The sequence below is a fragment of the Pieris rapae genome, chromosome 17 (assembly GCF_905147795.1).
Source record: "Pieris rapae chromosome 17, ilPieRapa1.1, whole genome shotgun sequence".
Classification (NCBI taxonomy): Eukaryota; Metazoa; Arthropoda; class Insecta; order Lepidoptera; family Pieridae; genus Pieris; species Pieris rapae.
In genome coordinates, this window is record NC_059525.1 from 9,348,071 (window position 1) to 9,582,035 (window position 233,965).

General features: G+C 34.2%; 16 protein-coding genes, 1 long non-coding RNA gene and 2 other non-coding genes across 23 annotated transcripts in view; 10 read left to right on the forward strand and 9 right to left on the reverse strand.

Annotated features, from left to right (window-relative positions):
- Window positions 1–568, forward strand: part of LOC110997623 (chorion peroxidase) — an 8,704-nt gene extending 8,136 nt beyond the window's left edge. The window contains exon 11 of the mRNA XM_022265869.2: window positions 1–568. This exon is cut by the window's left edge and continues 354 nt beyond it. The gene's annotated coding sequence lies outside the window, so the exon portion shown is untranslated.
- An 81-nt stretch (window positions 569–649) lies between these two features.
- LOC110997624 (inositol monophosphatase 1) lies at window positions 650–1,971 on the reverse strand. The gene has a single exon (XM_022265870.2). It carries the CDS (start codon window positions 1,639–1,641, stop codon window positions 820–822), a length of 822 nt encoding a protein of 273 aa, XP_022121562.2. The 5' UTR covers window positions 1,642–1,971; the 3' UTR covers window positions 650–819.
- A 1,712-nt stretch (window positions 1,972–3,683) lies between these two features.
- On the reverse strand, window positions 3,684–55,148 carry LOC110997636 (myosin heavy chain, non-muscle). 2 transcript variants are annotated; one of them, XM_045631918.1, is made up of 29 exons: window positions 54,385–55,148; window positions 23,057–23,213; window positions 21,501–21,622; window positions 20,406–20,429; window positions 19,298–19,390; window positions 18,794–19,223; window positions 17,385–18,724; window positions 17,125–17,295; window positions 16,762–16,929; window positions 16,371–16,517; window positions 16,158–16,286; window positions 15,456–15,576; window positions 14,947–15,180; window positions 14,306–14,476; window positions 12,483–12,645; window positions 12,052–12,190; window positions 11,775–11,906; window positions 11,433–11,598; window positions 10,817–10,920; window positions 10,398–10,526; window positions 9,974–10,222; window positions 9,575–9,745; window positions 8,926–9,180; window positions 8,650–8,769; window positions 8,160–8,309; window positions 7,572–7,754; window positions 7,035–7,198; window positions 6,500–6,544; window positions 5,304–5,432 (listed from the first exon to the last, which is right to left on the reverse strand). In XM_045631918.1, exons 1-28 carry the CDS (start codon window positions 54,727–54,729, stop codon window positions 6,517–6,519), a joined length of 5,805 nt encoding a protein of 1,934 aa, XP_045487874.1. In that variant the 5' UTR covers window positions 54,730–55,148; the 3' UTR covers window positions 5,304–5,432; window positions 6,500–6,516. The 2 variants fall into 2 exon arrangements, with proteins under 2 accessions (XP_045487873.1, XP_045487874.1); XM_045631917.1 differs by lacking the exon at window positions 6,500–6,544 and having other exon boundaries at window positions 3,684–5,432.
- A 1,352-nt stretch (window positions 55,149–56,500) lies between these two features.
- LOC110997618 (probable low-specificity L-threonine aldolase 2) lies at window positions 56,501–62,696 on the forward strand. Of its 3 annotated transcripts, none has more exons than XM_022265861.2 (8): window positions 56,501–56,617; window positions 56,996–57,256; window positions 57,725–57,799; window positions 58,112–58,278; window positions 59,672–59,892; window positions 60,483–60,619; window positions 61,128–61,276; window positions 61,903–62,696. In XM_022265861.2, exons 2-8 carry the CDS (start codon window positions 57,052–57,054, stop codon window positions 62,074–62,076), a joined length of 1,128 nt encoding a protein of 375 aa, XP_022121553.2. In that variant the 5' UTR covers window positions 56,501–56,617; window positions 56,996–57,051; the 3' UTR covers window positions 62,077–62,696. The 3 variants fall into 3 exon arrangements, with proteins under 3 accessions (XP_022121553.2, XP_022121555.2, XP_022121554.2); XM_022265863.2 differs by having other exon boundaries at window positions 56,519–56,617; window positions 57,003–57,256; XM_022265862.2 differs by lacking the exon at window positions 56,501–56,617 and adding an exon at window positions 56,686–56,761.
- LOC110997620 (beta-1,3-galactosyltransferase brn-like) lies at window positions 62,327–63,889 on the reverse strand. The gene has a single exon (XM_022265865.2). It carries the CDS (start codon window positions 63,887–63,889, stop codon window positions 62,900–62,902), a length of 990 nt encoding a protein of 329 aa, XP_022121557.2. The 3' UTR covers window positions 62,327–62,899.
- A 189-nt stretch (window positions 63,890–64,078) lies between these two features.
- Window positions 64,079–64,737, reverse strand: LOC110997621 (protein C10). The gene is made up of 2 exons (XM_022265867.2): window positions 64,296–64,737; window positions 64,079–64,220 (listed from the first exon to the last, which is right to left on the reverse strand). Exons 1-2 carry the CDS (start codon window positions 64,510–64,512, stop codon window positions 64,087–64,089), a joined length of 351 nt encoding a protein of 116 aa, XP_022121559.1. The 5' UTR covers window positions 64,513–64,737; the 3' UTR covers window positions 64,079–64,086.
- Window positions 64,738–64,948: 211 nt separating this feature from the next.
- On the forward strand, window positions 64,949–76,400 carry LOC110997637 (transmembrane channel-like protein 5). Of its 2 annotated transcripts, XM_045631972.1 has the most exons (15): window positions 64,949–65,087; window positions 65,342–65,497; window positions 66,182–66,350; window positions 66,802–66,949; window positions 67,427–67,669; window positions 67,887–68,035; window positions 68,631–68,781; window positions 69,375–69,613; window positions 70,581–70,695; window positions 71,613–71,722; window positions 72,044–72,236; window positions 72,369–72,463; window positions 73,088–73,246; window positions 73,677–73,810; window positions 74,443–76,400. In XM_045631972.1, exons 2-15 carry the CDS (start codon window positions 65,374–65,376, stop codon window positions 74,703–74,705), a joined length of 2,292 nt encoding a protein of 763 aa, XP_045487928.1. In that variant the 5' UTR covers window positions 64,949–65,087; window positions 65,342–65,373; the 3' UTR covers window positions 74,706–76,400. The 2 variants fall into 2 exon arrangements, with proteins under 2 accessions (XP_045487928.1, XP_045487927.1); XM_045631971.1 differs by lacking the exon at window positions 64,949–65,087 and having other exon boundaries at window positions 65,278–65,497.
- Window positions 76,401–78,102: 1,702 nt separating this feature from the next.
- Window positions 78,103–124,642, forward strand: LOC110997633 (dynein axonemal heavy chain 3). Its single transcript, XM_022265878.2, has 71 exons — window positions 78,103–78,181; window positions 79,337–79,450; window positions 79,842–80,039; window positions 80,341–80,482; window positions 81,034–81,172; window positions 81,604–81,779; window positions 82,583–82,786; window positions 83,410–83,646; window positions 83,866–83,953; window positions 84,293–84,500; window positions 85,148–85,362; window positions 86,038–86,228; window positions 86,988–87,172; window positions 87,829–88,091; window positions 94,079–94,236; window positions 94,601–94,793; window positions 95,340–95,566; window positions 95,886–96,063; window positions 96,322–96,584; window positions 96,842–97,043; window positions 97,131–97,301; window positions 97,430–97,577; window positions 98,120–98,318; window positions 98,648–98,816; window positions 98,973–99,166; window positions 99,236–99,364; window positions 99,649–99,850; window positions 100,043–100,195; window positions 100,694–100,917; window positions 101,436–101,604; window positions 102,177–102,282; window positions 102,596–102,765; window positions 103,003–103,117; window positions 103,505–103,719; window positions 103,840–104,046; window positions 104,384–104,455; window positions 104,743–104,886; window positions 105,343–105,528; window positions 106,065–106,291; window positions 106,371–106,551; window positions 106,864–107,011; window positions 107,496–107,584; window positions 107,900–108,013; window positions 108,233–108,358; window positions 108,530–108,690; window positions 109,350–109,493; window positions 109,628–109,747; window positions 110,140–110,305; window positions 110,989–111,241; window positions 111,351–111,477; window positions 111,554–111,665; window positions 111,836–111,949; window positions 112,252–112,429; window positions 112,743–112,847; window positions 113,193–113,354; window positions 114,078–114,264; window positions 114,620–114,740; window positions 115,009–115,176; window positions 115,571–115,806; window positions 115,921–116,104; window positions 116,468–116,604; window positions 117,731–117,868; window positions 118,353–118,590; window positions 118,985–119,192; window positions 119,865–120,115; window positions 120,326–120,483; window positions 120,994–121,153; window positions 121,471–121,665; window positions 121,862–122,070; window positions 123,577–123,787; window positions 124,328–124,642. Exons 1-71 carry the CDS (start codon window positions 78,103–78,105, stop codon window positions 124,622–124,624), a joined length of 12,258 nt encoding a protein of 4,085 aa, XP_022121570.2. The 3' UTR covers window positions 124,625–124,642.
- On the forward strand, window positions 93,836–93,909 carry Trnai-aau. The gene has a single exon. It is a non-coding gene; the product is annotated as a tRNA-Ile (tRNA).
- Trnal-aag lies at window positions 117,364–117,445 on the forward strand. Its single transcript has one exon. It is a non-coding gene; the product is annotated as a tRNA-Leu (tRNA).
- Window positions 124,643–125,680: 1,038 nt separating the features above from the next.
- Window positions 125,681–152,925, forward strand: LOC110997622 (forkhead box protein K1). Its single transcript, XM_022265868.2, has 11 exons — window positions 125,681–126,445; window positions 143,904–144,061; window positions 144,630–144,769; window positions 145,037–145,293; window positions 146,043–146,198; window positions 147,911–148,022; window positions 148,154–148,253; window positions 148,434–148,529; window positions 149,364–149,460; window positions 150,343–150,442; window positions 150,751–152,925. Exons 1-11 carry the CDS (start codon window positions 126,084–126,086, stop codon window positions 150,781–150,783), a joined length of 1,611 nt encoding a protein of 536 aa, XP_022121560.1. The 5' UTR covers window positions 125,681–126,083; the 3' UTR covers window positions 150,784–152,925.
- Window positions 152,926–158,837: 5,912 nt separating this feature from the next.
- Window positions 158,838–161,239, forward strand: LOC110997641 (sucrose-6-phosphate hydrolase-like). Its single transcript, XM_022265886.2, has one exon. It carries the CDS (start codon window positions 158,870–158,872, stop codon window positions 160,337–160,339), a length of 1,470 nt encoding a protein of 489 aa, XP_022121578.2. The 5' UTR covers window positions 158,838–158,869; the 3' UTR covers window positions 160,340–161,239.
- Window positions 161,240–174,401: 13,162 nt separating this feature from the next.
- On the reverse strand, window positions 174,402–176,198 carry LOC110997639 (lipase 3-like). Its single transcript, XM_022265884.2, has one exon. The coding sequence runs from the start codon at window positions 176,162–176,164 to the stop codon at window positions 174,665–174,667; it is 1,500 nt and encodes a 499-aa protein (XP_022121576.2). The 5' UTR covers window positions 176,165–176,198; the 3' UTR covers window positions 174,402–174,664.
- Window positions 176,199–186,230: 10,032 nt separating this feature from the next.
- LOC123689922 lies at window positions 186,231–187,135 on the reverse strand. Its single transcript, XR_006750787.1, has 2 exons — window positions 187,028–187,135; window positions 186,231–186,673 (listed from the first exon to the last, which is right to left on the reverse strand). It is a non-coding gene; the product is annotated as an uncharacterized LOC123689922 (long non-coding RNA).
- A 1,862-nt stretch (window positions 187,136–188,997) lies between these two features.
- On the forward strand, window positions 188,998–192,265 carry LOC110997640. Its single transcript, XM_022265885.2, has 5 exons — window positions 188,998–189,300; window positions 189,914–190,043; window positions 190,907–191,011; window positions 191,525–191,624; window positions 192,170–192,265. Exons 1-5 carry the CDS (start codon window positions 189,052–189,054, stop codon window positions 192,234–192,236), a joined length of 651 nt encoding a protein of 216 aa, XP_022121577.2. The 5' UTR covers window positions 188,998–189,051; the 3' UTR covers window positions 192,237–192,265.
- Window positions 192,266–193,246: 981 nt separating this feature from the next.
- LOC110997627 (macrophage mannose receptor 1) lies at window positions 193,247–201,781 on the reverse strand. The gene is made up of 7 exons (XM_022265872.2): window positions 201,642–201,781; window positions 200,859–200,972; window positions 199,763–199,903; window positions 198,977–199,171; window positions 198,604–198,737; window positions 197,105–197,225; window positions 193,247–193,612 (listed from the first exon to the last, which is right to left on the reverse strand). The coding sequence occupies exons 1-7, from the start codon at window positions 201,691–201,693 to the stop codon at window positions 193,392–193,394; spliced, it is 978 nt and encodes a 325-aa protein (XP_022121564.2). The 5' UTR covers window positions 201,694–201,781; the 3' UTR covers window positions 193,247–193,391.
- A 1,605-nt stretch (window positions 201,782–203,386) lies between these two features.
- Window positions 203,387–208,028, forward strand: LOC110997632. The gene is made up of 4 exons (XM_022265877.2): window positions 203,387–204,021; window positions 204,097–204,214; window positions 205,215–205,383; window positions 207,664–208,028. Exons 1-4 carry the CDS (start codon window positions 203,966–203,968, stop codon window positions 207,840–207,842), a joined length of 522 nt encoding a protein of 173 aa, XP_022121569.2. The 5' UTR covers window positions 203,387–203,965; the 3' UTR covers window positions 207,843–208,028.
- LOC110997630 (macrophage mannose receptor 1) lies at window positions 208,022–213,492 on the reverse strand. Its single transcript, XM_022265875.2, has 7 exons — window positions 213,425–213,492; window positions 212,719–212,832; window positions 211,732–211,872; window positions 210,126–210,320; window positions 209,485–209,618; window positions 208,942–209,062; window positions 208,022–208,369 (listed from the first exon to the last, which is right to left on the reverse strand). Exons 1-7 carry the CDS (start codon window positions 213,474–213,476, stop codon window positions 208,185–208,187), a joined length of 942 nt encoding a protein of 313 aa, XP_022121567.2. The 5' UTR covers window positions 213,477–213,492; the 3' UTR covers window positions 208,022–208,184.
- Window positions 213,493–213,959: 467 nt separating this feature from the next.
- LOC110997631 lies at window positions 213,960–216,659 on the reverse strand. The gene is made up of 4 exons (XM_022265876.2): window positions 216,437–216,659; window positions 214,935–215,114; window positions 214,378–214,522; window positions 213,960–214,076 (listed from the first exon to the last, which is right to left on the reverse strand). Exons 1-4 carry the CDS (start codon window positions 216,617–216,619, stop codon window positions 214,060–214,062), a joined length of 525 nt encoding a protein of 174 aa, XP_022121568.2. The 5' UTR covers window positions 216,620–216,659; the 3' UTR covers window positions 213,960–214,059.
- Window positions 216,660–233,965: the final 17,306 nt, after the last annotated feature.

Below are 233,965 nucleotides of genomic sequence, written 5' to 3' on the forward strand. Positions count from 1 at the left end.
ATTTCTAAATTTTGGATATTCCAAGACGTTTGACGTGTATGTTTTAAACTGGAGTATGCCTATTTAATTTATTGATTAACGACTTATGATCAACCAATTGGGAGGATATAATGACACTTGATGACTTGGGTACTGGGAGACTGACGAATTTTACCTTACCTTAACTGTATTAGCGACTAAATATTATGGATGACTTTAACAGACTATTTTATTATGACATTTGATTTTTATTTTCTTTAAAAGCCTGACTGAATAATATTAGTATTATTGGAAAATATAATTTATAATAAGTGGTAACTTATACCAAGTTTTAAATTGCAATTAACATGCATTTAAGTGTAACAATTACAGATTAGACTATTTATGAATAGAACCACCGAACCTAACTATGATAACTTGTCCCATTATTAAAATAGTTTGTTTAAAAAAAACTAGTTTTTTCAATAACATTTATTGAAAACTAATGTCTTAACAATCAGATCATATCAATTTTATTTCAGCTACATAGACTGTCATTTATCTAGAACCTTAGACATATAAGTATATTAAACAAAAATAATACAATAAATCACTGTATTTTTATTTTATACCTTTGGTAACATAAAATATATTAAATGATCATTACTATAAGTACATTTCCCATACTTAAAATCTACTTACTAAATATTTATCATAAAAATAAACAATTAAAATATAAAAAAATTAACATGCTATATTATAGCAATATAAGACTACAAAAACATTTAGCATAAATACAGATCATGTATGTTGTACATTAAAATAGATCTGTATGTAATATAAAATATAGTATCAACCAGATTAATCTCTCTCAGGGTAATATTGCTGTAAAGACTTGCTTAGTTCTTGAGCCAGTTCAGCAGTTGCAGCACATAATACCCTACGAGACAAAAGGTCTAGAGGTCCTCCTGCTGGATCAATGCAAACTCCACCTGCCTCACGAACAATAATATCTCCCGCAGCTATGTCCCATGCATGAATACCAAACTCAAAGTAGGCATCACTCCCTCCTAAAGCCACATTTGCCATGTTCATAGCAGCAGAGCCAATTGTCCTAACACCATGTCCCTTCTCTACTAGAGTTCTAAAATTTTCAAACATAACTCTCAATCTTTCAGGATCACGAGAGGTCCCTGCTTCAAATGATACCAATGCTTTACTCAACTCTTTAGTTTGTGACACATGTATAGGCTTATTATTTAAAAATGCACCATTACCTTTTTTAGCAGTAAATAAAAGGTCAAGGACTGGGTTATAAATAATGCCAGCGACACATTCTTTGTTAATAGCTAGACCAACTGAAATACAGCTTTGGGGATAACCATGAATGAAGTTTAGTGTGCCATCTACGGGATCAATAATCCAAGTTGGGTCGTCACTGAGAACGCACTGACCGCCTTCAGATACTGTTTCTTCTCCAATAAACTTATGAGTAGGAAAGTTTTTTGACAAACCATCCATAAGAGTCTTTTCTACATTTTTATCTACTTCAGTGACTAAATCGATATCACTAGATTTCTGTTCATAGGATTTGCAACCATTTCTAAACTCTATTATAAGGTTTCCTGCAGATTTAACCAAATCAAGAGCTGCGTCAAAGTATTCATCGACTTGGTCCGACATCGTGAATTAACTAGATATATGTTTTAGGATACACTTCTGGACACCCTGGTAAATATCTCTTAAATAATGTAGTTCGTGTCAATTAAAAATCGCAAACCCAGCAATTACCGATGACTAAAGACCGCAAACTAACGATTTATTATTTTTATATAATTATATTAATATAAAGCACTGATAAATTTAATGATAATAAATTTGTAGCTGTTTGTATATATATACAAACGCTTTCTTAAAAAACTGGTATTACGCGAAAATTATAATAAACTTCGTAAAATCAGTAAATCGCTCAATTGAATTCTCGAATCTAGTAAATCCACACAATTGAATAAAATTTCGAACATTGTAAATTGTCAAGTTACAACATTCAACACTAACATTGTGTCAGCTGTCATAGGTATTTTTTTTTTAATTGCGTGATCTGTCGTAATTAGACAGACTATAATATAGATTATAGACAAAAGTAGTACCAAAGCCCATTCGAACATGAATTACCCGTACTGGGCTCATAAATCGCCGCCATGCCTTATTATTAGTCTCCAAAAATACTTAGCTCTTCAAGCTCCAACACACAGATCACAATTCCTTCCTATATTTTGTGTTAACTATGATGCATTAACATTAGATCCTACTATTTTGTTTGACTTCGGCATAAGTAAACAAGATCTTTCTGCAAATGCCAAATTTACTGATATTATTGACAGTGACAGCCAATGGAAACATTACCATTTAATTTTTTGTGATGCTTCCAAACCCGGTCCCGAGGAGTGTGTGGGAATTGGCGTTTTCCATCAACAGTTTGACATTGTACAGAAAATAAAATTACCTCCAGAGACTTCAGTATTTACTGGAGAATGCTTTGGTCTGCTGAGGTCTCTGGAGTACATTTTAATAATGAAGCTTAAAAAGTCAATAATTTTAACTGACGCTAAAAGTGTCCTCCAAGCGTTGAAAAGATTTCCTTTTAGCCGTAATATAAATAATCACCCAGTAATTATTGCATGTCGCGATTTAATATATCAATGCTTCATCAAAAAGTACACTGTATCTTTTGCTTGGATTCCGGGTCACTCAGGTATCTTTGGCAATACCAAGGCTGACAGGCTTGCCAAAGCTGCGGTCAATGACGGAGACCTGGTTCCATACAAAAATTTTTCTTGTGATTTAACTCTCCTTCCTAAATCCCAGTTAATAAATTCTTGGATAAACATTTGGCGTTCTTCAAGTCAGACGAAAGGACGGTATTACAACATGATTCAGGGGGATATACCTCCTAAACCATGGTTTTCTACTTTGACGCTTGGTAAAGATATTACTTCGACCCTTATACGTATGAGGCTGGGCCATGCATGCATACCCTTGCATTTGGCAAGGCTTAACCTTTTGCCTGACGACACACGTGAGTGTGGCAATGACGTTGGGGATTTTAACCATATATTTTTTGCCTGCAATAGACATGACCGTTCCGCTTTTATATCCTCGCTTTTATCCATAAATATTCCTTTTCCTACTTCTATTTCTGTCCTTTTATCTAATATAAATATTGATGTATATAAAATTTTAGCTAGCTTCATTTTTCATAACAATATAAAATTATAACCTATGTTTTATGTATATACGTACTTATAATAAAATTTATCTGATCCTTTTCCAAATTCCGTACTAATTTCCTATCCAATAAACCTAATAATGCACTTCCTAACTTTTGTACATGGCTGACGCACAAACCGTGCAGGCCAAGAAAGGGAAAAAAAAAAAAAAAAAAAAAAGCCCATTCGAAAATCAACTTTTGTTTCTAATTACAAAACAATAATAATCTTTTTTTATGGCAATAGTTACAACTTCATGGCAGTTTTTTTATTACACTTTTATAGGAACACTTCATCTAAATAGGATTTTCTGTTATTGAAATCTATTTGCGTATGTGGATATAACCACACATTACCAAGACCAGGTAGACAAGTTTGATATTGATGATTAGTTGTTTAAATGTTTTTAATATGTTATGGTTATGGGAAGGCATGGCATTTTAAATAAAACAAATATTATTAAAAATCATGAAAAATTGTTTAATTGGCATACCAACCGATAACTTGTTACAACCTATGGCCAATTTTACAATTATCAATATTGTTAATAATTAAATATAATATTTATGTAAAATATGTTTATGCTTCAATGGTTTACTTACATTTAAATTTTATATTAATCAGAAAACTTCATAATAAAAAAGAGGTCAATAAAATTAAGACTCGGGTATAATAACGTATAAAATGCGAAGATACAAAGTTTATCGTTTGTCATACAATATTGGTTAGCGTCCGTCCGTGGCGCGGACGCAGCGGCGCCACGTCGAGAACCAAAGGCCACGATATCTTTCTAACTTATCTAAATCTAAATAAAGCAAGCGGTCCTAGCGCATACTTGTAAGTGATAATACCACAATGTATAATGTCGGCTCCGACGATCGATTCGGTTCGAACTGGTTTCCAAAATGGAAATCGTTTCCCTTTAAATATAATCATCGATCGCCAAAAGCTGGCCGTCGCCAATTATTTACATAGACGACGGACGGCGCCAGACTAAGGAAATTTAAAACCCACCGCGGACGCGTCGGCCGCGGCCTCGAGCCTAGATTATTTTCTAGTAAGTACAAAAGTGTTAAACGTTCACCGACGCGTCCGTTCACACCTTACAACTAGCTTTAATAATTTTATGGCAACTAAGCGCTCAGTGGATGACACTGATACTTATATACACGATGTTAGAGGTGCGTCCTCTGGCTACGATTTCAATGTCGGGTGAATATAAAACTGTATTGTCGCAACGCCCAGTCTCGACGTCGGTCGCTGTAAATGCGACGCCGAACCCCAACGCCGCTAATACTTTTACGACCGAATTATATAAAAAATTTAAACTACCACGAAAATGAGTTACTAATCGGTAAAGACAGAAATTAGTGAATTTCGTTAGAGCATAAATAAGAGAGGTTTCGGTTGAGAAGAAAAAAGGGCGGTAAGTAACTCAGTTTCGCGGCAAAGCTACAATATCACGCAGTAACAACCAACGCTCGACCGAGTCGAAGCGATGGAACTCGATACTTTAGGAATGTCTCGATATTAATACTGGTAGGGGTGAACCGAATCGGCTAATTTTCAATACAAATTGTAATATTCAGAATATCATTCAAAAATAACGTTTCATCTATGGCAACCCTGAATTACTTCTAAAACAGTTAAAAAATTGAGCACCAGGTCACGATCGAACAAGTTTGGGGTTTACAAAATTTTCAATTCTAACGCAGAGTTGTCAAAACCTCATGTATACACAATTGACATCGCTTTTCATAATATGAAACAATATACAGGACACAATGTCGCTTGTCATCAAAACTACTCGATTAAATAGTAATCGGCAAGCGACCGACACGCGACGGGCAATTTCAATCGCAGATACAGAGGCTTCCGGTTTCGCTTAAGATACGTGTTTGATACATATTGCGTACGGACGAGCGAACAATAAATAATTTCGAAACTAACCTAACATCAAACAGACTACGCTTTTAAGCTGATAACTTTCACTTTCTGGTCTTTCTCCAAAACGATTAAATTTTAAACAGTAACATAAGAGATGCCGCTCGTCCGAGCTCGCTCGTTTACTCGAGGCTGTTGGCCGTGTCGTTGACGTCATCGAACGATTCGTCTCCGGAGGCGTGGCCCGGCGCCAAAGAGGACCTCTTCACACGAGTAGACGAAGACGCGCCCGACAGGCCGATGGCCCCTCCGCCTTGCCTTCTGAAATACATGGAAATCTATTATAAACAAATATAACTTTTCATAGTGTAGTAGATACGATATGTTAGGCACATAGTATATATTAAGAATATTTCAATTTAGCGCAGTGACGAGTGTCTGTGAGTATACACAATCTTATACACAAGTTAAACATGAATTCTTATAAAACTTCTGCAACTTCATGTCAATTGAATTCACAAACTATGTAATTATATATTTATTGATTTTATCACGCTTCATACAAATACAAAACAAATAACAGAATACATAAAAACTATCAGGGATGCAACGGGCTACGTTATCACTAACAAGCAATCTCATCCAAGCAACCCTAGTAATCCTAGTAAAAAACTTAAAAGAAACATGATGGATCATGTGCAAGAACTGTATCTTAAAATCATTATCTAAAATAATACAAAACAAATATTTATATGATTTGGAAGCCTACCTATCCAATTCCAACAAACTACTATTTTTGAAGTCGGCTCAAAATGTCATTGTTATGTGTTACAATAATTATTCAATTTAATTATATTACATAGAACATTGTTAAATAAATACCTTATAATGTGTACAGGCAAAATGACTGTTAAGTATATTATGTGAGATAAAATGTTATTAACAAATGAATGCTAAATTGTATACAAATGTAATTGACACAAAATGTGAAACAGCCAATTCGTACCTACCCTTTACGTTTAGATTACAAACAAACATACATATTAATAGCTAGTTTTGTTATCGCTTTGGAAGCTGAACCTTCATTCGCACTGATTCATCATAAACAATGACTTAGTATTTTACAAATGACGTTTTTTTCTTCATATTCTTAGAAAAAACAGAGTGCAAACTGAATTTATGTTATTTTATTATTCCAACTTTCAAGAAGCTTTCTTTTTTTTCTTATACTTATTTTTATGTAATCTATGTTTATATGTGTATCTAAAAAGTTGATCTGAATAAAAGGCTATATTATTATTATTTACTTTCAAGAAGTGACAGAATATGACTTATGTTAGGCAAAAGTGAAGAACAGTGCGAATGTCGGTGCAATATAGGCTTGTTACCTCAGTGTCGAAGGGAGCTAGTCGCTATCCTCTGGCAACGTTGGCCTACACAACATATTCATTTACCTTCTTATTATACATATACAAGTTTGCCTATACAGTAATCCTAACTGATAGTGGAAGGAGAAATTGTGAACAATTTGTGTTCAACCATCACATTTTGTTTTATTAATAAATAAATAATGAATCAGACCAGACTCAATATTGACACCTTTTCATCAGATAGCTTAAAGATGATCTATACACATTGATGCCATAATATTTATGTGGCAGCCAACTCACTTCATTAGCCGCCTAGCCTGTTCAGTAAACGGCTAATTAAGCTAGTTGGCATTATATATTTTAATAATGTGATGGTGTACACAATAACATAAGAATTGACTATAATGGTATGATTCATAATGTAATATCTATGTCAAAGTCTATCTTTTAAAACAAATTTGGGGAAAAGTGTGAGCAGAATATGCTAACTTTAGTATGTACCAGTTTCTTTGAACATTTGAAGGCATTTGAATATTTCCCTACAATAATGTACCTGAGCTTGTTCCGCAGATTGGTGCACTCCCTGGCGAGGGTCTCGTGGGTCTCGAGCAGGTCCTCGTACTCCCTTTGAGCTTTTCGTTTGCCCACTTTCTCACGCTGCACCTCCTCTTCGGACTCGTCCAGCTGTCGCTTCAGAGCCTTTACGCGGTTGTTCATCTGAAATCATCATTACAAACATTAATTATGAAATTACATGGCACATGAAAGATAAATCAAATCAAATCAAATCGTTTATTTGCCAGAATAGTCTTACAATTAGTTACATAAATTACAAAAATCCGCCACATATGAATAGGCATGGAAATGAAATATAAGATGATTATATTTTATTTATTTGATCTATTAAATAACAAGACTAGTTATTAAATCTTACATTTAGAAAAACAGACAATGTAATATCTGATCATTATTTTGTATGTACTTATGTTTTAATTATTAAAATTTGACACAAACTCTTCAACTATGATGACGACATTACTAGCTTACTACATAACCCAAAGAAACAAAACTTAAAAAAAAAATGATATACCTTCTCGATCTGCTCCTTGTACTGATCAGCGTGTCTCCTTTCTTCATCCAGCTGCAGCGCCAGCTCCTTCATCTTCTTGTCCAGTTTCCGGGATGCCTTCTGCTGCGCCAGTCGTTCGCGGCTCTCTGCTTCCAGTTGCTCTTCTAGATTCACCACCTTCAGCTCAAGGGAGGTAATCACGCCCTGTAAATATTTATTTATAATTTGCAGATTAAATAAAAACAGTTTGTTACTTTTGTGAAACAAGACAAATTGATTATAATGCAATTTTTCATCGATATATTTAATTTAATTGTATTTTCTTTTAATTTTATTTAGCTTGCCAAAGTTCAGCACACAGATACATAAACAATATAAAATACAAGATTTAATATGTGTATCCACACTTAGCAAAATTATCAGAATTTTTCTGGATCTCTTTTTTAACCGTAACTAAATAAACGTAAAAAAATATTTTACTGTTTAGTTTAATTGTGTAATGGTTTTAAAATAAAATAAAAATAGATCTTATATTTACAGTAGCAATAATAGAATTATGTATGTTCATACTTTCATTTATCTTTTCAGTACAATGCAGGAGTACGTTACCTTAGTCTTGGCGCGTCCAGCGGTCTCGAGTTCGGCCAACTTGGCCTTGAGCTCCTTGTTTTGCCTCTCCAGCACCAGTTTGCCGCTCTCCAACTTCTGCGTGGCAGACTTCTCGGTGCCCAGCTCCATCGTCAACTGCTCGATTTGGTTCTGAAATATTAGAGGTCATTTTTAATTCCGAATCTATTAAATAAATCAATCATAAATACTACTGACTTTGTTGTCAAGAAAGTAATGTTTTTTCTTTCAAGAATTTAATGATTTTCGTTCGATGAAAATTCCCAAGAATCATGTTTAGTAAACATTTACATACCTACGTACGTTATCTCTTTATAATAAATTTGATAGTTTCAAAAGATATGCGTATAAAATTAAAATAAATATTAATATAAATATGTTTTTACTGACTTTGTTGTCAAGAAAGTAATGTTTTTTAAAGAATTTAATGATTATCGTTATCGTAGCTTGAAATGTGAATCGAAAACAATACCTGTGATTTCCTAAGTCTGTCATTGAGTATCTCGTTGTTGGATTGTTCCTCATCTAGGTCCTCTTCGAGTGCTGCAATTCTGGCTTCGAGGCGTTTCTTTTCATCGACTAGCAACGTCACCTGGAACACATTTAAATGAATATTAATACACATACTTTTCAATAATTGAAAGGGGGTAAAAAGTCTTTCTTATTTATCCACAACAATTATATACTTTTATTTATTTAGTAGTAGTTTACATGATGTGACCCTAAGCCTTTTGCAGGTCCCCTTTACCTTTGCAGCGGCAGCTGTGAGCTCGTCGTCACGGTCGTCCCTCTCGCACTCGGCATGCCTCCGCGCCCTCTCAGCTGCGGCCAACTCCTCTGCGTGCTGGAGAGCTTCGGCCTCGAGCGCCTTCACTCGTCGTTCGGCCTCGCGCGCCTGACCAGCGCTCTCTTCGCGACCAGCGCGAGCCTCCTCCGCCTCGCGGACCGCTTCCTTGAGCTGAACTGTCAGCTTCTTCGCTTGTTTTACGGCATCCTCTTTCACCTGCAACAGATATTTATATCCTACATCTACACGGCACTAGATCAATATATAAATTATATGTTATGTACGATTTTTGGTGCATTATTTGTTGAAAAAGCTATATATAGCATAAATTTTGTAGACATTTTAAAAGTTGCTAATTTCTCATCGTCAAATCAATCAATCTCTCTTTTTTTTGTTAACGACAATATGAAATAAACATCATTTTAAATTTACTCATATATCGTTCAAATATTACGTTTAAATTTAAACATTTTTGATCCCCTCTCCCCTCCATGTGGTGCGCCGTAATATATATCGTAGACCCCCCCCCCCATCCCTCAACCCAAAAGAAAATCGCTTGAACAAAAAAAATATTAATAACATATACAACATATCGTATAGCGATTTTTACCTTGTTAGCGAGATGAAGCGCTTGTTCGGCGTCCTTGAGGTCACCTTCAAGCTTCTTACGATGCGCAAGCGAAGCTGCCCTCTGCTTACGTTCCTCTTCGAGCTCAGCTTCCAAGTCGCGAAGCTGCTTCACGATGCCCCGACGTTTCTCTTCGCCTTGTTCCTCTTTCGCCTGTTCATTTCATTCATGGATTACTTCAAACATTTATACTACTCGACACAAAAATTACTACATCATCTAAACCTCTGAACAACAGAAATAAAAAAATAGTATAGCAATTCCATTTAGAAAGCAAAAGAAGAGAAGATAATTAATTATCTTCTCCTATTTTCTTGGCTTTAGCCATAATTGCAGTTTCTAGTACTTAAATGTAGACAAAACTCAAATAACTTTCTTTACCTGTAAATCCCTTTCAAACTGCGTTCTCATAGCTTGCATGTTAACTTCTAGACGCAACTTGGCATCTTCCGTGAGTTGCAAGTCGTCTTCTATCTCCTCATTCTGCGCCTTCAGTTCCGCCAGCTGAGACTCCAACGCCCGCTTGGCCTTCTCCAATTCGTGTACGTTCTTGTCGGCCGTGCCTTGGGTGTTCGCCAGTTCGTCCAACTCCGATTGTAGGAGACGTTTCGAGCGTTCCAACTCTTCAATCTGTAAATTAAAATTATAATATTGTTTATATTTGGCAGTTTCAAAGTTAATTTTAAAGAAATAGAAAAAGAATCTCTTATTTATTTTTGTATTTACAACATTTTTGAGTTCTTTATTATTGTTATTTTTTTCGCCGTTTTAAACGGGTATTTTTTTATAAAATAAATATAAATACCTTCTCAGCGGCGTCATCGAGTTCCCTAGTGAGACTAAGCACGCGGGTCTCCTTGTCTCGTGCGTCCCTTTCGGCAGCATCACGCTCCGCTGCGTAACGCTCCGCCACGCTACGCTCTTCCGCCACCACCTAAAGGTAAGAAAAAAACAATAATAAATATGCGAATAAATCAATATAAAAATATTCAAACAGAATACAAATAGGCAAACAGAAATAAAAAAAATGGTCACGTGACACAAAACCCTTGTTGTTTCCAAGCGAGGTTTTGACGTGTTCATAAAATAATGTGTTGAATTCGAATTTTTGAAAAATTACAATTAGAAACTTGTATATAGTATAATCAAGATTTTGTGTTGGTTTTAAAAACTCTTCATATATCGTAGTATCATACAAATTAAATTAATCGAAATATAAATGACCTTATCAAAGCTCTTCTGTTTCTTCTCCAGCTCCTGCACCTTGGCCCGTTGCGCCTCAAGATCTATGTTCGTGTCTTCCAACTCAGCTTGGATCTTCTTTTTACCTGATAATACAATATTACAATATATTTGTATCAGATTGGTTAAAGATTTATTCCATTACAGAATTGTCAATGCCCCATGCCCCAGCGTTTAAAACAACTTGACTTGACCATGAGATAAACCTCGATTATACTCTATTTTATTCCGTAGAAGTCTGACATTTCCAAAGTGTTGCTACTAAAAAGTTCACAATTTATTTACTCGAGTAACCTAATACAAAAAAAAATTGAATAATCTTTATTATTTCTTTAGCTGGCATCACTGCCTACTGAGTCCAGGTTTAGTAAACCTTTTTTAAATGTATCTATCGGCTCTGTTCAGACTCTGTACTGTAATTAAAAAATCTACCCGGCCAAAAAGGTTTGTCATCCCTGACATGTCAGAATATTATAGCTGTCAGAATTCTAAGGAATTAAAAATCGAAAGAAAAGTGAAATATTTTATAAATTCTGGTTAAGTATAAAGTCGCAAACAATGACAAACACAAGATATTAAATACATATAAAACACTTACTCTTGTCCAGCTTGTCGTTTGCCTGTCGCAACTCATCCAGCTGCCTGTGCATGGCTTCCATGTCCTTGCTGAGCTTCTTGCGCTGCTCCTCGAGTGCCGCCGCCACCTCGGCCTCCTCTTCCGCCTTCTTCTTGGCGTCTGCCACTTGCTGGGTCAATGCTACCACCTGGATAATTTTAAGTTGACTTTGATGAGATACCGTCAGCATCAAATCTAGATTGATGTGATATTGCTAAGTGTGTGCAACTACAAAATGAAGCCTCCTGTTTCGACACACAGCCATCGACTTTTTGGATCTCAGGCAAGCTGTTAAATCACGAGACGAAATAAAGAGTTACAAACCTGCTTCTCAAAGTTCCTCTTGGCCTCTTCTTCTTCCTCCAACTGGTCTCTGGCTTGCTCTAGCTGTTGCTCCACGTTGCGCAGACGGGTTTGAAGAGCTAACTTCTGTTTCGTCTCTTCTTCTAAGAGAGCCTGTAAGACAGATTATGTTATTCATTAAATTGGCATAATTTTATTATGTTACAAGTATTTTACCTTGTTTCATTCTGGTAGTTTTTTTTAAATACTGCTTAAATGCATTTTTTTTTTCTAAAAAACCTTGCCCCGGGCCACTTACCTGTGCCTCAGCATGCTGCGCTCCAGCGGTCGCGGCATGTTTAGCAGCGGCCGAAGCCTTCAACTCTGCCTGTTCCAGCTGCTGCAGAGCTTGTTCAGCTTCGCTCTGGAGTCGGATGCATTTCTCTGATACTTCAGACCTGAAAATACAATTATTGTATTGCATTTGATTTATACTTTTTTTGAGAATTGAAGTTTAGTATAGTCAGAGGCCAGTAGGTTGGCCTAGATCTCGCTGGATCGACAGCATAGGGCCTGCTGTAGTTGTAAATCGCTGTAAGATTCTCATTTATACTTCATTTTTTTAAATTTGATACCACTAATGTTTATTTTAAACCTTCATTCATAAGCTCTTTCAATAAATGGATTCTACCCGCACTAGTAACTAACTACTAACTAATCAACACACAACGTTGCACAAGCAATACTGACCTAGTTCTTTCGACTTCTTGCAGCTTGGCGACGAGTTCCTGAAGCTGCGCCTCGGTTTGCTTCCGGCGTCTTTCTCCATCTGCCCGAGCGGCACTTGCGCTCTTCAGCTCCGTCGCGAGATCTGCGTTCTCGGCTTCCAGCTGCTGTTTGGCTTTCTCGAGGGCTGGAACATTATTTTCAGGATATTTATCACGAATGATGAAGCCAATTTATAATATGTGAAATTGCATTCTGGATGAATATAATAATAAATATAAAAACGTTTAATAATTATTACAATGTGTAAGATTTGGGGATTACTTAAGGCATATAAGTCTTCCATGTTAAACTTCTACGCTATCTACAAAAAATTCGCAAAAAACATTACGCGACGCGTCACACATGTGTGTGTACAAGTTAGTGTGTGGAGTCTCCAATGAAAGTAAATATAAAGAAGCAGAAGAGTGAATTTATAACTAATGAATAAGTATGTAGGTAAATATAATTTCAAAATTTTCGAAAATTATCCACCCAAAATTTTTACTTGTCAAGGGTCGTTACTGGAATCAACTACTTGGGAAATCGCGTAAGAGTATTATATAGATCGGAGACCACTCACAAAAACCTACAGCAACATTAAAATATGTATAACATATTCTAATTTAAATATTAGCAACTTATACTTTTACTTATAGCATTAAGAATTTGCCCATGAATACTGTAAGTACTTCCGTAGTAGCCGGGGCGTAGCTTTTATGTATCTTTTTAGTGAAAACTATATTGCAGGGGAGAAAATCGGTACAAAAACTTTCTGTAGATTACGATATGAAATGCCTTCAAACATGTGTCTAATAACTCATATATAAAAAACTATAATCAGCAAATAAATAAATAATTATCTCCGTTCGCAGATGTTTACGTAAGAAAACATATTACAATGTATGGCCAAATCGTTTTTATCAGGAGGCGACTCCCGACACCTGTGCTGCCAATAATCTCTCGTCGAAGTGAAAGCGTTCACTTCCTCTCCCTGCCACGATTTCTCCACCTCATAATTATCATCCTTCGACAGACCGAAAGTCACATTTTTCTGTCTACGATCCGGTTTAGCCATTGTATAAAAATATTACATTCAAAATTTACAAGATAAACAATAAATAATACATAAAAGACTTGGCATAATTTGTGAAACTGTCACAATGGCGACTGCTTTTTGAATAAAGAAGTATTTTGATGGCCAGTATGTGTATATACAGATAAAACAAAAAATGAACCTATAGAAATTGTGCATACAATAGTATATTTATATAGGGCGTCCCAAGACTATGGAATATCAAGGGAAAGTACCGTAAGTATCGTAGATAGAATATTTTGCTGAAAGAGCATTTTATTTTATATTAAAATGTATTAGTAGTACTACATTCAATGATTTAATAAAAAAAACTTGTCTCGTCTGGGAATGGAACTGAATCAAATAAAATAACATCCTTTTTTTTTTTTATTCCAATCAAGGGAATGGAGAAAAACATAAGATTTGAAAGAAATAAACGACATGTAGCGAGTCAGATTAAAAATTTTTTTTTTTTTAATTAAATATTAATTATCAATATCTACGGTATTTTCTCCTAATATCCCTTATTCTTGTATGTGTTATTTTTGATAAAATCATATGAAAAGTAATTTCCATAGAAAAAATACTACACTTTATTAAAACTGAGAATAAAGTTTTCAAGTTTTTCCAAACTACAGGTCTTTATACAAGGTTTATAAGTATGACTGGCAGGATAGGCTTGTATGTATAACTGGCCATTCTCGTATCTCCCCTAGTAAAGATGAAGGCTTACCAGCTTTGGTCTTCTTCATCTGCTCGTGCTGCTCGTTGAGCAACTGGAGCTCCTGCGAGTGCTTGTGCCTCTGTTCCGCGATGGTCGCTTCATGAGAAGAAGCCTCTTCTTCGAGGCTTCGCTTCAGAACCGCCACCTCTTGCTCCCGCTTGGAACGGAGCTCTTGTTGAGCTGAAATTATGGATTATTTAGAACCAAGATTCATGTACATATATTTTTTTTTACGCAGATTTTTATCAGATATGGTAAGTCTGTATAAATTTCTTACTAAACAGTCTACATTATATTTTTTTAATAAAAAATGTATATAATAAAATATTTTATAATAAAAAAGGTATCGGATCTCTTATAAAGCCTAGAACCTGATGGTGATGCTGTACCTTCAACAAAAACAAAACAAACAGAATCTATATTTTAAACTGATGATATACAGATGCATACTATGTAATTAAACAATGATTCCTAATAGATTGTGCATGTATGTAAAATAAATGAATAGATTTTATTAACTTTGACATATTACAAATAATTAAAATATGTTCAAAAGTTACGCAAAGTGTAAAATATAATCTGTAATCCATCTAACAAACGGTTCGCTTGCATGGAGAATAATAAAATATTATATAAAGAATGATTCTCACCAGCAGTCGTGTCGAGTGAGTCCAGCAGCTCGCTCTTAAGAGCCTCCAGCTCCTCGTTGAGGTCCCTTCGCAACTTCTCCGCCTTGGTTCGTGCATTCCTCTCAGCCTCCAGGTCGTCGTGGGCCTCGGCGAGGGCCGCCTCCGCTTCCCTGGCCAATTTCTGCGCAGACGCACGTTGGGCACCCTCTTCATCTGCGCGACTGATGGCCGCAGCCAGTTCCTCTTCGCGTTTTGCTAAAAAGAATATACAAATTAAACTATTACTTTAAAAGAAAACCACGCTACATTTTTAAACTTTAATTTTTATTTGAATGAATATATATTATATTTTTTATTTTATATTTTCCTACATAAAACAAATATATTATGGTTTATGATATTATGTTACAGGTGTTCTTGACTGTACTTGACTTGAATAGGTGAAAAATGTTGATCATATATTATTTAATATTGCAAAGTCCTCGTTACAAAATAATAATTATATTAGGGCACGATCTACTTCTACTCACCGAGTACAATCTGCAACTCTTCAATCTGCGCCTTCTTTTCGACGAGCTGCTCCTTCACATCTTGCAACTCAGTCTCTATCTTACGCTTGGCTCTCTCTACTTCTTGTCTCATTTGATGATCCTTAAATATAAAGAAATACACTATACATTTGTATATATTCACACTGTTCACATACTGTATATATGCTAATGATAATAAAAAAAATGCGTTTACTGCACAAGATGCGACCGATTTTCCATCTAAAGTTCTGATATGTAACTACTAAACAAATACATCAACCAATAGCGTTTATTTTTTCTCAATATCCCTTTCTCACTCCCTCTCAATCTGTCTCAATCGCCCTCTCCCTTTTCTTCGACAAAAACGCTGCACATACTCGTGACGTTACGTAAGAATCTTACCCTCACGCGCTTAAAGTTTCACTACAAAAAAATCAACAACTATGTAAACTAACAATTAATATAACTTTTGTCAGTTCACACAATGAAAAAGGTCCGTTAACCTATGTATAATATATTAACTAATGTAACTAATGTATCCTTTTCTTTCCTTTTTAGTCAACCATCTGATACACCCGTGGGGCACTTTGAAGCTTCCATGTAAGGATTGAACATCACAAACGCGAATTGTCCTTGGAATAACTGAGGTTTAAAACGAAGGCTAAATTTCAGTAATCAATATATATATATATATATATATACCTTAAGAAGTTTCTCTTCTAATTCAGCGATGGCCGACTCTTGCTTCGTCTTGAGTTTGCTCAAATGTTTCGCCTTCTCCTCTTCCTCTGCTAAGGCTTGAGACAAGTCGTTGGCACGCTCTTCCAGTAACTGAAAATTATATTATACATTGAGATATTGATATTTGGTATATGGTAAATTTAAGTTCAGTTAAAATTTTAAAATTCTGAATACCTTCTTTTCCTTGGAGAGTTTCTGGTTGGTGTCCTCAGTGAGAGCGAGTTCCTCTTCTAGCTTCTTAAGTTTGGCATCACACTGCACTCGCTCCAGTTGTAATTTCTGGCGAGCGCCTTCTTCTTCTTCTAACTGCTCTTCCAGATCCTGAAAGAGCATTCAAATATGATAAAACTTACATTACATACTAATTAGAAAATACTCATTAATGTTATAAAATTGAACATAAAATAATTTATTTAACAGCTTTATTTATTTTATGTAATTAACTGACTATTTTTAATAGATAGGGCCCCAAAAAGGCCAATCATTGCAGCGCATTTTAGTAAGTGCATTGCTGGCCTTTGAAGAAAGATAGTATATGATATAGAAATGAGACAAAGCAGCTCACCTGTATATTAAGTTGCAACCGCTTCTTCTCCTGCTGAAGAGCGTTACACCGCTCCTCCTCCTCCTCGATGCGACCTTCCAAATCGTGCAACAACTCTTCGAGCTCCTGTTTTCTGGCTGCAGCACGCGCTCTACTTTCTTCGGCCTCAGCACACAGTTCTAATTCCGCCTAAAATTCAAAAATTAAAATATCAAAATAAACAAGATTTTATTTTTGAATCTTTTATCAGAAAGTTCAATTAAATTTGAGAAATGATGAAGCCGGCATGCAATAAGATCTGTAGGTATTTTAACTTCTCTTTCAGTATCAGTTTCAGGTGTCCAGACTTCTGATTAACTGTGACTAAACATTGTTACAACTGACCTGCAGTTGTTCTGCAAGTTGGGTCTTCTCAGCGCTGGCCTGTTGGAACTTGGCCTCAAATTCTTGACACCGAGCCATCTGCGATTCCATCTTGTCACGAATCTGACGAAGCTCGTCTTCTTTCTGGGTCAACTTCTCCTCTTGTTTCGTAACCTCGAGCAGTGGTTTGACCTAAAAATATATAACATTGATTAATGCTATTAATTACTGGTTTGTAAGTTTAATAATATTTATATTATAATATTCACTAAAATACTTGCCTTAATGTACAATCTCCACCATTGCCAATTCCTCAACTTCAAATATGCCGCACAATTCCTCTGGATGATTCTGATGGCGTTGAGCTGCTGCAGTCTCTTTTGGTAGTTTCTTCTAGCCAGGTATCCTCTGCAGAAAGCCTGGAAGTTGACTATCAAGTCGGTGATCTTGTAGTCCCTCTCCTCTTCCAGATGAGCAAGCACTCCCGCTCTGAAGAATATTTTGGATTGTCCGACGCGGTACAGATTGTGATCGAGTTCCAGAGCTTCGATCATACGTTCGCAAGCTTTCTTTCCGTCCATGAAGCCCTTGGGAATGATGTTCGGGGTCAGAAGTTCGTATCGCTGACGGAATTCCTGGAATGGTATTCTGTTAGGGAAGCCCTGTCTGCAAATTCTAATGCCCTCCAACACACCGTTGCACCTGAGCTGGTCGAGAACTAGGGGCGCCTCTATTTTGCCAGCTTTCTTCTCGTGATTCGGTATGATACATCTGACGAAGTTCGGGTTAGTGTTTCGCAGTGTGGCCATAAGTTTGGTCAGTTGCTCTTTGTACAACTGGGAAACCGTTCTGAACATTCCCTTTCTCGTTCTAGCACCGAATTGTGTGTCGGTCATGGCTTGTTGGGCCATGCCCACTATTTCAGCGTCCTTCCAAATGTGGCACACGAATGGATCTTGGGACGCTTGCAACAGAGATACGACGTTTTCGTTCAGAGGGTCCATGTTCTTCATCAACCATTTTGCTGCTGAATAATCGACTTTGCCAGCGTAGTGAATGATCGCAAAATCTGCGATGCCACGGAAGTCGGTCTTCATAAACTTCGGGTGTACCGAGTGAGCAGAAACTAATTTCTCGACGAAGGTCTTGTCTGTCGCTTTCGGGAACCAACACTCTTCATCCAGAAGGGCCATTATTCCCATGGGCTTATCGATCAGGTCAATTGTCGGCTGCAAGTCGAGACCAAAATCGATGAATTTCCATTCGATCCCTTCTCTCTGATACTCTTCCTGTTCCAAGATGAACATAGTGTGGTTGAAGAGCTGCTGTAGCTTTTCATTTGTGTAGTTGATGCACAGCTGTTCAAAGGAGTTCAGTTCAAAAATTTCAAAACCAGCCATATCGAGGATGCCGATGAAGGAGGCTCCTTGTCTCTTCGTCCTGTCCAGAGATCTGTTAATTCTATTCACCAGCCATCTGAACAGTCTTTCGTAGCACGCTTTACTAATGGCCTCGACAGAAAATTCCACCTGCTCTTTTGTCTGGGCTTTCGTTACAAAATCGCGGCCGACCTTGATCCTCGGTTTCAGGAAAGCCTTTGTCATATCCGTGACGGATAAACCTAAAAATAAAAGTTATTATTATCTATTTAAAATTTAGATTATAATTAATAAAGATAAGAAATGATTACCAAGCAAATGTGCAATCTTTTGTGCAACAGTGTTATCTGGAAGTGTGGCTTGATCCGAGTTTCTTTCTTGCTTGAATTGCATCGAACCGAAAAGAAGAACGGCCGACACGATTCTAAATATCGAATTGAAGTCTTCCATGTTCATTCCCATGATGTTCATGGACTTAATAGTCGCCTGGAACTCAAGCGCATCGTCGATACCCGGTACGGGCAGAGCTCCATTTGTTAGGAAAAAGTAGCTTTTGGGGTCTTCTAGGATATATTCAGCCCGCTGCTCGGGAGTTGCTCCCGATAGGAGCTGATAGAATATATGGAATGTTCTTTCGTCTTTCGCTTGTCTGATAGCTCTCGATTTCTCTAATAAATACGTTTCTATATTCGCTCCAGCTATAAATCCTGACGCGTCGAAGTTAATTCTAATGAATTTACCCTGTAAATAGATATTTAATTGAAAATTATGTTTTTAATTAAAATAACATTTATTCATTACTATACGATACTTACAAAACGTGATGAATTATCGTTTTTGACTGTTTTGGCGTTACCGAAGGCTTCTAGTATAGGGTTGGCCTGAAGTAACTGTTGCTCTAATTCGCCCTGCAAAGCAAAATTATAATGTTAGGAAATATTGATTAAATCATTAAAATTTATCAAAACCTTGTTAGAAAACATATTTAGCACACCAAGCAAAAGACATTATTTACGCGACACCCAAGTAATTACATTATATGATTGTACTGCGGTGTATTTACCTCAAAGGTCGGTCCATTGCTCTAAGCAGCGTGAAATTATGATAGAGGTAATGTTAAATGGTATGACAATTAGCTAGTGTCTTACGTATTTAGCCATTCTATTTTATACTCCGCCTTAAAGATCTAGCTAGTGAGAAGTATACGATTTTTTTTTATAAAACAAGTTACAATATTCGCAAAACATAAATTAGTCTTTATTATATAATAAATTTATTCATATAGGTAAGACTATGTTGGGATGTGGAATAAACTATGATTTTAGCAGTAAGACCAATATGTACATAAAATTTAAAAAAAATTTAATTTTCTCCTATTTCGTCTGATTGTAATATTAATAAAGTATTAAGCAACAAAAATAACATAGATTTTATATTAAACTTCACCTAATACTAAACTATCAGATAGCAGCAATTATACTTCCTGGTGTATTATAGATATCCATTAAATTAACAACTATAGAAAATAGTTCTACAAAGTGAAACACAAAGCCTCTTAGTGATCGTCATCGATAAAGACCACTTGAATGAGTCAAGAGACTCAACGATGCCATGGATAAATTATCGCTAGCTCCCTGCTTAGACATACATTGTACCCTTCTAATTGTATAATAACCGTTAGAACAATATATAAATCTTTCTATCGACATTTGGACGCTCTATGAAAAATTATTAAGCCGATTAACAATTACTTTTATTGATTTTTATTATTAATTTTACGATCTCATAAAACTAGCAATTTAAAATTATTATATCGTATACAAAAGCTTATCTCTATCATGCATAGTGGCAAACCATAACAAGCCTTAAATAATATATCGTGCACAAATTTTGATATTGTCTATGAAAAATAGTGTTACTTACTATAATCAACTGTGGCGTCGGGACCTGAAGATCGGTTGGCAGTCCATGAAGAGTGAAAAAGAAAATAATATTATGTAGGTGCTCATATTTCATACATGAGAATGTTTTGTTGAGACGAAAATAATTTTAAACAACAAAACATTAACATGTTAATAATATTGGTTGCGTGTACCAAATCTTATATACACAAGTGATTAAAATAGCAAGAATAAGTCGAGACAAGGGTCTGGCAGCACACAGATTGTTTTCCATCAGAACTGCCTTGAATAGGGACAAATGCCTCCTCCGCACATGCACATGTGCACAAGTTACTAATATACATTGCTACCATTATGACCGAAGTAATATTTGCATTGTAATTAAAATATGTGAAAATTTGAATATAAAAACTAATACTTATTGCAGAAATGTCAAACGCCATAGCGAGGGCCCCAATATCAAATGTGAAACGCATTACAACAATGTTACGATCTTAAACTAGCGAGTTTACAATGAAAATGAGTTCACTTAGCAACTACACTGGTAATATCTGTTATGCCACGATAATTTGTTCCACTGTTTACTAGGTCTGAAAATTACACGGCCATTCTTTATGGAACCAATTTGGATTGATTGTTATTTATCTTTATTAATAGAAAAATTATTGGTACATAGTTAAAATATATTTGGAAGCTAATAACAATTATCATTATAGCCGTTAAAGAAAATAATGGGCCCTAAAACATGACCCCGAAGAACACCATATAGTCATAATGGGTAGTTTGGTATGTGAGGCTGTCTATGGCTGGTGTTGAATCCATATAGCTTAAAATACACGTATCAATAACGCTAGCGACCTAAAATAGTGATGTAATGTATTTAGTATTTACGATAAAAGCGTACAACAAGGTCGAGGTAGTCGCTTACCCGCATACGGTAATCGAACCAATAACAATGTATGCGCTTTGAAAAAGAAAATTCCATTAGGCATGACACTCTGTTACACGAGGATTTTAATATCACTTTCAGCTAACACAATAGACAATCGGCAATATGAACTAGTGTCTAAAATTACGACATCATTGTTGCTTATACAATCAATATAACAAAACTCACCGCTCCAGATCCTTTAGGTTTAGAAGCGGCCACATACGCAAGATACTGGATGACCTTTTTTGTATTCTCTGTCTTACCGGCACCTGATTCTCCCGTACAGAGGATAGACTGATCTTCACGATCTGTAATTCGAGATGATAAGTGTCATTATACAATTTTCTTTTCTACAAAATTAACAACGTCATACAGGCGATCTTGTTTTTGATTCTATGACTACAAATCGCCAAGTCGTAAATTCACCCCAGCTATACTTTGACCATTTGAAGATTATTCATAGATATTATATTATTGATGTTTTTGAGACCAATAATAATTGTTATATTATGAAACAAACGTAGTTGGCATACAATTTTCCTCGTAAGTGTTTCAATTAAAATTTTCCGCTAATGCCCGTATGTGTGTTTTAAGATCGTACTTCCAATTAAATGTATTTGGGTTAACACCATATAAGAAATATTAAGACGACGTGTTTTGGCGATGTTATCTTTATACATAACATTTTATATAAACAGAATAATGTAAAAAAGAACGTTTGAGCTACATTAAAACCTACATTGATTGCGACTATTTTATTATGTTACTTTTAATCTTAAGCAATATTTTTCAAATGTTAAATTCCCGCATAACTTTTTTACTCATTCCAGAATCTTCCATGTAAATAAAATTATGATTATCACTTAGATTAATTATACCAATTTTAACATACTATTAATCGGGGTAAATCGGTTGTTAAGAGCGAAGCCGCTGTGGTAATTAAAAAAAGATTACAATTGGATTGTAATGAAAAATGAAAAATCATTGTACCCGATATTAAATCATAACTAAATTGTGTAAAAATAACGTCACCTCGACGTCAGTCACAAATAATCCTTGACGAATTTCTTATATTGCATCATAGTGTCAGCAAAAAAAACTTGAAATGTTATTGTAACATAAAAAGGGCGCGGCTCAGGTGGACCGCGCCCTGTCGCCGGCGCCATTACCGAACAATTAGACAAATGGCTCCACTTAGTTATCTAATGCATCACTGAGTGTACCGGTTCCTGTGCAATGCACTACCACCTTCAAGATCCACAATGTTTTTTGTAAAAAAATATGTATTTGAAACAAGAAGATATTTTACGATCAGTGGCTTGCTGAGGTTAGAATAATGTGCGAATATTTATGATTCAGCCATCCCGAACGATTTCTTGGATAAGAAATTATTCGAACAATATATATTTTTAAGTGCATTACCATAAATGGTATTTCGTTACAAACAGAGAAAACTCATTAAACATTCGATCCACGATCCGATCTAGGAAATAAACGTCATTTATTCTAATTAATATTATGCTATGAATATTCAGCACTCGGTAAAGTAAAAAGCCGGCAAGATGTTCAAGACACTTGTAAACATGAAAAAATTTAAACTAAACATCTATCTATAATACGGTGATATTTTTCCTTACTTTGTAAAACATAGAGAAGAATTGCTCAATAGTAATTTAAACCTTTAAGAGTACTATTTAGTTTTAGCACTGTGTATGGCTGGATTTTTTAATGAAGTAATTTACCTTGAAGCATAGAGCGGTATGCTGTGTCAGTGATTGCAAATACATGTGGCGGGACTTCATGCCTCTTGATGCCTTTGTATCTCTCCATAATCTTCTCGGTGTAGATCGGGAGCTTCTTGTACGGGTTGACCACCACGCAGAAGAGCCCCGAGTATGTCTGCAATAGAAAACGAAATGTTATTTAGATTATGACTTATAAAAGTACATTAAAATAAATTCACAATAAGCAATGCATTTTAATGTGTAAGATTTGGGAACCCTTTTAAATATAAAAAAAATACCACAACAAAGTTAGTGGTAAAGGCCAGAACAATTTTATTATTACTTTTATGTTACATACTGTAATGTGTAATGGTATGTTATAAAGGTCTCTGAAACATCTTCAACTCTGGAAAAATGTGTTCAAAAGCCAGTCCTGAAATTGTGTTTTTAGATTGTGGACGGTGAGCGGCTAAATATTAAGCAGCCTATATAATTTATTTTATATCACTGTCTGACCGACAAAAACATCCCTATTTCTTTTTTAATACAGCCTACGATTACAGAAGGGCGCTCCGTGTGCTTTTAAAATGGCGATTTCCTTCCCGACGGATGCATCATCATCTTTATATTGACCTACAAGAAAATTTTCTTGACATAAGCTAGTTATAAAAAAACAAAACATAATAATGCGTCGATACGGAGTACTACTGAAGTGATTTTGATAAACCTCGAACGTAAATAATAATCTCGTACATACAAACATTGCATTATCCAATATAGCATAGAGGTCAAACTGAAGACCTCCTTTTTTAAAGTCCATTAATATAATTGAAAAATAGTATACGTGACTCTGTCAACGTATCAATCATAAAATGTCACTTCTCAATAGCCCCATCACCGTCTTTCGTCACGATTCGACTTACAGCATTCTTAGATTCATTAGACTTAATTTATAATTTAGATACACCATATCAATTTTAATAAAGAAGTTAATAAAGCCGAGGACGTATTTCTTTAAGAACCTTTCATGTTTTAATTATGTATTAATATAAAAATACATCATTGGCGCTACAACATTTATTATTATCTGTTTCATGCTATTTATCAATCTAATGATCAAGTGAATCTTAAGAAGTGATCAGCCTCATGTGCCTGACATAGCGCCGACGTCTTTTAGAGTATAAAGCAATCCTGTTTCCTCATGATGTTTTTCCTTCATCGTTTGAGCTACTGTTAAATGCGCATGTAGATGTCTATTAGTGCACAGACGGGGCTCGAACCTCAAGAGATGAGAGTGGCATGCTGAAGTCAATTTTTTTTTTTTTTACTTGGGGAAATGCTTTGCGCATACCCTTCCGCGGCGCGACTGCTTGGTGCAGAAGGATTATGTGGGACTCGCCATTGTGCATACCCACTAAAACCCCAAGGTGCCACCAACAATCGCCTTATGCGGGATGCGGTAACAGCAGAGCCTTATCCGCTTCCCAAATGCTGAAGTCAATAGGCTAACATAACACTGCTCTTGGCATGTATTAATATACTGTTATACTGTTGTTATATAATACAAATTTTTGCTTGCCTCAATAAACAGTTTCGGCATAAGAACTCCCAAAGAACAAGAAGTAGACAATTCCAAATTTCGATGTTCTTCCAATAATTAAAATGTGGAATTACACGATATCTAACTGCAATTGAATATAGATGGTATGCTTGCTTGAAAATGCGTAAATGGTCAATAGATCACTAATTAAATCAGATTGCAATCAACTAATTAATCCAGCTTGTTGAACATGTTTTAATTGCTTTTGTCGTAAAACTTTTGAGTTGTAAACCTTATTAATATTACGATCTTTTCAAGGGTTAAACTATCATTATTTGACCCCGATATACGCAGTTACGAGAAAGTGTTTAAAACAATTATTAATAAAATATCTTTAGTATTTTTAAGAAACATAGACTACTTAACCAGTCAATGTGCTTACTGTAAATATAGCTATTTGTTTACTTTTTAACCTAATTTGTGTGAAATTTTAAATGAATTATTTATCAGCCATCTGAACCCCAACTACTGCTTATTTATTGCTATATCGCCGAGAATCAAACTCAGCTTAAACATGATTTAAAAACATTACACGACATTCAGGACTTTTAATTATAACGATTAATTATCATTGTAATTTACCTATTTTCTGAGATTAACATAGATAAGGTTATATACATATATCTATTTATGAAACATGAAACAAGCATATGTGATGTAAACATAGATTTGCAAAACAATGATGTTTTATTAATCTTATTAAATAACAATTCAAAAGTAGTTAGACAAATACATATATAATTAGATTTTAATATAGTTTTCCATAGCGGCATCATCAGAAGGACTGGCAGATAGCTTATCACGACGATAAAGGGGCAGTTATTACTCTGAATCAATTTGCGTCGTGACCTTATGCTTAGAGGGCGATCGCAATGCCTACAGATTATAATATATAAAATATTACAGAATAGTACACATTAAACATGAAGGATCCTGAATCTTTTTAAAGAATAATATTTTGTTCCAATGCCAAATAATAAATAAAAATGTATAAGTGAATACTTATCGCGACATAGTTTCCACGAGGCTACAGCCAAATTTGGTACGGCCTCAGCAAACCAATCTTAAACCTAATATATGTACTAAAAGCGCTAGCAATCAAATTTATTACTCTGGATATTACTTCAGACATCATGAGGCAATGAAACGTCAATTATGGATTAATTATTACTTATAAGGGCTGAGAACGGCTTTAATGTTTAATCAGGACAGCTAATCCTTCACTGCTTGCTTATCATACATTACTAACTGTAATCATATTGCAGAAAATTATCTACATAGTTTTATTTCAATTTTAGGAACATAAATCAGTCAGCAGAGAGAGAACATTTTAACTATTAAAAAGAGTGGCAGAAGGTTTCTGGCCAGTTCTTGTCCGCTCTACGCCCTTGACTTGCGAATTGATAGTAAATTTACAAATACCGTAACTTTTTTTCGGACGTTCATAAGTGTTTACCTATATGAATTAAGTTAGTTTGAGTTTGAACAATGTTGACCTAGTGGTTTCTAGGATTAGTGGACCTAGCCGTTCGACTCTCATGTCCTGAGATTATAGGTACGTCTCCCAACGTGAGACCGAGACTTAAAAAATTGTAGCACCGGCGATTTTTTAGTTTGGAAGACAGATTTGCCTGTAAACAAAGAGACAGACGCAGGCATATGATTTCTCGTCCCATCTTTATAGTATAAATGTTGATATTGTTTTAATATTACTTTTCCATGTGCCAAAAATTTATATAAAGAGGTAACTAATGTTGGTTCGTTCGTAACAACATATTACCAAGCACTTGTAATAAAGAGTAAAAACTTATACAGTAAATGAGGTTTTCATAATATGTAATCAGCTGTGCCGTCACATGTAAGCTACGACTTAGTGACTCACGTTCGGAGAATGCAGTAAAATAAAACGATTCCAAATATTTTATGAACATATTTACGATGATTTTCTGGTTACCTCACATCACCTCGCCTTTTTAAGTGCAACAAAGTTAATCGTCGATAACATGTTTTATACCCATGTACAACTCTAAAACTTTTTACATAGGTACATAGTACATACATACATAAATAAAGGCTAGCGTTTTTTTTAAAAATTGGTCCGCTCTTTTCTTACAGGACTCTAAGTCGAATTGGTTCTGAAATACTTCAGCTGGTTTCAAATAGTGATGGTGCGCGTTAAAAACTACAATAAAAATGCTTAGTTCTGGAACGACAGACGTCGAGGTGATACGGGTGGAATTTCGTGTACTGCATTGACTACGGATGATAAACTCAGCTGCCGGTATTAATCCGAACAACATCTTTGAACACTCTCCATGGTAAATGCGGCAGAGTCACCCCACATTTCTATGCAATAATAAATTAAAAACGGTACATTTATTTAATTTAAAATAATTTAGTTATTCGTTAATAAAGAAATGTATATTAAATGCTTCTAATTTTACATAATTACTGTCAGTCCTAAATAAGGACGTAAAACGGATGATTCTTAAATTAACAAAAAACTACAACAATTGTTGTTCTTGAATTCCTTTTTTTCGCAAGATAAACAAACACAATAATCCACTAAACACTTGATAAAATCTGCCCTATATAAATCCAGTTTATGTTTTTCCACACCCAAATCAGAAAAACCGATGAGTCACATGGCTTTCTTTAAAATTGAGAAACCAGTTGGGCGAGGTGAACAGTTAATAGCTAATAGATCCTTGACACAGAGTCAGTAAAGATATCCTTACACGGAATACAACTCCATTTAAATTACTCGATCAACTACTTACTGCCTATACGCTAAAAAATTAAGACTATTAGAAACGTATTTGGCTAAGTATTTACAAATAACTTATTCCAGTCGCTCCAACAAGCTATCGTTCGCCTACTCCCCGACAGCAATCGTTCTAGGGTCGTTGAATACCTGCTGATCAAACCATAAGGTTACCTAATGATACTTTTTAATTTAATCTAATTTTGGTCAGCAATGTCTTCTTCATATGCCACTTTATTGGTAAAGGTTGGCTGCTAATAACTTCAATTTTATCTTGCACTAGTCTAAAAAACTCCTCGGCAGATGTGATGCTGGTCCAATAGTGTACATTCCGCAACCACAACTTCTTCCTTCTACCAACCTATTTCTTGCCTTGAACGTATCCCATCCTTATGAGCTGCAACTTATCGCCGGGGACGCCAAGATATGCGACTTTCCGTATTTAGACAGTGTGCATCATCCCGATACGTTGAAGGACTATTTTGTATCTTCTTTAATTGCCCATGCAACCTTGTTTGACACAGATCACAAATCCCACCCGTTTTATATTTTACTAATCTCTTTTCTTTGACAATATTTTTGGAGAAGATTCTTATTTTGAAGAGAACTAACCCATATGGTCACATACGCTTCGATTTCTACATACTACATAAATATAACACATTATTCTCTATTTCAAAACAGTGAAATCATCGTCTCAGGTCTGGGTTAATATTACTGTTGCAATCAATCAGTCCTCAACTAAAACGATAAAGTGCTATTCTTTCCTAGATAACAGATAAAAGATGTATCTATAAGGCATCGTCTGTATATAAAACGTGTCTAAACCAATAATTACGAAGTCGCGTAGGCACGTCCCCATCAAGCGCTCACGTATTTCCGTAAAGACGAGTCAGCGCTCGTAGTAACATCTTCAACTGCAAGGTCGAGTTTGAACATAGACATCTTAAGAAACAGAGATGATAGATAAAATTCTTGCAAAACTAGATAAAATAGTAAATTATGATATTTATATACATCTCACCACAAATACATAAAAGTAGCCTTTGCTAGAATAAAATCTCTATCTCTAAAATAACAGAAAAGGCAACTCAAACTACAGAGTCAAGTGCCACATAGATTCAAGTTTCCAGCTAACTCTATCAATTATTGTCCTAAAGTGGACCAAGTTTGTGCTCTTTCTGTCACATCCCTCCAACTGTCTTATTTTAACGTCTTGAACCTTAGTAGTAGGCCCGTAATCAAAATTTAAAATGATGTTACTGATCGGAGATCTCTAGCCGGTGGTACTTTCTTATACAAATTGTTAAATGGTCAAATACAGAACAGTGTAAGATTTTGTATCAGATTACAGAACATACATTGTCGCCCCTTATTAATTCTAAGCGGATTTTTCCAAATTCCGTCTGCAAAAACCAACCTAAGAATTCAGGCACCTCTCATTCGAAACACATCTTATGCAGATCTTGACATACTCAGTATAGGGCTGGTCAAAAAAACATTCTTAAGTAGCTACCTACTAGCTAATCGGCTGTTTTACTAGTATTTTTTGGTAAAATAATTATCATGTATTTTAGAAGCTGTAACATATATATGGATAAATTAATATGTAGTCAAATTCGTTCTATTACAATTTAATACTACCTACCCGCAAAACGAGTTTCGTGCAATAAAACCATAAGTAGCGTTTAAATTATTTGACCATGTATCGCCAGGGGCTTAGTGAAACAGAACATGTTCATTTTAACATACTGTTGTTAGGTTTCTATTCACATCAACCGCATCATAATCTGTTAGTTTATTCTTATTTTTGTTAACATATTAATGTCTTTAAATAATGATAACTCATCTCCTGAATAATAGTACCAGTGACGCTAAAACCTTTTTAGCCACCTTTTTGGTTATTAAGCAAGGCGGTTCCCTCACATGTTTTTCTTCACCGTTCAAGCAAAAATTAAATGCGCACATAGAAAGTCTTTTGGAGCCGGGGTCAAACGACAGGGTACAGAGTTGAGAGCCACATGCTGAAGCCTGAAGCCTGAAGATTAAAATGTTCGTCCATAATTATTTCTGATCTACTTATTTAATTTTAATTACAAGTACAGCGAGCAATTTCTTATAAAAACAGAGTGATTTTTAAAAAGTCATAAGTGCGGTGTAAACATATGAAACATGGCTAAAACTAAACATTACGTGTACCTATGTACGAGGTAATCCTTATCGCTCCATAACCATACAGTACGCAATATAAACTCTCTTACAAAGCAATAAAGTACAAAATTAACATAACTATGAGTCAGCTGTGGTTAGTTTGCATTTATAGTACGCTCGCAGAACCTCCTTATTTGGTAATTTTATATAAAAGCTGCGGTCTACATAAACGCAAATTAAATAATTATTCGTCAACAGCTCGCTTTATCGTCCAATTAAAACGATATATATATGTAAACCGGAAACCTTAATCAATAGGTTTCTAAGGCAACTCAAAAGTTCACCGCACCCAAAACCCTTGTTGTCAAAATACATCATGTTATAGTTCTTTCTTTACAAATTAGACATTTATGTCTTTTTTTCTTTCTCATGATTCTTAGATGTTCATTTTAAATTTAATCAAGTCAAGTTGGATAAAATCATATTTTGTTTTACATGTTCCGTATGTTTATACACAAACATACGAAACATGTAAAACAAAATATGATAATATCACTCTGTAACCAGCACAGTGCCAAAAAGCTATTGCCAGTATTTCCGAACCAACTCGACTAACGGTTCTTCAGGAAACGTCCGTACCAATTCTTAAAAGGCCAGCAAGTCACAGTGTCCATGGGCGGCGGTATCATTTATCATCAGGTGAGCCTTCGAACCGTTTGCTCCCTATTCCTATTATACGTGAATCGCCTCACTCTACTTTCTAGAACGACACACAACCAACACCTTATTCTGCATTGAGAGGCTGATTCGCTATAAAATTTCGTTCAACGTTCACGTAGTCAAAGTCACGATTAGATTAATACTAAAACCATATAATACCAAAAGAGGCTTACTGATCAGCTTATTGAATTAGCACAGGTTAAGTAAAGTACAGACGCCCACGACTCCCAAATTAGCTGAAGTCTGCACTAACTTATTATTTGCACGAGCCGATCCATAATTGCTCTGTACCTTATAAGTTGCAGACTAACAATCATTTGCTTAGTCTCAAAATAGATTCTAATTCGAATAGCTATTTCATATTTATTATAAGCCATTCATTGTAACAATGATGTGTTTCTGAACCAATACGACCTTCAAGAAAAGAGCCAGCAACTCATTTGCGAGCCATCTGGCATTGTGTCCATGGCCCATAAAATAAATTTATAGTAAGACAATCTATATTTCTTATTTGGTACCCTTAATATAGGAATAAATTGAAAAAAAATTATGCAGTAAGATGCATATAGTTTAGCAATTCTAGAAGACTACTTAAAATACCATAAATATCACCTATAAAAACAAGTCTTTGCTTGCTATATTCCCACAAACTACAAGTGAAAAAGAAGTTATAGTTAATGGGAGTTTCATTAATCCAATCTCATTGATACCGCTAAGAACGCTGGCGTGGCCGATAGTTTCCTAGAATGTCACGCTTCACCTCGTGGGGCCTCAGGATTTCTTGTTTTAAGCCTATTAACTCACTTTACATGTAAGTAAATAGAAAAGCTTTTTTATGTATCAACACTTAAAAGCAATGATTAATGATTGTTCTTAACTGTGTCAAATACTTTAGGTTTCTTCTTAAATGTATTTACATAACTAGTATTTAAAATATGATTTTATTTATTTCAGAAATACATGTAACATATATAGTAAGCCAATACGATAAGTTCGATAACGGAAAGAAATAAGGTATATAATATTAAATGATATGACACAATATCGCTACTGTCAACTCATTCTGCGAACATATAAATATGTCGATAGTGTCGGCATTTACAAGCGCAACCTCTTCATTAACGGGGATCTGTGCAACAGACTGGTTCTCGTCCTTGGTATCGCAAACATTCTTTACCTTTGCCGACGCATACATCGCATAGATTCAAAGAAACCGAGTTTTAGAGAACACTTAGGTTGCTTACAATCCTCTGCAAGACTTTCAGGTTAAAACATTGTCTTGTCCAGGAATTTATTAATTGTGCGTACTTTAAAAACAAACAGAAATCATTTATCATATAGGTAAATCAATATTAAATCTACAGCTCCTTTGAATTTAAAATTGGTGAAAATTTAAGACAAGAGACCTATTTCGATAGCAATAGGTCATTAGCCGACGGTGGAAGTTCCATATCCGCAGATAGAAATAGTTCTGATAAGCTCCTAGGCCAACTCTTCCGTGACGACTATGATTGATGATTGCTGTTAATATTAGATATACTAAGTCGAAAATCACATGAAAAACAACTTGACAATTCTTGGCAAATAATATTCAATCGTACTTCAGACAACCGGAGATTTACATGGAAATTCACCTAACCTTATTGCATTTAAATGCTGTACGGCCTTCATAAAATGCACTTGCATATATTTTAAGCACGCAAAAATGCAAATAATTATTGTCAATACTTTTTTGCAATCGCCGGCCTTCCTTCGTGCCCTATTACGTCCGCCCTTTCCGCTGTCAAGTGAGGAATAAAAATAAAAATGTTTCGTAAAAAACGCCGACGGCGCGTGACATATTTTGAAAATATATTCCGACACCAACACACATTCTGAATATTTTCCTTGTAAGGGAAAAGTCATAACCAGGTATGGCAAATCAAACTTATATGTTATATTTCAAATAAAAGAAAATAAAATAAAAAACAACTGTAGCCGAAAATCGAAACATATCCAGGATCTAATCCGAGTTCTCTCAAACAACAAATAGCCCTCCCTAATTTTAAACTCCCCTCCGACAGGTGGCGCCACCCTCCCGGCAGGTGCGGCCCACTTTCAACAATCGTCTTCCAACTTTCCAACCAATTTCAGTTTGCTTATAGACCATCACGTTTCAAAGCTTTTATTAGACTTTAGATTGTCTGCTGTCTGCTCTTCATCGGCCAAACTTATAGAGCTTAATCTCAGCCATAATTAATCTATATATAGTCTATATACTTTAATATTCCAAAGGTGAGTAATAAGATACTGCAGAATATGTTACATATTAATCTTTTTTTCTTTTAGACGAACGCATTTAGGCCAAAATGCACCGATGTCCAGATTAAGGATTCTGTTAAACGAGCTAAGTCTGGACAACTATAGTTGTTGCACTCAATCTTGGAAATGGACGTAGGTTTTATTTTTACGATGAAAACTTTTTTTTCTCTTCGTGTTTGTTATGTTTGCCTATAAGTGCTTGTCTCATTTTTTTTTTGTATCAATGTATTTATACGCTGGCAATCTTTTATAATATGTTTAAAATCTATTTAAAACGCCTTATTTACTGACATACAAAGTATTTACAACGTCGCATTTGTATATAACAGAATTCATTCAAGCCTGTTCGAAAGTTTAAGTGTTAAGCTTTTTCTTAACAATAAGATTTAAATATATAACAATAGATGAACTCAAATGTGTAGAATTTGGAAAGGGATTAAAATTTTCCGCTCCGTTAGGGAGTAGGTGGACGACCTTTGACTTCTGCCCTCGTGGGCTAACACGACTAACAAGACAGTAGCAGTACCGGTCTTGTTTACGAAATTATTAGACCTCAGAAGATTAGAATATTACATAGGTATTTTAAAGCTTTCACAAATATCTTTCAAGACGACCCCAATTAAATCGCGTTGCAGCTCACCTTTTTAAAATAGCCTTTAATGCTGCTGTTACTGGACTTCTACTATGAAGATACAGACAAAAATATAACCATAATAAAATAGTATAGTATTATTACCTTGACCCTAGAATAAGTAAGTTATAACATACACAGACACACACGTTTACACACCCCATGGTTTCCTTATATATTATTATTTTGTTAATGTTGCAACCTTTTATGTATAGTAATAATTATTTATGAAACATAGCTTTACACTACGTTTTAAGACCTGGCGATCCGAAGTGAGAGCCTGAAGACCAGTAACACTGGTACTCCTTTATCTTTAACAGATATCAGTCTCGCACCAACAAGCTTTTCCCTCAATAGAAGAAACTAAAAAAAATAACTGTTGCTTTGTTTTGTTCTCTATGTATGAAGATTTTATGAGAAAGTAAATATTTTTTTTTTTATTATCTATCGGTAAACCTTTATTTATATTATTAACAGCTTGTCCTTAAACAATGGCCTCTTCCTTTTTCCAATGGTGGAATCGTGTTCTCTGGCGTTTCGAATCCACATTGGATTCGCTCCCTTTTTGTATCGTCATTCCATTTTATCTGCCTGCCTCTTTTTCGTTTCCCACTCCGTCCTGATTCCGTTCTTGCTTCTATTTTCTCATCATATGACACTTCCATCTCCACTTCAGTTTTCGGTACATGGTGTATGCGTTAAATATTCTATTATATGTAAATAAAGTCTAGACGTATTATTAACAGATAAAACATCGTATCTAAGATCAAGCATTGCTCTTGACATAATGAATAGATTTCCTCAGCGAAAAAAAACCGTGAAAAATCTTGTTATCGCAATACATCGTGATGATCAGGCGCAGGTCAGTTACCTATCCGCGTCGAATCACTGCATACTTAGTCATAGTAATACGCATTAGGTATCCGCTTTGCAAAACCCATCGCATGCGTCACACCCTCAAACCTTTCACTGTAAAAAGAAAACGTAATAGGACATATTTCTTACGCTCTTATTAGCATGTGGCTGGGTGCATTGCTTTCTTGTTTTATCAACAGCAAATGCGGATATCTACTAAGACATTTGTTATACTTATCTGTATATATTGGCAAAGGCAACAGGGTACTATAGCCACATTCTTTAAATTTTAATCAACTTTAAGCCTAGATTTATTTACAAACAATATAAAAACATGTATTTATTCATTATAATCAATTAATTATAATGTGTAAAATTTAGGAAACCATTTAATTAATAATAAACCAATTTATTTAATAAAAAATGCCTGTGTCAGGGTTCCCAGCTTTCCATACCAACATTTTTTAAACTGTTTACAACACGCGTACATAAATGAGGGTGTGTGTGGGTGCATGTGACTGAGTGAGTGCGTGTAAGGTGTATCTACACGTTATATCTCAGGAGCATAGCTCGATATCTAATTTAATTGATTTTTTTCTAATTTTTAATTTTTTAATTGATGTGTATGTATATTAAATTTATGGTATTATATTTTCTTGTATGTATATTTTAAGCATACACATTGTTTTAGTACGTATAATTAAATAAAAGTAAGGTGTGTTCATAAGCCAATCTTTTAACCGTTTTATATAATTAAACTATACTTCAACACAGACATTGAATTTTTGGTTTATTAAAATCTATTTAATAAAGGCTTTCTAAAGTTTCATTTCCGTTCCTGAGTCATCAAAGGCTCTTAATATGAGACGTTCTGACTCAGCCACATGCCGCAAAAGCCTGGCTATCAGTCTGAATTTTAATAACTCGGAAATTAATTTTCATTCTGTGCTACAATACATAGACTTTACTTGACAATATTTCTTCAGTCGCTTGTCGGCAAAGTTGGACGCAAAAGCACTTTTGAATTAATATGTTTGGTACGTAGTACGTGTACGATTTTTTTTATATTTATGTATTTTTTTTTATTGAAAAACACACCAAACCTAAAATTAACAGAGGAAAACACAAACGTTTTATATTATGTGTGCAAATGTTGAGTATTCAGTTCAGGCACAATCATTTTCCTATAAACTGATGATAAAAATAGTATCAATCAAGATAAAGTCTTCCGAGTATAAACACTATGATTCAATGTGGCAAAAATATATATATTATATGGTTGTAGAGCTAAAACTCTACGTTAAATATACTTTTTCTATGCTGCTGCTATGCTATGCTAAAGTATTCTATGTTGGTATCAAACTATTAAATAACTCGTGTACCTTAATTTCGTGAGGTGTAGTAATAATTTAAATCCATTTAAATGTAATATATCGCAGAAAAATAAAACTATTTAAAGACTTTATATTAAGAACAAGGGCATACATTTTTAAACTTATATTCTCCAGCGAAGTAAAGACAACAATTACAGTGTAAACTGACAAAAGCCACTCAATTTAACGTCAACCTCCAAATAAGGCCGAAATTCCTCTGAAATAACTTGGTCGAATAAAGATAAAACAATACAGGGTCCAACAACAACCACAGTTTGATAAACCACACTTATTTACAGCAGTTTGTATATTATAAACCATAATATATTGTCCAATATAATATTGATTTTACTAATTCAAACAACGGATATTTAGGCATATAACGTATCAACTATAGTTTTAATGTAATTGAATATTTCTCGGAAGGCTCTATACAAAAATCACACAAGCGTGTACAGTTACCATCTGACGTAAGCAAAACATCGCACTCTTTCGCATTACAGCCGATACGCAGAAATTTGTATTGAGGTCGGTGACTAATCATTGAAAATATTCATAAACCTTTACCTTATTGGGTTTCCAAGAGGAAATAGCAATACCATTGTACTAAAATAGGTCACAGGTCCAACTATATGTTACGCTCATCTATAGATGATTTTTTGGAAATTCCTTGCATCTCTTCCTTGTGAAGCAATTCGTTTAGGATCTCCGCCATTAAGTTGTGGAATACGCTGCCCGACTCAATACGGTTGGCTACCTCTCTAACCATTTTTTTCTTTTAAAAGTCCTCTATATATAAATAACTATTTAATATACATATTCTCCTCCTTCTCAATCGTGACTTGGTAATTAATGTATTTCCTTATTCTTTTGTATTGCATTGTAATTCATGAATCGTCAGTTTAGCTTTTAGTTTTATGTTTATTTTATTTTTATTTTAGATTAAGTTTTTTCATCATTTTTACTAGTAATTTTATATTTGTTGATTTGGTTCTTTTCATTTTTCCCTTACGGCCTACATATTTCATTTTTTTGTTTGTTTTTATCGTACCCTATTCCCTAAAAGAGATCGCTTGTTAGCGGTAAAGCCGCCTGTTACATCTTAAGAATTCATGTTATTAACGTTTAAATAAATTACCTATACAGAATACAGTCTGTAATCTGAACACCCTAGGTTAGCAAATAGTCAATGTTGTTTAGTTAAAGCCAACATTCAATCAATTATCTGATTATCAGGTCACCATGGTAATATAGATTAAATTTTTCAGAATAGTTAAATATCTTGTTATTAGATGTAAATAGTATGTATAGCTATATAAGTTACTAGCTGACCTGGCAAACGTCGTCTTGCCAAACTACTACCTTTAACTCAGCGCCATCTGTTAGAATTGTATCAAATAATAAACAAATGTTAATGTTATCGTAATTTTAGTAAGGATGCCTATTTTTTTGAAAATGAAATATAGCCTATGTCACTCAGGAATGATGTAGCTTTCCAACAGTGAAAGAATTTTTCAAATCTGCCAAGTAGTTTCGGAGCCTATTCAATTCATACAAACAAACAAACAAAAAATCAAACCTTTCCTCTTTATAATATTAGTATAGATGACTGCCCTTTTGGGTTAATTAAATAGTTCAATAATAACACAGAAAGGGAACTCTGTACGGCGTAACCTAGGTTCAGAGATTTTGAGTTTACAAATATGTCGTTGATTTTAATGTGTATTTCTCACACAGTCTCTGAATAGCAAAGAACCTGGTTTAGGTCGACTCAAACCCCTGCTTACTTTTGAGGCACAAATTCTCCTCAGACATAAAAAAGTTCGTAAATATAGTATCAAGATATACATTATAAACATTTTTACGTCCATTTCGTCCTAGACAAAGGCTTTATATTTTCTCCAATAACCTTGTCAGATTCACTGGAGACCGGCCAACTTTTGTTTATACATCGATGAGTAATTGCCTATAAATCAATGTAATGTACAAACAAATAGTTTTTCAAGACGTTTAATATTTCTTATATCATACCGTTATCATTTTTCTATGTTTATTTAAATCGTTGATAAGCCAAGCAATAATATTGGCATCCATTGACGGCGCTCAACAGGACTATTCTCAAAATAATTACGGGTACAATAACAGGCCACTTTCTCTTAGATAATCATGTTTATGTTTTAGTCCTTTGACAGACAGCCCCATGTGCAGAGGCTATTTCAGCGCAGAGGAATCAGTCACCCACGTAGTACTGGAAAGCGTGGCTGTGGCTAACCAACGTACAGAAGTCCTCGGAGCAGTGAAGTCGCTCCACGAGGCCTGTGAAATGCCCAGGAGACTTCTGTGCTTTTGGAAGGAGCTTAGTTAGCTAGGACTTTACGCACAACGTAGCTAGTTAGATTCCCAGTGCTGAAACTGAGTGTAGCAACCTTAAACCCTTATTTTAACCGATTGGCGGAGCCCTAATTCATCTATAGTTAATAGAATTGATTATTGATGATTGATTGTTAATTAAATATAAGCAAATGACTGAAAATATTGTATCAATTTCCGAGTACTAGTAACTAGATAGTAGACGTCAGCGGTCCGCAAAGACAATCGCGTACAAAGTTCACGCACGCATCAGCAACGTGAAAAGCACAATAAAAAATTATTTGTAAAATATAAAATATCCAAACAAAAACCCGTCGACCGCATACAAAATACAAGTGCAATAACCCCGACGAATAACAATGCATCGTACTCAGACAGTTTTTAATGATAACGCTAATGTATCGTAATCGCCGTCCTGTATGCGTCCTACTATCATTGCGTATCGCTGGAGTTTACAAATGTCTAGTTCAGCTGTATATATGTATGTATTTATAGTCCTCTAGCGAGCCAGTGTGTGATAAAACATGTTCGGTAGTTTCAATACGAGTAATTGTATTGAATAAATTTCGTTTAATAAGTAACTGATCCGGCTTCTGTGGCATCCCGTCACTTTTTGAGGCTAGGCAGTTCTTTTACTTGCTGGCTTTCAGTTGCAGCTGGTCCTCCACCACTCCATTGATTCTCCACTGCACTATCTTGGTCCATTTTCTTATGGTTCCATCATTATACCCAGCTCAAACTATATTACACAGCTGTCACTAGTTAATAATCACCTTTTATAATTTTTTTGTCTGTAAGCTTAGTATTTATTACCCTTTCAACTGAGTTTGTATTAACTGAGAAATCGACGTAAACAAAGTCTTTCGTATCAACATATTTTCTTAACAATCAATCACGTAAAACTCAAGAACATTACAAAATATACATTTGAGTTTCCAAGAATTATTATGAAGCATCTTATGAATCAATACAGATCCATCAATGTGTGCCAAATATATATTAAATGATCATTCAAAGACTACTATGAATAACGGGAACTATCGAATAATTATGAGTTAAAGGAAAAAAATGCACACCAGACTGACATACTGGTTAACGGTTTATACTAAATAAATAATAACACTGTTTCCTAAAATAGCTCTCAGTTGATATACTTAGTAGCCTAATAATAATACCATTACCTTCTTTTTTTTTCAAAAAAGAAAGCCATTTCCATAACAAATGTAATATTAGAATATAATAAGACATTCCTTTCATAAAATTTAATAGTAAAATATCACAATAGATTCATCGATAATTGTGTTTTCCAGTTGACTTTCCCATGAATAAATAACATTCTCGTAATTATTTTAGTATAAAATTATCGTGTTTTTAACGATAATGGAATCACGAAATTATGAATCACATTTAATATCTTATTAGTCATCAGTAGTGGCGAAATTTTCATAATAAATTTAATACAAAAATTAAAAACAGTGTTGCGTTTAGCTTGTAGACAGACGATATGGGGTTTGCCTACAGTTATAATAATTGTTATTATGAGGATTTGCAAGAACATGTTACAAAAATGTTATGGTGGTAAAATGTAGTTGTTAACTTATTTTTACGTTATCAAATGAATATTAACTATATGTATACATATTTATAATGTTTCACGCAAATACTCATAAATAGAATAATAAGTTTTTCCAAAAGTAGTACTTTAAACCGGTTTTTAAAAACTCTCGTAGGAAAATATTTTATTGTTTTTGGTAAATTATTACGAACCTTTATTGAAATACAAAAGGTGGTTTTCCTATACAGTTCCAGAATTATTTTTGGCGTAACCAAATTTTCCCCGTATCACTTCGACAGTGCTTATTCCCATTGAAATATTAATTTTTTTACCAAATCTTATACATATATAAATATAGTATCTCATGTCTTCATCGTCACAAGTCTTAATACGTTTTCTTAAGCTAAGTATTTCTGAGCCACATTTCTGAGTCTGCTTTTTTTGCTTAACCCTAACTAATATTGTAAATATGGTTATGTATTTTCCTTGTGTAGTAGATTTTTTCCTTTTAAGACATATTTATTATTTAGATACATCATGATGATTTCCTTTACCTAACTAAATTTAGTTTAAATCTATCATACATTATATACATTTAAAGTAAAATATTGTCGAAAAAGTTATCGAATAAGCAGCCCTAATAAAATTCTGGGGCAATGACCTCAATGTTTATGCTTAATTTTAACCATCAACATTTGCCTCTCATCTCTTTTCGCGAACAATACTCAGATATTACCATTCATTACCATTTTGTTTATACACCGTAAACTAAAATTAAGATGAATTATTCGGGTAATATATGTCTGGTTTTTCTATCTATATTTACCATAGTCATTTTGTATGATGATATGTATGAGTAGCGATGTCTAGCGATAAAAATTTAATGACGTGGAATAAGTGATACTTGTATCTTATTTTCCTATTTCTAATTTTAAAAAGGGCACAGTAAATACTGCTGTCAATACGATTTCGGATACTTTAGTAAAATATAGTAGCTATTTATATATAATAGCTGATTCTCTTTGAGTGAGAAGAAGCCCGTCACCTATGTGCTCCAAAATAAGGACTGGAACTGAAGAGAACTGGCACTTTTTACCGCAAAACACCACTATGCGGAGCCATTTACTGAAGCTTTTCGAACCAATTCGACGGACTTCAATAAGAGTGTAGAAAAAGGCCGGCTACGCACTTGCGAGTCCCATGGCAGTGGAAGTTTTCATGGGCGGTATCACATAACATCACATAAGGCTCCTCCCGTTTGCTGCTTAAAAGAAAAACGCAAATCATAGAAGCATCTGGCACGTCCAGTAGGTTAACGGACGTCACAAGACGGACGGACGGACGTAATACGCACGTAGCCTTTAAAAATATAATCCAAGTACAAAAGCAACAGATGGTTACAATTACACAGCTTTATTAACCGCGACCTCGCTGGACATGTATATACGTATTAATATTTTATTACAATTTTATACAGTTTTGATCCAACACGTCAACTATCCCAAATGTATGACTACAAACTTATTTCATACGTAATTATAAATTTGATAGAGAGTGAAGTTTCATTAAAACAAAAAACATAACATTATAAAATAGTAACGTACTAAATTAAAAAGCATTAATTAAACTAAACAAGTAAGAAGTTAGAAAATTGTTTTTATACAATATACTTAGACGATAATCGCAAGGTGTCTGCGAGGCCTTGTAACAATAACGCGGCGACCGTTATTATGAGTCACACGCGTTATGGCTGATTTTGTTGCCTTACGTGGCATCTGCGCCTATATGGTATTTCTGTATTCGTCATTTCGTGTTACATAAAACACCATTTATAGTTTTAATCATAATAACTCGGCAACGAGCGGGTCGTGCCTCCACATATACATATAAAATCCTTATGAACCTTGTGAACTTATCAGTTTTTCATAAAACAATTTCTGTATTATGTATCTTTATAATAGTGGCATATAAAACACACATAGCACACAAAACAATATTCATCATCGTTTGTCATTTATCATTTACGTACCAAATTTAACGTCCCCTTTATAATATGAAACATGCCTGTTAAAGAACAATCTACGAAACAGCCGAAATGCATTTATTATTCAAACCTTATTAAACATACCCCAAACACATACCATAAACAATAATATCAAAGCCACAAATACTTAGTAATCATAATGTTAAATTGATTACCCAAAAAGCTCAATTAATTTAAACTTTATGCAATATACAGTAAGTCTAAATTGAACGCACAATCAAGAGTTGGAGATATCGCCAAATATTCCGTTACGACTAATTAGTCAACAGACGTGTTATTCAATTAACGCGAGATAAACGGTCAATGACCTTTAGCTGGACCGTGCAATTGTCAAGAAAGCCTTGTTTGATTTGTAATAATCAACCTATCATCGAAAGTGTGAAGTCTAAATGCGCGCAACGAATTGTCCCAACTAACAACGATACGCAAACATTCAAAATAACGTCTATTGTTGAAAAATCGCGTGCCGTATCCGGTATACAATCCATATCGTCATACAAACTCGTGCGACGACCTTCGCGGGAGGATACAACGCTAAGAGACCACCGTGCAGGGGGTGGGGGGGATATCGGGAGCCGACTGCCCGAAAAACCGGTCAGCTGACTCCGAACACACAAAATTTTAAACTTTTAATATATAATCTGTGACTGTATACGAGCGAATGAACAAAAGCTGCCAGCCGTTCCCTTGTAAAGTAGATTTCATGAAATATTCACTGTGAAAAGCTAGGTTAGCTTTTCATTCAGAGGCTGGCAAACTTTCAATACGCCTTAAGCTTCGAAAAACCTAGATTTTAGCTGATGTACTTGGGTATACTTAGTAATACTGTAAAGGAACTACAATTTATAATAATGATGATGATGACAAAGGAATGAATATATTAAATTTAAAAATGTAATTTACAGGTGTCCTAAAATTGTTGTTAACGTTGTAGCCACTAACAACGTCCTTGACGCACCTACAAGAGTCTCAAGTCGCTGGATAATCTAAAACCTTGCGATCTAAACCTCTAGGTTGAAAATCAACCGTTTAAAAGCCTTATAGACATTTCTAGCCGATTTTTAAGTTTATGTTAGTCGGTTGTGACTTGAATATTAATCTGCTATCAAAAGGCATAGTTGTATGACACACTTGGGTTTAACAATTTAATATCTATGGTATAGTTAATACCACAAAAACGGTTGTGTAATTTGAGTATCAATCTATCACAAAGGCAACTGTCATGCAACTGAAGCGAAAGAAAAAAACGCTTTGTTGTACAAATCAATCCAACCGTATACCAGAGAAAAATATGTATATTGCAACCAAACAGCAAAAATAATTGTTGTTACAGTTCCGGCCTTTAAGAGAGGAGTATACTTTATTTAAAGACTTGGATGTCCTATCTCTCTCTCGAAGACTCTACAGCTCACTAGCAAAAGAAAGTATGTTATGATGCGGACCGTGGAAAACTTCCAGCAATCAAGGTGATTCTGATGAAATTTTGATGTAATACGGCTCGACGCTGTTAAAACAGGGCAGAAGAGGTTAACCCAAACAAATCTTCATAAATAGAGTTAAAATCTGTTATAACGATATAGAAGGACCTGACTACTCATATTTGGTCATAAAAACCGATGACGTTGTAATTAAGTACGTAATAAAATAGAATTCAGCTGGGACCACTGATTCTGGTCAATATAACCGGTATGTTTATAAACAGTTTTGATTTAATAAATTGTAGTATACGCATAAAGACGAAATGTCTCTCAATTTTTCTTAACATTATCTAAATTACGAGTTACTACCTAGTAATATGTACGTCAAAACTTTTCCTTTGAATATAAACGAGATATTAATGTTAATAGTGTTATCGCTATGTAGTTAATAGGCTATAAAATAACAATTAATACATAGTATATTTAATTGTATTTTGATACATTCTGAGCAAGTTTGTTGTACCCTGTGTCAAATCCAAAAGGTTTTTTTAAGAAACAGCGTTAAATCTGGGCCAGTGATTCCCACAGGGGCGCAATTTTATTGTTAAAGGGGGGCTTTCGAAAATTTATTAAAATTACTTAAGTTTCTCATTATGTTAGGATAAATTTCTTCAGCAAACCTATAATTTTTAGTTACCAAACAATTGAAAATATTATAAATTAGACGAATATTTAAATGATCCTAATCCTTGGGACTAATTTGTTTCAGTTCAAACAATTTATATGATTGAAAATTTGAGTTTTTGCCGGTTCATCTTTCTTGCCCGCTCTCCAGCCTTGACTTGCGAACTGGTAGTAAATGTAAATTTAGAATCAATTTGACATCTCTTCTGTTGACGTTCAAAAGTGTACTTGGTTGCCTCTATGAATAAAGTCATTTTGAGTTTGAGTATACCCTAGATTAGAAGTTTTCTTACTTCAGACATTGCTACGTTATTATGTAGATTTAATTGAACAATAGTCTGAGATTAGTGGCAACAATTTAAATCAACAACAATTCTGATCGTGGCCGATATGACCTTCGCGGTGCAGTCGATCAAGCCGCGACAACCTGGACATACAATACACATTACACAATGTTTTGGTTACAATAAAATATATTTTTATATCAAATAACCGTGCTCCTTTATATTGTTTTATTTATTCCACAGTAATCAATATCAGAAGTCTTAAATACATTTTGACCAATAGGTTGTAATAAATACATCAGACTAATTAATAAGTATTCTGTCGTCTCGTTTTATCAAAAGTTTTAACGCTAGTATGTAATGATATGTATCTTTTTAATTCTGACCCTTGTAATTGTACATATATGTACATTATTTTGATATAATTGAGAACTATCTGTTGTAACTCAATACTAGCTTTTAGTTTTATGTGTTTATTTTGGTTTGTATATATATATATATATATATATATATATATAAACACTTTACCTTTAGTATTTATTTTCCAAACTAGGGTTTTGTCTACATTCAAGTAAAAAAATCATAATCAAGAGATAATTTGCGCCTACTAAATGCAGTCTCCGACAGTATCGACATATTTGTATGTTCGCTGTGTGAATTCACAGTAGCGATATTGTGTATTTTATGTGTTTAATTTTTATGTACTTTATTATATTTTATTAAATGTTTCTCGACAGTATTCTATTGGCATAGGCTGTAAAGATAATGTGTGTATTTCTGAAATAAATAAATAAATTTCTTTATGAATAACTTTGGTCTTGTATCAAAACCAAAATTTTTATCGATTGAACCAGGAAGATGAGAAGGAAACTAGCATGTACCAACTAGCTGAAGCTAATCAAGCGTGATAAGCGTTTAGAAGAAGAGCACCTCTTTTTATAAATAGAATCATTTTATATAAACACTCGTATCATGAGAACGTTTAATTAACAATTAACATACTACAGCCAATATTCTATCATAACAAACGCACAATATGCCAAACAATTACAATAGAATTCCTCATCAGAGACAATAGTTACGTGATCGTATGAAATCACGTCAACGTAACACGGTTATCTCGTTCTCATAATAATTATGCCGTGGTATGTACTATCATCGTAATTACTACCCGGTTCATTGCTTAAAGACCTTTTCAAATCATTATAATAACACCCAATTAAGCTATATGTACCAAGTTTCTTTGAGGCAAGTTTCACGCTAATTCTTCTTCCGACCTACGCCCTTATATTTGAGAATGGCAGTCTAAAAAAACATCTTTTTTTTAAACATTAAAGTTCCAAAATCTATCAAAAAAAAATCATTTAAATACTTTAGTAACTGCTGCATATTTGCTACTGAATGTGGGTAGTTTGAGATTGTACCGGGTTTGGAGCACATTTACGAAACAAAAAACCTTGATAATATTTTAATTTACAAGTCGCATATTTTGTTCAAACAATTTAACTTGAGGTAAAGGTAATTCATCATATTTGCACTCGTTTCAAAAACATCGCCCACAAAATAAAGAGACAAAGGCAAAATCGTGGGCTGCAAACATAATATTATCGCAACGACAAATCTTAATTTTGTAGGTGTATTAACGTTATTAAATTTTACTCAGCAAAATTGTATATCAAATATGCCTTTAAACTGTTTTATCAAAATAATTATTGCTTAGAATAATAAAGCCCGCTTCTTTCCAAACTTCTCTGTTTAGATTTGTTATATATATACACATTTTTCCATGTTTTATAAGGACCAAAAACTGAACTAAACTGATATTGTATATATATATATATATATACATTAATTAATATAAATATATACAATTAATAATTAATTATTAATAATAATTATTATTATATACAGAATAATTATATGTAATTTACTTATAATCAACAAAAAGATCATCAAATAAAAATCAAAAACACTACTACCCTACTACTACTACTGTGTCTGTGTAAATGTGTTCATTACAGACCTGTACAACTTGTCTTATACCTTGTTAGTCCAGAAAGACGTTATCTGGAAAAGCCCAAGCTTGTCAGCATAATACCTACAAAATAGGTTTAGCAATAGTTACGTGCTCTTGTTATCTCACGTCATTCATATGACACAGTGTTTAGCCACCCAGAGTTCGGTACACACACTTTAATATGTCAGACCACACGGTCTAAAAATAAAGATTTTGTAGTTTTTAGAAAAGTTTTCAAAACCATGCCCGTTGACACACAAATAAATCTATTTATTTAATACATCATTACATTTATAAATATTCATGCAAACGTTACGTGAATTTTGGTCAGGGAATTAGGAAAGAAAATATGAGAAAATGGATTAGGTTGTATCAATAGCTGTAGAGCCCAAATTAAATCAAGCATCCAGTAATGACATACATTATTGAGCGTTAATCATGTTATAATTAGGGTTTTTCACACTGCGATATGGCCAAGTACAGTTACATCAGAACGTGTCCTGCTTGACCAGATGGCATTAACTGCGACCCACTTTATGAAGGTCTCCTCCACCGATGCCCATTTAAGGCTTTAATCACTACGAGTTGCGCAAGCGACTGTGTATGTGAAACTTATCGTAAAACAGGACAATAATGTTGCTTTTTACGAAAATTTATGTTTCGGGTACACGCTCCACGGAATTTTGTTTGCACAATTTTCTGTAACAGATACGATACTATCGTTTGACATTGCTAAAGTATTTAGTCTTAATTAGCGCCGATTCGTTTATACGTTATTGCAAATCACCTCGGCATTCGAGTAATATAATAAAAGATCTGGATCGGATAAATTCAACCTTAATATTTCCCGACCACTTAGTAAGATCAGTTTTAGTACCTACTTAAATTCGCAATTGAAAAAAATACTCAACTTTATTCAACCTTTATTGACAGCTGAAGCACAAAGCTTTGTCTCGGACAGTCTTGCGACATAAGTCGTGCTCAAAGAAAATCTTAAAAGCGCCAGCAATTTATCACGATAAGGTCAGCGCGGGACTTAAGGTAAGAAACGAGTTTCAAGCTGTGAGCAACCAAAAACTTGAAGTCTGAATTGACGCTGATTGCACTCCATAACAGTTTCAAATTAATCAATGCTATCAATCTGCACCTAAATTTTTCCAACATTTTATATTACCAATTGCACAATATTCCTGCGAACCACAGCATCGAAAACAAACCTCTAGTCTAGAATAAAAACGCTTATAATTGCTTGCACGGCCTCTAGTACTAAGTTCGCAGTTTGGTCTTAGGTAGATGCCGTTGGACATATGGCAGCTTAAACGTACCCATTTATGGAGTGGACATATGGAATCAAGTCGTGCTGTTACATTGACGAAGTCGTCCATACATGGTACAACGTTAGTTTTTTATATGGGACAATAGTGTTATTTGACAAATGACAGGCATATTTCAATGTGCCCGAGGCAACAAACAAAATCCATAAATGTAACAAAATCGTAATGAAAATTAACAAATTTGATATTCGTAATAAACTCCACTGAAGGTCATGATGCTGCATCTGAGTAATTAGCAATATCAATACATTAATAAACGTCCATTCACAAGTCATATCATTCCAATTTATTGACCACAAAGAGTCTTTTGTCTCATATTACAAACGGAATAAAATGCTTAATTATCTATGAAAAATATCATTGGACAAAGACAAACTAATTATACGGACTACTACGGTAATTGGCTCACGGGAATTTGGACCTTGGTGAAATTAGATATGAATTTAAATCTAATGTAAATCGCTAATAATGAGAAGGTCAAGAGACGGATGGGTATGTGCTTTGTTCTGCAGTTCACTGCGTTAATGACTGTAGACAGTTATAAAATTTCTTTAATCTGCTTACTTATTACAATAACTTGACACACAAATGTTCACAGATGTTTTGACACAAAGGGGGATATGCAAAGCTTTTCAGCTTGCATATACATATGTATAATGCATGAAATTTTTGGACATACCAAATCTCAACGTATACCTTGTGTGAAACACACAACGATTTGAACTCCTGTGAATAAATAAGGGCATTGTCACGAACTTCTGTTTCCTGTCTTACATGAAGGTACAGATATAATCAGCAGTTGGTATTTAATACAGACACGACTGTCACTGTTCACGGTCTTGTGAAACTTCTATGTATTGAAATATAAAGCCTATAAAGAGGTTTCACAAGTACGGTTACATAAGCTACCGAGGCAAATTAATAAATGCCAACTTCAGGCACTAAAACATTTAAATGAAAATTAACTTGTGTCACATGAACCTGCTTTATTATAATGGAAATGTTTAAGGTAAATCACTCTTGATATTTGGTTTGGCCCCTTTGGTTTAATATTGGAGGTATTATAAACTACCATTGTGGCAACTAAAAATCTGTCACGATCAGCCCTTATTATATACTAGCGGACCCGACAAACGTCCTAAATTAACATGAATACTGATTTAGAATTGGTGAAATTAACAAAAATATTTTGGAAACAAAGTATTTATTATTCTAATGCTTTATGATATACAACATTCTTTGTTTGTTTTGGACATCTGTAAATTAAATTAAACTATTGTATTCTTCTTTATAATCAAGTATACCAAATGTTATGTTAGTAACGTGTATGTCTAAACTTAAAAAAAAATTAAATTGAACTTTTAATATTAGGCGTAATAGCTCTGAACTAACGGTGATGTGCACTAAGAAATTCTTTTTTTGTTAGAAATGTTAAATTAATTATGTTTTATGTATTTTATCAATATATTACCTCTGATCGAAGCATTTGTTTTAAGCTATATTCATTTTTATTACATCCTCTTTGGCGATATTTGCAGCACGCATTCCTATCAACGTTATGTCATAAGGTTGTACATCAAAAAAGTTAGAAAAGAAAAAGCGCGATGCACAAAAATTTGCTATCATAATAAAAGTCAAGACTTAATATGGTGGTTAAGTATTCATAAATTTTCTTTTTTACCTTAATTTTTCTTTAATAAGAAGCTTCTTCTGACAATAACAAAACGCAACAAAAAGATAATAAGCGAAATCAGTCCAGCCAAGACAAGCAAGGGAAATAGGGATTCATTTTTAAATTGTTTGTCAGCAAAGCAGGTTCTCGGCAATATCAATGTAAATCGCATCAATTTAAATCAAAATCAAGGACCCAAGACTGGGAGCCGACGGGAGCATTACTTTAACCTGATTAATTTTCTTTATTTCTCTCGTCTGAAGAATAATTCACTAAAACTTATGGCAGGAGACCAATTTACTTTCTTTGTCGTCGTCTTACGGTTGTCTTAGTAATTCATCAATATGATATGTATTACCAAGGATTAGAAATACCTTTTTATTCTTATACAGTGCGGGGCAATTCTTTTAAGCAATTTAAGGGGAGGGGCGGGATTTGATTTTCTTATTTGGTGATTGCGTCAACAGGATTTATTTACTTTTTACACATTGTCTTTGCTTGAAAACGAAAGGCACTATCGATGATTTTAACAAAATAATGATAAGTTTATGCACTTTATAATTATTTGCTTACTTTTGCTGATGAGCAGGGGGATACATGTTGCATTAAATCATCTTACGTAATACGTACGTAAGGTTTTAGTATTTTCAATATCTGCATGTTAATAGAATAGACTTCCTATATTACTTGAAACATAATACCTCCATAAAGTTGCGAGAAAAGTCAGTACTCATGTGTTTACTCAAGTAAAATTGATCGTGAGTTCAAGAGAGTCCGAAACTATTACCTCAGATTGCATTCTTAACTTATCTCGAGCTCAATTTATTAATATTGACACATTGCTCTCGCAAAACGTGTTGTAAATTATTTATTATCAATGCTGTTCGAACTTCCTACAACTTGCAGCACAACAACCACATTTCTCAACATAGATTTTATTCATAACATCCGTTTGTTTTACTACTTAAATACTCACTTTGTAAGATAGATTAGGATAATTGAGAATCAGGTTGATTGCCCCCAGCCTTTTAAATAAATTTAAATTTCGTGTACCTTCTAGATACTTCAGGAATCTGATAAACGAGCTGAATCCTTCTATAGTTGCTTCCCTTACTTTGAAATCCATATTCTTTAAATTTTATGATTTACTTCTATATTTTAATGTACCTAAACAAGTACACTTATGAACGTCACAAAATTAGTTAAATTAAGTCTATAAGTGCTTTCTACATTAATTATTGCATTCTGTTCGTTTTTCTTGTTGCCGAGCGTTGGCAAGCTTTTACAAATAAATCCTAATATGAAAATTAGCAGTTATATAGCAAACGCTTATATCGCAAGCTTCGTGCTGAACACGAAAACAATAACGAGCAACATCAGAGCAAGACGCTAATATTAAACCGATAAATGACATCATTGGGCTCGAAATACCTCTGGACTATTCCGCACCAATAAAATACGTTACGTTTGAGGATATTCTCGTGACCTGGGGCCAACAACATTTCAATGGCGTCGAATTGACATGACATTGGTGTTATAGGCGAAATTTAAATCAATTTTGCTTTCACTATCTGCACAACAATTACGTTGCTATCACCTGCATTGAATGCATCAAAGATTTTAAAGTTATTTCCATCTCCATATTGTGTACTTTTCGCGAGCATCTGTTTTCAATTAGACTCCATAAAATGCAGTATTGAACGGTGCAATCGGCGCATCCTTTAGTATCCGCAGGACTAGCAAATGTTCTCCGCAGTGCGGGAGATGATACATTCTGTTCCGCAGTACACTATACACGTTTTATTTTATATATCGTATTTTCTACAAAATCACCCAAGTTTCTATAAAGATTCTACGATTTTTAAATTGTGTAGAACTAAATTCTAACAATAATTTCTTATATTTTCAGTAAATAAATTAAATCTTGCTTTATGTTCTTCTTTTTTTCGCTTCTTAAAAATCGCTCTAATAACAAAAAAATTGTCAGAACGGATAGTAGACATACAAGAAAGAAATTACAACACAATTATCACCTGGGCGTTTAGTAAAGATGACTTAACAGTAGTGTATGTAGAAGATAACTTAATTTGTATCAAAATGAGAGTTCCTGTCGATATATTTTCATACAAATTTAGTTTTCGACAAATACACTACTGTTAAGGCATCTTGTCTAAGCACCGCAACCCCACCCTACACTCGAAAGAGGAAAAAATACGTTTAGATGAAACCACGCAAAAGCAATACAGAAGTGTCCTTTACGAACAATTTCGAGCACATCTCAAAATGCTTTATTTCCCCTCACTCCTTTACGTCATACATGCCGTATCCGTTGATGCCAACATTCTGAAAGTTTCATTTGACCCCGGCGCGCCGGTTCCGTCTGGGCCGCCCTCTGCACTCGAGGGACGTAGAATGAGGGTGCTCCACGTCCTTACTTCAGCGATAATTGTTTGCGATATCGCAAATCATAATATTGGAATAGAAATAATGATAGGGTATGGTAGATTAAGGTATTGAGCATTCAAATGATTCAATTATAAAGTATTATTAAAAAAATACCTATAAAATCAAGACATGTTTGAATTTGAGACGAATGTTACTCAAGAATCAAGCCCAAGATCTGATAAGCGTTATCACAACGCGTTGGGGTTTATCATCCGCTAAACAATCGCATGCCGAGTTCCACAGATAGCCGGTTCTATTTTGATCGACCCACGCGGACCACTTGCCATTAATTATTACAAATTTCATTCACTGCTTTAGGCGTCATCCAAGTCTTATTAACAGTACATATCTTGTCACCTAGTATTTCAATAATGCTTATCTAAAACTATGGCAAATGATGCTTGACTGTTTCTACTTCAATATTTCAACACCTTAGTATTAAAACCGGGTTACGACTAACTGTCGTTAACCCTACTAGCAATTTAGGACTTTTATACGAAAAGTCATAGATAACCCTTATTATGAACTATGGTTACTCATATAGTAATGATATTAAATGTACGCTTTATATATAAACTTTTTTTACGAGACAGTTCTCTGGGCGGATATGTGTAATTTTAGCCTTTACACTGGTAACACTGCGTAAACACGTTGGCTCATTCAACTTTTCTTGATTCTCCTAATCAGTTTCTTGAAATTTAAATAACTTCGGTATTTCAAAACGAAGTTAACATAATAAGTTTAAAGGTAACTCATTCCTATCAATCAAGACGTAAACGGTACATGAACATGTATTTTTAATCAATAAGAGATCCAATTTATGGAGACATTGTTGGTGAGTTGTATATGGTTTAACAGTTTGCCTGATTCGATAAAGGTATAAATAATAACTGTATTTTAATCGCTTCAAGTCACAAGATACAAATACAGCATAATGTCGTGTCGAATAACACCTGTATCAGCAAAATCAAAGATATTTGAAACTATATCCCACAGTAATATACTATTATCAGTAGAGCATATTCAATTTTCTAAATCGTATAGACTGCTATGCTTTGGAGTATACCTATCCCACCCAGCAGTCGCGGCTAACGAATAATTAATTTACAACGCGTTAACAAGACTAAACATCTGATTAAGTTCTGCACAAGTACCAGGGCGGGAGAACATCTGCGGAGGTTAAGCGCGGCGCATATTCGCGTGGGCCGTCACTCGTCAGCCACCCTTCCCCCCACCGCCCCGCCCGGGTCGACGACCGTTGAAGCCGATTCGGCCGACGGCGCGCCTCACCTTGACATTCATCTCGGGCACGCTTTGACCAACGCTTGAATTAACCCTCACAAATCAAAACGTTCTAATATTGAACCTTTAATTATAAGGGCTACGATGAGACAAAAGCATGTAAATAGGTTTTAATCGCAAAACATTCAATTGGAGAATATGAATCAGCTCGTCTTCATATAACAAATGAATTCGAGCTGAAACAACCTAATTAACACCAAATCGCCCTGCCAAAGTACCGTCAATAAATAAGTTATTTAGTAGAGCGTCAATAAACTCGACAACACATTGTAAGGATACAATTTACGAAACACGATTGTGGATTGTTGCCATTACCGTAATGTGGTGCCATGGAAAACATTGTGAAGCATGGCCTATTGTTTCAACATGACTCATGGTGAAGAGTTATTGCTAACCCAAGACCTGACCAGAGGAAAATGCTGATAAATTGTATTGTTAGACAATACAGCAATTTCTTAAGTACCAACCAAGTACCAACTTTGTTTTCTATGATATTGTTTAAAAAAATTAAATTCTTTCAAAATTTTTCATTTTACCTTTTCAGATTTGGGAATAACATAATAGCCAGCAAAAACAATGTTTACTACATAACTTTAATCACCCAATCAAGTAGTTGAAATTCATATTATGCTGATAGTTTGGGATGCTAATGTGTCATATACGAAGCACAAATATGTTTTAATACAATTACGGCATACACATATGTTCACAATTATAGTTTCAGTACTCATTTGTAATTTTATAAAATATTTAACTCATATTATATTTTTAGGTATGAATTTATTATATATGTGACAATTGATGTAATATTATACATGTATGGACTATATGAGGGGACAAAGACATGCCACCAACATGAGTCAGCCACTGATAACGCAGAACTACAATTTACTTTTACTAAGTTCAAATAAAAATTATGTATTTACTTATTATAGGGAACCATATTCCTTAAAAATAATGAAGATAATAAATTTTATATTAGAACTATTTAATTAACACTGTTATAAACTAGATCTTAAGTGCTTGTAAATTGCAACACAATCATCCATCAAGAGAAAATATATTATTTTACAACCTAACCTAAAGCACAGCATACTCCATCCCAAGATTAATTGTCTTATTGAAGTACTGACAATTTATTTTAATGAATATTATACAATTATGAATGAGGTCATTAATCTAATGGTTTCTTTAAGGTAGCCAATTAAATCAGACATAATTAAGTATATGTTTAAGGCCCATAGCTTAAACAGTTTTTATTTAGAAAGGTTTTGGTTATGATTATCAAACTTAATGAAACCCTGTTTAATGACAATCAATAATACATAATTATTATTTCCTAGTATTTTAATTACTAAGTTATTGTTTTGTATCTTTCCTAGTTAACACAGATAATTGGGTTTTTTTAAATTCTGTCAGCTGAGACTTTCAATTAAAAAAAATACTTTCCATTAAATGGACAATTACTTTCAGATATTCCAAAGTCATTTTGCTATTATAATTTTGTAATTATAATAGCAAAAGGGCTCCCAAATAAAATATGCATACCTTATACAAGTGATACAATGGGCTCTTAGACCAAAAATTATGTTTAACCATGACATCACCTAAAACATGGCATGAATCATTACACACACCTGGGAAATGGCTTTTACATACATTTAGGTCTTCATTAGACTGAGATCTTGTCCTAATTGTGTACTGGATAAAAGTTATAGTGATACCAAATCCTTATGTTCTGTATGTAAAAGTTAAGTCAGACTTGTTATGTTTTAGAAACTATAATTGAGATAGCTTAATATAAATTGCATAAAAAAATAACTTACATATATAAGTCCTGAGTAGTATCTGTCCTTGATGTTATGCAGCACTGATGCTTCATTGAGGCATGTTAGCTCAGCCATGTCCTCAACTTTGTCAAATTTAGGAGGATTCATCTTCTGGATATCATCAATTGGCACCAGAATTCGCTTCCCAGACTCTGCGATTTCCACTTCCACTTCATCTCCGCGATCGCCTTTGATCCCTGCAGCCACAAATCCTTGGGTTTCATGCGGAACCCATACAAGCCGCTTTTGGGTCCATTCTGCCTGAGTTGCCGGGTCATTGAAACTGTTCCGATCCACCGACAGGTACCGGAGCTCCGGGTCGTTTCTATCCATATCCACCATCGCGCCCGATCACGCCGCGCGACCCTTACGATAACCTGATATCGGCACTGTATACCACATTAAACGGTCGCGCTGACCGACACTACACACGCGTTGTTCGAAACAGCTTTATCCGTGCGCCGCAACCGCACGACACGTATAAAATGACGACTTAACAGATAGCAGTGAGCAGACCGAATGACAGCAACGGTTTACGGAGGAGGGATGGACCGGTCGACGCCCGAATTTGTGTTTGCCGAAATTAAACAATGCATTAATGGACGGATAGAGGAAGTATTATAATCTTATCACTATTTAAGGAGGTTTTTGTAAAAAGATTTGAAATACAAGTTCAATTAAATGCTACAAAGATTATTGTCAAGGAAATTCACAATTCACAAACATCTCCGTTCTCGTTTATCCTTTTTATAAACGTCAGAATAAAATGTCACGAATCCGTTCTGTTCATTGGCTGTTTGAACATTTTAGATATTCACAGATAATTTATCAATCGTATATTCAGTGGAACCATAGAACTCATATAGCCTAAGCAAAGGAACCAAACTTCAATAACAAAGCCATGTTATGCTATGAAGTTAAAACAAAGGTATCTTTGAAGTTTTGAATTTATTCCGGGTTAGTATCAGCCTGTATCGGCCTTTTTTGTCGTTAAAAATAAAATATCGTGCGATATTACATGATGTCATTATGATGCAACAAATAACTTGGTCAGTTAACTGGAAAGGACACGAACGACACTTTTAATTTGGTGTTGTCTTAATGCCCATCCACACTCTCGACGAGGTGAGTGTGTGCAAAAGCGAGAGTGAGTTCCGATATAAGGCGCCAGTTAAAAGACGCCAGAGCATCTAACTCACTCTCGCTTTTGCACACTTTGAATAAAAAAGTTAAAAATCGCAAAAAGTGGCATGACGGTCATTCCAATCACGTTCATCTTGTCGTAAATGCTAAATTTACGACTTACTTAAACGCTTAACTAAATTGAGCAAGAGTGATGAGGGCTACTACTCGTACCGCCTAATGCCTATGCGCGTGGTGAGAGCTCGAGTCGCCTTACGAGTCAGGTGTCAGCTTCACTTTGTATACGGCTTCTATGCTTTATTATTATATCATAGCAATCTATGAAATCTAATCTTCTTAGAGTCCCCGCAGACTACAGACTTTTTATCGGCCGATAGTTTGGTCGGCTTCTTAATCAGTATGAATATATATGCAGATGCGCACATTACAGTGATTCAGTATCGACCGATAAAAAAGTTTGATGGGCTTCACGACTGCCATCAAAATAAACCATCGGCGAACTATCGCCCGACCGCGCCGCTTGATCAGTATGGCGCTCTTCCCTGCCCGCATACTTGCCGATTGTTTCATCGGTAAAAGGAGAAAAACTTTTCCGGGAAGTCTAGTAATTTAGAATGAATTGTGTAAAACTTCCCTTACAATAATCTGTTTTTGTAGATGGGATGTACCCAATACTCTCGATTCCGCTTCTTCATTTTTTTTCTCATTTGTATCAAGTATAAGGCAATTATAATATTTTTTTTCAACTGGTCTCTTCACCAACTCTAGTAAATTAATCAATCAACAAACCCAACTGTTTTGTTGGTACACTGTGCGCAAGTACAGGCCAACTCGACTAAACTATCGGCCGATAAAAAGTCTGTAGTCTTCGGGTACGCTTAGTCTGTGCTCATAATTCATAGTGTTGAAGTGTGAAGTTAGAACCCGTAGTATACACTATAATATACTGTATATGTATAATTCTATTATAGAATTTCTATAGTTATAAACTTTTAAGAGAGAGAGTTCGAAGTTGAAGAGATACAGAGTTTATTTCTTTGTTTATTCTATTTTACCTTTATTTAAGTTTAGTATTATCTTTTCATAGGTAATGATGAAATTTAATCAATTATTTTTGAATTTATAAACTACGATATAAATTGTTCATAAAATACCCCTGATAACTTAACCTAACCACAGAAACGGGCAGTTCCGTCGCCGGGGAGTTCTAGAAACTGAATTTCGGACCTAGGTCTGGGGCTTACAGCTTACATTTATGTATACATACTTTAACTCACATAAATATACTTAATCTTAAACTATTACAATTTTATCTTCATAAAGTTTTCCTAAAATATATCTAAAATAAAATACTGACAAAGTACATCTCTTATCCACATTCTTATCACTGACATTCGTTGCCGCCTCAGTTTTAAATACTTTGACGTCAAAACGGTAATATATAAAATAATGAAATCTATTTTAGTTGGCAGTTGTTCTTCGCATTTTATCAGAGGCTGGAAAGTCTCTTAATCTTCTAAAATGGCCTACATAGTAGACTTAAGATCGGATTGCGTAACGAAACCAACTAAATCAATGAAGCATGCTATGGTTAATTCAGCATTGGGAGATGATGTATTTGGAGAAGATCAAACTGTAAACATGTTGGAGAGCAAAGTAGCAAGTCTTTTAGGAAAACAGGCTGCTTTGTATGTGCCCAGTGGAACTATGTCAAACTTACTTGCTGGTGAGTTGATTATAAGATTTATGATTAATAATGCTAGTTAAGTCATGTAACATGCTGACGTAGGGGGAAGACACATGGAACATAGCTAAAACATGTAGAATATGTCCATATATTTAATAGTTATGTATACAACCCTTTAAGTGATATTTAATTATTTTAAGAGTAATCACATATCAATCCATTGTCTTAATTCCCATAAAAACTATCAGTAGAATTTAATTTTTAGAATAATAATATAGCTTTATAGAAATTGGTCTTGTTGATAAATATACTTATGTTACCCACTTCTAATTGGATTTATAGTTTTCTGGCTAATGTAATTGAAATAATTATCATTACAGATAATAATTTGATTACTTTAAGAAAAAATAGATTCAGCACATTACATTGTAAGGTAAGGTTGTAAGGTTCCAACCTTTTGAAGTGTTTAATTCCAGTGTGTATTATGATTATAAACATTCTTTTCAGTAATGGTGCATTGCAAAAAGCGAGGCTCAGAGGCTATTGTAGGAAATCTCTCACATATTTATAAATACGAACAAGGTATAGTAATTAATTTAATTATAATATTGTGTGCTTTAAACAAAATATTTTTAACATCTATTAGTCATAAATTCCTTGTCAAAAACTTTGAATTAAGACATTTTTATTATATTTTAAGTTTATTATCAAAATTGTCATTTGTAGATAAGTAATGTTTTATTTTTGATTTCAAATATTTAATTAATTTATTTTTTATAGTATTTTATGCATAAACACACTTCTGAAGTTTGTAAGCCACACTGTTGAATCACCTTCTTTCTCCAACCAGTTTGTCAGTGACAGGGGTAGTTAATCATTGTTTAAAAACTACAGGAGGTGCAGCCCATCTAGCTGGTGTTTTGCTCAGTACAATACGAAACAAACCAGATGGCACCTTTGACCTATGCGAGCTTGAAAAGAAATTTCGTGGTGATGACATCCATGAACCAATCACATCATTGGTTGCAATTGAAAACACACATAATAGCTGCGGTGGAAAGGTAAGGCAGATATAAAAACTAAAATCCTGTTCATGTTTGCCATTATCAATTTGGGGTAATGTTGGTTAAGTATCCATGTGGTTACCATTATTAACAACTAAGACTTCATCATCTGTGACTTTATTACAAAGCTACTATGTATTTTGATTCCAAATTACCATTTTTTTAAGGAACAGGAGGTAAACGGGTAGGGCACATGTGTCATTAAGTGCCACCACCCATAGACACACAGTTTGTAGGCTAGAAATAGTATTACTGTTGTTTTTTTTTGTTTATGTATTGTTTTGTAAACAGTTACCGCATTGGAGATTAATAATGGTAGCTCATTGCGTTAGATAAATTAATGTTGATCTGAAATGTTAGTCAACGCAACCAGTGGTATCCTGTAAGCAAGTAATGCTACAGAAGGAGATAGCTGAACGAGAGAGAGAGAGCGCTTTAGGACGAATCCGTATTAACGGACTCGAAGTAAATAAGAGAAGATATGCTCATCTCCAATCTCGAGGTTACGAGCGTTATGCCGTTGAGGCCGATAGAATGCGATAGCGATGGAGCCTCTTTGGTTTTATAGGAACTACTCGAGTTGGGTTCAGTGGGTATTACTCACATTGGGTATCTATCTATTGGGTAGTACAGATTCTGGCGACCCACGCCAGAATCTCCGCCAGAATCCCCGCAACCTTTGCGGGACAAAAAAGTCAAAAAAGACCAACAAAAATATGAATTAATTGCCGCAATAATATTTTTTCACCCTCGCAAATCAAGAATAATTAATGAAAACGTGACCAATTGCGATTTAGATAAGAGAATGTTTGATATAAACACTCAAAACAATTATTTGTGTGGTAATTCGTGAACTTAACACTTCTTATCGTAAAACAATTTTTATTATAGTCGCATTATTGTAAATTATTGTGTTAAACAACGTATTTTTGACGCATTTGATATTTTTATTTATTATTTTCGTGTTTTATAAATAGCTTGCGACAATTGACTATCTTCGTAGAGGTTCACAAAGCTTACAACCAGTAGGATAGTTAGTCGATCGCCGGGGAAATAATCGTCTTTTCGTAGACAAAAAGTTTACCTTTAAAATTATCAAATTAATCACGGAAATGTGTATTGATTGTGTATATACTGTATAGAACCGTTCCCAAAATCATGATTAAAAGTTACATACCCTATATTAAAATAATTATAATCCATTGGCATGGATAATAATGTTCTTCAAGCCGTCTATTTTCGCGGTTTCCTTTACGGTGTGAACATGTGTTAATTACGCATATAGAAAAACAGAAACAATTATTTTTAAATTCGATTCGCTAGTAAAATACACTGCATGGTCACGGCAACAAAGATTAATGTGAGAGTATTGAGATTTCCATACATTCAGGTGCTTCCCTTAGAATGGGTCGACGAGTTATCAGAAATATGCAAGAAACATTCCATCCCGTTGCACATGGATGGAGCGAGAATGATGAATGCCAGTATAGCATTAAAGGAACCACCTTCGAGGCTGGTTCAGGGATGTGACAGCATCTCCATCTGCTTCAGCAAAGGCCTCTCTGCTCCGGTTGGATCATGCCTAGTCGGTTCTTATCATTTTATCGAACAGTAAGTTATCTATAAAATTATAAACTTTTCAAAACTTCTGGTATAACTATCAAATCCTTTCCAGGTATAACTACCAAATGACGGTACTTACAAATAAAAAATTGTGTGCTTGTACTAGTCTACACACGTAAGATGAGAAACTTCTTTATAACCTTATTTTTCGAAAAATGATCTACTATATGCAACTTTAGAGAAATTGGTTAAATAACGTGAATTAGATAAAGTTTAACAAAAGACTTTTATTATCTTAGACGTGAATACAAATAATACAATTATTATATTTTACGTCATTACCTACTAGTACTAAGATTATTACAGAATTTCCTTAATTGGAATATAATTATTACTATCTTTGTTATCGTTATTATTTATTTATGTTATTATGGTAGGGACAAGAAAAATATAGCTCGTAACGGAGACATGTGACGCGTAACCGAAAAATGTGACGGTAAGTTTTTTCCAACGCCGATAAAGAAGTTTCACTTTTTTTTACACAAATTTATTTTACTCCTATTAATCGTAGCGCGATGTATTAATTACCAACGAAAAAGAAAGAGAATGATTTGAATAGGCTGTTTAATGAATTTTAGAGCTCGCCGCCTCCGCAAGATGCTTGGGGGAGGAATGCGGCAAGCGGGGGTTATAGCCGCAGCTGCGGTGGTCGCTTTAGACGAGGTCACGCCGCTCTTGGAGTTCGACCACAAGCGAGCGCAGATATTGGCTAAGAGTAAGTCATTTGCGACTCAAAAGTTTCATTTTGTATTAGCCGCTATTAAATTCGTAAAAAAATTATTGGCCTCATCCAAAGCCAAAAAACTAATTCCAACACAAATGTACAAAAGTTACAATATTCTTAACCTACATAGTAATAATTATTAAAATTAAAAAAAAATAACAGTTCAGGCAGTGTCCTTCAAATGCTGGCACCACTCTTCGTTGCCATATCTATTCGTTGAGCGAGGAAAGCATCTGAAGTCACCGGTACTATCTACCAGACGCAACATTTTTGTAAATCCTTAATTAGCCCTTGTTCACTTGAACCCCACGGCCCAAGAATCACCCAATTCATATCCATATATTCTTTTTTCATGCATATTCCAACTGGAACAGTTCAGTCAAAACGGATTCACTAGTTAGGTAACTATTTTTTAACCTCTTCAAGTATATGAACTTGGTTGAAAAAGGTTCAGCCATTTTGGGGTTGCGAGTTTACGAAGGAATCTATTTTCTAACAGCTATTCACGGCCTGCAACTGAAGAATTTCTCAGTGGATGTGTCAGGAGTCCATACAAACATTGTCATGGTGAATATATCTGAGGATATTCTGCTTCGAGCTGAACAACTAGTGCAGAGGTTGCAGCAGGTTGCCTTGGATGAGACGCAGGTGCTTTTTAATTTATTTAATTAAACCTTTACATTTAATACTACATTCGCTATAATTATTTCGTTGCATGTCCTGGAAAAAGTAGTCATAATTAAAATATAGTCTTGATGAGTATTATCATTTTACATTAGTATTTAAATTTGATAGCTTGATTGAAGAGTTATGCCTATATATACACTTCACACTGATTTTGTAATCAAAGGTTCAGAAGGAAAGTAGACAAGAAATTTTAAATATAAACTAAAGACGTTTGGTCCTGCATTTTTTAAATAAACCCAAACAAGCCTGTGAAACGGCCCTTAAAGACAGCTGTCTTCTGTGAGTATCTATGGGCTGCGGTAGCTACCGCTCACTTTGTAGTAGATTCTTTTGCGGCCTATGTTTAACTCGGAGGTTGTAATTCCCAAATATTGTTTGCCTGGAAAAGATCGCTCGAAAGCGATAAGGCCGCCAATTGCCCTCCTTTTAATTTAATTATGACAATTTGTATTATAATTCTGTACGCAAAGAAGTGTTAATAATTAATTGTTAAGATATAGATGCGTTAAAAACTGAGTAGTTAATAAATTATTTATTTTTATGTTAATTTTGTGTAGATTTTAAAATAGCTTATGCTTTTTTAATAGGGCGACTGCAAAACATCGAACGACGAAGGCGTTATTGTAAAGGCTGTGAGTTTTTCTGATAAAATAATGCGGTTATGTTTGCATGCGGACATTACTGATGAAGAATTGTGGATGGCTATCATGAAGATTACTTTTGTCTTTAAACAGTTGGACACACATTACAGCACTAAGTAGGTTTATGAGCAAGCAGTTAAGTTCACTAGTTCACGGACAATAATTGCTCTCTCTCTCTGCTTATGTATGTTTAATTACTATTTTTATATGTATCCATGAAAAAGAATAAAATATTTCCAGACAAATATATTTACAAAGCATATAGCTAGTAACTGTTAACTAATACGAAAATCTACTGTGACAAGTTGCAATTGCTTTATTTTGAATATCTTGACACATTGGTTTAATTGTGGCATTAATAACTCGAATATTGAACTAAATACTTTATTGACATACATTTTCAATAATAATCTGAAATGCTTAAGTAAGTTCTATCATTACATATACCAATTGGCGGAATAATAATGTAAATGATCTATCTACACAAAGCACTTACTTAAGCATTTGCAGTAGAATCAAAGGACTGACAGAACAAATACTTTTGTATTACAAAATATACTAATATATAAAAAACATTTATTAGTCCTTATAAACAATTACTATAATCCCATGACAACAATATGTTTAGAATTAAATAAAAATTGTTACATATTTTTGTGAATTATGTTTTGTCTATAGATGTCATTGTTGTGATGTATATATTTGTTATGATTAATATGTTCAATAAATTTTGTTATGCATTTCATACTTTTATTACTCTATGTTACAAGATACAAAATAAGATAAAATTATTCTTAAAAATTATAGTACATAATATAATATACAAATAATTATTATGAGATAAGCTCATTCAAAAAATGATTCAACTTAACTAAATTTTTATATTTATTATAAACAATATGTGTGTGGTGGTGTGACCAAAGTAATTATATACTTATCAGTTTCAAAGTGTATTTTGCTCATTCCACACTTGAAGCAACTCATTCTTATTATTATATCCATGAGATGCAATCACATTTTTATATCCATCTCTTGTGTATGCCTTCTTATAAAAATGGAATTGCGGGCAATGTACTGGTTCTATCCCAACTTTCTTTGCTACTATGCCCAAATAAATGTCATCAAATCGAAAATGCTTGACATATAAACTACCTGCATATAAGTACTTCATTGATTTATTTGTGACCACAAAAGCCCCAGCCGTCACATAAGGTGGCCATCTGTCCCATGGATATTCATCTAGAGAAACTCTCCATTTACTTGAATGGTAACGCTGAGGTACAGATTTAAAAACATAACCAGCAAATAACTGTCTATCACCCTCTGACTCACTGTGAACATAATCTAATAAATTCTTCACAGAGATATACATATCATCATCTGTAAAGAGATAGTAATCAGAGGTAGAACAGTGTTCATACAACCATCTGAATGACATCATAGTTTTTATAGTATTATTGAAATATGTGTCAAGAAAATCTATTTGTATAATATCTTTGTATTTAGCCATTTCTTCATCTATCTGATGTTGAGTATTTGCTTTAGGTGATTCGCCTACACCAAGGAAGAAAAGGGTTTTGATCTCCTTCCCAGGTAAAATTCCTTCTCTACCAAATGTTTGACGTATTGCAGATCGTTGTTCAAAGTGATTCATTGCCGACTTAACAATAATAAACAGATCTAAGCGATCTAATGTAGAACATTTTCCTGAATTAGTCAAAAACCTATATGGATAGTAGTTGATAGGTTTAACACTGGGCTTTTTACCAGATAAGATTTTCTCTACTATTGGTTGGACATCAACATTAAGTGGATAATCAAAATTGTTTACATAGCTTCTGCTAAATATATAGTCACTAACACCAAAGAAGTAGTAAATATATATCAATACACATGAACACACACATAACTGGTAATAGCGTTTTCTTCTCATTGTAAGATATTACAAGTTTCTGAAAAATGTACATGTAGTTAATTAATAATTTTCACATATTTAACTTAAATAATAATTTTTGTTGAAAATACTTAATGGTTTTATACCTAAGCAGGCTATAAGATTTAGTATATTACAAAGAATTACAGTATGTTAATCTATAAAATAACCATTAAATTATAACCTTACCTTTCAGCTTATAATGATGTGTCTACAGTAGAGCTTATTGAGACTGGAGGCAGGTAATGATTACGAATAAGACTGTGGAGACGAGCTACTTCACTGTCAACACTCTCCAACTCACGCACCATTTGAGTAAATTGTACTATACCTAGAAATTTATGGTTATAACTGTTGGTGACTAGATACAGAAAAATGTAAGGCTCTTTATTGTAGTAAACATTACCTTCCCTCGAACTAGTGAATCCATGACGCTTTATGGTTTCCATTTCTATTTGTACAACCATTGGAAAAACTAGTTGCATCATTTTTAACATTTCATTACCAGCAGCTTCTTTTGCTTCGTCCAACTTGGATGAGTACTCCGGCGATTCCAAGGTATTAATAATCTCATCGAGAATAGCTCTCATTTGTTCCACCGTAATATTTTGGGGTGATGCCATTGCCTAAATTTCTTCATGTGATAAAGTCTATCTAGACTATAACAATAGGTAAAGATTCCAAAATTTTGTGATACCTACTGATTACAGTACTGAATTAATCACAAATTAACATAAAAATCGCCTTCTCGATTTCGGAGAACTAATAGCGTTCTGTGAGTATTAGCGACAGTTGAAAAGTTTACTTTATTCACAAATCATAGATGAAGATATAGTAGATGGCTGTTAACAGATACAGGCAGACAGCAGAGACTAAATTATTCACAGTCGCAGGTAATGTTAAATGTATGTAGAGGTTCACAGAAAACCAAGAAAAGACCCATAATAAGTGCTCTAACCATAGATGACAGATAGGAGTCGTTTCAGAATCTTATCATAGTCACAATTATTAAGTGTACTATTAACATAGGCTATCTGTTAAGTACTTGTCAAGTTTGTCATCTGCTGTATAACAAAAGCATAAACATACATTATTTATCTTTTAGCTTATTTCTTTTATAAATACTAATTTCCTTAGGACACTCATAAAATTTATAAACTATACTAACATAAATATTATGGGCACTAAGTTCCCATAGGTATCTATCACTTAAAAATTACACGAAACAGAAAAGTTGTATCAAATGTTATTGAGAAAAACATAATTAACTTTTTAACTATTTCAATATTATATTTTCTTATCTAAATTAAATTATAATCTAATAATCTATCAAATTGTTGCTTATGGCATTTCCGGCTTTTATTTATTACTAAACTTTTTTTGCTAAACAAAGGTAATCATTTATTCATGGGCTTTTAGAGTGTTTTTGCTGAAGGCAAACATATCTTTTAGGTATATTATTATATGGAAGAACAAATATAAATATGGAAGATCAAGTTGAAGATATTGAATTAAGGCCAGCTACTGTACGCAGGAACCTGACAATCAAAAATAATGTGGCTCGTCAAGTTGCCATCAACTTCATGCCTTCACGCCAAGCACCATATAGTAAGTAAAAATTAAATATAGATTTATTAAAAAAAAGTTTACACTTTGTATGATACATCTCTCAAGTCTACTTTGTATTTACTACTTGAGAATGAATGAAGATGAGCAGGGCAAATTAATGCCTGGCTTATTTAAGGCTGGAGTAAATGGTATAAAAGTAAAATATACAAGGGTTTCAACAATTTTAACAAGAGCATGACATGGAATGATTCAGTCTGAACTTTGGTACTGATGAGATAACAAGGTCTAATTAAGTTAGTGGAATGCTTATATTTCTCTTATAATTGTAGTTGTGGTTGTCCAGTAAACATTGTGGTAACTTAAAAAATGTTTTCTCCAAGTACAAGCAATTTAAATAGAGGTATGGTTCTTATTCTTTACATTAGTAGAAAAATTACTTATTGAACAAAAATAATAATTTTTAAATAAAATTATATCTTCTCTAATCATCCTTTGATACTAGATTGCAAATGTGTTTGAGGCATAGTTTTTAATAACTGTGTGGTACAATTACTATATTTATTCAGCAATAATTATCTGATTTGTTTATAATTGGTATCTATAAATGTTATGCTTACATGATGGGTCACAAAACATCTTTTTTAGGTTTTATAATCATTTTATGATTATTACTATTCTATAATATTGATTTTTGAATTGATATTAATTTTTTGTTTTATCAAGATACATTACGCTTAAGAAGAGTGAACAGTGAGAACAATGCACTATTAGATGCAGTGGCATCTGATGATACCCCAGATGCTGCTAATAAACAAGCAGATATCATTGTGCGCGAGATGGAACTACACACACACTTAATGCAAGATGATCCAGTGTCGGAGGAACTTAGAAGGTACCATTAATTTGAACAATGCTAATGATTAAAATAATTTATATGTATTTGTTCTTCTTCTTATTATTCTTTATATGTTTGTGAGTGCCATATTTAAAATGGGTTTTGTTATAAAGTCAATTCAAAGTGTGGAAATGCATCACTAGCCACAGTTATTCCCATATTTAATTGGGAGACAAAATCATACAAATTTTAAAAAATCACATCACTGTTTGTTAAATTTTGTATTTTTATCAGTCTTCTACTGCTTGAGTTATGTAGTTCTCTCTCTTGTTTCACTAGTGTAAGTGTAAAACACAATTATTTTTATAAATTATATTATTGTATAATTGAATTTTTTATATATTTTATTATTATAATTTTTTATTCTTAATGACAAATATCTAAGAGCATAATAATATTCTTTGATAATAATAAATTACTACTTTATAATTGCAACTTACATTTTCAGGGAGGCCTTACGGGATCTTCCTCAGGGACTGACAATGAAACGAAACGTGAGAGCAAAACTTTCGGCCTCTGTTAGTTTACGTTCAAAGAGACGACCGATTTCAGTATTCAAGAGATTCAAGTACCGTCTCAGTTTTACATGGAAACGGGTAAATAAAATAAAACTACTTTTAAGCTTTCATAAGAATATTCCCAGGATAATGCAAACTGCACTCTTCTTTATAAACATATCTTAACCATATCCTATTCTGCTCAGATGTGACTTTGGTAATTCTTGAACCAAAAGATTTCTATTGGATTAAGTTTTGTAATTGTAAAAATATTGAGTGATACTAGTAATTTTATTTTTGTTGTTGTTCATATCTCTTGTTATAGTTATTTTCCTTACTAGGTTTGCCCGTTGCATACATAATTATTTATGTTAATAAATTAATATACTTACTGGTTTGATATTAAAGCATTAATACAATTGACTTTCATTTTTTTATCCCAAATTTCAGTTACTATAATAAACATTGAAATTCTTGGATTGCACAAATGTAACAGACAGAAAAACCCGAGGCCTAGACCTAATTTTTTTAATTAGAATACCCATTGGTTATTGACAAAACTGAATGTAATTACAGACTCGTGAACATTTTCGTGACGTAATCTTCTCAATACAACTGTGGTATGAGCCGATACGCACCATCGAAGGACATTTGGGTACAGCGGTTGGGTCGTACTTTCATCTTCTGCGCTGGCTTTTCAGTCTGAATCTCCTCTTGAGTGGATTGGTGGTTTGCTTTCTAGTAGTGCCTCAAGTGCTCCATAACCATAAAAACTCTACGACTACAGACCTTGACTGGTTGGATTTCATCAGCGGTAAGGTGAGAATACTTAGTTGTGACATTTTCCAATATTTGATACTGTCAAATGTAAATAATATTTCCTTAAAATATATTGATTAAAGTTGATTAACGTTTTGCGGCGTTTAAAAATTGTTATAATAGAAAAAATTTCTAATAATTAGAACCTATTTATCACAGATATAAAATAACTGTTAAACATATATTAAATTTGACCTGAAAGAAATTCTTCTTCTAGGGTGGTCTAGAAGATTCTCTTTTGTTCTACGGCCATTACCACGATGGTGTTATCAACGGCTCTCTTCCCCTCTCTTACAACATGCCCTTCGCGTATTTCTTCACGATGTTCTGTATCTACGTGGGGTTCTTTCTGGTGTTCTGTTACAGGTCAGTTTCCTAAATACAAATCTAGCGTCATTATTATTAACAGCTCGCGTACAACAATAGAATATAATACTGAAATGTTAATTTCTATGAAACGAATTAATTCAATGTAACTGTTGAAGATTGAAGTATGTCTGGCTATACTCCGATGATTTAGGTGATCTCCATGCTTGTAAAACTAAGAAAGCCTGAGTGAGAAAAATGTATAGCCTTGGCTAGTACACCTTTTTAGTACACCAACATATGGGATATATTACTATACTGTTCGCTGTTCCGAAATACAAACCTGAATAAAACCAATTTAATTTTTGTATGTGGCTTCAGCGGGCGATTCTCATCCTCGAGGTCGTAGGTTTGGTCCTCGGCTATTCCAAAGCATTTTTAGTGCGCATTTAAGGTGCGCTCAAATGGCGAAGGAAAAGATCGTGAGGAAATCGGTTTTCTATTGCTATCAACTCTTAGATAGACAAATCAAAGAGATTCATAAATCTGAGGCCCTCACCTAAAAAGGTAGCGCCGCTGGGTAGTTCTTGGGTAAATAAGCATTTAATACCATTGTATTTGGGATTTACATATTCACTCTTTATTGAAACAATAGGACGGCGTATTCGTACCGACGCAACTTCATAGAGACTTCGGGCGGATTGTCCAACGTGTTCGCGAACAAAGTGTTCTGCGGCTGGGACTTCGGCATCGTGTCTCCGCACGCCGCTTCGCTTAACGCCGCCAGTCTCTTCAACGAATTTAAGGTAAAACATGATAAAAACACATTTACATCCCTAATATTTAGTTAAATGAAGCGCAGATTGATCCATATTGTATTTGCCAATACTTATTGTATTTACGACTACATTGTTGAGTACATACAACTTTTTTTTTTAAAGTCCAGTGACGCAATCACTTAACATCATGATTTTATTTTTGTAAAGTAATACATAAATAGTTTTACTATATCTATTCATTAAATCAGAGTGTTAATTGAATCTCTAGACAGTTAATTAAAGATCGATATTTAATCAAGTCGCTAGCATTTGGATTTTAATAAAGCCGCGTTGAAAACGTTTAACTATCTGTCTGGCCGAAAGCCAGGGTTTTGATTAATATTGTAAAACAAGATGGCGGTCACGACAAGAGCTGATTACTGTTAGAGTCTTTTTTTCTAGACATTCAATTAACTCTCTGGTTTAACTACTTTACTGCGACATTTATATCACCCTAACACTGAATTCACCTTCGTGTTCCTAGTTTAAAAAAAAACGGTTTTTACGAGACCACTCCTATAACGCGATTCGGTTGTATTATTGGAGGGTTTGCTGTTTTTTATAATTTATTTTTTATCCAGGAACTCCTAAGTGAAAAATACAAGGTCAAAGTCAAAAGATCGCTGTGTATGAAAATATTCGAGTATATAGTGAATACAATAGTGTGGGTGACAGTTCTGGGGAGCATGGTGGCTCTCCATTACGGTGTGTGGTCCCTCCGGGCGATGAATACGAGGACCGCGAATTGGGATCTTCTGGTCTCCTTGATATTAACCGCTGTGCTGGCGGTGTGTCCGCTGTTGTTCAATTTCCTCGTCAGGTACTTTCTTATGAATTTATTTAATTTGAGTTTTAGCCTGTCATTATCTTCTTATGTAAAAAATAAAACTAAAATTTGTATGTAACGAGAAAAATAGATGAATTTTTTTAACAATTGGTCTAGAGTTTTTTAAGCATAGATTTTATCGCGGGCTTTAATGTCGAGACCGAATCAAGAAAATCCGTTACTTAAATAAACCTAACAGAATTAGTAGTTAGAATGCATACTGCGTATTCACATCTCATCATCAGATCAGCCATCAGATCGGTGACCGGTACGCGTTAGAGTGAGACAGACTATATAGGCGTGTTAGCCTGAGTCTGGTAGAGTGGTAGATTGAATTAATATCAAAGAAAATAAAATACTGCATAAATAAAAAGAGGTACCTACATATGACACGTGTCAGAAGTAAAACTTTGTAAAATTATTATTACTAAAGGTTAAATAATATATATGATCAATAGATGAATAGATCCGCAATAGATGATTATGTACCAGTATATCATCACTCCATGTATTCGTCTATCTATATTCACACTGTATACGTGTTGATGATAATATAGATATATAAAAGGGCGTTTACTGTAGGTACAATACGTTATGCGACAGATTTTCCATCTAAAGTAATATATAACTACTAAACTAATACATCAACCTCCCTATCTCACTCTCTCTCAATCGCTATCTCCCTTTTTTCAACAAATTCGCACATCTTCGTAAATTTTTTACCCTTATGGACCTAAAGAAGTTTTAATTTATTATTATATTTCAATAAATAAATAATTATATTTGCATAAGTAGAAAAAAATGCTATACAATAGCTTTCGCGAGCTATTAACATTCTTTGGTCTTATGGTAAAATGTGACACATTCCTCATTACACATTATGTTGACTTTAACTTATGATTTTGACAATTAAATTGTATTTATAAAAGTGTTTATTTTATAATGGCACGCCCTTTTCTAGATTGGAGTTCTACAAACCCCGAACATCATTCTATGTGACTCTGGCCAGGACCTGGTTATTGGACATCACGACGCTGAGCTTGATCTTCTACTATTGGGCCAAGTCGAGCACGAAGGTATTAAAAATTAAATTAATTAAATTATTATATATAAATATATATAAATTAAATTATTATTGCATTTTTGCTTATAAATCTGTAGAATATTAACTTATACTTCTGTGTCTTGGGGGCGGCAGGAGAAACTAACAAAATACTCTAAAGTTTTTAGCTTGACTGTGATTGGTTGGAACGATTAATCGAATGGCGTGTCCAATTGACCAATCACAGTTAAGCGAAAAGTCTTTGAAACCTTTAAAATCAAACTCGCAGTAAATATACTAAATAGTTATTTTAAACAGTAAAAACAGCGACAACCTTTAGGCCTGAGATTTCTGAATCTGTTTTTATGATCTTTAACAATCTAATAGGCAAGTGTCAGGCTCATGTGCCTGACACGCACACCCTTTTCTAAGGCAAGCCGATATCGTCACGATGTTTTCCTTCACTGTTGGAGCTATTGTTATATGCGTATAATGTTAGCTTCGACATATTTAAAACCATTCTATTCTTTTGGCATTGATTTGCTCCAGTTCAAACAAGACTCCAAGGTTTGGAGATGAAAAAGAGTGGCGGAGAGTTTCTTGCCAGTTCTTCTTGTCCGCTGTACGCCCTTAACTTGCGAACTGGTAGTAAATTAAAATTTAGAATCAATTGAACGTTATTTTTGTTGACATTCATAAGTTTAATTGGTTTATATGAATAAAATTATTTTGAGTTTGAGTTTGAGTTTACACATATAATGAAAATCCATCTCTACAGTCGAGCCTACGACCGCTAGAGATACTAGTCAATCACTAAAGCGTAATGATAAAAACTCCAGAATACTCTCTTATTCATTGTAATTTTACTCCCAGTATTTTTTAATATAACTGCGTTGGTGGTTAAAAACACCAGATAATAAAATCTTGGTGAATTTTGCATGTATGTTCCAGTGCTGGGAGACGGTATTGGGCCAAGAGGCGTATCGCCTAGTTCTGCTGGATTCGGTGGTCTCCTTGCTGCTTCTGCCCGCGGTCGAGTTCCTTAGAATTTTGATATTTAAGTATGTATTATATACTTAAATACTATATATGTTATTATAAATTTTCAAGTCTGTCAAATCGAAATGAATGAAGAAGAAAAGTGACAAGTTAAAAGTACCCACAACCATGGTGAATGTTATGAACGTGGATGAAGCGAAAGAGGAAAGACATTACATCTCTTCCTCATGGCTGGAAATTTTTCACTTTCCGCTTTCAGACACTATGTTTTGCCAACTAGCGAGCTGAATGGACTCCCGGTGGGGTCTTCCTTGAAGGATACGACCTCCAATTGTCTATATTCAGTATTCTTCCTAAATAAGTCTAACAAATTGCCATTCCAGGTTTAACCCTAAGGGCTCAGGGCCAGAGTTCAATATCGCGTACAATTCGCTGACGCTGATCTACAACCAGGCCTTGCTGTGGCTGGGCTTGCTGTTCTCGCCCTTGTTGGCCGTGGCTGTGACCATCAAGTTCTTCCTCTTGTTCTACATCAAGAGAGTCAGCGTTTTAAGGGCGTGTCGACCGGCTAGGAAGGTCTTTCAATCTATTTATCAATTCGAGTATTGAGTTTTCTCAGATTTTTAAAAAATAATTTTTCTTAAAGGTCTGAAAAGATTTCGATTATATATTTATCGTATATTGTTTTAGAAATTAAATATTTTACAGGTGTGGCGCGCTGCGCAGACGCAAACGGTACTTTATATGTTTGTAACTCTGTCTCTCTTCACCACTCTTTTTGGAATCGGTGTCCTTTTCTTAGGGTGAGTAATAGAGTTAATACCACTTAAAAGATAATAGGCCTATATATTCTATTTATATGTCTATACTTTATCTAATTATATGTTGTACAGTTGCAGCTATGCTCGAAAAGAACTAGAAAAGTCGAGTTATTATTTAAATAATAAATAGATATAATAAATAGAGACTTTTAATGGATTCAAAATGAATTTGTAGTAGTGTTCTTTTTCTCTGTGAATATTATTTATTAGTGTACACTCAAGTTAATTAAGTAAGAGCCAGCGGTGAATCCCAAAAAAAAAACAAAATGTATTTAAAGTACTTTAATTAAATTACTACAATAATTAAAACTTACTTAAGTATGGAAATTGTATCGGGCCGATATTAGTTGCACGATCAATGTTCTATATTATAGACTTATTACTAGTTGCTGCTGGTATCTGTTGTCCATTTCCTTTTAAAATGCTGTTGCCTCAGAGGGGTACAGGTATTGGTCATGCAGGGTGTATAGTGCAATGGATATGTAACAACATAGTATAAAAAAACACGGAAGTAAACCCAAAAGCTAGGGGTTATGGGTGGAGCTTAAGCGGTCTCTTCCAGACAACCCGTTCAAACAGCGTATACGTATACTTAAAAACTTGTAGGAGCACGTCGGACGCGTGCGGCCCGTTCCGCCAATACGAGCCCGTGATCGCTGTTATCGGCGAAGGAGTGTTGGGGCTGTCCACTCACCAGACGCTCAACTCCATCATCACGTTCATCATCAGGCCCGGGGTTATCGGATTCCTCTTTGTTGCGCTTTGGTAAGATATAACTGTTGCTGATAAATATAGTAGTGGGCGTTCAAGTATTACGTAACGAATTTTGGAGGAGGGGGGGGTTTGGGACAAAACGTTACGATGCGGGGCGGGGACTTAATTATCCGTTCTTGTTAATATTATTTCTGACTTTCCGATACTTTGCACTACATAAATGGCAACTTTTAGGTTTATTAAGTCACTGGGTGGTAATGAAACGTTTTACTATTGGGTACAGAAAAACGTTACGGCGCTTAATATGGGGGTAGGAGGGGTCAAGAATGTCGAAAAATTGCGTGACGTAATACTTGAACGCTCCCTTAAATGAAATAAAAGACTTATTATATCACTAATTAATATATACTTTAAAACATCCCTACTTACCCAGGAATCGTAAATGAATTGTATCGCATTGGTAAGAATTGTACGTTTTCAGCGTGTCCGTATACTTCATGCGTGCGAAGTCGATTGCCCAGCGCTCCATGGTCGACCTCTTGCGGCAAATGCTGGTGCTTCAAGCCAAGGACAAGGATTTTCTCCTGACCGCCATCGCCAAAGTCTCTAATGGGGGTGGGACCGTTTGGTTATTTAAAAAAAAAATAAGAAACTCACTTTCTTTGTACTAAGCTAATATGATTAATAAAAATGTCGAAGTAAATTATACTAATAATAGGATAATATATACGATATAGCTTGATTCTACTTGAACTCTACGAGCTTATAAAGATATCGGTAGTGTTTTTAATCCGCCTAAAAATATTTATGTATCTAATAATTCTCAACAATAATGCTAATCTTTTTAATTTTATTTTATTAAAGTAAACTAAGTGTGTAGTAAATCACTTAAACTACCCAAGACTTCATTGCTTACACTGCTTACTTTTACTATTATTATTATTTTTATTTCTACTAAGTATTAGTATTATTACATTGTTTTTTTTTTGTGACTGAGGCGCAAAGTGACTGCTGTAGTCTCTGGTAGAATGACCGGCGCTGTGGAACACTCTGCTCCTCAGCATAATGCTGAGCAGGGCCAGCCATTTACAGCCACAGCACACACGCAATACATACTTAAATCGTACTTAATCGTACGTTAATGAGAGATATTTTATTTATTATTATTGTAATTTTGTGTGTTTATGTGTCTGTGTTTTGTTGGTAATAAATGTTATGATTAATATTTAATGTCTAACTTTCTTCAGAATGGCTCTACAGCCCGAAGCCCGAGGAGAACGCCGACAGTCACACCTGGCGTTATCTCCACGAGGTGCGGAAGCCCTCGAATGCGGGCTATCACTTCGACGGATCCCGGCTGAGCCACGCCTTCGACAGGGCCGATAAACCCGTCAGGCCCAGGTCGGAGAGACCCCAATCGGTCAGGACCGACGGAGACACCGACAGCTCCTTCAGTTGGCAAGGGTCGAGCAATTACCTGAACGATCTAGAAAATAGGAGAATGATTTGACAGGTTTTCACATATTTTGGAAGATGGTGCTAGTTCTGATGGGTAGATATCTTCGAACGTATTACATGTAATATCAGATTTACTTGCGCTTTCCCCGAGATCGAGAATCTTCTAGAGATAAATAAACGGCGTTTCGGCTCGAAGGACCAAAATGTACAGTTCCTGAGTCAGTGTGAATGTTTTAAATTATTGAGACTATTATTTTAGTTAATTATATAATTTAATCATAATTAAAATGCTATGTAATGTAAATGCAGAATGCGTCTGGCTATACATATGTATAAGGCTTTTTTTTAATATATATAGTCATGGATTTTGTACTGCCATAAATTATAGGGTCCCTGTACAAGAAAGAAACAATTTTACGTTTCTACGTGCTTTTTTATATTTTTTTACTTCCCTAGTGTTTATTAAAATATTGCTTGCAACAAAGTCGTTAAACACTATTACTACTGTTTTAATTTTTCTCATTTTTCACTTACTATAACTGTAACATTTTTTACAATGTTTGCAAAACATTTTAGATTTTTCAAGACATTTAGATTGTGATTCTACCAAATAATCTTAAAAGTAAATGCGGTTGAAATCAAAAAGAGCTATAAATAATATATCTCTATTTCACCAAGGTCATAAGGTTTTAGACATTCGTCAAAATGTGCCGTCGTAATGACAGTCAAATAATCGTAAAACGCCTTTTCTCTTTATTCTTGTTAGATAAACTACTGTACTGTACACATTACATAACAAAAAGTATCCTAGAAATATTTAATATCATTCTTATATCTTTCCAAAATAAAATAGATGTAGCTTTTACGACTTTGTTCCCAGTAAACGATATCTAAATAATCCATTCTGAAGACTTTTAATTACAAAACTACATTTAAGCAACGGATAGCAATAGAAAAGTTGTGATATCGAGGTGCCAAATACTTGAAAGATTATATGTACTAAAATTTATATATATTAAGTATAAATAACGAAGAATTATTTTATACGTACTATCTTCTGGTCTTCCAAAATTATTTGCATAAAAATCTGTTGTAATTGTAGTTATCAGTATTATTTATAAATTTGTGGTGCCTATTTACCCTGGCCACATATTTAATTTATTTAAGGCGAATTATTTGTAATCGTCATAATGTACTCGGTAAGTCGGGCAATGTAATGAAAGTTTTATTTATGTATAAATTTTTGTCCGTATGTAACTCATTATGTGCTATAGCTAAAACATGTATGAACTGTGAAAAATTATGGGATCACACAATAATATAAGGTTACGTATTCATAAAAACTAAATTACAATCAAAGTACAGAATTTTAATATTACATTTTCAATAGTTTTTATAAATGTTCTGTTTGATTTATAATTTGGACCATTTGTCTAAATAAATTAACAATGTAGTGAATATAAAACTGTGTACATACTCGGTAAATTCAAATAGCGATAGCTATTGCGATCACCACTTCAATATCGAGTGTATCTAACACACAGTGAACATCGGAAATGTTGTTGGATATTGACGCTTGTCTGTGATTGGACCAGATACTGACCAATCACAATCACGCGAGACGATTAGCATGCTCTGTGGAAAAAAACCGTGGACTGAGAGTATGTCCATTCAAGTCAATTAAGCATAATAATTATAAAAGGTATTATTTAGTCATGACAATATTTTTGTACAATAAATTTATTATATCTATTTTGTGTTTTATTTCGCATGAAGTTCCCCCCTTTAATGAACTTTTCAGTTGCGGCATAAAATTATGTGAAAAAAATATCCTGTTTATTTATGTGGTTTTTTTTTTTTTTTTTTTTTTTTTTATAGAACAGGGGGCAAACGGGCAGGAGGCTCACCTGATGTTAAGTGATACCGCCGCCCATGGACACCCTCAATGCCAGAGGGCTCGCGAGTGCGTTGCCGGCCTTTTAAGAATTGGTACGCTCTTTTCTTGAAGGACCCTAAGTCGAATTGGTTCGGAAATACTTCAGTTGGCAGCTGGTTCCACAGAGTGGTGGTGCGCGGCAAAAACTGCCTGGAAAAACGCGCAGTTGTGGAACGGCGGACGTCGAGGTGATACGGGTGGAATTTCGTATTCTGCCTCGACGTCCGATGATGAAACTCAGCTGCAGGTATTAATCCGAACAACTCCTCTGAACACTCTCCATGGTAAATGCGGTAGAAGATGCAGAGAGACCCCACATCTCTACGCAACGCCAAAGGATCAAGCCGCTTGGAGAGATTTTGGTCGTCAACGATTCGAACCGCTCTTCGCTGAATACGGTCAAGTGGTGGTACACTTTAGGTGAGAATAATTCCTTCTGAAGCGAATATTTTTATTTACAGCGTATGTAACAACTTAGCAACGTGGTTGCATATTAATTAAAATTTATATCTAGCTGTAAAGCCAGGACTGGAAACTAGTGAATTCAATTGCGGTTAAACCAGATAAACTTGAATTTTATACAACACTGTTAAATTTGAACACTTTACAACATTTTATTGCGGTTTAATTAAGTAGATTTGAACGTAGCATAGAGAATGCTGTATACGCTAATACGCTACACAAAATAATTAAATAATTTGATGGTATAACCGATAACAATTCGTTACTATCGACACTAAAAAAGTAGGCATGATGTAAATCTGGTAAACAAATCTGTATTAAAAAAACCTGAATTCTTACTTCCACGTTAGAAAGTAGGTGACCGACATATTAAAGGGACCTAAGGGATAAAATATTTTGTGCATATTATATAATATTCCTAAAGCTCCTTTTACAGCGGTTTTGTTTGCGTTCACGGGTTTTGCTATGGTTGAGGGTTGCAGTTAGCACAGAACTAAATATGTTTTGTAGTCTGATTTCGCAATCACTTACGACAATAATTTCTTTTACAATTATAACAACCGTTGTCAAGTTACTATGACAACATATTGTTTTGGACGCCAAGTTATATCATTGAACGTATACTTCCTGAAATGTATAATTTTATAAGTAAGGAAACATAGGTAAGTTATTATATTAAAACCAACTTATTAGATTATATAGAAGTAATATATAATATATTTAGATTCTACAAAAATCTTTGGTTAAAAATTTATAAATTTATTTGAAATGTCCACGCATTTCAAGTGGTTTCGCAGCATTAAGAACAGTCTTTGATATTATGTATTAAATAATACTAGCATTTTTATATACAGCACACATGGAAAATATCTCGGATTTAACAATTATTGACAGAAATAAATAGATTAAATTTAATAATACGAAAATATATTTACCATAGTAAATAATGGCATCTGGAGATCGAAAGCGGACACGTCCGCCTCTTACTGGGAAGAAATGTCCATCTCGCTTCGTTCCCGGCCCACCACGCAAACAACCAGCGTTGCCGTGGATGCCTCGCGCAGGATACAGCAATGAGCTGGACCGAGATAGCGAACTACTGAGGTCAGCCAAGAATTACTACCCTGAAGGTAAGTTGTCATTTGGTGCTTAATGGTAATGCGTCAGGGTGGCACTCGCCTATGAATATGTAGGAATATAAATACATGTATATATATTCATATATTATTAAATTTATTTTACTAATTAAAGCTTGCCAACGCTCGGCACACTGTTAAATTGGTAAAAGAACCACAATATACAATTTTTAATGAGACAAGCACTTATATGCAACATGACATACACGAAGAGATTCTACAAATATTAAACAAAACAAAAAAAATACAAAAACAAAACAAAAATCGATTTTCAAGTATGAGTGTGTGTGTTCTTAAATATGGTGCCGCACTACAAGATTTAAAAAATATTAATACAAAGAAATTGGTATGATTTTATTGACGTGGCTGAATTACATTATTCTACTGGTCCTTTTACCCGCTCCGGGCCGGGAATCATACGATTGAGTTTTGCCAGGTTATATGCCATGTGCCATTTATAACTTGTAAGGGAAGGATGATCTACTGTTCCTTCAACCTAAAGATAGGATCCTAGACCACTGTAAACACAGTCTGGCCTTGAGGTCCCAGTGGCCAAGATCGAGAAGTTCTGACTGGTCTACATATCGGCCGGAATAACTTCGTTAGCGCGCAGGGTATTAAGACATTCCAGTGATTTGTAAGCGCAGATTGTAGATGTCGCTACAAACTAAATTACGGAGGTAATGATGGATGCTGATAAATGCTTATCTCTGTATATTAAATATTGTCGTGTCACAATGCTAGTTCCCATACTCCACCAAAACGGCTCGACCTATTCTTATGAAATTCATTATGCATATTTAGTAGGTCTGAGAATCGGCTACTATCTATCTTTCGAACTTTTCTTTTATTCTTTCGACAAAAAATTTTGTTTTTTTTATGATACAGCATACAAAAATACATACAACCCTTAATTTACAGTTACCCTCTACGTATTAACCCTATTTTTTATTTTTTCGATACCAAGAACCTAAAAAAGATTTAATTCCGGAAAACCTAACAGTCGCTTGGGGTAGCATAGCTAAATATTCCATGTCGGTATGTACTCACACACTCGTAGGACATGATTTGCAGTTTCTTAACATATTATATGGACTATATACATAGCAAATCATCTTTATAATAATACCTAGTATTTTTATGTATTAGGTGAAAGCCAAGGTGCCTGCAGTGAGTTTCCTCCGTTAATGCTTCGGAAGTCTTGGACGCGAGGAGTACCATACCGAGACAGTTATGACCATGCTAAACCTGTTGATTCTATCGGTAATGTCACTAATGCTTTTAAAATAAAACAATATTTGGCTTTCTAATAAGAAAAATATACAACAAACAGTGATGATTCTTGACGTTCAGTAGCTGTTTTAGTTTTATAGCACATTTATTAGTAAGAAAGTATTTTTTTCAACACTTTAACATACAGTTTACTACTAAAGAAAATACTAAAGATTATTTAAAATTAATGAGTGCTTCAATCGTGATCAGCATGACAGATGATGTGATGACGTGACACATAATTATTTAATATTATGATATAGTGTATATTTGATACTGCCATGTTAACGCCTGTGTTAGGGACTTGCGTAGACCAAACACATGAAAATGATGCATGCATTTTCAAATATAAAATTTAATCACAAATAGGTTTTTTTTATAGGGAACTGTTATACACCAGCATCAAAAACGATGAAAACCATAAATATGCCTCCAAAACGTCGTCCGCCTCCTCAATTGTATGGTCCCATTGGCCCAAATGGAGAATTACAGTTTCCTCCATTAAAACCCTGGGCGGAGAGAGAAAAAGAGAGACTGGAAGCCATTCAGAGGGAAAAGGATAAGAATAAGCTTCCAAAAGGTAACTTCATATTTCTATAACTATTTAAAATTTTTAGGGCCTGTTTCACAATGTTCGGATAAGTTCCAAATAAGCTATTTATTACTTATTGGTTGGATAAATAGTATTTTTGCGTTTCACGACTGTCAGATAGCGCTATACGTCATGAAATTTGAAGTATCTTATTTGGAACTTTTATCTTTCGAATAATTTATGTGTTGCATAGCTATTTGGCACTTTATCCATACATTGTGAAACAGGCCCTAAATATTATATAATCTGAAGAACATGCTTATTTATTGAATTAATACGCTGTTTTTAGGTTTAGTGCTTTTAGAAGATTTAGTATCTGGTGCATACGACAGACGTAAAGCGGCAGAAGCAGAGGCAAAAAGAAAGAGAATAGAGAAAAGAAGAAAACAAAAGGAAGCGGCGGAGTTAGCCGCTCAGGAGGCTTTAAAAAAGTGAAGTTGTTTTATGTATTTTCTAATATTACAAACAGCGAGCTTACTACGTAACTTAAATGATGATTCTGCATTCGGAACTTTGCGGTGGACGTCACCACAATAATCAAACGATTGCTGACAAGTGCCCACGAACAAATTATCTTTCCCTTGTTAGACTGTAAGCAGTGTTATTGGACACTTTCTAACGTTAATTATACTTATTAGTAAATTTGGTTAGACCTAAGTTACTTATTAGTCTTAAGGAAGACTAAATTGTAATGTTCCACGAAGTCTCAGTAACGATATTGCATAGAGGTACGTGATCATATGGTCATATGGTATTAAACAAATGTACGTGTAGATTATTATATACATAAATAACAATCTATGGAGACTGAATTGTGATCATGATTTAATGAATTTCCATTAGTCCCAACTATCATTTGCTAGCCGTTGCTTCCAAACGTAACGCTTTTTTTGATTGCAGTGTTTGAATGGCCTGATTGTGGCTAACAGAATTTTACTCCTTAGTTGTGTCAAAAATTTTTAGAAGGGCATTTGATTTACAGGCATCTGGCAAAATTGTCTTTCGCTGATCCACGAGACCCGGATGACCAGAAGTTAGAATTGATTAGGGTGACTGAAGAGGAGCACTATCGATACATACACCCTAAGGATCTTGAAAGAATTAATTATTATTTGACAACAGTAAATATTTACATTATATGTAATAAATAGGTCTAATAATCTGAAACTGTAGAAAATTACTTTTTTATTCACGCTGATCGATAAGGAGAAGTAAGAGTAGTTAAAGGAAATAAAATATTTCAAAATCACGAAAAATTACGCTACTGAAAGATTCAATTAGAATTCAGTATATATAAACGGAGAACACGTTATAATATATCACACAAATAAATAATAAAACAAATTACCGCTTTGATCCGTTTCAAGTTTAGCGCGTTTTTTTTTTCAAAAAATAAAACCCATCGTTCCTTTGTGAACATCTGAGTTCCATCGTGAGAAGGTATTTTAAGATATTTTTAAAACTATCAGGACTTTGTCCATTCGCAAAAACGTATAAGACTAGGCTAGACTGAAAATATTTGATAAATAGAGCATTCATAAATGTGTTTCAGTCTCTGACGGGTGACATGATCCCAGACTATCCAGACCATTTATACAAAAGAGCGAAACTGGTGGTGGATAAGCAAACAGCGCATATTAAGAGGCAGCTTCTTATCCTTACGTATCAGGCTTGTGTGAGACAGAGTGCCACCGAAATCAAGGAATACTTCCTGCTGGCTATGAAAAGGTAAGATCTTCAAAATCCTATCACAAATCTATTCCTTTCTTGGCGAATTCGTATAGGGTCTCTACATTTGGCTCATTTTTGGATGTAGCCTTCCTCCATTTTCCTTCCATACGCCCTGCAATGGCCTCTCTGTGTCCATTACGAGCCTTTTACAATGTCGTCAGTCCACCTAGTCGATTAGTGGCCGCGCGGCCTTTTGTTCTGCCGTGGTCTCTATTCAAGGAGCCTGCGGGTCCATCGGTTCTTGGCCATGCGCGCTGACCAGTAGGGACTTCGCGGTAAGGCTACGGAATTTACTTCCTCGAATGATTCATCTGTCCTTTCGTGTGTCATGATCTTTATACATGACAAAATTAAATATGAAAGAAGCGCAAGACCGAAATCGGTGGAGTAGATATAATCGCGCCAGATCTCACTTTGCAACTGACTACGATACTCAGATATGCGTCACAAGAGAAAAGTGAATTGAACTCGTTGGCCTTCCTGCTAAGTTTCTTGAGATCAATTAAGCAGCCTCAATTAAAACAACAGAAAACGAGAATTATTAAAAATACTTATTATTCAAAACTTCACTAAATTTAAAAGTACAAGAATACATACAACTCATTAGTTGTTTCCACGAAAATTAATGTTGTGAATAAAAAGAAAAATAAGCTTTGAAAATTGCGAATATGACTGTCTGATATATGACATACTTGTCGTGTATTTGTAAAATGGTCTGCTATTTCTATTATATACAACAAAAGAGTATTTAACTTTCATATTAAATCTTATTGACATTAGCATAATTTAAAATTATTCAGATGCCTCCTAAGCTACATACTGGAAGACCCAGCCGAGCGTTCCAGGTTAAACATAGCATTCCTACCATCCCTTTGGCCAGCTTTGATCGTCCGTGCTCCCGTTCCATGGCACGCGAGCGCTGTAAGGGCCAAACAGGCCATGAGCTATCGTTACTTCGAAGGAAACCCTGTACTTGTGGAACTCAGGCGGATTTGGCATGAAAGGTTATTAGTATTCTGCAGTTTGACACTGAATATGTTATATACCCATTCTGATACATGTTTCGACTTAAATTGTATGATAAAGGTGTAATTAATAAAACAATTTTTTCTGGTTTGCACAAAAGGCTGATTATAAGTACGACACTTATAATCTTGCTATTGAATGATTTCAAAAGCAATAGAAATAAAAGTATGGAATACAAATATAATATGTTTTATAAAACAGTAATACATTTAATATTGAACATTAAATTTTGATAATTTATGAGAATTTAAGGATGTGATCTATTTTTATTTATTTATTTATCACAAATCTTTTTCTATGTTTCTGCTAAGAATAAATTATTTTAACTAACAATACATAACATTTATTACAAACAAAACTCACACAATATAACAATAATAATAAAAAATAACATTGTCTATCCAAATTCAGTTATTTTATATTTATGTATGAGAGAATTTTACGTAAATATAAAAAAATATCTGGAAGAAATCGCTCTAAAGCGATAAGGCCGCCAGTTGCTTGTCATTAAATTATGTTTAAATTTTTTCCTTTTATGTAATGTAAAGGGTTAATAAATAAATATATAAATATTTTGGCTTTAGCTGTGATATAACTATAGGTACCAGAATATGTACATCTGTGATATGGACAAATTGCAAGATGGCCTCCCGTTTCCACAATACCCAACAGAGTTCACGGAGCGTCTTAACAGGCTCTGTGCGGAGACGAGGGCTGATCTGGTAGACAATTGGTTGATTGACGTAGCTGACACAATGGTTAAGATGAGAAAACACTGGTCAATATATGTCTCTAAGAAGAAGAAAGCTTCAACATTTGAAGTGGAGGAATTTTTTAAGTAAGTTTCGCAGTTGTTTTTCATAGAGCAGAGGGTAAAAGGGCAGAAAGCTCATCTGACGTTAAGTGATACCGCCCATGGACACTCACACTGCCAGAAGGGTCGCAAGTGCATTGCCGGCCTTTAGACCCTATAGACCCAACAGACCCTAGCTCGGATTGGCTCGGAAATCAATGGGATTTGTTTCCATATTTTGAGTATTATAATATTATTTTGCAGATGTATTCACGGTTTGATGTCAAAGCAAGTCCGAGATCTTGTCGAGCGCAGTGTTAATCATTTTGCTGAATATTTTACGTACTACTGGGTATGTAGTTTTCTAGACAACTCCAATCATGTTATTATTTTTTCTTAGTTTTATATGCGTGGTGATTACTTAAATCGCTGGCGTTATCCCCGGTAGTAAGACGCAGACGCTCTTCAGCATTTACATAACATAGAATTAATTAAGTTTTTAATTATTTTATTTTTATTAACGCGGTTTGATACTAAATACGGTACATAATATTTTTACATTGATAAACACATCCCTAGTACACTTTCTCGCCTAATCTGATCCGATTTGACTAAATGTGTAGGAGACTAATTTGGCAATGTTTTTTTGACTCCCTAATTGCCGCAATGCTAATTCAAGAGTTGGTTTTAGGAGGGCAACGACTACGGCCAAGATTACCAGGATTACACGTTCATAAAGTGTCCACTCCTACGCATCAAAGTAGTGGGTCAAGCTGGATCCATCCATCTCAACTTTGATCCAACTCTTGAACAGATGCGAGTGCTTATTGTTAAGTGGATCCACTCCATTATCAATGTGAATCACCAGCTACCCAGCGTGGATAATATAATGTATCCAGGTAATAAGCTTAGGTTTGATTTAAAATTATTTTGAAAATAGTAACGCCCATAAACATCATGGGGATATTTTTGGAGAAGTGGTTGCCAGGCAAATAAAGTCTCTTTAAGTAAGGGGAGAATTGAGACTCCACTACGGCCTAGCTTCTCAGCCACAGATAGACAGACATATTTATACGTAAGAGTTAGCATATTTTATGACACTTGGAAACATCGAAATTCAGAGGTGATTATCGCTCTAGACTAACATTGCTCTTCAGGGCCGGGTTTAGAGGAGGATAACCGAGGCTACAGCCCCTGGTTTACCTTTACCTTACCCTAGAGACTTTGGGAAAAAAAGGTTTTAAATTCCGACTAGTAACCAAATCTTATATATTTTGCATGTTAGTAAAATACTAAAAGGATCTGCTTGGTTTCACAAGAAATTATTGATTAAAAAAAATTGTTAATTTAGAAAATATACATTTCGATATATTTTTTTACAAATCCGGCCCTGCAGCTCTTCAATAAACGTTCTAGCTATAACCACATCTAATTGTCTATTGTGAAAAAAATTCTCGTTGCAATTCTAAGGACTTGTCGAACTATTTAGGAGACGGATTTGAAAGTTTTCATTATAATTTTATCCATATGTTTGTTCCGTATGCAGGTTCTGGTCGTCCCCAACCATACCTGATGGCGGTATACCCAGATGAATTATACATGACGGAGATAATCAACAAATGCACTCGTCACTTCGCACTCAACAAACCAGGACCCATTTCCTTTCTGAACCGATTTATAGAGTACAACTATCTTCTAGATGGATCAGCTCATGAGGAGCTACTTCGATTCTTCGCTTTGGAACCGCCACCTTATCTAAAGGTTAGCCACAATAATTTTGTGTATTGCTTAATACTATGGACTCATAAATATGGTTTTTCGCATAACACGATAATCTCCCTTATATAACGCGGTATTTCCCCACTATAACGCGGAGATTTGTCAATATTTCTGTACTATGAAATTTATCTTACGTCAGGCCTATAAAGAGTTTTGCCTACCTTTGCACTTTTATCAATTGTGTTGTTCAAAAAAGTTTTATTAAATTCGTGTTCTTGTTCGTTCTTTTTTGAATTGTTCATTTGGTTTTACGTAAATACTCCTACAACGCGATTACCTATAACACGTATGAATTTGCGACGACTCTTCCTCGTTATACCAAATTATATTAAAAGGGCTGTTATTTTTGTCAGCAAAGCATCTATCGAGTACGTTAGGTTTTGCCGTTACAGCATCATAAGCTCGGTTCCGTTGCGAAGCTGTCTATAGATATTGAATCTAACACCATAACATGCCTCAGATAGTTGCAATATTTGTAAATATGCACCATGTATCTAAAAAATTTTGTAATCTAAAATTTAAAACCCACATATTCATATCTTACTCTAAGGATACACATAAAGATAAATTCGAAATATTAAACCATCTTATGTAACGAATATCTAAAGACAGCCATGTTAATATTGTTTGTATATGGAATAATTTTTTTTATTTTAGGACTTTTCAGCTCGTATTATGACGTATGAGACTCTCCGAGACGAAATACTGTTCCTCCGGCGAGACATTCCGTTAAATATGATTATGTTGGACTGTGGTCCTATTAATGATGTTCTATGGGACATCGTGAATGGCTTGCGGCAGTACATTGTGGATCACTTTATTTCTGTTAACCGAAAGTGGAATCGAGGGTATGTGTATATTGGAAAATTTCTTAAACGGATGTTTTGATACTATACTCAATTATTGAAATTACTCTTCATTAGCACGTCCTTTAAAGTTAAATTTACTTTCTTAACCATCGCCAGAGATAGGCATTGAATAGTTTTATAATTATAAAATTAGTAAAATGAATGAATTATTAGTCATTACTAATAACTAACTAATAACTTTAAATAATTGGATTGCCATGACACTCTTACAGAGCCAAATGTCAAATGCTTTAAATAATGGACGATTTCTGTTTTACTCTATACTAACCACTTGCGTACAACAATACAATACACTACTGAAATGTTAATTGCTATGAAACTAATGAATTCAATGTAACTGTTGAAGAGGGTACATACGTCTGGCTATACTCTCGGGGCGTAACTTCGACGATTTAGAAAATCGCCAGCTAATAAAATTAAGAAAGCATGAGTGAACAAAATATGGCTCATACACCTAATAAGCAATACTAAAAAATGGACCCCATATATCTTTATGGGTAAAATTAGAAGCCTGAAGTCAATGTCATTATTTAAAACATAAAATATTTGTTTTATTGATAGATATAGAATGTTGTTAGGTTAGCTAATTAGGTAATATCTTAAGACAGAAGGTACCTTAAGTAGGATTGGATTAAGCGACTTGGATCTCACAACTGTTTAAGCTAGAAGAACTAAATTGCAAGTTATTTAACTAGTTATGCTTTTAATGGCATTTCTTATTTACTAATAATGTTTCAGCATTTGCAACGTATATGAAGAAATGGCCGCTCGCGCATCTGAGAGTCCCGAAACAACCGCTCAGTTGGTAGAGCTATTGGCCTATATACTCGAATGCAGGGATTGTGCACTCTTTGAGTTACGAGAAAAGTCCCGTACCACAGCAGAACATGTCCTCTTTCTCATGGAGCATGCGCATTTGTCTTGTTAGTATTTAATATTTATAGAGCCTAGACTCAAAACCCATTTTTCTATAAGAAAAAGTGCGTGCGTACAAAGTACGCATGTCAGAAGTGAAACTTCTTTGCAAATTAATTATTACTATGGCAAATGCCCCAATAGACGATTATATACCAGTCTATGATCACCCCATGTATTTGTATCTATAATCACACTGCTTACACACTGTATACGTGCTAATGAAATAAAAAAATTGCGTTTACTGCACAAGACGTCATGCGACAGAATTACCATCTAAAGTTCTAATATGTAACTACTAAATGTAATTTTTCTTAATCACCCTTTCACAATCTCTGTCAATTTGTGACGATCCGGAAAAATACACCCTCATGCGTCTAAAGAAGTTTTACTTATAAAATGTCAGTGGAACATATGTTGAAATGTATATGCAGATGTAGAGACAATAGCTAAACAAAATAATTCTGAATTGAAATAATTCAATTAAAATCTAAAATCTGTTAATGTTATCAAACTTCTGTATGTTAATTTTCGTTAATATTATTTATCACGATATTTATTTAACTTGCTATATAGTTATAGAACAAAACGGAACAGTACTCAAGGTCCAGGGTATTCTAATGATGATACCTCGTCTTAATCATGTAAAACACTTGTATTCCAGTTGAAGACATAAACCTAAACACCCGAGTATTCCTTTGGCCATTGGACATGGAAGACTCCATAGATCTCACACTTAAAACTCTAAATACTAAAAAGCAAATGGCGGAAGACAAACTGCGCAGTCGCAAAGCAATATTTGAGGAGAAACTCAAGAAGCACGAGAAAGATCTAGAGTTGTTTAGGAGATATGATCCGCCATTACTAAATTTGGATTTACTAAAAGATGTCGTTGGAAAAGTCGATGAAATATTCAACAATTTGATGGTGAGTATTTTTAATGATATAATAGTATCATTAAAAAAATAACATAGCCTCTATTCGGTCATAATCAGGATTACATTAAGTCCATGTCATTATGTTTAACATAAATGAAGACCTCCTCCAAATTCTTCCACTTGTCTCTCATCCTCGACATTTTCCAATTCTAATGTATCACAAAAAATGGTTCTGTGACCATACGCAATTTAAAACATGTTTAAGTTCATACCTTATGTAATTAGGACTTATGTTTCGATTTCAATGGATTTTTATAATCCTACATTTAAATATAAGTACTGTTATAAAGATATTGCTTATCTAGACCCATAAAATAGTATCAATGGTGATTAGATATTACAATTCTGTTAAGATTTGTGAAAATTGATGAAATAAAACAGGTTTAAAATGTCTTGATAAAAACATTTCAATACTTATATATTACCTGTACTAACATATGAATCTGAAACTTGGCCGCCCACTAAAGAACAGCATGCAAAGCTACAGGTGTTATAATAAAAATAAATAAAAATGCATAGATCAAACAGCTCCTGGTACAAGGTGTAGGTGACCAAATTAGCTGTTTACGTTATGTCGTTTGATACGTGAATAAATTGTTCTGAAAAGAACAGTTTATACGTTTACGTTATGTCGTTTGATACGCGAATAAATTGTTCTGAAAAGAACAGTTGTACGTTTGCGTAAGATACAAGTGTGTTCTGAAAAGAACAGTTTTATCAGTGTTGTCGCATAGGCTGTAGGCATATCGAATGATCTCAAGAGAGCACATCCGAACGCTTCAGCCGCTGCGCGCAGAAAAGGGTCAAATTTTTGCCGCGCCTCGCTTTTGTTGAAACACGAGTCAGGTAGCGAAAGATCCCTTACGACCACACCCTGCGCGTATTGGCTGAACGTTTTAAGTTAACATGTCATTACTACTCTTAAGGATAGTTTAAGTTTTTTATACAAATGTATCTATTTTTGTAAAATATTATTCATTCTACATTCAAGATTCAATATACACGCTTATATACTCAGTTCCATCTTCAACCTCTTCTCGACAAGTTATTAGGAAGTTTTATTTATCTACAACCAAACATCTCCTAAAGTGAAATACTACCTAAAGTGGTGACCCCAGAAGAACGCAAACGCCCTGGAAGAACACAAGGCCTAGAAGAAAAACCTCCGAGAAGAACACCAACCAATCGAAGATGTCGAACTCACAAAATTCCGGTGCAGAGCGTCAAGTATCATCACAATCGTCGAGCCAACAAGTCTCCGGTATCTCACTGTCGCTCCGCCAAGTCAACATGCCGTCTCAACACATCGCTGCCGTCGCACCTCTCGTACCTGCATTACCAACACCTCCAGTGCAACCACAGCATCAATCTACCATCGACACCCTCATCGGTGAAATAAGAAGGTTGTCTTTGGAAGTTGCCGAGGTACGAGCACAACGTCGCGACTCTCGCCACCGTTACCAACAACGCTCGCGGAATGCATCAAGAAATCACCACGAAAGCCGACGTGAATCACCGATGGAAGACCGAAGCCGTAGAAAATCTCCAATGCCGTACTGCTATTATCATAATCGGTACGGTATGGACGCGAAGAAATGCGCATCGCCATGCAGTTTTAAGCCCATCAACAGTCAAGCGCACGGTCAATATCAGTCGGAAAACTAAATGTAACGCTAGCCGCGGCGGAATCTGGCGTTACCGAAGCATCACACCGCCTTTTCGTTACCGACAAGGTAACAAAACTTACTTTTTTGGTAGACACAGGAGCCAATATCTCCGTCCTACCAAAGAAAAAAGGCTCTCACGAAAAACCACTGCCATTCCAACTGTACGCCGCTAACAACACCGTTATACCGACATACGGAGAGAGGACACTGCAACTCAACCTTAACCTCCGAAGACCATTCACCTGGAAATTCATCGTAGCAGATGTGTCGAAGCCAATACTGGGAGCAGACTTTCTACAGCATCACCACCTAATTGTTGATGTTAAAAACAGAAGATTGATCGACGGGAAAACACAGCTGGTAACAAACGCTCAACTCAGTACTGCAAACATACCTACAGTTCGCAGTATCGACATTGAGCATAATTACCACAATATACTGGCAGATTTCCCTGGGACGACTAGAATCACGTCAATGAAACTTAGTCCTAAACATTCCGTCGAACACTTCATAGAAACGAACGGACCGCCCCTTCACTGCAGGCCACGCCCCATCGCACCGCATCGCTACGAAATGGTCAGAAAAGAATTTCAAAACATGATTGACCAAGGGTTATGCAGACCAAGCAAAAGCCCTTGGGCCTCACCTCTTCACGTTGTGCCGAAGAAAAATGGAGAGTTACGCGTGTGTGGCGATTATCGAAGGCTAAACGCAATAACTAAGCCCGATCGCTATCCCATACCACGCATACGTGACTTTACATATCAACTCGCAGGGAAGAAAATTTTCTCCACGCTGGACCTCAACCGAGCTTACCAGCAACTACCAGTCAGCGAGCAAGATGTGGAGAAAACCGCCATTATCACACCATTTGGCCTTTTCGAGTTTCCACGCATGTGTCCCGGTCTAAAGAACGCCGGTCAGACATTCCAACGCTTCATTCACGAAGTACTGCGTGAACTCGACTTTGTATTTCCATTCGTCGACGACTTGCTCGTAGCATCAACCAATGAGGAAGAGCACCGAAAACATCTACGTACCGTACTACAGAGATTAGATGAATACGGCATTACCATTAATCCATCAAAATGTGTTTTCGGCCAGCCAACGGTAAAATTCCTCGGTCACCAAGTCACGGCGGAAGGAATACAGCCACCACAAGAAAAGGTACAGGCAATCACAGACTTCCCGAAGCCACAAACAGTAGAAGAACTACGACGTTTCCTCGGTATGGTAAACTTTTACCGCGAAAATATCAAAGACGCTGCGACCATACAAGCGCCGTTAAACTCATATCTACACAACGTCAAGAAACGAGATAAAACTAAAATCGAATGGACCGCTGAATCAACGCAAGCTTACGAAGCATGTAAAGAGAGCATTAAAAACGCCGCTTTACTCGCTCATCCGTCTCATCATGCGACACTTGCTATATTCAGCGACGCGAGTGACAAAACAGCTGGTGCCGCTCTCAATCAATTCATCAACAACACGTGGCAACCACTTGGCTATTTCTCGAAGAAATTCACCGACGCACAGACGCGATACAGCACTTACGATCGAGAGCTACTCGCCATCTACATGGCTGTCAAACACTTTCGCAAAATGTTCGAGGGACGAGAAATAATAATATTCACCGACCACAAGCCGCTGACATTCGCTTACACGAAAACCAATACAAACAGCGAATCACCAAGACGCACCCGACAACTACTCTATATCAGCGAATTTACAACTGATATACGTCACGTCAGTGGGTCGCAAAACGCAGCCGCAGATGCATTATCACGCGTAGACGCAATCACATGTCCATCGCCTATCGACTACAACCTACTTGCAAAAGCTCAAGAACGCGATAGCGATACTCTCAAAGCACTAAGTCTACAGAGCAACTTAGCCTTCAAGGAAATCAACCTGCCCGCGTCTAACACCAAATTATATTGCGAAACATCAACCCCATATGTACGTCCGTATTTACCAGAAGAATACCGACGTATCGCATTCTACGCAGTACATAATATTAGCCACCCTGGAATAAAGACTACAAGAAAACTAATTTCGCAACGATACTTTTGGCCTTCAATGAACGCAGATGTCGGCAAGTGGGCTAAAGCATGCATACAGTGTCAGCGCGCCAAAATTCAACGCCACACATCAAGCCCATTAACAACTTTCGCGCCAACCGAACGCTTCGAACACGTGCACATCGATATCGTTGGTCCGCTACCTACCGCGACCACCGGACATCGATACCTCGTGACAATGATAGACAGAGCAACCAGATGGCCCGAAGCATACCCATTATGCGAAATATCGGCTGAAGACGTAGCAAAAGCATTGTATGAAGGTTGGATTTCCCGTTTCGGATGTCCTAAAACAATAACAACGGACCAAGGACGCCAATTCGAAAGCAGAGTATTTGCATCTCTTTCTCGCTTACTCGGAATTGAGAAAACGCGAACAACCTCATACCACGCACAATGTAACGGTATCATCGAAAGATGGCACCGTGTTCTTAAGGCCGCATTAAAGGCAAGACTACAGACCGCAAGAAGCTGGATAAACGAACTACCAACCGTCCTACTCGGAGTACGCACCGCTATGCGAAGTGACACTGGCGTAAGCGCCGCCCAACTTACCTACGGATGCAACATTCGCTTACCCGGTGATTTTCTATCAACAACCCGTGATGACGTAATCATGGACTCTGCCTACATCGACCAACTGCGCAACGCAATACGGAATTTACAACCAATGCCGAGCCAACCTCATAGTAATAACAGACCGATATTCATACACAGAGACCTACAAACATGTGAATACGTATTCGTACGCATAGACGCCGTAAAAAAGCCATTACAAGCACCTTACGACGGACCCTACCGCGTGCTTAAACGAGACAACAAGGTATTCACAGTACAATTGCCTAATCGAGAAATGAATATATCTATCGACAGACTCAAACCTGCCTACACCATCGCCGAGCAAGATATGCCTACGAACACAATACCAAGTAACGACAACAAGCAAACCACATCGAGTGCAACAGAACCACAAAAACAATCAAACAACCTGAAACATCAGAACGACAACGACAAGCAATATCAAAACGACAACCTGAAACACCAAAATGACAACAGCCTGAAACAACTAAACAATGGGAGCAATGTAACACCTACAAGGACAACTCGCCGAGGCCGCGTCATACGCCTGCCGGAACGCTTCGCTAGAGGGGGAATCCTGTAGGTGACCAAATTAGCTGTTTACGTTATGTCGTTTGATACGTGAATAAATTGTTCTGAAAAGAACAGTTTATACGTTTACGTTATGTCGTTTGATACGCGAATAAATTGTTCTGAAAAGAACAGTTGTACGTTTGCGTAAGATACAAGTGTGTTCTGAAAAGAACAGTTTTATCAGTGTTGTCGCATAGGCTGTAGGCATATCGAATGATCTCAAGAGAGCACATCCGAACGCTTCAGCCGCTGCGCGCAGAAAAGGGTCAAATTTTTGCCGCGCCTCGCTTTTGTTGAAACACGAGTCAGGTAGCGAAAGATCCCTTACGACCACACCCTGCGCGTATTGGCTGAACGTTTTAAGTTAACATGTCATTACTACTCTTAAGGATAGTTTAAGTTTTTTATACAAATGTATCTATTTTTGTAAAATATTATTCATTCTACATTCAAGATTCAATATACACGCTTATATACTCAGTTCCATCTTCAACCTCTTCTCGACAAGTTATTAGGAAGTTTTATTTATCTACAACCAAACATCTCCTAAAGTGAAATACTACCTAAAAAGGTAAAGGTTTGCACAGTGCAGACTAGAGTGGCGGCATTTGGAGGAGGCCTTTGACCAAACCAAACTCAAAAAGGGCACAGAGATATCTAATAATAATGAAATAGAAATAAAAATGTCTTTAGGTGAAAAAGTATCTTGAAAAAAACGATATCATTATTGTTATAATATGTCTTGATACTAGTCTAAAAACATAATGTGCAGTGCATATTAACTGTTAAACATGAGATTTTAACATACGTTTTTCAAAAAGAAACGCATCGGCCCATTAGCTCAGTTGGTTAGAGCGTCGTGCTAATAACGCGAAGGTCGCGGGTTCGATCCCCTCATGGGCCATAACATTTTTTCTTGTTTTATTTTTCATTTTAAACGAGATTTTTAATCTACTTGTACGTTTGTAAAACCTGAATGTTTTATACGGATTTGTAATAATAAATTGCTGTTTTATTTTTGCAACGACTGACTCTCTTGATCGGCTAGCGGGTGATTGAATCTGTGTTTATAGAGTGACAAGTACGAAGCCGAAGATATAATTAGTGAGGAAACTTTATTAGACCAAGAAGTGTCTGTATACTTCAGTCTGCAAACAATGTTGAATAGCGTCGATCCCTTCCACAAGCTGTGGCATACGGCGTATGACTTTTATGATGGCTATGAAAAATGGTTGGTGATAAATTTACTAGAATAAGAATTATTTTCCACACATTTCATTTTATACATTTGTTGGGGGAAAATATAATTATTTATTTTTATTGTCATGGAAACGGTTCAAAAGATATTATGTGATTTCCTTCAAGAAAAGAACATACCATTACCTGAAAGGCCGGCAACGCACTTGCGAGCCTTCTGGCACTATATACACATATCACTTGACATCAGTTTAGCCTCCTGTCCGTTTGCCTGCTATTACCGAAAGGGTTGCTGTGCACAAAAGGCGTCTTTTGTATGAGCTAGTTTACCCATTTGAAATTGTGATAATTAAATGTTTTATAATCCCGTATAGTGTATTAACACATTAATCTTAAAGGTACCATGGGCCATTCCTGGGGCTGGATGCTGAGCAGATATCAGAGGACGTAGAAGCGTGGTGGAAGCTGCTGTACAAGTTGGGCAAACAGTTGTTTGAGTACCCCGGAGCTAAGCGTATAGCTGACATGGTGCGGAACAAGGTGGAGAAGTTTAAAGTCCTTCTGCCCGTACTCTGTGCTATTTGTAATAAGGTTAGTTATTTGCGTTTTTCTTCTATTATTTCACACCTCAAACTCTCTTAGTTGAATCAGTGAACCTTACATAGTACCGGCGTGGCTTTTATTGCTTTGTGATCTTTCATTTATAAACAAAACTTATATCATTGTTAACTTATATCATTGTTAATTTATATTAAGTATTGACATGATTACTAGAATGATTAGACGGTGTTGTCTAGATCTCTTTCCGCATAAACTGTTAACCTTAACTTGTTAAAGTTAATCCTACAAAGTTAGTAGGTTAACAACTAGTATAAAATAGTCATCGTTTCAATCTTACATTATTTAAACAAAATGCCATGAATATTTCTTTTTTTTAAATTTACATCTGTTATTTATAATATAATACTATATATAGTAGTGATCGCTTACTGGCGTCAACGTGCGACTCTCAATTCCGAAGATTCAATTCCCTGGCTGCCAACAAACGAAAATTATAGCGCCACTCGTTTATATATACTTATAGTAGTAATAAGAGTATTTATAATCCGGATTTTATGATAACTTATCCATAATTAGGGTATGCGAGACCGTCACTGGGCTAAAATCAGTGACCTCGTGGGTATTGAAGTTATCCATGGACCAGACGCTACCTTAGCAGACATGGTAGAGCAAGGAGTCCACGTATTTGGAGCTCAGCTGGAAGAGATTGAACAGTATGCCTCCAAAGAGTACGCGCTGGAGAAGAACTTGTTGAAGATGAAGGAAGAGTGGGTCGGAGTCAAGTTCGAAGTTGTGCCGTATAGGTGCTTTTATTAAATATTTCTTCTAAAAATCGTACTCCTCATATACACTTACGTATATACACTCACTTTCACACCATCACACAACACAGCCGAATTAGGTATTACTTAGTTAAATGTATTGAATGTCTTTTATTGATTTTTCCTTTCATAAATGTTTGAAGTTTTTTTATAAAGCCTAATCCTATAATGCCCAAATCTTTTTCAAAATTTGGTATATTTTTTTTGTTAACTTTATCTTTAGTTTTAACAATAATATAAAGTATAATTAAATTTCAACATGGCAATTTCGTGAAACTTAAACCCGATTAATCTATTCCAGAGACACCGGAACCTTTATCCTAACAGGCCTGGATGACATTCAACAACAGTTGGATGACCACATCCTTAAGTCTCAGACCATGCGTGGTTCGCCCTACGTCAAGGCATTTGAAGCTGACATGGTCGCTTGGGAGGAAAAACTCATAAGTATGCAGGATATATTGGATCAGTGGTTGCAGGTAATTAATACATTATTTATAAAACCAAACAACTAATCAAATAACATTACAACAGCATGCTTTCTTCTGTATTTTTTAAAATTAATAGTTTTTTTTTAAATATCTATTTGATTATATAACACGATTAATTTCATAATTTATTATTGTACATATTGTCAAAAATTTAACCGTATTAAAACGATATTCTTAAAGCCTATTTTATTAGCGAGACTAAATTTTCGACTTATTCGTGAATATAAAATGTATTATGAATTTCAGTGTCAAGCAACGTGGATGTATTTAGAGCCGATATTTTCATCCGAAGATATAATGCGACAAATGCCTACCGAGGCGAGGAACTTCAGAGATGTGGACAAGGAATGGCGAACGATAATGGCGGCGACGCAAAAGGACCCAATGGTTCTAAGTGCTACAGACTTCCCGGGTCTTCTTAAGAAGTTACGATACAGCAATGCCCTGTTGGATGACATTCAAAGGGGATTGAACGACTATCTTGAAAAGAAGAGGCTATTCTTCCCTAGGTAAGACCCCTTGGTGTTTAGAAAGCGGAAGATATATGTACGTTGAAATATCGAACGACGAATTTTGACTCCTCTTCTATATATTTTTTTTACTTTTTTCTCTTACATCAATTCCAAAATCAGCCTTCTCTTACAGAATATTAATTGATATGTAGGATGTTAATAGGATGTTATTGATTTAACACACACATTTATTAAAATATGATAGGTACTGTGTAAACGTTTAAAATGGTAATCCGATTCTAAAATAATTTTAGATTCTTCTTCCTGTCTAATGACGAGCTGTTAGAAATCTTGTCCGAAACAAAGGACCCAATGCGTGTCCAGCCTCACCTGAAGAAGTGCTTCGAAGGCATCTACACTTTGGAGTTCAACGCTGCAGGAGAGATCACTGGCATGACATCTTCTGAAGGGGAAGTGGTCACGTTGTCCACAAGTATCCAACCTGCTGATGCCAAAGTCAGTCTTTTGGGAAAATAAACTACTTTGTAATTTCGATTCACTAGCGAGGTGAGTTTGTTGAAAAATGATTCTCTCTTATTCCAGGGCATGGTAGAACGCTGGCTTCAACAATTAGAGCAGCAGATGATAGTGAGCCTTCGGGACGTATGCTCAGAGGCGATTACCGCGTATGCAACTTCTGAAAGGACCGAGTGGGTTCTTTGCTGGCCAGGGCAAATCGTACAGGCCGGTTCCTGTGTTGAATATACCTCTGAGGTAATATGTTGTTACATGTGATTAAGTATTTTTAGGGCTTTAGTTCCCTTTATACGAGTATACAATGAAGCTAAATATAAATTGTGGTTGATTTAAAAAATCCTATAACATAAAATATTTTTAATCAGGCCATCGAAGCGATAAAAAGCAACAGTCTTCCCGAACTGATTGAGCACAGCACAGAGCAGATCACGGGATTGGTTTACCTCGTACAAGGAGATCTGGAACCTGGGAACAGAATCACCGTCGAGGCCCTCATCGTACTCGACGTACACGGTAACGTGTACAGATTTTTACATAAATATACTACAAATGTTATAATTAATTGTGTGATTAATTCGCAGAATTACCAAATGGAAGTGGTGGATTTATAATTACAACAATAAACAATTTGTAATAATATAATTTAAAAAAATACAGGTTTAGTTGGTATACTTTCAGTTTGAGCATTGTTTGCCCGATGGCTTTAGCGTGCCACTTAATATGTGGTCGTAAGCTAAAATCCTGTACGGCCCTACGCCAATGGACTTTTTGTCTGTGTGTGCATTAGTAGTACACTCATTTGTACGGTGAAGGAAAGCATCGTAAGGAAACCGGCATACATTAGTCAGGCACAGAAAGCTACTGATCTGCTTGCCTATTAAAGAGGCTCTAGAAATACTTGTTTACTTTTTAATTTCATGTATTGTTTACCCATATATATCTATACCCATTTCTAGGCCCAACCCCTTCCAGAGTTCTCTTGTTTGGCATTCCTGCAGTGCACTACAATACTACATAAATAAAAACAATGGGACTTAATGAATCTTATCTTATAGGTCGTTCTATTCTAGAAGAGATGGAAGAACATGGAGTAAGAGAAATAACCGATTTTAATTGGATCTCTCAATTGCGTTACTACTGGCGGGGTGATCGCATGACCTGCTCAATGATCACTACGGATGTTGAGTATGGGTTCGAGTACCTTGGAAACATTGGCAGACTCGTCGCTACGCCGCTTACTGATAGGTGTTATAGGTATGGAAGATTTTGGGTTTGAGTATGAGCGGGGGCAATTACGATATTTATTTTGAATATGGAGAGACAGTGTGTGTAAGCCAAAAGAACTGGTCTAAGCTATTTCTATTATTATATTTAGTATTTTTTTTACAAAAGATGAGCATGATAAATTGATGATGTATATTTAAATAGCATTTAAATTTAGCACGGTTAGGCTCTTTTTAGGCCGTAGGTCATGACTGAGCGTCGTGAACCGCAAGAAAGCATCTGGAGCGGACAATCTGTTTCGCTTTGCTGGGTCACCCTCTGTAATTTTCTAAAAGTTTTAACTATTTGTATTGTAATAGGACCCTCATGAGCGCCCTGAAGTTGAACCTGGGTGGAGCTCCCGAAGGCCCAGCTGGTACTGGAAAGACTGAAACAACCAAAGACTTGGCCAAAGCTGTCGCCAAGAAATGTGTTGTATTTAACTGTTCCGATGGTTTAGATTATAAAGCCCTCGGAAAATTCTTCAAGGTATGTTCATTATTTGTAGTAAATTAAAGGTAATTATAGATTATGTTATGATACAAACAATATAATACAAACGAAAACTTTTGTTGGAACGAAAGTCCAGTTATTGTAATTCTTCGTTAACATTGACTTGATAAACTATTATTGATGATTCTTCAGGGCCTTGCTCAATCAGGCGCATGGGCCTGCTTCGACGAGTTCAACCGTATCGAGCTGGAAGTGCTCTCAGTGGTGGCTCAGCAGATCCTCTCCATCCAGCTGGCGATCTTACGACGGGATAAGCGGTTCATCTTCGAGGGCACGGAGATCAGCCTCAATCCTACCTGTTCTGTCTTCATCACTATGAATCCAGGGTAAAAGTCTTCTAACGCATTCATATTTGTAGGTTACCATGTGTAAAAAATGTTAAATGTGTTTTTCAGATATGCTGGACGTACAGAATTGCCAGATAACTTGAAAGTGCTATTCCGTACGGTGGCCATGATGGTGCCAGACTACGCGATGATTGGAGAGATCACGCTCTACTCCAACGGATTCGTTTGTGCTGGACCGTGAGTTGATTCTTCATAAATGAGTTTGACCTGTATACATATTATATGTGTTATATGACAGTTATTTGAACTGAAGCATATTTGTTGAATATCGGGAGTTTATATTATGTTTGTCAATCTGATGGGAGCATCAGATAGACAAACATAATAATATTCCAACTTAGGGAATATTCAAACTTTTTGAAATACGAGAAATGTATTTCTGGAGCAATTAATGGTTTATGTATCTGCAGTCGTTTTAATTATTTTGTCAGGATGAAATAGTGAATATAAAAAAATTGTAGATTGGCTCGTAAGATAGTCCAGGCGTACAAACTATGTTCGGAGCAGTTATCTTCGCAGAATCATTACGATTATGGAATGAGAGCGGTGAAGTCTGTTCTACTCGCTTCTGGGGCTCTCAAGAAGAACTATCCCGAGAAGGATGAGGCCCAACTTGTTTTGAGGGCCATCATTGACGTCAACATGCCAAAGTTTTTGTCACAGGTTTTTATTAAAATTAATTAAAAGTTTAATTGCACTTTTTTTACAAAAGTACCTCTTTGTTAATTTGTGTATACTATGCGTTAAAGCTGGCTATAAATTGGAGCGAAAAGAATGATTTACTTTAAATGATACTCTTATTACCAAATTACGCACAAACTAATTGAAAATAAAAAAAAATATGCTCATTTGTAGGACGTGCCATTATTCATGGGTATCTATTCTGATCTCTTTCCCGGAGTGGATATACCTCAACCGGATAGAGCTGAACTCCTGAAGTGTATCAATAAAGAGCTGGAGAAGCGGAATTTGCAACCAACGGAATGGTATTTGGAGAAGATCATACAGGTGGGTTTGGAATAAATTTCCTAGAGTTAAAGTTAAAGTATAAAGTTTTATTTATTAACTTATTTAATTTAAATGAAATTACTTAGTTTTATTGATTTTAATTAAACACTAAAAATGAGAAATCACTTACTTAGTACCGAATTTATTTTTTTACTGAGTTACCAAACAGTTATTGTCTTATTTATAACTTTAAAATGAGGATTTCAAGAATTTGTGATTGAAATTCCCTCTCTTATTTCCCACGAGACCCGCCCTGCAAATGACAAAGGTCTATGCGGAACAAGCTAGTCTTCTTTATTAAAATTATATTCGTTATACTATAAAAGGTCCATATGAAATGAGTTAAAAAAATAGCACATCGGAAGGTGGTCCTAATACTCACACAGGCAAGCAAGTCAGTCAATCAGCACACAGGAAGTATGGCACGGCAGTTCCCTCACGTTCCAGTTGCTGCATGTCGCCATGTAGATAGAATTATATTTGCAAAACAACTTGTAGATTTATGAAATGATGCTTGTACGCCACGGGTTTATGGTGGTAGGACCGCCCATGGGCGGTAAGACACAAGCGTACCAGTCACTCGCGGAATCCCTACGAGCATTACAGCTGATGAAACCTCCACCGCGGCATAAAGAGTTTGGAGCCATATACCGTATCCTTAACCCCAAGGCCATTACTATGGGACAATTGTACGGATGTTTTGATCCGGCATCACACGAATGGTATTTTTTTAAATATTGTGCTAGTAATTTTTAATCTTTAATACATGCCAAAAAAAGTTATAGAATAACATAATACCTTAAACTATTAACAATTTTTTCTATTTAAACAAAGAAATGTACGTTAATCAGCAAGATCATGAGAGGAATAGGTTTTTCATCGGCCTAGATTTTCATATAACATACATAGACTCGAGTATATAATAAATATAACACAAAAAGCCTTTGTGACTTAATTACAGTTTGTATACTGATGATTATTTTCTCATACGAATTACTATAAATCTTATTTACTTGTACCCCCATGCTAGTCCCATTGAAAAAAATGTGTTGGCATCGTGTATATTAAAACAAATTTATTTTCCTATAAATTATTTACATGATTGTCCATATTGTTTGTGGTAATTTACACAGACCATATAGAAGTAAACATGTATACAAATATTTTAGCAATTGTAGATTTCTGAGTTGTTCCTATATTTACTACTCATTTCGAAATTTACTGCTTTGCATTCCTCTAGGTCAGATGGCGTATTAGCAATAGCTTTCCGTGAATACGCAATGTCCATAACGAGGGATCGAAAGTGGATTTTATTCGATGGGCCAGTGGACGCGGTGTGGATTGAGAATATGAACACAGTGCTGGATGATAATAAGAAGCTGTGTCTTATGAGCGGAGAGATTATCCAGGTTAGTTAGTTTATATGAAGAAATGTTTTTACTTTACTAGTGCCTAGAATATAGAAGTTCTATACGGAACGGGACTTAACGCGTCCTTACTTACTATTTTAACGATAATAATAATTATTGATATTATTATTACATTGTCCATTTTAGAAATGAACATGATTTAAGTGTTCACTGCAACTTAATATATGTATAAATTAAATGTTCAATATACATTAAATACATCCAGTTCAAAATTGTATGACTGTTATAAGTTACAATAGTTGTTGTTAGGTATAATATTAAATAATTTGATAAAAAAATTCTTGTTTTAATTATGTATATAAATATGAAAATATTTTTTTTTAGTGAAAATTTTTATATATATATTTTTTTGTTTGATCGAATGTTAAATACGTTTGTTGAAAGGAAGTCCATTGATCCACAGCCGGGGATCGAAGCTACGACTTCAGGGATCAGAGTTGCGAGATGACTCTAGGAAAACACTGCTCTTATTATTATTTTTAAACAAGTAAATAAATTGTTATTCAAATGAATGTATGTTTTAGTCTTTGATATGTAAATTTGTCTTATAGATGACGAACAAAATGAATTTGATATTTGAGCCAGCAGACTTGGAATTTGCGTCTCCAGCCACTGTTTCTCGATGTGGCATGATTTATATGGAGCCTGAACAATTAGGTATTTTGGCATTTTAATATCTGTATATTAGAGAATTTATAAGTTTCTGTATAAAGTTACTGCAAATATTAAAAATTAGCCAGAATAAAAGATTAGACAAGCATAATGTACGACACCTGAGCTTACAAATGACTGCAATGGCGTCATACGGTTTTAATGGTGGAGGAACAGTAATCAAGAGGAAGAAGAAGAAAGTATTCAAGCTATTAGCAATATGATTCTGAACTTGTTCTGTTGGAGAAGATCAACAATATGTGTCCAAATAAAAAAGGGTTTCCTTACGAATTATATGTATCAATTACACATTTCGCAGGATGGCGAGCGTTCCTCAAATCCTACAACACACATCTCAGTAAACGCCTGATTCCGGAACAGTTCGACCTGATCCAAGAGCTGATAGACTGGCTCGTGCCACCACTGTTTGAGTTCATACAGTTACGTTGTTCGCATTTTGTGCACGTCGGAGAAATACATCAGTTCTTTGTAAGACAAACTTTAATATATTTGACTTGATTTTCTACAGAATCTAACAAAAACCTTAATTATTTTTTGTGACAAAGATTTTTATTCTTGATAATGCCGACAAATACCTTTAAATTGTTAATCCCAGGAATCTATCTCTTTGTATAAATATCTCGGTTTAGTATTTACAAGTATGAGTTTGAAACACACTCACTCGGAGTAGGTGTTGATGGATATAACATATTTAAGAGTTTTCAGTCTTTTACCCGGTTGTTCACGTGTCTGTTGGAAGGTGAAACCCAGTTTAGCACAATCTGGTTGCAGTGCACTTTTGTGTTTGCTCTACTCTGGGGCATCGCACCAACTCTAAACGGTAAACATCATTATTTAAAAATTAAAGGATTTATTTACTTACTAATAATATTGGAATTCGATCCTATGTATCTTTAGAGTCTGTACTTTCAGTAAAAGAATTAATTTAAATTTTAGTAGGATTTATGTATACAGTATTTTAAGTTTATAAAAAAAATTATGTTGGATAAGAAAGTTTTACCTTGTTGCTCAATCACTATTTTTGTTTAAAATTAAACATAATGACAGGTAATATACACGCGTTTTATTACTAATTTACACAGCTATTCTATTCCTTTTTTTGTACATGGGAAAGAAGCTAAATATAAATGCTCACTATAAAAACGGCTAACTGCCTCTCATGTAAACTGATCTCTTGAAATGTCACTTAGTTCAATTTTGTTTGCAGGAGAAAGCCGTAAAACATTTGACTCATTTTTCCGAAAGCTGTTGGATGGAAGTAACGCGACGTACCCAAAGCCGAAGTCGTTTAAGCTGACAAAAAACCAGCTGTTCCAGGATAAGGACACTGTTTATGACTATGTTTATGATAAGAGGAATGGCGGCACATGGATACCCTGGGTAGACCTGGAAAAAGAGCTTCCACTACCAGCCACAGCTAAGGTGAGGCTATAGATACATTAAGGGTTAATGATTTAATTATGATCGAAGGTTTTATACATATTGTGGAGAAAAAACGCGTTTTCTTCAGCTCTTAAATCACCCAACTTTTCCACATTAAAGGTGAACGACTTGATAATCCTAACAAATGAGAACGCGTGCCTTCGTTACTTCGTTACAAAGATGGTGAAATCCAAGATTCCCATTCTACTGGTGGGTCCTACGGGAACTGGAAAGTCCTCGCTGGTCCTCAATTTTCTTTTGTCACTGCCCAAGGAGAAATATATTACAAATACAATTAATTTCTCTGCTCGGACTACAGCCAATCAGGTATGTGTTCAAAGAATCATATGAAGGTATATGGTAGAAGTTTACTTTTTCTTTGAGAATTTCTCACTTACAGTTGCTACTATAAAATAGTCATAAATATCTCTTTGAGTCATATACTCGACATGCTTATATATCAGGATTAGGAAGTTGTAGCGTTGAGACTGCACATCTAATTTTTTGATAGACGCTTTGTTCTGGCGATTGTTTAATAATATACACACACACTGCTAGTAATTAGTTATTGCTACTGTCACTTTTTAAACAAGAAGAAAAAGAAAAGAGAAGAAACATGTTATTTCATTATTTATTTAACTAGAAAAAAGACATGTTATTTCAGACCCAAGATATAATAATGTCAAAAGTGGACCGACGAAGGAAAGGTGTATTTGGTCCGTCCATGGGCAAAAAGGTGAGTTTGGTTATAATCTAAATTATATACGAGCATTTCATACTGAATTCATTATCGGACGTCAAGGTCCGTTTTCTCAAACAAACTTAAATCTAGTTTCAGTAGCTTTGCTTTGGATATTTGCTTGACTTGAGATAGGCTTAGTTTACATAACGTGACTAAAACAAATCTCGTTTTTATCTTCCAAAGAGGACATACGTGTTCAAAAGTTTATTTTGAATTAATAGTTATTATAAGACCCCTAGAAGTTAAGTAAATAATATTGTCAATTTGTTTGTTAAATTTAGTGCGTCTTATTCGTGGATGACCTGAGTATGCCCCAAAAGGAGCAATGGGGCGCCCAACCGCCCCTTGAGTTGCTTCGCCAATGGATTGATCACGGTCACTGGTATGACCTTAAGGAGATGGTGCGCCAGGAGCTAGTTGATGTGGTAAATATCGGATAAAGTGAATTCTGTAATCCCGCTATAAAATTATTAGTATTATCAGTTTTCTATGTCTCGCTAAAACTCGACAATGGCTGAACCGCTTTAGCTCTTGAACCTTGAATTATTGTGAAAGTTCAGAGAAGAAATTAACGTGGACTTGTCTAATATATAATACAAAAATACGAAAAAAAAACAACAAAACATAAGTAATATAATTTGTTCAGAGCTTCAAAAGATTTGATGTCTTTTTTAAATGAAAAAATGTAGATACAGATTTATTCCACACTTTTTTTTCTTAACTATGATTCTTGTGATAGCAGAACTATGATCCTGCCCTATGCTGCCGAACACTACTGGCATAATACAATATAATCACTTTGTTTTTTTTTTGTATTGAGGTTTCTTTGATTACCCTAAGTAACAGAGCTACAGTATATCAAAAATTATTTTACCTTCCAGTTGTTCGTATCAGCGATGCTGCCTCCTGGAGGCGGTTCCAACTTGATCTCGTCCCGTCTAACACGTCACACAGTTTTGATTACCCTCGACTCCTTCGAAGACAACACTCTCAATAAGATCTTCTGCACAATCATGGACTGGCACTTCGCTAAAGGTTTTACGGACACACTCACTAGACAGAGCAAAGTTAGTTATTAATAATAACTAAACAAATGTGTTCGTGTGTTTTCATTAGCCGAGAAATTAGGGAATACTGTTTTAAAATCTCTTTATTTTTTTAATTATAATCAGATTTAATCCTCATTTATTAGGTCGTAGACCTTATAAACCAGAAACCTAAAAATAAATTGAATCCCTGACCGGTTTTAGAAAGCGCTTTCAGTAAAACATTGACAATAATCTTTCGTAATGTGATATTACATGTTACTCGTTTATAATGGTATATATTGGTGAAAGAATTAAATGAAATTGCTTATTCAGTTTCATCCATCACAAAGAAATCTTTCCTTTTTATAATCTTATTTTAGATTTTTATCGACTCAAAGGAAGAAAAGGTAATTTTTATCAGCGCATTTAACATTCGCTGGTTAGGCAAGGGTGAAGGAAAACATCTTCAGGAAATCGGCTTGTCGTATCGACAAAAGATCATGAATTATAGAAATCTGTGGCCCAGCCTAAAATGTTTGTAATGACACTGATTTTTTATGACCGTTTTATTACAGACGATAGTAAGTGCAACGATGGAAGTGTACAAAGCTGTGACCCTTCAATTTCTTCCCACTCCGAGTAAATGTCACTATTTATTCAATCTACGAGATTTCGCAAGAGTTATCAAGGGTGTTCTTCTTGTTCCCTCCACTCATATGAAGGATGTCAATAAGATGGTGTTGTTATGGATACATGAGACGTACAGAGTATTTTATGATCGCCTCGTAGATGATAGTGACAGGTATTTGGCCGATATACATAAAGAAGTTTTAGGCAATTTAATAATATATCTTTGAACTAAATACTTAATATGTTTCCAGACAAAAATTATTTGAGCTCGTTTACAAGGCCGTATACGGTAATTTTCGCGTACACATGGACCAAGTACTCACTGAGACAGGATACGTTCCTGAGGGAGAAAAGTGCGGGAACAAACACGCCGCCAATATATTCTTCGGGAACTATATGGAGCCGGATGCCGATCCCAAGATTTATGATCAGGTAAAGCATAAATAAAAATTAACGGTCAATTTACTTTATCATAACATTTCCTGATAATCGAAGCATTCCCTGACATATATATGTGTAAGAAATTTTCTTTTACTGGTCATGGTATGGTATACGGTGTGAACGATACTCATTTTTTTATTATCTGCCACATGGGTTGAAACAGTATTTTTCTAATATTAATTGTTCTGATATATTTTATATATAGTCGGATATGTTAAATTCCTCAAAATTATGCATAAGGCAAATGTGACTGGCTTGGCCCTGACTAAACCAAGTAAAAATTGCATAATTCCAATGTTTCAGGTCCTGGATCTAGAAGACATGGCTGTGAAGATGCAGTACTACCTGGACGAGTACAACGTGGTGTCATCATCCCCTATGTCCCTTGTAATGTTCCGTTATGCGCTTGATCATATCTCGCGCTGCACTAGAGTACTGTTGCAGGACAACGGTAATGTATTTAAATACCTTTCTTCATCTCTGTAAAAATATGCGGTCGTTTTGATTTGCGTTCCCTTGACAATCAAATTCTTGAAACCCCAACTTATATCACTGAATTCTATCAATCTTAGCGATATGGCCGCCAGTTGCCACAACTTATGTAACCGATTTTTTTATCTATGATTAAGGTAACGAAGTATAAATAAATAGACATTTCGAAAACTATTATCCCGAAAGTAAATATAATAAGTCAAAGAGATCAAAGCAAAAACTATTTCTTTATTTCGTTAGTTTCATATTCAAAATAGTGATTTTCAATATTTATACCATGCGACCACTTTTTTCTGTTATTTTAATTATTTCAGTATTGTAAAACATTCATATAATATTAATCTATCTGAACAATAGACTAGGATAATATTCATAGTTTCGCTGATTGTTTTTCGCTCCCTACACGCATCTTTATCTCGGAAAAAAACATTAAAACTTTGCAGGTAATCTCTTACTGGTGGGCGTGGGTGGCAGCGGAAGGAGCAGTGCTGTTAAACTGGCTGCAAGTATTCTCGAGATGAATGTTATACAGGTTGGTAATCTATTATACTGTTTTAATACTTCTTGTACTTACTGGAACTAAAAGTACCTTAAGTTCTATGTAGTACTAGTTCGTGTTCTTACTTTGGTTATATCGCCGGACGCCAACCCACTGGTGTGACCAGGTCACATTACTCACTTGTCTCCCCATAATAGCTACGCTAAGCGAAGATATAAAGTGGAGAGAAATCACTGTCAGGGAAGCAGAAACTTGACAGTGGCCTTTAGCAAATGAAGAATTCAACTGAGAAGACAAGCTGCTTATTATATTTTAAAAAAAATTTAGTTATTAGACATTCGTTTTTAGATTGAAATTTCTCGGGTATATGGACAAAACGAGTGGAGAGACGACATTCGTAAAATGCTGATGAAGGCTGGTATCATCGGGAAACCCCTTGTGTTCCTGTTTGCTGATAACCAGGTATATTATAGGTTTCAAAGCAATTATTAGTTCATCATGTAGTTGTAATGGTGTTTATTAAGTTCTGTTGTCAGAACTGAAATAGAAGAATATATGGAAACATGATTGAAAAGTGTAATATGAAAACTGACCATAGTTTTCATATTACACTTTTTAATAATGTTTCCATATATTTACGTGTCGTTTGTGTATTTATGCAAATGTCATGTAATTTTCTAGATAATGTACGAAGGGATGGTGGAGGACATTAATATGTTGTTGAATACTGGGGACATTCCCAACTTGTATGGAATGGATGAGAAAGTTGAGATATTGGACAAAATGCAAGCTGCAGTTAGAGAGAGTGTGAGTTGTTTTTCTTTTACTTTTCTAATTACACGGCTAGAGATTTCCTACGAAAAAAAAATTACAAACCGTTTCAATCTGCTTTTTTGCCAAATCGCAAGGTAAAGAGATATTAAATCTTATTAATTTGTCGTTAAATAATAGTCTTTATAACTTAATAATTAAATGCAGGGTAAAAAGATAGAGACGACACCGCTAGCCATGTTTGGCTTCTACGTAGAACGAGTGAAAGCTAACCTTCGAATAGTGCTTGCAATGTCTCCTATCGGAGATTCCTTCAGGAACCGCCTGCGGATGTTCCCTTCGCTTATCAACTGTGCGACTATTGACTGGTATTATTTTTATTTTTTTATTTACATCTGCTTCTCTGAAATTTTATTTCGCATATTAGTATACGAAATTCCACTCGTATCACCGCTTTTTTGCCACGCACCACCTCTACGTGGAACAAGCTGTCCACTGCAGTATTTCCGAACCAATTTGACTTAGGGTCCTTTAAGAATAGAGCATACCAATTCTAAAAAGGCCAGCAACGGACTCCCGACCCCTCTGGCATTGTAATGATGAGCCACCTGCCCGATTGCTCTTTGTAGTCCTTGTTAATTGTTATGTAAACAAATAAGTCTATATATTAATTAAAAATCTATCTATCAGGCGCGATTCAGCCAATGTATGGCCTCAGATATGTTGTTTTTCATCTACCCTACTTTTTGTTGGGTAGTTGAAAACCTATTTCAACCTATACACCGAAATTGCATAGTCTTGCTCTTTCGCAAATTTTGTAAACAATCTTGACATTTAAAAGCATGCCCCTTAGGACATCTGAATAAACGTATTTTGATTTTAAAATAACTTCGACAGTGCACACATTTAAAATTACTCAACGTAAGTATCTAGAACGTCCCAGCTTTTATTGATACTTTTTCACATATAAAACGTGATAAAAGTCTTTGGTACACCTAATACCGTTAAATGCCCTTGATCTCATCAGGTTCACGTCTTGGCCTCCCGAGGCGTTGGAGCGAGTGGCGTCGATGTTCATCGCGAAGATGGAGAACGTGGAAGACGATCTGCGAGAATCTTGCGTGGAGATGTGTCAGCTCTTCCATATGAGTGTGGTTGCACTTAGCGACAGGTATTAGGAATATTATATTCAGTTTAAGTTAAATCAAACGAAAAGATAAACAATTCAATTTTAGAAGTGAGCTGAAGCCTTGGGGGCTCCTAACTCTCACTCAGTCAGTCATCGTCATATTCTATAATTTTCAGATTCTACTCAGAGCAAAAGCGTAAAGTGTACGTGACGCCAACAAGTTATTTGGAGCTTATTAAGGCTTTTCAAAACCTGTATGCCATAAAAGTTGATCAAATCACCAAAGCAAGAATACGGTAGGTTTCTTTGTCGCATGTTTTTTTTTAATAGGCTATTTAAGCGAAATGTATAGTTACGGTAAAGTTTAATACTTATTCGTGAGTGACCAGTTTTTTTTTAAATTAAGCTTATGACTAACCCAGTGTACCACACTTTCTGCAATGGAGAATCCCCGGCTGGCCCCACCATCGGGATATAAAGCATTCGCGTGGTATAGGCTGTCCTTCGTATTCTTGGGCAACTATGCGCTAAATAAGAGAGTGTCCATGGGCGTTATCACTTAACATCAAGGGAGGCTCCTGCCCGTTATAAATATTGTGTAAATGTTATGTATTAATTTCGCCATAGAACGAAATTGGTTAAAGTTGCAAAAAAATATCTAGTAGAAAATTATTATATTATACCATAGATACGAGATAGGTCTGGAACAACTGGAGTTTGCAGCAGGGCAGGTTGCCGTGATGCAGCAGAACCTGATAGATCTGCAGCCGTTGCTTGTCGAGACATCTGATAAGACTGAGAAACTCATGATCAAGATCGAGCAGGACACGGTTGTAGTGGAAAAGCAGAAAGAGGTATTTACTTAATACTATCACGACTGGATATAATCCAATCAAAATGTAGTAAGTGAAACTTTATAACATGGACTCTTGTGAAGCATTTTCATTTTATGCGATGTCAGTCCCTAGGTAACACGGGTATTCCCCCATAAAACAAAGGGATTTCACACATTAAATTTCTAACATTTATAATTTTTAGGTACTTATTTCGTTCATAACATAGAGTTTCTAAATACATATTGGATTTAAATCCCCTTTAACGAGAAAAGTTAATCTCGAGTTATTTGTACATAACGCGTTATATTGGGTCACACTTCAAATATGCTTAAATACAACAATAAAGCATAGAATGTGCACATTATGTAAATTTTACCATACACCGAAGCATTGACTAAAATAATATTATAATTATTCGTTGATATTGTTAGGGTACAAAGTGCGACAATAGGTACCCCCGTGTGGTATAGGGAGTCATTTAAGTGTACTAAAATGGTAAATATGAAATAGACTAGAATTCAAAGTAATACTTAAACAATTTTGCCAACGGTGGTTTAGGCTAACCAAACAAGCAGTGCCTACAACTAATTTTACGATTCTAAGTGAACGAGTGAAAAGTATGATGTGTCAAACTTAGTTAAACTTTAAGCTCTAAGCTAATTTTGACCATGAATACACTATGATACGTAATACTATTTTAGATCGTCGGTGCTGATGAAGCTCTAGCAAACGAAGCGGCTGCAGCAGCTCAGGCCATTAAGGACGATTGTGAATCAGATCTCGCTGAAGCAGTGCCAGCCCTACAAGCGGCTCTTGATGCCCTTAATACCCTCAAACCAGCTGATATTACTCTCGTTAAATCCATGAAAAACCCTCCAGCAGGAGTCAAGCTGGTGATGGAAGCCGTCTGTGTAATGAAGGGCATAAAAGGCGATAGGAAGATGGATGCTAATGGTAATCTAATCCGTAATAATATCTAATCTTTTTAGACAAATTATTTATTTATTGACTAAGTGAGCAGTTGTAGGTTTGATCTCGATGAAAAGTTTAAAATTATTTGCAGGCAAGCCATTTGATGATTTTTGGGGACCTTCGCAGAAAATGCTTGGAGACATGAAGTTTTTGGAAAGTTTGAAAAATTACGATAAGGATAATATCCAGCCAGCTATTATGAAAAAAATAAGAGACAAGTGAGCGTCTGAAATCATTAAAAAATAAAATTACAAAAATGACAGTTCTTGCTACTAACTCCTTTCTATCTCCTAGATACATCCCAGACCGTGAGTTTGATCCAGCTGTGATATCGAAGGTATCGTCCGCTTGCGAAGGCCTTTGCAGGTGGGTCCGAGCCATGGACGTCTACGACCGAGTTATCAAGGTTAGACCAGTTTCAAACATAAATGAAATAAGATTTCATAGAAAATTCACGATTTTTAAGATTGTCTTTCGTATGAAGGTTTTCTATTGTTTTTATAATCATCATGCACTTTTCAGATTTCATTTATAACACTTATACGCCCCATTTTATATTTATGTCTTATCTTTTAGGTGGTAGCACCTAAGAAAGCAGCTCTAGCAGAAGCTGAATCTGAGCTCCAGATGCAAATGAACACCCTCAACGCGAAGAGGGCTCAGTTGCAAGGAGTCCTCGATAAATTACAGGTTAATAGCTTATTTATTAACTTACAGTGCTATGCGTTTTTAGGATAATTTTCCCATTTTTACCAATTCTAGCATTATTATAGCATATAACACACCAAGTAAACGATGGATTTGGTAGCAAGGTTCTTCTTTAAATACTTCATGTTTTTCTTTGTTTGTCGATTTTGAAGACTTCATTGAGGGACTTGTATGGGTTCTTGAATGAGTCGATTAAAACCCGCTGATCAGAAAACTTGAGTTAACTAGATTGGCTAGGACTATACATTACAATACTAACATATATTCGCACATGTATATTCCAGGCGCTAAACGATGAATTTGCGGAGATGACCCGGAAGAAGAAAGGTCTCGAGGATGAAATTGAACTTTGCTCCACGAAACTGTCGCGGGCGGAACAGCTGATCGGAGGCCTCGGAGGGGAGAAGGCTCGTTGGACTGATTTAGCTTTACAGCTGCAGAACCTGCTGGATAATATTATAGGTGACTATACAAATAAAATAAACTACTTAATTTCTCTGTTCTCTTTAGATTCAAAGGCTTATTTGAAAATTAAACTAACTTGGATAATGTGGAAAATTTTATTGCCAAATTTATTACCGACCGTAAAAGTAAGATTCAGAAGTCTAGACTTTAAGCGAATACATGTGCCGTTTTTTTGAAACATTTTTTGATAAAATGTAACACGTTTTTACACTAAACATTTTATTACAATACCTAGATAAATCTATGTAAGCCGTTTTCTTCGTAATAACACATTAACACTTAAATTATGACATAACTTTAAAAATTTCAGGTGACGTGTTATTATCAGCAGGATTTATCGCTTATTTGGGTCCTTACACGGTGAATTATAGAAGAGAAATTATCCTTCTTTGGAATCAGCGCACTATTGAATTAGGTATTTTTTTCTATTCTATTCTATATCCACGGCTGTGCATCAATAGGCTTCCTTTCTATGTGCGCATTTAACATGGACCTCCTGAGAAAACCGGCTTGCCTTAGACCCAAAAACTCGACGGCGTGTGTCAGGTACAGGAGCATAATCAGATCCTATATTAGATTGCTAAATTATCATGAAACAGATTTAGAAATCTGAGGCCAAAGCTAAAAAAAGGTTCTAGTGCCACTATTATTTAATTACAGGTTTTTAGTTTAAACAGAAATTTTAAGAACCTGAAGTCGATATTAATTAAAAAGCTATTTGTTTAGTTATATTCGGGTAAATATTAGTTTTTAATTTCAGAGATACCATGTTCGGAGACATACTCGCTTCTATCAACACTAGGTGAACCGGTTGTGATCAGGGCGTGGAATATAGCGGGGCTACCCGTCGACGCCTTCTCTATTGAGAATGGCATTATTGTTGAAAAATCAAGGAGATGGCCTCTTATGATTGATCCTCAAGGTCTGTTCTTCAAGTTATTTATCTTTTGGTATCTTTCTTAAACACATAAATAATACTTAGGTACGTATAGTACCACCTTACATCCTGGCAACTCTGTCATCTGCGAAAAACTTTTGTCACTTGCAAGTCTTCCGCTGTTGTAGTCTAGCTGGTGTCCATAGGTGGCGGTAAGTACTTAACTCTAAGTGACCCATCTGTTCCTTTGCCTATTGTCCCAAAAAATAAACAGATTAGACTGTAGGGACATCTACAATCTGTGCTTACAAATCACAGCAATGTCTTCATACCCTAAACGTGCCAATGAAGTTATTCCGGCCGCTCTTCTTCTTCTTGTAATGCCTCTCCACCTTCTGGAGGTTGGCGATCAGCTCGTCATACTTCTTCTTATTCTACGCAACGCACATCAGCTGTTCTACGCTGGCCACTTCCATCCGTTCTCTGATATTGCGGAGCCACGGCTTCCTCCTTCTACCAGCGCGTCTTTTCCCCTCGACCTTGCCCATCATGATGACTTAAAGAAGTTCGTGTCGAAGCACATGTCCCAAGTAACTTATCTTCTTCTTTTTAATGGTCAAAGTGAGATCTCGGGATCGTTTTGCGCACCGAAGAACTTCTTCGTTTGTGACTGATTTATTTCAACATAATTGGCGAACACGGGAACTTATCTTGATTCACAATAATTGTGAAGCCAAACAATTTTTCAATTATTTTGTCTTTGAATAGAGCAAGCGAACAAATGGGTAAAAAACATGGAGCGTGATAATCAATTGAAGGTGATTAAGCTAACGGACCCGAATTACGTGCGTGTGATGGAGAATGCTATTCAAATGGGTTTGCCGGTCATTCTGGAGAACATACGGGAGCATCTTGATGCCGTTCTGGAACCGGTTTTGCTTAGGAATGTATTTAGGTGAGAAGAAAATCTGAAAGTGCTATTAACATTATTTATTTATTATTAGACATACGTTTTGTTTGTTATTTATATAAAAAATAAGTAATTTTAGTAAACCTGTTTCACCTTTATAATAACTGTTTACTATGTTTTATATTATAACTAGCTGTAGGAATAATAAATATCAAATAAATAAATTTATTTAAAATTAGTTATTTACCATTCCTTAGATATTCAGGTACATGGATCTGTATCTGCTCCAATTACATAAGATCTCATTCACTCTATTCAATTCTTGTATTATATGTCTTTATGTGATGAACATAACATGTGACAAAATTATGTGTTTTGTTTGCTTACTTTTACTTTATAGATCAGGTGGTGTGGAATGTCTGAAGCTGGGAGACAATGTGCTAGAGTACAATCACAGTTTCCGCTTCTACATCACAACGCGACTCAGTAACCCTCACTATTTACCAGAAATTGCTGTCAAGGTACCCACAACTCTTAACTTTTCCTCTTTCAAGCTTTCCTCTGCCTCCATAATCTGAAAACAGTACAGTAGGTACGGAGTGTCGTGCTTTATGAGCTTCATGAATAATTAGAGAAATTGATGAAATGATTCACCAGGAAGCATCCCATCGTGTGTTAAGGTTTTGTTAAAATTGAAAAGATTGTTGTGGGATAAGGGACCAGGACGTCTGAAGCCAGAATGGGTTGCCATTTGTAGATGAAAAGAAAAACTAAAATTATTATTTTTAGGTAACAATGCTGAACTTCATGATAACCCCACAAGGTCTCCAAGATCAACTGCTAGGAATAGTGGTAGCTCAAGACAGACCTGAGCTGGAGCTGAAGAAGAATCAGCTCATCGTGGAAGGAGCTAATAACAAGAGAACCCTCAAAGAGATTGAGGATAAAATTTTAGAGGTAAGCAAATAATATTTATTGTAAATGTTTGTTGAATTTAGTGGGTAATTGGCGTCAGTAATTAAGTTGTTACAGTCTTATTATAGTAGTACTATTAAGTTAGTAATACTACTTTTGAAACGTCAATATTTCAATCTGGAATGATTGAGACCAATCGATCTAACTTTATTTTTGTTAAGTCATTGTCTGAACCGTGTATTAACAACGAATATATTTGTCAATCCTTTTTCATTACTTACATTATTCTACATTTTTAAATATAAAATAGGCCATTTAAGACAATATTGACGATTCGAAACCTTTATTCAGAAACGTTCTTTAATTTCAGGGCAGAATTGTAGACCTTCAATAAGAAAGAGACAAAATTATAATAATCTTCCTTTTTCGTTATCAGGTGCTATCTTCAGCCGGAAATATTTTGGAAGACGAGTCAGCCAACCAAATTTTATCATCATCCAAGGTCCTTTCTATAGAGATAGAGGCTAAACAGGCAGCCGCTGCTATCACCGAGAAAGAGATAGATGAAGCTCGACTTCTTTACGTTCCAGTCTCGAAACATAGCTCTGTCCTTTTCTTCTGTATCTCGGACTTGTCCAATATTGATCCTATGTACCAGTATTCGTTGAATTGGTAAGGTTTCCTTGAAATATGTATTACTTTTGATTAATTATATTTTAAGTACCACTTTGAAAGTTTGTTCAGATACGGCTATTTGTTTGGCTCTAATATTATTTTTATTGGCAGGTTTATAAATCTTTACAACCAAGCTATATTGAATTCGCCCAAAAGCGACGTTCTGGATGAGCGTCTGGAAGGACTCAATGCCTTCTTCACGAAAAGCATCTACGAAAATGTCTGCCGAAGTCTTTTCGAGAAAGACAAGCTTATCTTCTCACTCGTTCTCACACTGGGAATTCTTCGTGCTAGGGTAACATGGAGTTATTTTTTGTGTTGGAAGTTATTTTTGATATGATGTTGTACGTCGGTGATTTTGAAACTTAAGTAAGTTTAAGTTTCAAAATAGTTTATAATTTAAAAAAATAAATAAAATAAGCCTCCATTCAAGTAGGTACTTTGTAATCAGGATTACATTAAATTCATGTCATTATGTTTCACATTAGTACACGATCTGCGACGGTGTGAAGACCTACTCAAAATTCTTCCACTTGTCTCGCATCCTCGCCACCATTTTCCAATTCTTCCCCGCTGTCTCTTTTTTTCCACCTTGCCAGGGTTCCGGTGGGCGTCAACTCTTTTTTTACATATATATACAGTCTTGCAAAATTTGCAGGGAGAAATTGACGATGAGTTGGTATCATTTCTCCTGACTGGTGGAGTGGCGTTGGAGAATCCTTACGAGAATCCAGCTCCCACTTGGCTTTCAGACAAGGCTTGGTCGGAAATCGTGCGCAGTAGCAATCTTAACGGGTAAGATTAAAAATCTTTTAATCTTCTTCTTAAAATTTCAATAACTAGTATTTATATAACAATATATATAATGAACGGGCATGGACCGGACATCTCGCAAGTTCGTTTCCGGCCATTTAAGAATTGCTACGCTCCTTTCTTTAGGACTCTAAGTGAAATTGGTCCAGGAACATATGGAAAGGCAGCTGGTTCTACATATTGGTGGTGTTCGGCAAAAACCAAGGCATCCTCACTAAACTTTTAGAGGATAAATTAGCATTTCCTTCCAAATGTTCTTGAACTAAATGTAATTCGATATGTCAACGCCCAGTATTCCGATGCTGGCTTTGGCTTTGATTTGTATTAGCATTCCAACCTTGACATCGTCATATTATTATCGAGGGTTTATATAAAACTTATCTCACGAAAATAAACGCAAATTCCTATGACTACTCTTTACGATTTGTGTAAAGCCTTCGAAAGGTTATGTTACGAAGATTTACCAAAGACAATGTCTAAGGAATTTGCTTGGCAACAAAAATGTGTGCAGCGTTGCTTATATTTATATTAGTTTAATTTTATAGATAACAAATAATATATATTTTTTTAATCCACTTCTAGATTGATGACTTTTAATGAACAAAAATCTTATACACAGAAAATACAACTTTTGTCAATAGTGTTATATAAGATATCATATGAAGTGCCAAACTATTTGAGATCAATCTAGAAATAGATTATTACTGTAGTTTAATCTACTATTTCAAAGCATTAGATATGGGTAGCGTGGCCGAGCGGTCTAAGGCGCTGGTTTAAGGCACCAGTCTCTTCGGAGGCGTGGGTTCGAATCCCACCGCTGCCAGACATCTTTTTAGTTTTTTGTTATATTGATAGTAGATTATATGTGTTACACATAATATTTTTTATTTAATTAAATGCGCACTAAGCACGTTATTTATATAGATCAATAATTTGTTTAAAACACTAAGCTCTGAAAAAGATTGGATTATATTTTTTTAGAAAATAGCCATTCAATTTTATTTTATTTAAATAAAAGGTATATACCTATAAAATACCTTCAAAAATAAGGTATTTTTATATAAGTTTTTATAATGTGCATTTTTAATATAAAGATTCCCATTTACAGCCTACGCGGTTTTAAAGAGCACTTTGAAACGAACGTACCTAGTTGGAAGGAGTTCTACGATCTGTCAGCTCCGCACGAAACGTCTTTCCCACATCCCTATGAAGAAATTAAAGGCATACCCAAGCTGATAATGTTGAGGTATTCTTATATTATTTATAAGCTTGTAACTGTGTGTGTATCTGTTTAGGGAGATTCGTTTCTTAAAGCTGACGTGATCGATCGATATGGTTTTAGTTACAATTTTAATAACAGCAACTCATTTTCTTAGATTAATTACATATCGTTAGTCGTTTTGTAATTATCGGATCGTTTTTATGAGTACTCAAACTAAACAATGAATTTTAAATTGTGTTTGCGACGTAAATGTTTATTTAGTGACAGTCTTGTGAGCCAGCAAATCAATACGATCGGTAGATATATTGTTGTAGGATTTTTATTAAAAGGTTATTGTAATAATGTTTGAAACCTTGTAGTGCGTATTGACGCAACAATCTTAGCACTTCACTCATTGTGTGCCAGGCTTATAATATTGATAAAAACTTCATTATAAAACCTACATTACATTCCGTCATTACAATGAGCCGTATTTCACCAGAATATTCTCACGACTTATGTTGTTTAGATGCATTCGACCTGACAAGTTAATACCACTAGTCCAACAGTATGTGGTGGTGGAAATGGGTCGTACCTACATCGAACCACCACCCTTCGACTTGGAGAAGTCGTACAATGACAGCAATTGCTGTTCTCCGCTCATTTTCATCCTGTCACCTGGCTCCGATCCTATGTCAGGGTTAGTCAAGTTCTCCATGGAGAGAAAGGTCGTCAGCTTCGAGACTATTTCGCTTGGTCAGGGACAGGTACTTGCTTTTTAACATTTATATTATTTTGTTTATTCGGAGTAATCTTTGAAAATACTTAATTCCTAAAGAAGTCTTATGATAATAATAATAATTTATTTCAAGTTTGTTTCACTGGTAAAGTTTATTAGATATTGCGCTAGTTATATAAACAAAATTAGTCAGGTTTATCTGACGCTGAACTAGGTGTGAACCTGTATTTAGCGCCGAACCCCTTAAATATATCAGACAAAAATCTAGCATCAAGTACGTAACTCATTGGAAAAACTTATATCTTGCGTTCTACTTACTTACTAGCAATTGTGTTTATATACAGAATAAGGATTACATAGAACAAAAACAAAACGAATATCATTTCAGCCTTTTGCAATGATTATATAATTTCATTTGCCAGGGTCCGATAGCAGCGAACATGATTAACACAGCGATCCAGACAGGCGGTTGGGTAGTCCTACAGAACTGCCACGTGATGGACTCCTGGATGGGAGAGCTGGAGAGGATCTGCGCGGAGGTCATCATCCCTCAGTACACGCACAAGGAATTCCGATGCTGGCTCACCTCGTACCCCAGTCGAGCGTTTCCCGTTACTGTGTTGCAGAATGGTTAGATACTTCAATTGTACTCGGGATCTGAGAGTGAGCCATAGTGATTCAATGATAAAATGAAGGGTCAAAAAATTTACGGCAGCTTTATTTACGAAAAACTTTATAAATTTTAACCAATACGTCTGAAAAAAATAGCAACCAAAATACGTATTATTATTTATTATTGAATTGCAAAAACAAACATATTTATTACTTACTAAGACCGGCCCACACCTATTTTGGCTGAATGGTAAATTATGAATGATTATATTCTTCTCCTTCTTATCCGGTACACTCTTGACAGAGCGGTCGTGATCGCTATGTAGAGAGTTGACGTCTACTGAATGACCGAATGATTATATTCGCTTGTTAATTTCTATTTAATAAGAGGGCGTAAAGAATACGTTATTTTCGAAATACACATAGGATATTAGATTTATTGTAACAACGCATTTGCTACAAGTTGATTGTAGAATTTTGAAGATACCTATACTATACTATACCTAAAAAATATTATAGTTGCTTTATAAAAATATTATAACTTTTAAAATGCTCCTAAGAGGTGTGTAAATCCAGCATTATTAATATTTGCCTTATTTTTTTATATAGTCTCTCGTCGAGTAATGTAATAAATTCGGGATTATGTACGTGTATTAGGATTTATTTACTAATAATCATACCATAACGCAGGTGTGAAAATGACAAACGAAGCTCCTAAAGGTCTAAAAAACAACATTTACCGTTCATACATATCGGATCCCATTTGTGACCCCGAGTTCTATATATCGTGCCCTCGAACTGAGGAATGGCGAAGACTTTTGTTCGCGCTTTGCTTCTTCCACGCGATTGTTCAAGAGAGACGCGCATTCGGTCCTCTCGGCTGGAACATTCAGTATGAATTTAATGAGAGTGATCTGAGGATATGCATTATGCAATTACAGGTGTGTAATGTTTTAACCAAATTGTTTTCTTATTCGGTAGTTTTATTGTTTGAAAATATGTAATAAAATCGTGTACAAGTTAGAAAGCTTATCTGATCGAAATTATTCTTGTTACTTCTTAGAGTCAAATGATATGATTTTGGTTTATGTAATGGAGTTAGCCTTCAGGGTGTAGATATTTACATAAAGTCTGTATTTATTGAACTTTAGATGTTCCTAACGGAATACGCGGAAACGCCCCTAGAAGCGTTGAACTACTTGGCGGGTGAATGCAATTATGGTGGAAGGGTCACAGATGACAAGGATAGAAGACTCATCATGTCACTGCTTTCTCTCTTCTACAATGAAGATGTTACTGCGGAGCTTGAGTGAGTAACTTGGCAAATTCACTTTTATCGCGTTGTCCTTCATAAAAGCGCTGTCTTTCAAATGGTATTTACAATATGATGTAGGTTGTAAAATATTTAAAAAGCTTTTTGATATCTTTTATGGATTGTCTACGTAGGGTTTGGTTGTTGGGATGTAGATAGATAGATCGACTGTCACGGTGTTGTTCTCAATCTGAGATTGTGGATTAATTATTGGGTTCGGGTGAAAATGCACATAGATACAAAGCAAAACGATTTAGGCTGTGTTTATAATGATATAGAATTACAAAATAAAATACCAGTCACATTGTATGTATCAATGTCATGGATCATTTTTCAATGCGATCAAACATGCGGGTTTCCTCTCTCTTCACCGTGCACGTAAAGCCTAATTGGCTTCATAGAAAAATATTGTGAAATTCCTACAGTCTCAGGGTTGAGTGCTTGTACCACTAGGTCTACATTGCTGTAATGATTTAATATGAACAAAGCTTTTCTAATCCTCCCTAGTTACTCGTTTTCTCCGAGTGGAGAATATCGTATGCCAGCCAGTATGGACTACAATAGTGTATTGGAACACATTCGTGCGTTGCCAATGATCGCCAAGCCAGAGGTGTTTGGTCTTCATGAGAATGCTGACATTACCAAGGATAATAAGGAGACTGCAGCCGTGAGTCTTTCTGATTACTTTAAATATATGGCGGGTCTGAAAATTTTATATTGTTTTATATAATACGGAATTATAAGGATATCTGTAAAAAGTAGATGGCGATCACTTCATTATTCTAAGTATATTGATAGCAGCTCCTTACACTCGACTTCGTCTTTTTTGTTCTAAAAAAGTTTTAGTCTGTAGAGGCGTCGTCTCTAAGACGCCTTTTGTGACTCCTGAGCCCCAATTTGGAGTCAATGACTATGACTTTTCTATTGATTAATTTAATTATAGATTATAAAATAAACTGTATATTGAAATCATTTCTTTTCCAGCTCCTATTTGGTTGTCTCTTAACCCAGACTTCCATAACATCAGGGGGTGGAGGAGGTGAGGGGGGCGAGGGAGGGGGCGTGGTGGAGCTGACCCGAGACATGAAGTCCAGACTCCCCCCGCCCTACGATGTCTTCGACGTCTCGCAGAGATACCCCGTTCAGTACTATAACAGTATGAATACAGTACTTAAACAGGTAACCTATATTTCTTTTTTTATATTCATGGTAATTAATAGTTAGAAAATAATATATTTAATGTCAGAAGATTTGAGTAATTCCTCAAATCTTTTCACTCACAAATATAAATGAAAATGTAATTTTTATGAAGTGCCTGGAATATTTAGGTACACAGTATGTTTTTTTTCTTCATATGGTTGGTTTAATTTTACAGGAACTGATCAGATACAATCGTCTATTGGCGGTAGTGGCACGAACACTCCATGGTGTGTATATGGCAGCCCAGGGTCTGGCCATCATGAGTGCAGAACTGGAGGAGTGCAACAATGCGTTTGTCAAAGGAATCGTGCCTGGCGCTTGGATGTCCAAATCCTATCCTTCTATGAAACCCTTGGGCTCATACGTCGCCGATTTTCTTTCAAGGTATGTTGTGTACCTTAAATACCTATATACCTTTTTTTATAGAACAGGGGCCAAACGGGCAGGAGGCTCACCTGAATTTAAGTGATACCGCCGCCCATGGAGACTCGATGCCAGAGGGCTCGCGAGTGCGTTGTCGGCATTTTAAGAATTTCTATATACTAAAACCGTGAAAAAAAATTGCATGGGGACAAAGAATATCCAAAATGACCTAGATTCTTCCGAATTGTACATAGGTAATTTTGGATAGGGACAGAATAATAATATTCAATGTAAGACTAGAAGATACTTTATAGATCATAATGTATATGAAAGGGTTGTCAACAGTTTTGATTTTGGGGTAATGTTACAAGCACCGACAGTAGGGTCCTGTCGTTTTTAAGTGAAACACTTAAATTAAAACTGTTAAATGAATGAGACAAGAAACCCTTATTAAAAAAAATAGTATTATCAAGATGAGATTGTTCATCTGCAAATGCATAGCAAGAAGCATTTTAAATTTTAAATGTGAAAAAAAAACGATAATCTTAGATCACTTTAATATCAAAACATTTGTGTCTGTGTACATTATATCAATAACTACTTGTACTCAGTCTGCCCTTAAGACTAGTATAGATATTGCACTATTAGTGATGTCAAAATTAACAACCATATCACAAATTGAGATTTACATGCATCTACATAAACTGCAATATTAAAGCTTTCTTTAACCTAGACTGAGTTGGCTAATTAAAATGATTTTAAGAATAAACAACCGACATGTATATACTTTTTGATCTACATAATAAAATTTCTAAAATATAGTTTCTTCCACAATTGTATTTATACTAAAATTGTTTTAGACCCTATTGGCAGTGCTAAGTTTAAATGGGAAATCTGTCATTTTTATTCTTTCTAATAGATCTATGCCTTGATAAGCTCCATATTATATTTATGTTGTTCAGTTCAAGCTCATAGTCTTGTGTCTTGATAATTTTCTATCAAGGGAAATTTATAAAGCAATGCTTAACATAAAACTGTAACAGAGGTCTTCAACCATCAGTTTTCTTTGCTAAATCCAGTAATTTATTCATAAGCTCTCCTCCGAAAGATTCTCTGTACTTCTGGCTTATACTGTTCAATAAGGCATATGGAGTCTCATAGTTCATATTTTCTATAGTTGCAAGGCTTGTGTCATCATATTTTCGTCCAACAACTCTGAACCCTGCCGCAGACATTTCAATACAATAATTAAGGTCTTCTAAAGTTGTCAAATTCAAATACACACGTTGGTTAGAGTTTTTGAGTGCAGTGGATATGCATGCAGTTTTAACATGCTTTTTTATATCATTGATGGCGGCTTCTGCTTCTTTTGGCCAAGTGTTTTGATCAAGAACTTGTTCTGACATCTGTAATTTAGAACATTTTTTTATATAAACATTATTTAATAGATTAGCAGAATAATACTGAAGAAAAACATGTATTATTTGTATATTCTATCTACATATGTATATTAATGTTTATTTACAGATTAAAGTTCTTGCAAGACTGGATAGATGAAGGGCCTCCGATAGTATTTTGGATATCAGGGTTCTATTTCACACAGTCATTCTTGACTGGTGTTTTACAGAATTATTCTAGGCATAATCGTATTCCTATAGACCAGGTCCATTTTGAATTCACCATAACTAGTATGGAAGCAGAGTGTGAGGAAGAACCTAGTTTTGGAGTATATTGCAAGGTAATTAGACATTCAATCTCTTGCAGATTTACAGGTAATGGCAAAAAAAAAATCTTTGTTGATGTTTATACAAGCTTCTCAGGTTCTAAAGGTTCTTTATTTAATTTATTTGTAATTCATTTTACAAGCAACCATATAAAATGGATAAGACTGATCAGGAGCACAGTGTATTTGTATGGGTGAGTGCTGAGTGGGTTTATGCAAAGTGCACCAAACTAAGAATTGAGAATCACGCTTGAATATATTTTTTATTTTGTACTTTTAATGCTTAAAATTGAAATTCCTATTGTATAAAAAATATAACCCCTTAATTCATAAATATACAATAACCTCAAGTTTAAAATTTATTGCATGTTTCATGTATATCACGCTTTTGGGTTACTTTACAAATAAATATATATAATAATGTGACAGACCACATTGTTTTATTATGTTTGTGTGGTAATAATATAAATGCATTATTTAATGTTTAAAGATAAGCAATTTTTAATAAATTACTTCACAAATGAGAAATGTGTTTTTCATAAAGACTTCTTTCAGGGTTTATTTCTAGAAGGAGCCAGATGGAATCGTGAGACCATGGAACTGGATGAGTCCTATCCTAAAATCCTATTTGATACAATCCCTATTATTTGGTTCAAACCAGCTCTTATAGCAGATTTTAATCCTCCCCCTTCATATTTCTGTCCAATCTATAAGACAAGTGAGAGAAAGGGAGTTCTTGCTACAACTGGTCACTCAAGCAACTTTGTAATGTACATTACACTGCGTTCTGATGTGCCACAGAAACATTGGATCAATCGGGGAGTGGCAAGTTTGACCCAACTTGATGATTAGTTTCAATAGCCAGTGATGTCTAGTCTAATTAATATATTTTTTTAATTTTTATGACTGCTTTATTTTCAATGAGTCCTTTTTTGTTGATCAATATAATAACATTAACATAATCTTTATTAAAAGTAGACGTGATGGTTATTCCATTTAAGTTTTAAACTTGAAAATTATAATGAATTGATTTAAAAAAATTAAATATTTACCTTGTTAATACTATAATCCTTCGTAGTCTGTTTAATAAATCCGTAAATATTAAGTAGACCGGTCTTTTAACAATTCGAAAGATTATTATTATATGAATAATCTAAGGACCAAATATAAATAAATAAAAAGATATAGATTCTAGAATTTAAATACAAAATTTAGATATATTCTTGAGTTTTTGATTTAATTTTCTAGAAAAATAGACATTCCATAATTACATTACCAAACTAAGCAGACTACAATATGATTTAAGTTCTGACACAAGCACCTGCAAAAATAGAGGAAATATATTTCGCTATTCTGTTAGTAATGAGTACCTACGTAAATTAGACAACTTCTAATATTTCTATTGGAATGTTCACGATGATTTCAAGGTATTTAGTTTAAAATTAAGTTTAAATTAATATTTTCAGTTAAGCATTATGCTAAAGCTTTTTCTTCGAAGAAGTCTTCCATTCTATTTCATTAACAAATGGTGGGTAATGCATGCTACAACTCTCGCAAAAAATATTTTAATTAGGGCTAAATTTGCGAGTAAAAGTTATATAATAATATAATCATTAAATTATTAGGTAGGGACAGACCTAAGTAATTTCAGACCTTAGAAATTTCATTATTTGGCCCTCTAGTGCTTTATATGAGCAGACAATATTCGTCAAGTAGGAGAGAATAACATTAAGAAAACTGTACTGTTTTACAGCAATTATAATATTTCATTATAGGGCCTCATTAAAATTGAAATCCACGTAAAATATAACATACTTAAGTGCGTGTAACGAAACGAAAATGTCGATTTCAAAAACTTGTTTGTTGGGAATAGATGGCGCTCTATGCTTGTAAACTGCGTATGGCGAATTGACGTTTTTGGTTATTTTTGTTCTCGCCTCGTGTTTACTTTAGTATCTAATTTCGATTCTATTGCGAAAATTTTGTTGTGCAATAACGACATTGTCAATATTTCGGTCCAAGACCATCTCGCGTTATAGTGCAATATCGATCCATGCTTCCGGACTAGATATATGTATACAATTTTATCACGTGGTGGTGTGATTTATATAATTCTTGTTTACCGCACAACTGGAAACTTTGCGCATGTGCGTTCCTTCAGTAACCTCAAACTGTAGAGAGAACACCGATTCGGCAGGTTCCGGATATCCGGGTGACGGTGCGGCATCGTTTCTGTGAAATTGTGATGTGCTATCGCGGCGAGGGTGCGCGCCCCGCGTGTGTTCGTTGGTGATATCGGTACACGCCTGACATGGCTCAGACTCAGATCTCACGGAGTTCGGAGAGCGACGCCTGGGCGCTTCTCTCGCTAAAGGCGCCGCCTTCGCCCTCAAAGGTCCAGTGGGCTCAGGAGCCGGCTCCCATAGCAATCGCCCGTCTAGATGGCCGCGACTTTGAGTATCTCATCCGACAGAAGAAAGTGGTTATCGGTAGAAATTCTAGTCGAGGACAGGTCGATGTGAATATGGGTCACTCCAGTTTCATATCCCGGCGTCATTTGGAACTATTCTATGATCATCCGGAGTTCTACCTGACGTGTAACAGTAAGAACGGCGTGTTGGTGGACGGGGTGTTCCAGCGGAAGGGAGCCGCTGCGATGTTGCTACCAAAAAGGTCAGTACTCTATAGATAAGCTTAGAGGTCGTGATTACGCATTATTTATTAGCATTGTTTGTAAACAAAGTGTTATTGTTTATACCTACCCACCTGAATTTTTTTATTTGTTTACATAAGTGCATATGCCCAATTTGGGTTTGTTATTAGTCTTAGAAGGTAAACACATTTTAGTACCTTTAATTTGTACTACTTAGAAATAACATAAAAATACATTATTGATAATAAAAACAAATATATAAATAATAATGAATATGCTGTCAATGGCTAGTAATTGTCACATTTGAAATATCTTAAATTATAAAGAAATATTATTTTTATCATTAGGGACAGATCCTGCATTAAATTTTATATTTTGGTTATATTGTGTTAATATGTTACTTATCCACACTTATCAATATTCAATAATTGTATAAATGTAATCATACTGCCATTTTTATCAATGTAAACATGTATTTAGCCTATTTATAGCATATGGTTTGTTAAATTCTTGCTGGAGGTCATAAGGTTAATTTATAAAGCAATAAATTTCTTGTAATCAAATAAAGGGTAGTAGACATCATCTACAATCACTTTGTATATTGGCAAGACCTCTTACACATGCAATAGTGATTGTCCGGTAATTTTTTCTAGGTACATGAAAAGTGAAAAGTTGTTTTAAGATAAATTTGCTAATATTACTGCTTACTTGCTATCTATTCGTAAAAGTACTAACATACCAACCACATTTATTAAATATAATGTGAAAGAGATACGGAATCCCTGTGAAAGGAATATTTCTTCAAACTAAATATGTAATAAACTGTTGTTTGATGTTCCAATGTTAAACTATTGGTAAGACCAACAGTTCATATGAATGCTTTATAATTTAGATGGATTATGCAATACCCAGTACTCTTTTAAATACATATGTATTTCAAAGTTATAAAAAACTTAAATCAAATCAAATTTATCTATTAATATAGGTAACACAATGTAACACTTATGAATATTTAAAGTAACATTTGTCCTGTGATTTAAATAAAAGTCAAATAAGACTGGTTTTTACTAAGCAGCTTCATATTATAACCATTTTAATCTATGTATGATTTAAGTTGTTTTCTTGAATGCTTAGTAGGTCATATTCATACATTATTCATATCAAACTGCTTACTCTGATAAACATTTACAAGCATCTATGAAAAGCAAAATATATTAATATTAATTTAACGCACCCATTAATATAAGTACTTGTTTTGTTCAATCCTGGGTGTAATAACCTGTAAAACAATAATTGTTGTGGTTTTAAAGGACAATAAAATATAACAGAAATGTGGCTTTATGCCACATCAGAGTTAACCATTCAAGGGTTTTTCAACCTAATACCCTAATGTGGTGAGAATGTATCTTGATTGTTATCTGTGAAGAAAAATTAAATATTTTTAATGTTTAAGTTTGTTTTTAACATCAGAGGTGCAATATAAATGTTTGGTGTAGTGCTCTTTTTGTCTATTTTCTGTGACATCTTTTTCTTAGATTTAAATATTATAAATGTGATCCATTTTATTTGATAGTACAAACAACAATATAGTACTAATAGATAGTAATAATAAAATTCTTTAACTTATTCTAATGTGTCTTTATCTAATAAGTTAGGAATAATGATTATATTTTCAGTATATATAGTTTTTACTTCAAAGGATGGAATAAATCAATAATGGTTTAACGGTTCTATTTTGAATTCATTATTTGCATTGATTATGATATTTACAGAATAAACGCGTCAATTGGAAATTCCGTTTGGTTATCTCTTTATGTTTATTCAGTATCAATTTTTTTTTACAGAGAAGCCTTATGTATACACGTTTATGTCAGAAAATATTTGATTTGATAATAAGGCCATGTAAAGGTCAGGTCAGGTTAGCCGGGTTCAGCTATAATTTAGAAAGAAATTATAAGAGTTCTTTACATTATAATATATGATAACATTTTTAAAGGCTTGGCTATAATGGGCTAGCGTAGGTGAGTATTTAGATTAGTTTGACAACACACTATCGACCAGACCTGGCTTCGCACTAGTGGACATTTATTTTTTAAACATTTTCTTGTTCTATCATCAATCGTTTAGGGCATGCAATGAAAAAGATTAGTATAGGCATTTTTTATACCTTGGGTAACACTATTGTAATTTTAGTAAGGATTCTTATTTTTTCTTGCAATTAAAGCCTATATTAATCAGTGATAATGTAGCATTAAAATGGTGAAAGAATTTCTAAAATAGGTCCAGTACTTTTTGAGCCAAACCAAATCTTTCCTCTTTATAATATTAGTATAGATTGTGTTAATGTTCTTATTGTATGACTTATTGAAAATTAATATGACACGCATACCTATTTTTATATGTGGATTTTTACAATTGATCAATCTAAATGTACAACTTTCTTGCTAGTAAATGGTTCAATTATTCATTTATGTTGTAACCTTAAGAGGTTGTTCTAAATAAGCCCGGAAAAAAATACGCAATTAACGATTTTAGATTACAATAAATGTAAAACAAAGAAATTATTGCAGTATTTTAGCGTATTTTAGAGCCAGTCGTAATAAGGCTGATCATTATTATTAGTCACGATAAACGTTCCACGAATTACAATAGATGATTTGGCTGCGATTTCATTACTTCGATATTGGCATTAAATATCTTTCTGGTGAATCACAGACTTTCACTGAAACAACGTGCTTTGTTCCGGTATTAGTGTTTACGTATTTAGGCTGGTAAATTTATATTATTGGGTTTATTTTGTTTCTTTTGCCCCTTGAATCGAATTGTCCTTAATACCATAAGCGAGCTATTTATACCATAAACTAATTTGGAGCAATTTCCTTACAATATGCTGCAAACGATATTAAAGTATTAAGGTTCAGTAGATTTATTATTGACTATCGATTTTCAATAGGCGGTGGGCGAAGCTTGTAAATATCTGCGCTGTGACCTATTTCATTGATAAATTGTACTATTTAACCTATACACTGTAAGGTTTACATGGCACATGTTCATAAGTGTGTGTATGTGTTTATATTTTCTGTAACGTTAAAAAAACGCTTCATAGTCTAGTTGTATCTTATCCATAATTGCCTGATTAAATGCGATCAGTATTGAAAATATTATTTTGGTAATTGTCGTCACTGTTTCTTTATTACGTAGTAGGGTCGCGTGTTTCTTTGCAAATAATCAACTTTTATGTGGCAGATAATTAAATGATGTATTAATTAAAGTAATGAGCCGCGTTTGTGTCATGATGGAGGTGCGTGTAAAAGGCCGGTCGACACTAGTGCGATGCGTGTTGCGCAACTGATGCGTTGATAAACAAAGTCCATCATCGTCAACGCAAAATCGATAAACGGCGAATGTTTATGTGATAAGCACATATTGTTTTTTTATGAAACAACTTATTATTTTAAGTATTTAATTCGAATTTTAACACTGCAGTAACAGTACCTTTCAGTACCTTCGAAATACATATAAGGTTTCAATTATTAATAAAGAACTAAAATCGTTGAACACTAAAATCGTACAATGAGTTTGTGCTAGCTTCGCGAAGAGATAAATAATGTATGAAGTATTTTTAGGACAGTTTACAGAGCGGCGCCGGCCGGCTCATATCAACAAATACCGAGGTATTGTCTCGTAGGTGCAACAGCGTGCCGTTTTTATAATCTAGGCCAAGCTTTGTCGCCGTCTCACTGTGTAATCTATTATTGCTGATATGTTGATTTTCCAGCCTTACTGATTGCGTCATAAATAGATAGAATAGACCTTTACTTATTACTTCAAAATTCATCCGGGCTCGTCGTATAGGTAATTGAGTTCATAACACTAAATTATTTATTGTCCTCCTTAGTTCCTACGGGATTCTATTTAGACCCGGTAAAATGCGAGAGTGACTCCGGAGCCTCTCTCTCGCTCTCACTCCTCCTTAAATGGATACTGCTCATCAGTATCTGAATAGCAGTGATTCTGGTGTGTATTAATACAATTCTACCTCGGATTTATAAAATTGTTAATAATAAAAAATGGATTCTAGTTCAAATACACTTCTACACACTATAATTGTATGACTGTATGTTTTTATGGCCTGCCTTCCGTCCATTCATACATTACTTTTGGTCAGTGCATTATAATTATGCGCTAATATTGTCTGCGAACAACTTACTTTATATCGCAGTATAATAGTCAATATTAAAATAGCATGAATGAATTTTTAAATTGCTCTATAGAAGTTTCTGGGTTTATTCCTAACAAATACCGGTTGTGAATATCGTATTTGACGTTACGTCATGGCTGCATCCTATTGCAGGTTTGCGAAATCAGAGGACACCTAGATCAGACATTCCTATCACATGAGTGTCGTTGTTTACACCGCACTGAACTATTAATAACATGTAAGCCATTCTAATTATACGGCCGAGAGAGAGACGGTGTGACAAACGACTGATGTTGTCTATTTATACAACACAAATATATAGCCCCCGCTCTCTGTGGTACATGACGACGCAACAATGTTCTTGCAAATAGCGTTTGTCACTTTGTAATGTTAGTCACTGAGAGAAAAGTCTCTAGCTTGTTTTATTTATGCTTTGGAAAGCTGCTTAGTCTACGGCATTTATAACGGTGTTAAAAAATTTAAGGTCAACGTTTCATTTTTACAAAGTAAAAGCGTAAGATATCCGTTGATTCCGGGACAAGGGGTATAACTTATTCTTCACATCAGTTCAGTATATGTACTACGAAATAAATCTTTTTGTAGTAACGATCTTTACTATTGTATTGATTATAGCATTCAGTATTTTGAGCGATAAGATTGTTGTTATGCCATTTTATCATTTAATATATATTATTATGTTCCTGCAGAGAATGCTGTATCGATTGAGTGTTACTAAAATAACATATTTTTATCTACATTTTAACTTAGTACATATTACCGTAATGATTTTAATATAATAATAAAAAGAAATGACAATGTATAGCGGCTTATGTAACGAAACAATAACTGCTAAATATAGAGTTGGGACCGGAAAATGTGTGACGGTAAGTAACTGGTTTATCAATTTATGAGTTCAAGGTTTTATGGGTAGAGGAAAATATTGATTTTATTGACGAAATTAATGTACAATTCAATTAATTTGTTTGAATTGTATTTTATAATTTAAATACAGACGAAAGTGACACTTAATCGGATGTTTGAAATGGTTCTATTCAATTCTAATTAAATTTATTTCCTCAAATAAACATTCTTTTTAATTGTCCAAAAAAAAAACAATTTGTAAAAACTGTTTATTACTCTTCATTATTAGATCTATGTTAGTAATGAAAAGCTGTTGTTTTTTAAATAAATAATAAATCATATTTTAAAGTTTAATGTCTAAATTTAAGACGAAAGTCAATTGACAACATACGTTGATAACATTCTCAGTCCTATGCTTTGAACAGTGAACATGACCAAATGTAAACCCAAACTCGACCACCGCAAGATTCCGTATACGACGTGGCTGTCGACCAGTTCCATTGCGCAAAAAGTACCAACAAACCGTCCAAATGTCTGAGAACGCAGTGATAACTGTTGCCAACCGAGACAAACGCGTCTTAATACCAAACCTGTCTCAATGCAATAAGATTAAAGTTTCCCTGTAAGACGATAGCGTGGCAAGTACCTCAAAGGATATTAAACTCAAAATAACTGTCCCCATAGTGGTTAATCGTTGGAGCATGTCTTGATTTTGTAGACTTGATTCGATTGGATGACGATGCGGCGAGACGTGAAAAACGCTAAAATTTCATGTAAACATCGTGTATCTGGTTACTATCGAGCAAATTAACAAATTTTTCGTCACGCCAAGTCTCATGTTTTCTGTAAGTATCTATTGTTGATATCCATCTACCAAAAGTATTCGGAACTTATTGACACAACTGATGCTGAGTAAGCTTTAAACAATGTAGATTTTTTACTATAATCAGTAACTATTTTACTTGTAACTATTTTAAAAAGACAAATATATAAATTATATTATTTATGTATTACTAGTTCAAACATCAACAATAGAAGTTTTGAACTCATGTTTGCCAAAAAAAAGTCTTGATTAGGGAAGACGGAACTTCTTAGGAGCACTTCTTATACTTGAATGTGCATAGCCTCGTAATGTGTTTTTGACATTTTGTTATGTATTTATAGAAGTAAAATACACTCAATATTATAAGGAATATGTATCGTTTATTCAAAATCAGAAAAAAAAGAGTGTAATAAATGAATTGCAGTAATCTAGGCCACGCGAATGCAGTTACCACTTTGCCAATATGTCCATACAAGTTTTGGGCGTTGACTTTTCGGTCTTGAGACTTGGCAGTGCGCGTTCAGCGGCTTTCAGTCCTAATGATGGCGGAAACTCATTAGTGGACGAATGGTTTTATTTCACACGCCTGTAAGCCTTTGGAAATTTTTGAATTAACGATCGTCAGGCGACCGCTTTTCATTGATTTGCTCTAGTAGTTTCTATTCGAGCCGTTTTGATGAAACTGCGAATCACGAAAGTTCATTTTAATTTGTGTTTACAATTTTTGCCAAGTCAGCCGTTTCTGTTGTATTAATACTGCCATTTTAGTTAAATGAAAACCTGTTAATATTATAGAAATAGGAGTGTAAATTTATTAATAAACCATTTTAATTAAGGAAACAAGTTAAGTAGGAACTGTTTACAAAAGTTTGCCACTTGGGCACTACTCACAAAAACAATAAAGATTGAATTGCATGCATTTGCCAAACAAGTTGCCTTTACAATTACTAAACAAATTAAAGCTTAATAATCAGAATGTGCTCTTTTGGACTGTGGTTAGGGGAGAAATATATAATATACCCTATAGTTCACGACATAAATTTTACAATTACAAATTCTATATGATATTATTGCTCGAGAAACATAGTTCTCGTACAAACCCACTAACTTAAACGAGTTCGTTCGTGTGCGTACGTTATACATGTATGGCAACCCGGCGTCGTTGCGTCTCCCCAGTCACTGACCCCACTTTAAAATGTAAAGGATTGCTCTAATATTCGTTTTACGCGGTTTTATGACGAATTCATGAAGTGATGGTTCACGAGTATACAATTTTAGTAGCGACCGAGTACTTCAGGTATATACGAGTCAACTACTTGAGTCTGAGTTATCCATAGTCGTAGTTCTTTTATCAATTCAGAGCTGTGCCCGGTTTTCTTCCTATGTGCTCACTTGTACGGTGAAAGCTAATAAAATTAGTAAATCGGCAAGTTTAAGTCCTAAAAATCAAATGTGTCGGTCATGGCTGATCTCTGTATCTTGGAATTTGTGATTCATTTGGGGGCCTCGCTTTATGTTTTGGCGTAACTCGCGAAAACGTTTGTTTTGACGGTAAACCAGCAGGTTTTTTATAGCTGTTCGTATGTTTATTCATATAGTAAGAGGCACACGCCAAATACAGACTTACTTGATTGGAATACAGTATAATCTGCTATGTTTTACACATGAAATTATGTTGTTTTGTACTAAGAACTAGTTTGACAAGTTCGTGGCGGTGTTTGATAATGTTTGATAAACGGAAAATTATTGTTTCACTTTCATTTTCAATTTCTGATACAACCCCATTTAAGTAGATTTTTGAATAACACGGATCCCTCGAGCTCCAATTTATTTTCTTAAAATCTATTGCACTTAAGGCGGGTTAATCTGTTATACATTAGAACGCAAATGGTATCGAAAAATATTAGGACAGAATTTGCAGTACCTGCGACTCAGACAAAGTCAAATAAAGGTAATGAAATCATATTCAATTCCACAAACAGGCGCGGCGGTCGACTGGCAGGTCTATTTATACAACAATCGATCTTATCTGACTAGTAATAAGAAGTAATTTATAAAGTTCCCACTCTGCACTTTGCTAACAGCAATGCTTTGTGGTTTTCTGTGAAAAAGATATTTGATTTCTTACACAAAGAGGTTTGTTTGGCTCCTCGCAAATATAGGGAAATTTTTTAATGAAAAAAAAATAGACTAACACCAGAGTTCTATTACCAGTCGTAATGGTTATTTATTTGTGTTTTTATAGTAAATAAGTGATAGCTTGACTTATATATGTTTTCATTACTTTTCATAGTTAAAGATTGTTATTTAAACTCTATCGGGAGTATAAATAGGTATTGGAAACAGCATTAATTAAAATAATCAAAGAATTTAATAAAACAATATTTATCTCTTGTTTTGTTTACATTATGTTTGTTCTCGTTTAGCAATAGGTAATTAAAAACGTACATTTTAGACCGAGCGTGCTCCAATAAATGTTATTTAGTGTATATTTTCACGACTTTCGTGCACACTTAATACACCACGTGTATTCCGAGAATTGACAGTTTTTAAATTCATAGAATAAATAAACAATAATAATGAAATATAATATAACAATAATAAACATAATATCTAACAAATTACTGTAAATTAAAAGTTATATGCAATTGTCCATTACTCGCGATTTTTTACAAAAGTAAAAATACCTAAGTAGATAATTATTAGTGTGTCTTAATGTGAATGTAACGAATACCTATATCCCAAACCCAAACTATAATGGGTTTGGCAAATGTTTCATAAAACCTTAAAAATGATTAGCAATAACAATATTTTATGTTTTTGTACAATCAGTAACATTTTCCAGTTATGCTATATCCTCGCGGTCGAGCAGTGGTTTGGAAGCATATTGTGACTTCTGAGTCAAGATGCATCTTATGTCATTCATTCAGCCGAAGTATATTTAGTGACAAGCCGTTGCCAAAAAGTTGGCAATGGGCTGCAGGTAGGGTATTTTTGTTATTTTAAGTTACCTGGACAGCTGACAAACAATGCAATTTTTTGCATTTAAATAAAAGTTAAATGATTTCGGTTTGAGTGACTTTTCGTAATTTCAAATACTAACGCTTATGGATCAGCTGTGCCTGGGGACTATTATTGTACGAGCCAAGGCTGTAAATTTTGCTCACTCAGGCTTTCTTAGTTTTATAAGCGTGGCGAATACGTAGATCCTCGGAGTTTCGCCCCGAGAGTATAGACGTACGTACCCTTTTCAACAGTTACATTGAATTCATTCGTTTCATAGAAATTATATTTATTAACATTTCGGTATTATATTCTATTGTTGTACACGACTAGTTAATATAGAGTAAAAATAAAATCCTCTATTTTAAAGCACCCCGATGACCCACGGACCGTCTATGACTTGTTGTTATGTTAAAAGTATGTAGCTGACAATTTCGCCGTTGTTTTGAACTTAACCATAAACAAAATAACGGATGTGAGTAAAGGATGCTTTATTACTGAAGATGTCCTATGGAACATGGTGTAATGGTTGCAGCTCCTTACAAACATTGTGTAAAAAAAACTAGACGATTAAAAAGAGTGGCGGAGAGTATATTGCCAGTTCTTCTCTTCCGTTCTACGCCCTTGATTTGAGAACTGGCAGTAAATGCAAAATTAAAATAATTTAATTTAATGTATATTTCTTTTTTTTTTTACGTTCATAAGTGTCCATTATGTTACCTATATGAATAAATGATTTTTGATTGTTTGTTTGTTCGATGTGATTTCCACTTAATAATATATCCGAACAGATACTTCTAATGCGCTAGAACGACACAATAAAACCGACACCGATAAGGCTACAATTAAAAAACAATAAGAGATATATACCTAGATCTTATAACTAGTTCAAATAATATTTCATAATATTTTTATCCGTGATAATTCACGAGCGACGTGACAGACACGTGATCGGTTTTAACGGATCTCGTGGTTGTACGTCTAACTCAACGCAGAGAGCTGAAGAGCGAAATCCGGTTATTAATTTAGTGCTATGTCATCGCTAAACAAAATCACCGAGTATCTATTGAATAATGGAAACAAATTTAAACCAACAGCATTCATAAAACAGATTGTTTCGTTTTATGTCACAAGAACATTTAATTTTTTTGTTAATGCTTCCCGATAGATTAATCCTTAGGGCTCTATATTATTTCTTTAAGAGCATTTAAATTTAAAGAAAATTTATGTATGCTGTATGAATGTTGACGCTTCTGTGGACGGAGAAACCGATTTGTGTTCCACAGTCACATAATTTTTTGTATTTAAAAAAAGGTTCTTAAAATAATTTTGAAGTTCTTGAAAAAAAGGCGTTTATAAAAAATTCCAAATATAGACAGCCTAGTAACAGATATCCTTGAATGTTAGAAAAATCTTTTTCGACTCCTACGCTATGTATCACTGCTAAAATGAACAAAACTGTTATTATCGTTATCAGTAGGTACGCGCAAAATATATTGACGTATTTAAATTGTTACTATGATCGCCGCTTACACACTGATAACTCAATGTAATAAATAAATACTACTTATGTAAACATGAGTCTTAACTTAAATTATTTCGTTATATAGGTAGAGATTTATCGTTATAAGGTAGAGATTTATTAAATAATCGTAGTATCATTAAGGAGTAGCCAAATTTTAATTTAAAAGCATTCAATGTAAAATATTTAAAAACATTAAGTCCAAAAAGAAACAGTAGGTACGATCTTTTATGTCCAACGAAAACAGTTATTATATAATGAAGAGTTAAAAGTTTTTTTATAAGGCATAATTTATTGGGCGACTCTGAATACGTCTGACACGAAATACATAATCGAGTAGCTATCGTAAAAGAACGTATTATTTTAAAATTGAATATAATAACATACGTGTATAGGTACGTATTTGGAACTCAAAAGAAGCACAAACATCCTTCGTTAGACTATTCTAAACACATATAGTTAACTAAACAAATTCTATGGAATTCAAAAAATACTTTTGAGAAGTTAAAACCTAGCAAATATGATAAGTATTCGAATACTTGACAAAACCATCGTGAAATTCGTGCAAATTCTTGTAAAATTTTCCGTCTGAGATCAGATCGTATTGACTAAGTAGTCAGGTTCGCCTCACCTGCGGATAAGTCCTACAAAGGGTTCTCTGTTATCCTGTGTTTAGGATATTCATCGTTTTAAAAATAATTTATTGATTAAAGGTGTATTTGATGTTCCATTAATCGCTTCTACATGTTCATGTACAATAATTACAGGTATTTAGTGCATTGACCTGTGTGTAAATATAAAATTGTTTATATAGGTGACATTCGTCACGCGATGGATCAATTATTGTACAGTTGTATTTTTATTTTTGCGGAAAAATGCTTTCCGAGGAAAGAGAGTTTTCATGTTTCATTTATTAAAATCCCTCTGCCATTCGTTATTTCGTTTTCAATTCTGTTATGTAACTTTAATTAAATGTTGTGTTGCTTGTTTCAGGTAAATAATGGCTGGCGAAGCATGTAAATGTTGTATTTTTGAGGTTTTGAACATTTGCATAATTTTATATGGTTACGCGTCAAAGTAAACTGTTATCGTCAGTAATAACCATATATGTCTTGGAATTCCGACAACTCTAAACTTAGTATTTGCTTGTATCACATTAATGAATCTTGAAATAAATTAGTATTTAAATAATTAATTAAGTTAAGTTGTTCGGCAGAATAGTCGGACATTTTACTATTGGTAGATTATTCCGGTGTGGACGGTGCAATTGCTATTCCCAGCACCCTCTGTCACCCTTGCGGCCATGAGTTTAAGAAGCAACATATTCAATGACTTTACAAACACAACTTCTGAGTATGCCATGGCTATTTTTCAACTACAGAACGAATGTTAACAAAGTCTCAACTTATATTAAGAATAATTTATTTATCCAAGCAGACAATTATAAGTCCTTATGGTTATTATTCTGTGGCTTAAAATAGCTTCCTAAATATTTTATATGAAGGTTACCTTTAAATTATATTAAATCAAAAAGGGCATATGCAGTCCATTGCAATGACCCCTGTTAGGTTAGGACCCCTATTCTATACATATTTAATTAATAGTCTTAAATAATAAATCTACCAATGGTCTTTGTGTTGATGAAACCATAAATTATGACTTTTCTTTTATGACTATTCTTAATAGGCAAATTCCAAAAAGTTTCTTACATCTTGATCAAAATATTTGCTTAATTTTAAATCTCAACAGACGGGTGCTCATAAATTGGCTTTTACTTTTATAAAGTGCTCGTAAATGATAGGTCATCACGATATCAATAAGACAGCGATGTCTCCCAAGGCCAGAATCGATTGACTTCTAAATAAAGTATTATTAAGATTGGGCGGAAAACTGCTGACGTAAGTCTGTCGAATATGCTGCGTATTTCTTGACGTAGTCTAGATAAGATCTTATCGCTGTATAGGTATTTGAGAACTAGGTTGGTATCATGTAACTATAATAAAACTAATACTTCGTGTTCAAGTGAGGTGTGCTGTCAGGCGACTAATTTACTGTACTAAAAGGCCCTTTATATAGGTCAGCCGTACCGTCTGGCTGCTAATACTCCGTCCCAAATTGTTATATCGTCCGCTCTTAGACGACGTTTAGTGTAGTTAGTATTAGTTATTCAGAATTGCATTGAAAATTGTACTTTAATAATTGAAAAGTAATTTTTTGACAAGTCTTATGCTTGAAATATATCCTTGGGATGTAATAATTACAGACATATTTGTTCGCTAATAAAAATTGTTATAATTCACAGTAAGTCATGGTTTGACAAAAATTTAATCTTCAATTCCATTCAAAACAAATGGAAGAAAAGTTTAGATTCTTTAGTATGTACAAACATTTAGAATTGATTCTTATATATTTTAATTTACTTATAACGTTACATATAAGAACGTGAATTTGATTAACAACATACTACCCTAACTTAGTAAGATAATATTTAAAGAGATGTATTAAAAGTAAGCAGACTAATCCGCTTGTTCTGTTTGTTCATCATTAGCCGGCCTAAACTAGTTACCTGCCGGCAAAGTCCGGAGCAAGCGCGGACCCACCAAAACAGTCTGAAAGGGCACGAGGTGAAGGACGCTTCAATGCGATCGATACGACGTCTCATCTCTAACACATTCAATTAATAACCTTATCCCCACACGTTAAGGCCAAATATTGCCAAACAGTTTGACGTAGCTCTCCCGACCTATTGGATGTTTTGATGTAACACGTGTCATTGTGTCGGGAACGGGCTTTGGGATGAACATAGGATGGTATAATTTATGTATTCTAACGAGAAATGTCTTTGGGTATTAGGTGGGCGTTTGTTTAACGGTTTGAAAGGTTTCATTAAGTATTCGTGGAAAGCAGACTTTTACATAATAATTAACAAACCAAACCTGACTGTTCACAGGTGGTTTTGGAACTTTTTGTCGAGTTTTTGCAAAGTGGGTATTACCTACAAGGAGTTTATATTACTGTATAGTCGTTGTAGATTGCTTTATTAAAAAATATATGAAATCTTATTTAGATAATGCATAGTTGATTTTTATTGTAAGAAAATATAAGAAAGTTAACAGATTTCTTATAAATGTAATAAAAGTGAGTGAGTGAATGAAGACAAGACTAGGAGATTTATAATCTTAAATAGATAAACAAAGTAGTGAATAGTTCATTTATTAAGTATAACTCTCTATAACCTTACGACACGACAGACCGGCATAGCTATTATTAAATAAAAACATGTTGGTTTATCTACTTTTAAAGAGAAGACCTGTTAACGTGTATTGTTTGTTGCTAAAGTATCATTTAGAAGATCCGTGAGGCATGATCTGCCAGATTTTCTCTAAGCCAGAGACGGCTAGAACATCTGCCAAGTTGATAGAAACTCACGCCAAGCTCGCAATACAGATTACTGTATTGATTTGCGCACCGTACAGTGAAGGTTGTAGCTCAACTTTCAATGAAAATTAAAATAATTAAAATATATATCAAAATTCCTTTAATATTATTACAAGAAGGTTAGCTTAGAGTACCTATATTAAATTACACAACTACAAAGGGGACATGCAGGCCACTGCAATGAGTAATGACCGATGTAAGGGCCATCCAACCTTCCCGCTATTACGGCTAGTATGCTGTTAAGGTTCCCATGTACTCACTTTACCAGAGATACAGCTCGCTTGCACATCGTATTGTAAAACGTCTATAAGTCTCCGGATCACTTATAAATCAACAATATTCTATAATATTTTTCAGAATTCCTGTAACATTGCTAGCTGAAACGAACATCAGTAGGAGGTGCTCAACGTGCAATGAGTACCGTAATTTATATGGCTTTTATATTGAAGTGGTTTTGAGTTTTCAGCCATGAATTATTATGTCGGTGAATCAATGTAGAATTAAATATAAGGCTTTTTCAAAATTTAAACGTGATATTTTTAATATAAAAAGTATTGATGTATACGTTCAATGAAATAGTAGCATTGCGAAATGACAAGTGCACAAATAGATTGAAATTAAAGAATTGTTTATTCCAGATAATTTCTTGCTTTGGTCCTTCACTCTCATTTAGGCGACAGGTAACAGCTACTGTGTCTTAAAACACTTGTCTAAATCCTGTTATTATATACCTGTGTGTTATGTAGTTTTGTCTCGCTAAATACAATTTAATCGTTCATAGCCTTGGCTAGTAGTAGTGTGTGACTTTTGTCGTGTAAGTACTTTACTGTATAGATAAAATTGTTTACAAACTATGTATTTACGCCTTGGCCCTGTTATTTGTAGGTCAATTCGTGTAACTTTTTAACTTATATGCCTTAGTACTTTTTATACCTTTATAACTGTGATAAAATTGTTTATTTCAAAATGATTTTTTTTTAATTGTAACGGTTGCGACGTTATACTAAAAACATATTATCCACTTCATGCTTTAAGGGTTTATGGCGATAGGAATTCTTTTAAAATTGAATTAAACATTTATATATAATATTTGGAAATGATATGAAATGATTATTATACTAAGTTTAATAAAGACTTGAAGTTAATTATTAATTATTCTTAAAAGGCCGGCAACGCACTCGCGAGCTCTCTGGCATTGAGGGTGTCCATGGGCGGCGGTATCACTTAACATCAGGTGAGCCTCCTGCCCGTTTGCCCCCTGTTCTAAAAAAAAAAAAAAGTAGAATATCATTATGATAAAAACTGGGCAGATGAGTAAATCTCTACTAGAGCAGAAAGAGTCTAATGCGATTGTTAATAATAGTAGTATTTTAAATCGATCTCAGTTATTGTTCTACATTGAAGCACTAGATTCTCGGAAAGCGTAATTATGCGACTCGTTATTTGTGATATCGTAATATTAATTCTAGGTAACGTAAACATTTATTAAACAAACAGTTTTGAGCTCTGTGAAGGACAGCATTGTTAACATTGTAATGTTTTTTCTATTATTAAGTACATATGAAATTGACGTTTTGTCGTACTGGCCGCTTTGACCATAAATTTCTCTTTGGTTAGGAACTTTATATCACATTTATTTTATTACAGCTATTTACTCGGGTATTTCTTTTCCGAAAACAATGAATCATTTCATTTTCCTGTTTTACTTTCTTTGCGTCACTCTATAAAATGGAAAACATGAAAAACCGCGTTGTTTACGAATATGAGTTCCACCGTGGCACCGGTGCTGCAGAAACGGCTTGAAGGATTAACGATGATGACAATGTGTCTGAACGAGCGGTGTCGCAAAAGAAAACACAGTGCGTTTTTAGTTCCAATACTTTTGTACTGGAAATTTAGACCTGCGAACAAGCCCCGTGGACGGTTAGAGACCAAAGTTGATAGCGAAGTATTGGGAAGGTTGGGAAGGTGAAGAAGCTTGAAAGATGTGGCTACCTCACGAATTGAGTGAAGCAAATCGACAAACGTGCGTTATAATAATCAACCGGCACAATAATTTTAAATCGAATACCTGTGATGAAAAGTAGATCCTGTACGGAACACCAGTGCCCAGCCGAACCAGCCAAATCTGTGAAAATTGAAGTTCGAAATGTAAATGAACGAAAGTTACTGTGTGGTTGACCACTTTAACTTTTTTTTAATCTGGCCAGATAATTACGGCAAATGTCTGTTGTCAGCAACTGCAAACCATGATGGAAAAGCTATCTGCTAAACCACGCTAAGTTGCCGTCTAAGATGTCAATCGTACCCCCGGACCTTGCTCCAAGGGTTAATTACTTATTATCAAATTATCCAACAATTAATTTTATTTTGCCCAATGGAAATGCACTAGATTATGTTAGGTAAATTTATATAGAGAGAAGAAATGTAAGTATCGAACGTTTTAACCACAATACATAGAAGTAATTGTAAACAAATATTATGAAATAGTGTGTTATCACGGAGAAGCCGCGAGGGGGTCGCGTCACGTCAGATAATTGCGGGCCGAGTGCGTGGAATCGTAATGAATGGAAAAAAACTTGAATGGATCGGATGCCGGATACGTTTGTTAGTGCCATTGTTTGGGTCACCGTTGGCTCTTATTTCTAGTGAATATTTGCCTAGGAATCCTTTATACATGTCTCGTAGAATATAATACTATACATATATATACTATAATACAACTTCAACAGATGTCGCTGATCAAATAATGAATGAGAAGGGTTAACGATGAATGTATTGCCAAGTCGTTATCAACGTATTTTTAAATAGATTAGCATTTCGCTAACGTCGGCGTCGTTTTTATTATGGGACAGAATATTGATGAATACGCCTAACGTGCAAAGAGCGTCACCGCGTGCTTACATAACGACTGCGGCATTTGGCACTTGTTTACGTTTCGGTTCGCGGCGCGTGTTTACTCGATCGATGGAGCTCTGTGGGTACGCTGTCGTTGAACTGTCACTGGTGTGTTGCCGATACTAATTTATTGTATCTAGCAATGTTTACGCTTTGTTGAATACCGCTATTGTATGGGGATATGTCAAACCCTTGTATTTCAGCTTTAATGAAAAACTTTCTGTTTTGATCGACAATTTTATGTATATAAACGATTATTATATAAATAGAATTGATATTCTAAATGACACTAGACGCTGCTGAATATTTAACCTGTATCCCAAGGTCCTACTTGTATTATAAAAATGTGATAACTTATGACATCGAACCCTTGCTGGACAACATTTATGTTTTACTAAAAGGGACTGTAAGTTACTATAGCAACCCTGTTATCCGTCAATCAAGTGTAAACATGACCTTCATGTTCCATTATACACAGAAAGGGGTCGTTCTCATGTAAAACTTTTGGGTTCCAATGTATATGTTAGGCAGGAACAAGTTTTTAACTGCAAGCTGCATTTAAATCGATACTCAGGCTGCGAACGTGTTGCATATTATTAATAAGATTAGTATCATATTTACTTAAGTAAAATTACTAATGATTAAGGTTAAACAAACCATCTTTATAACTATTTTGTGGATATATTATTTGGGTGTATCTGTCATATTAAAATTAATATTGTAACGTTCCAGATGCACGCTCCGCTTCCCGTCAACAAATATACGCCTGGAATTCCAATCGCTGGTGGAGGAAAGTGGTGCCGGGGGCAGCACTGCCCCGCCACTCCCTCCCCTTCGCATCACCATACCCATGGACAGTGATGGACGGAGCCCTGCACCTTCTCCTACGGGTGAGAAACGAAACTGATAAGGATAACTAAATTCAATTTTTTACGTGTTGTTAATTTTTTACCAAAATCGAAGACTTCAAATTATACTAAGTTATTTATAGGAGACTGGGCCATATAATAAATAAAGTTAGGAATATGGTCATTGGTCAATGTTGTAGTAAAAAAAGTATCCTTGATTTCAGTGTTATATATGTACAATAATAACTGATCTTAGACTAGTGAACTGAATTGTACTCTACGAACTCCGTCCTCGTCTGGCGGTTGAGTAGAGACTAGAATAATTCTTTTAATATTTCTATATTGAGAAATAAAATGAAATCGTTAATTTCTGAGATTGTGCTGTAGGCGATGTTAGTACGAGTAAACCTGCATATGACTTTGTACTGGCTGTCTGTTCTAAAGGAAACCATTCAATAGAAAGGAAATGGTAATTTACTATTTAGAGCGACAAAATAAAATAACGCATAAAGTATTTAGGCGACTAAGAATTTAAAAATAACTTAATATACCAACGACGCTCTGGTCAACCATTTTAAGTTTTGTAAAAGTATATTGCTTCGTATTCCAGGCACGATAAGTGCGACAAACAGTTGTCCGACATCTCCGCGAGGCGCCGGTTCCTCGGGTCGGCGTCACGCCGACCTCGGCCTGGTTGCGCAGTACGCCGTGCTCGCTGAACATCAGAGACCCACCTCTAATGGAAATTCGGTTGGTTAACTTATACTACACAAGTGTGAACGAAGAATTATTTGAGAATTTTCGAACATCGTGGCATAGACAACTATAACTTAAACTATATGAATCCAAATAGCAATTCTAAAATCTTAATCTTTTGTTTTCCAAGTGATAAATGATTTTTGTATAACTTTGCAACCAAGTAAACACGACGAAATATTCTTAATTTATTGATTGGCTGAATTACATTCCACCTTTACAGTTATTATATAAAATAAATATGAATAAAAATACTTACAGGCGTCATCGACGTCCGAATACAGCGGACGCGAAAGTCGCGACGTACGCGAACGCGAGAGGGGGGAGCGCGGAGGGGAGGACGCAGCGAAACCCCCGTACAGCTACGCGCAGCTCATCGTCCAAGCCGTGGCCTCGGCTGCGGACAAGCAGTTGACGCTCAGCGGGATCTATAGCTATATCACCAAGCATTATCCGTATTATCGCACGGCTGATAAGGGATGGCAGAACTCTATTCGGCACAATCTTTCGCTCAACAGGTACGACTTGTATAATGTTTGTTAATTACAAATAGCGGTTTGGGGGCGTTGTTACACAATTTTATTTTGAAACAAGCAAATACATATCTCGTTTTGATAAATCCTTAACACGAAATGCACACGTAAGTCGTAAACATAAGGAGGAAATCAGTATGGGAACAATTAGAAGTTAATCTGACTACATATATAGTAACTAATACTTTGCCTTTAAATAATTAAAAATACGCATAAACACTCACTAGAAAATTATAAAATTTAGGGCGTAACTATAATTGGCAAAGAGGTAACTAAAATAAAGATGCGTCGAGCATAACCCAAGCGAAACATAAAAGCAAGTATCAAAGTGACGATCGGCTGTGTTAAAATATTAGAGTTTTTTATTTCATCAAAAATTATGAAATTATATATATAAATGATCATAGGCACGTGTATCATATGCAATTTGCTGAATATGGAAATGAAATCCTTGGATTGATTTGCTCCAGTTCAAACAATATGTGTGCCTCAAAATGTAGCGATTGAAAAGAGGGGCGGAGAGTTTCTTGCCCGCTCTACGCCCTTAACTTGCGAACTAGGACTAAATTTTACTAGGAACTAGTAAAATTTAGAATTTAGAACTTATTTTTTTTTTTAATTTTTGTTAATTTAGCCTCTCTCTGTGAACCCAGATTGCTTAAACATGTTGAACACATCAGCTCAATTCATAAAAAAGGCTTTCGTTCTAACTAACAAACCAACCGTGTTTCCAGATACTTCATAAAAGTGCCGCGAAGCCAAGAAGAGCCGGGCAAAGGCAGCTTCTGGCGCATCGACCCGCAGAGCGAGGGCAAACTCATAGAGCTGGCCTTCCGCCCGCGTCGTCCGCGAGGTGTTCAGTTCCGAGCGCCATTTGGTCTCTCCTCACGGTGAGACACTGAATTCTAATACTTCTGTTTGGTAGTCGCTTGGTAGAAGAATTATTGGTATAGTTCATGCTTAAGGAAATGTATCTCTAGAAATCTAAAATGTGAATAAAGGATTTTTTTATAGTTTATATTTTTGACGGAAGTGACAATCTTGCTATTGGTCTTAAGTTACTATTACTGTTAATACTGATTGTTAGTAATGGCAATGTGAGTGTCTATGGTCACCCATACTCTGTGGTCTCGCTTTACATCATGTGAGTTTTGCCTAATTGACTCTGTTATATGAAAACAATATATAGTATAATATAGTCTGAATACAAATCTCCAAACTTTAAAATGATTTTGCTTAAGTTAATTATTTTTTGGTTGACCTCGAGAGGCTCCTTATTGACAAGTCATCACAATTTAATTCAACACAAACACTGAGTCACGGCGGAGTGACGTCATCGTCGCATTTAGTACGTTGCTTCGTCGATACAATCAAATTAATATCTGCCTTTTCTCTATAGATTCAATAGAATTTTAATGAAAAATATTTGAAATCAAGTCGCCGTGTTGAAGATTAACCTGTGAGTTGCGGCTGACATTTTTACATTTAGGTTTTTCGTATGAAGTTAAATGAAAAGTAAATCATTTTAATTGCACTCTGTTTTTGTTAGTAAATGAGATTTTATATTTTCATGTTTAACTGTCGTTAGTTGTGTTATGGTAATCCATTCTTGTGTTATGATGTTTCTACTGTGTCAACTTTTATTTCCTCTTCTGAAGGAGTGTGTTTATGCTTTGATCTAGTGAATTAAGTTTTTTTTCCTTTATTTTTTTATAGAATAATATCATGATGTTTTAAATGAGAAAACCACTATTATTGTAACCATAGTAGTCTTCCTTCTCTTGTTCCTTTACCCCTAGTAAAGGGAACGCGAGACTATCTAATAAAGTATCGGGTAGTCCATTTATTAGCCGCGGTAGCAAATAGTCCTCTCATACCTCTATAGACGATATTTATTTTCGATGTATAGAACCAAATTTGTGTTATGGCTCAGGTCAGTATGTCTCGATTTGTATTTTTATGTCTTCTCGAAAAACAATTCTCTCTCTTCATTTTTTATATCGACCAGGTTTCTCGACAAGGTGTTTGTAAACGTCGTCAGTTACACTGATTAATGACTGTCTCGCAAATGGCTGTGAAAAGTGATAGCTCTAAATGCGATTTTATTATTATTTTTGGCAAAAAGTTGAAACGGTGCAATTAGACTGATATATTTTTATCACCACCAAGCGTATTTGTTGTGAGTTGTAGACTTGGTAAGAGAATTTGGAGTCCAGAATAGGTTTCATTTTTCATTTCATATACTGTCTTGTGTTCCAAATAGTTTATTGCAATAGTTATTTGTAGTATATAGTAAAAAAAACTTCGACTCATTTCGTTTCATACTCACGTAGCTTTATTATGTTATGTTATGAATCTATTCATTTGTTTTTTTAGTAATATGACACCTTTGAATAGTAAAGACACACTTAATTTTAATTTAACAATTACATTGAAGAAATTGATTAAATTCGAGGCCAATACTCTTGTTGGAGTGATGAAAATGGAGTATTTATTATTATTATTTTTACATAAATGGACATTAATGTACTAAAAATTAATTCAAAAGTTTTGAACATGGGCCTATGATAATAGTTACTCAATAGTATAATGCCGATTCCAGGAGTGCTCCAACGTCTCCGTCTCAGGTGGGCGTGTCGGGCCTGGTGACGCCCGAGGAGCTCTCCCGCGAACCCACGCCTGACCTCTTCACCGGGGATGAGAATGATCATCAGGTAATAAATATAGTCCAAAAAATGTAAAAGTCAAGTCACAAATCTCGCTTCACTTTGAATAAAATAAATATTAGCGTTAATTGTTATTAAATTGCAATCTTCAGCCAGTTTTAATTTGTAAATTGTCTCAGGGCCAGCAGCGGCTGAGCAGCAACAACAACAACAGCCACTCCACTCAGTACTTGTTCCCGCAACGCTCCGGCGTCAGTCAGAGCGCGCCGGGATCACCTGGTAAAACCAGTTTATTATTATATTAGAAATCATTATTAGTTGTAATCCTAACTAGGTCGGAGGTTCTTTCTTTGGCACCAGTGGACTTTGTAGGAAACATATCTTAAGACACAAAAATCTACGGCCTGTGTAATTCTTACTAATGAGCGTTATAATAAAGTGAACCCGAATGATTTCCAGGCGCGGGAGGATCGTCGTTCAGCGGCGGCAGTGGGCTGGTGATGGCGGGGCATCACATCACCGTCGTCACCAACGGCGCCGGAGGGGAACGGGAAGGTATGTTTTCTTTTATTTGGAGGTATGTGGTATTGAAAAACAAATAACATACTACATAACAAATTATAAGAGATGCAGAGGGCGGATCTATCACCAACAAGCGATCTTTATCAGGCAATCCTAATAAGGAAAAAAACTAAAATAAGAAATATGATGATTTTACTCATGAATTCAAGATGTGAATAACCAAATCTTATAAAAATCATAATGTAAAAAAATAAAACCAAAGAAATAAATAAATAAAGAATTCTAAAGTCAAGATTGAGGATATGGTTAAGAAATGTTTAAGCAGAAGAGTTTTAAATGATGTTAGGAAGGAAGTTGCAATTCACATGGAGTCGGGCAGCCTATTCCACAACTCAATGGCGGAGATCCTCGTGAATGAGGAATGGCTTAAGAAGGATAAGCTGTGTGATGGAGTTTTCAAAAAGCATCTCTTAGTTATAAATAAGTTTAACATATATCTAACTTACATTAGGATGTATGGAATCTATCCATTCTAGCTTTTTTTGTTTAGCTTAAAGAAATTAGAAATTAAGTACAAATACTATGTATTTTAGTAGTGTTGAATGTAGATAAATTGTGATCAATTTATCTTCCACTGTAAGATATCTTGGAGAGGTTGGGGCTCTGAGTATTGTGTACTCACACTAGGCTTGGGAATCTGCAACTAACACAACACTAGAGTCGCATTGTCCATTGTTTGTTATGATAAGGTTTAGGTAAATATTTTCTACTGAATTAGTGCTACGCTGTAATGGTAGAAATTAAATGGTTATTTCTGCTTATTTCGCCAAGTGATTAGCATTTCTAAGGGGAATTTAATGTTTTCAGAAAAGTACGTGGTCGGTACGACCGGAGGCAATCTGGTGTCCATCCCCGAAGAAGAGGTGCAAGCTACGCTGCTGCATCAGCATTCACCATACTACGGGTTTGTACCTGACCCAATTATTATATTTTATTTGTTTATAAGCGAGGAACATAAATAACTAGAGCATAAATATAATATAGAATATCATTTGTATTTTCAGTAATTATTCTTTAAACGATACTACACTTTCTTATTTCATTCACTTATTATTTTTCCACTACTTAAGAAATATCACAATTACATCAGACTAAATATTTAAAAAATTTCAACTAAAAAAAAAAAAATACGTTTATTTTGGAACATAAGATCTTCTAGGTATCACTTATTCCACGTCAATCAATTCGAACTTGTAGGCATCCCTACTCATCGGCAAAGACAGAGGGTGTAGGCCGAGAGAAAAAGCCGGCGTAAAAAACTCTCGGTACTCTTTTAAAAAAGCAAATCATCAAACAATATTTAAAACAAATATATCAAATTAATTAGAGGCAGCCTGCCCAGCACTAGTCCCAGGCCCTTTTATCAACTAGATAATCAATAACTTTATAGTAAGCCTTTTTACACAGCTTTTCTTTAATACATTTCTTAAATTTATTAAAAGGCAGAGATAAAAGAGCCTCTGGGATTTTATTAAAGAAGAGTATCCCTTTCCCCAAAAAAGAATTACTAACTTTACATAGTCTAGTACGGGGAAATTGCAGCCTGCGTTTGTTCCGAGTATTGACATTGTGCGTATGTTCTAATCTAGTATATTTATCACTATTTTTGTATACAAACATAATATATTCATAAATATATTGCGAGGGAAAGGTAAGTATATTAATTTCCTTGAATTTATCTCTGAGAGATTCCCTACATTTTAAATTATAGATTGCACGAATAGCCCTCTTCTGCAGAATGAAACTCATAGATTATATACAGTGTAGTAATAATAAATGTCCATAGGGGCTACGGCGGCGAAGAAGGGTGCGGGGCGTTAGGCGGAGAGCTCGTCATCGAGGAGACCACGGAGGAGCCACCGCACAAACGGAACAAGCACCGACATGTCAGTAACAGAATTTAACTTTATCTAGTGTAGGGTTTTATAAGTGCACATAACAACTATAGTTTAGACTGCACTTTCCGATCGTTCTTGATCCTTTGGCGTAGGGATGTCGGTTCAATGAACAATTGTTCTAAATAATGCCTGCTACCGAAAGGCACTTTCTGGATAAGCAGCCAGTTCAACATCGGCAGTGAATTTAATAAAATAGAACTAGACACAATAGTACATGACTTAATGGACACCTTAAAATCTTTATTTGAAATTATGATTTTGAAGTCAATCCATTCATTCACATCTAACAATTCCAGGTGTCGGACATGGACGACCGGCGCGCGTATTGACGTCCCGCGAGCACGGCCACGTGACACGAGCGCGCGCCGGGCTCCCCGCCAACGAGCATCGCCCGCGGTGACGTCACGGCTCGCTCGACCGATCGACGCTCGTCCCGCCCGCTCCCGCGCCGCCTCACGCGGCCCAAAACCAACCTGTCCTCGGACAAAAAATGAGTACGGTCGAGTGAGATTTATGTTTTCCATCCGTTTTAAAATTTGACCGTCACGGGGTGTCAAGGAGTGTCACGGCGGCGCCCGAGCGAGCGGGACGTGGCACGCGAGTGGAGTTAGCAATAATAGACTACAGTTGGAAGTTTAACATGTTAAGAATACAGTGTCGTCTCGTGTGCGGTTTTCGCATCGTAATGCATTATTTTTATTTGAAACCTGTACATTATATGTATACGTGACGCGTACGGTCGGAGAGACCGCCGTACCACAGACTTAACATAAGTGCAATGCAGATTTTTATAAGTTTTAGTATAGAGAACGATGGAAACGCTTTCGTAATGACTGGGCAGTATTTCGACTCGAATCGCGATCGATCGGAATATGTGGAATCTCTATAAAAAGAAATGTGTGGTTCATATTCGTCGAACATTGTTGGTTAAATGTGAATCGACTGCTTGTTAATCCGGTTGGAAGAAATATACGAATTTCAATGGAAGTACAAGTTTTTGAACATATTTCTGGTTCGTATATTAGTGAAATATATTTAGATGTTCCTTTATATATCTGCGTCTACCGTTGACTATTTAAATAAATATATTAAAATTAAAGCGAGCGAAGTCCGTATTTGTATTTCACGAAATTAATTAGAGTAAATTTAATTTCGAGGCGTTATTTAATCTTATTTATTAGAGCGGCCTTAGATTTCGTTTCGACAGGAATTTTTGACTACGAGACAGAGACAACAATACTCATTCTATCCTTGTCTGACGGCACCGAGTTTAACGTTTCGGTTACTCGGACCCTGTTAACGGACGGTTTTACTTACGTTTAATATTATGTAACGGTTTCGGTGTAACATTGGCGGGAGGAAATAAAAATGTAAGAAAAAGTGTCTTTTCGTTTCCTACCCTCATTATACAATTGTATAAAATTATATACGGTTAATCTTAGCACTATATTAGTCGTTAGCGTATTCGTTAGTGTATAATATAAAACACGGAAAGCACGTAGTTTAGCATTTAAATATATTGTATAATCTAGTGAGAGGCTTTATAATGAAAGATTTGTCGCTCCCAATATATCGAATATGGCGAAGAGTCGCATGGAAACCGGCAAAGCCGTTTCTGATGTGCCGCGTGTGACGGCTGGACCGGAGTGTGCGTGGGCCCGTGTATTTTGATTGTGTGCGTGTACTATGACATAGGTTCAGTGATTTAGACTAGGTGTGGTTCATGGCTGCTATTGTGCCCATAGCTGCATTCGGCGACCGTTCCAGTCGAGGTACCGTCAGCATACGTGTCGGTGTTACGAATTTCTAATTTAACCAACCCCACACAACTGTTAAATCTAAATTAGAGGTAATCAAAGCGCAATAACTCGATAGCCGGTAATCCGTCGATTTTGCTGACGGTACTTTGCGGAAAGCGAAAGTGTTATCTTTGTGCGGATCGCCGCTCGTCGAACGCAATTGTGGGAACGATATCCCCACTGAACGGTGTGAATGAACGAATGGAAATATTCATTCGAACGGAGCGAATGATAATGTATTATAGTTATGTTTGGGTCCGGACAACCGCAGCTTGCATACTGTTCGACTGAAAGACGGGATGAACGAGATATAGTTTTTAGTTTTGCGAATGAAATCCACTTTGTGGCGGTTGTGCAACGTTACTTTCCGAGTTGTCGACGACTTCTGCTTAAATTGCTTTAACGCTGTATTATTTTTGCGCGGGCTTTCTGTCACGGAACGGTATGCAGCATTGACATATTCTTAGATCGGCATTTAAAATGCTACATAACCAAAATCGCGTCGATAAAGTTAGTAGCTGAAAAGTCGACGATTAATCAAAACGCCGGCCGAGTGTCGACTGAGCTTTTTAGTCTCGCCTTGAATAAGCGTCGACTTTTATAAAGTGTCGCGGTTCGAACCGCTACCGATTTATTGACAAATTTAAGAAATAAACGTATTTTATCTCCTTACTTTTAGTTTTATTTACCCTAATGTTCCGATTGCAATATTTTCTACCATCTTTAGGTCCATTGACGCTGAATTTTGGATTGGATATAGTGAACCGTTAACAAATTAAATAATTTTAATCCTGAATCTTCTCTCTCTCTGAATCCGGAATCTTAGTTAAAAAGGCATGAAAACTCGTGTTGTTTTAGAGTTTGTCGTTAATAGACCGACATACATGGCAGACGACTGGATATAACATATCTAGAGTGAAAATCGTCTTTTATAATATTTATTTATTGATATTTTAGTTAATTGCCTTGCATTGCGATGATATTGGAGCAGTATTTGAACACGACTATTTATTTATGCAGGTTACGTATGAACAATTATTTATGATCGTCAATAATAAAACAATGCTTGATTCTGAATTCACATTTACAATCAAGGGCGAGAAACCTGGCATAAAACTAATGTACTCTTACGAATTAGCAGGCATGGTGAAATAGAAGTAGGTTCTTACATTATAATGTTCACACTAACATGTAGTTGATCAACCACAATAGACAAACAAAAGATTGCACATTTAACATTTAGAAAAGGTGGATTCGGTGTTTCCGCTAAAAACTTCAATTTCTTTTTTATTACTAAAAAAATAATTGTTTGATTGATGAGCTGTGACGAACAACGTGACATACACTCTGTCCCACTGAATTAGTACTTCCATGGCGCAGGGTGGCGTGTAATGACTGTTATCATAAAAAAAAAAATTAAAAATTTGGAATAACGTAAGAACATCAGGCGGACTGGGACCATTGGCGTTTTTATTAACTGATTAACAAACAAACAAATAAAAATATCTTTATTCATATAGGTAAACACGTACACCTATGAACGTCAAAAAAAATTAAATTAATCATAAAATTTTTACATTTACTACCAGTTCGCAAGTTAAGGGCGTGGAGCGGACAATAGTGATTAGGTACTAAGAAGAGTTAATCTGTATTTAATAAGCTTATAAGCTTTAGTTACCTATGATATTTTTACAATTTGAGCGCGCTTTTTAGACAAATAAAAATCCTATCCTATGAACTAAATCAAATAGGAATATATATATGTATATATACCCTGTCCAAAGTCAAGATACCGCTTAAACCCCACTTGAGGCATTTTCTCCGCTCTGATTGGTCGTAACAATATTCGTACTTTTATTCGTTAAGTAATGATTCTAAATTATTAAACAATTAAATAAAACCAAACAAATCGAATAAACTCAATAAAACCCTTAAAATAAATAGAAGAAATCTCGTTTATTAACCAAAGTAACATTAGATAATAATTAACGATCAATTGACTCGATCAAGAACACTTCTCAATACTAGCTACTGATATTGATATCACATCCTCGTTTAAAATAGGAATCTACTTTTCTAGTTATTTTCTTCTTAATATTGTATGCGGAGCGACGGATTCCTGAAAATGTTTAATATTAAACCACTATTGCACAAAGACTTGAAATTTTGATATGTAAGATAAAATGCTGCTTCGGAGGATTTTTCATATACAATAAATTTCTTACGAAGTTTTCAGAATAATAAATCGATTTGGAACTCATATTATTTATAAACAGAGTATTTCCAATTTACTTAATATCTTGATAATTCAGACGTATATTATAAGCGTTTTCACTTTAGTTTCAATAAAATTGTACGTACAGATTTCGGCATTCAATGTTACTTGCTATTAATAAACAAACATAATATAGACCAACGTGATTTCCTAGGATCAAGCCTTAAATACTCACCATGAAACAGCGAATACAGCTAGTTTAGGCTGGAGTTTTTAAAGTAATACTATAAGAAGTTTTTAAATTGTTTTCAATTCAAAAATAAATATATCGACAAATTAGGATTTCTGCTGAATAGGGTAATTACGTAAATAACGTAATACATAAATAAATAATATATATATATGCGTTAAACAAGTTTTTTTTTATGTTTAATACTCGCGTCAACTTTATTAGCCAGCTTGTTATTACAAGTTAATAAAGTTGACGGAAAAAGGATTTTAAATTGAATTGATAAAACAAGGACACGGCAGGGCATATACCTACAGCTTAATTCGGTCAATGTGAAAGCAGAAAACGTTATGCAATGCACAGGAATATTGCAAATTTTTGTTCACTTTGTGCCTCTAATGACCTGCACAACTTGCGTATTCATAGAGATAACTTACAACTTTAGATTTCAGCTCCCAAAGTTTAATTTTACCTATTATCCAAAACTGTGGGAACATTTTGTTATTGCATAATTCTTTGATTTTGTTATTATAAATTATTTACAAAACATATTTAATTACGTCCTAAATATCGGACGCTGCAGCGGACAGTGGATTCACTAGATGTTAAGTGATACGTGACGCAGTCACCTGTTGCCAGAAAGTTCGTAAGTTCGTTGGCGGCTTTTTAAGAATTAGTGCGTTCTTTTCTTTTATTTTCTAAGTCGAATAGGTACGAAAATACTTGTGTGGTTCCACGTGTTCGTGGTGCGCGGTATAAACTGCATCTGTAAAAGGCTTAGTTGTGGAACGACGGAGTTAGAGGTGATACGGGTGAAATTTTGTATTTTTCGTTGATGTCCGATGATGAAACTCAGCTGTAGGTATTAATCCGAACAAATCCTCTGAGAAAGAGACCGGCCGGTAGTATTCCCAGCAGTATTAACCGCATAACAATAAATGTTGCTAAGTTGAAGGGAAGAAAGATTGTACTAAAAGACAAGTATTTGTTGTATTCAGTTAAAACTTCATAACTTTCCGGTATTTATTGAATCCTTACGACTGACAATTGACTGCCTTTTTGTCAATTGAGTAAACCAATGATATATCATCTCATGACTTATAGTTGTTAAAATAGTCACCGGTCACCGAATCATTTTTAAAGTATTTTATTTCAGACCAGAAAGAATTTACACGATTTAGGAACTGAAAATTATAAATTTAAGAAAAATGGAAAACCTATTAGGGGGCGTCCATAAATAACGTGAGGTGTTTAAGGGGGGGAGGGGGTCGAGTCAAATCTCATCTAATCTTACGTTGGAGAGAGGGGGGGGGGTCTCGGCAAATATCACGCAATTTTTTTTCTGATTGAAACAAAAAAAAATTATACTATTTTGGTCCATTTAATCCAGATTGTACATGCTTAAGATTTAATCTTAAGCGTAATCGTAATACGATTAAGATCACTAGTCGTAAATAAAAGCACGAAGCAAATTTATTTTTTTCTTTTTACAATACTAATACAACGCGTTTACGTAAGAAACTCACATTTTGAAAAATCTCACGTGAGATTGGGGGTTGGGGGAGGGGGTTGAATAAAATCTCACGACATCTCACCAGGGGGGGAGGGAGGATTAGAAAATTAAAAAAACACCTCACGTAATTTATGGACGCCCCCTTATGCTTGAATAGAGTTTATATTATTAATAAATAATTATCATTTCTGTATTGTGTCTAAAACTATAATATCAGAAAATTATAAAAAAAACTCGTGGGTTTCCGCTGAACGCATTGAATGCAGTGGCGAGTGGTGTGATCGTATTTTATAAAAATTTAAAATTACACCCAAAGTATGCTTAATAATGTTTTGCTTAATTTTACAGTCTAAAATTAGATTAATAGAATTAGATAATTTCGGATATGGGCGAAGTCTAAAACTTAGATAAAACTACATGTTTCGACAGGTTTTTGTTAATGGTTTCATTAGTCACAAAAATAATTATAAAAAAACATTTAATATGTTTTACATGGGTTATAACATATTTATATTATAGCACTTTTATTTTAAATGATAAAACGGAGGAGCTTTATAATAATTACTTAAACTTACCTATACGACCGATTATAACTATCATATCCAGATCCAATACGGATAAATATCATATCTATAACATATCTTCTACATCTAAGCAATTCTCGTTTTATGATATTATGTTTTCAATTAGATTTATGTAGTATTAACTAATTTTCCTTGACCATAAACTCGAAAGTGCTTCTTCGAATATGTTTTTTTGGATTTACGTGTTCGAAATGGGTTAGTACGATTATTAAATATACGTTAGAAATTTAGTAAAAGAAGGGTAATTTCAATTTTCCTTTCGCTTCTTTTGCTGCCAGTGTCAGATGGCAGAAATGTAATATATTACGAACGCTTGATTAAAAGGGTAAAAGGCTAGCTATGAACAATTGTAAAAAGAAATTCTTTTCGTTCAAAATTCGAAAGTGTTTTTAACAATCTAAACGAAAAAGTTTTAATTTTAACCCAGTTAGGATGTTACAAAATACGCCTCATGACGAAAATTTGTAGGTTTAATTCCCGCCTAAATAGTTTGTAAATGATCATTAATACCTATTATAATTGAAATAAACACAAATGCTACGGGGACTACAAAAACAAAGCCACTGCTACGGTAAAGGAGACATTACGAGTTATATAAATGAAAAACTAAAGGGCTCATTTTCATTTATCACTACAGAAACTGACATTTTACATTGTCTTCAAGTGTAGAATCGGTAACATTTAGTTTTTTTATTATTAACTAGTAACTCAACTAACGTTAGGTTACATAACCGGTAAGGAAAAATAAAAAAAATTTTCTTAATTATGTATTATAAACATCAATAATTGAATTACCTTTTGGTTGTCGTTAGAATTTATAATACCTTATATAATGGTGTTCATGCGCAATATAGGTTGGTTAATCCACTTTTACTTGCCCGGGAATCGGGATATAGAGTTACGCACGTGCCTCACACATGGAGCGGCGGATTACGAGCTGAATTTCTATTATTAGATATTTGCATTCACAAATGCAGAAAAGCAAAGAATAATCTTTTTGCTGTTACCATTAATCCTATAGATAGGTAAAGGTTTGAAGTTATGATTATGAATTATATTAACAGATAACAGAAGGGTAAACATTGGGCAAAGAAGTATTAGTTTTGTTGGATGTTGAAGTATTTTCTAACTAAATAATTATTTCAGAAGAAAACTTCATTAGCGTCGTTGAATTCTTTTTGGAATGGGTAAATATGTTAAACTAGCGTCAGGCTAGCGTCAGACACGTGAACTGATCGAAAATTCGTAAGACGGATGGAGAGTAGACAGATGGCGCAGCGAATTTAATGTAATATAAATTGTCATGTTTGTGTTCGATAGCACAATAAATAAATATTGTATTCTACCACATAAATGATAGTATTTTTATACTGATAAGTAAAGCAATTCGTGCAAAATTATTGCCTAACCATTCTAAAATATCAAAAATGCACAACGTAATATTCAAGTTTTCTTTCTGCCGGCACTCCCGTCGTTTTCTTATTTGGATTGGACCATGATATTATGAAATATTAGCTATATTAAGCAGAGATATAGATAAGCACTTATTTTGGTGAAATGTGCGAGTACAACCTGTACGTAAATGTACGGATTCGAACGCACGACTCGCTTTGACTAGGCGATTTTCGTATCATTTTCGGTTTGGTATTTATACTATTTAGATATGTTGGTGTGGAATTATCAGTATGCTCTTCCATACTTTGTAGAGTAACAAAAGCCTGGTAACTTATAAATTAATAAGTGACCTCTTGGCAGGCGCCTAACAGCGCTTCACTGTAGATAGCGGCTGAAGGTTAATGATAAAAATAAGTATCTACTTTACCAATCAGCAAAACACTTATAGGCTAATTACTTACGTAATTTTATAATTATATTAGCATATATAAATATCATATTATAACATAGACCACTACAAAATACTTAGCGATTCCAATAAAATAATTATCTAATCCAAGATATCAGGACTTACAGAAGCTTACCTTTTGAGTGCAAAACAAAGCACTCTAGATAGCTATAGCTAATTAGTATAAATATGTTTCCGGAAATATCTGTGCAGACGTGGCTCGTAAGTCAAAATGGCTGGTACTAAATGTTTGTTAGTTATTCTGTGTACCCTGGCAGTAGTTTCGCCGAAATGTTTATCAGATATTGATAATGCCAAACAAGAGTTAGAGGCGTACATAGATTTCAAAATTCCAGATATAAATCCTCGGTATAGGCTGCACTACCACGTCACTCCGCCGGTTGGGTGGATGAACGATCCTAATGGCTTTTCTTACCACGATGGAGAGTTCCATCTTTTCTACCAGTATTACCCGTATGACAGTGTGTGGGGTCCCATGCATTGGGGTCACGTGTCTAGCCCTGATCTTGTCCACTGGAATCAACTGCCAACGGCTCTTTTACCGGAAAACGAACAATGTTTCTCTGGTTCCGCGGTGAGCATAGGCGATACTATGGCTTTGATGTACACTGCACATGAGGTTACAGATAAAGAACCATATTATAATGAAAGTCAGTATCTCGCATTTAGTGATAACGGCATTGATTTCTATAAATACGAAGGCAATCCTGTTCTACCAGCAGCTCCAAATGGCTCACCAGATTTTAGAGATCCCAAAGTATGGAAATATGGTGACGAATGGTATGTGGTACTTGGCAGTAAGACACTGGATCAGCGTGGTAGAGTTCTTTTATATAAGTCGAAGGATCTTAAAGAGTGGGAATTTTTAACAGTACTGGGAGAGTCACAAGGAGACATGGGATACATGTGGGAGTGCCCTGACTTTTTTGAACTCGATGGTAAGTTTGTTTTACTGATGTCCCCACAAGGAATGAAAGCAGAAGGGGACCGTTACAAAAATACTTTCCAGAATGGATATATTATTGGTAGCTTTGACTACGAGACCAATGAATTCCACCCCGAAGTGGACTTTCAAGAAATCGACTTCGGGCACGATTTCTACGCTGCACAGACAACAGAACATAATGGAAAGCGGTACGTTATTGCATGGTTTAGCATGTGGGAAGTTCCTCACGTAGAAGACGTGGACGGCTGGTCCGGAGCAATGACGATTGTGAGAGAGTTAAAATTAGTTGATGATCGAATATTAATGAAACCATTAGACGAAATGATAGACTTACGCCATCACACTATTCTGCACGGACGTCTGAGGTCACATGAGGTGACGTCTCTGCCACAAGCGACCGAATTGATTGTTGAAGGAAACATAAAACAAAGAATTGAACTGTATCTTCAAGGTGTCGATGGTGGTGGTAAAGTTTGGGTGCGATGGGATCCTGCTGTTGGTAAAGTAGTCGTAGATAGAGGAGCTGGAGATATCAGACAGGTTGAATGGTCACCAATCGGGTCCACAACGTGGAGAATATTTCTGGATGCGAGTAGCTTGGAACTATTTTGTGGGGAAGGTGAGGTAGTGTTCAGTAGCAGAGTTTACCCATTGGGAGGATGGAAGTTGACTAACTTAAGTAGTCAGTCTCTAAAAATCGAAGCATATCACTTAAAGCGAACTGTTCCAGCTTAAATAATAAATGTTAGATGCTTTAATTATTAAATGGACTGAAAGTATTGTAAATTATTAATTAAATTATTAAATTGAATGTTAGTATATGTAACCTTTATTCAATGAATTATTTCGATAAAAATATGTTTTTCATCTCACATTTTTACCGTTTATTCTAACGTGCGGCTGTTCAACGTTGCGTATAGATTTTAATTTTGATACAAGAATCCAATAACCACATAAAATAACAAACTGTGAATATGTAATTTTCCATAAATTTCATAATAAAAATTTGATAAAGTAATGTACCATGTGTGTTTTGAATGTAACATTAAGTTACGTGACATTTTCTGACACTTTATTTTTTGTATATTACTGTACTTAAGTCTTGATGGAGGAATCGCGATTGAAAATCTTGAAAGAGGATGAAAGTGAGTATAGGAAAAACAAAATCTATGGTTGCAGCGTTGCATTTCTTTATGTGTAGTCGAGAAATCTCAAAAGAAGCTCGACTGGTAGTGAATGTGGCAGAACCAGAGAATGCTAATTAAATGAGAGTGAAGAAGTATGTGTGGTATTACATTGATTAATAGAATAACAAGTAGTGGGAGTTGTATGGGTTATAAGAGATTGTTATGACAAGGATTCAAAAGGGAATGCTTAGCGGTTTGGCAATGTAGAACGGAGACAACCGTGGACGGGGAAGCCAAGTTGTAATACATAAGTGGACTAAATATAGAAGATAATAAAGAAGGGACTAGTTAAAAGCACCTTTACCGACGGGCATGCACGGTGAAATGTCATGAATGTCGATAAAGCAAGAGTGTTATCAGGACCGTAGAAAGTGGAGATCCGTTGTTTCTGCCCTTCCTATATCTATAAATATTGTGTAAATATATGTTTATAAAGCCTTTAAAATAGCGCAAGTCTATAGAAATTTCCAGAGTGATAAAACGAGTAACGCAACGGCCATTTCGTTACAAAAGGTAGCGCTTCAGATTTAGCGTTTTGTTAGGGAGAAAAACTCACCTTTCTAATTTTCAAACATACTTTTAAGTCATATTAAAGGTCATATTAAAAACCAATATGTGTTGCCGAAAAATGTGTTTTTGATGAGCTATATTTTACTTAGATTTATGACTACTAAATATTTACTTATCTCTAACTAAACTGGTTATGAATGCTCTATGTATTAATCTAACCGGCCCTTAGAACATGTACGTTTATCCCAGACAGCGAAGGTTGATTAATTTCGCTTACAAGTTGCGAGACTTCAGGCTGCGTGTAATCTTAACGATTATGATGGTAATTTGGGCTACGAATAACAAATTGCGAGGAAGTAATTAGCTCTTATCTGTTACATTCCCCAGCATACGCAATACTTAAGATTTTCACTTACGTAATTAATACGTAGTGAAAATTTTAATTATTAAGAGCACGGATGAATCCACTTTTATGATGATTAAGGGCCAGAACCAGTCTGTTGGACAGATCCCCGTTAAATAAATTAGACGTTGCGCTTACTGAATGCTGCCGACACTATCTATATATCTGTTTATACCATTATATATGTTCTATATTATGATATATATGTAAGAGAAAAAAATATTTTTTTTGTTTTCATCATTATCGTATTGTTTGAGTACTGTTAGGAAAGTGTATGTTTGTTTTGTCAATAAATGAGTGGGAAAATCGATATTTATTGCGTATATGAGCTGTAAATTGTATTTAATAAATTTCATTTGTTCTATGAAATATTATTGCTGTTCGAGTAGCAATTTATAGTGTCAGTAACAAATTGTTAGGACTAGGCTAATATTAATTTATCACTGAAACAGACTACCTACGAATTATACCGGGTTGAACCTGTTTTAATTATGTTAAAATCTACATTTAACACCCTGCCCTAACCCTCGTATGGGCCTAAATAAACATTTGTGTTTTCTTAAAAATATACAGCGTTTATACAAACTCATTTAGGATTTTGAATAAACTTTATATCGACAGTGTTTATGTATGACAACAATTTTGTATGAGTTACGAATTGTCTGTACTTCTTCGTTCCTATTTTATTCATTCATTTACGCACGATATTTCTTAATTTTTACCCTAGATATTTTACATTACTTTTGAAATAATAATTAATATTTTAGTCTAATTAGTTTTATGTAATGGTTAGTGACTTTTATTTTTAAATTGACTCAAGTGTCGTGGTCTAAATATGGCATAACTATTACCTATTGCGGTAAAAGGTAGATGTAAAAATGTAAAACAGTTCTACTTTATCAAATCTATAATTTATCATTTGCTCGTAGCTGTAATTGGGTCCATTTGATTCATTTGAACCCTCTGAAAATGTCTGCCAAAATAAATTGGCAGACATTTTACTTACTCATTTAAGCATTATAGTTTGTTGAAGTATGCGAATTTGAGGAAAAATATCATGGCTAATTAATGCAATTTTTATTTTTTTATTTTATTGATCTGCGAACATAATATGACTTCCGATCCGAAAAAAAACATGAAATAATTAAAAAATTAAATACAAAAAATTCTAATGGTCTGATTTTGATATATCAGTGGTTTGGGTGCCTGATTCATTTATGATTTGACGAGCACACTATTTTTACTACACTTACGTACACTTTTTTTCTTAATTGTTTATCGGGTATCAGTTTTCATTCACTATTCGATCAAGTTTTAATAGCGTTAAAGAAAATTTATAATTCCACATCTCGCCACCAGGATCTCATGTTGGAGAATTACGTGCATTGTGTTATGAGCGAAAAGATGGGTCTGCTCTGTTAGATATAAAATAACGAAGCCGCAATTTTCCTCGTGATGTTAAATAAAGCTATTTATTTTCATACATTATCGCGACCCCGGAATATGTCACGAATGTAAATAGCCTGAAATAACTGAACTGTGTGTGTATTTCGTACGCAAATATTTGTTTAGGATCACACTGACCAAATTCAACTCATCATTACGATTATATATTAGTGGAGTTTGAAGAACTCTGATGCGATTATCTTTGTGTATTGTTACCCATAAATAAAACATATATACAAAAAATATTGTAGAGGTAAATAATGCATCACTAATCTCACATTGGCGGCAAAAAGGGTAGCCTTTTCTCTTAAGCATATAAGTAATATTTTGATTACCTCTTAAGAAAATAAAATTTATGGTCAACAATAGTTTACCTTAAATAAAAAGAAATATAATATTCTTAACCTACAGAGTTATAATGATAATTATTGACACCTAACTGTTGTATAGAGAAAATATATCATTCCACGTCAGCATATACTTGAATTTGGGGTAACTTAATCTATCGAATGCGTTAGTGAGTTGCTAACTTTTGCGGTTTCGATTACCGCACGCTACGGTACAGTCGGTTGTAAAAGCGGGAAAATCGATCAATCCATTTTGATTATTTTGACAATTATGAAAATATCCTAATGGTGCCGCTAAAATAAAAATTAAACTATTATTTTATTTTTTTATGTTGTATGAAATATCATAATAGTTGAGCCAACATATGAAACAAATATAAATCAATGTTTCCTAATGTGGGAACTCACGCCCCACAGAGGGGCAATCTGATTGTTGAGGGGGGCACTCGAAATCAGCTGGATAAAACACATCGTGGAGACTTGAGAACCGAATAAATAATTAAACTCAATATTAAATCTATGCGCTGCAAGCACGCTTGATGCTTCAGCATTCCAAGGATCTCACAAAATTAATATAGGAAAATCTTTATGAAATTATTTGGAACTTGAATGCCCGTTTTTCATTACCTTTTAAAAATTTACTTATTGTTTCGTTAACAATTTCCTAATGATTTCTTCGTAAAATCTGTCATTTAAATTTCTTAAGTAACAATTTAATTTATTATATATACAAACCTATAAGAATTGTAGGTTGGTTAAGGTAAGGCAACCACAAAAAAGTTGGGAAACACTGATCTACATGCTATATAGAATTACGGTGGAGGTAGGTGAAAAAATATATGAACGTGCCATTACCGACATAAAAAATATATAATATTATCCCGTCAATAATATATTATTTACTGCATTTTAGTTCAAATTTACTTTCGACATTTCGCATCTCAGAAATAAAAGCTTTTGCATAATAAATGAATAATGGATTTCATACATGACTGTACTTTCCTAAGAGTGTTCCCAAGTTAGGTGTGTTCCTGAAAACTTGTAGGTAGCTCCAAGTTGTAAACTTACGGTAGTAAGTAACTATCATGATGTAGATGTTAGTAGAACATGACTTTGCACGAAAAAAACATTATTTTCTTTAATTCTTACTTTCATCTTAATAACTAATAGAATTGTATGTACTTCTTTGTTTTTACAGATATTGATTGTCATAATATAAGTTATTTCATTGTTACGTAATAAATTTATTTTAAAAGTGTGTTAATTTAATGTCCTTGTCATGAAGAATTGTATTTTATTTATATTTTATAATAATTATTTATTTATTAAAGCATAAATCCATATGGTTAGTTTGGTAGTTACAATATTATCCTAAATATTATATTAGCAGATTAGATTAGAGTATATTTAAAATATTAAATTTAAAAGGGCAGATACATGTTAAGCCAGTCCAGCCTTCCAGCTATTATCAGCATGCTGTTACAGCTCCCCCGTACACGCTTTAGCAGATATACAGCTCGCTTGATTAACACTTGCACACCCAAACATATTATTTATAGATAGATATATTTTAATTCACTCATATCGAATTTCAACTGCTTGCAAGCTTAGCACAGATTTAAATAGAAATATAATTATATCAAGCTAATTCCGGAATGCGTATTTATGTGAAATATACATAGCATTTCAATCACAGGTGATTCCTGATTGAAATCGTGGCGGCACGTGTTCGTAGCAAAAGGCTTTGTTGGCGGAACATAGGTATTCCTGATTAGAACATTTTGGCAAACCGGACTTTATAGTTATAACCTAGACAATTGTTCTTGGATTTATTGGCTCCAGATTTAGTTCAACGTCCAACGTTATTTATTAGATCAGGGTGCATTCTTGGTGGGGGACAAATATAACATGTTGGCCCATATAAAACATTATACAGACACTTGTTGTGTGTTCCACTAAAAATTATTATAAAATACTTTTGTGAGTTTTGCCAATTCACTTGCAATACGTTACTCTAGGTATATTTATTATAAATAATATATTCGTGACAAACATGAAGTATGTGTCTCTGACATGAAATAAGGCGTCAAACCTTGACTCAGGGTAAGATTTAGAAGTGAGATTAAAAGCACACTCGTAGAATCCATCCATTACGTCTTTAGTGCCATATTTGGTTATAACCCAAAGATAAGGCTACAGGTCTCTTTTCTCTCAGATGGGCAGAAAAATAAATCTTTCGTTCAACATCCAGTTACAACGGAGGTTTTTATTTTATAGACTCATCTGATTTAAAGTCGCCCCTTTGGTATTGAGAGTAAGAAAATCTCGCGAGTGTGCCATTTAAGAATTAGTATACTCTTTAAATAAAAGGCTTTTTATTTATTATTATTTATTATACTCTTTAAGAACCCTAAGTTGGAAATACTTCAGTGGGCAGCTATTTCCAAAAAACGATGGTTCGCGGAAAAAGACGCTTAATTGTAAATCTAGGGACGTTGTTGCGGTACGGGCGGGATTTCGTATTCTGATGAACATCAACAACTCTCCATGGTAAATGCGACATAAGTTAGCATGTATATAACAACACGTATCGTAATCTTTTATTTCTCCTAATTTGCTCATTGTACAAAGCATCCCTTAAAAGTACCAACTGTCCAGATCAAGTCATTAATAACATATTAATTACTCTTGTGAATGAAGAGGGTACAAGTGTATTGTGTTCTCAAATAAACTATTATGTATAGAATCCACGCGACTTAATAAACTTGTCAAAACGTTGAGGAGGGTCTTATTACATGTTTTATCTAATTGCCTTTGCTTTATCAGAATCAGTTTTGTTCTTATATGGGTATGATTTATATATAAGACGCTTCTAAATATAATATTTGCAGAAAAATAAAATAAAAAGTAAATTTGTGTTGTGTAAAATGAGTTTATTTAAAGCTCTTGAGTTCGAATTTTGTCAACAATAATTTATTAAAGCTACAGGTGTACAAGAGTCTACGGCGTAGCACCATACTTGTACTACTACGTTTCCGAGCAATGCCACAATCACCATTATCCAATAGAAAACTGGTAATAACCTATACATAATACGTATATATTGGATTTGTAAATATTTTAAAGTGACTAGTAAATAGAATTATATTATTATTGCTATTATTATAATTTGGGGTTTGCCTTGCTATTTAAAGTGAAACGCTTTATTACATTGTCTAAAACTTTTTGGCCTGTGTGGCGCATGTCGCGTGACGTTCGGCCGCGGAGTAGGAATAAAGTGAAAGGCGCTCGTCATAGCAGCCAAGGCCAATATGGCGGCGCACATAGTTCGCAGCAACTGATCGAGTAGTATATATATTAGACTATTATTCATATGTGCCAGTGCTCCACGCTATTTTAATATGTGTATATAATCTAAATAATTGTTAAGTATTATGTATGTCGTACTCTCTAAAACACAGAATTCAATAAATATATTAGTTGGAGACTTAGTCTTCTTTTATTAGTCCCATTGTCATTCCAATTTTCCAAGTATAAAATTAAGATTGATGAAGCGATTTTATACCCGTAATGGAATATTATTCCTAAAATTTTTAGTTAAATTTCAATATTGTGAGAAAACGATTCACTTTTATCGTGGTTTCATAAAACCACACATTTTTTTGTATTTACAATTTATATTCGCGGCTTGCGACATTTCCGATACAAAAAGTCTCCTTGAGAGTTTTGTGCTCTGTTATAGCGCTGTGCCTTCGTGTTCTTATCTAAATTTTACAATAATTGTACGTTACTATTGTATAACACATGTGAGGTTTACAAGTAAAAAAAATATACACATAATTATTATTTTATATAAAATTTATATTAACCATAGTAATAAAAATGTATGTTTTGTATAGCGAATCCCGGACATACAACGACCACTATTTATTTATTTACACTTTGCCCTACTTAAGCTATAGCGGAATATTAAAAGGAGTATAAATAATATCTGACTTAGATATTACGTATTTAATATTTTTTCTTTCGTAAATGTTCGCAGCTATGTTTAATATAATTATTTTTGTATATAATTTATGTTAGCTGTAGGATTACGAAATAAATAAACACGCGTTAAGAATACATGCTATTTAGTATTCCTAGAGACAAATTTTAACAGCTACTAATAAATGAAACAGACACAGATATTGTTATTACGTTATTCAATTAAGATTCATTTAGAGTAATATTAACCATCTTCAGAGCAGCACTCCGATTCGAAAATGATTTATTAACGATCTTTGAGTGAGATAAATCATTCAGTAATATTGCGTCTAACTTTGTATGATCTTAGTAAATCATTTTGTAGTTCAATTTATTTATTCACACGCGCGTTACTCGCGATGTGATTGATGTGCTAATTATTTAATGAAATGTATTTTGACATCAAACTTATTATATATATATATACTATACTAGCGGACCCGACAGACGTTGTCCTGTCTACACGTCTTTAATTTCAAAATTTCAATTTTTAATAAGCCATTTTGATGAAAATTATTATTCAAATGTTATGACAATATCTAACGATCCAGCACATGGTCACAAACACACGATATAACACAATGATAACAAAACTTTTTTTAAATTTCGGGACAGACTAAAATTAAAATTCGAATATTATTTAAAATTTGACACTGCGATGGTAGCGCCGTCTGTCGGATCCAATGTAAAACATTCCAAAATCAACAACAACTAATAAATTGAAAATTAATTGAAAAAACATTGTCCAGCGGACAAAATTGTGAATCTAAACCATTCCCAGATCCCCTTGAACACACACAAAAAATTTCGTCTAAATCGGTCCAGTCGTTTAGGAGTTCAGTCACATACAGACGCACACAAGAAATATATATATTAAGATATACTATCAATAAGAAGATTGTGTGGTGCTAGCAAATGTGTTGTAATATTTAAATTTTGGGCCTTTTGCTGCAGTGACTAGAGTTGTATTTTGTCAAGTCTGCTTCTCGTTCGTTTTTTGCCCTTCTCACTACTTGAACATTATTAGGCGATGTATTGTTTATTACAAACTAAATAAAGTCTACGTTACTTTACACTTATAAAACAACTCGTTTCCATTAAATCTTAACAAATTGCTTGTCTATTTCTCCAAAACTTAACAGAAACAGTTAATCGGTGTAATCAGAAAAACCTATTAACCATATAAACGAGCGCACTTTCGCACTAAAAATATATAGTTAGTGAGATGATGCCCGTGATTTCTGTAATCGAGACTTGCAAATAAAGGAATAGCTAAAATAGAACATTGCTACTGGTGTATTTCGTTTTTAACTCTTACAAACCAATGTTTCCAGTAACATTAGGAATGGAATTGGGTTATCGTTGCTAAACTAATAAGTATAATAATATATATATAATGAGTAGCTGTAGGAATACTTTAATAAAATAAATAAAATAATGTGTTTGAAAACCGTAAAATATGCCATTAGGATCTTTAAAGAGTTAAATTATATAAACACTTTTAATGATGATTCTTTCAATAATATGAATTAATTTTATACTATTTTTAATGTTATATGGAAGTCATTAACAGTCGTATTGCCAGAAGACTAGAAAGTTGGACTACTTCAAGGGGCAGCTTGTTCCACATGGTGATGGTGCACAGCTTTAGTAATGCTCAGTTGTGGAAAAGATATTAATCGCGTCATCTAAGATGTTCCAACAGTCATACAAAGTAATCAGACTCCTCATTTATGATTAAAACACGCTTTAAGATAAAATAATATAAAGAATTAATATTCCATCCGAAAGTTATCATAAAACCCGTTCGTGGATTTAAATAAATCGCCAAAGATTTCCAATATTTCATCAAGAGTTGTGGCGTGTATCATAAATCGGGGTAAAACTTTAGTACGGGGAGCGTTTGTTGCCCCAACTTGGGAACTAGGCGCCGGTCTCGGTTTAAGACGACATGTGTTCGTCACTAATTACAAGATAAGGCTTGGTTTGATGAGAAATGTTTTGGACTTTAATTACTGATACCGAGCGGCTATTTCTGTAAAAATATTTATAATTTAATGTAGATTAATATTGGCCTGGTAGTTTCAGCGTGCGAATCGTTCGATCCCCGGCTGCACCATTGTGCACGCGCACATTTAATATTCGTTAAAACGCTTAAACTTCGTGAGGAAACCGGCTTGCCGTAGGAAAACTCGATGGCGTGCATTTGTATTAGATCGACAAATGATCATGAAACAGAAATCTGAGGTTCAGACCTGAAAAGGTTGTATCGCATTGATTTTTTATTAAAAAAATATTTTTTGTTGGACTTAATTAGAGTGGTATTCCAAAACATTATATATAGTTTTAATTCAGAATGAATAACCTCTCGATGATAGCATTTTATTAGATAGATGTTTTAGGCTTAGAATTAGACTTTAAATAGTATACAGGCCGTAAACCATGAGAACCTAATAAAGTTTTATTGAGCGCCGTAAAGTGTACCCAGCGGCCGGCTTATAAGCAACTTTTTACGATTTTGTGTGTGAAGCAATGTTCCCTCTCGGGTAATGTACTCAACGTTACCCGAGAACATTGCTTCTCTTGCTCTAGATAATTTCACAAACATTAGGATCGAAACCTTTAAATTCTCGACAAATCATGGATTATGAAGTTCAATATGACCTATAGTTACAATTAAAACAGAAATTTCCAACACCAGCTCCTCATCCGCTCCTCTCCTCAGAATAAGGATATTTTAAATAATCTTTAAATTTATAAAAAAAAATTTGATTAATTTACGTTTAACTAGAGTTTTTTATTTATTCAATGATAAAGACAAAAAAAAATACCTTACTATTACTATTCATTAATTGCAATGGTACATAACCAAAGACGAAGTTCACGAATACCGTGAAATGAGCACAATCCAAGAGGAAATCCGAAGACTGGCAGCTAAATACAAAGAGCGGTTAATCTGTCACCTCACCATAGAACACTATATAAGACGAATAAAACGTCACCATATTCTAGAACTAGAAGACAACGGTGCTTTTTTTTGCTCTATGCAGTGGATGAGTAGATGCTTTCAATGGGAAGCCTCTCATCCATAGCCGTAGTATAGCAAATAGAATATAAGCATATAATTTTTTTAACAACTTATGCAATTATAATTATTTATTTATTTTTTATTACGGTAGTATTTTATTTCTTTAATATTAATTCAATCTACTTGACTTGGGCTAATATGGGGTGATAAAATCAATGCAATAGCTTAAAATTCAAATTATTGGTTAAGACTAACATTCTAAATATTTACAATAACTAGTGGGTAAATTTAATGAGCAATGAACCGGATATCTCTTTGTACACACTTCCTAGAAACAATATAGTTCATAGATGTTATCGCTTAATTAAGTTTAACGGAGAGCCGGCCTTAGAGATATAAATTAATGTTTTTCCTATACTCATAATAACAATACTTTATACAAAAAACATTTAGTTTGTATTAATACGACATTGTACCGACGTCTTTTTATACAGCAAACGGACAGGTTGCTCATCTGATGGTAAGTGATATCGCCCATGGACACTCTCAATACCGGAGAGTTCGCGTTGAGATCTTTTTACGAAATATTCTTAAAGGACTTTAAGCCGAATTGGTTCGGGAATACTTCAGTGGGCAGCGGCAAAAACTACCTTAAAAACGCTCAGCTGTGGAGCGACGGACGTCGATGATTGAATTTCGAAACTCAGATGATGAAACACAGCTGCAGGTATTATCCGAACAACTAGTGCGTCCTAAACAGCCTATACAGTTTAAGGTTTGTTTTATAAATAATATAATAAAATACTTTGCTCCTAAGTAAAACATAAAGTCGAAACAAGAATTCCCTCAATATTAATATTAAAAAAAATTGAAAGAACGAAATTGGTTCCAATGTAATTATGAGAATGTCCATGAATCAGAGAAGTGATGGCGCTAGTGAAAAAATAATAAATCATAGGAACCGGATATGACCGGACACGGTAATATCCGGGAAACCGTTTAACGGAGCCGGATAATCCTGACTGATGACACTGCAATGTGACGTGTCGGTGCAAGTTATTGACTCTTAGCGGTTCATTTTCAAATATATATAAGAAAATATATTTTGTCTAAGTACTTTAAAATTAATAAAACCAATATCTGATAACAAAAATCGACGAGAGACATATCATTACCCTGTTGTTAGAAGTATTTCTTAGCTCCAATTTATTCTGAAACTATGTCTGTTGTTCTTAATATTCACCCTTCACCCGATTGCCCAATAATGAAATGGTTTTTTTTAATAGAACATGAGCAAAAGAGCAGACTCAACTTAAGCGATACAGCTGCCCATGGACACTCTGCATGCCAAATAGAATCGTAGGTAGGATCTTGACTTTTGTCGACTATATCTACTATATACTTACTAACAACTAGCTAAGAAGTGCTAATTTTATATTTCTATTTTGCACCACAGCCTTTGAATTCAGTAGACCACAGTCAGACAGTTCTAGGCGCAGATTCGAGAAATTAAAATTTAGTGCATTCCACTAGCGAGTTGAATTGGAGTTTCAAACTTGGCTTTGGTTGATTTTTTCGTCGACGTAGTAAGCTGCAGATTGGGTAACTATGGGCAAGCATTTTCAATGAATTTTCGTATTTTAATTTAATTAAAATATGACAATTTATGTTTTCTTTTATTAAATCAACATGAATGTAAAATTATTGATAGTATGAAACTAATATAATTTCTAAGGATATTCAAAATATAGGTACTTAACCTATATAGTAATAATAATTATAAATTGATAATAAAAAACAATGTTAGGTCCCTATGGCTACCTTTAATGCTGGCAGTACTTCGATGTATTGTGATACATAAAAAAAAATTCTGTTTTAATTTTCTATGTATCAATATTTCATTAGTATTATAATGTAGGTTAAGAATATTGTGAATATCTTTATTTAGTTTGCTTGTGTGTAAGTAATATATGTCTTATAGTTAAAAAAAAGTATGTTATAAAATGTGTAAATTTACATTTATTTTACAGAAACCATATAATTGAAAGAAGTCACAGCCACCTACTAGTATTGAGATACATTTAAAGCTCACAGAAACGTTATTAATTTACAATATTGTGCCTCTGGCATTATTAACTTTTAGTAATGGTTCAAATATCTAATTCGCTTTGTAGTCAGGATTCAATTGAAAACGTCAAATTAATACCACTCCTCGCTAGCTGTTTCCTAAAATATGCAATCAAATTATCGCCCAAGCATTTCCAAGAAATCTAGTCATCACTTACCTAATATTAAAATTATTTTAAATAAAATCTTCTTTATAGCCATTTGTGAATGTCTTCTATTTCTCTGAAGTAAATATCGGTTAAGTCAGTGTGATAACTGAGTCTGAACAATGCTATGATAATTCCATTTTTTTATATAATGTAAACGAGCCTGCGGTATGTGGGACTCGACCCACACATAAATCCCTGGTATTAAGAGAGTGGGTGAACAATACCCACTAAACCACTTCGAGAAGTTCCTACACGCCGCGTTACAGAGGATCCGGGGTCGCTATCGCATTCTACCGGGACATCAACGTCAAGTTACTCTCAAAAACCTTGAGTGCAGCCTACACTAGATAGGAGGTAGGAGATGGGCTATACCTACACCTACATAATGACATTGAAATCGAAGTATTCATTTTTATTACTTGTTTCTATATTTTTTAAATTTAATATGCTATCAATGTGCGATCGGAGATCTTTAGCCGGTGTTACGTTCATGTTTAACATTGTCGTTCCTTACTTATTCTCAAAATCAGCAACATTTTCCAAAAACCCCGTCTGCAAAAACAACCTTTCCTAGGCATAACCTAGGCAGGTTCTTTCGAATTCATCGTGTTTATAAGGGATTAAACAATACTGTTACACACAGTAGTGTACAATTAATTTTAAAGAAATTATTGTTAAGTGCCTATGTGGTAACTAATCCCCTGATACCTAATTGTTTGCTTTCACGTTTCTGTATACCAAATGGTCATACATTTTGGATTACTGAGTTTGTAATTTAACCTATATAGTATGATATATAGATGTAATAACATTGAATAAATGAACGAAAAATAGTATATGTAAGTATGAAAGTCATGAATTGGGCAATAATTCAAGTAGGAGTAAAATGAAGCAATAATGTTCGGGTGGGACACGGTAATGGCCTAAGAACGGTTTCATTAAATCGTTGCAATATATCGTAGAAAGGCATTTCACGAATTTTCAAAAATCTACTCGCAAACTGTTGGTGATAAAAAACAAACGCATCGAATGGCGCCTGAGATTTAGTCTAAAATTTATGTAACGACCTGAATTTCTAGCCGCACGATAAATTACAGTTTTCACTAGAAAATAAAGAGATTTCTCCAAATGTTTGAATGAATTCAAAATTTTTTAGAATTACATTATGTTTAATATATTATTTTCATTATACAACTTAAAACAGCTTTTGGTACATAAATTTTAAGCAGATGAGATTTAAAAAAAATAAATCAAGTTTTGATTATTGTTTCAAACGATATCTTTTTTATAGTCACTACGAATTAATAAATCTTTTGGCGCATCATTAAAAATGATGAAATATCTAATTTAAAAGTTCGTTGTAAGTGAGAATGTTGTTGTGTATAATTAATGTTTTCTAATGTGAGTAGATTTCCCTTAACAAACATTTGATTTCCCCCCGGCTGCTCTTTAATGAGTATCATTTCTTAGAAGATTTATTATTTCATTAAATTATTATGTGGCTAATAAATAAACAACTCTAGTAAAGTTAAGTATATAATTACAATTATAAACACAATTTACAGAAACAGCACTTAATTTAACTAAAATATATTTACAATAAGCGCAGGAATTATATTTAATAAAGCTGTTTTGGCGTATCTCTTTTAAAATACAACTTAAGAAAATCTCATGTGTAGATTCATAGATAGTAAGCAAAAAATTAAGTTGTCGAAACATATGTATGTGCTAGCGTAATACAATACACGTCATAGACAATTACCAATATAACTATTATATAGAATATAATAATATGATACAAAATATTTTATACACAATTGTTGTGATTTTTTATAACAATTTATTTACCAATATTAAACGTAAATAGGCCGCTTGATTCTGTATAAACATCATTTAAATATTCCATTACTTTATCATTCAATAATTTGGGAGCGTCTATAGCCCATAAGTAGTCTAAATGATTGAAATTTGGATCGGGTATTTTATATATCTTTGTTGTTGTCGGCAACTTCTCATACAGGGATTTTACATCTGTCTCACTCGATAGTAAATCATTTTCGGCCCATATCAATGTAATGGGTAGTGTTATTTTACTTAGGTCGTATTCAGGTGGGGTATCAGAATCGTACACTCTTTGATTGTTTGATCCATAGTCAAACTGCTGAAATTTTCCACCCGCCATGACCTCTTGCGCAAAATGAACGGCCGTTTTCCAAGACGTGCCAGTGCCCAGGTTTTTCATGAATACAGGCAATAACGTCTTATTAAACTGTTTCTCGTTGTAACCACAGATATAAAAAATCACATTTTTACACGCTAAAGATTCCATATTCTCTGCGTCACAGGAACTTGATATTCTTCCTAAGGCTGATTTCTTTGGTAAAAACTCATGCGAACCATACAACATTTCCATATAAGCTACGTTACTCGCGATGGGCGCTAGTGATTTCATAGGGGATTTGACATCAGACAAAAATACGACCGGCGCTAATGCAAAGGCCGCCTTCAACTTGGAGTTATATTCCGGTCTCAAAGTCAGCATCGCGAATAAAATGGTCGTACCCATGGAATGTCCAATGTATGTTACTTCTGCATCTCCCTTCATAGTAGTAATATAATCTATGATAGACGGAATATCGTACAGAGCGATATCATGCCATGAAAAGTTCCAATATGATTTAGAACTAGTTTTAAGCCAGGCGTGTTCTCTTGAGTATTTATTTCCTCGCACATTTGACATCCAGACATCATACCCAGCATCAGCTAGAACGTATGCGAGCCCTTTTTCTGGTCCATTAAGAATCCAATCCGCTGAACTAGCAAACAAGCCATGCTGTAAAAGTATTGTTTTCTTTGACACATTTTTGGTTCCCTTTGCATGCGGTATTCTATGTATGTTCAGTATGTACCCTTGAGATACGACTGTGTGTGTCTCACAAATGTAACCATTTCGTACGATTGTGGCTGGAACTGACGAAATCAAGTCAGGTTGTTCCATACGCGCTCCCGGCTCTTCTATGGGTAAATAGGACCACGAATCGGCAGCTTTTCTGCCACTCTCTTTAACACTTTCGACGTAACTATTGATGTCCATGCTTATTTTTCGCTGTTGATTTTCAACAAAATTGCTAACTGAATCCGTCACTTTTACTGCTTCCATATAACCAGAGTTGAGTGCCTTCTCAACCCGGTACTTCTGTTTTTCGAAAAAAGCCTTCATGTCTTCAGATGTTTGTTCGAAATATTGTTTTATGTTTTTCTGACCAGTCGAGTTGTTAGCATGGTTCAAATTAAATGCGGCGATTATAAGAAAACTGTGTAAATACTCTCGCACGTGCATGTTACGAAATTATCGCGGACTGAGTACAAAATTGCCTTGAATATATGAATATGTTATTCCCCATTGACCTGGGGTCATGACGTCACCCTGATAGTATTCGGCTAGTCTGAATAATTTAAATGATTAGTGTGTCTATTGATATTCTAATGTTTACGAGAAATATTTATATTTATTCCATTTTAAAGATACAAACAATGGGCCGTCGTTCTGCGACTTCCACGTACCTAAATAGTAAGTTAACAAATAACCTATACATTTTGGTAGAGTAATATTTTTTTTATAGAACAGGGGGCAAACGGACAGGAAGCTCTCCTGATGTTAATGATAATAGTTCGATTTGTCTTGTATTTATGGTTATTGATATAGAAAGAAGAAAATACTTTTTTTTCAAATGAAATTTATAAATATTATTTAAGATTGTGTTTGGTAAAAAAAGTCCGTGTAACTCCGGCCTAATTGGTCAATCCATGTTATCAGGGTTGAATTATTTTTGTTTATTGAATGGCACACGGACTAGATAAACATATCCGGCTTTATTCAAATAAAAAATAATTGGACGTTCTTTGTTATTACTTTAATTAAAAGTCCCTTACAGCCAGTTGGGCAGATGGTGTTGGCAGGAATTGCTGATGGAGTATGGTTAGCCTTGCCTAGAAAAACCCAAAAAACAATCTGCTGTGTTACGTAGTGGAACACTAGTCAAAAATCAAAATACGTTTATTTAGTTTAGATGCGTCTTAGGGCATGCTTATGAATGTCAAAAAACATTTACAAAATTCGCGAAAGAGCAAGACGGCATCCGTTCGCAAAACTACCACGCGGCCTTGTTCTGAGAAGAACGGGCAAGAAACTCAGCCAGTTTTACCCTCCCTCTACATTACAATCATTCAAAGAAAAATGTCATAATCCACAACGTCATTAAAGTTATATAATTTAAAAAAAATCTGTTCTGTGATTTACCTCATCCATTATTACACACATATTGTGAATATGGGTGTAATTTAAAGATAACAAAACAAATTATAACAATATAACTAGAACTATTGCCACGCGTTTATAAGTAGTTTATAGTAGTCCATTCTAAGGTTCATAAAAACCTCATGCACAGTCAGGTATTGTACTCGTAACAGGTTGATCAACTAACAGTAAAACTGCATTATGGTATCTGTGTTAAAAATTGATATTAATTACTTTACAATATCTAGATGTTACAGCAGCTACTAATAGGGATTTTAACAATGGAGGCTGCAGTAACCTGTGAGTGTTACTGCCACGTGTCAAAATAGATATTGTATACGTCTCGGGTCAATTAGTGTGACCTCAGATATTATTGATCCGGGTCATTACTATACTTGGATATAACTGCAAGATGCAGATAGCTTACGGCTGAATCTACTCGAAAAAGTCACGAACATGGTGGGTTTATATATACATTGTCTTGAAAGAGCTTATGAGTGAACGGTACTAATATTGCGTTTGTCTAAGGGTCCATGACATAACTATGTCGTGTTCGTATTAAAAATTAATTAAAAATAATACGTTTTTTTAAGAAGTCGAGCTAAGTTTAAACGAAAATTGTTGGCAGGTCATGTTATCATATTTCACAGTCAATAACTTCAAATTTGCGTAGGCAAGTCAAAAGGTCGAGTCTAGGTAATCGAACAAAAAGTTGTTGTAAAATATTTCTACGTATAAATTTTAATAACAAGAAACTTTTTTGTTGTAAGAAACACTTTGTGTTTCTATTCATAAAATTATATTTGTAATTAGATGTTTTAGTTTTAAAATCTAAAAATTATATTTATCAATTATGTATAATTGTAATCTGCTCTCCTTACTTATTATTTATTCCTTTTTAGGTAGCGCCGTCGCATAGAGAAAATGGTGCACAGTGAAATAGCGATCTCAATTCCAATATCGAAGGCTCTCGCACCACGAAGTTCCAAGTTTGCAATATTAGCGCTACGGATATTGTAACTACGTCGAAATTGGTTTTCTAAACTACGTGTATTATTCGAATGAGCAGATTCCTATGAATGACCGTACTATTCTATGTAAATGATACAAACATACAAATAAACTCAACCCCGTGTGAAATCTTGCTTTTATGATGATACATCTAACAAATTAAAACATTTATTCAATCATTTTTTTTTGCTTAACAATAAAAAAAATGCTATTTTTTGTCGTCATATATTTAGGAAAATTTTAATTTCTGATAAATTTCAATAAATAAATAAATGATAGATATGTGTGCGTATGTTTGTTATGTACCTAAATATACACTTTCGTGTTCTCTTACTTAGTTCTTTATATACAAGCTTCATCAGACATGTAGCGTATATTATGAAATTTAAGAATGCAGGTATTTATTTCCAATTACTTTTCAATATATAACTAAAATATTATATTAGATTTGAGTATACATTCAAAATACCTGGTTACATAAAGCCCTCCAAATAACATAAACTTATAAAGAACTTATAAATTCCCATATTCTGGCAGCTAGCCAATTGGCCGAGGTGCGGACCTGAATCCTTAGTTAAGACGTGTCACATAGAAACTAATTAATACGACACGTTAAATGCTTTGTGCAGCAAAAGCTATTTTGTTAATGAATTTTAAATAAAATAAACTTGATAAAGAAATTAAGTAAAGTTCTCATTGGTTCTCGATGGTTTGATTTGTAAAACATTTACTCTCTATAAGTAAATAACAAGAAGAAATAATGACCATAAATGTGTCTGAATTTTTTATGAGACAGGACGCTAACGCGTAGCACCGGTATGCTCCGGGGGCTAGCGGGTTAGTTGCCAATGTTTCAGAGACTGGTTCCACCAAGTAGTTCTCTTTTTGGAAAACGTTCACTGGTTCAGCTGGTTCCACAAAGAGGGCTGCTCGGCAGAAAGTGCAAGAGGGCTGCTCGACCTGGGGTCGAGGTGGAAATTATGGGATTTCGCATTCTGTCTCGACGATATGGCTTATTAAATAGAGAATTATAAATTGTATGACTGATTCTTACTAATTTCCCAGTTAAACACATATTAAAAATAGATAAAAAGCAATAACGTAGATAGAAACAGACTTTGTGTTATATTATATATTATTCCAAATTTTAAATTCAAAAATCATATAGGTAACAAAATGTACATTTATAAACGTCAAAAAAATTAAATGCTTCTAATTTTACAATTACTGCCAGTCCTCAAGTCAAGGGCATAGAACGGTAAAGAAGAACTGGCAATAAACTCTCCGCCACTCTTAAATCGCCAAGATTTTTTGTTTTACACAATGTTTGTAAGGAGCTGCAACCATTACATCATGTTCCACATTTTCCACATTTATTGTGAATATAAATCAGACCGTTGTTTATTTGAAAGTTAATTTCCTTATTATGGATATTCTTCTCGCGTAGTTCTCAAGTTTGACTCCGATCTCAGTGAACGTGATTTAATTAACAGCGTAGAATAATTCGTATTGAAGCCTTAAATATTTTGATTAAAGAAAATACTAAGTTAATAGTGTGGTGCTACAACCATAAGTTTAAGAGTCAAGTCGATTCTGTTCTATTATTTATTTATTTTATAAGAAACTGTACCTCTACGTAATCTATTAGATATATAGATGGAGATATCGATGTCGATCAATAGAGATGGAAAGTCAAAGTGAAAACTTAGTGCGATAAATGACTACTACGAAAGGCTGGTAAATGCATATACGAGAGAAAAGCCTGGATTTGAATTAGCGACCTCAGAGTTTATAGTCTCACTAGCCCATTATAATAAAGATTACCAACTTGGAACTCCACACAGGTTACTGTTACTAGTAAATATAAGGTTCTTTTGCTAGTAATTTAGAAGTACTTAAATATTAAGCCATTGGAGCTACTTCGGGTTTATATTTACTTGTAACCACGGAAAGTTAATAAACTGAACTAAAGGTACTGAGGTAAATTCTTGTGAAACGCAAAACATTATAAAACTGAAACATGAATTTAAATTGTGGCTCATAAAAAAATGTTTAAAGAAATCACGATTGTTGTATTGTAAAATAAGGATAGCCACGCCAAGTTTCTTTGTGATACTTGATAGACAATTCTCTAGTAAACTAAATGAAGAAGCTAGAACAACTGTGTATGTGTGTGTGTATTTAAAGGAGAAAGTACGTGATTATACATGAGTAGCCAAGTGTAAATAAAATGCTAAAATCCCTTATTAATTTAATTAATATATCAATTACCTAGAGTTAGCACTTAAACATATTAAAGTTTTAAGTTTCCAAAACTTAAACTAATATATTGTTTATGAGCTCTTTAAGGATCTCTTAAATGGTTTAAACATCGTATTTGTTATAGTTTTTTTCATAATTACATTTCATTAACATTTCTACTACTCTAATTAAGTTACCAGTTATTATACAAAATCATTCTGTATCGAATCTAATTATTATTTAATTTAGTTTTTATAAATAAAGGATATAATTTACAGCTCGGTTAGAGACTTAAAAGTGTCGGTGTTATAAAGCACATATAAAATGTTCCTGAGGCCGTACTTTTTCTAAGAACGTAAAGAAGTACGTGACTGCGGTTGTATCGCTCGAATCAGGTAACTTCAGCCGGCTCTCAGGGCTTACTTTACCGTTAAAGATATTAAATCTTCGTGATAACGTAAGTTGGTTAAGCTAAAAGATGTTCCTGTTTGATATTTCGATAAATAATATTTAAAATATTATTTTCGAATTAATATTGATTTTTTTAACGAAATTTTTGAAAAAATATAAGTTAAAGGAAATAATATTCTCCTGTTCGTTATTATTATATTCATTCATATTAGATCGACTGAGAAAGTTCAGTGTTACAAAAGAGGCCGTATTAACCATCTATTTGATGCCAAACTATTTGTCGAGTTATGAAAGGTGTATTTAAATTCTTTAACCTTCCTTCTACAATGTATTTTTCTTAAAGGTATAATTACCAAAACATACATACACTAATACAGAACTTACGTCATACAAAAGCATAATGCTTATGCGTCAATGACTTGTGACGATTTAAATAAACGAAAATAAACTGTGCCTGTCAAAAAGAGGTCTTGTTTTAAAAGATCTGGTTATTCAGACATATCTTAAAATATAAAAATTACGTGTCACGTTGTTTGTCCGCTATGGACTCCTAAACTACCGAACCGATATCAATAAAATGTTCACAACGTGTGCAGTTTGATCTAACTTAAAAGATAGGATAGCTGACATCTCAATTTATACCCGCAATATTATTTTATTGCAAATATTGATACAATTCTAACAGATGGCGCTGTGTTAAAAGTACCAACGTTTCACAGAAACTATCTACCTTTCACATAAGTTCTCCTACCGTTTCCCTTGAATGGTTTATAATATAACCTTAAAACCCTAGCCACAACAACGCTTGGCCGAGTCTGCTACTCTTATATAAATTAAAAAGATATTATTTTACAAGATAAAGGAACTCATAAAACAGCGTTAAATGAAATTTTAAATGGAGTGATGAACGTTTTCTAATCCGAAGTGTTGCTGTGGAAGGGAAAATTAATTTTACCTTATAGTATCGTAAATCGAAGTAAGAGGATTACCGCGAAAAGCTTTCTTGAGAAGTTCATCGGGAAATATTATGAGGGTACCGTTATACTTTTGTTGTTACTCTTTCGATTGGGATACCTGCCGTGTATATTTATGATATATTAAAATAATATTTTTCAGAATTTATGCATGATTTAGCAAGGACACTGTTTTTTATTTTATATTTATTCTAAATCAGTGTAAACGTAACACATACAGCGTACAGCGGGCGCACAACGGACATAATAGTGTTATAATTCTAATGTGGGGTGCTGTTACAGAGGTTCAATCCATATTTGGGCTGCAGATGTGGGCTGTTCGGGAGATTTGTTGGGTTTCCCTAAGGGCCAATGGTCTATATTCTTGAAACCTTGTTGTATGTATAAAAAATATAAACGATTTCCACCAGTACAATACTCGAAACAGAACTAATCTAAGTGTACTTCCAACTAGGCCGCATTCTTTGGTAGATAAACCAATCCATGTATTCATTCATGTAGTCAAGTTCAAAAAATATTACACGAACATACCAGATGGATTCCCCATACTTTAAACGACGACCAGAATCACATTCACATGGACTGGTGTCGCCAAATGATAGATTAGATCACAGGGTTATGAAAGCTGGATATTGCTACGAACCCGAAACCAAAAGACAATCAGCTCAGTTGGTGTTTCCCTTTGAGGATCGGCCAACTAAGAAAGGAAGAAGTCAAGGAAAAAAATAATGGCCGCATTCTTCGGTCGGGAAGGTAAGGTATAGATGAAAAGACAGTTACTGCAGACTGGTATATCAGGTGTCGAGATAATGAGTCATCCGCCATACGGTCCTGACCTGGCGCCCTGCAACTGTCAATTATTTCCAAGAACTAAAGATAAAATTCGCATTACGAACTCTGGCGAAAGCCTACAAAAATGCCATAGAAGGAAGAATGGGCCCACTGCTTTTCTCAGTGGTTCTATCGAATGCTACGATGTGAAGAGAGGAACGGAGATTGCTATGAAAATCAATAAAAGTGATGGCATCTTTCTTCATTAACCCGTTTTTTTATTTACTAAACATTTTCAGTGTTACCTATGTAACTATTTGTATGTTGAAAATTATTGGCTAGTAATACTAATAAAATATTTATTATTTGTTAATAGACTGTAATTGAATCTACTTGTATATTGCGAATCAGCATTCAGTGCAGTTACATATGTGGCGTTTTATTTTAATGAAGCCTCACACGTAGCAAGGTGGCCGATGCTAGTTATAATGTGCTGACGTGATCTTCATACACTAATGTGAAACATGGATATAATAGTTTTCAAGTAAAACAAGCGATATTATCTGTGAAAATACATTGGTGAGTGAAAAGGTTTGTTATTAAAATATTAGTTAATCGATAAACGATAATAATAATACTACAATTGTTTCAACAAACTAACAACCATATTTTTACATACATACAGTTTTTTACTGTGGAGGAGGGAAAGACCTGTAATAGGCAACGATGGCGGATCATCTTCAAGTGCATCACATCTGCACATTCTATCATACCGATCACGACCGCTCTGTCAAGAGTGAACCGGATAAGAAGGAGGCAAACAGGCAAGAGGCTCATCTGATGTTAAGTGATATCGCACATTGACACTCACATTGCCAGAAGGCTCGCGTTCGGTGCCAATGTTTAAAAAAATAGTACGGTCTTTTCTTGAAGGAAGTTGAATTGGTTCGAAATACATCAGTAGGCAGCTGGTTCCAAAAAGTGGTGGTGCGTGGCAAAAACTACCTTTAAAAATGCTTAGTTGTGAAACGGTGGACCTCGAGGTGATACGAATGGTATTTTGTATTCTGCCTTGACGTCCGATAATGAAACACAGCTGCAGGTATTAGTCCAAACAACTCCTCTGAACACTCTCCATGGTAAATGCAGTAGGAGATGCAGAAAGGCCCCACATCTTCAACGCCAAGGGATCAAGCCGCTCAGAAAGAGACTGGTCGTCAATGCATGTAAAATATTAACATTATTTGCAAATGTAATCCAAAAAAGGATAAAAATCCTGTCTACGTAGAAATGTGTTTAAACACCGCAGCCCTGTTTTCACGTGAACCATTATCACTACATATTATAAAACAAAGTCGCTTTCTCTGTCCCTATGTCCCTCTGTATGCTTAAATCTTTGAAACTAAGCAACGGATTTTGATGCGGTTTTTTTTTATAGATAGAGTGAAGAGGAGTGATTCAAGTGGAAGGTTTATATGGATAATAACATCCAATGGATAAATAGTGGAGAAGTACTGTTATTTTTGAGATTCCTAATGTGATGTCGTAAATAATTACATTTTTTCCGCTTACATTGCAAACGCAGGCTGAACCCTACGAGTTTTATCAAAATAATGTACTAAGTATTGTACACATTGAAAAGGTCTACAGAAAAGTCCATGATGGTATATGTCTATCTCTTATGGATAACCCACAATAACTTTTTTGTCATTTACTGTTTACGACAAATAATGGCTAATTTTCGAAGCGATTTTAACCAACACAGCATTAATCCTTAACCAAGAAGATAAACGAAGATACTCGAAAGTAATCGAATAATAAAGACAAACGAAAATAAACGAAAGTAAACGAAAATAAACGAAGATAAACGAAAATGCACGAAAATTAACGAAGGTAAACGAAAATACACGAAAATAAACGATAATAAACGAAAGTAAACGAAAATACACGAAAATAAACGAAAATAAACGAAGAGAAACGAAAATACACGAAAATAAACGAAGGTAAGATACTCGAAAGTAATCGAAAAATAAAGACAAACTAAAATACCCGAAAATAAACGAAAGTAAACGAAAATACACGAAAATAAACGAAAATGCATGAAAATGCACGAAAATTAACGAAGGTAAACGAAAATACACAGAAATAAACGAAAATAAACGAAGATACTCGAAAATAAACGAAGATAAACGAAAATACACAAAAATAAACGAAGGTAAATGAAAATAAACGAAGATACTCGAAAAAAAACACGGTACACTATGGTTAAATCGTTAAATTACGAAATTTAAATACACCGTAATCAATGAGACATTTGAGCTGGAATTTGGGAAACTAATCCATCGGTATTTATATCCTTTCCACTGATATAAATACGTAAATAATTTTCCAAGTTATGCGTTGATTGACTCTTATCAATAAAGAGAACTTTTCGCATTTATAATTAAACGCACGAATCAATCTTCTTGCGAACTTTCTGAACTGCGGAAAATTGTCTGCACTATGTCCCTTTGTATGCTTAAATCTTTGAAACTACGCAACGGATTTTGATGCGGTTTTTTTAATAGATAGAGTGATTCAAGAGGAAGGTTTATATGTATAATAACATCAAATAGTGGAGAAGTACTGTTATTTTTGAGGTTTCTAATGTGATGTCGTAAATAATTATATTTTTTCCGCTTACATTGCAAACGCAGGCTGAACCCTACGAGTTTTATCAAAATAATGTACTAAGTATTGTACACATTAAAAAGGTCTACAGAAAAGTCCCTGATGGTCTATCTCTTATGGATAACCCACATTTGTATATACAACGTTCACAGATTTTCTGTAGTGTATTTAGTATCAGCATTGCACCCGTGCGAAGCCGGGGCGGGTCGCTAGTCAAGTATAAGTATACTCGATATTCTTACGGTTTTTAAAGAAGAACAAAAGTAAAATTCTATACGTTACATTTTTAAGGTTAATTAAGACCAAATTTTATTAAACAAATATCCTCAAAAGAAATTTCTTATAAACATATTTTCCTACTTTAGGTTCATTAATAAATATTATTTTTGTATGTGAAAATCAGGTGCTTCCAGTCTATGCCAGTTCCATATTCAACGCGATTAATTGCAAAATTGGTGTCACTACCGTCCGACATTTTACTATATATTTAAACACCGTCAGTAAGCACGGCCGCCGGCGCAGGTGCCGATCAGAGAGCAATTCTACTACTCAACGATCGATCGCACTACTGACAATTTTTTGCACTACGCACTACTTTGTCACATTGTCATTTTACAACCTGTAAGATGTCTATGATATTGCACGGCGTTGCACTTCTAAAAATTAAATGACATAGTGTTCTTTTACAACATAATGTCTGACATATAGAACTATAGAAGGAAGATAGCTTCTGCATATTTTAGACACTATTAACTCGAAACCTTTCAAAAGCATGAATTGTATCATTTAAATTTCAACCGTAAATATTTTCTATTTGAAAACTATTTCGCTTGAACGTGATAGTCGAGCTTTACCATTTTAAATGAGCTACAGAATTGCTAAGATTTTCCAAGTGTCATTGTACACTGGCATACCAATGGGTTTTAATGTTGTATCGTTATTTTATTTTGCATTTTTTTAATGTGCTGAACTTTATAAGTTCTATAGAGACCGATATTAAAGTATATGCCAAAATGTTAAGAAAATACATATAAGATTGGATCCATATATTTGTGGATGTTGGACAAAACTATTAAACTATTAAGGATTGTAACCACATTAAGCATATTATCGAAAGGGCAGAGATTTTCATATCTACTTTATTCATATTTTTAAAAGCTGTGTTATTTTTTATAATGTGCCCGTAACAATTGTTACAGAGCTTAAAGTTATTTAGTTGACACTCAGATATGATCCGTATATAATTATTCCACTGCCTTTGAGTTATGTTCAGTTAAAAATGTATCTAAATGAGGGTTTTTATTGATGAAATCCCAAAAATCCTTGCATTTCTGGCGTGAAGCGGGACTGTCACTCTCATTTGGTGAAAAATCTATAATAATCCGTTGACATTCTTGAGGTTCCCCACAATCTGTATCAGTAAAACTGAATCCATCCTTATTTTCAATTACGTATCTCAATTGCGTTGTTGTATCTGAAAGGCCATAATGAGTTAGGGTTTCTAAAATTTTACAATGAATACGTTGCTATATTTATCATAATTAATATTTATATTTATGGTTTTTTCTCGAGTAGTGAGGCGGGAAAATATCGGGCATTGATTGCTTAAGTGAAAAAACAACCAAGCGCGTCGAGGGCCCGAGTTTTGAAAATTCGGCGAAGCATTCTTTGTTTCGGGAGCTATCAGAGATTTTGATAAAACTTGTTAATTATATACCAATGTGCAACAAATGTGATATCGTTAGCCTGACAAACATAACTTTCTTTAAGACATTTTGTTAGTGACTTATTTAATGACTTTGGATTTAAATTCTACTTGTACTCTTACTTATCTTGGCTTCTTGAGAATTATGAGGCTCATTTTCAGAGTTTCTAGGTAGTTTTGGATTCATTTTTACTTTAATAATACTTAAATTAAATGTTTTGTGTATTTGAATTACATTCTTTACACTATCAATTAATTAAAATATAATAAAAAAAATTATATATTAGTGTCATGCACAGACTAGGAAGATTCGGTGACATTTCAAATTCGAAACAAAGATTTTATTATACACATAAAAAAGCCTTTATTGGAGTAGTATAATTTAAGTGACATGAAGTTTATTTTATTATATTCACACGACCTCTAATGGAGTGAAAGCCTCTGCCAAATTCTTCCATTTGCATTGGTCTCTGAAATTCACTACTATTTTTTAATTATGTTTGTTTTTTTGGACATTTTTCTTTTCCATAACCTTTTAAAAAGCCTGGTTTAGGATTACATGGTAGTTCCAAACAATTTTTTTCTGATTTTTATCGCTTAATTTGTACAATACAATTTGGTTTTCAGTTTTATCTATATTACAATTTGATCTATTTTTATTGAATCTATTGATAACTTATAAGCTGAAAATCTTCAGAAATCGATTTTTTTTTACTTAGTAAAACTCTAGTACTTGTCATCTAAAATTTTTTCTGTTCTATTGTATCACTTATGAATATATTTATATGTTCGTTTTTTGGGTTTTCTTCGCTGTATATTTTGAGAAAATATGACCTTTTTACAGCAATTTGTAGTTTGCACGGCTTATAAGCTTTCCGTTAGTGACATCTTAATTTTGTCATACTATTTGTTGACGTTGCCTTATGATTATTATTCTTCTGGGGTTTTAAGATGCATTATACTTCATTTTATCCGAAACTTTTTCAGATCTTAAGATAAATATAGATAGATTATGCACTACTTCAATATTTTGTATATGTCGAATGCTTTTTATCATTAACACATAGCAGATTTACTTTGTACCCATTACTTCACAATTGAATCACCTGCTGATATAAAATTCTTATTTCTGTGCTTCAAACCCTTCCGTATTGGGTCTTTGAATTTACCTAATCATAGTAGGTAGATATTTTAATGCCATAAACTTAACTGTTCCCATATAAATAATTATCTCAATTTGCTAAACAAACAAAGCGTAAGTATATTATCACTACGTAATTAAAGACATTATAGTCTGTAACGGAATGTCATTATATGTATTGTTATTTATTTTGTTTCCTTTTATTTGATTTCCTTTATTAGTGAAACCTTTTGTGGATACATCCAATGTTTTATTTTTTAACTTTGTTTTTATTGTAAAGATGTTTTGTTTCCATATAAATAAATAAATAAGTTAGCTGACTGATGCCATCTTGGAACAGAAACCTATATAAGGAGAAGCAAAACGGTCGTTGACTCAGCCGTCCGCGCGGCCAAAAATAATAACAGTAGCAATAAGCATCAGACTAGGGTAAAAACCGCCTTCACCGGGGAAGGCGAGGACCTTTATTTCGTACTTCGCTCACTATAGTGAGCTTCCGTCCAGCCCTTCAGGCGATTGACGCCCCAGCGATGGCCCAAGCCGAGGTTCGAGTCTCACAGGAGACGCCCTTGCGCGAGTCGCGGGAACCCCACCCATTCAAGCTGAGCTAAGCTCGCCAAACAGCCCGCGCTGAGCTGTAAAGGCTCTTAAGGCCAAAAGCGAGAATCCATTAAAAAAAATATCGTTGTTCACTTTTGTTTGGAGACTTCATGTTGAACGGGTTTGTTACAACCCGTGTACCCATGACGTGTTACCCTCAGTAAATTTTAAAAGTAAAAAGTGTGTAAAAACCTACGTGTTTGAATCTATTGAGTGTTGTAGCTACATATTCCAAACTGCGCTAAAAATATCTAATAGTGAATATTTATTCTTTATAAATTTTCAATATAACCTTTTTCAGTGCGAAAATAAAACTCCTTGACTTTTTCTCTTTCGCTTTGACAGTGTTTTTTGAAAGGAATAATTAATTTTTAATTATTTTAAGTTTATTAAAGTTCCTTAGAACATGAACCTCGAAAATCAAGTGTCTCTTTGTGGAATCGTACCGGCGTGCTCAATACAGACATCGGTAACTCAGGCATCGGGAGATCTTTTCTCTGATAGCAATTGCGGGGAACCCCTCCTGTCGCAGCGGATTGTTCTAGATTTCAAACCAGACGAAGCTTTGGATCAAGACTTTATTCAACAAAAGTGTGTCGCTTTTTGGCAGTTCGTTGAAAGAAATCCAGATCTGCAGAACTTAGGGACTTGTCCTGTAAATATGTTTTACTTGTTAATATGCCTGGAGAATGTGCAGCTAGCGAGCCGTTTGCTGCGCGCTTGAAATCACGGCAATGGTTTGGTGCGCCTCTTTAGTGCAGCTCATACAAGACTCGTAAAAGGCGCGATCTGCACGTACTCAATTTTCGCACTTACAGCTTACTCTTACGTTTACTTTCTTAGTTTGCGCGCGGGTGGCGCAGGAAGGGCGCACGAACAAAAATGCACATTCGCAGCATATTCGCCACTTGTGTACGCAACCCTTAGACAGGCGCCGCCTTAAGCCTTTACTTGGCACGTGTGTATCTAGGAAATTACGACTTTATTGCGATGTTTTCTTTGATTCTACGCAAGAGTTTTCCATTTCTGCCGGTAGTCCCTCGCCTGGATATCGAGTTTCCATAATTCGTTGAGAGATAGTTATTTATTACTACTCCATTAATATAACGCATTTATTGATCGATTATATTTTATTAGTAAATAATAAAAAAATATATTATTATTATGGAATATACGATATAGGTATCACTTATTCCATATAATATTGTTTTAGTAAGTTATAAATGTAAATATTTACACAGATTTATTAACATTTTTTCGTTTAATAGGACTACAATGTTTTTGATAAAAATATGTCCACGCCTAGCAGTAGCTACGCAATGAAAAAGGAGATTGCAATATATAAAGAAGACAAAGAAAAGACAGCAGTCTCAATGCTTGAATTGGTCGAGAACAGAGGTAGAATTATGATTCAATTAATTTTTAATAATTGATTAAGTATTATTGTAATAATTTAAAGCAAGATTGAATGAGTAGGTATTTAATCTAGTTAAACATCAAATCAAATCTAAATTCATTGAAGTTATGTAAACTTAAGTATATAGCCCCTTGAGCTAAAAATAACACTTTGTTAAAGTATAAAGTTTACTCAGGTACTACACAAATAAAACGAACAAATACGAGAATTGATACGAGAATCGATCTTATAAAAGAAAATACTTTGACAATGTACAAAACCAAAACAGTATACATTGATTAACAAAAATTTTTAAATTTAATTATAGCAATTAAGTACATTAATAGATTAAAAGAAATTAAACATACATTATACGACACTTGATATTAAAAAAAAATACGTTGTGTGTGCATTACACCCTGTTTGGTAATAGAACTCTTAAATAAGGAAACCTTACTGACACTACGACAAGTTGAGTAAAAAATAAGTGCAGTAGGTTTTTGTAGTTTGCTGTATGGTTTCGCTATTCCGCTTCCGTTTTGGAAACTAGTAACAAAGAACTTCTTAACTATTCCGCCAAAAACTATTTATGTATCTATGTCTAATAGTAAATAGTTTTAGAAACAATTATTCTTCTTTTTTTATTTACTATATACTTTTAAACGCAAATCTTCACAAGACTTATATACTTAAACTGTTAATTTTTACTTTTCCTTCTACTATTATTAATTTTTTTTTTCTTTTTTTGCTTCTGCGGCCCAAACTAACTGTTCTAGTCTCTGGCATCATCTATCCCAAGGATTAGAATCATTTAAATATTTGTAATAACTATACAAAAAGTTTTATTGAATATTTGAATGCATAGGGCTCATTGACCGTGCATATGAAAGCAAACTTCCGCAGTCCTATTGTGCGTTTGGCCTTCGCCAGTATTCCGCAAAAGACTCTACTGCCATTATTCAAGAGAAAGGTTAGTTACTCAAATTAAAAACTGATGTTATAAGTATTGTATAAACAATTGTAATGGCAATTATAAAATACTCGTGAACATATTGATAATTTCGATAATTTAATAAATCCGTATATTATGATTTTTTGGAAAATATCATAATATTATATAGGCTTTCCATATAACTCTACCATCTTGATGATTGAAACGTTTTATTGCAATTTTCAGTGGCGTTCGCTTGAGCGTGTTCCACCTAGTTAAATAAAAAATGTATTCGAATACTTATTTAAGACAAGCTTTACGTAATATTATTTCCATTAAATTTCCACGTGAAAATAATAAAGTGTAGTTCTTGTAGCAGCTGTCTCAAGCACTACACTTTACAAATTGGTTACATCACTTGTGCCACAAAATTTGAACGTCGGAAGTTCTTACAAGTCAAATGCAATAAAATAACCTCAAGTTTTTCTTTCAAGAGAACAATCTTATCTTTTAAGACATTATTAATATGATTTGATTAAATCTGATCTCCAGATCTAAATGGTGATGGAAAGCATAATACGAAGTACCCATCTCGAGGCGCGCTTAAGAAATTGTGCTTGAAACTTGATGATTGGAATGCAGCACATCCCAGGTGTGGCGTCGTATAAATATTTACAAAGTATTCCAATTAATAAAGGGCATTGAGTATATAATTAAAATACTAATAAGTATTAGTTACGTTATGTGATAACTGCTTGATATAGCTAGCGTAAGAAAGAATTCCATAAGACAAAATTACCTGCATTATAGGCCATACATACACAACTTTATATACGATTACACACAGCCGAATTAGGTATTACTTGGATGTATTATTTATGCTTATTATATAAATTTATTACATATTCCGATTACTTATTTATTATTAGATTAGATTACTTGTATTGAATTTTTTTTTTATTTTGTAAATGTTTAAACCTTATAATTATTCCATCTTTGGTATATTTGGCATATATATATATATATATGTATTTGTTAGTTTTTATATAATTTATATTAGCTAAAAAATTGCAAAATAAATAAATTATGGTAGAATTAGGCCCACTGTTACACTTGTCATAATTTGAATCAGTCCTGTTTCTAATTAATCAGGCATTTCCTACTAATTTAGATATATATAAGGAGAAATCTTTGCAGATATATGAATCCACCAGGACATTCACAAACATTACCCACGAGCAAAAGACGTAAAAAAGTTTTTTAAAAAAGTATTTAGTCTTATCTGTTTTCCAGTATTATACTTAATTTTAATTCTTAAATGTTTTTAGATTTCATTATAAAATATAATGTACTAAGTTGTATTTTAGATGTACTTTTCTTTCTTAAATAAATAAGTTGAATCAAAATTCGTTTGTGTTTTAGGATTTAATATTTCCTAATCGAACCAAAAATTTAAAATCTGAAACTTATGTATATTGTCTATCACTAATTACCTAAATTGAAAAGCACGTGCTTAGACACTTTCCTTATAAAACCTGTATTTTTATATAATATACGCTCGTATTATACTATACTATAATAAACCAAGTAAGCTAGGTCTTAAAAGTATTGTTGAACCAATTCGTTTTCCTTCAAGAAAACAGCGTACGAATTCTTAAAAGGCCGACTACTCAAACCCTTTGTTATTAAGAGTGTCCACGGGTGGCGTTTTTCTATAAAGAGAAACAAATGATGTTGAGCATAGTTTACTTGTAGAGAATAATATGGCACGTAATTGTATAAGACTGGTCCTTGTTTGTGAACAGTTTGTAATAAAAACATTTGCAAAATTGCACATCAGAAACAACAAACCAAAACTAGTTTAGAAACTGGGGAAAAGCTGGTGTACCAGATGTTACCATAACTTTGTATTATATTCATATTTTCGAGGTCAGCTTAAACTACATGCAATAAGTGAGAAATTTAATTTTAGTTTATTTAAAATTGTAAAACATATAGTTATTAACATAATCAACTGCAGATCTGGAAGTATCGGGTTCAAATGCTCATCAGCAAGTTGACTGTGGAATAGGCATACTAGAGAAACCAATAAGGTATACCAATTGTAGGAATATAAAAGAAATAAAGTAATTTGTTTAAAATAAATGAGAGATCATATAAGTAAGGTAAGAATGTTGTTTTGACCGGGTTGTCATGACCATTGACGAAAGCTGTCAATTTTGGAGCGCCGTAACTGCGTTTAAAATTAACGAAATTAAAAAAAAATACAATGAATCGAATCGGTCAAATTTTATTTTAAAAGCGGTTTATTTTACATCATTAAATTTTACAAGATCTTTCAATCCTCACTTGAAATTGTTACGGCAATAATTGTGAACCCAAATATGAAAAAGATTTTTGTCAATTTCATTCATTATAATTAAACACGGTGCATATTCTGATCGATAATTTGTTCCTCTTCCTCTTGTTCGCACATAAAGCTTTCAGGGTCCTTCTCACAGAGGAAAACATATCGGTTCTCACACAACAGATCATTGAACCTGCCATTCCTGTAGATAGCTCCACAAAATTCTCCTGTGGTGGCATTATTGGGTTCTCCATCCGCGAAGTTGCTGTAACCGGCTTCCTGGAGGGTTTGACCTAGAATGATAACACAAAATTACAGATGTTTCTTCACGCAAAATTTTCCTCATTTATGATAAAATATATGAACATTAAAGAAGCGAGTCGGACTGTATCGGTTGGAGTTGTAATTTTACCAGATCACATTTTAATTTTTACGCTCTCACGCTGAATGAAAACATGGCGAGAAAACCGGCAAACCTTAAAGCCAAAAAGTCGACAGGCACAAAAGAATCAACTACTTATTAAAAAAAACAGATCTCAGAATCGGAGGCCAAGACCACAGGTGTTATCTTTTTAAAGGCTGATTGTTTTTTTTTATGACCAATTCGTAGTATAGAAACGATTATAAAAAAGCCTTATACTAAAAATTATTATAAAAAAGTTATTTCCCGACATATATATACTAGATATATATGTCGGGAAATACTCGGATTATCAAGAAATGTTCTGATCGAGTCAATTGACCGTTGATTTTTATTGTTATTTTGGTTAATAATTGAGATTTATTTTAATAATTTCATTTGATTCGATTTAATTACTATTTTATTGTTTCATAATTTAGAATTTACTTAACGAATAAAAATACGAATATTGTTACGACCAATCAGTACAGAGGACATGCCTCGAGTGGGTTGAGGCGCCATCTTGACTTTGGACAGTGCGTTCAGGGATCGCGAGATAGTTCTGCTTGAGAATTGTCTACTGAATATTACTCCGAATCCGCTTGACTCACTAAACCGTATCAACCAATTCTTTGTTAAAATAGGGTCAACTTTAGCTGAGGACATTTTACTTAACTTCGGTAACCCAACAACTACAGACATTTGTTCTCGGGTGTCTTCGTTTGTTCTTCTTGAGACTAGTCCTCGTGAGGTGGATGCTATACTCATGGGTCTCGATTCTGGGAGCGCACCTGGTTGGGATGGTATACCCACAAAGTTTTTGAAAATGTCCAGAGACTTTATTGTCCCGCTCATTAGCCAGCTGGCTAATTCCTGCTTCAAAACAGGAATATTTCCAGCCGTATTTAAGAGATCGTTGATCACGCCTGTGCATAAGAGTGGGGACCTGAACGACGTCAATAACTACCGTCCTATATCCGTACTGCCATGTATCTCTAAAATATTAGAAAAGTTACTGAACAATAGACTGGTCAATTACTTAAATAAATTCAAAATTTTATCCAACACACAGTACGGATTTAGGAAGGGCCTGTCTACACAAGATGCCGTGACTGCACTTACTAATGACATAATTGATAATGTAGACAGAGGTATTAAATGCGTAACAATATTCTTGGACCTTAAAAAGGCATTTGATACCGTTTCCGTTCCCATTCTTCTGCGCAGGCTGGAAGCCATAGGAATTCGTGATACAGCTCTCTCCCTTTTTAGAAGTTATCTACAAGGTCGAAAACAACAAGTTAAAATTAATAATTTGATAAGTGAAGAAGAAACCGTGGAATATGGCGTCCCGCAGGGAAGCGTGCTTGGCCCGACATTGTTCCTGATATATATAAATGACCTTTGTAATATTCGGAGCAATGGCGGACGGATCTACTCATACGCGGATGATACCGCGATTGTGTACACGGGAGCGACTTGGATGGCTGTGAAATCCGCAGCTGAACTAGGTCTGGCTGAAGTAGCTGGCTGGCTTAATACCAACTTACTTTCACTTAATGTTAATAAAACAAATTTTATATGTTTTACTGCGAATCAAAGATCTCAGCCGGGTTACGACTTTGGAGTTAGGATTCATAGGTGTGGTGATCCGATTGCCCAGAATTGTAGCTGTCAGACCATAGAACGTGTCAACTCTACCAAATATCTTGGAGTTACAGTGGACCAAAGGTTATCATGGCACTTACACATCGAAATAATTATGGCCCGGGTTAGAAAACTTATTTGGATATTTAAAAACTTACGCTACGTCATGCCCGCGTCATTGCTTAATAAAGTTTATCTAGCCCTGGCTCAATCTATTATAATATACTGCATTCCCGTATGGGGAGGAGCAACTAAAACTAAGTTTTTAGATTTAGAGAGATCTCAAAGGGCCCTTATTAAAGTAATGAACTACAAACCATATAGATACTCTACCGATGACCTTTACAGAAATAGTGGCTTATTGAGCGTTAGAAAATTATACATTTTGCATATCACCCTACGTATGCACAAAACACTACCATTTAGTCCAGGTAAACTAAAGAAGAGACGTAAAGATATTGTAGCATACGCCCCACGCGTGCACACAGTTTCTGCTCAACGTCAATATACTACACAGGCTGCCTACATCTATAATAAACTGAATCAGAAATTAAATATATATCCGATGTTATTATATAATTGTAAGAATACCGTAACTGGGTGGTTGAAAACTATCACATATGAAGAAACAGAATTAATTTTGACGAGAATCAGATAAACACACACACACACACACACACACACACACACGCACGCACACACACACACTCACACAGACACACACACACACACACACACACAAACACACATGCACGCACTCACACGCACGCACGCAAAGACCGTGCGTTATTATTTGTTTAATTTAGTTAGTTTTTAATTCAAAAATAAATAAATAGAAAAATAATATATTTTGTAACTAAGTTTGTCAAGTCATATTTCAGTTGTTTTGGTCCAAACATTGTAATCTATAATTTAAGGGAAGTTGCGAGGTTGCTCCATCACAAGTATTATTTAACTTACTGGGGCTACCTCAATTTTACATGTATGTTAATGTTTGTGATTCAATAAAATACTTTTTTTTTTTTTTTTTTTTTTTTTTTTCCAGCTCATAATGTATAAGAGGATAATACTAAATTGCATATAAATTGCTAAATGTTAGTAATTAGACAGACTCGTGAATTGTATTAATATTATCTATCAAATTGAATCAACCGCAAATGGAATTCTAATACATGATTTAGTTCAACTTAAAAAAAAAAAAAAAAAAAAAAAAAAAAAAAAAAAAAGAATACAGTAGAATATGGTGGTGATGAGACGTTGGACCGAGTTGGGTCTATGTGATTTGTGGTTAAAAGTGAGATCGGTGCCTTGAATCCGCTGCTCGTTATAATTTAAAGTAAAACTGTTATTTGTAATAATAAAAGTAATCTAAATGAAATACTCTTTTATAATTATTAGTGTTTTTTGTGCTCAGACTCTACCTACACGAAGCCCGCTAATGACGATGTCCATCGATGGAGTGACGATGATATCTCTATGACATAAATATTTTATGCTAAGATGAGATGTGACTTTATCAATCAAGAAATAACCGTGGAATTTGTATCTCGTTCATATATTTAATTAGCTTTTTGCGACAATAATAAATCCTTAAAACTTCTTGTCAAGTTTTAAGGAATTAATACTTGATACTTTACGATAATTTATTCTTTTTTAAATCTCCATAAATAAAATACTGATAAGGTTTACCAATAAGAGGAATAATATAATATATTGTCTTTAATATTTAAACACTTACTATTGATCGTGAGCCATTCGCCGTGCTCTCCCCAGTCGTGGAAGCCGACGAAAGCTACATCCTTCGGGAAGTTACCCAGAATCTTATTATCGGGGTATTTAGCGAATATTTCTTTTGCCACCTGGAATTTACATTAAGTAAATAATTAAAATATTTGTCTTATATTAAAAAAAATGCAACTAAATATATATAGGTCTATACGAGTTGATCTATCACAGAATATATTTTGTCAGGAAATGCTGGGATTATCAGGAAATGTTTGGATAAATTCAATTGACCATTTATTTTTACTGTTGCTTTGGTATAATAATTGAGATCCCTTCTATTAATTTTAAGAATCATTATTTACTTTGATTAGATTTGTTTTGTTATTATTTAATTCTTATTGTTACATCTCAAAAAATTAAATTTAGTCGTCCTAACTTAATTATCCGTTCAGAAATATAATATTAATTAATTTCCTGATATACTTAGTTTCTATTAAAGTAGTAGTTCTTTAGATATACTACTATAAACCAGAGGAATCGATCCGGAAATATTCCTATTCCGTATGGAATAATTTCGCAACGTCACTATTACTTTTCATAACACTGAAATTGTCAAATCTTGAATCGAATTAAAGGTTTTAGTATAGTAAAATCATTAAAAATATTCGTATAAAAGTTTAATATTTTATTATTGAAAATATTATATTGACAAAGAAGTTTTAAATGATCATTTCTTTGTGAAAGTTGGCAATAAATTATAGACAAGAAAAATAGAAAAGATTAGAATAAATGAAATTACAAATAATAGAACAGATTTGTTTAATTTATTCGTTATTTTCTTTTGTAACCAGTTTTCTTTGTTTTCAAGTTGATTGTATGGATCGAGTGCCATGATAATTATATAACTTAATAAATAGGAAGCAAATAAAGTTACAGCACTTTATACTATGTGATAATCATTTTGAAAAATGCGATAGTAAGTTCTTCATACTTACTATCGCAATATATAAAATAAAATGAAAATCACTTTTTAATTATTGCAAAAAAAGTAATCTTTTTCTTATTATTTTTTATCTATACTAAGTAATATCTACTTCCTCTTCTATCTACCACCTCCGCAGGTGAAAGCCTTCTCCAAATATCTCCTGGTATCTCGTCTGTCCTAGGTTGGCCTATTTTGGCATATCGCCCATCTATGTATGTATTATGTGCAAGACTTAATACAAGTTTGCAAACGTTTCAAGCTCTTCTTTTTTGCTAATTGTGTGAGGGCGTAGACATGTATAAAAGAGATTTTGGTGCCCTGCACATCCAGCTATAGAAGTGCGAGTCTGTCAGAGATTTCACTAATTCAAACTATAATAATTATGATTCACAAAGGTATTTCTTATCTACAAATCAAGAGTAGTTGAGGATCTTGTGGTTCGAGTAAACGGTCCAACAAAAAATATATATATTTATAATTTTCATACCCAGTTCCAGTGCAATTCTGTTAAACATTAAATGAAATACCTGAGCTTCAGTATCACTGTTCATGATAGCCAGGTACCCTCCTTCTGCAGCACAGGCCATGTAGGCTCTAGACCAGGTTCGTGGAACCGTGTGAAACTTGTAGCAGCTGCCTGTACGACTATCCAATACGTACTCTGCAATTAATAAATAAGTTAATTCGAAGTAAATACATGAAATGGATGAATGTTTAAATCAGTTATATGGAAACGAGAACTTACACCGATACAGTTTTGTTTCGCTTGAAAACAAAATACCATAATTAAAAATGTATCCCTACAGATAACAGAAATTACTTTTAAAAAGGAAACATTCAAGGAGTATTTTTCTATATTGTGCTTGGTTTATTAAAATAATAAATTAAGGAAGTACATACCAGGATCTGTCGAACCGCACTCGTTCTCAACAAGCGAATCAGAAATTTTCTTGTAGCAGAAATAGGGATATGTATTCTCGCAGTTCACATCAGCGAATTCCCCGTTCTGTGTCATGAGAAGACAGCTCTCTTTGTTATTATAGTTGTTGGGCTCACCACCCAACCAAGTGTGAGGAATTTGAGAGAGAGGTACTCCTGAAAGTAAGTTTTTTATACTGAGAAAACTTATGGAATGGTAAGTTTTATTTGGTATAATATGGACCCTATAGAATTGGTCTTTATTTATCGGATTTTTTTTCCTAAATTTCCAAATGTCGTAGACATGATTACCCTTTCGAACAAACGTTAAGTTCTTGCTTGTAAGTTTTAATTACCTCGTCAAGAATTTAGTTCATAAAATTTACAACACTAATTATATTTAATTTTAAATGAATTCTGTGCTGTTAAAGCAAACTAATTAATACGGAGATGTGATATTGTCATTAGTAAATTCACCTGAACAATGCTACTTGCCTATTTGCGATTTCAGCTAACCGTTATGTTAATGGATTCAACTAAGATATTAAGATATCCTTGAAAATAATACAGAGCCCCTCAACTCTAATGTCGTTTGTTAAAACTCATACGGTCTTTTAATATAGCGTTAAACTTTTAACTATGTCATGAAATTAACTATACGTCTTGTTATTGAAGAGCTAAAACACATGTATTGTTTACTTTAAAGAGTTCTCAAATTTAGTGTTTATTCATTGTTATTTATAATACATAAGAATACTAAACACTAACCTTCCACAGATAAAAAATCTCCTCTAGAGAATGTTGCATGGATGCCCAGAAATACCCCAGATTTGAGATTGGGAGTTACATGCATCATTGACACCATGGCAGTCTTCAGCTCATCATATAGAGGTGATGCAATTTTCGCTCCTGAATTTTTATTTCAACTGTACATACCTACTTATGGTATATTTATCGGAACATCTAAATATCAGAATTAAAATACATTCCTTTAGTTAGTCACTTTACAATTAAATAAAAATAAGCGTAGTACTTTTTATTATTATTTAAATAGATCTTTTAATTCTTTAGATTTTAAATAAATTATCTCGTTATAGTTAATACAATAATAATAGAGTACTTTTTATACCTCAATGATTTCAAAACAATAACGAATATTTAAATATCGAAAAGTTGCTAAAACTAAGAAATATTAGATTTATCAAGTTTATACTTATGATTTTTGGGTCGTATAATATTAATTTATTTTTTATTTTTTTAGAACATAGTCATCCTCTCCGTGCAGTGGTGGAATGGAGGACAACAGCATGGCACTCCAACTAGGAAGGGAGTTGACTCATTGCACTGGAGAAGTAACTTCTCACAAATAACCTCTGTCAGGTTATTTCACTAGGATTCATGAATTATATTCATATAGGTATTACTTTTAAGAGAATCTTAATCGTTATAGTTTATGAAGCGTTATATAAGAGACTTTTCAGCGTGACAAGAGCAAGTTTCGTCTTTAATAGACTCACAGTTAGGAATACTTTTTGCATAGCCTTTGCTCTGTCTCGCATTTTAATATTCGTTTAACAAATGAGATAAATAACAATACAACGTCAGAAGATTCCCATAGTGCCTTATCAAAGGTATTTTTAACCGGTATTAAATTGGCAAACAGTTATAATATACCGGATTCCGTCAGGACAATTTATATATAACGACGTTTTATTTTACATATCCGAAGTTAAGTTAAGTTAATCACAGATATACTATCGCACTTTTAAATAGAAAATTTCCGAAGTAGGTATTTGTAGGAAATTAAATTGTATAGTTTTTTTATACTGTTAAAGTTAGGTTATAAATTGCTTCTAAAATGTACCTTCAAGGTGACATCTTAGCCGAGCTTCCCTCCAATTCGCGGGGATCCTGTGCAGCTTCAGGTAGCCTCCAGCTTTAGGAAAATATTCATAGTCGCATCGGAACCGCCTCGCATCTACGATCATAGTACCGAAATATGTGTATTAATATTTTCATATAAGTCAATTGGAAGAGGATGAAACAACACAGTGCTAATTCAGTTCCATAAGACGATAAAGCGAATGCTGGGATACGAACCTTACCTTACGTTTCTGGACTGACGTACCTACTTCTGTAGGAGTAGCTTAAAAGTATATATTTTGCAGTATGCTCTTATAGATAGAGCATACTGTATACAAAATTAACAGTGTTGTTAACGCTCATACTTTGGAAACCATTTTGTACACGAGTTAAGGAGTTGTACTTCTTTATCAAAACGTGATTAAAATCTTTTCAATAATTTTTTTTTACTTTTATAGAAAACACGACACTAACGATAAAAAGGTATTTATACATTGAAAGTTTTATTATAACGCATAATCTAGTTAAAGTTTATGTAAATATCACAAAATAAAACTAAAATGTTGACTATAGCTAACTTCAAGGTGTCGGTTTTTTCTTGACGAAGTGCATCGTAAAAATCTATAAATTTAACAAAGGAATACAAAACTGATAGAAAAAGCCATGTTGTACCATTACTGGATTTTTATGCGATATAAAGGAATAATTGAAGCGAAACTTATAAGATCAAAGTATAAAGTTTAGACACACTTTTGTGTTAATATTAAATAACATAATTAGTTACCGATCGATGCGATGACTGCCAGCAAAATCGTGAGGACTATGCAACGGTACATTATGTTTTATGTAGGATCGCAGAGAACCTACATTTATGTTTCTTTTATCTACTTTTGCGTACGATATATAGTTATCAATGTTGTCAACATGATTGCGAAAATACATACATCGTGCAAATTACCAACACACAACACCATGACTCGTTTGCAAATTCAGAATTGATTTAGCTGACAATAGTGAAGGTCATATGAAGATTTTGAAGAAGATGCAAATTTCAAATCAGATACCTTGTATGGCCAAAATTGTCATAAATGCTTTCAAACTGTACTTGTCACTCTGCGACTGTTCTGCTTCTACTTCTTCCGATGTCGTAATGTGTGTGTATATGACATTTGTGCGAAACACTCGAACAACTGACCCGTGGGCACTGGTGTCGCGGTGCTCGCATGGAGTTGCATCGGATGTTCGAAGAGTGTTCGAGTCAAAGAAAATAGTTCATTTTGGGTCGCGTGGCGTTTTAATAATGTGTTTCCACCTTTAATCATTCTTACATTCTTTAATTGATATCGAAGTCCAACGATAATGTTGTTTTTGTAGTTTATAATTAGGATCACTTGATAAAAATATTCCTCGCTAAATGAAAACATCAAATTGTAACTCAAACTTAAATAAGTAACTCACTTATTTGAATTAATATAAACGTATAAAGAAAAACTTAAATACATTAAAATATTAGAATTCCTCTATAACTAGTTTTTTTATATTACTCAAAAGTATAATGTAAAATTCTTATTGTTTAAAGCTAAGAATGTAATTGATTCGAAATTAAAAAAAATATTTCGTTATGAAAAATGTAGAAAAGTGGAAAAATTTTTTGTTTAAAAACATTATTGTTTTCCGAAGCAATCTCCTTTCCTCTCTACACATCGTCGCATTCGATAGAATCATTGAGAAAAGTAGTGGGCCCATTCTCCCTTAAGGGTATCTTCTGTAACATTTTCGTACTCTTTCACCGCATCTCCAGGGCTCGTAAAGCGAATACTTCGAATTTATCTTTAGTTCTTGGGAATAAAAGAAAGTCGCAGGGCGCCAGGTCAGCACTTTATGGCAGATGACTCGTTATCTCGACACCTGCCATAGTCAAATATTCAACAGTCCGTTTTACGGAGTGCGCTGAATCCTTGTCGTGATGAAGGAGGAGCCTGCTTCGAGGGTTTGACTCTTGCGTCACCCAGCACTGATATTAGCTTCATCAGTTAGATTATCGTTGAGATTGCTACGTCCACGTTTAAACTCGTTAAACCAATTCTAAATAGGGGCACGAGATGAGGCTACATTAAAAATGCTAATCGCAGCCTTTCATAGCTTTGCTCAAAGCATTAAAAAAAAGGATTTAACACAAAAATGTGCTTTAGAGCGAGACTCTTAACTCCTAGTCCTGGGTTCAAAACTCGGCGGTGTAACAAAGGATTTTTCTAGTCATAAAAGTCATGCTGTGAGAAAACCACTACATCTAAAACAAAATCGAATCTTGTTTCAGACATAAAACTTCTCTATGAAGAAAAAAATTACAAAACAGACAGTAATCTTTGGTCTATATCAAGGGTATTTTTAACATATACAGAACCTTACAGATTTTTTTCAGGTGAGTAAAATTCATAAATTCAAGTTAAAAAAACATTTAATCTAGATAAAGTTGATTTGATTTCGATTAATATGATACGAATATTTATTTATTGACTTACACAGGATTCGTTTATTTGTATAAATTTCGAGATAACCGCAACAAATAAAATACTTCAACTAATTTGATCCATTTCAACATGTTCAATGATTCGGTTTAGGCTCCTATGCAAAATTTATATCAACATTTTAATGTTCATTCTGTTAGCGCGGTTTTTATCAACGAATAAATGTATAAACTGTTCTATCATCTCGATAGCGCAGAGTAGGTTATTTGCTCTTCCGTTGGTAGCTCATGTCTGATCGTCGTGGTCAGCAAGGAAACATCTGAAGCGAATTAGGAGAAAAACTTGGATTTCTTATTCTCTGTAGGTATTGAATAATGTTTATATTATTGACATTGATTAACACAATTATTCAATTCTGAATTATGTATAAAATATATTAAACAGTACTTAGTATAGTATAAAAGAGTTTTCAGTTCTCATCATTATATTTTAGGTTTGAATATGTTTGATATAAAGCCTCACTCATTATTTGACATTCCCCTTTTGGCACATCCGATAACACAATAAATTGAAATAATCGTATCTTAAACACCGATCACAAATCTAATTAGACGTAAATTCTATTAAAACATAAACTAGAATGCTTAAATTACCGGAAATAAAAGTCGACCCAAAAAATACCAGCCATCTTTGCAAGTATGTAGCAAAAGATTTGTATGGACTAATTAGTATTAATTTGTATGAATACTTATCTAACATAGTTACTATCAGATGCCGACCAATTTGCAAGAGTCGTAGAAGAGAGTGGAAAGGTGATGTTCAGAATACCTCAGCCGAGTTACTGCTGGAGAGGAAACCAAAACCGGAGTGTTTCCGCCGATGGCCGACTGTAAGTAGCATAACAAAATATAGAAATAAAATAAATCCTTTTTCAAGATAAACAAAATCTGTTTTACTTAAATCAAGTGTCTATTTGTTAACAAATGATATATAATATGTACGTAATAACATCATCACAACTAAGTGAAGGAACAGCAAACGATATATGTTACCGTCTTTATATTCCGTAAGTTTAGTATTTACAAAAAATAAATAAACAACTAGACTGAAGTTATAAAAATGGTATAAATATCGTTAATTATACCAATTGGCGCGTTCAGAATTTAAGACAACCCAAATAGTGTACCCAAATAATACTATGTAATGTTATGTAAGATTTTATTTTACACACAAATTAATTAAATTAAATATTTCAAATAGGTTTAATTCATTACGAAGTACAAACTATATCATTAAGAAGTGCAAGTTATGCGAACATCGTCTCAGGCAGCCGAGCCGAGAATTAATTGTATCACTAAGTTAGTCCTAACTTGAAACTAGATTGCGACAATACTAAAATAGAATAATTAAGAAACTTACAGGCAACGTAACCGTATTTGACGAGTCTTAAGTAATAACTATTCTCCTCAAATGTGATTTAAAATTAACGTATAAAAACTATGTATTGATAAAATACTGATACTTGCATGAATAAACGATTCGTCCTTTCGTGATTTACGACTCTAAAGTGACTTCTACTTATGAAAATCCTTTTATATGCGCATTCAAACACATCATGTTAAAACGAAGACATTTAAACACTTATCAAAGATGTAAGGAATAAAACACGTGTGTACATGCCATACAAACTTCTGAAGAATAAGGCGATGCGCTAAGCACATTCATGCAACTTTCTTGCAATGGGGTAGCCTGCGTAATCGCGGCACACAAATGCTGTGGGAACTTTTTGTATCGCAAGGGTACGCCAAGCTACCGCGGTATATTAAATACTAAAAATGACACTGAAGGCTGACATCATGAAACATGTTATAAGGATAAACTTGTTTCAGAAAGTATACCCAAATAGCCCATGTCCATTATTCTCTACCTCTCGTCGTGTGACAGTCAAGGAGAGGGGATACATTCCACCTCCCGAGGTGGTCAGGATCTGCCAAGCGCCTATTGATGATACTGTCGATACTACCTACTTGAGACTTGCACAGATTGCTATGAAACTTGGTAAGTCAAGAATAACAAGTCAAAAATCATTTATTCGTATAAGTAGGTAATAGATTGTACACTTATGAACGTCAAAAAAAAGAAATGTGCATTAAATTATTCTAATTTTACATTTTCTGCCAGATCTCAATTCAAGGTCGTAGAACGGAAGAGAAGAACTTGCAATCAATTCTCCGCGACTCTTTTGATAGCTATTTTTTGTTTGTTTTACACAACTTTTGTAAGCTGCAGTCTTGACTAATAAATAATAATGATATAAATTAAAAACAAAGATTTGTCTCAAATCTTCAAAGATGCTCTATCAGCAGGAGGCATGGTAAAATAAGAGAACGCACTTAAATTCTCGTGGGAACAACACGCAAATACATAGTCGACCCTGTATTTCGGTGTTTTAGCGTGGTCATGACGCTGAACTGTTTTATAAGGAACCAGGACTTGCATGTATTTACGCCTTGTGTATATAATACAGCGTTGTTAATATCAAGAAGTTTGTCTTAAGTTTTCCAAGGCTTTCAATAACCGGGACGCAACCTTTTAACTCAGAGTCACCTGCGGTAGTGCAAGTTAGCAACTTATAATTAACATAGAAAAGGCGTTGAGTTACTTTGAGCAAAAAACGACGCAAGCTAATTGATATTTGAGTTGAAACGAGACCCTGACTTAATATTCTTCGAGAGTCGACCGACTAGGAATTTGTGGACAAGTTAGGACAAAGTTAGCCTCGTAATTTTGAACGAATTCAAAGAAATCCCAAGGGGATTCGGTATGTTATGAAAAATAGGCTTATTTTTCAACAGTTGTGTGCCATTTTGCCAGTTGTCATTTCGGTTTAAGATATATATATAATAATTGATGTATTAATCCTATATACAATTCAAAATTGCATCGGTACACATTTTAAATGTTACCTTGGCATAGTAATACCAAGGTAACATTGAAAATGTGTAGAAAATAGAAACGGCTTAATGAAGAAAGTGGCCAATACTTTTATTGTCTTTCGAAGCAATCTCCATTCCTCTCTACCCATCGTCACATTCGATGGAACTACTGAGAAAAGCAGAGGGCCCATTCCTCCTTAGGGGTTCTATCGCATTTTCGTAGGCTCGTAAAGCGAATACCTCGAAAATTATCTTTAGTTCTTGGGAATAAAAGAAAGTCGCAGGGCGCCAGCTCAGGACTGTATGGTGGATGACTCATTATCGCGACGCCTGGCATACTCAAATTTTCAACAGTCTATTTTGTGAAGTGCGCTGAAGCATTGTCATGGTGAAGGAGGATCCTGCTTCGAGAGCGCTGATGTCGAATTTTTTCAAAGACAACTGGTAAACACCGATTGACATACTAGTCTGCAGTAACTGTCCTTCCATCTTCTAGCAAAACTGTCGCGAAATGACCTTTTTTTATCTAATTGTTTTTTTCGGAAAACAAGGTTCCATAGCAATGTTAGTAAACCTTTACCACCAAAGAATGAGGCAATCATATTTTTTCCTTGACTTCTTCCTTTCTTTACCTTAGTTGGCCGATCCTCGAAAGGAAACACCCACTGAGCTGATTGTCTTTTGGGTTCATAGCAAAATATCCATCACTTGTGACGATGTCAAATACAGTATTTGAGTCACCGCCGTTGAAGTTATCTAACATTTGGCGACACCAGTGCATGAGAAGGTGTTAATGGTCGTCGCTTAAACTATGGGAAATCCATCTAGCACAAAGATTCCTGAGGTCTATATAAATGTTCATGTAATATTTTTTGAACTTGACTCATACTAACACCTAGGCCTGCCCGTATCTGCTGATAGGTCAATCTTATAATAATATCAGTGCTGTGTGACCCTACCATGCGTCACACAGCACTGATATTAGCTTCATAAGTTAGATCATCGTGGAGATTGCTACGTCCACGCTTAAACTCGTTAGACCAATTGTAAATAGTGGCATGAGATGGGGCTTCATTAAGAAATGCTAATCGCAGCCTATCATAGTTTTGTTGTTGAATAAAAGCCCACAACGAAAGTCATAATAAATCATTGACCGAAAACATTCTCGTGTTAGGTTCATTTTCACATGTAACAAGAGTTTTAGATTTGCCTCCAATTCACAAAAACAAATGACAAATGAATGCAATGTACTAACATTACATTACCAAAGAGTTCAAAAATTGAAATTCAAAAAGTTTTCATTAGTTATGTCTCTAACTGGCCAAATCTAAACATTTTCAGTGTTGCCCACGTATCATTACTTCGGTTTTTTCAACATTTAATATATAACGACTAAATGCAGGTGCATGGGACGCAGTAAGATCGTGCTGTGCATTTTGTGAGTGCAACAATTGCTGTCCCTGTTCCCCACACGACTACAAGTTATCGGAGGAGTGCGATACCACACGATGGGACGACATGCGACAATTTGATAGCAGAGTTAGGCGAGACTGTCAGGACATGAAGATTATGTATCACTAGAAGAAAAAAGCAATTGCCAATATTTTAAACCTTTTTCGATCAAAGGCTATATATGCGAACTACAATTTTAAAATCTATGACGAAGCGACAAAACCCGCAAAATTAACTAAAACTAGCTTAGTTCACATGGCTATTTTGATGCTCGGTTCTCTGGTGACAATTGAAGAAAACGAAATAGCTAAGTTGACATAATACGTTTATTTTAACACCATAGAATTGACTTTCCAATCCTCACTTGAAACTGTCACGGCAATTAATATGAAGCCGGATTATCAGATTCTTTTGTCAGTTTTATTATTTCACTAATTATTTGGTGACATGGTGCATATTTTTATCGATAATTTATTCGTCTTGTTCACACATAAGGCTTCCAGGGTCCTTTTCACAGAAGAACGCATATCGGTTCTCACACCACAGATCATCAAACATGCCATTCCTGTAGATAGCTCCACAAAATTCTCCTGTAGTGGCATTATTGGGTTCTCCACCCGAGAACTTGCTATAACCGGCTTCCTGGAGTGTGTCACCTAGAATGATAACATAACAATACAAGTTTGCTTCCCGTAAATCTTTTCTTTTATTATTAAAGTAGAACTGCGGTGACGAGGTCTCATATAAACTTTTCTTATAAGAAAGAAACAGATTAAGATATCTGAGGCCCAAGGCCACTACCTTTTTAAAGATATGACCAATTCGTTCTATGAAATTTATTATTTAATTTTATTTACAATAATAAATAAGTGACATTCATAATCAGACAAGAAATTTTATTGAAGAAATATACGAGCGTTCATTTTTTTTTAATTTAATATAAAATCACTGGTAAGCCAGGTTTATTAATAGAGCAATAATATATATCTTAATATATATAAATCTCCTGTCACGATGTTTGTCCGCGATGGACTCCTAAACTACTTAACCGATTTTAAATTAAATTGGCACACCTTGTGTAGTCTAGTCCATCTTAAGAAATAGGATAGCTTAAAAAACGTAGCTAAAGCGTCGCTAAGGCGTCGCAAAAGCGTCGCAAAAGCGTCGCAAAAGCGTCGCAAAAGCGTTGGCTGAGTCTGCTAGTAGTCTATTATAATTGTACACTTACTAATGATCGTGAGCCACTCGCCATGCTCTCCCCAGTCGTGAAAGCCGATGAAAGCTACGTCCTTCCAGTAGTTACCCAGAATCTTACCACCGGGGTGCTTAGCAAATATTTCTTTTGCCACCTAGAAAATTACGTAAATTTATAAATAAAATATACATAATATATCTGATCATTTCTTTGTGAAAGTTTATGCATCAATGCCTAGAACTTGGCATAATAGTTTTGTTATTTTCTGGTAGTGAGTGTCTTTTGGCTTTCTTTAACAGAAAGTACATAGACTACGCGTTTTGATAACAAGATTTTACAGCTATAAGGCCTACTTGTATCTTGTTTATATGTGTCCTATCTCTTTTATCAGGATCAATACTTTTATTATATTATGTTTTTAATTTTTTTTATTTTAAAAGTAGGCTAGGCTGTGTCTCGGCAGATTATAAAGCACTACTTCATTGTACTAGTTCAGGCAAATATATATATATATATATATATATATTATTTTCATATCCTGTACCAATTTTGCTTAACATTAAATGAAATACAGACCTGAGCTTCAGTATCGCTGTTGATAATGGCCAGGTATCCTCCTTCTGCAGCACAGGTCATGTAGGCTCTGGACCAGGTTCGTGGTACCGTGTGGAACTTGTAGCAGCTGCCTGTACGACTATCCAATACGTACTCTGCAATCAATAAAAATACGTTAAATCATAGTAAATAGCTAGTAGCGAATGTTGAAGTCAGACACGTGGAATCCAGAACCTGTCCTCACTTAAGCTCTATTTTGAAGTACCAAAATAGTATAAGAATACATATTCTTATGCTTCATAGAACTGACTTCACAAAAGGAGAGCTATTAGTTTGATCTAAATATATTGTTGTAATTGGATTATATTGCATTACAACGAAAAATATGAACTACTCATTTCCAAAGAAAATTCAACAAAATAAATTTAAAAAACATATAGGTATAAAATAAAATAATAATACAAAATTTGTGTTTATTTACAAAATCTCCAAAAGTAAATTAAAACTCGAAGTTTCATCAAACATTTTGCAAACAAAAAAATATGGAACAACCCATTACTGGTAAAACATTTTTGGTATTTTGATTATAATATTTATTATATATAATTATTGTATATTTCCTTTTAAGGTTTAAATAAAGTAAAAGTTAAAGAAGTCCGTACCAGGATCTGTCGTACCGCAACTGTTCATAACAAGTGAATTCGAAGTTTTCTTGTAGCAGAAATAGGGATATGTATCCTCGCAGTTGACATCAGCAAATTCCCCGTTCTCTGTCATGAGAAGACAGCTCTCTGTGTCGTTATAGTTGTCAGGCTCTCCATCAGCCCAATTGTGAGGAATTTGGGAGAGAGGTACTCCTGAAATCAAGTATTTTATATTGAGAAAACTTATACGTTAAGTTCTTGCTTGTAAGTTTAATTAGTTGTAATTGTATTGTAATAAGTATTATAAAAAGTGTAATTTTATTGGTTGATAAAAATAACATTACTTATTAAATCTTAATTCTGTGAATAATTGCTTACACCTACTGATAAAGAAAACTAATTAATTCGGCAGACATGTGTTATTCTCATTAGTAAATTCACCTGAGCAATGCTACTTTGCCTATTTGCGATTTCAGCTAACCGTAATGTTAATAGAATTTATCTAACAGGCTAACTGACTTAGATATTCTTAAGTATAATACAAACTGAGGTCTTTCGAATCACGTGCATTTATCGTGAAACATTAGTTCTTCTCAGAACAAGGCCTCCTGGTAGTTTTGCGAACGGATGGCTTAGTCTTGCTCTTTCGCGAATTTTGTAAATATATTTGACATTCATAAGCATACCCTAAGACGCATCTAACTTGAATAAACTTATTTTGATTGATTGATTAAACTTGCTATTATAAAGTAATATCACGAAACAAATACAAAAATTACGCTCTGATAAAGGGTAAAACATGGTCTCTTTAGCTACGGCTCAATAGAACCTGGAAAGACGTAATGTTCAATTCGCTCACTTAACATACATTTAGCAAAGCCATTTCTGCTTTGTATTAAAAAAAGTGTAGCTTAAAATCAATACTAATATTCTAGAGAGTCTATTTTTTAGATGTATTCAACGCACTAATCTCAAGAACATGTGGTTGAAATTCACAAACAAATCATTTAAGTTTCACTATATTATGTATAGATAATAATTGTACACATTACATGTTCTTAGTGTAAAGCTAAGCAAATGTAATGAACGCACATACTAATTACGCGAATTGTTTTCGCTTGTAAAACTGTAGGTGGGTAGCAAAATATTAATTGATATGTGTATGAGTGATAATTGTCGATAACGCTGTTATCATTGTAGAGGTCATGCACTGATCAAACAAAATGATAGCCTATTCATAAAATATTACTTTTTAAAGAGGAGCATCGCCTGTTTATTAATGGAAATAGTCTTGGTTTTGTTAGATTCCTCAGTCACATTTTTTATTTTTTTAGTATCGTCACTTCCAAAGTTTTCTGTTAGGTCGGAGCGCAGTTTCTATAAGAACATTAAATTTTTGTCCTATGCCTCCGATGGATTTTGAGGACCCAACCCAACCCTAAAACTGATATGGTCACTTCATACAACGCTTAACTTTTAACTGTGTGATGGAATTAACTAATTAGTTTGTTATTTAAGAGTTACAATACATTTATTTTTTAATTTATAGATTTCTCAAATCTTACTCATTGAAATACATTATCGTAACGAATAAACAGTAAGAATAATATTATATCCTACTTACCTTCCACGGAGAAGAAGTCTCCTCTAGAGAATGTTGCATGGATTCCCAGAAATACCCCACACTTGAGCTTAGGAGTTACATCCATCATTGATACCATGGCGGTCTTCAGCTCGTCGTTTAGAGGTGAAGCAATTTTCGTTCCTGAATTGTTATTCAAATTATACATGCCGATATTTATTATTACTAGAAATTTATTAAAGAAAAGCTGTGTAAAGAGGCTTACTATAAAGTTAACGATTATCTAGTTGATATAAGGGCCTGGGACTAGTGCTGGACAGGCTACTTCTAATTAATTTGCGATATTTGTCTTAAAATAAGCATTGTTTGATGATTTGTTTTTTTAAAAAGAGTACCGAGATTTTTTACGCCGGCTTTTTCTCTCGGCCTACACCCTCTGTCTTCTTTGCCGATGAGTAGGGATGCCTACAGGTTCGAATTGATTGACGTGGAATAAGTGATAAGTGTATTTTATATTCCAAAATAATCCTATTTTGTTTTACGGAAAATTTAAATTTATTTAAATTTCAGAGTACTTGTTTCAATATTGTTCAGTGAGTAGCTGTAGGAATACTGGTTAGCAAATAAATAAATAACGAATTTATTTTATTTATTTAAAACCAGTAAATCTTCAGTTTATCGAAGTTTTAAATATTGGTGATTTTTGGCTCGTACATGATTCATTATAATTATACCTACTAATAATTTACATATTATTACTTTGACGAGAATCATAATCGTAATAGTGTATGAAACTTGGGACTTTTTAAGTACCGATCTAAACAGATTGCCTTGATTTTGCCCCATTTCAAAAATGAGATAAATAACAAATAGTTGTTTTTTGCCTGTTAGTTGTATTTTGCACACCCAAAGAAGTGAAGGTCATGTCAAACATAATATCGCAATACTTATTTGTAATTGATCGAAGTATTTGTGGGTTATTAATTTATTATTATGTAGTATGGCTTAAATTATTTTTGTAAAATGTACCTTCAAGGTGACATCTTAGCCGAGCTTCCCTCCAATTCGCGGGGATCCTGTGCAGCTTCAGGTAGCCTCCAGCTTTAGGAAAATATTTGTAGTCGCATCGGAACCGCCTCGCATCTACGATCATAACATCAGTGGTGCTACAACCTCTTTAGGTCTAGGCCTCAGATTTCTGAGCTGTTTCATGATCATTTTCAATCTAATAGGCAAGACCATGACACTGCTCTCATAGAGTATTAATATTTTTATATAGTGCCAATTGGAAGAAATAAAAACACGATTATTCTGTTCCATGTTAAAAATTTAAAAAATTATTTTCTACTAAAATGAAAATTGGATCGTTTCATCATCAAGATACGAAAGAGAATGCCGAGGTACGATCCCTACGTTTCTAGCCTGACGTTCTTCTGTAGCAGTAACTTAAAAGCATATATTTTATATCCAATATACTCTTGTTTTTCCTTTTAATTCCAATTTATCACGCCCTCGTACGTAGAGGAAATGCAATCTATTCTTTGGAACCAAAACCTGACGGCACGTGTCAAGCAGAGAAGTCTGATCGTCTACTTGGCTACTAGAAAAAAACAAATGATAACGAAGCTGAAACCAAAAACGTTGTTGTAGCTTCACTAGTATTTTTTATGCGATATAAAGGAATAATTGAAGCAAAAGTTATAAGGTCAAAGTATATAATAATATAATTACTTACCGATCGATGCGATGACTGCGAACAAAACCGTGAGTACTATGCAACGGTACATTATGTTTTAAGTTGGGTCGCAGAGATAAACTTATATTTATGTTCCTCTTATATATTTTTACAACGTACGACATACATCCATGATGTTTGTGGGAAAATATATATTTATTTTAGGTTAATATCTCTTTAAAAAAATGTTAAAAACGTAGCCAACCATTATTGAATATAGTAACACCTTAAAGCTAGTATTACTTTGTCCAAAAATGCCTGTATATTTATTAATATAAGACTCTAGATTAACCATATAGGTAAGAAAATAAAATTCCTAAGGTCGAAATTAATCATGTAAGCGATTAGACGTTCCCTACTCTTCAGCGAAAACCGCACTTTTTACACTCTTCGAAGACAAAATTTATATTTATCGTTGAACGATAAAAAAAATCGTAGATCGTAAACCGCATCGCTTGGTATAAATCAAGTTTAAAATATAGTTCAATAAGAACAAACCGAAGCGAGGGTTTTCCCTTATTTATTGAAAACATCAACTTTTATCTCAAAATAGTTTATAAATTAAACAAATACATACAAAGAAAAACTTAAATACATTAAAAAAAATAAAAAGTATAGCTACAATTCCTCCATAACTAGCTTTTTGATTTTCCTGAAACATAAAAAATTATATTATAGGTAAAACTTTTTCTTATAGTTTATGCTGAACAAAATTGCTAGTCGCTGTTCTACTAAAGACACTTATTTTATACAGACACGAGTTTTAACATTTGGCTTAGTAGTATAAAGAGTCTTTTATATATATTATATGAGATATTTCAGAATGTTTCAAAGCATTTAATAAGGATTGAACGCAGAAATGTCTTACATATAAGGGAGCAGTGGTTGACCCTTGAGAAAGAGTTAATCTTCTTAGTAACGCATTATAAGTCAACTTAAGTCATTGAAATTACCCTTTTTATCCAAAGACCTAAAAAGATGTACTGCTGGATATTTCTGGCTAGTTTTAGTTTTATTCGAAAGGTTAGATTTAAATGAATGAAGACTTTTATGTGAAGCCTTGCTGGTTGCTGCTGTCGTTGAATTATCTGGCTCAAACTGAAATAAGTTTAGAAGTATATTAAACATATTGGGAATACAATTGTTTTTTCTACTATCAATTCGCAACAGCTGTGTTTGTGCTTTGAAGCACGATTCTTCATTAGATAAGAATATCCATAGCATACGTTTAATTGTATACATTTCGTGATTTCGATTCGAACAACTACAAATAAAATACTTCAACTAATTTGATCCACTTCAAAATGTTCAATGATTCGGTTTAGGCTCGTATGCAAATTAACATTCAACAATTTAATGTTAATTCGGTTAGCGCGGCTTAATAACGCGCGGCGCAACGAATAAATCGTAAATAAATGAATGTTCATATGTTATTACTCCGGTTTTGTGTCTAATCTAATAGTAACTCAAATCAATGGTTTAACTTTAAGTAGGTATTTACTTTACTGACCGGTGGTTCCAAAAATTTCCCCAACTCTGATGATTGATCTACGAGGTTCCAGAACTTCTGAACTTTCTGCTGTACTTCGATTGAATCATCATGGCCTTGTGTAAAGTTAATCACTAGGTGCTGGGTCTTCAGTGGTTCACCACATGCTCGGCCCGTGTCAAGCTTTTCCTCTGGCGCCACCTTCAAAAATTATCCCAAAAATCTTTACATAATCTAAATTTAATAAGAGGATTCTCTACTAAGCGAAATTTGTGCATTTGTTTACTACTTTGGTTTAAATATATTATTTTAATAAAATAAAAAAACTTGTAAAATATGTATAAATTAATAAAAGGGGGTGCCGGGAGCATATTTTAAGGATTATCCTACCAAACCTTTTAATTGCTTATCGTCATAGCGCATACCCACAACATATAATAAGTTTATAAACATTTATAAATTTATACAACTTGCTTTTAAATATCAAGTTATCAATCCCGTGTACTGGTGAAACGTATCTCTCTCTTTAGTCGGTAGCTCATGTCTGATCATCGTAGTCAGCAAGGAAATGTGATGAGTGGACAATCTGTTTCCGCTGGTTTCTGTCCAGCGCCAAAAGTGGAGTTGTGTTCACTTGATTGGTCCACCTGGTTGCTGATCGGCCATGTTATCATTTGCCTTGGTACCAACCACGATCAGTTTCTTATTATTTTTTGTTATCAGAAATAAAGTTCTTTAAACATTAGTTAAGTAAGTTAATAAGCTAGTTTAAGTTAATATTAATATAAACTAAGATGCTTTATAACGAAAAAACCGTCAATGATTTATACGCGCCGCCCTTATACATCTATTATAATGGTATTGATAAATCGGTTATAAATTAAACGTTAGCTTGGTATCGGGAGATTAACGACTCCAACCGTTCGTCATAACCAGTGATTTACAACTGTTTAGCTGTACATATTGATGCTGTGACTATGCTAGATTTATGCACAAATCATACAGCAATGAACGGCATAAAAGCTTATGCATAACTCATTGCGTAAAAAAAGGGAATGTCGAATTCTATCGTATTGAAAAAGTTTTAAAAAGGAAATTAATGATTTCGATATATTTTGCGAATATGTCGGAGCAACGGCGCTATTGTAAGCTGCCATTGTCATTATAATTTACATCATTTCATTATATATTTCTCGCTTTGTCAAATCAAATAGTCATAGTTTAAAACATTCCGTTAAGGAACTGGCAAAGGGACTGGTTTAACCACTTTTCCATTAATATTTCCAGTATTCACAGGCAAGTGCGTGCAATGAGTCATGTTTTTTATTGCGCAAATTCCTGTTGCGAACTAAAACTCTTCAATATTTCGGATAACTGCTCGAGGAGTTAGTTTAAAACGATTGCTTCAGGTTCATGCGATGATTCCGGAAGATTTGTTTAATCAGATTACAAATCCTAGGCCCTAACCAAGCCGCCTGCGAGTCTGAAGTTACTGAAGTACATTTAATATAAAGTATACTAACGTTGACATCACCGTAGAAGGTGCACCCACCTGACGATTGAGAAAGCGGCATGGGTTCCCAGCATTGACAGCAAAGACAGGACAGAACGAAAGTTACACAGTCAGTCACAGTATGCATGCACCTATATACCACCATAAAACGATGGAATATTGGTTGAAAATTGTATGGAGTTAGATTGATCATGTGTGAAACATTTTTGCAATATATTTTTGACAAGTTTGATAGTTCGAGAGTGAATGGAGGTCGAGGTTATATATTTAGTGACATTAACTCATCCAAAACGTTGAAAAACTTATTTATTATTAATTATTATTATTCTATGATTCGTAAAGATTCATACTTATAATAATTTAACAAATAATAAATGAGAAACCTTATCTTAAATAACAGATTCAGGTTTGGAAATAATTTGGCTCTATTTTCGTAAAAGTAAATAATTTAAAAGTGAAAATCAAAAAAGTTATAGGAGTGGGCGTATTTAGGGCTTGGATCAAACTTTAAAATTATTGAAATTTGTATAACGAACTCCATTTTCTTCCGACCGACCAAATTAATATCAAGGCTTGAAAATTTTTCTACGTAGAAAAATATTTTGTTTCCATCAGCATTGGTATTTTATCCATATTGGAACGGACTTATTCTACAGATGGTATATAATTTTTTTAAATGATTTTATTATTATTAAAGCTTTAATTTTTAAGCTTTATTAAACTATACAACGATTGTTTACATTACATTTAATATGAGTATTTAATGTTAGTATAAGTTCAAAAGATGTTTCTTTTTAGTGGTCTCTTATTTGTAATGCCATTTTTAGGAAAAAGCATACTTTTTCATTTCTCTTTATGTTGAGCAACATTCATTCTACGCCAGTTCTATAACGTCATGCCTGTTTTTTCTTTTGTCGTCCTATACATGTCTTTTCATTTCGTTATTTCTAGGTTTCATCCATTTAGGCCTTAGAGTGTGTACAAGTGCATTTGTAAGTTTAGTTTTTGTACGAATGTCAACATTTCTTGGTTTATTTAGTCTAGTATTATTGTCTTGTGTAGTTTCCTTTCAGAATTTCCTTGTGTTCAAATACTGAAAGTTTTGAGTACTTCTCAAACTGGCATGAAGCTACGCAGTGCATTTCCCCACAGCGCTTTTGCGTCTGTTTCAATCTTGAAGGAATGTGGGTGGTCAGCCTTAAGTGTCATAAACCCACTATCAAAACTTTGGATCAAAGATGATCTCAGATTCCAGACTTACCGTCAAGTATTATATATTTTTATATTTAAATCTAAAATTATTACCCTCAGACATACCACATTCCTCGTTCTTTGGCTCACTCAGCCTAGGTTTGGATCAACGAACTCATAACGATTTCATTAAAAACTTCAGTAAAATAACCATCAAATAACAAAAGTGTTCGAAATGTAAATTTTAATACAAAGTCTTGTGCCGATTGAAATATTCCAGAACTTTTGACTTTTCCCTCAGTATAGGTGAGCCATTCTTCAATTGTTTTACAACTAGCCAAGAATATAAGCGATGAAATTTTGACGAGGGTCTTGAGTCTCGACATCAGCTATGCAAGGATTATACTGCATATTTAATACCTCATCTCAAATACGGCTTCTAAACTTCTATTTCTAAATAAGGAGAAATTCTAAAAGCTAGTTTTAAGCTTTAAGCGTTTACTGTATGCCATCTTGAAAAATTAATTATATAGTTGTAATCACATTAACTAAACCGTTTTAACGAAAATATTAAACTATCTAATTCTTACCCACTCTACGCCCTTGACTTGCGAACTGGTTGTAAATGTAAATTTAATTTGTTTTTTTTTTGACGTTCATAAGTGTACATGTTTACCTATATGAATAAAGATATTTTGAGTTTGAGTATCTATTTTCACATGGAACAAACAGAAAGAACCGAAACAGAATTTTAATTATAAAATTATTTTTAAATGTAAAGCTTTTTGTAGAATAGAACAGGGGGTATACGGGCAGGAGGCTCACCTGATGCTAAGTGACACACCCACCCATGAACACTATTAATGCCATAGGTCTTACGAGTGCGTTGGCGACCTTTTAAAGAGGAAATTATTCAGTAGGCAACTGGTTCAACTTAGTGATGGTGCGCAGTAAAACTGCCTTTCAAAACGCTTAGTTGTGGAACGACGGATATCGAGGGGTGGATTTGTATTCTCTCTCTGCTGCTGCAGGTATTAATCCGAACAACTCCTCTGAGCACTCTCCATGGTAAATGCGGTAGAAGATGCAGAGGGACCCCACATCTCTACGCAACGCCAAAGGATCAAGCCGCTCGGAGAGAGTTTGGTCGTCAACGATTCGAACCGCTCTTCGTTGAATCCGGTCAAGTGGAAGGAGCTGGTACTGGGGACGTTCCACCCAAAGATGAGAACAGTTATCCATGTGGAGACGAATTTGTGCTTTATTGTTCAAGTATTGAAGTTTTTATAGAAGTACAATTGAACTTTAACTTCTGGTTAGATAAATCGCTTTGAATACATTAATAATATTGTATAATATTATTAACTTCGTTGCCTTAAGTGCGAAAAACAAGCATAGTAAAAAATGGAAAAAAACTACAAGTTGAGAAACTCCAGTTCAATGCACATACTTCTCCGCTCGCGCACCAATTAAATATGTTTTCAAAATATATTAGTATTATATTAGTATAATGAACCACACGATTGCCTAATAGCTTTAACTAGTATGTGTATATGAATAATATAGGAAAATAATATTTGTCTCTTGAGACAAAAGGGTCCAAAGTCCAAAGCAGATTTTCGCAAAATTATTAAATCAGTTTACCATAATTTTAGTTAAAATTAATTGTATCGTTTTCAATTATTAATAAGTTTCTATTTTTCTTGTTCTCCTAGAAATTTAACACTGAAATAGGAGAAAAAGTTATAGATATACTGTTTATCTAGTATTCTTTAATAACATATTTCTTCGTCTATTATTTTAAAACCATTGTTTCCTTTTTAGTAATTATTTTGTTGAGAGCTGTACTTAATTTCCAAGTTTGCTATTGACGTTTCAATTCGATATCAAGGCGGTCTTAATTGAAATGATTAATTCTCATAATAAATAGAAGAAAGTATAATAAGATGCATCTAAAATATAGTATTTATAGATCATATGGGATATTTTATATTTGAGATAATACAGCTTTTACTAAACCGATAGTTTGATTAAAAAGGGATTTATACATACTGGAATAAAAATATAAAACCAAAACCAAAGTTAATAAGGGCTTTGATATAAACATACTATTATTTTGGACCAATTTAAAGGATTTTTTTTCTGTTTTCAAATTTCGCCCTTTACAAAGACCAGACCATTGGCAAGACATGGCGTTATAAATATTAATATAACATGAAGGCTTTACGGGTGCGTCGAGTTAACAGCCGCAGGTGGCTTCGCTCTGGTAAGGAGAAATAATTTTATTATGATAACAACTTCATAAAAAGCTTTCTCAGTTTCTGTATTTACTCCATTTAGACAGACTCATTAGTAATGTTAATGTTAAAATTATTCTCATTATTTTCATATGATATACTTTGTATATCGCGTAATAAAACGAAGTACTTAAATAGGTATTTCGTTACATATAACTCGTGCAATAAATGTATTGATTATATATATATACATTTATTGCACATTATATATATATATATATATATATATATATTTATCTAACTGCTTAAGATTATTTTATATGTAGTAATCTATTTAGAATAAGGAAAACAACACGTAAATTATTTTTCCTTTAAGTTCGTTAACGATATCAATGTTCTTAAAATAATTTGAGGAAGTTGAATACAATTTAATTATTAATAAGCAAAGTTATAAGTTATTATTATTTTGTTTGGGTTTTGAATAGCTTACATTAAAGATTGAATACTCTCACATATATTGACTTATGACTAATAAATAAGCATAGGCGTAACTGGGGTATTTTTTTAGGATGGGGCTCAGGCCCCGGCTATATTTTCTTAGGTGTTTGATTAGAATTTTTAATCGGCACGTTCCTGGGTCGGGTCAGTACCTAGTGATAAAACATCAGCCTTCAGCAGATTTTCTTTTTTACATATATGTTTAAATGTTATTAAAAAAATACTTTTTTTATTACATTTAATTTTTTATTTTTTTAAAGCAAAGAATTGTATCAAGTGTAGTGTAACGAGATGATTTAACGCTATAGACCGTTTTCCAGCTGAGCGGCTCTCAGGCACTTTGAGCGAAACAGGGTGACCATGAAATTTGCAAAGAAATCAAACGTTAATGTCTTGAAATGTATCAGATTTATTTCTTAACCATACGATTTCTCTTGTAAGATTGATAAAAAATAACTTGATATTTCTTTGATCTTTGATTATAGATTCTATATATTAATTAAAAATTTATTTTACAAAATAATATAGTATATCACAATATGTTACATTAGAAAACCGCTGTGGTTTGTATTAATGTAACCATATAGCAGTCATGTTTAGGAGCGCGACAAATGCATGTAAAAGCAGTTTTTTTCAATTAAGAAGTTATGTTGGTTACTGTAAGGCTATCTATTATGTGATTGGGTAGACTATTTATTAGCCGCGATAGCAAATACCGCAACGTTTTCTCACCATATACGTTGTATGCTCACAATGTACAGAGCCGTGTTACCGTTCGAGTCTGTACGTCGTGCTCCACACGTTTTTTATGTCATCTCGAAAAAAAAAATTAAAAGTATTAGTAACGTAAAATTAAAAGTATAAGTAACAAATAAAACAAACTTACTTGCGACTTTTAAATGAGACAAAACTTTCTCATAAATAGGAATTAATAACATTGTAATAAGTACAAAGAAATTTGTGATGTCTGTATAAAACTTTATTAAATACTGCGATATGATGTTTTTAATTTTTCCTAAAATATGGTAACCATTTCTTGCCCGCATCTCTTGTCCATTCTGATATCATTTCAAGCGGAAAGAATTCTTGTTGAGCCCGACTCAAACTTATTTGATATCAAACGAATATGACACTTAATTTATAGAGGTTATGGCGTGTATTTCAGTGGATAGAATACATAGAGTTGACGAATTGCAAAAACGTTTGTGTTTTGGCTGATTTGACATCGAAGTCTTATTCAAGATTAGCAGTTTGGGTTCAAAGTATTCCCAATACTTCGGATAAGATTAAGGGCTAATGATTATTGGAGTGTTTCGTATCACTAACATAAATTAGTGGAGTTAAAAGCTATTTTAGGTGTTTCATACAATTTAAACGAGCATATTTTAGGGAAACCATATCATCATGTTAAGTAGAAACCCCTGCCCCATATACTCTTACTCCTCAATGAAAGCCGGATTAAGATTATTTTTTATGTGTCTACGAATTTCTCTGTAACTAGTACATATCGAGAAACCAATTTATCACTTATTAGAGACATGCCTAAGCTGTTCTATTAACTAAAATCAGCAATGAAATAGTTTAAATATGAAATCTAGACTGGGTAATTAATAATTTATAGAAATTGTCTGAGTCGCAATCATTGAGATCTTGGCTTTTAAATATCTCGGAGCAATGGCATAACTAGTTAGATCTATAAATTAGACAACTTCTCGTTAGACGACTGACGTCACCTCAAAGTTATCGTACAGTATCAACTGGTTTTCAAAAATGCCCTGTAATCGTATCATGTCTACCCAAAACCAATTCGTACAAAATAAAATATAAACTCGCACGGGCCGTAAATGAATAAAAAACATCATTTGTATTTGTTAAATCTGAATTTTAGATATCAGGCTGAAAGCGTAATACTTTTTCATGATATTTGATCGAGATTTAATGTGTTTTTGATTATACTAGCTCACACTTGCAACTTCGTCTGTTCGAAATAATGAGTGGTTGTTTTAAGTCCAGTAAATAAGTTACCCATAGAGCTAGGTAGGCTTTTGCGGTAAGACTTACCCAAACTTACCACGAAGCTACGATATAGTATGAAGGAGATGATAGTAAGTTGTTTATTCACTTTCATAATATGGGTTGTTCACATGAGTGAGCAACCATATTCGCCTGTATATACGTTAAATAATAATAAATGTTTAATTAAATGAAATAAAATCTTTGAATAACCAGAAAGAAAAGAAAGTATGTAAAAATGATGACCGTAATATTAATTATTTTTATTATTGACAAGAAATATAATATTTATATCTTTCTTCTATATATGACTGCACATTTATATTGAAACAAATAAAATAAAATAATACCCAACTTAGATCGCTTAGAAGTACAAGTTTACATCTCGAATGTTTAATAGAAAAGTTAGCAACACAAACTGAAGTTAGATGGATTCGAGTAAATCTTCCTTTGATTTTCTGACGATTCGACGAGTTTGATTGTTCAGGATCTTGCTTTTTATAGCTTTTTAATTGTGTTTCCGGAAGAATAAATCTTAAAAAAAATTGTATTAATTACAATTTTTGTTTTACAAGAGACCCAAAGATTTCGATACATTCAGATTAATTAATAATAAAAACACTGTACAATCGGTTATATACAAATAGAAATGCACATTTCATATTACTTATTTATTAATTACTGTTGACAAAACTTATGGTCTAAATACAGAGAGAAAATAATAAATTAAAGCAAGCAAGCAAAGCCTTGCCTATAATAATTTTATTCACCTCCCCCTGAAAGTAATACCGGGCAGTGATCTATAACTTTTGTGAAGGAGCTTAATTATTTCGCACATGTTATATAAAAAATTAAACACATCGCGGTGAAACATGCAAACACCCACAGCCGTATTCGATCTCTCGCTAAGGCAAATTTCTTTAAATGTTTTAAATAATTTCGGACGCTTTTTTACAGTCAATTGCTACTTAGGATATATAAACTTGGTACTATTAAAATACCGAGTTTGTAAAAATTCGCTTATAGCTTTTATTATATATAGTTTATACATTATTTTCTCCTTCCACAAAAGCTGTAGCTTTATAAATTAAAATTTAAAATTGAATTCAGATTTACCAACTGAAAAAATATAATCCATTAAAATGGGGGAAAATCCACGGGATTAAAAGGTCTTTATGAAACGAAAAGAATTAAATTAAAAATTAAACTCAATTCCGATAATGGAAAATAAGGAAACCGCCCAAATTGTTTCGATTTCCCTTGAAATTGTCAAAGCCTGGAAAATCATTATTGTCAAAGAACTTTACGCTAATGGCTTTGTGTGAAATCTTTGAATTGTATTTGAATTAATTTTATTGATTTATTGAGTATAATATTACTATAACTTGCTAGGGGTGATACTGAAACAGGTAACGTCAATAAGAAACCTCTGGACCTCTTCGTGGAAATTTGCAAGAAAGCATACAAAAGTATGGAATTTGAAAAATTTCTAAGGCCAACAAAATTTACTAATATTAAAGCCACGTCAAGCTTATACAATGATCTGGTTAGAAGGATTTTTGAGTATAACTCGTCTATTTGGGGTCCGCATGAAACTAAATACTGTCTTATATTGGAGCTGGAATGTCATATGATACAAATATTAACATAATGTGATAATAATAGGTAAGATAAGTTATTTAGGATTGGTGTCAAATTTATAATCTAGATACTCACCCACGATATAAACGCACTTTGCCTTTAAAAATTTAATCACCTTCCCCTTAAAATAATTACACGTCAGTGATTCATAACTTCTAGGAAGGTGATTAAATAGTTTAATAATTATGGCGTAACAATTTTTTGCATACATCGTAGTGCAGCTAGGTAGTAGGTACCCACAGCCGTCTTGGATTCCTGGGTAAATACAGTCAAAAAATCATAATGCTGAGAACTGGCAGTAAATGTAAAATTAGAATCATTTAATGTACTTTTTTTACATTATGTTACCTATATGAATAAATGATTTTTAAATTTCTTGTTGACTATGATTGCTTATATACTATTACATAATATTTAAAAATCCGCTAACAAAAATTTGTTGTTTTCTGTTATATAAGTAAGTTGTCAAATGTAATAACGGCCTTTACGATCATTCGCGCGTAAACAAGATTTGATAGGTATTGTTCAGACTCCATGGGACCTTTTTACCTTGATGGTTTATTTGGAGTACAATAGAGGGGTGATTAACGTTTCCACGTAAAATCCTGATTGCAAGAAATGCTTTGATATTTTCAGTTAAGTATTTTGATTCACACAACTAAAAAAAAATTGTCGTATTTCCTGAACGTTGTTCAAGTTATTGTAATTGATGATTCTTTCAATAATACTATGGAAAAATCAAAATAATATTTTTTTATATAGGTAACTTTGGAATGGACATCGCCCCCTCCCCACATTGTAAGGTAAAAACACAATTAGTGCCGTATTTGCAAATACACATTTTACCTAGCTTTTCTTTTTTAAATACATTTGCTGAGTTTTTTTTATTTATTCTAGTCTAACCGTATGTAGTCATCAGAAATAATCATTTTCAACTTCCAGTTCAACGGAATAGGGTTGCAGTAATATCACTTATCGAAGAGCAAAATAGCATAACGGCCTGCCAATGCATGGGACAGCTGGCACCAGCATCATATACATAGATAGTTCAGATTTTTGTTGAAATTCATTGGCATTTATGGCAACAAAAATAATTTTCTTTAAAATTTTAATTTGACTAATCAAGGACCCACGCAGTTTTTACAAAAACATTTTTGCAAAACCAAAGGATTTCACTTCAAGAACAAAACAATAATTTAAAATGACTTTTCTATTTCATTGCACTGAGTCTCTTTGAAACTAGGAAACTTTGGAAAAAAGAAAGAGTACGCCACCTCGCAACGGCTGCATTGAGGACGCGCTTATTACCTAGAGGTACTTAATCAGCAAAGCGTTTTTCTTATTATTTTTATTTACTTGAATACCTATTTAGAATATAGACGCTGCGATGAGGTTTAAATTGTTTGACATCTATTGTTGATAGACATCTAAATCTCTTGATTCAATTCTAGTGAAGTTCATTGAACAAGACCTCCTTGTAGTCTTGCGAACGGATGGCGTAGTTTTGCTCTTTCGCGAATTTTGTAAAAGTTTTTGACACATCGTTTTCACGTTTATTTGAATAAAGATCGGCCCTTATTTATTCTCAAGGTTTAAAAATAGCAAAAGTTTGCAAAAACCAACCTAGGATTTTAGGCACCTCTCATTCGAATTCTTCGCGAATATAACGGAATAAACAGTACTTATCCGGTAGCAGGCTGGTCAGTGTAATCCGCTGTTTTCCGAGTATTTTTTAATAATTAGAGAAATATATTAATTATTAGTATTTTTATTTTATTTAACAAACATTTATATTGTTTTGTACCATTTATTTTTACCACAATTGTGATGTATTTTAGAAAAGATAGCTTGTAACATATACTGTATATATATGCTATATAAATATTGTTTACATTTTTAAACATGAGGTATGTCAAACACAATTTCTTGTAATTATTTGATTAAGTAATTAACACAATCATAGTATAACTTATTTATGTTGAGCTCAATTAGAATCTCTTAATTAATCGTAAGCACTACTACACTTAGACGAAGAGTAATATTACACATGCAATCACAAAGCAAGCCTTTCCTTAATTCACTAAATATAAATTGAGGTTCAAATGTCTAACATGTCGACCGGAAGTGTCCACCCTTTCATTTCCGCCAGCGCTATCTGAATAACTTTGTTTGCTTACCTTTGATGTAACGGTCAGAACAATGATTACAATTAACAGAATACAGAAACATTTACACAAGTTTATTTAACAGATAGCCTACGTATCTTTTACATATAGGATCTATTCTAACATAGCATATACGAGTGGTATTATATTATATTCACCTTGTAATTTTGCCTTATAAGATAATTAATATGATGTGAAATGTCTTTAGTTTAATAAATTAGTTATAAAAACTGCTTCTATTATAATATTCTAACACACACATATTGTCTGATTCGCAGACCTAACCGACAGGCGCACAAAATTTCACAAAAATCAATCGATACAATTCGGAGGAGATTAACTATAAACAGTGACACGAGAATTGTATACATCGGATTGTATTGGGATAACTATACGATATTGGGATAAAAATAATCATCAAAAAAATATATTGAATTAAGAATATTTAAATGCAGCTAAAACTATAAAACTTGAATTAAGGAGAAAATATAGCATGAGTCGTTGCATTTTTTTACGGTTTCGCGATAAAACAGGGACATAGGAAATGGCCAGCGTCGGAAAGGCACTAAAAGTGAATGGACCGGACACCGGAAGAGCAGGCCCAATTGTGGGCAGTACTCAATGCTTGATATTTATACGCCTAAAAACATATTTTAGATCCTTGCCTTTCAGAGCCTTAGACTATAACGGAAACAGACTAATTTGGTTCTAAGTCTAGTAAGTATAAACAAAGAGATACATACATAAAAGAACCTACATGCAAGCGATACAAAACTTTTGTATACCTTGCATGTATGTTTACTTTAAGCCCTAAAAGAACTCAACGTAGACACATCACAATCTAATTACTATTGAACGATTGAGTCGCGAGACCACTGAAGTATCGTACCATTATTTATTACTTGGGCTCCACTTGACGAAAGCATTATCTTCAATTGTAATCATATATGGAAAATGAGCATATATTTCAATTATAGGTATTTAAGACTTTAGACACAATGGATCCTAGCTCCAAGGAGATCTCATTAATTGATAGGTGAAGGAATTTGTGTGAATGTCACGTGATTGGTTTATCTGAGTTGACTGCGATGTCAACTGAAGCTCTTAGATAAACCATTCGAACTCTGTTTGCGAATGACAGAACCCCTAACGAATAGACGTTGAGCTGTTAGAAAAACTATTACTATTTAAAAATATGTTTGTAACTATAAACATATATGAATGTCAGCTTTATATTTCTGTAAATCAATGTCATTTACCCATACAGAGAAGCACATGATCCGCCTTTTATGCCTGACTTGTAGTTATTTTAGCAATGGTAATGCGATTCCGCCTTTTAAATAAGTACAAAGCGGAGGAAATTGTCGGAGATTCAGAATGCTTCGGATAATATAACGAAGTGAAACACTGCGAACAAAGTCTCCAAATAATATGATCCCATTTTACTATTGCTGTACTGTACATGTTGATCTTTGTCTGAGAAGCTTTGAACCCTACGCACGCGGAGAAATAATAAAGTACAAATTACAGCTAAATCCAAGTAGAAGAATAACAAATAGTAGCTTTTATTCACCCAACTCAAGATGGCTAGGTCTCTGGGGAAAGAGTGATTTAACGCAGACGATTTAGGGACGCAACATGACACACCTAAGCAGGCCGTTTAACAAGTTTGATGCAGCAATTGATGACCAGCAATTTTTGAATGGGAATTGTCGCAAACAGTTAGGGAAAGTGTCTAGTTTCGAAGTGAAAGACAAAATATATTTTCCATTATTCCGTAATTTTCCACAACATAGTTTTACGTAGGTACAAAACCTAAAAATCTTTAATCGTTATTTGAACATTTATGCATATATATTGAAACATATATCGTGAAACCTGTATTTTACGTTAAAATCCCAAAATGTGCATCGATCCTTCGTTTGCATATTCCAATGGTTTTTCATTGAAACGAGCCGAGTACTTTTTGTAAAATGCTAAAAGAGTTACAGCACTGGAGGTAGAGAATTCCCTTTTACAATTTCAATGCTGAAAGCACGTTTTTTTGTCATTTGTAGCTTAAATCTTCTGACTAAGACATTTGCTGAAAAGTGTACTATTTAAATAGTATTTGTCCGATTTGTATATTAAATTAAATGTACAAAATATTGTGCATAATGTTCTCGACGCTGCGTTTCGTTTAAAGCCACCTGAAAGGGCAATAAATTTGGAGATTTCGAGCGAAGTCAAGTAAATAAAATAGTTAATTTCACAGCGAGATAGGCGCTCAGTGACAGCGCTGAGCCTCATGCTGAGATTTACGTATATAATTTTTCTAGCTTGAAAAGCGATTTATACTTTATATGTTTACGATGACAGTTTTTATATGAACCTGTGTTTCTTATGCTAAAATATCGGCTCTATAATTGAGTTTAGATGTATCCTATGTACTAGTTGCGTAAGGTATGACTCCTAACATAAAGGGCGTAAAACAGACCACAAATCTCAAAATGGTCACCTACAGAGGGTAAAGTACAAGAAGCGTATAAATAATTAACACAAATAACTATAACTAAAATAAAACCAAAAATGTAAAAGTTAATCCAATGGTTCAATTAGTCATAATAAATATACATAAGTAGGTTATCCCGAGTCAGAAGATAAATCAAATCTGAAAGAAGATTTTTCGATATATTTTCCTTTTCTTTTTTAATAGTTTTCAAACTCATTCCATGAATAAGGTTACTCGTCTAAAAAAGGTTTCTTGGATCGGCTATATGCGGTGCGTCGATGTTTTAATTCGTTTGTATGATTTAATGGCGCTTAAAGCAATAATTGGCCTTAGTACATAATTTATTTATTTAAATCGTATCGACGTCCTAGTGGACAAAAACTGTCTCCACTTTATGTTTTCACTACACTGTTATATACTTCTTTTTTATTTGAGATTATGTACATAATATATACGGAGCGAGTGATACGGCTCCCGAGTGCGTTGCCGGCCTTTTAAGAATTTGTACGCTCTTTTTTTGAAGGACATTAAGTCAAATTGGTTCGGAAATACTTCAGTTGGCAGCTGGTTCCACAAGGTGGTGGTGCGCGGCAAAAACTGCCTTAAATCTTTATCATGCTATAAAGATCTCAGAGTATTTCATAAAAAAGCGTATTTCGTAATCGCAACGTCTTTTTATAACTGACTATTATGTAATAAACAAAATATTGTTTATAACATAATAGTCGGTACAAACAAATTACATTTTAACTAACTTTATTACTCTAGATTATCCAAGATTTATATAACCCCTAACTGGCAAGATATATGTAATTAAAACTGAAGGATATATCGTATACTTTATTGTCATCTTACATTAGATATATTGTCTAATTAATAAGTTAAATTACGAACAACCGCAGAGTATACAGAGTAGAGATGTGCTTATTTGTACGCATTTTGTATGAAACTTAAATTTAAAAAAAAATCATTTTTTAATAATAATTTGGTTAAATAATAAGGGTTAAACAGAAAAGTAAGACTTTTCTAACATATTCACAAAAGTGTCAGTGTTAAATATTATAAACTCATTAATATCTTTCACCAGATTTATTTTATAAATGTAAGCATAAGTTCTTATTCGTAAATATACAAAAGTGTCAAATTGTAATTAAAGTTTTGGTATTTGCAAATGCGTCACTTAACAAATAAATAAACATGAAAATAAATTTAAGTAAAATAAATTATCAAGCAGAGCGAGCAACCTATATTCACAAGTATAAGATATAGATTGGACGATTTGCTGTAGTAATAAAGAATAGCTATTATGACTTTTAGTTTCCAGCAAGGAAAAGGTGTTTCATTTTCCTTTCTTTCCAAAAATTTTGTGGAAGATATCGTATTATTAAGATTCCATTCTTGCAGCTTCTCGTATCTCCAGAATAGGCTGGGTGGAACTCTCGCACGCAGGAGTCCAAGAACCATGCCTTTTGTTATGCCAGAGTAACAGAAAGACACAGACCAGGCAGATGATCATGAAGAACACCAGCATGAATAGGAAATAGAGCTGAAACATTTTATTTAAATCAAGTAAGTCAAGAGTGTTTTACGAAGAATTGTGAAGATTAATTCAATGTTAATTAAAATATCCATATTAAAAATAATAACCAAACTAAATTGTGTTTTATGATTTACAGTTTAGTTTAGTTTTGCTATCAGAGGTATGAATTTAATAATTACAAATTTTACCTAATATAAAGTCAGAATGTACTATTTACTTTAACTAGTTCAACTAACTTTATTTTTCAATGTCCGCGCAAAATTGAAATTTGAGGTTGTCCTTTGCTCTTGATATAATAAAAGGGCGAGCGGGAGAGAATTGGAAATTGGTGGCGAGGATGAGAGACAAGTGGAAGAAGAGGTCTTCACTCCGTCGGAGGTCGTGTACTTATGTTAAACGTAATGACATGGACTTAATTTAATTCTGATTAAACTAATAGAATAAAGGCTATTTTAATTTTATTTATTCATTTTGTTTTATCATATAAAAAAAACTAATGAATTGATCATATTAATTAGTATCTATATTCTATAGTTCCATAGAAATATCTATTGCGCATGTGCGAGGACCTGTTTTCTAATGATGTCACTCATTCAGATATTTGTTTGCTCGGTAAACTTTTATGAGGCCGTGTTTGCTAGATATAGTAGACCTCGAATTGGCGTTGAATAAAAGAACAGAACATTCTAAAAGCAGACCTATTACTGAGCAATGGTTTAAACAAATTCAATCAATCGGAGTTTTCATTGTTTTTCGTCCCCAAAAATATTGTTTGGTACTTACACATTGATATGTGTGAGGATTCCGTAACACAAAAGTGTGAACACATATCTGTCTGTTTCATCATCACTCTTTATTCGAGCCATAAATTATTTAAATAAGTCTCATCATTTAATATGGATTTAATACATACGCTGTGGTAAAACATTTTTTTTATATTATGCACCTTCTTAATAGATAATGACAATTCAAAGAAGCAATTTTAACTACTAAACATGAAAGCTAGCGTCAAAGCTGTAGACTATAGGTGCACTACACAATTCCCCAATTAATAGAAAGAAATCCTGCCAATTATCAAAGACACGTACCCCAAAATAAACCAATAGTTTCTCGTAAGGAGACATGGTGTCGGCCGAGACATCGATGGTATACTGACTCTTTTTACACAAACAGGGCGATCTGCCAAAAAAATTCCCTAACTTATTATATTATACCTAGCCTCTCGCATATTCGTCATATAAACAATGTATAAAGAAAACGTACGATTCCCTTTACACTTCTCAATGCATTTACCGATGGTTGTACTAGATAAGATTTTAAGTACCAATGACCCATATTGTTAATATTTTTAATGGATCTGGGTGAATGACAGAATTATTAAGTATTAATTCTCTTGAAATTGTATGCTGACCGCCGTCAATGCATCTGCATTGCAGGTTTGGGTGTGCGTTATTTTTTAAGCCTTGTAAAACATATCAGATTGGAAGTAACCCTGTTGCCAGTTGGTAGACATGTCAAGTTCACTGGCTGTACCTAAACTGTGCTGAAGATTAGAATTTTTAATAGGCCTAATTGAAATAAAGGATTTGACTATATGATTCCTATTTGTCTCCAAACGCACCTACGATGTATCGATAATATATCATATATTAAAAGTGTAAAAAGCTTAACATTATTTATTGATAAAATATAAATCTAAACAAATATTCCTGATACACGTCATCGACTTTTTGGGTCTAAGGTAAGCTGTTTTCCTCAACATGTTTACTTTCACCGTTCGAGCGAATGTTAGATGTGTACTGCACAGCAGTGCACAGCCAGGGATTGAACCTACGTCCCCAGGGCCAAGACTGCTCTATTATTTAAAGCTAGTTTCAAATATTGAAATACTTAAAACATTTTAAATCAACTACAAGACTGAAACTTTATGGCCTTCATGGCTGATATCTCCATGCAGGATTGAAAACACGCATCGCATTGGCTTATAAAATAAACATGTTGTTCTTGTTTCTAAAGTCACCGTAATTGTTTATGACGTTGTACTAAAAACTTAAAGATTGACTAACTATAAACGCAGTGATGTTTGATGTGAAATTAGAAGAATTTAATGTATATTTCTTTTTTTTGACGTCCATAAGTGTACATTATGTTACCTGCATGAATAAATGATTTTTGAATTTTGAAATATGTAATAATTCAAATTCTTTAAAGATTGGGTAAATCTCAAGTTATTTGCTTTGCTCTTCAAACAATCCGGTAATTTGCTATTTATTTTTAATGAGGAGGTTAAATTACTCATGAATATCTTTTTTTGTATTGTTCATCACGGGTTCTTTAAGTTGCCTTTTGTTAAACTATTATGCATCACGTACCGAGCAAAGTTTATAAGACAAAAGATAAGATAACCTGAAAAGTTAGAACTGAAGTTAACCTTGCAGGTTATGTTATCTTTAAAATTTAATATGAAATACAAAAGATAATGTAAAACTCAAAGTCAAGGATGAGAAATTCTTCAACAATGTCAAGGGCAGTGTTTTATTAAACATCTTCTTTAAATTCCTCTCTTTAAAGTTTTGAATTATGGGGTATTAGAACTTACCTAACTTTGTACGTAGCATACAAGCAATCATTTCTATATAAGTAAACATTTAGAAGTTTCTTTGCAAACATTATATGGAAATGTAGTCACAACTATTTGGGTTTCAGCTATTTGACGAACACGCGTGGGCATTCAAGCTTGCTACGGTAAAGATAACATCGTGAGGAAATCGTCATGTTTTAGTGGGTCAGGCACAGAGGGCTGGCCATGTAGCTGAGAAAAACTGATAACTGATAAATGTTTAATAGGATGAGGCGATGGGGAAGTCGGGTTGTTTTCCCTTATCGTGCATACCTTGACCAAATCCAGGACATATTAGAGAAGGAACAAGTTAAAAGTACCTAAATAACCGATGAGCATGCCTGGGGAATGTCAAAAAAGTTAATAAAGCGATAGAGATAGTTCAGGACTAAATGGATACGGTAGCAAATGGAGATGTAGTTTGCCACCCCATTGGTTGGCAAAAAGGCGTGAAGAAATAAATATATAAAACACATTCATGTGATAAGAAAATAGTAAATTTTTCGTATTTATGAGTTATCGATTGGTTTATTCTAAGGTAGGTAAATAAATTAATATTAATTTAAATTAAATTTCAAAAATACAAAAAATCAATTCCCAATAAACATATTATTAACTATGTTATACTTATAGAACCTTTAAAATAGTAAACGAATTAAGCTTCGAGAGGTTTCCTTTTAGCGAGAAAATGGGCCAAATTATATAGCGAGTGGACGTCCGGAATTTTGGGCCCAAATTACTGGAATTTAGACCTTCAATGTTTCCAGTTTTCCACTTGAAATACGACATTTTAAATTCCTCATAGTCAAATTGAAATGAAATTGTTAAACAAGGCGAATTGTTAGCCCCATATTTGATTCCTTTTTTTTTAATTTTCTCTTTATGTCTACGTAGTCGGTCTCAAAGTTTTGTCATAAATGGAAATAACGATAAAAATAAAACTGCTGACCAGTTTTGAAACAGGGATTTATCAATTTATATAACATTAATTAAGGGATAGAAGTAGCATAAACTTAATCGAAAAATCTAAACGATCTCCCTTATTTTTAACATAGGCCTACTATGCACCATATTCAAGTAAATTTCAGTGACTGCTGTTTTCAATTATGATTTCAGACTCTCCAAATTCTTATGGGATTTATC

Bases quoted from the DNA above. Each gene is read 5' to 3' on its own strand.
- LOC110997624 (XM_022265870.2), bottom strand. From the start codon at position 1,641: ATGTCGGACCAAGTCGATGAATACTTTGACGCAGCTCTTGATTTGGTT.
- LOC110997636 (XM_045631917.1), bottom strand. From the start codon at position 54,729: ATGGTGGATATGGATAGAAACGACCCGGAGCTCCGGTACCTGTCGGTG. The intron at 16,930-17,124 runs GTCAGTTGTAAC...TTTGAATTTTAG, and splicing joins AACTTGCAGAACAACTGCAG to GCGGAATTAGAACTGTGTGC. The intron at 10,921-11,432 runs GTAAGTGTTTTA...TTGTATTATCAG, and splicing joins AAACGACAAGCTGGACAAGA to GTAAAAAGAAGATCCAAGCT.
- LOC110997618 (XM_022265861.2), top strand. From the start codon at position 57,052: ATGGCCTACATAGTAGACTTAAGATCGGATTGCGTAACGAAACCAACT. The intron at 59,893-60,482 runs GTAAGTTATCTA...AATGAATTTTAG, and splicing joins TCTTATCATTTTATCGAACA to AGCTCGCCGCCTCCGCAAGA. The intron at 61,277-61,902 runs GTGCTTTTTAAT...CTTTTTTAATAG, and splicing joins TTGCCTTGGATGAGACGCAG to GGCGACTGCAAAACATCGAA.
- LOC110997620 (XM_022265865.2), bottom strand. From the start codon at position 63,889: ATGAGAAGAAAACGCTATTACCAGTTATGTGTGTGTTCATGTGTATTG.
- LOC110997621 (XM_022265867.2), bottom strand. From the start codon at position 64,512: ATGGCATCACCCCAAAATATTACGGTGGAACAAATGAGAGCTATTCTC. The intron at 64,221-64,295 runs GTAATGTTTACT...ATAAATTTCTAG, and splicing joins ATTCACTAGTTCGAGGGAAG to GTATAGTACAATTTACTCAA.
- LOC110997637 (XM_045631972.1), top strand. From the start codon at position 65,374: ATGGAAGATCAAGTTGAAGATATTGAATTAAGGCCAGCTACTGTACGC. The intron at 67,670-67,886 runs GTGAGAATACTT...TTCTTCTTCTAG, and splicing joins TGGATTTCATCAGCGGTAAG to GGTGGTCTAGAAGATTCTCT. The intron at 70,696-71,612 runs GTATTAAAAATT...TGTATGTTCCAG, and splicing joins GGGCCAAGTCGAGCACGAAG to TGCTGGGAGACGGTATTGGG.
- LOC110997633 (XM_022265878.2), top strand. From the start codon at position 78,103: ATGCCTCGCGCAGGATACAGCAATGAGCTGGACCGAGATAGCGAACTA. The intron at 111,478-111,553 runs GTGAGCGTCTGA...TCTATCTCCTAG, and splicing joins ATGAAAAAAATAAGAGACAA to ATACATCCCAGACCGTGAGT. The intron at 116,105-116,467 runs GTAACATGGAGT...CAAAATTTGCAG, and splicing joins TGGGAATTCTTCGTGCTAGG to GGAGAAATTGACGATGAGTT.
- LOC110997622 (XM_022265868.2), top strand. From the start codon at position 126,084: ATGGCTCAGACTCAGATCTCACGGAGTTCGGAGAGCGACGCCTGGGCG. The intron at 148,254-148,433 runs GTAAAACCAGTT...AATGATTTCCAG, and splicing joins GAGCGCGCCGGGATCACCTG to GCGCGGGAGGATCGTCGTTC. The intron at 150,443-150,750 runs GTCAGTAACAGA...TAACAATTCCAG, and splicing joins AACGGAACAAGCACCGACAT to GTGTCGGACATGGACGACCG.
- LOC110997641 (XM_022265886.2), top strand. From the start codon at position 158,870: ATGGCTGGTACTAAATGTTTGTTAGTTATTCTGTGTACCCTGGCAGTA.
- LOC110997639 (XM_022265884.2), bottom strand. From the start codon at position 176,164: ATGCACGTGCGAGAGTATTTACACAGTTTTCTTATAATCGCCGCATTT.
- LOC110997640 (XM_022265885.2), top strand. From the start codon at position 189,052: ATGAACCTCGAAAATCAAGTGTCTCTTTGTGGAATCGTACCGGCGTGC. The intron at 191,012-191,524 runs GTTAGTTACTCA...TCTGATCTCCAG, and splicing joins TGCCATTATTCAAGAGAAAG to ATCTAAATGGTGATGGAAAG. The intron at 191,625-192,169 runs GTGTGGCGTCGT...AAATCTTTGCAG, and splicing joins TGGAATGCAGCACATCCCAG to ATATATGAATCCACCAGGAC.
- LOC110997627 (XM_022265872.2), bottom strand. From the start codon at position 201,693: ATGTACCGTTGCATAGTCCTCACGATTTTGCTGGCAGTCATCGCATCG. The intron at 199,172-199,762 runs GTTAGTGTTTAG...ACTTACTTTCAG, and splicing joins AGATTTTTTATCTGTGGAAG to GAGTACCTCTCTCTCAAATT. The intron at 198,738-198,976 runs GTATGTACTTCC...TATTAATTGCAG, and splicing joins GTGCGGTTCGACAGATCCTG to AGTACGTATTGGATAGTCGT.
- LOC110997632 (XM_022265877.2), top strand. From the start codon at position 203,966: ATGCTTAAATTACCGGAAATAAAAGTCGACCCAAAAAATACCAGCCAT. The intron at 204,215-205,214 runs GTAAGTAGCATA...AACTTGTTTCAG, and splicing joins GTTTCCGCCGATGGCCGACT to AAAGTATACCCAAATAGCCC. The intron at 205,384-207,663 runs GTAAGTCAAGAA...GACTAAATGCAG, and splicing joins ACAGATTGCTATGAAACTTG to GTGCATGGGACGCAGTAAGA.
- LOC110997630 (XM_022265875.2), bottom strand. From the start codon at position 213,476: ATGTACCGTTGCATAGTACTCACGGTTTTGTTCGCAGTCATCGCATCG. The intron at 211,873-212,718 runs GTACATTTTACA...ATAACAATTCAG, and splicing joins GCTAAGATGTCACCTTGAAG to GAACGAAAATTGCTTCACCT. The intron at 208,370-208,941 runs GTAAGTGTACAA...TTATCATTCTAG, and splicing joins CGAGTGGCTCACGATCATTA to GTGACACACTCCAGGAAGCC.
- LOC110997631 (XM_022265876.2), bottom strand. From the start codon at position 216,619: ATGATCAATCTAACTCCATACAATTTTCAACCAATATTCCATCGTTTT. The intron at 215,115-216,436 runs GTTAGTATACTT...TAATTTTTGAAG, and splicing joins CCTTCTACGGTGATGTCAAC to GTGGCGCCAGAGGAAAAGCT. The intron at 214,523-214,934 runs GTCAGTAAAGTA...AACTTATTTCAG, and splicing joins GGAAATTTTTGGAACCACCG to TTTGAGCCAGATAATTCAAC.